We start from the raw sequence: 280,896 nt of genomic DNA on the forward strand, positions 1-280,896 counted from the left end.
ACCAGGTGTCTGTGACCACCACGTGGCCAATTTCTAGCCTTGTTCTCGACGGTCCTTTTTCCTGTCTTCTTACCTTTCGCCTTTTCATTTTATCGCCTAATAATCCGTGCTTCTCATGCGCAACCCTTCGTTTCCCGTGCCCATTTATTAGGGCTTCTTTATTTCGAATTTTTCCCTCGTCATATTACTTTCTTCCTCACTGCCTCTCCCTATCCCTTTTGCTCTTATTCACCATGCCTTCATCCATAAGACGACTCTTTATCGATAGGTATTATTCCTCCTTCCGTTTGCTTGTTTTATACGAGAAGCTTGCCTGTATGGTTTCTCGAAACAACTCGGCCTCTTCGTCTGAGAGAACGACTTCTCTTCCTCCCCATGCTCTGGTGACACAAGGCGGCGGCTGTCGTCCTTCCCAGAAGATGGCCAGAAGGCCCTTTCCCTCCCGTTCGCGTGGCGACAAGGAAAAATTTGTATCTAAGGGGAAGGCCACGCACTCTTTGGTAGACTCTCTTGATCTTGAGCTCCTCCGTTCCTACCAAGGTTTAGATCTTTCCTTTGAGCTTCTTCTTCCTACTCCTTCCCAACTGCCCTCTCAGCCTCCGCTGGGGTATCTTACTTGGTATCTTGACCAATTCTGGGCAGGCTTGAGCCTCATTCTTCACCCCTTCTATATCGGCGTCAGTCAAGTGTACCAAATGCCTTTGCATTATTTCCACCTCAACGCCATAAAATTTATGTCTTGCTTTCACATAGTTTGTGTTACTCGCGGCGTCATCCCTAACCTGATTACTTTTTTTCAACTTGTTACTCACAATAAGTCCGCATCGGGCTACTTCCACCTTTCTACTCGCATTTTAGGTGCCTCTTCGGTGGAGTGACTACCAAGATAGACTCTTACTCAGCCGCACGTCTGGCATGTCGAGAAGATTGTGAACAACCCCTCACTCTTCTCTCGCGCCCACCTAAGGCGTACACCTTTCTCCGACCCTCGTACCTGGGGTATACCTATTCCGTTTCCATTGTCTATTTCCAATTTTGTGAATACATATGCCTTTAATGCTCCTTTTACTTACTTGTGTTTTCCGTCTTTGTGGCGCTCGGTTTACGATAACTAAATGCTTACTTTCCCCAGGTGAGATGATGATGGACATGCAAATGGAGATGGCCGAGGCCGAGAGAAATCTGTTGCAACATCCACATGCGCCCTTGCAGGAACGACCGCCACTGGCGAACCTTCTCGAGGGACCTATGTAACTTCTCACAACTCGAACTCTCCGAGTAGACTCCCTTCTTTCTCTGGGCCTGCTCTGGCCGATGCTCCTCGGATAATTATTGACATCCCCGACTGTGGAACGGAGGGCCATATGGATGTTACCTTGCCTAGTCAGAACCAAGGATTGCTCGAGGCTCAAGGGGAGTCCGCCGGGGTGAGCTCTAAACTTCCTGCCGCCAGTGATTCAGTTCAACCTTCCTAGAGGCTTCGTCCAAATTCCCTGAGTCTTTTTTCCGTTATCGACCTCGTGGCCTCGGCGGACCTTGTGATCCGCCAACTAACCCGGGTCGAGTGTTAGAGTAGGTGACCAACAAGCCAACTTGTGGTTGTGGTCTTTCCATTTATTCTTGTAATAAATAATCTTTTTTTTTTTCGTATTAATGACAAAAACACCTTGGCGTTCTATATCTTTGTTCCTTTGTCTCAAACATAGATATAGTCTTTACAGTTATTACAAGTACTAGTAATTGATCTTTAGGATCGTGAGATATTTACTTTAGTATTATAACTGTTAAACATGTTGCTAGTCGAAAGGTTACGCCACCAATGAGGATATCGGCATTTCCCATTAAGAGACTAGCACTTAGTGTATGTGTACTGTATCTCATTAGTAAACGGTATTGCGATATCGGCATGCATAAGTGGGTGCTCGTAATTTGAAAAGTTCACTGAACTTCCTCCCCCTAAAAATCTCTAAGTGGTTCTCAATAATCGAGTAGAGATATATATGGTATAGTTGTACACCATTAGTCCTTATGACCTAGATATCACCGTGACTTCACTAGAAGACCAGCTGTATCGTGACCTGTCTTTGAGTTCCACCGAGGACCGCCCCAAGGGCCAGTGTTCGTACAGTCCGAAATCTAGTGGGAGGTCTGTGCATTATAGTCAGGGATTCGGTCGCTAGAATAGTCTTGGATGTTCTCTGTGTTCTCATAGTTTGTAATCTCTAAGTCTCTGGCCAGAGCTGATGCAGTGATGATTAGAGAATTCGATTCTCTAAGTCATGCACGTACCGATCACAACACTTAGAACGATCGCACCGTTATTGAACTACTAAGGTGGTCTCGATGAACCAATGCCTCTAGTTCAATCGGGACATATGAATCGAAGGGATCAACTGTACGTTAATTATATCAAAAGATTCTTGCATGCATTTCATTTGTATCTAGGGAATCATGACACGTAGTTGCTAGACGCCAATCTTTATTAGCTGGGATTAAGTTGAAACGAGCTTCATCTTAATCATAACAGTAAGGGACGAGTTTAGACCACAAAGGGTTGTGGACCCACGGCTAGCTTACACTTGAACCATCGTGGGTCACACTGCTCGTGCACTCGAGATCTTTGAATAAACAGTCAAAGATAAAAATGTTTAATCTTTGCCTGATTGGAAGTCAATGTGATTAAGTCAAACATTCGTAATTTGGAATTATGAATGAGAATAAGAAAAGGAACAGAATAGGCGAATATCTTAGTGAACTTTCTAAATCGGGAAGTCTGCAAATTTAGAAAGTGCACTGAATTAGGGTTTCCACTTTCACAAATTGGAAATCGAGAATTGGCACTCGTAATGACGAGGACATTACAATGATTCCGAAAATGTAATCGTTACAATTTTCCGATCATTGAGTTGTGAGAAACGAGCGAGTAAAGAACTACGAACTTAAGCTGTTGGGCCCGGTCCAACTTAAGCCCGTTAGGGCTTTTATAAAAGACACTATAAATACCTGATTTATAGGTCTTGCATAAACACACAACACAATTACAAACCCTAGCTGCTCGAATTCTCTCACTCGGCCGACTTCTCACCCACGGCCGCCGCCACCGCCACCGTTGGTCGCCGGAATCAGCCCCTTGTGCCGATTGGATTTGGTACTTTTTTTCCTCTTTTCTTTTCTTCTGTCTATTCTAACTTTTGCGTGACTAGTGCATGTATTTAGTAGATCAAAGTATACGAGGTGAAATTCGAAAGGAGGAAGATCGAAGAATCGAAGAACCGAGAAGCACCCCCCGAGCCGACGCCGCACGCGCCATCACGCGTCGCCCGAAGATTGCGCGTGATCCACATGCGCCGCCGTCGCTGCTCCCCGACTGCACGGATTGGTTTCTGTGGCAGTCTTGCTTCGATTCTCGTGCCTACCTCACGCTTCAAGAGGTAAACCTTCGAACCCGATATTCGATTAGGTTTTTAATTTAATTAAATGAAATTATGTATATATGATCGTTTCCGTAGTATGCTTTCATGGATTTATGTGTAATTAATGTTTATACGAAATTCATGATTTACTGCGAGCATGCTAATTGATTTACTGTCGATTAAATTAATTCGCGTGACTGTCGTTATTTTAATTTTCGCTGGAGGCGCAAAGGTACGCAATTAATTTGTTTAAATAATTGCCGGGCATGTGATTATGTGAATTAAATTCGTTTATTTCACGTAAATTTTTTGTTTTCTGCTGCGTACACGTGTCCGATTCCCCATACCCAGACCCCTGAGGATGCTACTTGTCTCCATGATCTTCCTCATTCCTTGTGCAGACGCGACTCGCTTTTTGCCTAGCTCAGGAATTTGTCTGCCTCTTTCTCTTTGTTTTCTTTTTACCCCGCTTGTCCATTGCTGCTTTTTAACATGATCTTCTTTCCGTGTGGCTTAGCGGGCTCCATCATCACCTCTGGCTTTGGTGAGGAGGATCCTTATACTCAGAGTAGGGTTATCTGAGAACTCAACGGCCAACTGGCCGATGCCCGTGCCTTTGAGATTTTCTAATGTGGTATGTATTTGCGTTTTAATCTGAGGTGGTCTATGTTGCTTAAAATGTGGTTATGAATCCTGTTAATATCCAAAACTATATAGTTATGTTACATAGACACGGGAACATGGACACAACGACACACAGCCATGGACACGGAAAAACCTTTAATAAAAAAAATAGGACACGAGAACGTGTGAATACGTGTAAATATTCAAAATATAGGGATCTATTTGTAAATTATTAAAATGGTTTTTTTTGCTTATATATATATATATATATATATATATATATATATATATATATATATATATATATATATATATATGACTAATTTTTTATAGACCCTCCATTCTAAGATTATATAGGTCCTAGTCCAAGTCATAAGTCTCATTTTGCTAAAACCCCTAGCTGATTTGCCCTTTGCAGCAAAATAACAAAATTCTTTTCCTAAATATAATTATCCACCAAATCAGGTTTTAGCTAAAATTGAGGCAAAAAAAATCTCAAATCGTGAGATTGAAACTGCAAAGCCTCTCCTCTCGTTTCTTTCAACGCACCCTATCCCCTAATTCTCAGATCGATGGAAAGGTTGTAAATCTGCAAACGACACTGCAGCGAAAAATTTGCAAATCTCGTCAAATTGAAACATGCAAAAACTCTCCCCCATTTCGTTCAACCCAAACTCTGTAATCATAGCCCCTTATTGTTGAGATCGATGGAGAGTCTGTAGGTCTGGAAACCGAGAAGATGGTGCAAAATCGAAAACGTACAGGTAATTTACTATTTGTTGCATTTTTATTGTATTTTTTTTTAAATCATGATTCATTGACGAAATCCAATGGGTTGTTTTATAAATGAAGTGAAAGACATAGATTTGGAGCCTACGGCCCCAGGTAATAATTTTGTTTTCTGCAAAGGTTTTTTTTTGTTTGTTTTTTATTTTGCTGTTTTTATGTGTATTTTGCACTTTAATGTTTATTGTGTATTTTGGACTTCTTGTTGTAATGTATACTGTATATTGTATATTTCATTACACTTTGGTGGCATATCAATTTCGCAAACCTGCTATGTATTGTTGTTAGTTATGTCTTGATTTGAAACTGTATATTGCTGTCGTGATGGTATATTTCATAACACTTTGGTGGCATGTCAATTTTGCAAACCTGATATATATTGTTTTTAGCATAGTATGTTTTGCACTTTGTTGTTATTTACTTATAATTAACTGTTAGCATATTATTATTTGCACTTTGCTGTTTATTTTGGATTTTGCTTATATGATGTGTTTTTTGCTTTTATATTATATTTTATTTGCACTTTGTTGTTATCATAGTATAAGTTGCACTTTATTGTAATATTTGCATTTTGGTGTTGTAACAAATGGTTTCATCTATCATAACAAAATACTTGTTGAAAATTACTTGTTATCATTGTGGATCGTTTGCATTTTGCAGTTTGTTGTTGACAATTGCATTTGGATATGGTTATTTGCATACTTTTATTTGTTTGTTGTTGCCACTATTTTTTTATTAGTTGTTGTTGTTGTTGTTGCTGTTGTTGTTGTTGTTGTTGTTGTTGTTGTTGTTGTTGTTGTTGTTGTTGTTGTTGTTGTTGTTGTTGTTGTTGTTGTTGTTGTTGTTGTTGTTGTTGTTGTTGTTGTTGTTGTTGTTGTTGTTGTTGTTGTTGTTGTTGTTGTTGTTGTTGTTGTTGTTGTTGTTGTTGTTGTTGTTGTTGTTGTTGTTGTTGTTGTTGTTGTTGTTGTTGTTGTTGTTGTTGTTGTTGTTGTTGTTGTTGTTGTTGTTGTTGTTGTTGTTGTTGTTGTTGTTGTTGTTGTTGTTGTTGTTGTTGTTGTTGTTGTTGTTGTTGTTGTTGTTGTTGTTGTTGTTGTTGTTGTTGTTGTTGTTGTTGTTGTTGTTGTTGTTGTTGTTGTTGTTGTTGTTGTTGTTGTTGTTTTATTTTATATTTTATATGTTGTTGTCTGCAACTTGATGTTTGTTGGTTGTCCCTTACATTTTATCTGAATAATACTACGAGTCATATTCTCTTAACTATTTCTACAATCCGTACGCCTGACATGGGCGTTGGAGGGGTTTCCGCCGGATCAACCCCCGGCCTAGTTCAGGTGTTCTTTGTTCGCAGGTATCTCAGGGCCATCTGGCACGTGAGCAGTGATCCACTTTGCTCTCCCAGCTCCCTCTATCTCAACTACTTAAGGTGGTCTATTTCTAGCATCATCATAATAGCCGTCTGTGGGAAGTCATACAAGATTACGTAGCGCACATGATGTCCCTAAGTCATCTACTGGGAGAGAACGTGTCGATGCTAACAACCTCCCACCTCGCGGAGGCTCTGGCTTGCCACTTCCTCCTCGTAATCAGGATCCACCTCATGAGGTCCAGATAAATCACCCGCAGCATCCAACACTCCATGCTCCTCGAACAGTTCAGATAACCGAAGAGGCCTCCAACACATGATTGCGGAAGCTTCAGCCTATGCTGCCACTGAAGCAGTGGCACAATACATCGCCACTGCGGGAGTCAACGCTCCCCCTGCAACTCCATCCGTGCCACAACGACCTCCACCTCCACCGGATAACGCATGCACCTCAAACTCTAGATCACGGATGCAACAATCTACTCATCGCCATGATGCACGAACTGGGTGTCAAGACCCACGTTCACCTCCGAGAGGCAACGCCTCTCGCCAATGAGGTCCTCCACACAATAGTGGAGAGGATGAAATTAACAGTCGGGTATCTCGCTCGAATCACCTTACCTACATAGGTAATCCTATTGGTGGAAGGGCAATACCTCAAATAAGGTGCAGTCCCTTCACTGTCGCCATACTCAATGAGATACTTCCCCAACAGGTAAAGGTCTCGAGTCTACCGCAGTTCGATGAAACTAATGACTTACATGAGCACCTTGTAAGGTTGTACGCCATGGCAGATCTATATGGCCCCACTGATACGGCAATGTGCAAGATGTTCCGCGCAACGGTGTCCGAGCGAGCATTTAGCTGGTTCAACTCCTTGTCCATTGGGTTAATAGAAGCTCTCTCCCAACTGACGGATCGCTTCACCAACCATTTTGCTATCAATAAAGAGTACGCTAAGACTTCCGCGTACCTCTTCACTATCACTCAGAGAGAGGGCGAAACTCCTCGCAACTACATTCAACAATTTGTGGAGGCAGCTCATGAAGTTCCTAACGTAAGAGGAAACATGCTCTCTCGAATCCTTCAACAAAACTTGAAACAAGGTAGATTCAAGGAATCTATCGACGGAAGACCTCCAGCCACGCTGGAAGAGTTATTAAGTCGCGCTCAGAAACACGTACGCATCGAAGAAGCTTCGACCCTCGCTCTTCCTAAAAGGAAAATAGATGAAGATCACTTCGACACCCAGAAACGAGATGACCTACGACAATCGTCGACATCTCGTGGATGATCTCCTTCTATGTCTCTGGATTTCCAATGATGTCAATGACACTTGGAGCATCTCGAGCCATAATAAAGTTAGTGATCACAACATCCTAAACTGGGGGGCTATCCTACCCTAAGGATGATGCATCCCCTCACCTCTCTACATCAATTGGACGAAACACCTACATCATCTACTTAGTACAAGTTTAGTTATTTCGAGCGATTCGCTCCCTACTTATTTATTTACCTTCGCCTCAAGTAGGCGTGTAAGCTTCGCATTTTTAATCAATGAATAAAGCAAGTTATTTCCCTTACTCTCGGTGTTATTTCTCTTTCACTACATAATTATTAGCTCAAGTCAACATTAACCCTGGGAACACTTAGAGATATTATGATAATCTACATAGTCTGGCCAGCTTGATTACATAAACATATCTAATTGTTTTCATTGGGTCCTACATTTAAAGCGTGACCACGGTCCTAACATACTTACAACCCATGAGGTCTGACAAAGGGCACGATCCTCATCAAAAAATCTTGAGAGACTGATCCCCTCATCAAATACATCACGGAAAATGCTAAATGTAAACACATACAAGCAACGCGTCAAACCAATGACAATGTCAAATAATATAAAAGTCAAATGAAATAATAGCGAGCATACCATCTATTCCAAGTATGAAAATACAAGAATTATCATCTACATCTTTGTCCACATCATCGATATCCTCTACTTCTTCTCCCCCATCGAGAAGGCTCGGTTCTACCCATCGGACGATGTCCTCATCAACCACACCCGCGTCGCGAAAATGAGACAACTCCCAAGAGGAGATAATTCGCCCAACATCGCTATCCCGCGGCGAAACGACTCCCACGAGAAGATAATGCGTTCAATATCATTATCCCAAGACAACACAACTCCCACGAATGGACAACTTGCTCAGACCCCCGAAATTACTTGACGAACTTGACTTGAGTGACTTGTCGACTACTAGTACCAACTTCGTTGGTAGTATCAAATATACCAACATTCGGTCCAAAATCATCACGTCAAGTACCATTCAAGCACGCCTCAATTCGGAAAAAAAAATAATAAAAAGAGAACAAGGGGTCTGACGCGCGCGCGCGACCCAAGAGAATGAAGAAAAAAAAATTGCAGCACATCTACAATGTCGCGCGTGACTTCCACGCGCGTGCGGCGCACGAGCGCTGCGCTACTGTGCTCCTCTCTCCGCGCGCGTGCATGCCTGCTCTTGCTCCCTCTCCCCGCGCGTACAACGCACGCGCCCCACCCCCTCTCTCCCCGCGCGTGCACCGCACGCGCATACTCCCTCTCTTCGCGCGCGCCTCCCCATGCCTCCATCAAATCGCGCGCCTCCCTATAACATCAAATCACGCCCGCGCGTCAGATACTACCCATCAACTCGCGCGCGCCTCCCCGCACGCACCTTATCGCGCGCAACTTCCAATGTGCACCACCAAATCGCGTGGGAATTTCATTACGCTCCGCCGCAACAATTTCAACGCGCTCTATCAAATCGCGCAAAAATATCAGCGCGCCCCACCAAAATGCTAGCGCTCTCCAACGGATCAATAAAAAAATTTATTCCTCCACGTCACGCTAACGATTAACTAATTACTACAACACCGATGTACTCTCGAAACGATTCGGTACCCTTTTCGACTCGGCTCCCTTATCGATTCAAGAGTGCGAGGCTTAATGATATGCCTAATTGGGTCTACCCAATGGCCTACTTTTCTTTACACTAATGGGCTACGAGCCCAATATTGAATACTAATACCACCGAGGCCCAATAATCTTCAAGTAAGATTTGGGCCTGACAGTCTCAATTAAGGTATAAATAAAGGTTGAAACTCATTTCTTAAGGTACGCCCTATAATCTGAATAATACTACGAGTCATATTCTCTCAACTATTTCTACAATCCGTACGTCTGACTTGAGCGTCGGAGGGGTTTCCCTCGGATCAACCCCCGGCCTAGTTCAGGTGTTCTTTGTTCGCAGGTCCCAGGGCCATCTGGCACGTGAGCAGTGATCCACTTTGCTCTCCCAGCTCCCTCAATTTCAACTACTTAAGGTGGTCTATTTCTAGAATCATTAGTGTGTGTGTGTGTGTGTGTGTAAATTACAATTGCTGATACAATATCTCCACCGAAACTCGCAAGCACCGGAAAAAGTCAAAACGCAATTCGGGATTTGTGAAAGAAATGGGTTTCTAGGGTAATGTTTGGATACATTTTGGGAGTAATTTTTATTTTATTTTAGAGAAATATGTTTTGAGAGATTAATTGGAGATTGAAAGTTATGTTTGTTTATAATTTGAAAAGGAGACAAAATATATATATCGGGTCAAATGTTTAATGGTATTACGAAAATGTATTCTAGAAGTGCCGGCACCACCAACATAAGACGGAGGTGTAGGCTGATCTTCCAACGTGGCATCGATGAACATTAGTTCATTTTTCAAATTCTCGAGCATATTCAACGATATAATATTATCTCAAGTGTTGCTCGAGTCGCATTTATTGATACACTTCAAGTTCATAGAAATAATCATCCGTGTGATCTTATTTCACCAGTTCGTTAATCAGTTGTTGATATTATTGAAGTTCATCCGATCCCTATGAATTGTTAAAAGGGTATCTTAATCATTAAGAGTTTACACCTAATTACTTTAAGTACCGTATTGAATTTTGGGTAAATGAGTGATACCCTCTAGTTTTGAAAATATATATGAGAAGGTTCAATAAATTTTTCCACCCTAGTCAAAAATCCAAATTCTAATCTTAAAAACCCCCTGAGCAACTTCAAATACTTGTTTTACCCTTTCAGTTAAATTCAAACCCTAATCCCCTAGCCTTTTTTTTTCACTCGCACATCTCTCTCTCTCTCTCTCTCTCTCTCTCTCTCTCTCTCTCTCTCTCTCTCTCTCTCTCTCTCTCTCTCTCTCTCTCTCTCTCTCTCTCTCTCTCTCTCTCTCTCCCCACAGCCCTCTGCTCCCCTACCGCCTTGCGCCGCCCACCACCGCTGCTTCCCCCCCCACCTCCTTGCGTCGCCGCCCCTTTTCGTGTGCTCGACGCCAATCGACGCCTTGAATCACCCATCCAAATCGAATAGACTGGATGATGCCAAAAATGTGATGGGTGAGGGTTTGTTGGTTTTAAATTCATTTTAAATCTCTTTCTACTTCCGTTTGATGAATGGTTTTTACGCTATTGTTTTAGTTTCTTCTCTTTTTTTGGTTGATGGAGGGCAAACCAGATCTACTATGTTTTTCAAGATCTGTGAAATAAATATTAAATTTTTTTTCTTTGGATTAGTTTATTTTTTTATTTTGTTTGATTCTTATCTTGTTTAGTTTAGTTATAAATCATATGTAATTTAATTTTTGTACTTATTTGAAGATGATCTGAAATGCCTCAACTGTGAGAGCTTTGTTTGTCTGTAGTAGAAACTTAATCAGTAGTTGTTACTTAGATGAGTGATTTGGGTCAGTTGAATGTACAGTTATATGTAGTCATATACAGTCATATGTAGTCATGTATAGTCATGGCTACATATAACTATACATGACTATAGAACTTGTAGTATACTATAGTCATTTTGTAGTCAATGTCAGAACAGTAAATTTTATCAAAACAAAAATCACGTTTTTTTATTTATTTTTAATGTAATCTAACTCGCATGTTCCATGTTGCTCTTTAATTAACTCGTATGTTTTTGTCGCATGTTTTTCTTTTTGTATAATTTTATGAGATGCAGAAAATAAGATGCGGTGAAGTGCCTTGTGAAGTTAGATTCATGCTACAGTAGTCTAGACTTTATGCCATTATATATGACTATAGATAATTGTAGATAACTATATAGTCACATGTAGTAACATATAGTTATATGTTTGCTATAGGTTTTTTAATGTACAATAATGCTTGTTCATGTTTGAAGAATATATGAATATGATTGTGTTTTTTCATTTTTTGTTTGTTAGTTAATTTATAATATCAATATCCAATTTGTGAATTTTGTTGTTGGTGTAAATGAATTTTGTGGTGAAAAGACGAGCTAATAGCAAAGACCCCTGTGTAATTTTGAATTGCCATAAAATACCTAGTCTTAAAATAATTAGCAAATACCTCTCTATAATCTGTTTTATATAGGACGCAACCACTTTCATCAAATTTGGATATTGACTTTAATGAAAAGACAAAATTGCCCCTAGTTCTTTAATAATATTTCAACTAAACAAACATAAATGTAAATAATATACATTAAAAAAAAATTGACAGTAACCATCTTCTTCCCGTAGCCACCCCCACCCTCCCCCCAACTAAAGTTCTTTACCAAATATTTGCCGTAGCACCACCATTACATCCATCCCCCAACCCCCACTACCCCAACTCTTCCTCCCCATCAGCAGTGCACCAGCGCGTCTACATCAACGGTACCACGTCATAACAACGTCGATTATGATTTCTCCTAAACAAATAAGTCGGCGAAAAATAAAAATTAAAAAACCCAATTTAAATACTTCAGAGCCCTTCGCCGGAGGACTATTGAGGCGAGTTTTGCTTCGATTTTTTCGGATTTGTATCCATCTAATGGGAATTTGGATCCTCATGTGTTGTGAATGACACACAAGAGAGATGTTGGTTTTCTTGTGGTGGCATTTGTGGTGTGAGGTGAATGAAGATACAGTGGAAGGGGCAATCCTAGACAACAAGGGAAATGGTAAGGGGGCGGCGTAGCGGAGGTGATGGATCATGGGCGAGCTGGGATTTTACATTACAGTGATGGTTTTAGGTGTAACCAAGAAGAGGGTTTCTCATAAAATATGAGGGAATGAAGTGATAATTTGAAAACTTTGTTTTGGGCTTATAGGAATTTTGGGGGTGGATTTGTATTTTTTTAAATCTCTAGAAGGGTATTTAAGTCTTTGCTAGTCATAATATACAACCCAGTCTCACAAACCGCGCGTGCGACACACGATAAGCTGTTAGGGACTTTATTAGCTTTGATGAATTTTCATAGGGGGGTTCTTGCTAATATTTTTAACACGAGGACTTTTTTTAGGAATTAAAGATTACACATGGGTGGTTCTTGCAAAAAATCCGTAAAAAGACAGTACATGACTACATATAATACATGACTATAGAACTTGTAGTACACTAGTCATTCAATACAGTAATTTTACCAAAATATGAATTAATAAAAAAATAAAATAAATAAAAAAATTAAAAAAATTAAAACAAATGTAAAAACTCAAATATTAAAAAAAAATACAATAATAAAAGAATAGTAAAATATATATATATATATATATATATATATATATATATATATATATATATATATATATATATATATATATATATATATATATATATATATGTATATATATGTGTGAATAAAAAAACTATTAAAATTAAAAATCATGATATATGTAGTACAAAAATACTAAATGCAGGCCCAAAATGCTAAATGCAGTTGGTGAAAATGATTAATGCAAGTGGGCGAAAATTACATATAATGGAACAATAGTACTTTTGCCTCTTCAAGAATATCTCAAAAGAAGAATTTTAGGAGTGAACATATCCCTATATATTTTCCATATGAGGGATGTATATCAAATAGACTCTTGAATTTTTTTAAAGTTTCAAATAACATCAAGTTGAATTTAGCGTTCTGGTATAGAATGACAGGGTTACAAACTTTTTCTTCCTTTTTAAATCATTTTTTTCTTCAGAAAATGTGAAATGAAAATTTATGTTTTAGTTAACATTCTTTAATAGTATTATTTCACTTAAATATTATCAATATTGAGGGAGGTAAAAATATATTCACGGAAATTTAAGGTTTTGTTTTTATATAAAATAATTATAATTATAAGTTATAATGTATTGGAAAACAAATTCTAAAAACAACTGTTAATAAACAAGGCAAACCAAACTTCACTATGCCAATTATAATATTCATTATTTAAATTTTAGCAGTAAAATTGACAGTTAAATAATAAATATTTTACGTTACACATTTCGAAATAAGGATTTAAATTTAGTCTGGATAGAGTCAATTAGTGAGGTTTATAATTTTAATAGTATTGTAGTCAATCATTAATTAGTGATTTCTTGTATATTCTTAACATTTTACCATAATATGAAATAAAATCCTTCAGATTAATTTTTTTTAGAAGTTAAGTTTATAATCTTTTTTTATTCGAATAATTATAGCCAAAATACGTGAATCATTGGTAAGTCTTAAAGAATCGAGGACTATGAATGACGTAGCGTTACTCCGATCAGAATTAAATAACAAGTTGTGTACTGTGGTTTTATAATATGCATTCGGTTATATTAATTCCGTATGATTTGATTCTATAATAAATTAATTATTTTCTTCTAATACTCGTCAACGCTTCTCTTCGTTCGTATAAATATGTGCTCATTGAAACGTCCTAATCAAGCATTCATACGAAAATTTCATCATTTCTTTAAAATGTTATATTTCTTGTAGCTTTAGAGAGTTTATTCTATTTTTCCTTCTCATCTTTTCATTCATTAAATTTAATATAAGATGAAGTTTTGATCTCGCAAGTTCTAGGTCTTTTTTTGTTACTATATAGAAAATCTGAAAAGAAATTCAAAATAATTTTCAGTTAGTACACAAAAATTTATTCCATAAAATAACAGAGAAGAAAGAAAAATTACTACAAAAAACATTGCAAGATGTTTGTGATGAAAACTCAGAGATTGATCAACATATTCCGATACGGCATCGATGAATCATTGCTCATTTGGTAAATTCTCGAGCGCATTCAACGATGTCTCTCGAGCTTCTTTAGCATCTCATTTACGAATGTGTTTAACCCATCCAATTGATACAATTCAAGTTCATGGAAATAATCGTCCATGTGATCTTGTTTCATTATTTCGTTCATCAATTGCCGAGATTCTTGGAGTTCGCATCTCCTTTCCCGTTTCGATACACTTTCTCTCTCCTCTTCCGTTATTTGCTCCATGAATTTCTCGTGCTTAACCATTCGTCTTCTTGTCTCGAAATCTGGATGGTTGAGAAATTTATGCAGCCTCTCGCTGAAAATCGGAGGGGATGGCCACAACATTGCGTTGTCTTGTCCTAAATCGTAAAGACGGCGTCCGTTTTTGTGGATTATTATTGCAACCTCGACTCCACAAAGGGTGGAGAGTTCGCTTGCTTTGTTGACTAACCGGACTGTTTTTTTCTTAAATGTTTCATTTCGCTTGGTTTCGTTAGGTATTAGTTCGTGTTTCATCCTAGATTTTTGTTTTATTTTCACATGTAATTGTGGATATTGGATGATTTATTTATAGAAGATGAATGTATTCATTGTATATATATCTGTATTTTTTTTTTGTAAGAGCTGTTATAATATGTCTCATTGTCTCAATTTAGTCAAACATTTGACCCTCAATTTCATAATTTTTTTGGTGGATTATTATCCATACCTTGAAAAACAAGAGAGGGAAAGAATAATATTGCTTACAATCAATAATTATTCAATATTTTGACGAATATTGAATATTTTGACGAATATTGAGATGATTGTATATTAAATAAAAGTAATCCCAAATCAATTGAATAGTTTTCGTCAATTTTATTATGGTATATGGTAGACTACTATATATAATATGTTCGTCTCTATCTTATCTTCAATTGATAGGGTCATAAATTCATTCAATACATATATATAATATATATATATATTCAAATTTCAAATAATTATATTTTGATTAGGAAGATCATAACAGGATCCGACAAATGATTAAATACTTGACATTTTAAAATTAATATGCAAATTAATTACGAGAAAGGAAAATAAGTTCAACCGTTGTTACCATATAAGAAAATAATTGATGTAAACATGAATTTGTGTATTAGAATTCATGTATTAGGGTTTTGCTGCTTATATTTTTGTCAAGTCTAGTTCCTCAAATAATTTTAATTATTTATCCATAATTAGCACATAATTATTTCGTACAAGGAATCAGATTTTGTTAAACGATACGAAATTGAAAATAGGGCAAATGGCAAAAAGGCCCATCACATGGAACTTAAATGCATTTTAGTCCACAAAAAAAACAGTCTCTCAATTAAGCCCATCCCCATGTTTTTAGTCTAAAATACCCTCAATAATATAATTCTTAACAATTCCACCCATTATGCTCTAACTTCCTTAATAATACACATTGACCCCGGATTTAAATAAATATATCACATTAACCCCTAAAACTTTTTTTTTTCAGAAAATAATTTTTTTTCTGAAATGTTTTTTTTCCGGCCAGATTCCGGCGTTGACTTTTTTTTTTTTCCGGCCGGTCAACCACCGTTGACCGCCGGTCTCCGGCGTTGACTTTTTTTTTTTTTTTTTTTTTTTTGAATTGTTTTTTCTTAGAAAAAAAATATTTTAATTAATATTACTGTCTTGACTACTAAATTACTGTCTCATACAGTAATATAACTGTTTGGGACAGTAATATTATGAATATTATTTTTCCGAACAGTAATATTATTAATATTATTGTCTAAGACAGTTAAATTACTGTTGGAGACAGTAATTTAACATCCAAGACAGTAATATTAATTAAAATAAATTTTTTTGTAAGGACAAAAATTAAAAAAAAAAAAAAAGTCAACTAACAGTTAAATTACTGTCTCCGACAGTTAAATAACTGCTGGAGACAGTAATTTAGCAACGAATACAGTAATATTAATTAAAAATATTTTTTTTATGAATAAAAAAGTCAATTAACAGTTAAATTACTGTCTCCGACAGTTAAATAACTGCTGGAGACAGTAATTTAGCAACGAATACAGTAATATTAATTAAAAAAAAATTTTAAGAATAAAAAAAGTCAATTAACAGTTAAATTACTGTCTCCGACTGTTAAATAACTGCTGGAGACAGTAATTTAGCAACGAATACAGTAATATTAATTATTTTTTTTTTTTTTTATGAATAAAAAAGTCAATTAACAGTTAAATTACTGTCTCCGACAGTTAAATAACTGCTGGAGACAGTAATTTAGCAACGAATACAGTAATATTAATTAAAAATATTTTTTTAAGAATAAAAAAGTCAATTAACAGTTAAATTACTGTCTCCGACAGTTAAATAACTGCTGGAGACAGTAATTTAGCAACGAATACAGTAATATTAATTAAAAATATTTTTTTAAGAATAAAAAAGTCAATTAACAGTTAAATAACTGCTGGAGACAGTAATTTAGCAACGAATACAGTAATATTAATTAAAAATATTTTTGAAGAAAAAAAAAACAGTCAATTAACAGTTAAATTACTGTCTCCGACAGTTAAATAGCTGCCGAAGACAGTAATTTAGCAGCCAAGATAGTAAAATTAATTAAAATATTTTTTTTAAGAAAAAAAAAAAAAAAAGTCAACGCCGGAGACCCGGCGGTCAACGGCCGGAAAAAAATTTCAGGAAAACAAAAATTCAAATAAAAAAAAAAAAAAGTCAATGCCGGAGACCGGCGGTCAACGCCGGAATCTGGCCGGAAAAAAAAATATTTCAGAAAAAAAAATTATTTTCTGAAAAAAAAAAGTTTTGGGGGTTAATGTGATATATTTGTTTTAATCCGGGGTCAATGTGTAATATTTAAGAAGTTAGAGCATAATGGGTGGAATTGATAAGAATTAGGGTTAAAATTGGGGTCAAAATTGAAATTAGGGTTAAAATTGGTTAATTGATGAAATTGGGCTAAATTGGGGTGTAAATCATGAAATTGGAGTTGAATTGGGTTTCAATGAATTGGGGGTAATTTTGGTAAATATAAAGGGATTCTCCTTATTTGCAAATAAGTTTGAATAGGTTGGATTTATTTGAAAGACAAAAAAATTGGATGTCCCTCTTTTAATTAAGTGTCTTTGTCATGGGCCTATTTGCCATTACCCCTTGAAAATAAGTAATGTGGTGGAGTGCGGAGAGAATTTGGTGAAGACCAAAAGACCTTTCTAAAAAAGAATCACAACAAAAAATGTAAATTGTAAATATATTAGTTCGATCGATTATATATATGTGTGTATGTATGTAAATGACAATTGATGATACAAAATCTCCACCAAAACTCGTAGGCTCCGCCGCCAATATCTTCAATGCACAATCCCGGAAGAATTCAAAACGTAATTGGGGTTTTGTGACAAAATAACTCCCAATTAGCGTTCTGGTATAAAATGACAGGGTTACAAACTTTTTCTTCCTTTTTAAATAATTTTTTTTTTTCTTCAGAAAATGTGAAATGAAATATATGTTTTAATTTACACTCTTTAATAGCAGATTTCATTTAAATATGGTCAACTATTGGGGATGTAAATATATATTCATAGAAACTTAAGATTTTGTTTTTCTATAATAATTTTAACTATAAGTTATAATATAGGGCACTTTATAAATCTAGGTGATAATTTTTTTTACAAAAAAATCCACATATTATACACAGGTTTGTAAAAGTCTAAAATAGCCCATCATATTTTAATATGTTCCAATTTTATCGTTTAATTTAATATAACCTCAATTTGACCCCAAATTTCACAAATTGTTCAACTTTGACCCAAAACACATTTTTATGGACAATTTCGTCGGTCGTCGTCGTTGACCACCGGTCTTTGACGTTGACTTTTTTTTTTCTCTTTCTGACTTTTCCGTCGATTCCCGGCGTTAACTTTTTATTTTCTTCCTAATTTTTTCGCCACCGGTTTCCAGGCGTTGACCAACGGTCAACGCCGGTCTCGTTGACTTTTTTGAATTTTTTTTCTTCTTTTTGCCCACCGTTTAAACAGAAATATTGTTGTGATTGACAGTAGTATTAACTAAATTACTGTTAAACACAATAAAAGTAACTATACTACAGTTTAACAGTAACATTGCTATATTGATCTCTAGCACAATAATATTAACACAACAAAACATATTATTATTGTGTAATAGAGCAATATTAATATGTTGACCGTTCAATAAAGGTAAACATAATAAAAAGCCAAAAGAATTAATATTACTGTGATTGACAGTAATATTACAGTCAAACAAATCAAACAAAAAAAAACCAAAAAAAATAATTGTATTAATGTGGTTGACAGTAATATTATTGTTTTTATAGTTATTTTCAACGACAGTAATATAATAACGTTGACTTGTCAACAACTGCAGCAAAAAAATAATAATAATAATATTGTCATTGACTCTAATTGTATTGTCAACGGTAGTACAATTACATAAATGCATTGTCAACGGCAGTACAATTACGTTAATGTATTTTCAGTGACAGTATAATTACGTTAATTTATTGTGAGTGACATATAATTACCGTTAATGACAACACAATTACGGTCAATGTTTAGTGGCGGGCGTTAAAAAAAAAAAGTCAACGCCGGAATCGAGCGGCGGAAAAAACAGACCGGGAAAAAAAAAGAAGAAAAAAATCGAAAATTCAACGAGGCAAAAATATAAAATTTGAAAAAAAAAATCAGAATTGGATTTTTGTGGTCAAAATTTATTAAATTGGGGTTACAATTAAGAATTGGGTATAAATGGTTGGGGGTAATTTTGTCATGTAAATGAAATTTTCCTTTATTTATAAATGATATTAAAGGGATGGGCTTATTGGCCAAACAAATATAGCCCTTAAATGTTGAATAATAAAAATGGTTGGTTAGAGACCTATGCACAAAAATCACTATAACATATTGAAAAACAAATTCTAAAAACGTCTCTTAATAAAAGGCAAACCAAACATCACTATTCCAATTATAATATTCATTATTTATATTTTCGCAGTAAGATTGACAGTTATATAATAAATATTTTACGTTACACATTTCGAAATAAGGATTCAAATTTAGTCTGGATAGAGTCAATTAGTGAGGTTTATAATTTTAATAGTATTGTAGTCAATCATTAATTAGTGATTTCTTCTATATTCTCAACATTTCACCACAGGATGAAATAAAATCCTTTAGATAATTTTTTTATAGAAGTTAAATTTATAATCTGTTTTTTATTCGAATAATTATAGCGAAAATACGTGAATCATTGGTAAGTCTTAAAGAATCAAGGACTACGAATGCCGTAGCGTTGTACGGTGATTTTGTAATATGCATACGGTTATACTAATTCCGTATGGTTTGATTCTATAATAAATTAATTATTTTCTTCTAATACTCGTCAACGCTTCTCTTCGTTCGTATAAATATGTGCTCATCGCAACGTCCTAATCAACCATTCATACGAAAATTTCATCATTTCTTTAATATGTTTTATTTCTTATAGCTTTAGAGACTTTATTCTATTTCTCCTTCTCATCTTTTCATTCATTAAATTTAATATAAGATGAAGTTTCGATTTCGCAAGTTCTAGGTCTTTTTTGTTAATATATAGAAAATCTGAAAAATATTTCATACTAATTTTCATTTAGTACACAAAAATTCATTCTAAAAAAATTAGAGAGAAAAAAGAAAAATTACTAAAAAAAATAAAAATTGCAAGATGTTTGTGATGAAAACTCAGAGATTCAACATATTCCGATATGGCAATCATTGCTCATTTCCCAAATTCTCGAGCGCATTCAACGATGTCTCTCAAGCTTTTTTAGCATCTTGTTTACGAATGTGTTTAACTCATCCAACTGATACAATTCAAGTTCATGGAAATAATCGTCCATGTGATCTTGTTTCCATTAGTTCGTTCAACAATTGCCGAGATTCTTGGAGTTCACATCTCATTTCCCATTTTGACACATTTTCTCTCTCCTCTTCCTTTATTTGCTCCATGAATTTCTCGTGCTTAACCATTCTTCTTCTTATCTCGGAATCAGGATGGTTGAGAAATTTATGAAGCCTCTCGCTGAAAATCGGCGGGGATGGCCACAACATTGCGTTGTCTTCTCCTATATCGTAAAGACGGCGTCCTTTTTTGTGGATTATTATTGCAGCTTCGACGCCACAAAGGGTGGAGAGTTCGTTTGCTTTGTTGACTAACCGGACTGTTTTTTTCTTAAATATTTCATTTCGCTTGCTCTCGTTAGGTATTAGTTCGTGTTTCATTTTTGTTTTATTTTCACATGTAATTTTGTACATTGGATGATTTATTTATAGAAGATTGTTGGGTGCTAAATACCAACACGCAAGTGTACGTATCGCAAACAAGCAGTAAAGTAGACTCGTGAGAGTCGGATGTCGATCCCACAGGGAATACGCAAATTACCTAATCCTAAGTACCAAATCCTAACAATTATGATTTTTATTCAGCCTACGCAGGGTTGTCAATTTAATTAACTAAATAAAAGAAACTAATTAAGAAAACAGTTAAACACGAGAAAATATCAATATAAAACGGATCTAGGATTTTATCTTCCCCCTATGCAAGAATTGCTCACCCGAAACCCCTCAATTATGCAATATATGATTCATGATTATTAACCCGAGACACTAATTTACTCATAACCCGCTGTCGCGTGTATTATGAGTCTATTATTCATAAGCGATTCACTATATGTCTATGCAAACCAATTATGAGCAAAGCATTAACTAACAAGTCTCGTAAATGGCTACCTAAGGTGATATCTGTATGTCTACGACACCACATGCAATTGACACACTCATCCGGTGAAAACTACTCGAAGGTTCTTCTACTTACCGTCTAATTATCAAAATAGCTCTGTCGAGTCAATCCCAGTAATCACAGATAAAGCACATAAATTGATCAAGTTCATGCACTAACAATCATAACCAGTAGAAGAAATAATCATAAAATCATAATTGCATAATCTCAAGAAAAAGGGTTCGCAATCCCTACATCGGGTTCCAACAAAATCCTAGATTAAAAACTTAGCTACTCGTAATTCTTATGATAAGCAAAATAGAATAAATAAAATAAATAAGAAAAACTATGCTTGAGTCTTCGTTGATCTTCGTTCTTCGCGTTTTGTGGTGTAAAATTTCGTGCTTATGGTGTAGAGACATGTTGCTTTTATAGGCTTTTCTTGATAAGGAAGTAGTAGAAACCTAATAGGAATCAATTTCCGCCACTTTCCCCCATCAGGACTTGTTCTTCGATTTTCGCCATGTTGGAGTCCGAATTTTGGAATATTGTGTAAATAAGAATTGTAGCCCTTGAAATTAGCTTTCCAATGCCGCCAAAATCACCTAATTCGGAGTTCGTATGAGAGAGATATCCTCGAAATCGTGGACACTGTCAAAGCTGTGGCGAGATTCCTTCTTCCAATTTGATTTGTTTCCTTATTTGCAACTTTTTCCTTTCTTTTTGATCTTTTTTCCTTCATGAACACCTAATTCTCGTTTTTCACCTATAAAACACAAAATCAATCAATTAAATCACAAATATAATTAAATCTAAACAAAAAATCCACGTAAAGTTAACGTATTGAGTGTAATATCCACCCCCAAACTTGAACTTTTGCTTGTCCTCAAGCAAAATCTAATCGTAAGCGAAAAAAACTCAACTACCGCATCTCATCACATAGATTAATGACCAACTTCACGTTTTCAGAACTTGTAATTATAATGAAAATTCTCAAAAATTTACAAGCTCGTAATTCAAAGATACGTATTCACTCACCATTGCTAAAAACCACAAACCATGCTATCGCTTCAAGTATCCCATATTTGTACATTAAAAATTGAGAAAATTTATACTTACATATTAATATTCAACTCCAAATACTCACCAAATTTCTTTAGTCGGCTAGTATGAAATAATTGAGCTATTGGGATCATTGGGACTTTTTGGCTTTCAAATGTTGGGCTTTTTGGTTCGAGGTAGGAGATATGGGTATAGGTGGCTATGCTTCTTGAATTGAGATGATTACGCCAAATTTTGAAAGATAAGCGTTTGAAACAATGAATTCACCTCCAAGGACTTTTAATAAACTCTATTTTTTTAAGAGTTCAAAAGTCTCCACTTTGCTCTTAAGACAATGGATCGAGCTTTCAAACAAAAATTCAACAACTAGTCCTTACTTCCCCTTCTAGTCTCTTCTTCTTCTTTTTCTTTCTCTTTCTTATTATTTTCTTTTATATCTCTCTCTCTCTTTTTTTTTTTTTTTTTTTTTTTTTTTTTTTGGTAGAGGAAGAAGAAGGACCTTATAAAATTTTCCAACCGAACTCCAAAGGGTAATTTTTCAAGAATCTCCATTTATTCTACCTTATACACATTGGCTAAAAGAAAGAACACCGTTTCTCCAAGGCTCAATCAAGGTTCGAATGATACAAATTTAAAGGTAGGCTTGAAAGGCTCAAACGGTTCAAAGATGGCCCAAATCACTTCCCAAATTGCTCAACAATTTAATATTTCACTTTGTAAATTCATAAGACAAGTTCTAAAACCGAATAGCATATGATATAACATAAATTAACTCAAATTTTAAAACACAAAACTTTCAACCAAAGCAACGCATAATTCGAGATTCCTAACAATGACTCCTTCTTACGAAACTTTGAATCAAAAGCTCACCAAAATTCGATCAAAATCAAGATAAAACAAGCAATTTCATCATTAAACATCGACCATCTTTCATCATCATGATTCATCGAAGCATTTATCTCAAGCAATTTTTTTTATTTTTTTTTTCGAAAGAAATAACTAAAATAAAATAACTCAAATAAAAAAACTTAAGGCATGCAAACTAAAAAATTAAAGCAAAAAAAACATGTTTTTTTTCACCCCCAAACTTAAAATTTTCGTTACCCTCAACGAAATTAGCACAAAGTTTAAGGATAGAAAACACCTGATTTAGTCGGAATCGTTATCTTCGGGGTGTGAGAATTTGTGGGAAAGAAATTTGATTTTCCTCTTGCGAAGATGCCCTCTCTGTCTCTCAGGTGACCGTCCCGATCGCAATTCCGACCTTAAAAATAAGAAATCAAATAAATTAATTAGAATGCATGCCTAAGAAAATAAAAATAAAACATAAAATTAAAGAAAAATATGAAAAACAGTAAAGCTCGGGTTGCCTCCCGAGAAGCGCTAAATTTTAAGTCTTCAGCCAGACTTTGGTTCTTGAAATTGTTATGTCCAATCCAAAGCCTTGTAGATTGCGCATCCATCCATGAGCTCTATCACTTCAATTCCAATCAAGGCATGGATATCACTGCAATATGTTACCGTCCACCTTAGCTTGTAGTCGTTTTTGGTTGTAATCAATCGGTACGAAGCCAAGATGGAATCTTCATCACCCGCTCCCTCAAATCGGTACACAAAAACCTCACATCCGCGTATAACCTCCACTTTAAACACATTAGCTTTCTCATCGACCACTATTGATGTCTTCAAATCCACATTTAGATCAACGACATGGTCCACAACTAGAATATCTTCAATCATTACATCCATCTCCTTCTTCTCTTGTTCTGAGGTATCTTCGTGGTTTAGCTCGATTGCCTTCTCAGATTCATCATGCTCAAGTGTCTTCGTAATTTCAATTTCTCTCATATCGACACTATTTTCTGGACATGGAAGATTTTTCTCACCGCAGGCTTCACCCGAATTTTCTTTGATGTAATCATTGCCGATTTCGTCTGGAATATTTTCAAGAGACTCAGATTTTAATTTGAGCGTCATCTCTTCCAGTTGTATCTCCATGTTTCGAAATGATGCTTGAGTGGACTTCATGAATTCGCCAATGATGGATACCAAATCAGGTTGGTCATTAGTGGTTTGTTGCTGCAATGGATAATAATTTTGAAGATCATCGAATTGTGGCTCTCTATGTTGAAACTCGTTCAAATCTTGGTCCTGAAAACTTTGCTCGTATGTGTTGGTGTAAGTGTTCCAATAACTTCCGTTGGTAATTTCGACGAAATTTGTCGCTTTTGGTGATCCCCAACATTCATCGGAATAATGATTTCCACTACATGCTGAACAAAACGGAGGCATATCATAGGTGTTTTGGAGGTATTCGTCAGATGGAAGCCATTCATATCCCGTTTGAGGTTCCCTAACATTATAACCAGACATGAAACAAAAACAACAAAAAAAAAATAAAAAAAAATAATAAAATAAAAAAAATTAAATGGCTGAAGTAAGAAAAATTGCTCAAATTTGATATCAGAATAAATAGATAATTTAGCTGTATTCCCCGGCAACGGCGCCAAAAACTTGTTGGGTGCTAAATACCAACACGCAAGTGCACGTATCGCAAACAAGTAATAAAGTGGACTCGTGAGAGTCGGATGTCGATCCCACGGGGAATACGCAAATTACCTAATCCTAAGTACCAAATTCTAACAATTATGATTTTTATCCAGCCTACGCAAGTTTGTCAAATTAAATTAATTAAACAACTAAACTAATTAAGAAAGCAAATAACACGGGAAAATATCAATTAAAACGGACCTAGGATTTTATCTTCCCCCTATGCAAGAATTGCTCACCCAAAACCCCTCAATTATGAAATATATGATTCATGATTATTAACCCGAGACACTAATTTACTCATAACCCGCTGTCGCGTGTATTATGAGTCTATTATTCATAAGCGATTCACTATATGTCTATGCAAACCAATTATGAGTAAAGCATTAACTAACAAGTCTCGTAAATGGCTACCTAAGGTGATATCTGTATGTCTACGACACCACATGCAATTGACACACTCATCCGGTGAAAACTACTCGAAGGTTCTTCTACTTACCGTCTAATTATCAAAATAGCTCTGTCGAGTCAATCCCAATAATCACAGATAAAGCACATAAATTGATCAAGTTCATGCACTAACAATCATAACAAGTAGAAGAAATAATCATAAAATCATAATTGCATAATCTCAAGAAAAAGGGTTCGCAATCCCTACATAGGGTTCCAACAAAATCCTAGATTAAAAACTTAGCTACGCATGTTCGTTACGAAAAACATAATAAAAATACGAAAAATCATAAAACTATAAATAACAATAAAAGAGGAGAACTATGATGAAGATTCGTCAAGTCTTCGTCTTCGTTCTTGTGCTCCTTGATTGCGTGTAGAAAGATGAAAGATAAAAACTAAAAATAAAGATAAAAGGTAGAAAGATCCAAGATAATCCTAATTGTGTGCTTGTGGCCTTTAAATAGGGTGCAAAAATATAATAGGGCGGGTTTCCTTGTGTAATTAAAATTCCTTCACTGCGCCATCACGACCATCCGGACGGCCGTGTGAGATTTATGCCTAAACTCCGCACGGCCGCGCGGTCCTTGATACTCCAGAATTCTGCTTTTTCACTTTTGGCCCACTTTTTCTCCGAATTTGCAGTTTTCACCCCAAAAGTTGCCAATTCTTCAATTTGCACCTAAAATACAAATAATAACCAAATTAAGCACCAATTATCGTAAAAACACATCAAAAGCTCCAATTAAAAGGTACAATTAAGTGTATAAATATACACTTAACAAAGATAAATGTATACATTAATTTATTTTTTGTAAGAGCTGTTATAATATGTCTCAATTTAGTCAAACATTTGACCGTAAATTTCATGAAATTTTTGGTGGATTATTATCCATAACTTGAAAACACAACATGGGGAAAGAATAATAAATTATAAATGTTTGCAATCAATATTTATGAAATATTTTGACAAATATTGAGATGATTGTATATTAAATAAAAGTAATCCCAAATCCATTAAATAGTTTTCGTCAATTTTATTATGGTATATAGTAGACTACTATATATTATGTTCATCTCTATCTTCAATTGATAGGGTCATAAATTCATTTAATATATTCAAATTTTAAATATATTAAGAATAATGTTAAACAAATTTTAAAAAATAAAATGATAAATTTATATTCAACTCTTAATTAAGTTGGATTCAGATGCTATGATGATTTTTTTATAAGGAATCAAATATAGTAGCCAATGATAATCTTCTGTAATAGGATATGAGCCAATGATAATCTTCTGTATTAGGTATTAAATTTCATTTGATAAATGATAACAAGGTGGTGAGGCTTATTTTTGTAATACTATAGTAGTTAAATCATTAATTAGTGATTTTCTTCTATATTCTTAATCTTTCCCCATCATATGAAATAAAATCCTTCAAATTAAGAATTTTGTAGAAGTTTAATTTATATTATTTTTCTTATTCCAATAATTATATCCACAAAGTTTGTTTCCATCCTACATCGACTCTCTTATAATGTGATTTTTTGTGGAATCTTTTTTAGTCCAAGTAATATTTCACGAAAAATGCCGATTATATCCCTACAGACGTGACATTTATGTATGCTACTTTTTAAAGGCAAAAATTCTCATCCGAGAGCCTTTACACATAATCTTTACTTGCTCTTAAATAACACATTCACAACTTTTTAGTACACCGTTACCCATATGCAGAGCCGGTCCGCGTATTTGGGGGTGCTGAGCGAGAATGAATTTGCACGACCAATAATATCGGAATTCAGGAGTAACGCCCAAATTTCTTTTTTCTTTTTTTTTTTTTTTTTTTTTTTGCATATTTAATATAAATAAATTATTTATTAATAGAAACTTCATAAATAAAATGTTAAAAATATTAATGTATCAAGATAAAAAAAAAATTACGTAAAATAAATGTTAGGGGTGAGCAAGTCGGACCCATCAACCCGCTGTACCCGTCAAACCCGTGAAAAACCGTCCGGTTGGAACCGGACGGATAAATCCATCTATAGGATTGGGTCCTAAAATGGTGAAAAACCGTGGGTTTGGGTCTTAGACGGGTTCAATTTTTTTTAATACCCGTGAAACCCGCCCCGCCCCGCCATACAAAACGACGTCGTTTTGCTTACATTATATAGTATAATAAATTAATAATATTAATAAATAAATAAAGTATCTCTAGTGTATCAAATACATAAATCAACTAAACTATAATTGTGGAAGTAATAGCTATAAAGATTATGAAAATCTCTAAGAAAATGTAGGAAAAAAAGCATATATACAACGGTCAACACACAGCAGAAAAAAAGGAAGAAAATAGTGTTGAATGTATAAAGGAATCAACATAGAATCGGGCATTCCATGATTTACGTTATCTCATTCCAGATCTTTCTCCTTGTAAATTGATTCACAATCAATTTGATTTATTTCCTTAGATAGTCTCATCCTTGTATTATATAAGACAAATTATAATGAGAATGTAAAGAAAAGTTTTCTCCACCAATTGTTTGACCAACTCTTATATGGTATCAGTAGGTTTTCTCTTACGAGAATAACGATCCTCTTTTTTTTTTATTTTGGAAAATGTCTACACCCACCAGCTCTTCTTCTGACTTGCCTCTCATTACCATTTACACCTCAAGCCAACTTCCCGTCAAACTTACAGCATCAAATTACCCTTCTTGGCGTGCAATATTCACAACCATCTTATTTGGTTATGATCTCATGGGATACTTGGATGGAACTCTTCCGTGTCCTTCCACACCCACTGAGAAGTCCTCCGCTGCTGATTTGGCTCACTATGCACACTGGTATAGACAAGACCAGTTGCTACTTAATGCCATCTTCTCATCGGTTTCTGAAACCGTGATGCCTCTCATCGCAATGACCACTACCAGTCGTGATGCTTGGCAACATCTAGCCCGTTTGTTTGCAAGCAAATCTCGGGCTCGGATTATGCAGTTGAAGGAGGATCTAACCCTTATTCAACGGGGTTCTCGCACGGTGTCTGAGTTTCTTCACGCAGTCAAGGTGACTGCCGATGAACTTATTGATGCACCAGTTTCCGACGATGATTTGACACTTTACGTGCTTAATGGTCTTGGTTCAGACTTTAGAGATATAGTCGCACCCATTCGTGTTGGGTTTCGGGCACGCATACGCAGCGGAAAACAAAAATTTATGCGATTTAAACGACTTTAAAACACATAAGAACACGCCCGACAAATTAAATTCAATTAATTGCGTACCTTTGCGCTTCCAGCGAAATTAAAAACAATTTACATGCTAATAATTTCAACCAAATTTAAATCAATTAACATGCTCGCGTTTAAACCAAATAACATGCTTGCAATGATTTAAAACGATTACACATAATCACATAAAATCATACGAAACAAACATGAAATCATAGTTTAAATATAATCGTATCGAAACTAGGGTTTCGTGTGTTTACCTCTTGAAGCGTGAGGTAGGAGCGTTTAGCAAGTCGAGATTGCTACGGAAACCAATCCGTACAATCGGGGCAACAATGGAGTGCAGCGGCAGCAGCGGCAGATTGACCACGGCGGCGCGTGAGCTTCACGCGCGGACTTCCGGGGCGGCGCGTGGGGCGGCGTGCGGCTTCGGCTCGTGTGTTGCTCCTCGATTCTTCGATCTACAGTCTTCCTCCTCTCGGATTTCACCTCGTATACTTCGATCTACTAAAACGTGGCACTAGACACGAAGTAGTTAGAATTAACGGAAGAAAAAGAAAGGAGAAAAGAATACCGAAAGGGATCGGCCAAGGGATGGCCGATTCCGGCGACGGAGGGGCGGCGACGGCGCGGTGGTGGCCACGGGAGATTGGCCGAGAGAGAGGGGTGGACGGCCGCTTAGGGTTTTTTTGTGTGTTGTGCAAGGCCTATAAATCATGTATTTATAGTCCCTTGCATAAAACCCTAGCGGGCTTAAGTTGGACCGGGCCCAACAGCTTAAGTTCGTCAGTTCCTTTGATCGCTCGTCTCTCTCAATTCAATGACCGAAAAATTGCAACGATTACATTTTCGGAATCATTATAATTTCCTCGTCATTACGAGTGCCATCTCTTATTTTCCAACTTTCCAAAAGTGGAAACCCTAGTTCAGTGGACTTTCTAAATTTGGAAACTTCCCGATTTAGAAAGTTCACTAACACGTTCGCCTATTCTTTTCTTTTCTTATTCTCATTCATAATTCCAAATTACGAATGTTGGACTCAATCATATTGACTTCCAATCATGCAAAGATAAACTATTTTATCTCTGACCGTTTATTCAAAGATCTCATGTGCACGAGCAGTGTGACCCTCGATGGTTCAGGTGTAAGCTAGCCGTGGGCCCACAACTCTTTGTGGTCAAAACTCGTCCCTTAGAGTTACGATTAAGATGAAGCTCGTTTCACCTTAATCACCCAACGAATCAAGATTGGCGTCTAGCAACTACGCGTCATGATTCCCTAGATACAAATGAAGTGCCTGCAAGAACCTTCAGATATAGTTAACGTACAGTACGGTCCCTTCGATTCATATGTCCCGATCGAACTAGAGGCATTGGTTCATCGAGACCTCTTTATATGTTCAATGACGGTGCGATCGTTCTAAGTATTGTAATCGTCACGTGCATGACTTAGAGAATCGAATCCTCTAATCATCACTTAGTCAGCTCTGGCCAGAGACTTAGAATGATTACAAACTTTCAGAACACACAGGACATCCAAGACTATTCTAGCGATCGAATCCCCGACTACAATGCACAGACCTCCCACTAGATTTCGGACTGCACGAACACTGGCCCTTGGGATGGTCCTCGGTGGAACTCAGGGACAGGTCACGATACAGCTGGTCCTCTAGTGAAGTCACGGTGATGTCTAGGTCATAAGGACTAATGGTGTACAACTATACCATAGATATCTCTACTCGATTATTGGGAACCACTTAGAGATTTCTAGGGTGAGGGAGTTCAGTGAACTCGTCAACTTACGAGCACCCACTTATGCATGCCGATATCACAATACCGTTTACTGATGAGATGCAGTACACATACACTAAGTGCTAGTCTTAATGGGAAAGGCCGATATCCTCATTAGTGGCGTAACCCTTCGACTAGGAACAGGTTTAACAGTTATAATACTTAAGTAAATATCTCACGATCCTAACGATCAATTACTAGTACTTGTAATAACTGTAAGGACTATATCTATGCTTGTGACAAAGGGACAAAGATATAGAATGCCAAGGTGTTTTATCATTAATACGAATAAAGGTTCGTTTATTACAATAATAAATACGAAAGACCACAGCCACAAGTTGGCTTGTTGGTCACCTACTCTAACAATTCGCACCCGCGAAACTTCTCTCTCTTTTGCTGAATTGCATGATCTACTCATTGGTCATGAAAATTACGTCAAACGAATGGAGAACAAGGCTTCCGCTCTTGTCGTCACGGCAAATTCTTCTCAACGGAAACCATCTAATACTCGTTTTCAAAACAACAGATCTCGCTCTAAACCAGGTTTCACCAACAAATCTGGACCAAGGAAATCACCTGTTGTTTGTCAAATATGTGACAAGCCTGGACACACTGCAAAAACATGTTTCAAACTTCAGTCACATCCTGCTGCAAATTGTGCTACCTCGACTACACCATCAAATGGCAAATGGCTTCTTGATTCAGCAGCGTCTCACAACATTACGTCTGACTTGGCAAATCTCTCTATTCATTCTGAATACGAGGGACAAGATGAGGTGGTTCTTGGAGATGGTACAGGTTTAAAAATTGCTCACATTGGTTCCACAACCCTTCCCTCTCCATCTCAAACTCCTACATTAAAAGAAACATTACATGTGCCGCTTATTCACAAAAATCTAATTTTTGTTCATAAATTTACCCTCGATAACAATGTTATTATTGAGTTTCACCCTTTCTTTTACCTTGTGAAGGATCGGAGGACGGGGGCAATGCTCATGCGCGGTAGGTGTGAGAATGGTGTATATCCTGTAGCTTTTCCATCCTCATCACCCCAAGCAAATCAAATTCGCTTAGTCGGAACTCGGGTAACTTTTGACCTCTGGCATCATCGGTTGGGGCATCCATCTCAAAAGATTTTGTCGTCCTTACTTCGAAGTCATGCCTTACCTGTTGTTTCTTCCGAGTCGACATTATCTTGTATTTCTTGTCAATGCAATAAATCACATAAACTACCTTTCAGTTCAACTTCTCTTAAGAGTACTGCTCCTTTCGAATTTTTATATGCGGATGTGTGGGGACCCTCACCAGTTTCTTCTATTGATGGCTACAAATACTATCTTTTACTCGTTGATCAGTTCACAAAGTATTGTTGGCTTTATCCCTTACACCACAAATCCGATGTTTACTCCATCTTTGTCAAATTTACCAAAATAGTCGAAAATCAGTTTTTATGCAAAATAAAAAACTTTTTTTCCGATAATGGTGGCGAATTTATTAAACTTCGGTCCTTTCTCACTAGCCGTGGTATCAGCCATTACACCACCGCCCCACACACACCTCAACAAAATGGTACAGTGGAGCGTCGTCATCGTCACATTGTTGAAACAGGGATGACGCTTCTCCATCATGCCTCGGTCCCTTCTATTTACTGGACGTATGCTCTAACCACTGCGGTGTACCTCATCAATCGTCTCCCCACTCCTTTGCTTGCACGAAAAAGCCCTTTTGAAGCACTCTTTAATCGTACCCCCGATTATCACAAGTTGCGGACTTTTGGCTGTCAATGTTACCCTTGGCTTGTTCCTTACCGAACAAACAAGCTCGAACCAAAGTCTCAACCTTGTGTTTTCCTCGGGTACTCACTTACTCAACATGCTTTCAAATGTTTAGATCTTCAAACGGGTAAACTATATCTTTCACGACACGTTACTTTTGATGAACACTTGTTTCCCTTCAAAAATAAACCTGATCAAGTCAAAGTAATAGCTCCTGCTCCTTCCCCCGTGAATGCCACATTGCCGTCTCCAGTGCCTTCTGTTCGTCTTGGCTCTTCGGATGGCTCCACTAACACACCTACTGTGCATGACACTCCTACCACCGTCACTCCGATTTGTGATCCAGGTACGGCTGCCCCTTGTACTTCTCAATCTTTACCTACAATTGAGCATTCTTTACCGATAATTCCTGCACCTGTAGCCACTCAGCGAACTCACCAAATGATAACTAGAGCTCGAAATAATATTTTTTGTCCGAAACAATTATCCGTAACCACTAAGTATCCTCTTGCATCACCTTTGGAACCAACATGTGCCTCTCAAGCACTTAAGGACTCCAAATGGCGCAAAGCTATGGCCGATGAGTTTACGGCCTTGGTTTCCCATGGCACTTGGAAACTCGTTCCAAAACCTCCAGGTTGTAATATTGTTGGCTGCAAGTGGGTCTTCCGAGTTAAACGTCACCCAGATGGTACTGTGGACAGATTCAAGGCACGTCTCGTCGCGAAAGGGTTCAATCAACGCCCCGGGGTGGACTACACCGAAACTTTCAGCCCGGTAATAAAACCCACGACCATTCGGCTATTCTTATCTTTGGCTCTATCAAATGGTTGGTCGCTCCACCAAATCGACGTAAATAATGCATTTTTGCATGGCCAGCTTACTGAGCAAGTCTTTATGCAACAACCAATAGGCTTTGTTGATTCTTCTCATCCTCAGTATGTTTGTGCTCTTCAAAAATCTATTTACGGTCTTAAACAGGCGCCGAGAGCTTGGTACAATGCATTACGGTCCGGTTTATTAGAATTGGGATTTTTCAATTCGAAGTCAGACCATTCATTGTTTATCTACAATCGTGACGGCATTCTCTTCTATATTTTGGTCTATGTTGATGACTTGATCCTAACAGGGAACAACACTCAGTTCTTGCAAAAGGTTGTGAAGTCGTTGGGTGTCAAATTCTCCCTAAAAGAATTGAGTGATTTGCATTACTTTCTCGGAGTAGAAGTGATACCGGTAAAGCAAGGTTTGTTTCTCTCTCAAAACCGATATGTTCATGATCTTCTTAGCAGATTGAAGATGGCAGGAGCGAAAGAGGTTCACACACCTATGTCGGTAACCACCAAACTACTTCTTAATGACGGCACTCCAAGCTGTGATGCCACTGAATATCGTCGGACTATTGGATCTCTTCAGTATTTGTCTCTTACACGCCCAGACATTGGATTTGTTGTCAACCGTCTTGCTCAATTCATGCATCAGCCTACGGTTTCCCATTGGCAGCAAGTTAAAAGGCTTTTACGCTATGTGAAACGTACCATTCATTTTGGTCTTCTTTTGCGACGACAAGTTAATCCAATCCTTCGTGGTTTCTCCGATGCCGATTGGGGAGGTGATCTAGACGACCGCAAGTCAACTACTGCGTATATTATATTTTTGGGTAACAATCCGATTAGTTGGCGCACTCGTAAGCAAAAAGGTGTTGCACGTTCATCCACCGAAGCGGAGTATCGAGCTCTTGCCACTGCTGCCTCTGACATGGCTTGGATTAAATCTCTTCTAAATGAACTTGGTATCAAGCTTCATGAGATTCCGTTGTTGCTTTGTGATAATGTTGGTGCCACTCAACTAAGTCTCAACCCAGTCATGCACTCAAGGATGAAACATATAGCCATTGATCTTCACTTTGTTCGGGATTTTGTTAAACGAGGTCGTTTGCGTATAGCACATGTACATACAGATGATCAACTTGCAGACTTACTTACCAAGCCCCTTGCACGTTCTCGTTTTCAAAAGCTGCGTAGCAAAATTAATGTTGCTGATGGAACACTAATTTTGAGGGGTCGTATAAAGGAATCAACATAGAATCGGGCATTCTATGATTTACGTTATCTCATTCCAGATCTTTCTCCTTGTAAATTGATTCACAATCAATTTGATTTATTTCCTTAGATAGTCTCATCCTTGTATTATATAAGACAAATTATAATGAGAATGTAAAGAAAAGTTTTCTCCACCAATTGTTTGACCAACTCTTATAGAATGGAGCTGGATAGCGTTGGTTATGCTTGAAAATGCTATATTTATTTTATTTAAATTTTGTCTTTTAAGGTATGAATTAGTTATTTTAGTTTTATATTAATTTTTATTTACTCTTGACATTTACATTATTTATGTTTTGTTTCAATTTAAGATTTCAGGTTATTCATTTTAGTTTCTAATTATTCTCCCGTAAAACTTATAAATTATATATATATATATATATATATATATATATATATATATAAATAGTTTAGACGATAACGAGTTTCAACCCGTGAAAGTTGGGTCCTACTACAAACCTGCCATGGACCCGCCTATCGTAAACCCGTTAAAAACCCACAAGTTTGGTTCTTCAAAATCAAAAACCGTCGTTTGACGGGACGAGCGCGAGTTTTGATAGAATCCGCGGGGTTATGGCCCGCGCACACCCCTAATAAATGTTAAGGGAATATGCAATAAATTTTGGTTTGACTAAATAAAATTTCAAATTTTATGTTTACTTTTAAACTAATTAAATTTAAAAATAATAACAGAAGAATATTCTTTTTAAAAGTAGAAGACTATAATTTTTTAAATAATAAAACAATAAATTTTTGCATAAAAAGAAATATATGATATGTATATATTAAAAAATGGAAAACGGGCCCCTCCAGGCCTAAAACTATCTATGGAAAATGGTTTAATATTCAAAATTAATTGAATTGTTTGAAAAATATTTTTTCATTGGTTTAAACTGATTGAGAATTATATTTCCGGACTTTGAAAGATTTTAAGTCAATCATCAATCAAAGATTCTAAAAATATAACCTGTCCAAAAGTTAGACAGTCTGTCCCGAAAGTTGCTGAAGCTCGGTGGAAAATGCTTTGCTGAAAATCGTTTTTGAAGAAAGAACACTCCTTTTGAGTTTCAAAATTCAAATGCTTACCACATTCAAGTGATTTAATATAACTGGAGATCAATCACACTCATCATCTAATCAATCAAGTGATTAAAGATTGATTCCTTCCTTTATAGTGATGAAGAGCTTCACCTATAAATAGTGGACCATTCATTCAAGCTTATTCATTCTAAGCCAATTTCGAAAAGAGCTTATAGAGAGTCATTAATTTATTAGGAAATTCGAAATTCTCCTCTTGCTTATCACTTGTTTCATTATATATCTTGAGAGGGATTTTGTAAAGCTCTTAGAGAGCATTTCTTTGTTGTGAGGTGTTTGTTGAGTGCGAAAGAATTAGTCTCTTGTAAGCACGTATTGATAAGTGCGAAAGAGTGAGTCTCTTGTAAGCACGTCGTTGGTGCGAAAGTCGTTATAGAGTCTTGTTAGCACATCTTTTTTCGTGTTGAGGATCCAAGGATCTTGGAGGCATGTGGAACAAAAGTTCGAGGGCATAGAAGAGTGGAGTAGGGGAGTTTCTCCGGACCACTATAAATTTGGTGTCATTTACTTTACGCACTTTATTTTATCATAATCAAATTTCCGCACTCATATATTGTTTATTGCTAAAACTTTATTCGACATTAATTTGGAAGTTTGCAAAATATTTATTACTTGAAATATTTTATTATCAAAGAAAAATATATTTTTCTAGAAATAATTTAATTGATATTTAAATCTGCAAAAATATTAAAAGTTTTGAAAAGCCTAATTCATCCCCCTCTTAGGCATATTTAATCTCTCAAAATTAAAAAAATTCCGTGAAAAATTACAGTATAATTAGGGAATCGGTATCAGATGGAAACAAACGTTGGATTTTGATAAATATGGATAGGTGGGAGCGTGTTTTATGATTCAGTCTAAGTTCAAGGAGTCCAATTTAGTTTGATATGATTACAACGATAGAGCCAACTGGTGAGGTTTATTATTATAACTATTATAATTAAATCATTAATTAGTGATTTTCTTCTATTCACCATAATATTAAATTATGAATAAAATCCTCCAATTAAGAATTTAAGAAAAGTTAATTTATATTATTTTCTTATTCGAGTAATTATAGCCCACGATAAATAAATAATCAGAAAATCTTGACGTATATTAAGGATTATGAATGACGTAGTGATACTCCGTATTAATAACGAGTTGTGTATTGTGATTTTATGATACACATATGGTGATATGGTTATATTCAATTCCGCATGATTTGATTATGCAATAAATTAATTATTTTCATCTAACACTCGCCTACGCTTTTCTTCGTTAGTATAAATATGTGCTAATCACAACGTCAAAATCAAGCGATCGTCGGGTAATTACATTTAATATATATTTTTTTAATTTCTTATAGATATGTGAAAATATATTCAAAGGCGTGAATACACTAAATCTCTGAGTTTTCATCACAGACATCCTTTTTTTTCTTTTTAATTTTAATATTCATCTTTTGATTAATTAAATTTAATCTAAAAGAAGTTTTGATTTTGGACGTTCTAGGTTTTGTTTTTGGTATTACAAGTAATGTAATGATTATATTCATATATAATCAAAGCTAGCGATAAAAAAATTTAAAAAACCGTTTGTAATAATTTTCAACTAGAATAAAACAATTCATTCCAAAAAATCATAGCGGAAAAAAAAAACTTCGTACAAAAAAAAATGACAGATGTCTGTGATGAAACTTAGAGATTCGGCATATTCACGCTACCAACAGAAGAAGTGGCGGCACCACCAGCATCAGACGGAGGTGGAGGTGGATCTTCCGACATGGCACCAATGAACCATTCGTCGTGTCTCGAATTCTCAATCGCATTCAATGATGTTGTTTCAAGCTTTGTTAGCATGTTCTCTACGAGTGCGTTCAATCCATCCAACTGATACAATTCAAGTTCGTTGAAATAATCGTCCACGTGGTCTTGTTTCATTATTTCGTTCATCACTTGCCGAGATTCTTGGAGTTCACATCTCGTTTCCCATTTCGATACATTTTCTCTCTCCTTTTTCGTTATTTTCTCCGTGAATTTCTCGTGCTTAACCATTCTTCTTCTTTTCTTGAAATCTGAATAATCGAGAAATTTATGCAGACTTTCTCTAAAAATCGGAGGGGATGGCCACAACATTGCATTGTCTTCTCCTAAATCGTAACGACGATGTCGTTGTTTATGGATTATTATTGCAACCTCGACTCCACAAAGGGTGGAGAGTTCATTTGCTTTCTTGACCAAACCGTCTGTCTTTTTCTCGAATGTTTCATTTCTCTTGCTCTCATTAGGTATTAGTTCATGTTTGGTCCTTGCGCTTGCCATGGTATTGTTTTGATTGTATATTTATGATTTATCTATGATTTTTTGGATTACTTTCACAATGTAATTTGGATATTGGCTCATGTATTATATAAAAAATGAATGAATTATAAGTTTATAACTGCTGGCAACTAGTAATTATGAAATCTTTTGACAAATAGTTGCACTAAGATATGATATTTATTTAAGACGATTTTGATGATTGTATATTAAATGCAATTCCAAATTAATTGATTAATTTTAATCAATTTTGTTATATAATTTTCATTATGTCATTCCTCCATCAAATACTTGTACGACCAAGAGATGGGGGTCTTGGGGGCGACGGATTTCACCTTTTGGTACATGGTATATAATTTTCAACTTCTATCTTTAATTAACAGGTTATAAATTAAATACATACATCACACGAATATCCACGGCAAACATGAAAATTTCCAATTTACTTGTGTAAACCAATTTCTCCATATGTCAATTAATTGTAGGGAAATTGTGAAAAAGTAAATGATGAGACTTGAGAGCATTTAATTGAAAAAAAAATATATTTATTTTTTTGAGGCAGAAGGATTTATTAGGCCAAATTGGCTAAAGCAAAAGGAAGGAGAATTCCTCCATTACAGATTGTTCCAAGTTTTGTGGCAAGAGAGCGTGCCATCAGATTACCACTTCACTTGACAAAAGAAAAAATACAAAAAAATCAAAAGATCTAGCTAAAATCAAGCAGTCCTCAACATAAGCTCCAAACGACGAGGGTATGAAATCTCCATCATTAAGTGCATTAATAACTTGCAAGCAATCCCCTTCCAATATAATCGAACTCCAGCCTTTTAATCTCGCCCACGAGATAGCTTCAAGCACCGCTTGTACTTCACGGTCTACTGCGTGTGGTTGACTGTTAAGTGTATATTTTTACACTTTATCGTATCTTTTTATTTGAGCTTTTGGTGTGTTTTAACGATAATTGGTGCTTAAAAAGTTGATTTATTGTATTTTAGGTACAAATTGAAGAATTGGAAAAGTATGGGGTCAAAACTGCAATTTTGGAGAAAATATGGGTCAAAAGTGAAAAAATCAAAATTCTGAAGATTTAAAGCTCGGACCTCCGTCCGAGATTTAGTTCAAATTGTGGGACCCCCGAACGAGACTCCGAAGCTGCGCAGTAAAGGAATTTTAATTGCACATGGAAACTGCCTTCTTCCCCAAGTTCTTCACCCTATATAAGACCAACCCAAGCACACAATTGGGGATCTTTTTACGCAATTTCAAGAACAACAAAGCAATAACGAAGACGAAGAATTCGAAGACTCTAAGCAACGATTTATCATTTATGATTTATTTTATTTGTGTTTTTCGTTTAATCATGAGTAGCTAAATTTCTTATTTCTAGGATTTTATTTGGAACCCTGTGTGGGATTTATGAACCCAATTCTATGATTTTATGCAAGTTTTAATTCCGGATTATTTCTTCTACTTGTTTTATTATGTTCATGAAACTGGCCACTTTATGCGCTTTTATGTTATTGTTAATCGCATGAATCGGAAATCGGGTTAATAATTAGAACTGTGGTAGAAGAGCCTTTGTGGTATTAACATAGGAATATAGTTAATCTCTTAGGTAGCCATTATTGAGATTTGTGTTTAATGCTGTGTTCTAGAATTAATTGCATAGGAATATAGTAATTGAATCTAGGGTATTAGAATCGTAATACACGCGGAAGCGGGTTACGATTATTTTAGCATCTCAGGTTAATAATCCGGGTTAATTGCTTGCATAATTGAAGGAATTGGGGGAAATAATAATCACATAGGGGGAAGAATAAAATCCTAGGCTTGTTTACTCTGATAAATCTTCGTGTTTAATTTGCTTTCTTGCTTTGTCGTTTTAATTTGCTTTTTAATTTAGTTAATTCTCTCAAAATTCGACTGTGTAGGGTGGGCTTGATAATAATTGGTAGAATTTAGCGTCTAGGATTAGATAATTAAATATTCCCTGTGGGTTCGATATCCGGACTTTTAGTCCACTATATTAGTTGTACGATACGTGCACTTGCGTGTAGGTTTTCGGCCAACAAGTTTTTGGCGCCGTTGCCGGGGAATATTTTAATTATTTATTTTATTCTAGCTCGAGATTTGAACAATTTTCACGATTCACCCATTTAATTTTATTTTTATTTTTTTAGGTACTGTGTATGCGTAGAAGACTCGATCTTGCTAGAGAACCGTTTGATCCCGAAATCGAATGTACTTTTCGAGCGGCTAGGAGACTTCGACGCGAAAACAATATAATGGAGGACGAAGAACGCAGGGCTGCGGACAATTTAATCGAGGCCAACGGAAACCAAGTCCAAGACCCACCCCCTCAACTTCCAGCACAGCCAGCAGTTCGTCCACGAGCACTTCAAGATTACATAATCCCAACTCTAGACGGATTCCGCCCGAGCATCCAATATCCACCCATTGAGGCGCACAATTTTGAGATCAAGCAAGGCCTTTTGACGATGCTCCAAAATAACGGGCTATTTAGTGGGTGGGCAGGTGAAGATCCCCATCTTCACATTGTCAATTTTCTAGATACCTGTAATTCCCACCGTCAAAACGGCGTTTCCCAAGAGGCACTTCAATTAATTCTCTTCAAGCACTCCCTACAAGGAAGAGCTCGCCAGTGATTGATGTCCCAAGCCCCCCACTCTATCTCGTCGTGGCCTCAACTCCTCAACTTTTTCATGAAAGTTTATAGCTCACCCGAGAAGGACGAGAGAATCCGACGAGAAATTCATAATGTTGTCCAAGAGCAAGGCGAGCAATTATACGAGGCATGGGAGAGATTTAAAACTCTTTTGCGGCAGTGTCCAACACATGGAGTCGAACAATGGCGGCAAATCCACATCTTTTACCAAGGGATTAACGAGAATGCACGAACGGTCTTAGATGCATCAACCGGGGGGGATTTTATGAGTCAATCGATACCGAATGCTTTTATCATGTTGGATCAAATTGCTCAAAATCGGTTTGCCAAGTCAAGCGAGAGGACGATTAGTGGAGCCAAGAAAGTTCCCGGAGTGTTGGAGTTAGATGCAATTACGGCCCTTCAAGCTCAAGTGACCCAAATTGCTCAACAAAATCAACTCCTTCTACAGCACATCAAAGCAAATCCACCACAACAAGTCCAAGCCGTTGAATCTCCATGTTGTGAAATTTGCGGTGGAAATCATTACACGCTCCAATGCCAACAAGATGTGGAGTCGCTCAACTACGTCAACAATGCACCTCGCCAATTCCAAAATCAAGGGTGGAGATCACAAGGGAAATATGGAGGAAATCAACAAGGCCAAGGGTATCAAAGACCTCAAGGTCAATTCCAAAATCAAGCCCCTCCTCAACAAAGCTATCAAGGCAACAATCCATCGGCCCAAAAATCAAACACGGAGGAGATATTGGCCCAATTCATGACCGCCACCCAAGCCTCGCTGCGGAATTTGGAGAATCAATTCGCTCAATTCGCTTTGAATCAAGAGAACCGTCCGGCAGGAGCATTGCCATCGAATACGGAAGATCCTCGAAAGCAAAAGATCGAGACGTGCCAAGCTATCGATTTCAAGATCGAGAAAAAAGAAGAAATTCAAGTCAAGCCGCAAGTCACTGTAGCCGAATGGGTCGAGCCAATCCCATATCCACAAAGATTGCTAACGAAAAAGATCGAGCTCGAGACATGCCAAGCAGTCACCTTGAAAAACGGTAAGCAATTGGAGGAAGCCCCGCGAAAAGAGAAGAGAAACACGGTAATCGAGAAGCCAAAAAGAATGAGGAAAAAGAATCATCTCATGACGAGCCACCATCGACGGTGCCTTCACAAGTCCCTCCAATTCCTTATCCTCAAAAGTTTATAAAGAAGAAGCTCGACGCCGAATATCAAAGATTTTTGGACAAGTTGAAGGAAATTCGCATAAATATTCCTTTCATTGAAGCACTTCAAAAGATGCCAAAGTGGGTGAAGTTCCTCAAGGACCTCGTGAAGAAAAGTAAGAAATTGCAAGGGAACGAGATGATCCAACTCACGGAGCAAATTAGTGCAATTCTTACTCGGCCCCTTCCACAAAAACTCGGCGATCCAGGAGATGATGGCGGAAACGGGAATAGGACGGAGCAAGTTTACTTCATAGACTCAATTTTAAATCCTCCGAGAGAAAGTCATACGAGTCGAGATCTTAACGACGATGAGAATGCGAGGAAGATGTTGCCACCCAAAGACTCAAGCAAGTCACGAGAGAAGGATGAGTCAAGCTATTGTGGTCGTAAGGAGAAAATCAAAAAGGAATTGCACAAAGGACAATTGGTGTTATTGTGCAAATCCCATCTTTGGTTATTTCCAAGGAAGCGCAAATCAAAGTGGTCGCGGCCGTTTATTGTCCAAGAAATTCTTCCTCACGAGGTGGTCAAAATAAAGGAGCGAGATTCAAACCGTACGTTCAACGTGAAGCGGAACCGGCTCAAACCATATTGGGAAGCGAATGAAGATTGCCAAGTGACTTCGGTCACTTTTGCTTGAAAATAAAGAAGCAACGTCCGGCTGAAGACTTTAAACTTAGTGCTTCTCGGGAGGCAACCCGAGTTTTATTGTTTTTTTGTTTTTCGTAGTTTTCTTTAATTTTTCGTTTCGTTTTTATTGTCATAGGCATGCATTCTAATTAATTTATTTGAATTTTAATTTTCAGGGTCGAAAACATGGTCAGGGGGTCCAGACGGCCGTCCGAAATTGCAAGCAAAATCCCAAACGGCCGTCTGGGAAACAGAAGGCCGCAATTTGCAGCTCTGCCTGTGGGACGGCCGTCCCACAACCAGTAAGGGCAAAAAAAAAAAAAAAACCGGACGACCGTCCGAAAAAGAGCACAAAAACCGGGACGGCCGTCCGAGTTAAAAATTGGGTGTTTTAAATTTTATAAAATTAGATTTTCTCCCCCAATATTTCCTAAACCCTCCTATTTTCTTCTCTCAAACTCCCACACACAAATTTTTGAATTTTTTTTCGAATTTTTCTTCCAAAGTTCACAATTTTTTTTTCTTTTGTTGGTGTTGACAGGGAGGTTAGAGAATCGAATCAAATTCTCCAAAATCTACTTATTTGAGAGACCTAGGGAGGAGACCCCGATCACATCGACTCCAACTAAATCAGGTGTTTTCTATCCTTAAAACTTTGTGCTAATTTCGTTGAGGGCAACGAAAATTTTAAGTTTGGGGGTGAAAAACATATGTTTATGCTTATTTGTTTTAGTTTGCATGCATTAGGCTTTATTTGTTTTTATTGTTTTTATTGTTTTTATCGTTTTCTTTTCCGGAATTAAAAAAAAAAATTGCTTGAGTCGAATGCATCGATGATTTATGATGATGAGAGATGATCAATGTTTAATGATGAGATTGCTTGTTTTGTGTGATAAGAATTTGATGTTTGTTTAGCTTTCGATTCAACGGGACTTAGAAGCGAATAATTGCTAGGAATCACATTTTGTGCATTGCTTTGGTTGAATGTTTTGTATTTTAAATTTGGAATTAATTTGTGCTAAATCATGCTATGTTCGGTTTTAAGACTCACCTTAGGAAATTTATGATACGAAGTATTGAGTAGTGAGTGATTTGGGATATGATTTGGGCCTTCTTTGAACCGTTTGAGCCTTTCAAGCCGACCTTTTTATCGAAATTATCCTTAGAACCTTGATTTGAGTCTCAGAGAAAAGGTGTTCTTTCTTTTAGCCAATGTGTAAGGTAGAATAGGTGGAGATTCGTGAAAATTACCCCTTGGAGTTCGGTCGAAATTTTTTATAAAGTCCTTCTTCCTCTTCGAAAAAAAAAGAGAAAAAAAAGAAAAATAAATAAATAAGACAAATATATATGCTTCTATATATATATTAAAAAAATAGAGAGAAAAAGAGAAGAAGAAGAGACTAGAAGGGAGAAATAAGGACTAGTTGAATTATTTTTGAAAACTCGATCCAGTGCCTCAGCAAAAGTGGAGACTTTTGAAATTTTGAGAATCGAGTTTATTAAAGTCCGTAGAGGTGAATTCATTGTTTCAAACGCCTATCTTTCAAATTTTGGCGTAATCACCTAAATTCAAGAAAAATAGTCACATATACCCATATTTCCTACCTCGAACCAAAGAGCCTAACAATTGAAAGCCACAAAGCCCCAATGATCCCAATAGCTTAATGTTCGATATTAGTAGAGTAGAATAATTTGGTGAGTATTTGGAGTCAAGCATATGCATGTAAGTATAAATTATTTCTATCTTTAATTTGCAAATATTGGATGCTTGAAGCAATTGTATGAATTGTGGTTTTTGGTAATGGTGAGTGACTAAGTGTTGTTGAATTTTAAGCTTGCGAATGCCTAAGAATTGTCATTATAATTACAAGTTCTGAAAACGTGAAGTTGATCATTGATCTATGTGATGAGATGTTATAGTTGAGTTATTTGCTTATTGGTAGATTTTGCTTGAGGACAAGCAAAAGTTCAAGTTTGGAGGTGTGTTAAGTGTGTATTTTTACACTTATCGTATCTTTTTATTTGAGCTTTTGGTGTGTTTTAACGATAATTGGTGCTTAAAAAGTTGATTTATTGTATTTTAGGTACAAATTGAAGAATTGGAAAAGTATGGGGTCAAAACTGCAATTTTGGAGAAAATATGGGTCAAAAGTGAAAAAATCAAAATTCTGAAGATTTAAAGCTCGGACCCCGTCCGAGTTTTAGTTCAAATTGTGGGACCCCCGTCCGAGACTCCGAAGCTGCGCAGTAAAGGAATTTTAATTGCACAAGGAAACTGCCTTCTTCCCCAAGTTCTTCACCCTATATAAGACCAACCCAAGCACACAATTTGGGATCTTTTTACGCAATTTCAAGAGCAACAAAGCAATAACGAAGACGAAGAATTCGAAGACTCTAAGCAACGATTTATCGTTTATGATTTATTTTATTTGTGTTTTTCCTTTAATCATGGGTAGCTAAATTTCTTATTTCTAGGATTTTATTTGGAACCCTATGTGGGATTTATGAACCCAATTCTATGATTTTATGCAAGTTTTAATTCCGGATTATTTCTTCTACTTGTTTTATTAAGTTCATGAAACTGGCCACTTTATGCGCTTTTATGTTATTGTTAATCGCATGAATCGGAAGATCGGGTTAATAATTAGAACTGTGGTAGAAGAGCCTTTGTGGTATTAACATAGGAATATAGTTAATCTCTTAGGTAGCCATTATTGAGATTTGTGCTTAATGCTGTGTTCTAGAATTAATTGCATAGGAATATAGTAATTGAATCTAGGGTATTAGAATCGTAATACACGCGGAAGCGGGTTACGATTATTTTAGCATCTCAGGTTAATAATCCGGGTTAATTGCTTGCATAATTGAAGGAATTCGGGGAAATAATAATCACATAGGGGGAAGAATAAAATCCTAGGCTTGTTTACTCTGATAAATCTTCGTGTTTAATTTGCTTTCTTGCTTTGTCGTTTTAATTTGCTTTTTAATTTAGTTAATTCTCTCAAAATTCGACTGGTGGGCTTGATAATAATTGGTAGAATTTAGCGTCTAGGATTAGATAATTAAATATTCCCTGTGGGTTCGATATCCGGACTTTTAGTCCACTATATTACTTGTACGATACGTGCACTTGCGTGTAGCTTTTCGGCCAATATTGACCCGAAAACTTTCGAACTATCCACCCACGACATTCTCCCTTCCAATCTCGTGCAATCTTTGAAACTACATGATAGTTCTCTCCGTAGGGTAATGCATCATCGAACACTAATTTATTCTTCTGTGTTGTAAATATAATTATCCATCCAGCACTTATTTGTTACTACGAAAAAAAAATCTCATATATATCAAAATTACCTTTAATCCTTTGAAACCGTAATTCATCTCCAATATGATCTAAACCAATTTAGCACAAATTTCTTCAATCAACCAATTTTGACTGTTACTGTTGACCTTTTTTCTCTTTTGATTTATTTTTCTTATTTTTTTTATCCCACCACCATGCTAGATATACGGACTCTTCAAAAACAAGAAGAGTCCAAGTGTCGGACACCCGACTTGTGCGGACTCGCCATGACACAGCTCGGACACAGTGTCGGGTCGTATCCGAATTTACATAAAGTATCGGGGTGGGGTGTCGGGGCCGTTCTGCAAAAATATAAAAATTTGGACACTTCGAGTCCAACTTGGACACGGCTGAGAGGTTTTGCACATTTCTTTTAAAAAAATACCATAATTGTGTATCTTCTATTTTGAATCTTTCATTCTTTTGTGTATTTTATTTTCTAATTAATACGGGAAACAACAGAAGACAGAAACATAAAAAATCTTACAAAAGCTTTTCTTTCATTTCTTATCTGCCTTGCTCCATTAAACAAAAAAACAACCCTAATAAAATCAACTGGGGCGGCGACATCGAGTGGGCGCCTGGCTGGTGACAGTAAATTGCAATTGCCTGATTACAGATTATTGTAATATGAATTTTCAATCTACCAGTGGTAGTGTTAATTCCACATCGGCCACTACAAAAACTAAGGATAACGATCTCCACCCTTTCTAGAAATATGTGGTTAAACTTGGTAAAGCGGGGGAAGGTGTGGGTGGTAATTGTAGACGGTTGTGTAATTCTTGTAATGGTGAAAAAATAGGGAGTTACTTCAGAGTTATGGTTCATTTATTCCAAATAAGTAATAGGGGCCTTAGGATATAGGTCCCTAGTGACAAAACTTATTTGAACTAAATGACAAGCTCAACTAAACATTTGTTTCACATCCTTTATAAAATTCATTCAAAAAATGCCCCTCCATTAACAAATTCGAAATAAACATTAAGTAAATTTCAAACTGCATTTATCATTTTATTTATTATGCATTTAATATTTCCTATCTTCATTTAACATTTTTTTAATTTTTTTTACAAGTATTTGTTTATCTTTCTTTTTTTACATTATTCATTTTAGCTTTTTATACACTACTATAAAAACTTCTTACTTTGTTTTTCAATTCTACATAATATTGAAAATTACAACAACAAAACAAAAATTGCTATTTTTTTTTTTTCTATAAACATATTTTCGATTTGTTTGTAGTAGACTATGGTATATTACAGTGTACTATAGCATACTACGGTGTACCTATACTACGGTGTACTATGTTTTACTACCAAACCCTAGCCATCAACAACTCCCAGCAGTCATGAACCCTAACAGTCAACGCAAACCCTAGCAGCCAATGCTCACAGCCGCCGCGACCATTGTCGCCTACCAACATTGAGAAAACCTAAATCTGCTATTTAAACCCAAACTAAGAAAATTCTCTTAAAAAATAAGAAAATCAAATGAAATTAATTATTCAAAATATGCTTTCAATAACATCCCAACCATAACCACAGCCCAACGCCGCACAACTCCATGTCGTCGCCACCATAGTCGTCGCCACCTACCATAACCACCGCCACCATAGCCGTCGCTACCTACCATAAGCACCGTCATAGCCTCCATAATTATTCCACTATAATTGGAGTTAATCGTTTATTAAATATAAATCAATTAAAAGAAGGGGGGGGGGGGGGGGGGGGAGGGGGGGCTTGGGGACGCCATATGAGAGAGAGAAAGTTGGATTTAATCATTTATTTAAGGGTAAATTACACCCACACCCTAAGGTATGCTTAAATAACTTTAAGGTCCCTGTGGTATCGATAATTACACTTACCCCCTTGAAACGTAGTTATAAACTGTAATGGGATAATGCATTGGATACGTTATTATGATAGAGTTCTAACGGACTATTGGTTTCAGGAAGTGGTGGGGACAACGAAGAGCTATGGGTGATTTAAGAAATATTGGTGGAGCCATGTCACCCCATAACTCCCCATAACTCTATGTTATCTCCACCTCTAGCTAAAGGTAATAGTCCATTAGAACCCTATCAGAATAATGTATCCAATGCATTATCCCGTTAGAGTTTCTAAGTACGTTAAGGGGGCTGAGTGTAATTATCGATACCACAGGGACCTTACAGTTATTTAAGCATACCTCAGGGGTGTGGGTGTAATTTACCCTTTATTTAATATAAATCTGTTAAAAGAAAAAGAAAAAAAAAACAGAAGGGCTTAGGGACGCACATATGAGAGAGAGAGAGAGAGAGAGAGAGAGAGAGAGAGAGAGAGAGAGGAGAGGGGGTGTTGAGCGGCGTAGAGTGGGGAAGAGAGAGAGTGGTTTTTATAAGGTATTGTGAGGGTATTTTTTGGTTAAATAAAAAATAAAGGATGTGTGTCAATTTTTATTTTAAAATAGGGATGTAATTAAAATATTCTATTTGACTTTGTCACTCATATCTAATTAGGTTTGGTTTGAGGGGTGTGAGGCATATTACCCCTAAGTAATAAATTGATTACTCCTTGCAAAAAAACTGAGTTGAAAAAGTATCACCGAAATGAAAAAAATAGAGGAGGCGGCGACACAAATAGCCATGAATGCACAACCTAAAAATTGTCTTTTCCTACTGTCGGAACTACAACCATGAGTTTGTTGTCTGGTGTTACAAGTGAACAAAATGCTTTTAATGTTTTGAAAAGGCAATAAGCCGGCGATCATGATAATCCTCTTGCTAAAAAAATTTATGTTGGTGTTATGACTCAATTGGATGTAGAGATTGCTATAATGTTTTATACTGCGGGTTTGCCTTTTAATTTTGCTAGGAATGCGTACTTTTTTATTTGTTGCAATCCCTCGATACCTGGTTATATTCTTCCTGGTTATAACAAATTGAGAACCACATTGCTCGAACAAGAAAAGACGCATGTCGAGAGGTTGTTAGAGCCGATCAAGAGCATATGGTTAGAAAAGGGGTTTAGCATCGTGAGCGATGGTTGGAGTGACCCACAAAGAAGGTCGTTGATTAATGCTATGGTTGTTTCTGACTGTGGATCGATGTTTATCAAGACTGTTCATTGTTCTGGTGAAGTAAAAGATAAAAACTTTATCGCGGGTATATTGAAAGAAGCTATCGATGAGGTGGAGCATCAAAAAGTGGTCCAAGTCATTACTAATGATGCGAGCAATTGTAAGGCGGTTGGTGAACTCATTGAAGGTTGGTATCCTTATATTTTTTGGACTCCTTGTCTTCTTCACAATCTGAATCTAGCTTTGAAGAATATCTGTTCAGCTAGAAATGTGGAATGCAATCAAGAGACATATGATTTGTGTAGTTGGATCACCATTATTCATGGGGATGCTATGCAAGTCAAATTTTTTATCATGAATCATTCGATGAGGTTGGCTATGTACAATCGATTTATCCGTTTAAAGTTTCTTTCAGTTGCCGACAGCCGTTTTGCGTCTAGTGTTGTCATGCTTAAAAAATTTAAGCTTATCAGACGTGCTTTACAACTATTGGGGACGAGTAACCACTGGACATAATACCGAGAAGATGATCAAAGCAAAACAAAATTTGTCTGGGACCCAGTGTTGAGTGAAGAGTGGTGGGAGAAAGTTTCATATATTATAGCCTTCACTAAACCTATATATGAGATGATTAGAGTTTGTGACACGGATAAGTCATGTCTTCATTTGTTTTATGAGATGTGGGATGCTATGATTGAAAAAGTGAATGAAGTTATTTATGACCATGAGAAAAAATCGATGTATTGGTTTTCTGCTGTCTTTGATGTGATCCAACAAATTCTAGTTGATCGATGGGCAAAAAGCAATACTCCTCTTCATTGTCTGGCTCACTCTCTAGTACCCGTATTTAGTTTTAATTAATTATTGTTGTTCCTTATGTGTTATTCTACTATTTATTTATTTTTCTTTTTGATTTGTTTTTTTTTCTTTGTTGAAGGTATTACAGTGAAAAATAGTTTTTTGAGGGACAGGATAGATTGGCTCCTCATATGGATGGAGAAGTTTCATCCGAAGTAATAAAATATTTTAGAAGATTTTTTCCAAGTATAGAGGAGCGTACGAATGCAATTAATGACTTTGCAAATTTCTCTCTCAAGATCGAGCCATTTGGAGATCCGGATTTGATTGTGAATAGATATGATATTGAGTCTAGGAAATAATAGGAATGTTATGGTTCGGGTGCTCCTTTACTTCAGAAGATAGCTTTCAAAGTCCTTAGACAACCTAGTTCTTCATCTTGTTCCGAGAGGAGCTGGAGTACTTATTCGTTCGTTAATTCATTTAGAAGGAATAAGTTAAATCCTAAACGTGCGGGGGATTTGGTCTTCATTCGTACCAATCTTCATCTTTTGTCTAGAAGTAGCATTCAATACTATGATGAGAAGACAAAAATGTGGGATGTGGGTATATGGAAGATGTAGGAGTTCTTGATATTGCTCAACTTTCATTGGATGAACCCGAATTTGAGGGTATAATTTTTGCCGAAGATGTGGAGACTGGGAATGTGATGGAAGATACTTATTGAATTTTATTATGTTACTTGGCTTTTTAATTAAGACTCGAATAAATATTGTTTTTTGAAGCACTCGAATTAAGTATTTGAATATTGATATTTGTAAACGTTATCTTTTGTATTTTGGATTTTGGATTGTTCAATGTTTGATTATTTGTAGATAAGTTAATTACTTGGTTGTTTGTTTTTTGAATGTTAAATTGTTAATTGTTTAATGTATAAAAAAAATATACTAGTGTTGCCTACATTTGCTGCTTTATTTTTTGTTGAATTCATAGATTTCGTATCCACCCCGGTGTCCGTATCCTAGTTTTTTCAAAATGCCATATCGCGGTGTTCGCTTATCCTTATCTGACGGTAAGGAAGCGACAACGATGGGAGGAGGCGTTGTGGTGGCGCGACATTGGGCCATGGAGGATGACGTTGCCCCAGCGGCAACGCTCGAGGATGATGCTGGTGGTGCGGTGATGCTGGGATAGGCAATGGCGGCGTGGGTGGGGTTGGCGATGGTGGCGTGGATGGGGGTGGGTGTCCTTGGCGTCACAGATCTAGGTTTGGAGGGTGGATCTAGGGTTTGGTAGGGAAGATCTAATTTTTTTCAATTTGATGTCTACAGTTGTCTATGAGTTACTATGAGTGTTTGGCGGCTAGGGTTCAAAGGAGGAGCTAGGGTTTCAAGAATATGGGATCATAGATGTCTATGGATTACTACGGTTTCCTATGAGTGTCTGGCGGCTAGGGTTCAAATGAGGAGTTAGGGTTTCAAGAATATGTGATCGTAGATGTCTACAAATTACTACGGTTTCCTATGAGTGTCTATAGATGTCTATGACCTATTTTTTTTTAAGAAATCTAATTTTCAATATTATGTAGAAAAAAAAAACAATAGATTTCTATAATAGTGAAAAAATACAAAAATGAAAAAAAAACGTAACATGTTTCTACGTAAAAAGAATAATAAAAAATATTAGATGCAAAAGTGAAAATGTTAAATGTAGAATAAAAAATGATAAATGCACTTGGTGCATATTTCATATTTTGGGTATGAAGGGCATTTCTGGAATGAAATTTATAAAGGATGTGAATCAAAAGTTTAATTAGACTTGTCATTCAGTTTAATTAGACTAGACATGGCCACGGGGCGGGTCGGGTCCGGGTCCGACTTTTAGGGGACCCGAAACCGCCCCGTGGGGAGGCGGGTCCGGGTCCGGGGCGGGTCCACCCGGATCCATCTGGGTCCGGGCCGTGTTCGGGTCAGGTCCGGGTCCAAACCGATTTTCCTCGCTATTAGTAAGCACTCCCCTAGTTTTTGTTTTGACCAAATGAGCTTTCTTTACGTTGAATTAACCCGGCAGATTCGCCTATATGCCTAGTAAAGAACGAGCTGGCGGGAAAGAACTAGATATCATTAAAAGCATTTCGTCCTTGAGCGGAATATCTTTGGTCTCTGTCAAGGGCATCCTCATTCCTAGACAAATGGAAAATGATGGATGTAAAAATCCACAATGGATCGTGTCCTTCAAGTCACACGTTGCTTTCTACCTCATCGTTTCAAACGAAGTTTTACCATAACATTCCTCTATTTGGAACCAGTATGGGATTGATTCAACCATGGAATCATGAATAGTTTTTTTTTTCCAACTAATTACAAGAAAGAAAAAAAAACTTAAATTGAAACTTGAAAAAACTTAAGATTAACTTTAAATTCAATACAAAAAAAAAATTGAATTTAAACACTAAATAATTTTAGAAAAAATGAAACAATTAAGACGTTGAGATATAAACTTAATAAAATGAAAGTTGTGAAGATTGAATTAGGAGTATTTATATGTGAAAATAATAATTGAGAAATTTTTCAAAATGTAAAAAAAAAATTAAAATTCAATCTTTCTCTTAAATTAAATTGTATTTTTTTTATATTTTTCAAAATTAAATATATATACATTTGTTATTAGTGGATATTTTTAATATTAATAATAGTGAATGACAATTAATAATTTATTAAATTAGTTATATAATTATTATAATCATTTTAGGGCCCCTTTGGTTGGTGTGATAAGGGGTGATTGACAAATTAGTCACCCCTAATCCAACGTTTGGTACAATGGACATAAACCCGGCATTGACTATAGGCCCGATATCTAATCACCCAAATGAGTGATAACTTATCCACTAGAATAGGTGTGATAATTTAATCATAAATTTATCAATGTTAGGAAAATACCGAATACCCCTCATCTTTCACAAAAGTTACAAGAAAAAATATGTATTTCAGCAAAAATACCCAATATCAGACTTGAAAAACGGGATTGAAACCCAAACAGCAACTTCACCTGCTTCTTACCTCTCTGTACAAGAAAATTCTCGAAATTCAATTTGGCATACACATTGTCTTCAATCTTTGTGGGTTTTGTCATCATGCAGTAGAAAACTACGAGAGGTCGCTTTGGGTGTACGGGATTTTCGTCCGGCATTCCACACTTACATTAATACAAAGCTCGCTTGGGTTTGTGTTTTCCGTCGACAGTCTCGTATCCACTCCTTAAATCTTTTCAGGTTAATCTCTTCTTTTCCAATTAATGTTTTCCCCTGTGTGGGTAGAGTTAAATTGTTGGCATCCTAGGTGTTGGAGCCTTAAATGTTTTTTTTTTATTTTGTAACTGCAATTTTTATACAGCAATTTGGTTGTGTATTACAATAGTTGTTTCTTCCTGGTTCGCAAATGGAAAATTGATGAACATAATTTATGTGATACAGTGGTTATATTTTTTATTGTTATATAGTGGAACAAAACCTTGTATTGTTAGCATAAATAAAAAGGGATAGTAATTTTGCTAAATCAATAATGTGTGCTTTATTTTGTTAATTAGCAATTAATTCCTTAATCTGATTTTTGTGTTTATTATAGGATGAGTATCTGAATAAATATACATTCATCTCTATTTATGTCAACAAACCGTAGGTTGTTTTATTTGTTATGATATGATGTATGTTTGTTGTAATATTGGCTCCCATTTAATTGTAGTTTGTGATTTACGAACATGCCGTGTGAAGATGAAGAGATTGCTGCTGTGCTAACTGAAATTTTGTTTGACATAATTTTTTTTCTAATTATGTTCATAAAAATTTACGCTTCAATTAGACGTCGTCGATTAGGATATACCACAAACGGCCCCACTAGGTATAGTCTGAAAAATAAAGTCAAAATCCAACTTCAAAATCTGAGGTTTTTATAAGTACGTAAGACAACACCTGTAGAAATAATCTACGCATGAATATGGATACTTTTGGCCGTTTGTGCTATTTGCTAGAGAATATGGGTGGGTTGTTACCGACGAGGAATGTTGTTGTCGAAGAACAAGTAGCAATTTTTTTGTTTACCTTGGCCCATCACGAGAAAAACGTTGTTTGTCAAACTACTTTTCTACGGTCCGGTTACACTATAAGTAAATACTTTAACCGAGTTCTTAAAATCATTATTGAAATTACACTCCTAACTTCTCGTCAACCTGGAGCCCGTTGATGAAGATTGTGAGGACGAGAGATTTTCCTACTTTAAGGTAAAGTTTAAAAGTACATTTTACCATACATAAAGTAATATTATCTCACATTCAATAATTAATAAATCTACCATTCAACCCCAATTTCATTTCACGTTTATTGAATAGGGTGGCTTAGGTGCTTTAGACGGAACGTACGTAGTTGCTAGAGTTGCAAAGGCTGACAAACCTCGTTATAGAAATAGAAAGGGAGATGTTTCAATCAATGTCCTCGATGTTTGCGATACGAACATGAATTTTATTTTCCTCTTAACGGGTTGGGAAGGATCAGCCGCCGACAGTCGGATTTTTCGCGATGCGGTTACGAGGCAAAACGGTTTAAAAGTGCCTATCGGTATGACTATATTATCTTCCCTGATTGCGTATAATATGTTCCTCATTAATTGTCATTCTTAACCAATCATTAACAATCATCTTATATACCACCGTGCCAGGGAAATACTACTTGGTCGATTGTGGGTATACCAATGGAGATGGGTTTTTGGCCCCGTATAGGGGTCTTAGATACCGTGTTCAAGAGTTTGGAACTTCAGCCAATGTCCCTCAAAATCACAAAGATTTTTTCAATTTAAAACATACAAAAGCTCGTAATATCATCGAGCAGTCATTTGGGCTACTAAAATCAAGATGGGGCATACTTAGGAGTGCGGCGTATTATCCAATCAAACAACAAAATTGTATTATAATGGCTTGGTGTCTCCTTCACAACTTTATACGTACTAATAATGATTGCGATCCCGAGGAAGATAGGGTTGTTTTCCAAACTAGAAATAACCACGAGTATCAAGAAGATCAAGTCATTGAGAACGCGAAGGCCTCGGAACATTGGACTGATTGGAGAGATACTTTGGCGTTGAACATGTATCATCATTGGTTGGCATCTCGATGAGAGTATAACATAGAATTTTTTTTCAATTTTATGATACAATTGTGTGCAATTTTATGGGTTATTATTATGACTTGAGTCTTAAATGCCAATAAATGCTAATTTCCATACACAGTATTTATTACAGGCCATCAATATGGATGGAATTACATTTTCACAGAAATTCCAAAACACAAAGGGTCGTACCACAAACACACGCCGCACTTGGACCTTTCCGAAAGAACAGTGTTTACTTGTTGCACTAAAAGAGATAGTCACTGGTGGTTGGAAATGCGACAACGGATTCAAAACGGGATATCTTGGGGTCCTCGAACTCCACATGAATCAAACATTCCCCGGGATCGATCTCAAGGCGGTTCCGCATATTAATAGCAAATTCCATGTGTGGAAAAAATTGTACGGGTCATTAAGTACAATGATGTCGCATTTCGGGTTTGGATGGAATGATGCAGCAACACAATCGATATTGCTAATGATCAAGTTTGAAACGAATATGTTAAGGTAAAATATTAATTTTTAATTATGTTAGTCGTAATTTAAAACGATACTTAAAATAATTTAGGGAAACACCATACTAAAGCAAAAAAAAAAAATTGATCTATTTTCATGATGGTTCATTTTTAGTCAGATGCCCAAGCACATACAATACGTTAAAAAATCTTGGCTATACTACAAGGACTGGCTCATCATATTTGGCAAAGACCATGCCACGGAAGAAAATGCGGAGGTGTTCGCGGATGTAGTGAACGACTTATTGACTAATGACAACGATAACGCTCATATTTCCATAGGTGGTGAATATGTGCCGGATGTTAACTACAATGATAACAACGATGATGCCTCCGACAACACGTCATCTTGGTATGTGGGGTCTACATCCAACCAAACGAAGAAGATGAAGGGTAAGAAACGACCCCGACAAGATTCATTGGACCGAGAGTTAATGGGGATGATTGGGAATTTCTTTGACAAAACCGAGGTACGGTTGGGTGAAATGGTGAAATGTTTGAGGTTTGAGCATGATGCGGCTACGTTGAGGAAGAGTGTGTTCGACGCGCTTGGCCCGAGTCCGAATTTAAGCGTGGAAGACAAACTAAATGTGACCAAGCACATTTGCACGACGAACAAATAACTAGTTGACATATTCCACGGTTTGAACGACGAAAACAAAGTTGTCATGGTTCAGATGATTCTCGATGGTCGTTACTAACCAAGTGTGTAATATTTTGTCGTTTATTTTCGTTATCTATGTTTGATGGCTATTTGTTTGCTATGTAATAATACTTTTCTAGGTACTGGTACATTTTAACTTCTAAGAAAACATATGCATTTTGTTATGACTATTTTTAATATTAGGTCTTTAATTTCTGTGATATGTTTTAATATTAATTATGTTGCCGTAGTAGTAATTATGTTGTGGTTAATGGTATGTATGAAAATTTGTATGTTATATAAATTTAAAATAAACACAAAAAAAGCAACAGAAAAACATGCTGTCAAAATACAAAATTAGTAGGAATGCAAATAATAAACATAACTTTATAGGGAAATATACTGTTAAATACCAAAATTAAAATAAAAAAGCAACTAAAAAACAAACTTATGCCAATAATTGGAAAATGGCATGTGCAACATAATGACGTTAAGCTATGAAAAAAACAGTTTGCCCTCGACTGGTTAAAGGTTGTGTAACAACAAAATTCTTATCTGCGATTTAGACAAACAAGAAAAACTTGCACAAAGATAATTTTATTGAATTAAAAATAAATATTGAGGGTTACAAACTCTAATTTAAATTGTCTTTTGGCATGTGCAACATAATTATTCTTGAGTTGTCTTTTGAATTGGGTAGGGAGGGTCCCTATTTATAGTGGTAGAATAAGAGTCCTACTTAAAGTCTTCATGACGACGTGGCGCGATTTGATTGGCTCTCTTTAAATTGATATTTATCTCTTATAACTTGAAAAAGAAGAAATAATCCTATTGGCCAATAATTAATTGATAATTATCTCCATAACTTATTTTGCAAGATAAATTATAATTTAATTTAGACACAATTTAATTGGCTAATTTAATTAACCAATTAATTAATTTTATGCGTCTACAAATGCCCCCTCGAGACTTGTTCACGGACAATGCATCTTGGAGTGAATGAGTCTCGATAATTGCTCAACTTCAATTGTAGCTCGATCTAGCAAAGCACATATATCTTTTGAAATCATGACTGAACTTAGAGAGATTCTAAGTTGCCTACGCACCCTATAAAGGGATCAAGTCATAACGTAGTTCAAAATATATCCTTTTGAGGGATGTCGTGCACAGTTTATACTCATGTGGTTAAGGAGAAACATATGCAGTTTAAGCTCGTGTTGAAGGAGCATTTGACTTGAATTTGTGGATAGTTTACACTCGTATCAAGAAGCCTTGACTTGATTTGGATATGTAGATAGTTTATGCTCGTATCAAGGAGCCTTGACTTGACTTGGACATGTAGATAGTTTATGCTCGTATCAAGGAGCCTTGATTTGATTTGGACATGTAGATAGTTTATGCTCGTATCAAAGAGCCTTGATTTAATTTGGATATGTAGATAGTTTATGCTCATATCAAGGAGCCTTGACTTGACTTTGATATGTAGATAGTTTATGCTCGTATCAAGGAGCCTTGACTTGACTTGGATATATAGATAGTTCATGCTCGTATCAAGGAGCTTTGATTTGATTTGGATAGTTTATGCTCGTATCAAGGAGCTTTGACTTGATTTGGATATATAGATAGTTTATGCTCGTATCAAAAGCCTTATCTTGATTTAGATAGTTTATGCTCGTACCAAGAAGCTTTGATTTGATTTGGACTTGTAGACCTTTTAAACTCGTGTCAAGGAGTACTGATTTGAACTTAAATTTGTAGACCTTTTAGACTCGTGTCAATGAGTGTTGATTTGCTTTGAACTTGAATTTGTAGACCTTTCAAACTCTTGTCAAGGAGTACTTCACTTGATTTGGACATGTAGACCCTTTAAACTCGTGTCAAGGAGTATTTTACTTGATTTGGACTTGTAGACCCTTTAAACTCGTGTCAAGGAGTATTTCATTTGATTGGGACATGTAGACCTTTTAAACTCGTGTCAAGGAGTACTTCACTTGATTTGGACTTGTCACATTGCATAGGATGTTGTTTATTCAAAAGACTTGCCCCCATCCTCATGATCTTCTTGTTCTTCTTCAACATGTTCTTCCTTGAGCTGATACGACTTTTGGAATGAAGGTTCTTCGATTTCATTTGCAGTTATGCTCAATTCCATATCATGTGCTCGAGTGGCCAACTCTTCAAAACTTTTAGGTTGAATTCCTTGAAGGATATATCGGAGTCCCCATTGCATTCCTTGGATGCACAGTTCAATAGCTGATGTCTCGGGCAGTCGATCCTTGCAATTAAGACTCAAATTTCTCCAACGGTTGATGTAGTGGATGACAGGTTCCTTCTTCCATTGGCGGGAATTGGTGAGCTCAATCATGCTGATTGTTCTTTGAGTGCTGTAAAAGCGGTTGAGAAATTCTTCCTCCAAGTGCTTCCAGCTATCAATGGAGTTTGCCCCCAAATCAATGTACCAATCAAACGCGTTGTCTTTGAGCGATCGGACGAATTGCTTGACGAGTTGATCTCTATACGTCCCGACATCATTGCAAGTCTCGACGAAGTGTGCCACATGTTGCTTGGGGTTGCCTTTGCCGTCAAATTTTTGAAACTTTGGAGGTATATAGCCCATTGGCATCCTTAGATCATCAATCCTTTGCGTGTATGGCTTCACATAGGTTGATGGAGACTTCGAGCTTCCTTCCAACTTGTCATTGATGGTTCCACTGATCAGCGTCATCACTTGATCTACATGAATCATCCCTTCTGGAGAAACTCGAAGTTCTTGAGCTGGAGCCTTCTCATTTTCAACTGGTTGTTGCTTTGTGGATGTCTCGACTTCGTCTTGAACCTCTATCAGATTCTCCACATCTTGACTAGCATCGGCTTTGTCTATCTTGTTGATCAACTCGGAACATGCGTTGCGAGTCCCTCAATGGCCTTTGTCAAACTTGCAATTTGCTCCTCCATGGTTGTAGGGTTTGTTGTCATGACGGATGCCACCTCTGAGTAGCTTGATGTTGAACGAGGCGTGGGCTGTGAAATTTCTCGTTTTGAACCTTCCACGTCTGCGCTTGTGTTGACAAGAGGTGGTAAGCCTTTCTGAATGGTTTGAGGCGTCGAGTTAGTCTCGGAGGATGCTTGCATCTTCTTAACCATACTCCTTGTACCTAAGCCCACACTTGATGAATCCGAAGTAGCCATCTTCATTGTGAATGTAGAGCAGTCACTGCAACACTTCGAGGATCTTCGAGAGAGAGAATAGATGAGAGGTAGAGATGTCCCACCGGGCGTGCCAAAATTTGTAACAACAAAATTCTTATCTGCGATTTAGACAAACAAGAAAAACTTGCACAAAGATAATTTTATTGAATTAAAAATAAATATTGAGGGTTACAAACTCTAATTTAATCCTCTGATTCTTCTCTCAAGAACAATATATGTTGACTTTGAATTTCGGAGTTGGGTCGTTGACTTGATCTTCTCCGGATTTGATTTTGAACTTGAATAACGTCTTTCGATGGTCCTGAGACTTGAATCTTGGATCGAACGCAGAACTTTGACGGGTTTTGACTTGAAGATCTTGGAGTTCTTGATGGATTTGACGGGTTTTGACTTGAAGATCTTGGAGTTCTTGATGGATTTGACGGGTTTTGACTTGAAGATCTTGGAGTTCTTGATGGATTTGGCCCTTCAATCTTCCTTCGATCTTGATTTGTTGAAGAACGCCCTTGATTTGATGAAGAACGCCTTGAATTTGATGAACTTGATTTGTTGAAGAACGCCCTTGATTTGATGAAGAACGCCTTGAATTAGATGAAGAACGACTTGAATTTGATGAAGATGACTTGAATGTTGTAGAGAGAATTTTCTCCTACGATTTTTATTCTTCTTGAGTTGTCTTTTGAATTGTGTAGGGAGGGTCCCTATTTATAGTGGTAGAATAAGAGTCCTACTTAAAGTCTTCTTGATGACGTGGCCCGATTTGATTGACTCTCTTTAAATTGTTATTTATCTCTTATAACTTGGAAAAGAAGAAATAATCCTATTGGCCAATAATTAATTGATAATTATCTCCATAACTTATTTTGCAAGATAAATTATAATTTAATTTAGACACAATTTAATTGGCTAATTTAATTAACCAATTAATTAATTTTATGCGTCTACAGGTTGACTAAACATTTTTCGGATTTGCGAACGAGTAACCCAATGGGTTGTTCGATGCGGTAGAACTCATGCTCATCTTACCTTTCATCTTAGCGGAAAACTCGGAGTCGGATTGAATTCTACGGACTTGGTTTAAAGTTTCCTTCACGGTTTTTAACTTTCTTCCATTAGTATTAGCTGTTCTACATTAGGTACCGGCGGACTCCTCCGAATCCAATGCATAATTGCCGTATTCCAACTTTTTAGGTGGCAATACATTGGTAACGTTCTCCGTTGTCGGACGTCTACGAAATGGAATCGAGTTTTTCGCACACCCTCCGATATTCTCCCCGCTTCCGTCGAACGACACCTCAATCACTTCGGGTTCCTCCTTCGACTTCATACCACCGAATATCGAGGTAAGCTCGTACATTTTCGACTCACCATAAGTTTGATAAGCGGCGGCGAATGAATGCTCCTACATTGCAAATGTTATTGTTTGTCTATTACAAAATCCTAAAATTAAGCGATGAAACAATAAAAAAAAATAAGGAATTGATAACCTTTATTATTAAACCCCATGCTCGATCCGATGCGTACACCTTACTAGTGTCGGAATCGTAGGAAACAGTTGGGTACGACAATATTGAGTTGAATGTGTAGTACCTTTTCCTCAAAAGATCCAATCTTTTCATGCAATATGTGTAAGGAAAATACAAACCGTATTCATCACGAATTGCATCTACGGCGAGTAGCAAAGTGGATATTTTTGACTGCCCGTCGACTAAATTGCCAACCTTAGATTGCGAACTTACATAGCCAATGAAAAAAATGTCCACCAATTCATCCCACTCTAGCTCGTACAAGTAGTCAGATTGACTCGTTGGAGTTTTTTTTTTTTTTTATGCCATTTTGCTGGTATGTACTATATTTTGTATTATGTGGTTCAATTAAAAAACTCAACCAAATTATATAGCCAATTTCTAATAATGGTGAAAATGTCCATTTCCTGAAATTGTGTTTGAATGAGAGGGTTTGGGTGAAATTTTTTCCATGTTTTACTTTATGTCACTTTAAAAAGAATCATATGATTTTGTGGGATTTTATTTTCATTACTTTATTGACCATGTAAGTAAATTATCATTATATTCTCTTCATAATATCAATACAAGAACCCGTGAATGAATATCGATATTACATTATTTTGTAATATTATATATATATATATATATATATATATATATATATATATATATATATATATATATATATATATATATATATATACATACGTGTGTATTAATGACTGCCTCTGTAACATATATGTGTGTGTTTTAATGCACCGTCTGTAAAATAATTTGTCTGTATTAATGACTCTGTAAAATATATGTGTATTAAGAATGTCTCTGTAAAATATATGGGTGTATATTAATGCCTCTGTAAAATATATATGTGTGTATTAATGACTCTGTAAAATAAATGTGTGTATATTAATGCGGGCCATTTTTTTTTTAGAATATTTCGGATTTTCTTTTTGAAAATTGGGGTGATTTTATAATTGATTTCATAAATACAATAAAGCCTCATTTAAAATGACACTCTTTAAGGACTGTTGGATTGTGTCTGGATCAATGGCCATCTCTCCAATTATGTCTTCTTACATAGCCAATGAAAAAAATGTCCACCAGTTCATCCCACTCTAGCTCGTACAAGTAGTCGGATTGACTCGTTGGGGTTTTTTTTTTTTTTTGGTGCCATTTTTCATTGCTGGTATGTACTATATTTTCTATTATGTGGTTCAATTAAAAAACTCAACCTAATTATGTAGCCAATTTCTAATAATCGTGAAAATGTCCATCTCCCGAAATTGTGTTTGAATGGGAGTGTTTGGGTGAATTTTTTTCCATATTTCTCTTTATGTCACTTTAATTAAAAAGAATCATATGATTTTGTGGGGATTTTATTTTCATTACTTTATTAACCATGTAAGTAAATTTTCATTATATTCTCTGCATAATATCAAAACAAGAACCCGTGAATGAATATCGATATTACATTATTTAAAAATATACATACACGTGTGTATTAATGCCTGCTTCTGTAACATATATGTGTGTGTTTTAATGCAGCGTCTGTAAAACAATTTGTGTGTATTAATGACTCTGTAAAATAAATGTGTCTTAAGAATGTCTCTGTAAAATATATGTGTGTATATTAATACCTCTGTAAAATATATATGTGTGTATTAATGACGCTGTAAAATAAATGTGTGTATATTAATGCGGGCCATTTTTTTTAGAATATTTCGGATCTTCTTTTTGAAAATTGGGGTGATTTTATAATTGATTTCATAAATACAATAATGTATCATTTAAAATGACGCTCTTTATGGACCGTTGAATTATGTCTGGATCAATGGCCATCTCTCCAATTATGTCTTCTTACATAGCCAATGAAATAATTGTTCACCAGTTCATCCCACTCTAGCTCGTACAAGAAGTCGGATTGACTCGTTGGGATTTTTTTTTTTTTTTTTTTTGTGCCATTTTGCTGGTATGTACTATATTTTTTATTATGTGGTTCTATTAAAAAATTCAACCTAATTATGTAGCCAATTTCTAATAATGGTGAAAATGTCCATCTCCCGAAATTGTGTTTGAATGAGAGTGTTTAGGTGAATTTTTTTCCATATTTCACTTTATCACTTTAAAAAGAATCATATGATTTTGTGGGGATTTTATTTTCATTACTTTATTAACCATGTAAGTAAATTTTCATTATATTCTCTGCATAATATCAAAACAAGAACCCGTGAATGAATATCAATATTACATTATTTTGTAATATTATATATATATATATATATATATATATATATATATATATATATATATATATATATACATACATACGTGTGTATTAATGCCTGCCTCTGTAATATATGTGTGTGTTTTAATGCAGCGTCTGTAAAATAATTTGTGTGTATTAATGACTGTAAAATATATGTGTATTAAGAATTTCTCTGTAAAATATATGTGTGTATATTAATGCCTCTGTAAAATATATATGCGTGTATTAATGACTCTGTAAAATAAATGTGTTTATATTAATGCGGGCCATTTTTTTTAGAATATTTCGGATTTTCTTTTTGAAATTGGGGTGATTTTACAATTGATTTCATAAATACAATAAAACACATTTAAAATGACGCTCTTTAAGGACCGTTGGATTGTGTCTGGATCATGGACATCTCTCCAATTATGTCTTCTTAATCTGACGGTCCGGGATTGATCTGGACGGTCAGACGGCCCTTAAAAGACGTCGTTCAAAACGACGCCCTTTGACCTGCCACACAAGATTACAGCGTAATTCACAGAGACGCCTTTTAGCAGCCGCCGGGTTGTGTTTATATTAACAGCTGGACTTGAGCTGAGGTTTTTTTAGTTTTACTTAATTATTTTTATTGTTAAATTGTAATACTTAATTGAACTTTAATTTTAAATTAATTATATGTTTTATTTTAAAAATTTTCCTTCATTTATTTATGCAATTTATTTTATAATTCACTATAACATAATACAAAGTTAATTAATTATAACCTAACAAAATAATTAAGAAATAAAGAACTATTTTATCAATTATATTACTTTTTTTGTGAAATGAAGAAATTTTTTGCATAAATTATAAATAAAGAATTATTTTGTCAATTATATTTTCTTTTTCAAATGAAGCACTTTTTTGCATAAGTTATAAATAAAAAACTATTTTGTCAATTATATATATTATTTTTTTTAATTTACATTTTATTAAATACAAATAAAATGCCTAATTATTAGGAAATATAGTCTCCAAATCCTTTAGTTTATTTAATTTATTTTTATTGAATAACTAAAATACTAAAAAGTTTTAATAATTAACCAACATAAACTACAATAAAAATATCACCAATGACGGTGACCTCTGATGCCACATCTCGGGGGCCTTCTAGTCCTGTGCCCTCTACCAACTTGTTCATCCTCATCATTTTTATTATCACTCGAAGAATTTGCGGATTGAGAATAAGGAATAAGTGTCATCTGATGATCTACGAGTCGCGATGTAGACGAAAACTGATGCGTGGACGCCAAATAAACTGGGCCTTCCGAATTCATATTTGGATTATAGTAGGGGTATGGGGTGTACAGATCTGCATCAACGAGATTATAATTATACTCACAGTTGTAGATAGTATTAAAAATAAAATCAAAGGTACTAAACATACCGGATGGATGTCCGTATGATCTAGGATCTGAATAATTATCGAATGCAGGATAATATGCACGAGAAGAAGTTCCCGCCTCACCATCGTGCATCTGAGTCTGTGACTGAGGCATTTGAGACAGTGGTATCTGAGTCTGAGTCTGAGGGTGAGTCTGAGTATAAGGCATCTCAGATTGAGGCATATCTGAAGATCCGTGTCGAGACTCTAAAACATTAAGACATGTTCTGAGAGACGGTAAATACGAACGATAGCCATCCCGTGGCGTGTCTCCGCCATCAACAGAAACAATCAACGATCGAAGATGCTGAATCTGAAATAAGTAATAAGAAATATTTTATTTTTGCAAGACATACATTAATAAAAACTATATAATACACAAAATTTTATAATAAATAAATTTGAATACGTACCACTGTATCCATTGAAATCTGATGTCCAACCTGAAATCATGTACGATCAGATGGGATAATCGGTGATATGAAACGACGCGTGTGCAGTTCATACCACTCAAAATAACCATCTTCTGTAGTATGACCGTCACTGGCATAATGGATAAGCAATAATATAATTGAATCTATTATCCCAAGCAGTAACATGCGAAATATTTGTAAGACTCCAATCTCGGTTGGTAGCACATGTACGGTTAGCATTGACGTGCATCCAGAAATCTGCCTCAGTATTTTCAGGAGGTTCATGTATGGGTTGTACCATCCCGAACTGACGTACTACTATGTCTGGTCAATGCATCTCCACAACTGCGTAGCATATCAGGGGGACTCTCGATACCCATATACCACAACATGTTATCGCCGAATCACTAGCTACAGCCTGATCTTCCGGATCATCCAGATCATATGACGTCCATATAAGCTGATCTGGGAGCATCTGATCGAACATCATCCTAAAAATGCGAAGAACATGTGCACCAGTCTCAATGAAGCTGACTGGTTGGTCCATCTGTAATGTATTATTATATATTAAACTAAATATAACAATAAACATAAGGTGAAATACAAAAATACCCCAGTACTATGAATTTTGTATCATATACCCCATGTACTACACCTAAATACAAAAACACCCCCTCACATTACATTTTCCCCAAATATAACTATAATACCCCAACTCAAGCATATATATAATAATAATAATATTACAAACATCTTTAAAATCATATTATTATTGAGAATTTGAACTACCAGAAGACAATTAAGAAAAAAATAAAGAAATTCAAAATGACAAAAATAAAAGGTTTTATTTAGAAAATTAAAAAGAATCTAAGTAATTAAATGTTTTGAAAAAAAAAGAAAAATATCAAAAAATTTCAAGTAAAATTAACCGAAAATGTTAAAAAAAAATATAGTGGAAGGTGGCTCAAACAAACCCTTATATTTATCGGCACAAAAAAAATAAGGCACAAATTACCGTAAAAATAATGCAAAAAATAATTTAACATAAATCTTAAAACCATTACCATGCACCGTAAGGTGGTACGGGAAACTCATATCCTACATACTCAAGTATTGTCCCCCATTTTCCCAGAGTAGGTATGTGCCTTGATAGAGGAATCCGCATCCATGCACATATTTGTTAAATAATACAAAAATATATTTTTTTTATAATATAAAGTGCAAATTAAATGTATTAATGTACTAAATTATATAAATAATTCATATATTACCTGTAATAATTAAACAGGACCACTAATTTCTTTTGCAGATATCTTAGATGCTTTGCACAACTCGTGGTAGAGGACTGCTAGAGTACAACTACCCCAACTATATGTACTGACATAATCCCCCTACTATGAGAAAAGCAATCCCTTGAGTGTAATGAGTAAGATGCGAATATGTACTACTATCAAGAACGGGATTATTGATTAAATATTCGCTAAGGGTTTTGACTCTCAACTTCGATCCTTTTATCTTTGATGAATCCGGTGTAACTTCCAGCCATGTCATACAATACTGCTGCCATTCACGAGTCCTAAGGTGAGTATCAACTCCTATGACCAGACGTCCGTCAACCGGTAGTCCGTATATCAACGCCACGTCCTGTAGCGTGACTGTCACCTCCCCTACACGCAAGTGTAATGTATGAGTCTCCTGGCGCCATCTCTCCACTAATGCAATGATAAGTCCCCAATCTGCTTGCATACGTCGACATCGATATACACCATATAACTTCATCTGGACTAAATAAGATAACACACGAGGATGAGGATGAGGGTTGTGCGGCCTATGAAAGACACTCCATATCCCATGATCACTTCGTCTGACTCGTATGGTCGTATCCATATTAGACTCTGTCAAAACACTTGATCAATGATCATTCTGAAGATACAGAAGTGAGGGATCGCGGGGACCGTATACAATGTTCTCTATATCAAGAGTTTTTTGCAAAAACCACCCCTGTGTAATCTCGAATTACTGAAAACGACCTCGTGTTAAAACAATTAGCAAATACCCCCCTATAAAAATTAGTCAAAGGCAAGAAGGCCCTTAAGAGCTCACCGTGCACTTCACTCGCCATAGATGAGAGTAGAGGTTCATTTTTTGACACGAAATACCAAAATGCAACCAGAAATTTTATAAGTACCAAAATGAAGTTTTTAAGATTTTCAATTGAGTCCTTTATATTTTCAATTAAGCCATCTTCTTCAACTAGTCCTCCACTTTTTCACCATGATTTTTTCCGGCAAAAACCATCAACCAAACCCATCCCATATATGAACATGAAGTTCATTTCTATTCCAAATCGAAGAAAACAAAAGGGAAGAAAAACGGCACCTCAAAAATTTTCAGCACATCCCTGCCCAAACAAAAAAATATACAAAAACCCTTCAAAGAAATTTCTTTCAATTTCCATAGCATTTTCTTCCAATTTGTGAAAACTTAATTCGTACCTTCAGGAAGAAGAATAATAATAATAATAATGTCAAATTCGAAGAATCATTTGCCGATTCTCCGATTCCACCACGCCGCCGCCGCTGCCTTTCAATGCTACCACTGCTACTTTAACTTCTGAATCCATAATGTCCGTGCACCGAAAATTGCCGTTGCAACACTAAATAAACAGAAAAAGAATCCCCACCTACCATTGTCACCAACCATTCTTCTCCTTTTCCTAGACGTGAAATGAAGAGGAGAGAAGCTGGTTTGCTCCGTTTTGTGTGATATTTTTTTGTCATTTCTTTTTGTTTAAAACCAAAAATTACTAAAAACATATTAGGGGTAATTTAGTCATTGCATACAAGTCAACCATCAATTTTGAAGTAAGGAGTGGTGTGCTTCGTAAAACACAACATAGGGGGGTCCTTGCTAATATTTTTAACACGAGGACTTTTTCGGCAATTCGAAATTACACAGGGGGTTATGTGCAATTAGCTCCCATATCAATCCTGTTTCAAGTTCATGTGAAAGCACATAAGATAATTATTTTATTTTATTATTATTATTATTGTTGTTGTTGTTGTTGTTGTTGTTGTTGTTGTTGTTGTTGTTGTTGTTGTTGTTGTTGTTGTTATTATTATTAATTTTTCAACAATTAAAGTTCAACATAACATAACATACATTACATAATATAACATACATTACATAACATAATATAACATAGCATAGCATAACATAACATATTGTTATTGTTATTGTTATTGTTATTGTTATTGTTATTGTTGTTGTTATATTTTTATATTATTTTCAACAATTAAAGTTCAACATAACATAACATACATTACATAATATAACATACATTACATAACATAACATAAAATAACAAAGACAACATAACATAACATAACATAACACACAAAATAACTAGTGTGATCCTTGTGTTGCCCGAGATTGTCTTCTAGCACGCGCTTGTGATTGATCCATTTCGTTGGGAATAAGAGTACTTTCTTGCCTACCCCGTCGTGTAGCTTTCCGTAGGGTGCCATCGTGAAATAGCTCAAAATCCGCATCCTCCCAATACATTTTGGGCAGCAAAGGGTGAAACACGCCACTATATGTGTTCTTATGGTTTCTAACACTGTAGTACCTCACCAGCGTAGTTGCGAGTGTTGAACCTTCTCATGTAATGGGTCGTCGAATGTTCCTCCCATAATTTGAACTTCTTGAATGGAAAGTCGGGCCATCATTGTCCCGATTGCTCCCAACCATTACCTTTCGCTACTCGATTAATAAAGTCCACAATAGTTGTGACAGGCAGTTTACGAGCACCTTTCAAAGCTCCATTAATCGACTCGGACAAGTTGGTCGTCAATTGACTACGTCGAGACCCTCCATCATGTGCTAAAGTCCACTTTTCTCGATCCATGTTCATTAAGGATCTGTGTGCATCGGGATTTCCCTCCTGGATCTTGTCCAAATAACGGTTCAGCTTCCACACCTGAGATTGTTTTCCAGCAGCTTAACAGAAATCTTTCACCACAATGCTCTTAAAACTGGCGTTGACATTTGAACAAACATGCCTCAAACAAAATCGATGGGTGATGCGAGGGGGCCTAAAATCGGGCATTGAGTCGATGGCACTTAAAATTCCAGAACCCCGATCCGAAATTATGCAAATACCATCTGATATGCCGGAAAGTAAATGTTTGTCAATGCATTTGAAAAACCACTTCCATGCACATGCGGTCTCTTCATCAACAATTGCATACGCAAGTGGTAAAACTTGTTGATTCGTATCCAAACACGTAGCAAGCAACATCTTATGTTTGTACTTAGTGTACAAATGAGTTCCATCCACGCTGATCACCCGACGACAGTATTTGAAACCATCAATACACGGCTTGAAGGCCCATAAGACGTATTTGATTATGTATTTTGATGGATGATTTGTCGCGTGATGTTCCCACTCAACACCTGTGCCTGGATTTCTTTGTTGCAGTGCTTTCATAAATTTTGGCAACTTCTTGACCGAACTCTCCAATGTTCCATATACATTTTCTCTGCATCGCTTCAAAGTGTACCATGCCTTCATGTAGGATATCTCATATCCTATTTGCGCGGTCACAATCTCTCTTGCCTTTGAAATCTCACAAACTAGATTTTCACGAACACTTTTCAATAGAATTGCGGCGCAATAATTGATGTTCAAGTTGCCATAATTGTTTGTCATCCCTTGCATACCGCAACTATGATTGCCATCGTAGATCCCATTTCTAAATTGTCCTCTATCCCCAATTCTTGATGCTCTTAGCCTCCATCTGCAAGGTCTTGCTTCAGTGCCATGTTTGCAGATAACTTTCCAAGTTCTTTTTGTACTTTAGATAACTTTAAACTCTTTTCTGGCAAATCGAATGGAGTGGTCTCTAACGGCTGAAATGATTCGTGTTTTACTATAAAAAATCATCTCCTTTTCGAGAGTACCTTTGCTGCTATCATAAAATTTTGACCACATACCCGACGGAACATCAATGGAATCGGCTGGGATTTCAGGAAATGACATAGAGTAGAAAGAAGGTGGATCATAAAACTGAGTAGGAGGTTCTGCAAATGATGGAATGTTGACATGAACATGGGGAGATGATGGAATTTCCGCCTGCGATATTGTTTGTATAACGTCATCAACGACTTTGATATTCTCATCATTGTTCTCTTCACCATTCTCATCATCGACTCCATGGTCGGAGGGTTCAGAGTCACTTCGAACATTTGGCCCATGTGCGTCTCCGAAAGGATCATCGTCATCATTATTATCAAAATGACGAGTTTCATTAGGACGATCAAGGCAATGTTTGGAAGCGTTTTGGAACTTATTTTGATTTCATTTTGAGGAAATATGTTTTGGGGGAAGAATTTGAGAATGAAAGTAATGTTTGTTTATATTTGGGATGGAGACAAAATACACTGTAGCAGTCACATCATGTTTAAAGGTGTTAGAAAAAAGTATTTTAGAAGAAGAAAATTGAAAGATGAAGTGACATTTCTTTGTTTTTTAGTGAAGACATTTTTTACTGTAGCAGTCAAATCATTTTACTGTAACAGTCACATCATGTCTGAAGGAAAGAGAAACTTTTGAGATTGTTTTGAGAAAATTATTTGGGAAGTGTAATAAATATAATTTTGTTTTGGGGAATCAACGAAAACAAAATGAAAACACTACCAAACATTGCCCAAAATTTTCATGAGCATTTCTCATACCACTTGATTCCCCAATATATACCCCAAGATTTGGATAAGAATGCCTCGATGGCCCCGCTTCAAAGCACATATTAGAAAACCCTTGTGTAACCGCAACTAACTCAGAACTTGTTTGCATAAATGAATTGTACGTTTCATTCAAATCAAAAGGTTGTGAAGGTCTCGAAGGGGAGTAGAGAGGTTCTGATGTAGTGAATTGTGAAGGTCTCGAAAGGGAGTAGAGATGTTCTGATGTACTAAATTGTGAAGGTCTCGAAGGGGAGTAGAGAGGCTCTGATGTAGTGAATTGTGAATGCATCAAAGGATTGTATAAAGGTTGAGATAAACATCTATGGAATTGTTTCCTTCATCCGGGTGCAAATAGATTTCTAAATCATTCTCTCAGAAACTATCTCGCTCCACTGATTTTGATACCATCGTGATATTTTCCCAGACACCGATAACACAAATTCATTTCTATCTATTCGGCAACGTGAGTATATTTTCGCCAAGAAGTCTAAAAAAGATATATCGCGTTTAACTCGTATGACTGTATGCTGAATTCATTGACAATCCATCATGAAAATCTGGCCTCCTATGTACAGGAAAACTTTGACAGTATTCCTACCCGGAGTCGCCATTGAAACCCTATATTTTAATATTTTGAGATTATTATTTTTATTTCGAAATATTTAATATTTTCTGGTTCTTTTTATAGCAACAAACATTGATGTTAGATTATAAATCAGTTAAAACAAACAATTAATATTAAATATTTTTCTAATTCTTTTTATATTTGATAGTTCGAAAACTATTAATTTCTATATTATAAATCCTAAAAAAATTGTGTAACTCGTAATTTTTCGACACATCCATATAACACTAACCAGTTAAAAAACAAACAATTTGTATAAATTACCAAACTTATCATTCAAGTAAGACTTAAATTAACCAATAAAATATTTAATTTACCTCAAAAATAATTGAAGATTTGCTAGCACCCACAATCACTTCTCAATCCACCACAAGTTAGACTTCCACTTATTTATAGTAATAAAAAAACCATCAAAAAAAATCAGCAATTATTTAAAAAAGGGAAGAAAAAAAACAGCTCCAACCCCAAGTTGTATTATATTTGTACAATATAACAAATAATTACCTTCAAATTATTATTATTTGCTAGCTACAAAAATCTCTTCTCAAACAACCACAAATTAAACTTCCACCTAGTTATAACAATAAAAAAAAAATTAAAATTTCAGCAATAAAAAAATAATAAAATTTGTACAATATAACAAATAAATACCTCCAAATAATTATTACTTGCTAGCAACGTAAATCCCTTCTCAATCAACCACAAATTGCATTTCACCTAATTATAACAATCAAACACAACAAAATTTAAATTTCAGGTATTATTTAAAAACAAAAAAAGATGAAAATATGTTAAATTATTAAAACATGGGATCAAAAGTGAAACTGATGTAAACTTGAGGGGGCTAAAGTGTAATTTTACCATTTTCATAAATTGAAAAGAAAAAAAATAAGAATTTCAAAGTCATTGATATTGAACTTTGACTAAATATCCATAAATTCAAACAGTTTGCAATCATGAATTTGAAATCTAAACCCTAATCATGGTAAAAGAGACAATTTTTTGTCATAAATTAATGGTACTAAGAAAATGGCACACACCATTTACAGTGATTACTAGTACCAATAACATCAACAATTTGAACACATAAAAACACAACAAAATCCGTCTCCTTAAAATTATAAAATATGAAAGAAGTAAACAAACTTGTCTTCGGTTCGAAAATTCTAAAATTCTACAAAAACTTTGGTTGAAAAAGCGATAATAAACGAACAAAACCACATAATAGTTCATAAGGTAAGATTTGAACCTAAGTTCCAATGTTGGTAGCCTTATTGAGGATAACACCTATTCTAATGCCATGACTAATTCTACCAATTTATCACTAACTCACTAATAATTAATTAATTTATCCTACTAATTATTCTACTCATATCATATTTAAACCATTAAAAACATTTAAATTTCTGAAATTATTTAAACACAATCAAACATTCCTTCTTAAATCCACCACAAGTTAAAGTTTAACCTAAAAATAACAAGTAAAAACAACAACAAAAATTTGAATTTCATAATAAATTATATATATTTTAACAATACAAAAAATAATTTATCTCCAAATTAATTGATAATTTACTAGATCAAAATTCCATTAATCCACGATTAATAAAAATTTAACAAAATTATATTAATAATTAAAATCCTATTTAACTATAATAATAATTGAAAGAGTGAAAAAATTTACCTCAAAAAGTACCCTTCTGAAATTAATTAAAATTACCTACATTAATTAAAATATAAATTAGCAAAATAAAAATGAAACAATAATAAATAATAATGAACAAAAAAAAAGAGAGAGAGAGAGAAAAAAAAAAGAACTCACGTTGGTTGGAAAGAAGGGAGCAAAAGGAGCAAATGTGGGTGAATTACAATTGTTTAAGGGATATATATATATATATATATATATATATATATATATATATATATATATATATATATATATATATATATATATATATATATATATATATATATATATATATATATATATATTCGGCCGAAATCACGGCCGTTGGATCGAGAAGGATCGGACAGTCCTTAAAACGCGCGATATGAACTGACGTATTCAACCATCTGACAGGTCAAAGCGCGTCGTTCAAAACGACGCGTTTTAAGGGCTGTCAGATCTTCTGATCAATCCCTGAACGTCCGATTAAGAGGACAAAATTGGAGAGTTGGCCGTTGATCCTAGCCCAATCCGACGGTCCTTAAAGAGCATCATTTCAATTGACACTTTATTGTATTTATGAAATCAATTATAAAATGACCCCAATTTTCAAAAAAAAAAAAAAAAAACCGGAAATATTGTAAAAAGAAAAAAAAAATGCCCCGTATTAATGCCTTGTTTAAAATATATGTGTGTGTATTAAGAACGACTCTGTAAAATACATGTGAGTGTATTAATGCCTCTGTAAAATATATGTGTGTGTATTAATGCCTCTGCAAAATATATGTGTGTGTATTAATGCCTCTGTAAAATATATGTGTGTGTATCAGCCTATAAATAAGTCATTACAATAAAGGGTAAATTGCACTTAACCCCCTTGTGGTTTGAACATTTTGCACATGACCCCCTCATGGTATGAATTTAGGCACATAAACCTCCTTGTGGTTTTGTCATTTTGCACATAGTCCCCTTATGGTATGAAATTAGGCACATAACCCCCATGTGGTTTTGAAAATATGCACATAACCCCCTTATGGTATAAAATTAGCACATAACCCCCTTGAATAAAAAACTGGAAAAGACTAAATTACCCCCATCAAGTCAAAAGTTCTTGTTTTTATTTAAAAATAATTATTTTATAAAATGAAAAGCTTAATGTATTTTTTTGTAAAATGAAAAATATAACATATTATTGTGTTTTTTCTATATTACCGCACATATATTTTTTTAAATTTAATTTTCATTTCAACTTGAGAGAAATGTTTTTTTTGGATTTTTCCAAAAGAATAAAATAAATAAATATTTTGTTTCTTAAAAAAAATAAAGTTCGGTGACAACTATAATATAATAAATTATATAGAAAATAGTAATATAATAATCATAATTAATGACAATGTTAAAGATTTTCAAATAGATTTTTAAAATTAAATAAATTCTCAACCGTACAACAATTAGTATTATAAACCTTTTGTGGTAAAATTAAAAAACACAATAATATATTATATTTTTTATTTTACAAAAAAATACATTAAGCTTTTCATTTTATAGAATAATTATTTTTAAATTAAAACAAGAATTTTGGACTTTATAAGGGTAATTTAGTATTTTCCAATTTTCTATTCAAGGGGGTTATGTGCTAATTTCAAACCATAAGGGGGTCATGTGCAAAATTTCAAAACCACAAGGGGGTTATGTGCCTAATTTTATACCATAAGGGAGTCATGTGCAAAATGTCAAAACCACAAGGGGGTTATGTGCCTAAATTCATACCATAAAGGGGTCATGTGCAAAATGTCCAAACCACAAGGGGGTTAAGTGCTATTTACCCTACGATAAATTAACAACATTCATTACTAGCTCAAGAACCCAAAAATGTTGACTCCTACCATAAATAATTAAATTCACACTTCAAAACATTTAACTCAATCCAACTACTTTGCATCTTTTTTACTATTAATGAGGTCATGTATGTAACGGATTTCTCACAAATTAGACGTTTAAAGCCAAAATAACAAGAAAAAACACAAAATAAGGCAATATGTTGGAAATTGAAGAGGTTACTCGTCTTTTATTAAATTTACCACAGTTTACTTTTTTTGATAATATTTTTGTTTAATTTTGCAGGTGTTACATTAAAAATGCCTATGACGAGGACTCAATTTCTCAACTCTATTTTGAACAAGAAGGATTGGCCGACCGAGTATGATGACTTCCTCATGGGGGAACTCGATCGGTAATGCACACCCTTTGCATCCTTGGCCGACGGGGAAGTTTTCGATACCATGGTGGTGGAGACGGCACGGATATTCAATCAATGGTACGAGTTGGACACTTCATTATTGACGATAAAAAACCGATACCAAATTATACGCAACCGATTTGTTGATTTGGTCAAACACATCAACAAATCGGGGTTAAATTACAACAAAGCAAGGAACCGGATCACGGTTGAGCCCACTTGCAACCATTCCCCACGTCGGGTATGCATGTTACTAACGAACCACAAATCTTTTAATTTTTTCAAACTATATACTTTGTATTTTAATACTAAACATCGGATCTTCATATGTTTCTCAAGGAGACTACGATAGAGAGGGGTTTTTAAGAGATTCGGGTTCCATTACTACGACATACGTGTGAAGATATTTGAGGAGAAGCGGGCATCACAAATCAATTTTGGGGAAGTTCACGAATTTACCCCACACCTATCAATGGAACTAGATAAACGACGAGGACGGAATGAACAAGGAACCGGAACAAGTTCCAAACTTCATGCTAGTACCCGATCGAAATTAGGATGACATGTATCATGAGCCTCCCGAATTTAATGAGGAACCCCTACCATTGGACGTCATGTACCCCGACGGATATCGTCATGATATGCACGGGCATGCTTTGGACGACGACAATGACAATGGATCGAACGGTGAAAATTCGGGAGTAATAGATCCTTAAATTCCTATATTCACTATTTATATGAATGGAGTGCCCCATTTTTTTCCCCTAATTGGCACATGTACGATGTAATTCATCGAGTTTTTCCCTATGTCTAGTGCCAACGGATCGTAGACCTTTACTAATTGTATTGTTGTTATGTAATGGTAGTATGGTACTCCACTATCTCCCTACAGATTTTTCAACTACTCTTAGCAAATTATCATATAATGTGTACTATATAAACACAATATTTAACAACATAACAAAATATGGTCATTCAAAACACGAAACTAAACTTTACTTCCGTTCAATAGATCAATACAGCTTCAAGTTCTTCTAAAAAAAAAAAAAAACCCCTCATAGGCTACTGTATGCATATATGAAGTTTTTAGCATACATGTAATTCTTACATAAAGTAATCAATAATTCACAAGAAACAAACAAATCCTTCAATGGCAATTGAACCATATAGGAGATCAAGAAACATAACCAAAACACATGCTAGACATATAAAGCAAACTAATTTGTATTTTTTCGTATTTTCCTTATCCTTAATGACTTCAAGTTGTGATTCTAAAAGATTAATTTTTCTAAAAAACATTCTGTAAAAAATTTCAAACTACAATTTCATGACCAAATCAAATACAATATTGCAAAAACAATGGAACTAACATCTCATTTTGGGCAGGTAACAATACGGCGCCCCGGGTTTAACGAAGTCCAAGATGTTTGCACAAATGTCCGTATCCCGCAACGACAAGTGGGTGGATGGCTTCGATTTCCATCCTAGGACTCATTCATACCCGTCTGCACGAAATGCCTACTATTGTTCATTATGCTAGGGACGACTTTGTTTTCGAATGAATTTTTAATGATGTTAATTCAAATTAGTATTTGTCATGTTGCAGATATTTGGAGTTTTTAATGATGTTAAATCAAATACAATATTGCAAAAACAATGGAACTAACATCTCATTTTGGGCAGGTAACAATACGGCGCCCCGGGTTTAACGAAGTCCAAGATGTTTGCACAAATGTCCGTATCTCGCAACGACAAATGGGTGGATGGCTTCGATTTCCTTCCTAGGACTCATACCTGTCTGCACGAAAAATGCCTACTATTGTTCATTATGCTAGGGACGACTTTGTTTTTGAATGAATTTTTAATGATATTAATTCAAATTAGTATTTGTCATGTTGCAGAGATTTGAAGTTTTTGCCGATGTTAGATGTTGATTTGGTAAAGTTGGAATTTTTATTTTTAATCCTTGTTTTGAGAATTGGAATTATTGTAGTCTTTACACCGTGAATATCTTTGGTCAAGAAAAGAAATATTGACCAAGGACTTATATATAAATACATGTGAAATCAATAACAGTCATTCAAATCAAATGAAAAAATTAAACTATCAAGTATTAATAATCCTACAAACCAAAGAGTATTTTATAATACTAAATAATAGTGAACAGTGCAATATTCTATAATCAGTATTAATGCAATATTCTATAATCAATATTGATTTTACAATCCCATCACACCAACCAAAAGGGCCCTTACAGTGTTATTTATATTTTTAGTTAGAATTAGTATAATTAGTACTCTACTAAACCACTCGGGCCACCCGGGTTCGTCCCCCAATCTCACCATTTTTTGGGTCCTCAGGCCCCCCGCCGGGTAGACCCGTCAGGTCTTGGATCCAAAATATCTGGACCCAAGACCGGCCCCCCGCCGAGTAGACACGTCGAGTTTCGACGCCATTTTTTGGGTCCTCGGGCCCCCCACCGGGTAGACCCGTCAAGTCTCAGATCCAACATATTCGGACCCGAAACCCGAAACAAACCCGTGCTTTGATGGGTCCATGGTCAGCGGAGCGGTCGGGCCACCCGGGTTCAACCCCCAATCTCACCATTTTTTTGGTCCGCGGGCCCTCCGTCGTGTAGACCCGTCGGGTCCTTGGATCCAAAATATCTAGACCCAAAACCAGCCCCCCACCGGTAGACCCGTCGGGTTTCGAGTTCATTTTTTGGGTCCTCGGGCCCCCACCGGGTAGACCCATCACCCAACATATCTCCCAACATATCTGGACCCGAAGACCCGTGCTTTGATGGGTCCATGGTCAGCGGAGCGGTCAGTCCACCCGGGTTCAACCCCCAATCTAACCATTTTTTGGTTCCTCAAGCCCCCCGCCGGGTAGACCCGTCGGGTCTTGGATCCAAAATATCTGGACCCGAAACCGGCACCCCAACGGTAGACCCGTCGGGTTTCGAGTCCATTTTTTGGGTCCTCATGCCCCCCACCAGGTAGACCCATCAAGTCTCAGATCCAACATATCTGCACCCATAACCGACCCGCGCTTTGATGGGTCCATGGTCAGCGGAGCGGTCAACAGGTCGAGTCCGGGCCAGGTCGAGGTCAAGCCCAGCCGTGGCTGTGTCTATCTAAAACACCTATATATCAATTGTTGCAAATTTTTTAAATAAACAGGGGTCTGTCTTATTAGTGCAGCAAACAATAAACAATAAACATATGATTTATGAGTAAAAAAACAAGAACTAGTAAAAAACTGATTATGGTAGTTAGAATCTGTAGTTGAAAAAATCAAAATCGTTATCAATTAAAAAAAATTACGAAATTTATTATGGATGGATTAATAGATCGATTTGATAATAAGTTAGCATACAAAAAACGTACATGAAAATTATAGAAAATGTAATGGCGTTTGGAGGCGGGTTTGCGGGGATTATCAAAACGGGCAGTCTGTGAAAAAGCAAAGCTCAACCCAGAAAACCCATTGGAAAGCACAAAGCCGTACTATGATGCCATTTTTTGATGTAAAGGGCTGATATTTGCAGGGCAACTTGCAGAAAACCTGCAGGTCAATTTCAGAGCCACGAACAGCAATTTGTTCAATCTCTCCCCTTTTTTGCAATTCAGCCCCTATCTTTGAATACATAAAAAACGAAACTTACGTTAAAAAGCTGAGAAGAAAAAAATTTAGATGTGTTTCCGGCGGCGGCGGAGATCGATTTCTAGCGGCGGTGATGCAAACACTAAAAACCCTAATTTGTGGAATTGAGTTGTCTTGGGCTTTGTATTTATAGAGTGAGCGAGATAAACGAGGCACAAGGTCTGTGAAGAAATAGGTAATTGCTTGGACATCCCTGAACTCTATCATAATTATTCATAGCACCGTCTTTTTTGGGATAATTTTCTTACGGGGTTATTTTGCTAATTTATTAAACAATAGGGGGTTGGTTACAAATTTCCCACATAAATATTTGCTTGCTCTCAATTTTGAAATCATTTTATTATATGTCGATCCGTTATCCTTCAGTCATCGTTCTCAACAGCAAAATCCGAGCTTTCATCACTCGGAAAGGTATTTCGTTTCTGCTGTTTTGACGACGAAAATACTTTAATTTTTGCGTGGGGTGTTTGATTTTTGGCTTCTTTGATTTCACTAATTGAACTCCATAACTGAGTGTTCAGTGTTCTTCGTTTTGCAATGCCGCCCAATTTCCACTTCCTTCTAGGTTAATGTTTTCATTTTGGTTTACGTGATTGAGAATAAGTTTTGCTTCGTTTTAAATTATGTCTGAGGATTTTGCCGCTAATTGATTAAGATAGGGCTTTTTTGCAGGTTTAATGGCGGTATCATGTAATCTGCTATTTCTGGGGGTTTAATCACGTTGTTTATGACAGTGACCGCATTTTCTGCTGTGCATCTTCATAGCATGGTATGAGTATTTCTTTTCTCCGTCTCTTTAATCTGATTTCGTGCTCCTTTGTTCTATTCGGCCCGTTTTGGTTTCGAGTTCAGAAAGTCGTGAACACATGGAAAAACAGTAGTACAGTACTGGCAATATGTTTTTGTTTGTGAATAGATTACCATATGCTAGAAACAGAAATTCATCGCAAGATGTGTCACAATCAAATCGTGGTATTAGAAATGGTTCGTGTCTAATATTTTGTATGATTAGGTTTATTCTGATTCTTTTAACTATTTAACTTAAACGGGCTATTTATATAACGAGGATAGCGCAAAAATTGTCTTTTGGCCTAATCGAGAAAATGTGCTGTTGAACTCTTCTCATGTATGCACTTAGTGAACTAGTAGAAAACCAAACTAGATAAAAGCTGGCTCCTATTTTGATATCATAACGCAATTGGATCTGTGATTACTCGCTTAGTGTTTTTTTTATTTTGCTCGAGAATTTCTAATGAGAATTTAATTGGATCTCAATACAAGCTATTATTTTAGCGTGACAGTCGCCAAAATGAACTTCACCCTCTCAGGGTTTCAGTGAGAAATGTTTGCGTCATGCTGTAAATTTAGAAGCTGAGAGAGCATACAGGAGCATTTTTTGCAGAAGCCTGAGGTATTATTTTCTTTTGTTGATGCTTGTCAGAATCTTGCCTGAATGGCTTTTATAACTAGTTCTATTCCATGCAGGTTTAGTAATTTTCTTCCGCCAAATATTTTAACATCTTGTGTTCGATCGAAGCACAAGTTTTCAGGAAAGTTGTTGAATGGTGTAGATGGCTATGAAAAGGTGTGGCAATTCGTAGCATCAGTTCGTATAATACGTACATATTTTGATGCAAAACTGACATAATTACTTTTCATTAACCTAGTGTGCATCTGGTTTATTGGTTCAATATTACTTTTTACTTTACGGACACATTTCCTAATTTAATTAATTTACTCTTTTGTCCTGAATATTCTCGTACTTTTTAATACTGTTCTCACTGTCCACCTAGAATGGATTGTATGAATATTTTTTTGATTAGTGTACGGTACCATTAATATAGTGAATGCCAATCTTGAGTATTTGCTGGAAATTTATGGAAGTTTTTGTCTGGTGTCACGACTTGATTTGCTTGTAGGAATCAGTTCTGATCGGTTGCAGCGGCCTTGATGAATTTATTGGCAATAGAGAAAGGTTTCATGAGAATATCAAAGCCCAAAATATTGATTTTGATGCAACCTTGGCATGCAAACAATTCTCTTCCATCACTTTGGGTTGCTTCCCGACTGTGGATTTGTACGATGGACCTGCGATGTACTCTCAAACCACAGAATCCCTGGTTCCTGAAATTCTTGAAGGATGCATTCCTAGTCGGCTTGATGCAAATTGGGTCGATCCGAAATCTTTGTTCCAAAACCTGGATTCTTTCTACACTGAGACTTCAAATGTGACTGACCCTTATGTCCTGGAAGAAGAATCGAATAAATCTGCTATATATTCTGAGCCACCCGATCGGAAGACCGAGGCAAGGAATTCTTTACAGTTGACTGCTGACAAACCTTGCAGCAATGGGGCCTCAGTGGCAGAAATCCTTGATAAATGTATAAGCTGCATACCTGGGTTGACCAAACGACAGCTCAGTCAGCTAGAGAACAGTGGTTTTCACACGGTACTCCAACTGAATAACTATTGGGGAGCAATTTTATTTTCCGTTAGATGGAACCCTGATGGATCTGCTTTTTCTAATTGTAGTTACGGAAATTGCTACATCATTTTCCTCGCACCTATGCCGATTTACAGAATGCTGATGTGGAAATTGATGATGGACAATACTTGATCTTCGTTGGGGAAATAATGTCTTCAAGGTAGGCTTTCTATTATTCTCAATATTTTTATATCTATCCTATAAATCAACTTTTTATGGCGCTGCATGTGTAATATTTTACCTTGCGATTGTGGATACTGTAATATTCTCATAATAATAATGAAGGTTTCCTTAGTTAACATTATAAATTTTTATATAATGAATTAATATTGGAATATGGAATAGCTTTCTGGACTTGTACTTTTTTCCTTCAGCGAGGTGCAGCGATTGATTTATTCGTTTATTCATATCCTAATACAAAACACAAACCACCTCCCCCACCACCACCACCATCTTCGAACAAACACACCTGAAGTGTATAGTTAATAGAACTGCCTTATATGTTGATGGTGTGCAACTGCATAAGTGTACTGCTGCCCCCTACATTCACGCTATTTGAATTTGTGATATAAGTTGCATCTTCATCTTTCCATTATCTTTTGTCATAGTTCAATTTTGACACTGGATACTTTTTGACCAGGGGAATCCGAGCTAATGGTTCAATCGCATTTCTGGAGGTTATTGTAGCATGTGAGGTTGGTGCAGATGCTGAGCCAAACTCAGAGTGCATCGCTGTTGAAGTAGACAAGAGAAGGAAAAGAACTATATATCTGCATTTGAAGAAATTTTTTCGTGGTACTCGTTTCACGTGCACACCTTTTCTCAGAAGAATTCAAGAAAACCACAGGGAGGGTGATATTGTGTGTATCAGTGGCAAGGTGAGGTTCTTTTATTAAGTGATCCAAAATGTTAAAATTTGCACTACCTTTTGGCTCTAGGCTCTTCCAAGAGTAATACTTCGTGTATTAGGTATAGATTTTCATCTATCTTGAAAGTGCTTAACCATTCGTTTATCTTGCCAAATTGGGTGATTGGGTCTCAACTTAAAGACAGTTGGTTGGTTTATGTCTTTATGCCTTTCTGGACGCCACAGGTTTCATAGTGTAGCATATTTACTACACCTAAATTAGTGTAGAGAAACCTTCCAACCAAAAGAAGAACACTTATATTTTGATTTTCTTTTAATTTTGTTTTGCATTTTTGTGCAGATCGATTTTCTGTCTTTTCTTTCTTCCGATTGTTCAAAATTTCATTTACGTATAGCTTATGATTGTTGGTTTTTATTTTTGAAAGGTGCGTACCATGAGTAGCAAAGATCACTTTGAAATGAGGGAGTACAATATCGATGTGGTGACTGAGGAAGGCAATTCATGTATTTTTGCTAAAGGGAGGCCTTATCCAATATATCCTTCAAAAAAGGGTCTCAACCCTGAATTGGTCAGGGATTTCATTTCAAGGTCTCCACTCCGTACCTTTACCTCCTTATTAACTATTTCTGTGTGGTTAGGTTCCACTTACCTGTCCTCAGTTCCGGATACTTGTTTGTGAATTGAAGTTGGTGTTTTATGACATATATTTCAGTATTCCGTTTAGTTTTTCTTCTGTACATCGTCCTTTTTCATTTGGGTTTTTAATCAATCAGTTGTAGTATATTCTAGGTAACTGGTCGAAAAGTTTCCAATACTAATGTAATAATAGTTAAAAATATATATTAATTGGAACGTGAATCTTTAGGCATTTTAATACCACAAGAATGCAAAAGAGGGAAATAAATCCTATTTGTCGACCATGGTATTATTACTTGATGGATTTAAACTCCCACCGTAGTTGAATATTAGCTTTCCAAATATTTGGAGCGATAATAAACACCAATTAGTCGATCTAATTGTTAGTTGCTTCGTGCTTATACTGTGTCCAATGGCCACATGTTGATGCTACGTCGCCTCTCTTAGTTCTTTGCAGAGATTGGCTTATGTAATATGTTCTTCATCGAGTTGTTTCAAATGTATTCCTTCTCTAATACAGTGAATTTGCACATTTTTTCAGAGCTTTAAAGACGCTGCCAGTTGATTTTGATCCTCTTCCTAAAGATATTACTCAGGAATTTCAACTGCTCTCCCTGTATGATGTATGTTGACTTGCCTCACAACCTTGTAACAGTTTTTCAACCTGTCGTTGCATTTTTACCCTCAGTAAAGATTACTGAGTGGCTTCACTAAATGGAAGTTATGTCATCTTTTTATCGCCTTTTGGGTGCCTTTGTCAGCTCCAGAAATCATTTTTATTTTAAGTTGTTCATACCATTTAATGAGGCCTCAGCTTTCTCGATAGTCGTGGGGACTGGGAGGGTTAAAGAAAGAAAAAGAAACAGTTATAAGAATTGAGATGTACTCTTAAATTTGGACTTCTATTTGTTTCTGGTATTTGTAAATTAGCTTTCAAAGCCTTGCTTTATTGAGTTATAGCTTTTACTTCTACATGGAATCATAAGTAGAGGTGCACGAGTTATAACCATCAGTATCTAGATACTATTGGAATTGAAGTACATTTTGTTGGATGCAGGCATATATTGGAATTCATCAGCCAACTAATTTGAACACGGCTGATTTAGCTCGCAGAAGGTTTATATTTGATGAATTCTTTTATCTTCAGGTAATGGTGAAATGTTATTGTTATTTCTCTTTTCGGTCAACCATCGATCATATTCACTCTCGACCCTTGTTCATATTGGAATAATTTTTTAAAGCCTTCACTACTGTTTCATTACTTGCACCAATTTCTATACATAGAAAATTATTTTCACAAGTCAATCAAAATCAGACAGAATTATTGATTGGCATTCATTAAACCACGAGCTCTCGGTTTTTAATTGCCTCCCATCTTTTCATCTTATTGTTTGACCTACTTCCACTTAGTCAACCTATTATTATTTCAGTCTTTTCAGATACTAATGGTGTGTGTATTCACAATACCTTCTTGAACATATTCTTTTCAGTTGGGGAAGTTATTCCAAATGCTCGAGAGTCTTGGCACAAAGCTAGAAAAAGATGGATTGCTTGAGCGGTACACAAAGCCTGATTTGAACACTACATTTGTTGAAGAATGGTCCAGTATCACGCAAAAATTCATGAAGGTTCTTCCATATACACTTACATCTAGTCAGCTACGCGCCACTGCAGAAATCATATGGGATCTAAAACGACCAGTTCCAATGAATAGACTATTACAGGTTCGGATTTTCTTTTTCAACTATATATATTGTTTTTTAAACATATTCTCCCTTTTATTCCAAAATCCAAGAGCCAACATTCAATCTATATGGACATTCAATCCAACAACCAACATTTAATATTTCTTCTAAATGTCAAGCATATTGTTTTTACCTTCATCAGGGTGATGTTGGATGTGGCAAGACTGTGGTAGCGTTTTTAGCATGCATGGAAGTAATTGGCTCGGGGTACCAGGTAATAAATGATTTCTTTAGCTTTATTCTTGAGTTTTATTAGTCAAATGACTTGTGTATTTGATTAAATTACTTCACACCCAGGCAGCTTTTATGGTTCCAACGGAACTGCTAGCTATACAGCATTATGAGCACCTTCTTGGCTTGCTTGAGAAAATAGAAGAGGGTAAGGAAAAACCTTCTGTTGCTCTATTGACAGGCTCAACCCCAAACAAGCAAGCACAATGTGTTCGAAAGGTAGTGCGGATGCAGATTTTGTCCTTGGTTACTGCTGATGTTGCATGATTTCATCTGTCGTTTTTTTTTTGGTAGGGTCTGCAAAATGGTGATATCTCTATAGTAATTGGAACTCATTCTTTAATAGCTGAAAAGGTGGAATTTTCAGCTTTGCGTATTGCGATTGTTGATGAGCAACATCGTTTTGGTGTTGTTCAAAGAGGGCGCTTCAACAGCAAGGTACCCCTCTTTGCTTCCAAACTCTTCTCAAAAAGCCTGTTCTGAGAACGTTGTTACATATTAGCATCAATCTAACGTTGTTACGATAATATCTCCACTTTATGACGTCAAGAATTTACAGCATAGCTATTATCATAACCGCATCATTTTACAGGATCTAAAATATAATGATACATGGGCGTCTTGTATATTTGATTTTTAGTTTCTGATGGGGGTGGAGGGGCTAGACGGACTTTTCTTGATAATCAGAATGGTGGTTCTGTTTCTTTAATTGGAAAAACCAGGATTGGTAGTATTAATTGATAATTTGCAATGGAGTACAAGTCGCATCTTGTTTCATCGTAGTGAAAATTCTTATCAAGTTACGAGGTGTATCTAATGTAATCGTATTGGGTTGTATGATTAACTCATGATTTTACGATCTCGTGATTTTGCAGTTATACTTTAACAGCTTAGCTTCACAACTAAAATCGAGTTCAAATGACTCCGTGGAAAATGATGTTGTCATGGCTCCACATGTTCTGGCAATGTCAGCCACACCAATTCCGAGGTCGCTTGCTTTGGCGTTGTATGGAGACATGTCCCTAACACAAGTATATGTTCTTTACTTTTTTTTTACATACAAACTTATAGTTTTTATCTGACATCTTAATCATTTGTTTCATTTCAAGGAAAATATTAATTTCCAATAACCCCCTGAGATATGTCTAAATTATAAAAAAATCCCTTGTTTGTAAATTACATTTATCCCTTCAAAGTGACGGCCTGTCACAATCCCTAACAGAGATCGTAAAATATCTAAAACATATGTTAACACTGAATTGTTTGTGATACCCTTCGTTATTGTTGAAGAACACAGAGGTTTGTGAAATCTTCCTCGTGTGTCACCAAAATATAGAAGGTATTCTGAAACATTCTACTCAGATGTACATTTATTGTCATTCATGGTCGTAACGATGACCATTTTAATGGAAACAAAGCTGACTGTCAAAGTTAGGCACACGCAATACGTTTTTTTTTTCTTGCTTTTACTGTAATTTGAGATGTGCTAATAGAGGATGTGCATGTCAACGTGATAACACGATAGAGAATAAGCAAATGAAGTTGGAGACAAAAAATCAGCCATGCAATAAATACCAGTGTCCCATCAGTGTGTCGTGCTAATTTTTTTAGTCCGTGCTAATTTTTTTATTCTGGAATTCTTATACATGAATCAACTATCCTATTTTCTATAAGTTATTTGAATATCTTTTAAGTAGCTTTTCTTGGTCATTGAATGACAGATTACCGATTTACCTCCTGGAAGAACACCTGTTAAGACATACGTTATTGAAGGAGATGAAGTCGGTTTTGAGAGGGCTTATCAGGTAATTTAATTTAATATAAAAACAGTTCTATATGTTCGTGATGTTGTTGCTAATTCATGAATGTATATAAATACAAGTTTCACTTCGTTTAGGCATAACATGCATTAGTTTCCTATGCAAATATCTGCTTTGATTATATTTGACACCCTGCTTCAACTGTTGCAGATGATGTTTGAGGAATTAGAGGGAGGAGGCAAAATATATATTGTCTATCCCGTAATTCAGCAGTCCGAGCAACTCCCTCAACTCCGTGCCGCTTCAGCTGATTTCGAATACATTTCCAATAAATTTTCTAATTACAAATGTGGATTGCTCCATGGGAGAATGAAAAGTGACGAAAAGGATGAAGCACTGAGGGCGTTCAGATCCGGAGAAACGAATATACTTCTCTCCACACAAGTGATTGAGATTGGAGTGGATGTACCGGATGCATCGATGATGGTTGTTATGAATTCTGAGAGATTTGGAATTGCGCAGCTGCATCAGCTCCGAGGCAGAGTTGGGCGTGGAGAGAGAAAATCAAAGTGTATATTATTAGCATCTACAACCACTAGCCTTAAACGACTGAAAGTGCTTGAGAAATCGTCCGATGGATTCTACCTTGCGAATATGGACCTTCTACTTCGCGGGCCTGGTGACTTGCTTGGCAAGAAACAGTCAGGTCACTTGCCTGAGTTTCCTGTTGCTAGGTTAGAGATTGATGGGAATATTCTTCAAGAAGCTCATCTTGCTGCTTTGGTGAGTATATTTTCTCATCAGAAAAATACACTTTTTGTCCCTCTAGTTCACCTCGATTTCACATTTGGCCTCCTTGTTCACAAAAAAACAACAGATTTGGTCCCTCATGTTTCAATTATTTAACACTTTCAGCCATTTCTGTCAATTTTCCATTAGTCCGTCAGTTAAGTCAGTGCTGAACACATGGTGAAATTGTTAAATTGACGGGAACGACCATAAATAGTTAAATTGTTGAAACATGAGGGAAAAAATCTGTTTTTTTGTGAACAAAGGGGACCAAATGTGAAACTGATGTAAACATGATGGACGAAAAGTGTATTTTCCCATGATATTCGTTTCTCTCGATTTTTTTTTATAGGCATGCAAAAGTAAATTCGAATTCAGAAAACGAAATTGTGTTGATTTGTGTTTTGTGAATGCAGAAAGTGTTGGAAAGTTCGCATGACCTGGTGAAATATCCGGATATGAAAGCAGAGCTCAGCATGCGACAACCCCTTTGCCCTTTAGGAGACTAAACCACAGCATGCATTGCAATTCGCACATGTGTATATTTTGTATGTAATTCAATGAACAGCGAAAAGCTCTTGTTATTATCACCTGTTGTAGCAGCAGCTTCTTTTGTGTATATAACAGCATACTTCTTTAGTGTTCTGATCGTCCTTTCCAGCTCGTCCTATTTTCTAAACCATTATGGAAAGATCACATATACACCGCGCGCATGTGTGTACTCTGCGCGTGTGCACACGCGCGCGCGCACACACACACACACACATATATATATATATATATATATATATATATATATATATATATATATATATATATATATATATATATATATATATATATATATATATATATATATATATATATATATATATATATATATATATATATATATATATATATATATATATATATATATACATATATATATATATTATACACATCGATTTTTTTGTACTAGAAATGATGTGCGAAAAACGATCACAAAGTACAATATTACTTACCTTTTTGTGTTCTTCGACCTTAGAATCCTCCATATTTATGTCTTGTGTATCTATAATGTCATTCTTTTCAAGTTTTAGTAAGATTTGAGGGTTTTGTGTGATGAGGGTTTTGGAGAATATGGAAGATTTTTTTGTGGAAAAAAGTGTGCAAAATGAGTGTGAAAAAGAAGATGTTGGGGTTTTGTTGGGGGAGTGAGTTCCCTCTCGTTTTTTCCTTTTTTTTTATTCCTTTTGTTTTTTTGTTTTTTGGGCCTTGCAATAGCAATTAGCCTAATTTGAATTAAAAATATCTAAATTAATATTGGGGTTATATTTGTAATTTCCAGTCTTGATCTTAGTAAGTTTATTTATATTTTGGTCTTGAATGAAGTAAGGTTTTGCACTTAGTAATTTTCGTCTTAAATATATTCGTTATCATATATATATATATATATATATATATATATATATATATATATATATATATATATATATAGAAACACAAAAAGATCCTGACCGAAAACATGAGACTGAGGATCTGTTCGGGAGAAACATGGAACGTAAAAGTCGAGCAAACGGAGGACGGGCAATACTACTTCACCGAGGGCTGGATAGATTTCACCCTAGATTTGAAGCTCGAACGCTCCGATTTTTGTCGGTTTCACGTTTGACGATAAGTTTTATTCCACCTTCGACGTTACCGCATGGGGGTCCGACGGGTGTGGCAAAGAATATTTCTTCCTACATCCTTACGTCGTTATTGACGACGACGAGTTGCTCGAACAAGAAGAGACAAACGTGATTAACCCGAAGTTCGTTATCGTTTTGTAGCGTTCGTATATTTTGAGAGTGGTAATTAATTAACTAATTAGAATATATCTACATCTGTCTCCCAGTACTGACATGATTAATTAATTAATATACAGTTTGTTTATTTAATTGAAAATTAAAATTATTTGTAGAGCATATGCAAGCACTACGCAGAGGAGGCAGGTTTAATGGGGAAGAAACGGGTGGTACTGCAACATCATCCGGGGGTATTGTTCGAGCGTTGTGCTCGATTTTTGGTTGCCTAATATGAAATTGAACAAGAAGGGTTTTAGACTCGACTTTTCTCGCGGGTGGCGTGATTTTCGGGTAGCGACTGGGATGTGTTATTACATAATCTTCTTTTGAGTTCATTACTATCAAGGGCTTGATTGAGGTTATTGAGGTCTGAAAATAATTATCAATTATTCGAATATTGTAATAAATATATATATATATATATATATATATATATATATATATATATATATATATATATATGTTTTTAAAACATTGATATTAGGTTAGGATTAGTATACATTTGAAATAATTTCAAAATTAGATTTAGTTATTAACTTAAAAAAAAAAGAAAAAAGGAAATCCGAAACATATATATAACTATATATATTAAAACAATTCCCCACAAACAAGACTTGTTATCAAAGAACAAACCATAAGCCCTAAACGAGAGAGAGAAAAATCTGCGACGCTTCTATGAAAAGTTCATTAGGGTTTATAAATCAGAGGCTGACAAATTAAATATTTTGGAGTAATTCATTCATACACAACATGAAAAGGGCAAAAGGAGAAGAAGACGGTTCCAAATCCATGGACATAATAACCGTTTTGCCACAAGAGATCTTGGAGAGAATACTTTATTTCCTTCCCCAAGAAGATGCTGTCCGAACCTCTGTCTTGTCCAAATCATGGCGCCACGTTTGGTGCGCTCGTCCCAATCTTGCTTTTTCCGTCCAAACCTTCAAAGGCAAGAGACAAGATTTTTTAATCACTGTGGACAAGACCATACAACGTTATCGTGATCAAAGGTTGTGCGTCGAGGAATTCGACCTTTGTATATTGGTAGATGGTTCGGATTGCCCATCGGTTACGTTTCTTGAAAATTGGATCCCATTGCTGAAACATATGGGCATGAAGAAGTTTGATCTCTCTATTCATTCGAGATATAGTTGGGCATTTATCGATATGCCCTCCGTAGTCTTTGGAGCCGAATCCCTCCAATATTTGCACGTGGCAAAATTCGTGATGGACCAAAAGTGTATTGAAAGGATAGTACTCTTGAAGCATCTGGACCAACTTCATCTCGAGCAAGTGTACATCGAGGACGCGGTTTTTCAGAGGATAATCTCGAGTTGTCCTTCGATCGAAACTATGATAATCGAAGGATGCGAAGGGTTAAAGAAAATTAATTTGAGTGATCTTCCCAATCTTATCTACTTTTATTTTGACGTAGTGTACGAAGATGAGTTGGAGGAGGAACCTTGTAGCATCGAAATCCATGCACCGTCGTCCATAGAAACCATCAATATTACTTTTGGCAATATTTGGTTTCGCAAAGGAGCGGAGTTTCGTAACCTCATAAACTTACATCTGAGGGGTGTCGACTCGTCATTGGAACACATGTCTTCGTGTAAATTCCCGATCCTCGTCTGGTTGAGCCTTTCGGATTGTGAAGGATTGAAAGATATCAAGCTATTCATCGATGCCCCGAGCATGCTACTTTTTGAATATCAAGGATTCTTTATCCCTTCGATCTCTTTCGGAAAAACTACTTCCAGCTGGCGTTCAGAATTAAACATAAACTATATACAGATAAACAATGGTTATTTGTGGTTCCTCGAGCTAAATGAACTGCTCAACTCAGTAAGCAAATCTAGAATTATCCTGTCTATCGATCAGTATTTGATGAATCACGACGACGTAATTCGAGGAAACGTAAATACGGTACAATACATGAATGGTTGTGGTATAGCTGTTGTGGTGGATAGATTGATTTTGAATGCTTCTTTATCTGCCGGTTCGAGTAATTTAGATGGTCTACTTCGTATTTGTCGTCCGAGAATTCTAATGCATTTGGATATGGAAGTTGTCGAGTGGTTGTGGAAGCTTCTAATGGAGAGAGAGAGTGGAGACGAAGGTGATTGGTTCAGACAGTTGTGGTTGCGAGATTTGGAGCAAGCGAGCTTGGAAATTAGAGAGAGCGGTCGAGAAGAATGGCGTTCGGCAACTCTGTCGGAACTGCGGAAGTGTCGAGAAACGAAATCTTATCGTACTCGATTTGCATTGAAATGGAGACAAGCTTCGTGAGTCTTTGATCGTGTTTTCTGTAGTTTTTAAAGAATCTCCATTCTCTCCATTAAAATTGTTAGATTCAAATTTAGTTTTTGGAATAGGAACTGAAGTTATTTTTATTATTATTATTTTTTTTAAAATAAGTTAGAACTCGGAGGAGCTGAAAGTTATGCAGAATTGATTTTAATATATATATATATATATATATATATATATATATATATATATATATATATATATATATATATATATATATATATATATATATATATATGTTGGGTATCCGCTCGGAGAAACAACTTAAATCAATATGCAAGAAAATAACCTTATGGGAATAGGGGATACGGACTACAATCACTATTAATATAAAAACAAAGCATAACAATTATAAAGACTCGGAATAATTGCAAAAAGGTAAGAAACAAATAAATAATATAAAACTAAAGAAATAAAAGGGGAAAAACAAAACCACGGCGAATCACGCGAATCACACAGATTCGCGGGAAGATGAAGTTCTGATGACGATTGAGGTTCCCGGCTCAGTCTCAATTTCCATTCGTCCTCGTCCAAGACTCACCAGCCCCAGCCACGCGCCCACCGGAACTAGCCCAACATCCCAAATCCCTCTCAGATCTCGAACCCAAAAAACCCGAAAAAACCCAACTCACAAAGGACCAAGAGTTCGAATAAATCAAACACACACATCACTCAACCCAAAACCCAAACACTCACAAAGAGTCGAATCAGTCACGAAAAAAAGATTTTGGAACAAGGTGTAAAGTAGGTTGAATTTTCTTGGTCACTTTTCTCTCACGAAGAAGATGTCTATTTAATAACCCCCAAGAACCGATTTTAGCGGAAACCGAGGAGTCGAGATATTGGTGTCACAAATTTTCGGCGGAGAAATCGGACCAGAAAAGAGGATGAAAAAAGCAGGGCGCCGAGATCAGTATTTCGGTGGAGAAATTAATCGTTTTTCACGTTTTGACCTCTTAATTGGGTCAAGACCGCTTCTCCACGTGGGCTTTTCAAGTATGTGTTTGCTCCAAGATGAGCTGGTTATTAGGATAAGCCTTCGACTTACTCCAATCTCCACCATTTTTCTTATTTTGAAAGCGATTAAACTGACTTCCTTTAATAAAATTAACCTCACTAAATGATATATCCCTATTACTTCTCAATTCAAGCTCTTTGCTTTATAAAGCATTGATCACAGTATCTAAAGTAATCTTATCTCTACCATACTTAATAGCAAACTTAACATCATTATAAATATCAGGAATAACATTCAAGAGCACAATAGGGGAATAATCATCAATGTTCTTATCACCAGTTAATTTAATATCTTGAACTTACTTGGTAAAAACATCCATATTAGCATCAATATTTTTGCGAGAGTCCAATTTAAATCCAAAAAACTTTTCAAGCAAAAACATTTTATTGGGCAAAGAATTTTCAACATAAAGCCCTTCCAATTTATTCCAGAAACTTCTAGCAGAATCATGCTTTCCTGCTTTTCTAATCACAGAGTCACTTAGATTCAAGATAATAGCAGAATAAGCAAGCTCATCAAGTTCTTCACGTTTAACAACAATTATAAAAACCTCTTTACTTAGAAAAATTGCTTTAAAATATTTTTGATGGATTAAAATACCTTTCATTTTCTGTTGCCAAATAGAAAAATCACCCTTTCCATTGAAAGGAGCTAAAGATAACATAGACATAGATCCCATATTCCAAGTATCACAAAGATAGCAAAAAATCACAAAGATTATTAGCAGGATCAACACACCAAAGAATCACAAAGATTCAATATTCTTTAGCAAAATCGAATCACAAAGACTCACAAATTTTCAGAAAACCACATAGATAATAGAATCACAAAGATTCACAATTTCAATGCAAAATCGAATCACGAAGATTCCAATTTTTCAAATATCACAAAGATAAAGAATCACACAGATTCTCACAAAATATTAGCGGAAGTAATAAATAAAAGAATCACCAAGATTCACCAATAACAGGTATAACTATCACAAAGAATCAAACAACTCATCAAGAGTTGAAATTTATACCTGAGCGAAACCCCTGGACCAGGGTTTCGTACGCCGCTCCGGACGGACACTTAACAACGCTCTGATACCACTGTTGGGTATACGCCCGGAGAAACAATCGTAAATAAAACATCCATTATATTCACTTAAATCAATATGCAAGAAAATAACCTTATGGGAATAGGGGATACGGACTACAATCACTATTAATATAAAAACAAAGCATAACAATTATAAAGACTTTAACAAATCAGAATAATTGCAAAAAAGGTAAGAAACAAATAAATAATATAAAACTAAAGAAATAAAGGGCAAAAAACAAAACTACGGCGAATCACACAGATACGCGGGAAGATGAAGTTCTAATGACGATTGAGGTTCCCGGCTCAGTCTCAATTCCCATTTGTCCTTGTTCAAGACTCACCAGCCGCAACCACGCGCCCACCGGAACTAGCCCAACAGCCCAAATCCCTCTCAGATCTCGAACCGAAAAAACCTGAAAAAACCCCAACTCACAAAGGACCACGAGTTCGAATAAATCAAACACACACTGCACTCAACCCAACACCCAAACACTCATAAAGAGTCGAATCAGTCACGAAAAAAAGATTTTGGAACAAGGTGTGAAGTAGGTTGAATTTTCTTGGTCACTTTTCTCTCACGAAGAAGAAGTCTATTTAATAGCCCCATATAACCGATTTCAGCGGAAACCGAGGAGTCGAGATATTGGTGTCACAGATTTCCGGCAGAGAAATCGGACCAGAAAAGAGGATGAAAAAAGCAGGGCACCGAGATCAGTATTTCGGTGGAGAAATTAATCGTTTTTCACGTTTTGACCTCTTAATTGGGTCAAGACCAATTTTCCACGTGGGCTTTTCAAGTATGGGCTTGCTCCAAGATGGGTTGGTTACATGCTGGTATTGGGCCACAGATGAAGAAAAAACATTTGGGCCAAGAATCCCTATAATCTCCACCTGGCCCAAATGAGTCATTGGGACATTTAAGGGGAAAAACAAGATCATCATTGCCGTATGACACTACCTGCACTTAAAACACAAAGTTAGTACAAGTTTAAAAAACAAAACACAAAGTAATGCAAAAAACAAGCACAACACAAAGAAATATGCAAATAACAAGCAAAACACAAAGTATTGCAAAAATTCTAACACGTTATAATACATCACCACCATCAGATATCATATTGGCTTGATCACTATGTTGGTTTTTATTAGGCTTGGGACACTCATTAATAAAATGATTATGATCACCACAATTAAAACACATCATATTATTAGGATTAGCCTTCGACTTACTCCAATCTCCACCCTTTTTCTTATTTTGAAAGCGATTAAACTGACTTCCTTTAATAAAATTAACCTCACTAAATGATACATCCCTATTAATTCCCAATTCAAGCTCTTTGCTTTTTAATGCATTGATCACAGTATCTAAAGTAATCTTATATCTACCATACTTAATAGTAGACTTAACATCATTATAAATATTAGGAATAACATTCAAGACCACAATAGGGGAATAATCATCAATGTTCTTATCACCAGTTAATTTAATATCTTGAACTAACTTGGTAAAAACATCCATATTAGCATCAAAATTTTTGCGAGAGTCCAATTTAAATCCAAAAAACTTTTCAAGCAAAAACATTTTATTGGGCAAAGAATTTTCAACATAAAGCTCTTCCAATTTATTCCAGAAACTTCTAGCAGAATTGTGCTTTCCTACTTTTCTAATCACAGAGTCACTTATATTCAAGATAACAGCAGAATAAGCAAGCTCGTCAAGTTCTTCACGTTTAGCAACAGTTATAAAAACCTCTTCACTTAGAGAAATTGCTTTAAAACATTTTTGATAGATTAAAATACCTTTCATTTTCTGTTGCCAAATAGAAAAATTACCATTTCCATCGAAAGGAGCTAAAGATAACATAGACATAGATCCCATATTCCAAGTATCACAAAGATAGCAAAAAATCACAAAGATTATTAGCAGGATCAACACACCAAAGAATCATAGAGATTCAATATTCTTTAGCAAAATCGAATCACAAAAACTCACAAATTTTCAAAAAATCACACAGATAATAGAATCACAAAGATTCACAATTTCAAAGCAAAATCGAATCACGAAGATTCCAATTTTTCAAATATCACAAAGATAAAGAATCACACATATTCACACAAAATATTAGCGGAAGTAATAAATAAAAGAATCACCAAGATTCACCAATAACAGGTATAACTATCACAAAGAATCAAACAACTCATCAAGAGTTGAAATTTATACCTGAGCGAAACCCCTGGACCAGGGTTTCGTACGCCGCTCCGGACGGACACTTAACAACGCTCTGATACCACTGTTGGGTATACGCCCGGAGAAACAATCGTAAATAAAACATCCATTATATTCACTTAAATCAATATGCAAGAAAATAACCTTATGGGAATAGGGGATACGGACTACAATCACTATTAATATAAAAACAAAGCATAACAATTATAAAGACTTTAACAAATCAGAATAATTGCAAAAAAGGTAAGAAACAAATAAATAATATAAAACTAAAGAAATAAAGGGCAAAAAACAAAACTACGGCGAATCACACAGATACGCGGGAAGATGAAGTTCTAATGACGATTGAGGTTCCCGGCTCAGTCTCAATTCCCATTTGTCCTTGTTCAAGACTCACCAGCCGCAACCACGCGCCCACCGGAACTAGCCCAACAGCCCAAATCCCTCTCAGATCTCGAACCGAAAAAACCTGAAAAAACCCCAACTCACAAAGGACCACGAGTTCGAATAAATCAAACACACACTGCACTCAACCCAACACCCAAACACTCATAAAGAGTCGAATCAGTCACGAAAAAAAGATTTTGGAACAAGGTGTGAAGTAGGTTGAATTTTCTTGGTCACTTTTCTCTCACGAAGAAGAAGTCTATTTAATAGCCCCATATAACCGATTTCAGCGGAAACCGAGGAGTCGAGATATTGGTGTCACAGATTTCCGGCAGAGAAATCGGACCAGAAAAGAGGATGAAAAAAGCAGGGCACCGAGATCAGTATTTCGGTGGAGAAATTAATCGTTTTTCACGTTTTGACCTCTTAATTGGGTCAAGACCAATTTTCCACGTGGGCTTTTCAAGTATGGGCTTGCTCCAAGATGGGTTGGTTACATGCTGGTATTGGGCCACAGATGAAGAAAAAACATTTGGGCCAAGAATCCCTATAATCTCCACCTGGCCCAAATGAGTCATTGGGACATTTAAGGGGAAAAACAAGATCATCATTGCCGTATGACACTACCTGCACTTAAAACACAAAGTTAGTACAAGTTTAAAAAACAAAACACAAAGTAATGCAAAAAACAAGCACAACACAAAGAAATATGCAAATAACAAGCAAAACACAAAGTATTGCAAAAATTCTAACACGTTATAATACATCACCACCATCAGATATCATATTGGCTTGATCACTATGTTGGTTTTTATTAGGCTTGGGACACTCATTAATAAAATGATTATGATCACCACAATTAAAACACATCATATTATTAGGATTAGCCTTCGACTTACTCCAATCTCCACCCTTTTTCTTATTTTGAAAGCGATTAAACTGACTTCCTTTAATAAAATTAACCTCACTAAATGATACATCCCTATTAATTCCCAATTCAAGCTCTTTGCTTTTTAATGCATTGATCACAGTATCTAAAGTAATCTTATATCTACCATACTTAATAGTAGACTTAACATCATTATAAATATTAGGAATAACATTCAAGACCACAATAGGGGAATAATCATCAATGTTCTTATCACCAGTTAATTTAATATCTTGAACTAACTTGGTAAAAACATCCATATTAGCATCAAAATTTTTGCGAGAGTCCAATTTAAATCCAAAAAACTTTTCAAGCAAAAACATTTTATTGGGCAAAGAATTTTCAACATAAAGCTCTTCCAATTTATTCCAGAAACTTCTAGCAGAATTGTGCTTTCCTACTTTTCTAATCACAGAGTCACTTATATTCAAGATAACAGCAGAATAAGCAAGCTCGTCAAGTTCTTCACGTTTAGCAACAGTTATAAAAACCTCTTCACTTAGAGAAATTGCTTTAAAACATTTTTGATAGATTAAAATACCTTTCATTTTCTGTTGCCAAATAGAAAAATTACCATTTCCATCGAAAGGAGCTAAAGATAACATAGACATAGATCCCATATTCCAAGTATCACAAAGATAGCAAAAAATCACAAAGATTATTAGCAGGATCAACACACCAAAGAATCATAGAGATTCAATATTCTTTAGCAAAATCGAATCACAAAAACTCACAAATTTTCAAAAAATCACACAGATAATAGAATCACAAAGATTCACAATTTCAAAGCAAAATCGAATCACGAAGATTCCAATTTTTCAAATATCACAAAGATAAAGAATCACACATATTCACACAAAATATTAGCGGAAGTAATAAATAAAAGAATCACCAAGATTCACCAATAACAGGTATAACTATCACAAAGAATCAAACAACTCATCAAGAGTTGAAATTTATACCTGAGCGAAACCCCTGGACCAGGGTTTCGTACGCCGCTCCGGACGAACACTTAACAACACTCTGATACCATTGTTGGGTATACGCACGGAGAAACAATCGTAAATAAAACAGCTATTATATTCACTTAAATCAATATGCAAGAAAATAACCTTATGGGAATAGGGGATACGGACTACAATCACTATTAATATAAAAATAAAGCATAACAATTATAAAGACTTTAACAAATCATAATTATTGCAAAATAATTGCAAAAAGGTAAGAAACAAATAAATAATATAAAATTAAAGAAATAAAGGGGGGAAAACGAAACAACGGCAAATCACACAGATTCGTGGGAAGATGAAGTTCTGATGACAATTGAGGTTCCCGGCTCAGTCTCAATTCTCATTCGTCCTCGTCCAAGACTCACCAGCCGCAGCCACGCGCCCACCGGAACTAGCCCAACAACCGAAATCCCTCTCAGATCTCGAACCGAAAAAACCCGAAAAACCCCAACTCACAAAGGACCAAGAGTTCGAATAAATCAAACACACACTGCACTCAACCCAACACCCAAACACTCACAAAGAGTCGGGACTCACAAAGAGTCGAATCAGTCACGAAGAAAAGATTTTGGAACAAGGAGTAAAGTAGGTTGAATTTTCTTGATCACTTTTCTCTCACTAAGAAGAAGTCTATTTAATAGCCCCCAAGAACCGATTTCAGCGGAAACCGAGGAGTCGAGATATTGGTGTCACAGATTTCCGGTGGAGAAATCAGACCAGAAAAGAGGATGAAAAGCAGGGAGCCGAGATCAGTATTTCGGTGGAGAAATTAATCGTTTTTCACGTTTTGACCTCTTAATTGGGTCAAGACCAATTCTCCACGTGGGCTTTTCAAGTATGGGCTTGCTCCGAGATGGGCTTGTTACATGCTGGTATTGGGCCACAGATGAAGAAATTACATTTGAGCCAAAAATAACAATAATATATATATATATATATATATATATATATATATATATAGAGAGAGAGAGAGAGAGAGAGAGAGAGAGAGAGAGAGAGAGAGAGAGAGAGAGGGGGAGGGGTCCATTAATAAGCTCATGGATACTTATTCATAATGGAAAGAAAAAAATTATTCTACAAAACAGTTTAGACATTATCTAGATGTGTCTAAATGATTAAAATACCCCTTACATTTTAATATGCTTCAATTTCATCTTATAATTCAATTTTTATCTAAATTTGATCTTAAATTTCATAGATTATTTAATTTTGAGTACAATTTCGCCCGTCGCCACTATTGACTTTTTTTCCTCTTCTGCTTTTTATGTGGGTTCCTGCGTTGACTTTTTTGATTTTATCATCTTTATGCCGTCGCTGACCGGCAGTCAACGCTAGTCTCCGATAGCATTGACTTTTTTTTAAAACTTTTGCTTCAACATCTTTTTTTAATATGCTCTAATTTCATCATTAAACATCAACCATCTTTCATCATCATATTTCATCGAACCATTTTTTTTAAACAATAAAAGGAAAATAACTAAGCTAAAAATAAAAATCCAAATGCATGCAAACTAACAAAAAACTAAAGCACAGAAAAACAAGTAATTTCTACCCCAAACTTTAAATTTACAATTCCCTCAATGTAATTCGCACAAAGTTCAAGGATAGAATGCACTTGATTAGTCGAAATGTTATTCTCTGGGATGCACTCTGTTGGTCGAAATACCTACACGCAAGTGCACGTATCGTACAAGTAATATAGTGGACTAAAAGTCCGGATATTGAACCCACAGGGAATATTTAATTATCTAATCCTAGACGTTAAATTCTACCAATTATTATCAAGCCCACCCTACACAGTCGAATTTTAGAGAGAATTAACTAAATTAAACTAAATTAAAAGCAAGCAAAAACAAGAAAGCAATTTAAAATGAAGATTCAATCAAGATAAGCAAGCATAGGATTTTATTCTTCCCTCTATGTGATTATTACTCCCCCAATTCCTTCAATTATGCAAGCAATTAACCCGGATTATTAACCTGAGATGCTAAAATAATCATAACCCGCTTCCGCGTGTATTACGATTCTAACACTCTAGATTCAATTACTATATTCCTATGCAATTAATTCTAGAACACAGCATTAAGCACAAATCTCAATAATGGCTACCTAAGAGATTAACTATATTCCTATGTTAATACCACAAAGGCTCTTCTACCACAGTTCTAATTATTAACCCGATCTTCCGATTTAAGCGATTAACAATAACATAAAAGCGCATAAAGTGGCCAATTTCATGAACTTACTAAAACAAGTAGAAGAAATAATCCGGAATTAAAACTTGCATAAAATCATAAAATTGGGTTCATAAATCCCACATAGGGTTCCAAATAAAATCCTAGAAATAAAGACTTAGCTATTCGTGATTCTTATGATAAAGAAAATAAAATAAATAAATTAAATAAGAAAAACTATGCTTGAGTCTTCGTTGATCTTCGTTCCTCGCGTTTTGTGGTGTCAAATTTCGTGCTTATGGTGTAGGGACTTGTTTCTTGATAAGGAAGTAGTAGAAACCTAATAGGAATCTATTTCCGCCACTTTCCTCCACCAGGATTTGTTCTTCAATTTTCGCCATGTTGGAGTCCGAATTTCGGAATGTTGCGTAAATAAGAGTTGTAGCCCTTGAAATTAGCTTTCCAATGCCGCCAAAATCATCTGATTTGGAGTTTGTATGAGAGAGATATGCTTGAAATGGTGGACACTGCCAAAGCTGTGGCGAGATTCCTTCTTCCAATTTGATTTATTTTCTTATTTGCAACTTTTTCCTTTCTTTTTGATCTTTTTTCCTTGATGAACACCTAATTATCGTTTTCACCTATAAAACACAAAATCAATCAATTAAAAGATCAAATATAATTAAATCTAAACAAAAGATCCACGTAAAGTAAACGTATTGAGCATAAAATTTACACTCAAACACTCTTTGATATTCGGTTGCTCCACATTTAACGTCCAATCCCTTAATCTTGACTTTCGACTTGAAAATTAAAACAAGATTAAGTTATTATTTCTCATGCTTACTAAAATCTTAAGAAAAATAAATACAAAGAAAAAACCGAAGAAAAAAAAACTATAAATGCTCGGGTTGGCTCCTGAGAAGTGCTAAATTTTTACTCTTCAGCCAGACTTTAGTTATCAGAACTGTTATGTCCAATCCAAGGCCTTTAAGATCGCGCATCCATTCATTGGCTTTATCAATTTGAACCAAGCTTGGATAACATTGCAATATGTCAGGGTCCATCCTAACTTGTAGTCCTTTTCGTTTGTGATCAATTGGTACAGCTGACGAATATGTACGAAGCCAACATGGGATATTCGTCAGCTGTACCCTCAAATCGGTGTAAAAATACTTCTAATCCGTGTATAACCTTCACCCTAAACATAGTCACTTTTTCGTCGGCCACTTTAAATGGCATAAACTCCTCCGTTGCAACATCGATGGGATCACCAATGTGACTTTTCTGAAGTTTTGTTATTATGTCCATCTCATCTTTATCCTTGCGAACCATGACATCGTCAAGATTCAGCTCAATTGAATCCTCAAATTTCTTCTTCAATGCATCGAGTATTTCTTCTTCTTTTTCATATTATGCTATTTTCTCGCATCGAAGAAGATTTATCATTGCATAATTCAAAGTATGTTTCCTCGCGACATATATCCATTACATCGCCTAAAAGAGATTCAGAGTACGAGCTGATCCGCTTGCGTTTCTAGCATTTGAATTGCTTTTTGTGTCCAGAACATGCACTTGATAAGTATGTCTTTGAGGTTTGACGTGGGCTCTAAGAGGTGGTGGTACTATGTTGGTATTTCCTATCAAATTTGCTGAAATTGGTGTTTTCCAAACTCGGTGAGTATAGTGATTGCTATCACATTTGGAACAAACTGGAAGCACATCGCAGGTGTTTTGGAAGTATTCACCAGACTAAGCCATTCATATCACATTTGAGGTGCGCGAACATTGTAACATGACATGTAACAAAATAATAAAAAATTAAAAATTAAAATTAAAATTAAAATTAAATGGCTGGAGTAAGAAAAAATGTTCAAACTCGGTATCAGAATAAAAAGATAATTTAGTCGTATTCTTCGGCAACGGGGCCAAAAACTTGTTGGGCTAAATAACTAACACGCAAGTGCATGTATCACAAAGAAGCAGTAAAAGTGGACTCGTGAGAGTCGGATGTCGATCCCACAGGGAATACTCGAATTATCTAATCTTAAGTACCGAATTCTAACAATTATGATTTTGTACTTAGCCTACGCAAGGTTTTCAAGTTTTATTAACTAAATAATTAAACTAACCATGAAAGCAAATAATCACTAAGATATCAATAAAAACAGACCTAGGATTTTATCTTCCCCTATGCGATAATTCATCACCCAATTGAACCTCTATCATGCAAGTTTCGATTCCTGATTATTAACCCGAGACACTAAATTACTCATAACCCGCTGTCGCGTGTATTATAAGTCTATTATTCATAAACAGTTCACTATATGTCTATCCAAACCAATAATGAATAAAACATCAACTAACTAGTTTCGTAAATGGCCACCTAAGGTGATATATGTATGCCTACGATAACACATGTAATTAACACAATAATCCGATGAAAACTACTCGAAGACTATTCTATATTTGTTCTAATTATCCAATCGATCTGTCAATTCAATTTTAACAATAACACATAGCAACATAAATTAACTACATTCATGCATTAAATAAGATCGGATAGAAGAAATAACCATGTAACTAAACGTGCATAATATTAGAAAAATAGGTTCAAATCACCACATATGGTTCTAGTAAAATCCTAGATTAAAAGTTTAGCTACTCATATTAATAAGCGAAAACATCACAAAGAAAACACATACATTTAGAAAACTATGATGAAGATTCGTCAGATTTTCGTCTTTGATTCCCCGTTCTCTCGCTCTTTTTGCTCTAAGATTGTGTAAAAAGTCTCAATAATTTGTGTTTGTCTCTGCTCTTAAATAGGTGCTCCAACTTTGTAGAAGTATCAGGTTTCCTTGTGCAATCAAAACTCCAAAATTGCTCTTCCGCGTGTCTTCACACATCTGTCTAAACATCAGTACAAATCTCACATGGCCATCTCAATCTCGAGGCTTTCTGCCCAAATTTTGCAGTTGGCACTGTTGTGCCTGAAGTAGCCTATTTTTCACACGGCCGTCCCAGGCCAATTTTCAGCCTCCGACATGTTTTCATCCGTTTTTGCCCGCTTTGACCATTTTTTGCTCGTGTAATCCTTGAAACTCATGAATCATGCAAGGAACCATGCAAGGAAAATTGTTATAATTAGGATTCCAATTAAGATTTGAACCATGCAACGAATTTCATTCACGACGTTTAGGTATTTTTTTAATTATTATAACTTAATTAAGAAATTAATCCTTTTTTTTCCCTTATTCCAATTAAGATTTGAACCGTAGAATGAATTTAATTCAAGACTCGTACATATTTTCTAATTGCAGCATAATTAGGAAATAACATCCCTTACGTAATTCAAAACCCTTATAAATAAGGGATTATTAGCAAGACCCCCCTCATCTAGGAAATGTAGTTAAGGAAACCCCCCTCCCAAAAATAATTAGAGAAAACCCCCTTAGTTAGTATTCCACCAAATGTTATTTTTATAATTCCAAATCTACCCTTAATTGTCAATGTATTACTTTAAAACCCTAATTCCACGAAAGCAAATTCTCTCCCAATTCCACGACGAGCAAATCCTCTCCTAAGTCCATGACGAGCAACAGCAGAAGCAGTGGCGGCGGAACAACGCGCCGGCGAGGGGATTTGGTTTGCGACGCCGCGGAGTCGTGGTGCGGCAGCAACTTTGACGAAATCGACCGGCGCGGGCTAGCATTGGCGGAGAGCGCTACATCAAACAGCGCAAAACATCGCCGGAGACGGATGCATTGCGGCGGCGGCGAGCAGCAGGATGTGCCGGAGCTGCGAGGAAGAGGAATCATGGGTGTTGCTTTTGGGATTAGGTTAAATTAGGATTGGGATTAAATTAAATTAAATTAAATTAGTTTTCTTAATTGGTGGAGCTGAACATGCTCAAAATATGACGGGTTCGGCCATGGCAGGAGCTCTGGGTGGTCTGGGGACGATGTGGAGGCCGATTTTGGGTTTTTTTGTGGATTGGACGGAGGACGGTGCGTGTAGAGAATTTCGCGCAGGCTGAAACCTTAATCGACTATGCATATGTTCATAGTCGATTAAGCTAATCGACTATGTTCTGATAGTCGATTAAGGTTGATCGACTCCAGATTTTTTATTCTTTTTGGATTTTCTTGTTTATTGATTTCAATTGTATAACTCATTTATAATGGTTAAAAAAATTTTATTTTTTGAAAAATATAGTTGATTTTGCATTTTTTCGCAGTTGTAATTTGTTATGTTTAGTAGCAGATTTTTAATCGACTATGGTTCATCATAGGCGATTAATATACCTCATATAGAGAAAAAAAAATTAAAAAACAATTTTTTTTTTTAAATTAAAGAATTTCCTTAATCGACTATGAAGCATAGTCGATTAAGTAGGGGTGAGCAAAAAAACCGAGAAACCGAAAAACCGAACCGAAAACCGAAAAAACCGAGCCAATAAATACTGTCCCGACTTAAAACCGCATATACGGTTATTTTTTTTTTGAAAAACCGAAAATATCGGTTTGTGTATGGAGAATAAAAAAATACCGAACCGATTTCCCGAACCGAACCGATTAATACAAAATAATGTCTTTTTTAATATATAGTATAAATACTTACACTAACGTGCCTCTATCTTTCGAGCGCCTCCATGTGACATGTTTTTCGATTAATTATTTTGGATTATGACATGTTTTTTATTAGTTAATTTTCGGTTGTTATTTGAAACACGTGGTTGTATTTTTACAAAAGTGTTTTTTTAACTCTCTTACTTTCAAACTAAATTTTAGTTATTACTTAGTGGGCTAAGTGTTATGACTTAGTGGGCTAAGTAGTGATTAGTGGATTTTATTCTAACTTCCTAACTAACCCACTAACCCATTATCTTGAGTGCTCTTGTGGTTGGTTTTCTTGCAGATCATGGGCTGAGAAGTGGAAGCTTGGCAAGTCTATAAATACCAAACTCAAGACTCAAGATTAACACAGATTTCGAGGAAACAAAATAGAGAGCTGAAGTTTTAATCTCGAGAATTTTAGAGTGTTTCTAGGATCTGTTGTACGTACTCCTTATGAGTACATTCTTTGAAATCTAGAATTTTTAATATTTTTCTTTTAGTATCTAGATTTGATTGTAAGAATGATCTTGAAAAAGATTCATTCATAAGGAAGAAGTTTTCGCACCTCTTCTGTTTGTATTCTTGGAATACTGATTTTAATATATTTTTCCGTCCTGTAAAGGGCAAGTTCACAAGTCTTTACTTGTGAACATTTTTAATTCTGAGTATTGTTCTTTTGTCTTTATATTTCCGTTGCATGTTTGTTCAAGTGTCATAACACTTTAGACAACACCTCTGTATAAAACGAATTCGGGACCATAAATTCTTTCAATTGGCATCAAGAGCCAACACTTGACGTATACTAAGTGTTTGTTCCTATTTTTCTTTTTCAGAAACGAATTCGTGATGGATACTCAGATGACTGCTTCTATGCGACCTCCTGTCCTTGACGGCACAAACTACACCTACTGGAAAGTCAAGATGAGGGCATACATCAAAGCCATTGATGAGAGAGCCTGGAGATCCATTCTCACTGGATGGAAGACACCAACAATCACAGATGCAGATGGGGATGTATTTCCAACACCAGAACTACGGTGGACAGCAGATGATCTATCAAATGCCAATCAAAACTCAAAGGCATTGAATGCAATTTTCAATTCAGTAGATTTAACAATGTTTAAATTGATTTCAGTATGCACTTCTGCAAAGGATGCATGGGAGGTTCTACAGCTACATTGTGAAGGATCAGATAGTGTCAGAAGAACCAAGCTCAGATTACTCTCTTCCAAATTTGAGAGACTGAGAATGGAAGAAACTGAAACAATTTCTCAGTACAATGAGAAATTGATTGATTTAGCCAATGAATTTCAATCCTTAGGTGGTCCTTTAAGCAATGATACACTGGTGAATAAGGTGTTAAGAACTCTCCCAGAAAGATTCAGCATGACGGTTACTGCTATTGAGGAGGCCAAAGACACATCATCTCTACGGCTGGACGACTTAATTGGTAGTCTAAAGTCCAGAGAGATGAACTTTGAAGATCAAAGAAAGGAGAAAGGAAAGGCTATCTCAAATGCACTTCAGGCAGAATTGGAGAAAGAAGATGTTGCTCCGGAGTTTGATGATGATGCAGAGGAATGTCTCAACAATGTTGCATTCCAAATTCAGAAATTCAATAGGGCATACAGGCGAGGTGGAATCAAGCCCAGACAATTATTTCCAGATGGCTCTTCACAAAACCGACAAACTCAGCCCCGGAACAGATCTACTTCACAGAGAACATTTCCTCAAACACCTCCTCAGAACACTTCTAAAAATTCCTCATTTGTTCGTTCAAATTCTGAACCACCTAACTTGGATCACATTAAATGCAGGGCTTGTTCTGGATTTGGACATTATGCTAATGAATGTGCAAATACCTTGAGAAGAAGAGGAATGAGTTTGATTTGTGCTGTCAGTGATGAGGAGGAAGAGCAACCTGAACAGACAGAGGAACAGCAATCCACTAAACAAGCTCTCTCTGTCAGATATATCACTGGAAATGATTCTGAAACAGAATCACAAAGAGTTTCTCTGGATGCTGCAACACTTTCTGAAACACTTTCAGTAACTGAAATTTCTGAGTTAAATACTGATCATTATACATGTTTAAACTCTATTTCTTTAAATGCAGCAGAATCCAGCATTGAAGCAGCTAGTGATGAGGGAGAAATGTGTAGAAAACTGGCTCTTGACTTGGAGAAGAAGACTCAAGCCCTAGATGCAGCCAACAAGGAAAATTCCTCCCTCAAGGAAACAATCACACATTTGGAGGTTGGAATCACCAGGAAGGATCTTGAACTGGCAAAGGTGAAAGATGAACTTAAAAAGGCAACTCTAGCAATCAAGAGGATGAACACTGGCACAACTAAACTCGAAGAGATTGTGTCAATGGAAAAGCACTACAAACATGAAGGGCTAGGGTTCAAAAAACAAATGAAGCCAGTTGAGAAGAAAGAAATTGTCTTTGTAAAAGAAAAGGGTGCAAACAGAAAGGAATGTAGGAAGTCCACAGCCACTCCTCCAGACTCCAGAATAAGAGGTTATGTTTGCCATTACTGTTTCTCACCAGGACACATTCGTCCATTTTGTGAAAAACTCAGTAGTGACAAAATGTTGTATAAAATAAGTCACATCACTCCAAGGAACACCTCAAAGAAAAAGGTAGAATTTACCAAAAAGGAGTGTAAAATATGGACTCCCAAAGGTAAACTTTTGTGCAAGGCAGTATACACCTCTTTAAATGCTAACATTTCAGGTTCATGGTACTTTGATAGTGGATGCTCTAGGCACATGACTGGAACAAAGGAATTTCTATCAAACTACCACACACTTAGTGGAGGACGTGTAACCTATGGAGGAGGAGCTAAAGGCAAAGTGGTTGGACGTGGAACTCTCAGTATTGAGGGACTTCCAAAACTTTCAAATGTTCTACATGTTGAAGGATTGGGGTCAAACCTCATCAGTATCAGTCAATTGTGTGATGATGATCTACGTGTAGAATTTGATAAATACTGTTGTTCTGTGTTTGATAATCAAAATCATTGTGTACTTACAGGTTCCAGATCAATGGATAATTGCTATCAAACAGGTGACACCATCTCATGCAAGAGTTCAAGAGTAAGTGAAGTAGAGCTGTGGCACCAAAAACTAGGACACACAAACTTCAAGAATCTGAAGCTGCTCAACAAGTACAATGCTATAAGAGGAGTACCAGATCTCAAGATCAAGGATATTCCTATATGTGGAATGTGCTTGAAGGGAAAGCAAACCAGAGTACCACACAAAGTGTTGCAACACGTTGGTACCACTATTTGTTTTGAACTTGTACATATGGATCTTATGGGTCCTATAGAGGTAGAAAGTCTAGGTGGTAAAAAATATGTCTTTGTATGTGTTGATGATTTTTCAAGATATACTTGGGTGTATTTTTTAAGAGAAAAATCAGACACCTTTGAAGTCTTCAGAAATTTGTACAGGTTTGTTAAAACTCAATTTCAAGTTTCTATTCGTAGGATAAGATCTGATCATGGAAAGGAATTTGAGAATGCTTTATTTTCTGCATTTTGTAATAAAAAGGGAATAAAGCATGAATTTTCTGCTCCAAAAAAACTCCTCAGCAAAATGGCATTGCTGAAAGAAAAAACAGAACCATTCAGGAAATGGCTAGGGTGATGATGAGTGCAAAAAATCTGTCTAAAAGGTTTTGGGCTGAGGCTGTCAACACAGCCTGTCACATCTCAAACCGTGTGTATCTAAGATTAGGATCTATGATGACTTCATATGAAATTCTTTATGGTAAGAAACCTAATCTAGAATACATGCATGTGTTTGGATGTGTCTGCTATGTTCTAAATGATAGAGATCATCTAGCTAAATTTGATTCAAAAAGTGATTTGAGCTTATTTATGGGATACTCCAATAACAGTCATGCTTATAGAGTATACAATCTAAGAACTCGAACCATTATTGAATCTGTAAATGTGGTATTTGATGACTTTGCTGATCTCCGCAGTAAAACAGCTGAAGACGAAGTTGATGACTTGATTGCTGAAAGGGAAACAACAGAAGAAGACACACAAACAGTCCAGTCTTAAGAGAAGAAGGTGCTGAGCCAAGTATCACCACATCTGACTCAGCACATCCTACAGAGACTGAGTTGCAGCCAACCTTTGATGTCTGCAGAAAGGAACCATCGAGCAGAATCCAGAAAAATCACCCATCAACTCAAGTGGGAGATATCTTTGATGGAATAAGAACCAGAAGAAAAGAGAGAGTGAACTACAGAGATATGGTAAGATTTGCAAATTTATCTTCTGAATGTGCACTAACTGGAAGCACTTGTTTTGTGTCTTCAGTGGAACCAAGGAATATTGCAGAAGCTCTGAAGGATGAATTCTGGGTAAATGCAATGCATGAAGAGTTGAATCAATTCATCAGAAATGGTGTTTGGTACTTAGTTCCCAGACCAAGCCATGTAAATGTGATAGGGACTAAGTGGATCTTCAAAAACAAAACTGATGAAAAAGGTACAGTTGTTAGAAATAAGGCTAGGTTAGTAGCACAAGGATACACTCAAATTGAGGGTATAGACTTTGATGAGACTTTTGCTCCAGTAGCTAGAATTGAATCTATTAGATTACTTCTTGCTATAGCCTGCTTTCTTAAAATCAAACTGTATCAGATGGATATCAAAAGTGCATTTCTGAATGGAGTTTTAAATGAGGAAGCATATGTAGAACAGCCAAAGGGTTTTGAAGATTCTGCCAAGCCTAATCATGTTTTCAAGCTTAAGAAGGCACTGTATGGTCTTAAACAAGCTCCTAGAGCATGGTATCAAAGACTCACTGACTTCTTACTTGAAATACAGTTCAATAGAGGGGAGGCAGACAGAACCCTATTTGTTAGAAGAACTAATAATCATATCATTATTGTTCAGATATATGTTGATGACATTGTTTTTGGCTCTACTTGTGCTAACCTTTTGCAGTCTTTTGTAGATTCAATGTCTCACACTTTTGAAATGAGTATGGTAGGGGAGTTGAATTACTTCTTAGGACTCCAAATCAAACAGACAGTTGAAGGAATGTTTGTGAATCAGAAGAAGTATGCTCTCAATCTTGTCAAAAGGTTTGAGTTGGAGTCAGCCAAGCACATGAAAACTCCAATGGGTTCCAGCCAAAAACTGTCTAAGGATGATGTTGCAGAAGATGTTGACAGCACTCTCTACAGAAGCATGATTGGAAGCCTTCTGTATCTAACAGCAAGCAGGCCTGACATTATGTTCAGTGTTTGTGTGTGTGCCAGATATCAAGCAAATCCCAAGGTCACTCATCTTAAAGCTGTGAAGAGGATTATTAGGTATGTTGCAGGTACAGTAGACTTAGGGATTCAGTTTTTCAAAGACACAAATACAAACTTGATAGGCTTTAGTGATTCTGATTGGGCTGGGGATATTAGTGACAGAAAAAGCACCTCAGGTGCATGTTTCTTTTTGGGGAATAACCTAGTTTCTTGGTTTAGTAGAAAGCAAAACTGTGTATCTCTTTCAACAGCTGAATCAGAATATGTAGCTGCTGGAGGGTGTTGTGGTCAACTAATTTGGATGAAACAAATGTTGGGGGATTATGGGTTAACCAGTGATACCCTGACCATATATTGTGATAATTCAAGTGCTATTGACATTTCAAAAAATCCTGTTCAACACTCACGAACTAAACACATAGATATTAAACATCATTTTATTCGTGATATAGTTGAGAAAAATATTGTGTGCTTAAAGTACATTCCTACAGAAGATCAGCTGGCTGACATCTTTACAAAGGCATTAGATTATGAGAGGTTTTCAAAACTCATAAAATCTCTCGGGATGTGTATTCAATAGACATGTCCTGAAATGTGTTGCAGCACCTCATCAAATATCTTAAGCTGCAACACAATTTACTGAAGCATTAGCTTCATTAAATAATGACTTCACTGTGATGTATTATTTTCTAAACCAGTAACTGGAAGTCTTTCACCTTGAAACGTGATCATGCTTCATGTAAACATTTAGACAATAATTACACTCACATAAGTCAAACTCCTCTATTTTGATAGTCATATCTTAGTAACTGAGGAACCTTCAAACTGAACACTTGATCATGTTCCATGTGAATTGTTTGACTTGAAAATAAGAGTTTATATATATTATTATTAAAAAAAAAAAATATATATATATATATATATATATATATATATATATATATATATATATATATATATATATATATATATATATATATAATAGTATCTATGCCTGTCAGCAAATTTTTCTCACTATTAATCAAGTAATAAATGTGTTTTTCTATTTTTTGTGAATATTTCATGAGTGCTACAATTTTATTTTTTCTTTTATTGAATTATCCCTATTTATATGGGTCATGGGTACATGGGTTAATTCCTTATTTTCCACTAAGTCCACTCATTATTGTGCCATGTGTCACGTTTTTTACTTTAAACTGCCAAGGAAATTTTATTCTCCTTAATCACACTCTCCCCAAGAAAAACGGACTCCACTTCTTCACCTTCTCCACTTCAATTTTTTTTTTCCTTCTTCAGCAAAATTAGGGCTTATAAATTTCGTGCTTCTTCTCTCAAAATTCACACTCAAAAATCAAAAGCACAAAGAAGCAATTTTGCTCTATCTACTGTATCATGGCATCCCCACCTAGAAATCCTCTTCCAGCTGCCGATGATGATGTCCACAACGATGCTGCAGCACCTGAAGTGGCAGACCCAAATCTAGCCATCATCGTTCATCCGGTCAACCTTGATGCTCTTCCTATCAGCTACATTGAGCCCGGCGACGAGCTGAACCCGATTGACCCAGACAACTTCGATTTTGTGGGTCCCTCTTCCACTGCCGGAAGATTTCCAACTCGCCGATCCAAGCGCATGAACCCCTTTCCAAATCTGAATGCTGCCGGGTCCCAACGCCGGAGGGGTGAACACTCTCCCAGAAGAGGAAGTAGAGGTGGAAGAAGAGGAAGCAGAGGTGGCCGCACTCCAGTCCAGTCAAACCCACGAAGAGGTCTTCATCTGGTAGATGAAGAAACTGATGATGAAGCAGGGGATCCTACCTTCGCTGCACCACAGGCTCAAGCCTTGTCCTCCAGCTCCTCCGAGTCTTCATCCAACAACTCACCTTCCCCAGCATAAACTCAGGGGGAGACGTCACAGCCCAGCATGGCAACAGCAGCCTCTCAACATTCTGTTCCTGAAGGTGTTGCTGCACCTGTTTCTGAAGGTGTTGCTGCACATGCTCCAGAAGATGCTGCTGCACCTACTGTTTCAGCAAATGTTCCTCAGAATGCTGCTGAGGATGCTGCCCCTTATCAGGATGAAGAAATGCCTGATTTTTCTGGAATGTCATCAGCAGAGCATGTAGACATTCCATCTGTGGATGCTCAAGATTTCACCACCACAGAAGAAACTCCATCAGCACCTCATGGATATCCTCTGGAAACCCTAGCAGAAGCAGCAGTTCAAGCAGATGCATCTCCTCCTCAGGCTGAAGAACCAGAGAAAAGTGATGACACCTGGGAGGTTCCTCTAGCTGTTTTTCGCAAAAATTTGCCCTCCTCTGATTCTGACAGTGAATCCTCTGAAGACTCTTCTCAGCAGGAAGAAGGTGTTGCCCCACTTGCTGCATCACCTGAACCAGCATATGTCCCTGATGAGCTTGAAGATTCAGATGATGATGACTCCTCAGAAGAAGAAGAACCAGACTTGGATGGGAAGAATTTGTCAACCCCTTTTGAGGTAACAAATGCCTTCAGTCCTAATTTTTATTTTGAATCTGACTCACTGTTGAGTCCTCAAGTCATGAACTGTCATTTCATTGAGGAAAAGAAAATTTCTAAGGAAGAATTTGATAGGCATAGGATAACTGCTTTTCTTCACCAAAGAAAAATCCTTAACCTAGTTGAGATTGCCTGCTCTTATGATCCCTTGGTTGTGAAGGAATTCTATGCCAATTTGCAAACCTCGTTTTTAAAGAAAAACTCTCCAAACTTTGGCAAAGTTTTTGTGCGCAATGCCATCTTTTCTTTTTCTCCCAAAATTATCAACTCTCATTTACAAACTCCTACTGTGATTGATGAGGATAATTATGGTGATTTTACTGAGATTTGCAAAGTTATTTCTGGAAACCGTTTAAGAAATTGGCCTGCACACCCAAGAAAATTCCAAGTGTCTCAACTCACTGCCTTTTACTCTGTCTTATTTAGACTCACAGTGATGAATTGGATTCCATCCAAAAATGTCTCTGTGGTAACTAAACCTCATGCTGTACTCATGTACAAATTGGGGATGGGATTACCAGTGGATTTTGGCAAACTGTTCTTTGATACTATTGGTCATCTTGCCCAAAAAATTTCACCCTCCACTCATCTTCCCTATCCTTCTCTCATCTACTCCATTTTACTCTCTCAAAATTTGGGCCAAGATGACTCAGAATATCTTCACACTCCACAAGGCATGATCACTGTTTCTCAAAATTTTCTGAGAGCTCCTCATGTTCAAGATCTTCCCTGGAATGGAGATAATTTTCTCTCAACTGAATCAGGTCAAAATAACCTTGGTACTGAGGGTGTTGCACCTCATGTTGACAACACTTCTAACCTTCTTGTGTATGTTCCTAGAGATCTTCTATTGCAGCAGCTTACTCATTCTCTAGCTCAGATTACCTATCATCAGTCCATGGTAGAGCTGATTCAGAAGGCTCTTTCTGATCAAAAAGGGGGAGAAAAAGGTCATGAAGCTGAAGCAGGAACATCTCACCCTTTGGATACCAGAGGCAGAAGGCAAGGAGTTAATGAAGAAGAGGCAAAGAATGAGGGTGAAGAGGAGAGCAGTGGATCCAGTGCAAGTGATGGAGGAGCAGCAGCTGACATTGAGGAGACTTTGGAGATTCTACTCTAAAATGTTTTTCATGAACAATATTTTGTTTTTGTTCTGTTTTTTATTTTTCCCCTGAACTTTTAATTAGGACTGCACTTTGGTTATTTCTTGCTTAAGTTTTTGTATTGTTGAACTATCTTGCTGAATTTGTTTTGAATTGATTTTTTCTATATTATTTTTGGTATTTTCAAATTCAGGGGGAGTTCAAGCAATATCTCAGGGGGAGCTCTAGCTAAAATTTAGTTTTGATCAGAAAGTTAAAAATGGGGAGTTTGAAACACGTGGTTGTATTTTTACAAAAGTGTTTTTTTAACTCTCTTACTTTCAAACTAAATTTTAGTTATTACTTAGTGGGCTAAGTGTTATGACTTAGTGGGCTAAGTAGTGATTAGTGGATTTTATTCTAACTTCCTAACTAACCCACTAACCCATTATCTTGAGTGCTCTTGTGGTTGGTTTTCTTGCAGATCATGGGCTGAGAAGTGGAAGCTTGGCAAGTCTATAAATACCAAACTCAAGACTCAAGATTAACACAGATTTCGAGGAAACAAAATAGAGAGCTGAAGTTTTAATCTCGAGAATTTTAGAGTGTTTCTAGGATCTGTTGTACGTACTCCTTATGAGTACATTCTTTGAAATCTAGAATTTTTAATATTTTTCTTTTAGTATCTAGATTTGATTGTAAGAATGATCTTGAAAAAGATTCATTCATAAGGAAGAAGTTTTCGCACCTCTTCTGTTTGTATTCTTGGAATACTGATTTTAATATATTTTTCCGTCCTGTAAAGGGCAAGTTCACAAGTCTTTACTTGTGAACATTTTTAATTCTGAGTATTGTTCTTTTGTCTTTATATTTCCGCTGCATGTTTGTTCAAGTGTCATAACACTTTAGACAACACCTCTGTATAAAACGAATTCGGGACCATAAATTCTTTCATTATTTGTTAATTTTCTCAAATAAATATAATGAAAGTCCAAAAATATTGGTTTTATGCCGAACCGATTCGAACAAATAGACGAAATCGAAACCGAAAATAAACCGAATTATACCGATACCGTTAACCGAAAACCGAAAAACCGATTAACACCGAACCGAAAAAAACCGACATATTCGGTTTTTAAAATATGAAAAACCGATATTATCGGTACATGTTTGGTTTATTGGAAAAACCGAGCCGTACCGACCCGTGCACACCCCTACGATTAAGGCTAATCGACTATGCTTCATAGTTGATTAAGGAAACTGATACAGAAAATACGGGAAAAAAACGGAAAAAAAAAAAATATACTGAGCGCGTGACTCAGTAATGATGTGGCGGGTGGGGGCAAAGGTGGAAAACATAATGGCTGAAAATGGGTATGGACTTTTCTCAAATGGACTAAAATATTTTGGGTCACCCTCAATTAAAAAAAGTAGTGAGGGGGTTTTCTCAAAGAGCCCCTATAAATAATACCTTTATAAATATATATAGCATCTACTCGTACAGAAGAAAACTCTCTATCTCTTTCTTGGGTTTACAAAAAAAACATGGTGGAAGAAAGTCTACGTGTCTTGCAACTTGATCCGATGAATTCTTGTTATTTCGATTCGCCATGTTTAATGTATTCTCAGAGTAGCAATACTTCATGGAAATTTTACAACTCTTTAAGCAACAAATTCCGTTATTTGGATTTTCCTGAATTGAAAGATGCCGAGATTCTCTACTCCAAGTATGGATGGCTTCTCATGTCACAAATTAATAATGGCCCTTCATTTTTCTTCAATCCTTTGACTAGGCAGAAATTTCAACTCCCCCCCACCAAAGAGCCGTTCGACTCGGTGTGCATGTTTCACATCTCCGCCAACTTGCCCCGATTGTTTTGTTTTTGGAATATTTGGGTCAAGTAATTTGTATGAAATTGAATACGGTCTTATTAGATTTGGAGATGATGAATGGAAAATAGAGTGGTATGACTGTGAAAGTCGGGATTTTTTGTATGCAAATTGTCCACCGGTTTTCCACAATGGGATGTACTATTGTTTGGATGATGAATGGAGGAGCTTTAGAGTTTATGACCCCACTAACGATGAATGGACAATTTGTGGTCACTGCCCTGAAAAAATTGAAGATAGTAACGACGACGAGAAAAACGAAGAAAACAAAGATGAACCCAAAGACGATGAAGGAGAAGATGAAGAAGATGAAGATGAAGATGATGATGAAGATGAAGATGATGAGGAGGAGGAGGAGGAGGAGGAGGAGGAGGAAGAAGTAACTCAAGAGTGTCATGTAGTACAAGTAGATGGAGAAATATGGGGTGTTTTTGTTATGAACAATGATCGGAAGGTTGAAGTTTTAAAATTTGACTTACCGGAAAAGTGTTGGAACAAGGTTGAAAGTTTAGGTGACAAATGTCTCTATGTTAGCCCCAATGGATCGTTTGCGGAGGATTGTGGTGATGGTAGCGATAAGGCAAATAAGATATACTTCAACAAATTTCATGGCAAAAACGGAGTTTGGTACTCGTTGAGCAGCGGAATGTACCACTCCGTTGGGGGAGATTTTGCAAGCACGGATGCTTATGGGCTCACTCAAGTGGACTATAGCACTTGGATTAAGTCTACCTAATTACACAAATACATGTAGTAATTGGATGGCATGGTCTTGATGTCTTGTTTAGGAGTTTTTTGTTTTTTGTTGTTTTTTTTTTTTTTTTTGGTCTCTAGCTATCTTTAATTGGCATTTTAGTCCAATGTTTCAATAGTTATAAAACCTATAGCAGTTAGATTTTTTCTTTTTTTTTTTTTGTTTTATTTAAGTTCCTCAACATTTCTTTATATATTGATGCATCGGTTTGAAACTTTGAATAATTTGGTCATAGCATTAGTGTTGTTAGTGTTCCTCAATCAAAACTGCACAAGGAGTAATATGGATCAATCAATTATTTAGTCTTATCAAATTTCTAGTCCAATCAATTTATAATAAGGGTAAATTACGGTAGATAAGATCAAATTATGAAAAACACCTTATGTTTGGTTAATTACAACCACGTCCCAACTATGAATTTTCTTAGGGCATGTTTGATAAGCTCTGAATGACCTCTTAATACCTATGTAGCACAGAAACTTCAACTTGTTGACGTTCCCACGTTTCGTGTCGGAAACTAGATTTCACCTGCTGGACACTTTATGTTTCATTTTGCAATTTCTAAAAGTTAGAAATATGTTTGAATAGCAAATTTTTAAATATTTTTGTTGTTTCCCAAATTATTACATGATTTAATGGCCGATTACAAATTAACAATTGATATTAAAATTTATTTGAATATGTTTGTATAAAAATATATAAAAAAGAATTTATATATAACTAAAAACATATACATGTTTATATAGAATATTTATAAATATACCTCTATAATTTTAAATTTTAATATTTACACGTTCCCCCAAGTTTTCGTATTTCCATTTTTGGAACATATCCCCCCCCCCCCCCCCCCCCCAAACAAAAAAAAAATCTATTTTACCGTTTCCCTGTATCGCCGTGTCCGTTTCTTAATACACAATAAACTCTTATTCGGCCAGAGATAACCAATTCAACCGGTTTGGTAGAGAGTTCTGAACTGAATCAAATATTGCCAATTCAGTCAATAAATTAATACTTATTCGTTCAGATATCGACTAAATGAAATTTAGACAAAATTACCCCGTTAATTGTTTGCCTCTTTTCAACAAACTCCTTTGCTTCACAGTCATGTTCAAATCCAATAACTCATAATATCCTTTATTCAAGAAATTTTCACCAAAGTAGATCACTCATGAGAAATGAGATTCTAGGGAAAATTACAGTTTATGTCCCTAAACTTTACCACTAAAACGATTTATGTCCTCAAACATTTCAATCCACGAAATATGTCCTCAAACTTGCCACTTTTGATCACTTTATGTTCTGCCGTTAACGTCGGCAGCTAACTTCGACGGAAATAGCACACGTGGCTCACGTGACGTCTATGTGGCCGTTAAATGTCGAGCTGTACAACACCCAGTGCCTACTTGGTCGACGAAACGTGATGTGGAGCGACACGTCATTCTCCTCCCCTATTTCTATTCTAAAATCCCTAATTCTCCATATCCCCAATGAACCCGTAAATCCAATCCCTAAAACCCCATTTCGAAACCTTCAATTGAGGTGAAATTTGAAATAGCAGAATCGTCTGTGAATCCATGGCCATTTTTCGTCGTGTTTTACCAGCAAAATAGCCCAATAAACAAATGCCGAATGTTTCATCGATTTTACTTTCATCTTCGGGCTGAAAAATCATGTATTCTTCCACGTCGTTAGGGAAGTCGGGGAGCTGGAATCCGTTCTTGGGCACTCTATTCTTGGCAAAAAAAGAATTATATGCAGCTTTGACAAGTGCTGCATGTTTTTTTTTCCGGAATTGGTTCAGACATTTTGTCGAACACCTTCTGGGCAGGTTCTGAAACTGCTGAATTGGGTAGAATTTGTGCCATCTTCACCATCCTTGTGCTCGCTTCATCGAGACCACAAGGGGCACAAGCATCAGCAGGTGAAAAATCACAAGACCCCAACGTTCTAGAGACGGAGTTGGGAGAAGAATTAAAGCTTCCTCTAAATTTTTTTGCACGTGAATCTGCTGTTCTTTGAGAAGGGAAAAACTCTTCAAATGTGAGAATGTTTTGATTTTTTATGGGTTTATGAATTTGATTTTAGTATGGGTTCGAGCAAGAATGGAGATTGAATTGAAAATTTGGGAATGAGAGTGAAACGTGATTTGGGATTTGGGATTTAGGAGAGTGAATTAGAGGAAATTTGTATATTCTTGTGCCACGTCAATATTTAATATTCAATATATTATTCCACGTCACATTTAACGGCCACATAGACGTCACGTGAGCCACGTGTGCTATTTCCGTCGAAGTTAGCAGCCGACGTTAACGGCAGAACATAAAGCGATCGAAAGTGGCAAGTTTGAGGACATATTTCGTGGATTGAAATGTTTGAGGACATAAATCGTTTTAGTGGTAAAGTTTAGGGACATAAACTGTAATTTTCCCGAGATTCTACGAAGCAATTGACTAATTTCCCTAATTTTTTGACATTACATATTATTCACAAATACAAAAAATAGTCGGAGATGGTTGAAGAGAGAGATAAGGAGGTGGTGGAGAACTTTATTAAATAGATGAGAGTATTAAATAGAGGTTTTATGGTGGTCATTTTTTATACTATGGGACTTTTGTGGCTTTGTAAAATGATGAGAGTAGAGAAACAAAATTAGATTTCTAAAGATCATATATTCTCTATATAATGTCCATATGTAGAGCTCTTGGTGTGTGTTGGGTGTACGCTTCTACTTCACTTGAACGTGCAGTTCCGGTGAAGTTACAACGGAGAGACCGGACTGTTGTATACCATAGGCGACACGATCGGAACCTTTCTGCACCTCATTAGAGAAGGGGTCGTGAAATTCATCTTAAGAGAGCGACCTAGTGCGCGCATCACATTATCTATCATCATATTATTATGAATCTTATTGCATCTATTTGTCAACTATGAAAAGAGATAGCAAATAGAGTCCGAGCCTCACATCGTTATTTCGTGATCAGTCGTCATGGTGCAGCAATCGTTATTTTCGGTACGGTATATCGGAACATTGTACTCTACCCTTAATTTTAAATTGTTACTCTTTTGAATGATATAAATTATAATAAGACAATCTTATGAAAATACAATAAAAAATTCTAACACTTTAACCAAGAACATTGGCTATGTATATGATCTTATTCAATTTCTGAAATCTTCCCCAATATTTATCAAGCTTTAACTTCATTGATTTAACCACACCTTGCAAAATAAGATTAATAGAGTCATGAATTTTATTTTCAAATTTAGTTTGCAGCCTCCCTAGTGAAAATCAATGAGATGTACACTTTTTTGTTGCACTAAACTTCAATGTTGTCTCATAAAACATTTTTTAGGAACTTTATTTCAAATTTAAGTTTTGACGGATTGATCTATTTATTTTGTGTAGTAATTTTATTTAATTATTAAACAATATAATATTAGAAATATATATTAGTTAAATTATAAAATTCAAAATTGAGGTACAATATGGTATTATCATGGTATTAAAAATACAATACGCTACCATACTGTATAATAATAGTACGGTACCAATACCATACAAAATGTAGTGATAATCGAAGTTTTGATAATTTTTCGGTATTATTTAATAAGTATACCGTGATATTTAGTAGGTGGTAATTATTTTCCAACCCTAGTAAGACATGTACCTGGTGAAGTTAGCATTGAATAAACCTTCAAGTCTATCATTGAAAATTGAGAATTTTCCAAATTGAATTTCTAATTCTCAGCAAATACACCATCTGATTTGCAACAAAAGATACAAAGATAAATGATATTTGCCTCAATTCTAATTAGATAGAAAATTGTCGCATCCTAACTCAAATGACTGAAAATTTGTGTTTTCTTTGTTCTTATTTACTTTTTCTGTTCCAAAATAAATTTTAGGCTGTTGCATACATATTAAAAAAAGTAATAAATATGTATTTTTTTTTAACAATTAATAAATATGGGGTTTTTTTTTTTGAGTAAATTAATAAATATGTGTTGATTATAAAGAAAAACACATAATGCGACTAAATTACTCTTATTATTAATCTTAGTTTCATTAATTTCCTTTTTACTTATTAAAATTAATGAGGACATAATTGATAAAACATTAATTAATGCATAGGGCTGTGAACGAGCCGTGATCACATATTTTGGTAGGCTCGAACTCGAGCTCAAGTTCATTTTATCGAGCTCGAGCTCGTCGAGTTTATTTTTTTGGTTCGATCTCGAGCTCGAGCCCAAGTTGAAGCTCATTTTTTTAATTTATTAATTTTTATTATTAAAAAAATATTTAGATTATAATAAAGCAAATTCAAAATAAATACTAAACTGTTATTATATATATATATATATATATATATATATATATATATATATATATATATATATATATATATATATATATATATATATATATATATATATATATATATATATATATATATAAATATATATATATATATTTAATATTTATATTTAAATATATATATATATATATTTAAATAACTTATTATAATATAAAATCTTATAGAAATAATATTAAAAAAACATATAAATATTAAATATATATATATATATATATATATATATATATATATATATATATATATATATATATATATAAGCAAACAATTACTAAATAAATAAATAAATAAATAAAAGCAATAAATAAGATATAAAATAAGGCTCGCGAGCCGACTCATGAGCCCACGAACAATTGAAAACAAGCTCGAGCTTGAGTTCGAGCTTGTTTTGAGCCATCTCATCAAGCGGCTCAACTCGTTTACCACCCCTATTAATGCATCATTGAATGTCTAAAGTGACAGATAATATAGAACAAAAAAACTCTCTAAAGTGACACTTAATTTGGAACAGAAGGAGTATATACTAAGACATCGTTTGGTTGCTAAGATAAGATTAAATAATCTAATGAAAAAACCCAACTATTTTATTGGGTACGGAGACATTCAATAGAAAACTCCTTAATGGGAAAAATAATGTATAATAAGATATGATAATATAATATTTGGGGGCCGACAAATTATTAATGACACCAAACATCAAATAAAGTCTTATTATTCAGTTAATTATGACTAATTTTTCCAACCGACAAGGCCTAAAACATCATTTGACTGGAAATATTGACAAGAATTAACTAAATAATTAGATTTTGTTTGATTGGTACCCCAATAATTTAATGTGTGTCGACCTTAATATTATGTTATTATGTTTTTTTTTTTAACGTGCCGTGTAGAATCCCACAGGTGCTAAAGTGGACCAGCGCACAGCTGAACCCTCCACCCTCGGCGGCCATAGCAATTTCTAGCGTTTGTGTATCAAATTTCCGCCCCCGTTCAACTTTTCTCCACCCACCCATGATCCTCTCCAGATTCAAACCCCTGCGCCACCATCTCTGCCGCCGCAGCCTCGCTCTCTCCGCCGCCGCCGCCGCCGTCCGCCAGGAAAGCACCATCTGGACACCAACACGGCTAATAAAAGTCACCCCCGCCGCCGAATCTCACTTCCACATCACCATCGACGTCGCCGATTCCCCCGACCTCGCCTCCTCTTACACCAAAGCCGGCCAGTATTTACAGCTCCGCCTCCAGGATCCGTACGCCAGGCCTACGTTTCTCGCCATCGCATCGCCACCGTCAATCGCCGCTTCCAGAGGCGTCTTCGAGTTTCTAGTGAAATCCATCGCCGGCTCCACGGCGGAGCTCCTGTGCGGGCTGCAGAAAGGCGATGTTGTTGAATTGAGTACCGCCATAGGCAACGGTTTCGATATCGATAAAATCTCCCCGCCGGAAAATTACCAGACGGTGCTTATTTTTGCCACGGGATCCGGAATCAGGTTAATGAATATCACAATTTTATTTTGAGATTCTAATAAATATCATAATTAATTTGACCATTTTGGTATTATCTGTCATATTGGTGAAAATTAATTGTTCGTGAGAGTAGGCTAAAAACTGTTTCTTTTCGTTCTTTTTGTTTGAATTTCCACTGCGCCACCTGTTTTTTTCCCTCCCCTCTATTCTGGGAGGTCAATTCATATTGCACTAAGAGAAAATCGATTTTGGCTTCTGAGATTATGGTGGTGTTTGCAAAAGCTTTTTGAAAGTGATTATGAGCTTTTTTTTTGCTCATAATCTGTTTTAATGTGTTTGCAAAATCAACTTTTGCTTTTGCTTCTCCTAAACTAATCTGCATTAAGCTATTTTTTTAAAAGCAAAAAAGCAGCCGTAGCCGTAACCCTGCCTTTTCTATGTAAGTTCATTTTTCGGAATAATTGCAAACACCCCCAACTTTTAGAAATAAGCACTTAAAACTGGCTTAACTCATAATCACTAACTTCTGCTTTTAAATAATCATTTGCAAACACCGCCATGAAGGTGGTGTTTTCAAAAGCTTATTTAAAAGCAGAAGTTAGTGATTGGGAGTTAAGTTGCAATGAAGTGCTTAAATCTATAAGTTGGGGTGTTTGCAAATTAGTTGAAAAACTAACTAAAATAGCAAAAGCATGTACATGGGTGCTTTTAAAATTATAGCTTAAAGCAGCTTATTTTAAGAGAAACAAAAGTAAAGCTTGTTTTGCAAACAGATTATGTGCAGAAAAAAACTCATAATCTATTTCTAAGAGCATTTGCAAACACCATCATAGTATATGATGGTTGTTTCAGTTAACCAAGAATGTTTACCATGTTATGTAAACAGGAACCTCACTAATTTTATTTGATATATTCTAGATCACCAGTTGCATGCATTATTTCCTTCTGCCTCGTACTTTTAATCACATCTTGCAATGTTCATTATGTGTAGCCCGATTCGGTCTCTAATCGAGGCAGGCTTTGGTGCTGATAAGAGAGCTGATGTAAGACTCTATTATGGTGCCAGAAATCTTAGCAGGATGGCATATCAGGTATTTACATTTTCAACAAAGGTGTTAAAGAAGCAATGCTTGATTCAGTTTGTTCATATGTTCTACTTTTATCTAGTTTTCATTTTTTTTTCTTTCTAAAAAATATTGTAGGAGAGATTTAGAGACTGGGAATCTTCTGGAGTCGATATTGTTCCAGTGCTGTCAAAGCCAGACGATAGTTGGACTGGGGAGCGAGGTTTCGTGCAGGTTTTTGACAAACTTGACTTTGAGGAAATGCTTGTGTGCCTCTTTTTTGTTTTTATGATTAACTCTATTGCTTTTGCAGGCTGCATTTGCTAGAGCGAAAAGAATCCTGAACCCTCAGTCTACTGGTGCAGTTCTCTGTGGCCGAAGACAAATGACTGAGGTTTCTACTTATTTTTTCGATCAATTTCTGCATAAAAATGAGTTATTCTTTTAGATAATTTAAGAACTTATATTTCCTGTTAAATTTATCGTAAGGTAGTTCCTAATATGCAATCAGATCAGACTGTATTACTCTTGAGTTTTAGCATACTACTGTTGTGCTTTGCTGTGTTTCGGATTGTCAATTGCCTGTTTAATATTTATTTCTCTGTAAATTGTTTCATAAGAGTTCCTTGTTAAATCCTTCAAGGGATTTAGGTGTATTTATGCACACATTGTTGTTACTAAAATTCCTCTTGGTACCCCTGATAAAATTTTTTTGAATATGAATTATGTATATTGCTCGAGTCAAAATTATTTTTTTAGTGCGCACGCACGATAAAAGCCTTAATATCTCTGCTTCTCTTTGTGTTTTCAGGAGGTAACTTCTATTCTTGCATCTGACGGAGTAGCGAGTGAAAAGATTTTGAAGAATTTCTGACAACCGCAGGTTTCAAAGTCGCCGCCGTATATCATTGTATTTAATAGTTAATACGTCATTCATTTTACACATCCTGTGCATAAGGATGAAATTGAAATCATAGAATAAAACCAATTTTGTCATATCTGAGTATATTCGTCTTTCCTGTTAGTGCTTCCTGCAACGAGTAGAGTGTGTTCTGGTTATAGTCCATATTTCGAGCAATCGTTACTATGTAAAGCAGAGATATTAGACCCATACTCCCTCTGTCCCATAATAGTTAATACATGTCTCTTTGGAGAGTTTTTTTTGTCCCAAATTATTTATCATTTTATATTTCTAATGAAGTATTAATTGCATTTGGAGAGTTTTTTTTGTCCCAAATTATTTATCATTTTATATTTCTAATGAAGTATTAATTGCATTTATCAATTTTGCCAGTTATCACTCTTCATTAGTTAGTTAATAAATAATTAATGACAAAGGTATACTAGTGATTTCCCATGATTTTTCTTTTTGTTATAATATATGCACATTTATTGATTTTCTTAATACGTGCACAACTATTGCCTTGAATAGCAATTTTTATTGGTGCAGAAAATAATCTCAAATAACAATAGAGGTGAGTGATTTAAGGTACCAATAATTTATAGAGTGCAACATACGACATAGAAAACAACGAAAATGCTGCCAATGTCAAAAGCACTTGAAGCCCGCAACTCTCGCTCGTATAGAATCTTTAAACATCACGACCGGGTGTATTAGCATGGCCATCCAAATTTGGTTCTCGAGAACCATTCTCAAAATGTTCTTTTAGATTAGACCGGCAGTCGTTGTGGCGGTGGAGGTGGTGGTCGCGGCGGTGATTCTCTTTTCCATTATCTATTCCATCTGGTTCATCATTATCATCGGACAACTTCCCTATACATCTCCTCTTTCTACCATGCCTGTTTTCATCAGAGTCCGAAGTCTCGTCGTGACTACTTGATCTCCTCTGGTGTTTACGGTGGTGCTTCACACGATGCTTCTTTTTTTCATCACCGGAAAACTCATCTGAATGACTAGAATGTTTTGCTCTATGACGCTTGTGGTGCTTCGCACGGTTCGTCTTTCTTCTGACAGCATCATCGTCATCACTACTCTCGTCACTCGAAGAACTGGAATCAGACACTGAATAACCACGCCTCCGTTTCCTATGCACGTGCTTCCTTCTCTTCTCCTCTTCCGAGTCACTCTCGTCGTAAAAGCTGTCTTCATCAGAATCGGATACCGATCTTCTCTTCGACTTTCGCTGCCTGTACTTCTTATCCTTCCTCTTCTCGTGGTCACCAGAATCGGAAGAATGGTGGTGGCCGTGTTTTCTCCTTTTCTTGTGAGACTTTTTAGTCCTCTTTCTACCATCGATGTCACTGCCACTATCACTGTCGATTTCGGATACCGATACAGACCTTCTCTTGTGCTTTGATTTCCTCTCGTTGGCTTCTGCATCAGCTTTCGCCTTTGCGGCAGCTTCGAGTTTCTGCTCCCATTTCAAGGGTGCTTCTTTTTTCGCCAAGACTCTCCTTTTCTTCTCCTCGACCAACTGCATGAATTTCTTTGCATCCATAACAACAAATCTACCTGCATTTGGTATGATGATGACCGGAAGTGCATCTCAAAGAGAGAAGGAAACAGTGTTAGCTCTTCCACCACTTAAAAAACCAAACTATCGAAAAACTTATATAGATACAATACATATAACAAAAAAAATCTGATAAATCTCTGTAAATGAAACGACTGAGGAACAATAACGAAACGACTCTAGTCTAATGCGACAAAGAAAATTCTCGTAGAACAAAGCATGAGGGTAAGATAAGTATTTTATATACATCGTTTGTCCAATTTATTCAGAGGGCTAAAAACTAAATTCAGTCGTGATTATCCATGTACAGCTTAAGCCCGTCCTATATTTTTCGGTAGAAACATGATATCAATTGGTTCGTTAAAGAGGCTGGTCGAATACTACATCAAACTCGTGCAGATTTTCGGGTAAACGCATACAATTTCCAATTTTGTGAATGAAGATGAATATTCTACAGGTGGAAGTATAATAGCAGAAGAAATTACACAAAACCAAACATTAGATTTTCGATATAAATTCAACGAAAATTGAATCGGGTTTCCTTACCTTATGACAGAGAAAGGAAAATCCACAACAGCCCACCAGAATAAACAGCTCAAGTTACCACTTCTCTCTAAATACTGTTCAATAACAAAATGAAATAAAATTATTATAACCCTAAAACAAGCCGAATCAATCTTTCGCATATTCAAGAATTAATTTACAATAATAACCGAATTACCAAGATTAATTTTAAGTAAAATAAAAACCCTAAAAATTCAATCTTTGGAGAAAGCTAACATGATTACATTTGATCTACTGACGGTACATATTAAAAGTAGAAAATAAGAAACAATTTGAATTGACCTATCAAAAAAAAAAAAAAAAAACAATTTGAATTGAGACAAATATCTGCAGACGCCAAATTACTGGTCTAATAAAATTAACAATCAAATTAAAATTAAAATTAAAATCAAAATCAAAAAGATTAAAGAATCGTTCCGAAATTCATACCTGCGAAAAGAGATGTAAAGCTGCGCTTCTTGTTTGGTGGTAGCCTGAGAATTTGGGGGCGGGGGGGCTGTTATTTTGTTCGCCTTCTCTAGAGACTTCTACTGGTTGGGTGAACTGCTTATTATAGATGACTATTATTAGAATATTTGGAAAAGAAAAATTAGCTAAAAACCCTAATCCTAACTTTTATTAGTAAGTAATTAGCAATCGTGACCGTGCGTTGCACGGGATCGCATTCAACAAAGGAAATAAAATATTTGTTTAAATAAATGATAATACAAAAAAAAAATTATTAAATAATATTGAAATATATATCTGAGAAATTCAATTTACACTGGTATTACCTTATTTTTCTTAGGCATATACTTTTCATCCTACAATAGGCAGAATTAAACTTTTGGTCTCTCATGTTTGACCTGATTCTACTTTTAATCTCCATTGTTCCATTGTTCCATTCTCCATCCTACAATATATATATATATATATATATATATATATATATATATATATATATATAGGACCGGCAATTGAGCCGGGCCTACCCGAAGCCCGATAGCTCGGCCCGATTTTATTTGAGCCGAGCCCGATTAATTGTGAGCCGGGCCGAGTTTGAGCCGATTCATTAAACCCGATTAAACTATGAGCCGAGTTTGAGCTTACCATGGCTCAACCCGAATAAAGCCCGACTATATATATATATATATATATATATATATATATATATATATATATATATATATATATATATATATATATATATATATATATATATATATATATATATATATATATATATATATATATATATATTTCATGAATCAAGATTTTCGAAAAGAGATAGGAGGACATTTAGAATTGCTTTTAGTTATTTTATTTTATATTTTTTACATTTTGGACTCGGATGCATTTTTTCATATAATTAATTAAGGATTAAATATTTGCAACAATAACCTTCATTTGTTTTAAAGAACAGTAGACTACGGCTTTTTTTTCTTTGTTTTTAATCATCTTATTTTGATTTTCAATGAATATTCTAGACTTTTCTCTTAGATTGCGAAGTTTTTTTCTTCTTTCACACGCTCGACTACAAAGTTGTAAAATATGTAATTTATTTATTGCCCAATATAAGCCCGATATAAACCCGAAACCCGAAAAAATACGTGAGCCGAGCTTGAGCCTATATGCATGAGGCCCGATGGTATTTGAGCTTGAGCCTATAATAATGAGGCCCGCTGGTATATGAGCTTGAGCTGACCCAGGCTCGGCTCACACGGCCCGATTGCCAGCCCTATATATATATATATATATATATATATATATATATGAGAGAGAGAGAGAGAGAGTTAATATACAAAATATATGCTTAACAATAAAAATTACAAATTTAACAAATGGGACGACTATTTCAAAGATCAATTGTTTCTAAATTCAATACCGATTAAATAATAAATATGCAATAGACATTTATACCTTTAATGAAAATCAATATCACACAATCATAAAAAATCTCATTTTTCTTCGTTTAATGTCACACACACAAACCCCTCTTACATCTATGTTTCTTCTTCACAAACCCTCCCTCCCACTCCCGTTTGTTTCTTCTCCTTTTTCTTCTTCTTCGGCTTCATTTTTCTTCTTCTTCCTCCTTCATTTGTTCTTCTTCCTCTTCTTCTACTTCTTATTTCTTTCTTATTCTTCCTCTCTTTCTTCTTCTCCTTCTTCTTCTCTTTCCTCCTCCTTTATATCCTTCTTTTTCTCATTCTCCTTCGTCCTTCTCCTCCTCCTCCTCCTCCTCCTACTTCTTCTTCTTCTTCTTTTTATTTTTCTTCTGTTTCTTCTTATCCTCCTCCTCTTCTTCTTCCTCCTTATCCTCTTGCTTCTTCCTCCACCTTCTATTCGTCCTTCTTCTTCTTCTTCTTCTTCTTCCTTTATCTTTGTTCATCTTCCTCTTGCTCTTCTTCTTCTTCATCTTCTTCTTTTTCATGTTCTTCTTCTTCATGTTCTTCTTCTACTTCTTCCTTCTTCTTTTTCTTCTTTTTCTCATTCTCCTTTTTTCTCCTTCCTGCTCCTCCTCCTCCTTCTTCTATAAATATATAAATTTCTAGTGTTATTTATTTTAAACAATAAATAAATAATACAAATGAAACATCACGGTCGAATAGGACTATTTCAGCAGTATTAACTTGATTCATATTCTTGTAATGAGGAACATACCAAAAGACGTATTGATTCAGACAACTATAATAGGACATTAGCCCAACTAATCAGTTACCATGAGATTGAGATGTGTAAAAATCACAAAATAAAAGTAAGGGGAGATACAGTGTGGGAGTCTTTTTCCTCTTCTTTTGTAATCCAAGCTATCCGAAACAAAATAAATAATATAATTTACATAAACTATTATTAAAAAAAAAATATATGGATATAATAAAGAAAAAAAAAACAGAAAATGAATTAAACAATAATCTGCATAGAAGAATACTTTCAATTTTCATATTCGCAAATAATTATATTTTATATTCGCACCATCTGTCAAATATTGCAAAGAAGAATAATTTAGAATGACGGGTATTCACAATTGTTGAAAAATGAGATAGGTGGAGATTCACAAATGGTGAGATAAGAATTGAAAACAAAAATCAAAGTACCAAAAACAATTACGAAACAAATCAAAACGTATAGACTAATACGACATACGTTAACAAAAGGACCTGCATCTAAGCATCTTCGCCAAGTTTCGGTGCCGCATCAACCTCAGCTTCTTTTGCAAAGGCACTATTCCTTCTCCATGTGAATTTAGCAGAACCTCAAAAATACATTTTCTTGGCAAAACTAAAAATAAAAACCAAAAAAGGAAAAAAAAAACCAAAAAGTTATGACAACAATATTACAGCTCCATTACGTCTAAACAAACACACACAAAATACATTTACGTCTTACCCACATAAAACACGGTAATAACACACACACACAGAATACAACACAAACTATCATATAAACTTGGCGCCTTTGTTCTTAATTCTTATCAGCAGCAGCGTGTCCCTTAGCCTTGTGATTAAGCAGAGATTTAAGATCCTTATTGAGACAACAAAATCAAGAAAAGACATAGTGGAATTCCATAAATTCAGCCATTGCGAGGCTGACTTATTTTTTCTAAAAAAGATCGAGTAAAGAGAACAATGCTGATGATTCACTATGGAATCTGCATACGAATGGAAAAGAAGTTAATAAAAAATTGCATACGCCACTAAAGCCGATGCTATGCTTTATAAAAGATTGCGATGGAAGTTTGACAGTTTTATCATAAACAATGATGAACATGAGAAAATATGAAGGAGCAAATGGCAGTTTTCAATGTGAGTAGTGCTCGCCCCATGTTGTATCATGGCATCAGTTATGAATTAACTCAAAACTATTCAGTTTTGTATACGTGCAAAATAAAAAAATATAAAAATATAAAAAGAAGAAAACTGTTAAAAATGACTAAAATGCCCCTAAGTTTAAATTTAGGGTTATAGGTCAAAATATCTTCTTTTTATATATAAGATATGGCTAAAAATCCCTTGAGCCACTTTTATATTTTAATTTGATTTATTTTAAGGCAAATTACGAAAGCTCTCGTTGTATATTCTAGAATCTAGAGGGGACCCATTTTTTAATGGTATCAAGCTCCTAGAAAATGGATTTTTGGTCGATTATTCATCAAATAAAATTCGGTGATTGAGTTGACAACATGGCTCGAGTGTTTAAAACGGATTTAAATTAATTATTTCACTAAAATGTAGTGGGGTGAATTAGACAATTCAGTATTACTTTATTTTATATTGATTTAATAATTAATTTTTAGTCCAAGGGTACATTAATAAATGATGAATTAAGAGAGTTTTCATGCATATTATTTTTCTAGTCGACATCTAATTTTGCTGAAGTAATGGAGTTGAAGCATATCTCATATAAGTTTAGAACACATAGTATCTCACTCTAAAGTCTAAACAAACCCAAATTAATAATGGTCTGATTCTAAAATACTGGAAGACTATTAATTCTTAAACATTACATGTTTTGAATACATAATATATGATTTAATTTTAATAAATATTGACCGAGCAGAATATAATTCTTTTTTAAAGACAGATAAATATTGACACGCACGTGCATCTTTATAGTCGTAGTTGAAAATACAGATTAAAAAAATATACAACAAATGAAAGGCGGTTGAAGGGAATTAAAAGCACACGAGACATGACGAATTAGGAGGTTAAAGCAACATCCACGAGTAGATTGCATTTCAAAGAGCTTGGAGTTTTCCGACATAGCTGTATCGACGTATATTTTCACCGACTGATCAGATCTATTTACAGCTACAAATTCAACAAAATCTTTACACACCGACAGTTTCGCTATTTTATACAAAACAATTTTTCTCTTTCACTCGGGAGAATTTTCTTCATGCCTACTTCGAAACTGTGTATTATACCTAGACAAGAAACCACAGCGCTTTCACGTCTTGTTTTGAGCGTAGATTGATGTTTGAACAGAGTGCTGAGGCGGCAAGTTTTTCCCATTCACAAGCACTTGCTCCAAGAAGTCAACACGGACCGATCTGAACTGATACAACTGATACCAACAACACATACAGATATTAACATTAGTTGCATCCAAATAAATAAAAAATAATTTCAACAAAGTACAAACTAATTAGATGCTAGCAAACAATAGGTAGTGTACCTTCTCTTTCCAAGAAAAGTCAACGTAACGGTAAGAAGGTTCCAAAAGAGTGACCTGATCTCCTTCTTTTATCTGAAAGAAGAACCCGACAACTAAATGTATATAATAGCAAGTGAATTCATGGGAAGGCATATCACAAGTTAACAATTGCTCACTCAGATTACTTGGCCATTGAACAAGATAAATCTAAAATAAAATAAAATACAAAAAAACGAACCACATAGTGCATATCATGTACATGTTCCATCGAGGTGCAATGTTTAAGGGGTTTGTTCATTTATGAAATGAAGTAAAAAGGGTTGGAACAGCCGACTTACAGCCTCACTTTGTATTCCATACACAGATAAGATGTAGCATATCTGACTTGAATCACACAGCACATAGTAACTGCAAAATTTTAGCAAGATACGAGAGAAGAATCAGAATAGATGCTGCAAAGGGACGCCGAGCAGAATTTTGAGCAGAGAGAAAGCAAACTTACAACGGCGCCACATTCTCGTGCTTAACGAAGAATATGACTTTTCCTACAACTGCAACTGCTTTGTTCAGACCTTCTAACAGACGATCTATGTTCTCTCTTCTGTATGAAGCATTCACTAGCAGAAAAGGATAAAGGTTTCAATAGAGAGAATAATAAAATAATAGTCAACCTAATTAAGAGGTCTTGCAGTATTTCGGATTGCTTACAGTTGACACTAGTGAGTGATGATGCAATGGAAGCTAAACGTTTAACTTTTGTTTGTCCCTGTGTATCAATAATACATTAAAATTAGCTAAATCATGTCAATGGTCAAAAGAAGTACAATTAAAAGGTCTATTTTGATTTCTAAAAAAATTTATGGTCATAAAGATGAAAGATCTAAACTTTCACTTATGCAGCAAAAAAGGCAAGTAAATGTAAATCTATCTTGAATCCTACAAATCTTTCACTTATGCAGCAAAAAAGGCAAGTAAATGTAACTCTATCTTGAATCGTACAAACCTTTCACTTATGCAGCAAAAAAGGCAAGTTAATGTAAATCTATCTTGAATCGTACAAGAGGTAGCAGGAATCACGCAAACAATTGAATATTTCTAAAGCTAATCGTTGGAAAGTCTAATAATATGATTGACTAATATTAATATACTAAATCCATGGTTAATTAAGTGATTTCACATCTGCAAACTGCAAGTCTAAGAATACTTCATCAGATCAATATTCATAACTTTCTCAATTTTCCAGTTAATACAATTGCATTGTCCAAGGATAAATTCATTGCGTTAGAGATTCTAACTTAAGGTCAAGAGATAAAGATGGCTCACATCATTGCATAAAGGCAAAAAATTTTTATAAATTTACAAAATTAGCTAAACAGGAATCTTACTCGAAGCAAACTCTCTATTTTGTCAAGAAGGCGAACCATCTTCTGCACTTCAACCATGGAATTGAGACCAGGATCCCTCAATGCAGCAGCTTCAAATCCACTCAGGGCTCTCTCATAGTTTTCAAGATATTTGTTTACCTATATTCATATTTAACAAAAAAAGTGTAAAGACAAGACGTTGTAGGGAATGGGGTAACACAGGCATAAAAATAGGCGCATAGAAGAAACTATTAAAACACAGAATGGTAACCGAAAAAATCAATTAGTGTTTGCAGTGATTCTGTAAGGCATAAATATGCCGAGAGGGAACATGTATATATCTACACACACACACACACACAAAACAATAGATCATTTTGATGTTTCTACCCACAAAACACTTAAAAGGAAGTTAAAGAGAAGAAAGAACTTTACAATAGCACAGTTGTAATAAAGGTCAGGATTCGACCTCATTCTTTCATCTTTTTCCTGACAAGTAAACAAATAATTAGGAAGCCTCACAAAAGCTTGTAATAAAATTGCAGCAGAAATTTGACAGTTTCTAAGATATTACTCACAGCATGTTGGTACGCTTTTAATGATTGCATAAGCTTTCCATGATCCCATGCTCCAGTTACAAAAAAAGATGTGAGACACGCATTTCCAAGGTTATCTGTGAAGAAGACGAGAATCGACATGCATTTCCAAGGTCATGTAACAAAACTTCCAAAATATGTTTACAGTAGAATGAATCAGTAATCATAAAATTCAACAACAAAATTAGCAAGAATGCTTGTGCATTATAATCTCTACTTGCTAAAACTTACACCAAGAGTTTCCATCCTTGACATCTAAAGTGATGGCTTCTTTTGCATGCTTTATGCTGTCATCAACAATCTTCACCTCGTCTTCAGCACCTGGAAGATGTACAGAAGTCGAGCAAAATGAGATTATGTAGCTACTTATGAAGAAAGCTAAGCTCATTCATAGTGAATTCGGACAAAATTGTAACCAAAAGCAACTTTTAATCTTGCCTTGAGCCATTCTTCTTTCAAGCATTGATAATTGACAAAGAATTCCTTTATTGGGGCCCTGAAGATTATATATTCAACGGGAACTATAAACAGTCAGACAACTGCTCAACTTAAACAAGTGTAGGAAATCTCTGTCAAATTATCGGGAATAAAGAAAAATAACCTTGCTTAAGCCAAGGGTTAAACAATTCTTTGCTGAAGCCAAATCACCTTTCTTCCAAATGCAGTTACCTAAGCTTAACCAAGCATCTGCAAGTGAAGGATTCAGTTTCACCTAAAGTGAAAATGAACATTAAAAGAATCAGCAACAAGAAGAAACAAAACACAAACATCAAAATCCAATAACAGGGTTTAAGATATGAATTATCCATTCATAATCAAGAAAAATAAGTCCAATTGCACTGAATTCTTGAATGCATTAAGAGAAACGAATAAACCAAGAAAACAAGATTACTCCCATGTATATATTGGTGAGTGAAAGTCTATCTAGTGGGCTAGAAAGGCAAGCTTTCAGCAAATTGAAACACCAAATTCACCCTCTTGAAAAGATGCGCAAAAACGGCATGTTTCTAGTCTATTTCTCATGTTGGGACATAAACAGGTAAAAGAATCTTTCATTAAGATTTTAATCTTTTGTGACTTCAGAAGTTGGTTACGCCAAGCGACTTCATACAAACAAAGGCTACCAATGAAATCGAGAAGCAAAGACTCTCATCGGCATCCATCTACTGATTGCCTTCTAGAGTGAAGGACTATAATCAGAATTTCCCTTCCATTGGGTTATCTTGAGTTCACGATAGTGCTGTAAACCTCATATTTCCTTATCCTACACCCAATATTGATACGAAAAGTAGAATTACAACCTCTACTTTTGTAGTTATAGAAGATGGAAGCTCACCAAACCGTATGATATAGACAGACTGACAGATCTTTCTCCAAGTGAGAAATCGGATTACAAAAAGAAAAAGCATCGATCAAAGGGGTTCCCGGAAAACTGGTCACTGTTGGCTAAGAACTATTCCTCACTAAACGTTCTTGTCCAGAAAATAAGGAGTAATGGGGAGATGAAATCCAGCCACACCCTATTCAAGTATGCACCATTAGCAGAGCGTAAAGATGGCTTGAAATGAGTCTTCTCAGAGCTACGGAAATGTATGTTCCCCTAATTGCCTTTTGATCTGCTAGGATGTAAAACCAGTTCAAAGGTTATGTTCCTTTATTCTAAAAGTATTATAGAGTCTAGCTTTAGCAGAACTGGTCTTGCCCGATAGTGCTACCTTCACAGGATCTTTTTACTACAAAAATGATTTCTCCCCGTGAAAAAGTGGTCCTTCAATTGTATCCACCTTAGATAAGAATGGAAGACCTTACGTTCTATTCAATTTATGAGCCATCAAAGCAGTGAATATCAAATAGCAATCCACCACTATGATTTTGGTTCTTCAACTCTAGGTGTATGATCCTATTGTCAATGTCCAAATAGTTCTTCAATTTCATCTTTTAGATCTCTCCCTACACTTCTATTTGACAGAAAGGAGCAGTTCACCATAATAACAAGAGAAGTAGTAACAATGCAGTTTTACGTGAGCTGAACTTGGAAGAATCTGCTTTGTATTAACCGAATGTTCAACACAATTCTGCTTATGATAGTCAACTCCACGGCTAATCGGAAGGATACAATTCGATTATGTTTCAATTTTCATCTCTTTAGCAATTTAGGAAGGACGAGCCAAAGCCTAAACTTCTGAGAGTGAAGCAGTGGAGCTGCCCTTAAATGGCATTTTGGAATCGTTTAACGGACTAGTATCGCACAACGTAGTACAGGCTAGGACAATGTCCAATCTAATTGATACTGGAATACAGAATATAAAGCTTTAATAATATTGATACAGCCTTAATTTCTTGAGCACATCAACTAATTTGTGATCAATCATGTTCACTTTTGAATTAATCAAGACACTCTACTTTCTCGATCATGCCAATTAATTGATTCACATCTTTGTCAAACTCTCTAGAAAACATTATTTAACTATAAAATAATGAAACCGGATTGCCATTTCTGTTTGCATCTGCAGCAAGGGTTGGAATTTTCCAACAAACTGAGAATGCAAAACGCAGTACAGGCTTAGACTCTCTACCAATACAATCGAGTTGATATCCATATCACCTTCAAACTACATTTCTCTTCCCGGCTTTTCTTCTGCTTGCAGACAATATTTTCCTAGAGATCGAATTAAGGTGTTCTCGATCTTTAATACCGTCTCCAGCTAATACTATTGCAGGGTATAAAAAAAGTTACTCGGTGCGGACACTCTTTCGAAATCGACACTTGAAACTAAGAGCTGATGTCTTGAGACTTATGACAAAAGAAAGTCACATCTACGAAGACAAAGACGAAGAAAAGCCCAAAAAAAATAGAGAATATGAAATTCCTTTAGAAATAATACTCACAGCCTTGGAGAGATGATCTTCTGCTTCTTTCTTGTACTCAGGGAACACATCCAGTACTTTTCCTCTCAAATACTCGTACGTTGCTCTCTGCAGTGGCGTCTTCCTTTTCTCTGCATCACACACACACACAAACCAACCAATCATATAAGTTCGTAAATATTCGATTAAAAACCCTACATCAAAAATAATTTGTGATTGCACAATTAAACCTTGGGGAATACTGTCGAGCAGTTGGAGGGCGAGATTTGATTCCGCAAGTAGTTTCGAGGTTTTGTCGTCCGGATTCGTCGGAAAGTAGGTGTCTCGAATGCCGTAGAGCGAATCGGCAGCTTTCGACGCCTCGGCGAACAGATCTTCTGCATTTGCTGTAGCTTCACTGCTCATATCTTCCGGCAATGGCGATAAACGGAGAACAACAACGAGAATACAGATAGATATGTGAAGTGCTCTTCACTGTGGATATAGAAAAATTATGAGGAAGGTACAGTCAATGGAAAGAAGGAAAAAGGGGGAAAATTCTCTCTGAAGCTAAGTTTTTTGCTCACTGCTCAGGCCTCAGAGGTTGAAATTGGAAAGAAAATTTTGATTTTGGCAGATTTTGATTAGAAATATTATTAATTTTTTTTTTTTTTTTTGAATAAGAAAAATTATTAATTATTAAGGGAAAAAATAAAGTTTTTGTCCCTCTAGTTTGGACCGATTTTATATTTGATCTTCTATGTTTAAAAAACACATTTCAATATTTTTAGTATGAGGGATCAAATGGAAAAATTGGTAAAAATTTGAGGGGTGAAAACTGCAATTTTTTCATTTATTAACTCCGAATCCTGAAAGTTTTAATTTCAATTTTTTTTTAATAATGGAATTCGAAATATATATTGGATTCCGATTTCCGGTTTTTTATTTCATATTTTCATTCCAATTTATATTTACTAAAATATTTTCAAAAATTCCAATGTTTTCCGAACATCAGATATAAAATATCAATATTATTATATATTTTTAATGTGGGTGAACAAAAGTTCAAATTTTCGAATTCCAAAAATTCCAATCCAACAAATTTCAATATCTGAAATTCCAATTTTCAATTTCTGTTTTGTTTTATCACAATTGGAATTAATAATAATAATAATAATAATAATAATAATAATAATAATAATAATAATAATAATAATAATAATAATAATAATAATAATAATAATAATAATAATAATAATAATAATAATAATAATAATAATTCTATTGTAAAATATAAAAAAACAAGAAGCTCACGAGCTGTCGAACAACTGTAACTGGGCTCTGGCTCGAGCTCGAGCTTTTGTCGAGCCAATCCGACGAGTTCACAAGCCGACTCAGCTCGTTTAGCACTCCAAGTATGTACCCATTACATATTTTTTTTTCTTATTATATATAAATATGCATATTTTTTATATTTATTTATATATAATTACATTAAAAGTTATACTATAGTTTATCATTTACATAATAAAAGTAAATAGTGAATATATTTTTAATAAAGTTTTCGATAACTATTAAAGATGGGCCTTAAATGTGTAATTAGTATAACTGTCGACTGTCGTATTGGGCAAGACATCAAAAGCTCAAATGTTATATGACGTTTTAATTTTGTTAATATCATTTCTATTTATAATGTGTTTATTTTACCATTTTGTATTCTAATTTGACAAAATTCAAAATACGAAAACTATACTCATTTGAGTTAGCTTTTTAACTCATTTTGAATAAGTTAGACTGAATGTTGGTTGACAAAGTTATTCATAAATGAGTTCATTTTGAATTTTAGATAACTCAAAAAATCAAAACAGCAAGCAATATTCATGCATATTTTTCTCATTCAACATCCAACTTTAGTAATTCAAGTTGGATTAAAAAGATAACTCAAAGAACTAAAAATTATCTGTTTTGAGTTTCCAAATTCAGACTAAAATTAGTCAAAATCACATCTAAATCGAAATGATATTATTAAAACTGAAAAACTTGAGTTTGAAGAACTTGAGTTTACGGTTAGCCTTGATTCTTCTTCTGCCGCGAAGAATAAAATTAGTGCACCAAGGACACTAAGAACGCTAACGACTACTATTTTTATAACCGGAAATGTCACAGACCTTATAGAGTCACGTTGACATAGGTAACTCCCTATACTGTTTATGCAAGTTGCATTAGCATTAGTGCACGTATTCAATTTTGGATTGATGCATTCATCAATATCAATGCATGCTTCCGATAAGTATGGATTCCCTTCATAGCCATCTCCGCAAGAGCAATATTGGATGGAAGACCCATAATCATATTGTCTAGGAAATGATAATGGATTTGGGCATGAACCGGGACCTGGAAATGTCGGGTTGTCGAGTTCCCACTCAAGTACCAGTGGTGCAGATACAAAATTTTGGTCAAATGAATTTAACATATTATTCTGAAGGCCCTTGTACATATTATATTCCACTTGGAACCATTTATTTTCCGCAGGAAAAGCGTATCCACATGAGATGTTATTAGTACCGACTCGATTAATGCCTTGGTAAGTATATTTAAGCTCCTTGAGTCGAGGTGGGAGTGTTGTCTGACAACAGTTGACACCATTGCAACTAGAATCTGTAGAATTAGCATCACAAATGCCATGCATCCTCCGACTATAGCTGTTGCGTTAGCACGTACCCAAACCGAATTCAAACAACCCAGAACAACCAACAAATTGTAATCGCCTGATATGGTAAATGGACTTTTTTCGAATGATCTTACCAAATGCTCAGTTTCTTGATTTTGAGAGCATTTCATTGGTGCAACGTGGTTCTTGACTGTGACAGTACCATGCACAGAAAAATTCAGTGCTTCCATATTTATGCTGCTCAAGAATGGTACTACTACCGCGGTGGAGTTTTGGTTGATGCAGGTGACTTCGAAGGAGGAATTGAAAGAGCATGAAGAACCAATCCCGAAAGGATATGGAATTGTGATGTTTCCGCAATTTGGTGGACAACCAGGCTTGGACCAAGATATGGCTAGCACCAAAGTTGTGCTAAGATATAGTGATGAAATCACTCCGAGTAGAAAGGGTATCCTCATTTCTTGAAAATAATATGTCTGCAAAATTAGTGTAAATCAATTTTTGAGTACTTATATGAACATATATAACCATTACCAAATCCTGTAAATGACAATACTGGTGCAAATTGTGGGATGTCCTAGGGGCAATTCTATCGTCTTAGCGTGTAGACAGTTACGTTGCCACTTTTTAATTATTTTTTATTTTATTTGTTTTTTACTTTTTTTAGCTTAATCACAAATTTCAAAAGAAGGATAAATGTCAAATAGGCCCATGACAAGTGCACATAATTAAAAAACAGGACATTCGGTCAGCCGCCGTTGACGCCGGTCTCCGACGTTGACTTTTTTTTTAATTCTTTTTTTTTGCGGCAGGTCAGCCGTCGTTGACCGCCGGTCTCCGGCGTTTTTTTAGAATTTTGTCTTTTTCATTTTTTTTAAAAAAATATTTCCATTATTATTACTGTCTTGACTTGCAGTATTACTTTTGAGACAGTAATATTGCAGACCAAGATAATAATTTAAATGTGTGAGCGTAATAAATATTATTGTCTTCGACAATAATATTACTGTTCGAGACAATAATTTTACTGTATTAATTAATTAGATCGTCTTGGCCTGCAATTTTATCGTCTCCGACCGTTATATTACTGTCTCATGCAGTAATATTACTGTTCGGGACAGTAATATTAGTAATATTACATTATTATGTTTTTGGTGTACAATATTATTGTCTCAAACAATAATTTTGTTATTAACACAATAATTTGGAGAGAGAAAATAAAAGTTTCTAAAAGAAAAAAAGTCAACGCCGGAAACCGACTGTTGACTGGCCGAAAAGAAAGTTTAGAAAAAAAGAAAAGTTAACGGCGATTGCCTAATCCGAAAAAAAAGATTTCAGAAGAAAAAAGTAAAAAAAAAAAAAAAAAAAAGTCAACGCCGGAGAACCGCGCAATCAACGTCGTAATCTGGCCTGGAAAAAAATTTCAGAAAGAAAAAAGAAAAAAAAATTATGAAAATGAGGGTTAATGTTATATTTGTTCAAATCCGGGGCCATTATGTAATATTGATAAAGTTAGAGTATAGTGGATAGAATAGATGAAAATTATATTATGAGGGGTATTTTAGACAAAAAATATGGGATGAGTTTAATTACAAGACTGTTTTTTATCTTGACCTATGTTCATTTAAATTCCTTGTTATTGACTTAAATAAGATATATCTATTTATAAGACCAAATAGGATTAAGTGTTAGCCGGAATTAAGCCGCGAAGGAAGTTTGAATAATTTTCTAAATTTAATGGAGTCTAGATGTACGTAACTCATAGGCAAGATATTGCAATCTATCCTAAAAATAAATATTTTTATGAGAGTGAGAGCCAATGATAGATTTTAGGTTGGATTTTTAACCTAAATTAAATCAAATTTCTCAAGGGAAATTTGTATAAATTTCAAAATTTGAGGGTCCAAGTGTAATTAGACCAAACTTCAGGGATATTAGGTGTAATTTACCCTTTTATTTTAATTTATATACTCTAACGCTCTAATTTCTTGAATTGTAATTTCAAAACCTAAAACTTCTACTGTTCTACTTTTATATGTATTCAATGAAAAGTTATTCAATTACATAATATTCCAACAAAATAATATTTTCTATCACTCTTACATCCCGGAGGGAAAAGTAAGAGTGATGAGCTTTTCAAACCAATGGACTATCTTGTTTATTAGTTTCTCGATTTTCTTTTTCTCGATCGAGCAGTGAGTCATGCATCTATAGACTATATATTCAGAATCACAAAAGAAAAAAGAAAATGACAACATAATGAACTTAAATCCTTCAATACTTTTATAAAAAGAAAAAATGTCTAAAATCTTTCCAAAATTCTCCTAAAGTTTGCAAATGATTTTTTTTTAATTTGAAGTTCTCACACATTTGTATTGTTTTTATGTGTATACTATTGAAAAAATAAAAATAAAATCAATTTGCTATAATCAATCTTATGAAAAGTTAAGCGTTTTCATAATTTTGGGCGTAAGGTGACCTAGTTGGTGGAGTAAGAGAGTGCATAGATAAATGACACGAGTTTGAATTATATCATCAATTGTTTTAGGCAGAACTTGTCACAATCTTATACCTAATGTATTTTACATATCTCCCATGATTTGCAAGTTAGAGTTTACCAATAACACTAGTACAATTTTTGTCAATTAGATTTTAATTTCTCAAAATAGAATATAAATAACGTCTAAATTTTTTTTATCATTTTTAAATATTTGTAGTATATGTCTTTAAATAACTCCTAAGAATAAATTTTAAAATTCCCCAAAAAATAGTTTTACATAAAACTTGATTTTGAGATTATAAATGCTTTCCAACCGCAAGTCATATATACATGAAATTTCATAGGACATAATTACGGCTATTTACTGGCTAGTCATATAGAAATTTAATTGAAAAATGTTGAAATGTATATGAATCTATACACGTGTATTGTAAAATAGCGTCGGTGAAGTTCACCGGTTATAGCAGCATTAAACAAGAGTTCGAGTAGTACTAGGCTACTAGATTCTAATAACCTAAATGATGATTTAAATTCCAATATCACGGCAAAGAATGTTTGCTACTTACCTTTATCGTAGTTAATTCAATGAATGAGTAGTCAAAGACTCAAAGTTGCAGCTGAAGACATTCCGACTCGGGATAAATGAGCTTCAAGCTAATATGGAAAATGATCAAACGAGAGAGACTATGCAATTTTAGAGTTGCTTGAAATAATATATTGTGTCCTTTCTATCTCAAATGGTGTATATATCTTATTTCTTAACACAAGATTTGAAGAAGAAGAAAAAGAAGAATAATGGAAAAAAAATACAGTTTTCATCCCTCAAGTTTACCGATTTCACATTTAGTCCCTATGTTCATGAAAAACACATTTGGTCCCTTTTGTTTCAAAAACTCAACAATTTCAGTCATTTCGGTCAATTTTCAGTTAAAACTAACATAATCAAACGCGTGTCCATCACTATCCTAACTGACGGACTAACAGTAAATTGACGAATATGACAAAAAATATCAAATTATTAAAATATGAGGGACCAAATGTATTTTTATAAACATGGAGGGCCAAATTTAAAATTGTTGCAAACTTCATAAACGAAAAATGTAAATTTTCCCAAGAATAATAAACAAACCATCGAAAAAAGTCGCATCTATTTTTAAGTTTAGAAAATTTGAAATGTCGCAGTCATTTGAATTTTATAAGAATTGAATTTGCAGTTTTACAAGATAAAATAAACCCATTAAGGGCTGGTTTACTTCATAAATAAATGGTATGACTCGGTTACCTACAAAATTTTATTGATTGTGTACACTGTACAATTGTGGACTAAGCAACAATATTATATATACTTTAATAAAATGGTATGACTCAGTTATGTATGGAATTTATGATTGCGTGAAAGATATTCATATGTCACTTTCATATTAAGAAAATTATAAAATGATCTTAATTTGCGATAAATATTTGAAAAATTTACCCATTTGTGTCTATTCATTTTCTCTCTGTCACTCCATGAATTTTGGGAGTTGGGATAAAATTGGAAAGAAAAAAAAAATTGTTCGGCTTTAAAATTCTAAAATAACACTTGATATGAGAAAAAAATATATGGACAAAGCGACATTTAATATGAAACGAAGACAGCATATGTATGCGTTGGTGGACTAAATTACAGGTCTTATAACCAACACTTAATTATTAGTTGGGGAATTTTGAGATATCCCTCACAATAAATGTTTTGACCTTTTTTTTTCTTTTTCTTTTTGCTGTTTCAATTTTGACATAACCCACCAAATTTCTCAAAATTACTCCACAAACTTTTGGAGATAACATCTCTAGATATCAGTTGCGAAGTCAGAATTCATATAAGGGACTAAAAGATGAATAGGGATTTGGGGCAGTGACCCGAATTTTTGTTAGGTATACTAACTGAAAATAAAATAATATAAAAATAAGCAAATAATTTATTTGCATTTAACAAGAATTCCCTGATTTAAAAGGGTATGTCCATCAAAATTTAGTTCTTTCTATAAATAGGGGTACAAAACTCAATTCCAGATAATTAATCATCACCAAGAAAATACTGACTTGCTAAATAGTATATAAGAAAATATTTTGAGAGACAATGGAGATTATATTTAGAAAATAGTCAGACTAGTGTTACAATTATAAAATTGGTACTCTTTGATTTGTGATAACCCATTTGAATTATTTTTCCTAATAAAGAGAGTCTACTCACATTTTCAATATTTGGGATATATATGACCCTTTTTTTTTCCAAATTTATCATTCCCACTATTTATTACCGGTTACCGAGATGCTACACCGATCATATACACCATGTTATTTTAATTATTGATGTGATTAAATAACCATCCATCGAGCAAACATACACATAAATGTGAGTGTGATTATGTGCAGATCACACGTATACATGGATGTGTGTGATTATGTGTAGCATTAAATATATAGTCAGTTAATTAAATATTTATAGATTTCGATTCAAAATAGTATAAACATCAGAATACTACAACCTATATATAAACATTAAAAATACAAAGGAATATGGGAACAACGAAATTCTTGAAAAACAATTTAGAAAATTTGGGGTAATGATCAACCCCAGTACATAATAAAATTATAACAAGACAGTTTGACGATAGCGAAAAATATATAATTAAGTTGCAGTTTACAAACAAGAATCATATAATGCATAAAAGATGAGAGATAACTAATTTATTCTTCAGGGCTCGTCAAGCAATGGACGATCATCATCCGGTAAATATGCAGTTACCGAATCATCCAAATGCATGCTCGTTGAGATTGACGAAAAATCATAAGAATCGGCAACCTGATCACGAATTGAAGGTACGTACTCTGTGATGCCTTCTTCATTTTGCATGTAAACTGTTGAATCTTCTTTCATCATTCGAATTCCTTCCAACTCCACAATAACTTCCTTCATAGTCGGCCTTCTCTTTCCATTCAAATTCAGACATCTCTTAGCAATCTCTGCAATCGCCACAATCTCCTCTCTCTTCCCCTCTTTCAGCACCCTTGCATCAAGTATGTCGAATAAGCGATTCTCCTCCATCGAGTGCAAGAAATGTGTTGCCAAACTCCTCCCCACATCGGCTCTAATCGACGAGATAGCTTTCTCCCCCGTCAAAAGCTCCACCACAACAACACCAAAGCTATAGACATCGCTCTTGTCTGTAAACTGGCTCGATTGGAAGTACTCTGGATCCAAGTAACCGAACGTTCCTAGTACTCGTGTTGTCAAGTGTGTCTGATCGATACCGATCGATCTTGACGTCCCGAAATCAGCAACTTTGACACGATATTTATCGTCCAATAATATATTCGTCGACTTGATATCCCTGTGATAAATAGGTGTAGAAGCAGAAGAGTGCAAGTACGAGAGCGCCCCCGCCACTTCTCTTGCAATGCGCACTCGCATTTCCCATGATAAAGGGAACTCCTCGTTTGGATCGTGGACGTGTTGGAAGAGTGTGCCGTTGGGTATGAACTCGTAGACTAAAAGTGGAACTTCGGTCTCCAAACAACACCCCAATAGTTTGACCACATTCCTATGGTTTATCTGCGATAGAATAACAACTTCGTTGATGAACACTTCGAGATCACCTTCTTCTACAGTCATGGACTTTTTGACAGCCACAATTCTTCCATCAGTCAACATTCCTTTGTAGACAGTACCTTGACCACCACGACCCAATACACGATTTTCATTGTAACGATCAGTTGCTTGTGCCAACTCCTTGGAACAGAACAACTTGGTCTTCTCTAGGCCGTTCTCCGCTAAAGACAACTGTTGTTGCAATAACAAACCTCCGTTTCGCTTGAAAAACATGCGCTTACGATTAGCCTTGATTCTTTTTCGCACGACTGTGGCGGACTTCCATGCCCCTATGAGCAAAATTAGTGATCCGATCGCGCTGCCAACACTGATGAATGCTATTTTGACTCGAGATCCATAATCACCAACGCGGCATGTGTACCCACCTATTATGTTGATACAAGTTCCATTATAACTTATGCAACTATTTAATTGTGTAGAATTAATTCTACACTCATCTATATCATTGCATCCTCCAAGTAGATACGGGTTCCCTTCGTACCCATATCCGCATGAGCAATATTTGACTGAAGATCCATAATCATCAAATAATTCTGAATCATAATCAATACGATTTGATGATGAATAATATATGTATCTACTCGGATATCTGCACAATCCACGATCATAAAGTGTGATATTATGCAGTTCCCACTCAAGCACTAGCGGTGCAGATCCAAAATCTTGATCATACGGATTTAATAGATTATTCTGAAGGCCCTTGTACCTCTTGTATCCATCTTGGAACCATTTTTTTTCGACTGGAAAAGCATAACCACACGTGCTCTGATTAGTACCAACTTGATTAATGCCTTGGTAAGTATAACTAAGCCCCTTGAGTCGAGGTGGAATTGTTGTCTGGCAGCAGTTGACACCATTGCAACTACTGTCACTAGAATTACGGTCACAAATTGCCATGCACCCGCCGACTGTGGCTGTCGCGTTAGCACGCAGCCATACCGAATTCTGACATCCCAAAACAGCCAACGAATTGTGCCGGCTGGAGACGGAAAATGGAGTTTTATCGAGCGATCTTATCAAAGACTGTGTTTCTTGCGTATCGGAGCATTTCATAGGTGCAACAGGGTTCTTTACTGTGACGGTACCGTGTACAGAAAATTTGAGTGCTTCCATGCTTATCGTGTTCAAGAATGGTACTTCTTCTGATCTGTTGGTGGTTGAGTTTTTTGTGCACGTGATTTCGAAGGATGAATTGAAACTGCATGAAGAGCCAATGCCGAAAGGATATGGAATTGTAATGTTTCCACACTCTGATCGACAACCAGGCATCGACATATTCGATATTGCTAGCGCTAGAGTACTTGTGGTGACATATAGTGATGCAATGACTCGCAGCATAAAGGGTATCTTCATTTCTTTCATTGTTAGCCACACTTTAAATTCTCTTGGAAAATATGTCTGCAAAACCAATGAGAAAATGATCAAGATTTAATTGAATATCTATATGTAATTGCGGGGGGCTTTGTTGAGATGAGTAGAATCTCAAGTTTATATATATGCTCCCCTGTCCCATATTATATGTCGTTTTTTATATTTCCGCACATATTAAGAAACTATGCATAAACTATATCAAAATAATATAGTAAATAGTAAAATATCATTGTCATTAATTATTTTTCAGCCAACTAGTTAAGATTGATAAGAGGGGAAATTGAAGGAAAAAAATGCAATTAATATTGTCTTAAAATTCAGAAGTAACAAATAATTTGGGATAAAAAAAATTATATAAAGAGACAAATACTATAGGAGAAGGGAAATACTATTCAAAGCTTGCATTGAAATAACTCATAGAAGCATGTTTTTGTCTATAAGCAAATAGTGCCATGTATTGGATGCTCTAACACGAAGACTTGGTAAACAAATAGTGCCATGTATTGCTTATGGGAAAAAAAAAAAAATAAAGTAAATTTCGAGTTTACACGTATTTTATGTATTTAAGTGTAGGATATTTTTTGTTATTTTTCGGCCTCAGCCGAATTTATTTTCTTGAACGAACCCATACCAACACTATAAAACTCATCCTACACTATAAAATTGTCATGTGACTGTGGTATATATCAAGGTTCCAAAAAGCGGTTGCCGGGTCCGAGGCGGTTAGGGACCGTCATACGATAAATCAATGCAGCAATGATTAATTAGAGATAACACGGAAATAAATCGATTTTTACATTTAGAGTAATATATTTCTAAATATTATTTGTAAATACTCAAATTATATGAAAAAAATATTTAAACATGGGTTTGGTTTAAATAAATTCGGTTGAAATTTGAAAAAAGATAAAAAAAAAAAGATAACTCCTACCCTATTTTCCTTTTAATTAAAAAAACAAACAGATTTTTTTTTTTGAGTTATTGACCCGGTATATCGATTTCACCCGCCTCAAACCGCGTAAACCGCCTCAAACCTCCTCACTATCCAAAAATCGATTTTTCAAACTGCCTCACCAAGCGACCGCCACCGATATGGCGGCCGATATATCAGTCACCATGACCGATATTTGGAATACTGGTATATATATAATAAGGGCAAATGACAAATAGGCCCATGACAAGGGCACTTAATTAAAAGGACGACATCCAACTTTTTTGTTTTTCAAATAAATCAAGCTCATTCAAACTTATTTGCAAATAAGGAAAATCCTTTTATATATACCAAAATTATCCCCAATTCATTGAAACTCAATTCAACTCCAATTTCATGATTTACACCCAATTTAGCCCAATTTGATCAATTAACTAATTTTAATCCTGATTTCAATTTAGCCCAATTTCATCATTGAAACTTTCTTTTTTTGAATTTTTTTTCCGGTAGGTCAACCGCCGGGTCTCCGACGTTGACTTTTTTTTTTTTTTTTTTTTTATTATTTTTGTAATTTTGTTTTTTCTTAAAAAAAATATTTTGAGTAATATTACTATCTTGGCTATTAAATTACTGTCTCCAACAGTTATTTAACTGTAGGAGACAGTAATTTAACTGTTAATTGACTTTTTATTTTTTTCTTCAAAAATATTTTAATTAATATTACTACTGTCTCCAGCAGTTATTTAACTGTCGGAGACAATAATTTAACTGTTAATTGACTTTTTTTTAAAAAAATATTTTAATTAATATTATTGTATTCGTTGCTAAATTACTGTCTCCAGCAGTTATTTAACAGTCAGAGACAGTAATTTAACTGTTAATTGACTTTTTATTCTTAAAAAAATATTTGTAATTAATATTACTGTCTTGGCTGCTAAATTACTGTCTCCAGCAGTTATTTAACTGTCGGAGACAGTAATTTAACTGTTAATTGACTTTTTTCTTTGAATTTTTTTTTCTTAAAAAAATTATTTTTATTAATATTACTGTCTTGGCTGCTAAATTAGTGTCTCCAACAGTAATTTAACTATCTTAGAAAGTAATATTAATAATATTACTGTTCGGGAAAATAATATACATAATATTACTGTCTCAAACAGTAATATTACTGTCTAAGACAGTAATTTAGTAGCCAAGACAGTAATATAATTAAAATATTCTTTCTAAGAAAAAAAAAAAATTCAACGCCGGAAACCGGCGGTCAACAGTGGTTGACCACCCGGAAAAAAATTCAGAAAAAAAAATATTTTTTCAAAAAATTATTATTTATGGGGTTAATGTGATATATTTGTTTAACTCCGGGGTCAATGTGTAATATTAAGGAAGTTAGAGCATAATGGATGGAATTGATAAGAATTATATTATGGGATGTGATAAATGTCGTTCGAGCTTTAATAAACCGTTACGACTTCAAACGTGATTTTGATCATTTTTAATTCCAAATTTTGCAAAACCCGAAAAATAGAATTTGTAGTATTCTGAGTTAGTTTTCTAATCCAACTTGAATCACCAAAATTGGATGTCGGACGGGAAAGATATACATGAATCAATGGATATTGCCCACAATTTTGATGTATTGAGGTATCTAAAACTCAAAATGTGACCCATTCATGCATAACTTTGTCACACGGCATTCAATCTTGCGGACTTAAGTTGGATTAGAAAGCTAACCCAAAGGACTACAGCTTTCGTGTTTCGAATTTTACCAAAATCAAAATAGAAATATGTCAAAATCAGGGTTGAAGTCAATACGACATTAGTAAAATTGAAACGACATTTAACAATTCAGTTTGAAATACTGTTTTTTATGGACCAATGTACATTTAAGTCCCATGTGATGGGCCTATTTGCGATTCGCCCATATAATAAATCGTAGTACTGTCGAATTCTATAAAGGGAACGGCTAAAACAAATACAGTTTCTTTCTCACTTCAATACCACCAACATAAAAAATAGAAAATAAAATAGGTAACGACATTAATACCCTTAATAAAATCAATACCACACATTTTTTGTGTGTAGTATTGATTTTCATTAAGGATAATAATGTCATTATCTATTTATTATTTTTTTTATTTTTTATATTGGTGGTATTGAAGTGAGAAAGAAACAATATTTATTTTAGTTGCTCCCTTCTATAAATGCTACTAAAATCGATATTGCAATAAGGGGTTTTGTGCAGTCCCCAACGAAGCATCTTTATTATTCTAGGTTTAGGGGCTATATCTCTTTCACCAATATGCCTGTCTCTTTAATATTTATTATAAATAAATGAAACATTCATGTATATCCCAATATTACCCTCAACCATTTATACCAAATTCTTAATTGTAACCGCAATTTAATCAATTTTGACCACAAAATTCAATTTTGACTTTTTTTGGAGGATACTTTAATATGCTCCAATTTCATCATTTACTTAATTTATTCTCAAATTGACCCCAAATTTCACAAATTATTCAATTTTGACCCAAAACTTTTTTTTTTCAAAACAAAATAAATTTTGCCGCCAGATTCCGGCGTTGACTTTTCATTTTTTTTTCCGCCGGTTTCTGGCGTTGACTTTTTTTTTCTATATTTTCTTTTTTTTCTTTTTCTTTTTTCTTTTCTTTTCTTCCGGATTTTTTCGCCGGTTTCCGGCGTTGACCGGCGGTCTCCGGCATTGAATTTTTTGTAGTGTTTTTTTAAGGTTTTTTTTTGGTTTTTTTTTTTTTTACGTCCGCCGCTAAACGTTGACCGTAATTGTGCTGTCACTGACAGTAAATTAACGTAATTATATAGTCAATGAAAGTTAATGAACATAATTGAACTGCTGGTGACAATACATTTATGTAAATGTTATGCCGTTGACAATAAATTAATGTAATATTATTTTTTTTTATTTTTTGTTATTTTTTTTTATTTGTTTGATCTGTTGATAAGTCAACGTAATTATATTACTGTCGTTGATAGTAAAATAACTGTAACCACAATAATATTACTATTAACAACATCAATATTATAATTTTTTTGGGTTTTTTGTTTTGTTTGAGTTATTCACGGAGTAACATAATAATATTAATGTCTATTATTGTAATATTACTGTTAACACAATAATATTACTGTGGTTGACGGTAATATAACTGTTGTTATAGAAATATTGTTGTCAACCACATCAATATTATTATTTTGTTTTTTTTTTTTTTGGTTTGACTTATTCACGTAGTAACGTAATAATATTACTGTTTATTATTATAATATTACTGTGGTTGACAGTAATATTACTGTTGTTATAGTAATATTACTGTCACTCACAGTAATATTAATTCTTATGGCTTTTTATTATGTTTACATTTGTTGAACGATCAACATGGTAATATTACTCTATTACACAATAATAATGAGTTTTGTTGTGTTAATATTACTGTGTTAGAGATTAATATAACAATATTACTGTGTTAAACAGTAATTTAGTTAATTTTACTGTGTTTAACAATAATATAGTTAATATTACAGTCAATCACAACAATATTGTTGTTTAAACGAAAAAAAAAGTTACAGAAAGAAAGAAAAGAAAAAAAAAGTCAACGCCGGAGACCGGCGAAAAAATTCGAACGAAAAAAAAAAAACAAAAAAAAATTGGGTCAAAATTGAATAATATGTGAAATTTGGGGTCAAATTAAGTTAATGATGAAATTAGAGCATATTAAAGTATGAGGGGTTATTTTAGTCCTTTACAAAAATCTGGATTATGTGTGGACTTATTGGTAAAAGAGATTTTTGTTTAAATCTATTTATGAATAATTACCCATTGATAGGCTTATTTATAATCACCCCTTGCAATAAAACCTTTCACACACAACCACGGGTATGAAAAGGCAGTATTTTATTTCCATAAAAAAATAGGGCGAATGGCAAAAGTATCTATCACGTGGGACTTAAATGCACATTGGTCCACAAAAAAAAGAGTCTATCAATTAAACCCATCCACATGTCTTTAGTGTAAAATATCCTCCATAATATAATTCTAATCAATTACATCCATTATGCTCTAACTTCCTTAATATTACACATTGACCCCGGATTTTAACAAATATATCACATTAACCCCCAAATTTTTTTTTTCAGAAAATAATTTTTTTTTCTGAATTTTTTTTTTCCGGCCAGATTCCGGCATTGACTTTTTTTTTTTACAACCACCGTTGACCGCCGATCTCCGACGTTGACTTTTTTTTTTCGAATTTTTTTTTCTTACAAAAAAATATTTTAATTAATATTACTGTGTTGGCTACTAAGTTACTGTCTCAAACAGTAATGTTACTGTTTGAGACAGTAATATTATGAATATTATTTTCCCGAACAGTAATATTATTAATATTATTGTATAAGACAGTTAAATTACTGTTGGAGACAGTAATTTAGCAGCCAATGCAGTAATATTAATTAATTTTTTTTAAGAAAAAAAATTCAAAAAAAAGATGTCAATTAACAGTTAATTTTTTGTCTTCGACAGTTAAATAACTGTTGGAGACAGTAATTTAGCAACGAATGCAGTAATATTAATTAATTTTTGTAAGAATAAAAAAGTCAATTAATAGTTAAATTACTATCTCCGACAGTTAAATAACTGCTGGAGACAGTAATTTAGCAACCAATACAACAATATTAATTAAAATATTTAAAAACAAAGTCAATTAACAGTTAAATTACTGTGTCCGACAGTTAAATAACTGCTGGAGACAGTAATTAAGCAGCAAATACAGTAATATTAATTAAAATATTTTTGAGAAAAAAAAACTCAATTAATAGTTAAATTACTGTATCCGACAGTTAAATAACTGTTGGAGACAGTAATTTAGTAGCAAAGACAATAATATTAATTAAAATATTTTTTTTAAGAAAAAACAAAATTATTAAAAAAAAAGTCAACACCGGAGACCCGGCGGTCAACGACAGTTGACCGGCCGGAAAAAAAATTCAGGAAAAAAAAATTTCAAAAAAAAAAAAAAAGTCAACGCCGGAGACCTGCGGTCAACGGCGGCGACCGGCGGTCTCCGGTGGTAGCGGGTCAAAATTGGGGTCAAAATTGTAATTATGGTTAAAATTGGTTAATTGATGGAATATGGCTAAATTGGGGTGTAAATCATAAAATTGGAGTTGAATTGGGTTTCAATGAATTGGGGGTAATTTTGGTATATATAAAGGGATTTTCCTTATTTGCAAATAAGTTTGAATGTGCTGGATTTATTTGAAAAACAATAAAGTTGGATGTCCCTATTTTAATTAAGTGCCCTTGTCGTGGGCCTATTTGCCATTTGCCCAAAAAAATATACTGTATATTACAATTGGCCCGGCCCATAATGAAATAGTATTATACTCCATCTTTCTTATTTTAATTATTGTTTTAGGCTAATTCACACATGTTAAAAAAACTAATAAATGTGCATGAATTCTAGAAAAATCATAATAAAATAACTAAAAATTCACTTTCATAAATATTTTATCATTAATTCTCTTAAGAGTAGTAAGGGCATAATTGAGAAAGCACAATAAATACTTCATTGGAATCCTAAAGTGACAAATATTTTGAAATAAAAAAAATGGGTTAATATCATATATAATATGTTAGATGTCTCAAGTTGGAAACATAATTAGATGTGAAATATAATCCTAATATTTTTTTATGAATTAAATCCTTTTAATTAGAAAAATAAATATGAGTCACATTCTCAATTTTTCTTTTATCCATAATTTGCCCTTAACCTAAATCCACAAATTCTAAAATCACGTTTTTCTCAAATTTATTTTCCCCCTCCCCTCTCTCTCTCTCTCTCTCTCTCTCTCTCTCTCTCTCTCTCTCTCTCTCTCTCTCTCTCTCTCTCTCTCTCTCTCTCTCTCTCTCTCTCTATATATATATATATATATATATATATATATATATATATATATATATATATATATATATATATATATATATATATCTTCATCTCTCGCTCTCTCTCTATCTCTTTCGTTCTCCACCACTCCAATCCATTATCGAGGGGGGCGGTGGTTATGGCGGTGGCGGCAATAAGAGGATGGTTATAGAGGCAAGGAGGCGGTGGCTATAGTGGTGTAAGGTCAGATCTATGGTAGAAGCCAGAAGGCGCGGCAACGGTCTGGGCATGGAGAACGTTGGCCGACAGTGGGTGTGGGGGAGGGAGAGGGGGAGTAGTGGTGGTGGTGATTGTGGTGAAGAGAATCAAGAGTTTGGTGGAGAAAATTTAAGATTTTTCGATTTTAATGTCTACCAAATGTATGTGAGTGTTTATGGATGTCTGGCGGTTAGAGTTCAAAGGAGGAGTTAGGGTTTCAAGATGTCTGTGGGTGACTACGGATTACTACGGTTCCTACGTGTTTTTGTAGATGTCTACGACTGAAAAAAAATTAAATTTTTTTTTATAATTTTCAATTTATGTAGAAAACAAGGGAAAAAATAGATTTTTATATAATGAAAGAATACGAAAAATGAAAAAAAAAAAGAACAAAAGGAAAAACGTGTTCCACGTAAGAAAAAATGTTTGATGCAAACTTAAAAATACTAAATGATACCATAGTTCATCATAATATATTTACAATCTGCTGTAATTTTGAATTTGTGAGTGAAAAGGCATTTTTGGAATGAATTTAATAAAGGATGTGAAACAAATTTTAATTAAACCTGTCATTTAGTTCTAATAAGGTTTGTCATCAATGACTTATATCTTAAGATCCCTAAAAAAATTATCTAAAAAGACAAATAAAATGAAAACGAGGGAGTAACAATTACTCGACATTTCTCGAGGAAATTCAAGTGAAATAAAAAGAATTCCATTAAAATTAACTGAACATTAATTAACCTAATTTAGGCGGCTACCCTAAATAGAATTATTAGTTGTTAAGCTTATGTGCTGGATATATTATAAGCTGCGGTGATTCTATTACTTGAGTTTATGTTAAAGTAGCCAAAAGCAAGAAAAAAGGTAATACAAGTTGCAGCTTGTTGGGGGAAAAGAAGATTCACTTACCTTTTGTGGCAACTTTTCGAGTCAGAATGGTCTGTGCTCAATTAGCTTCTCAAATTAGAATCTTGAAATTGTTTTGAGATAATATGCAATATTTGAAGGGTTTTTGTTATTGAAATGAATACATGAATCTCGAAACTACATACTTGTCTAATATACTATAGTTAATGTTCTTGAATTCGAACACAGCTTTCCAGGTAAGCTTCTGCCTTACTTCCATCTTGACTAAGGCGTCTTACTTTTCAACAAATAAATAATATTTGGAAAATAAAGCACCGAGAAAAGTCCTTTGTTTGAACTTTGAAATCATTTGAAAGGGTGACTGAGACATGCCAGCATTGAAACTCTTATGATTTATTCGTCGATTTGTTTTGAGTTTTCAACTTTGGGGTTTTTGTGCATACGTCCCTAACCAAATATCTCTATTATTCTAGTTTTATGGGCTATATTTATTTCATCAATAAGCTCATCCCTTTAATATTTGTTATAAATAAATGCAACATTCATGTATATGCCAATATTACCCTCAGCCCTTTATACCCAATTCTTAATTGTAACCCCAATTTAATCAATTTTGACCACAAAAGTTCAATTTTGACTTTTTTTTTTTCAAAAAACAATTTTTGCCGCCGGATTTTGGCGATCAACGCCGGTCTCCGGCGTTGACTTTTCATTTTTTGTTGTTGGTCTGTCTTTTTCCGCCGCCGGATTCCGGCTTTGACTTTTTTTTTTTTTTTTTTTTACGTCCGCCGCTGAACGTTGACCGTAATTGTATTGTCACTGGCTACTAACGTAATTATACTGTCAATGGCAGTTAATTAACGTAATTGTACTGCCATTGACAATACATTTATGTAATTATTCTGCCGTTGATAGTAAATTAACGTAATATTATTATTTTTTATTTTTTGTTATTTTTTTTTATTTTGTTTGATTTGTTGACAAGTCAACGTAATTATATTACCGTCGTTGACAATAAATAACTGTAAACACAATAATATTACTGTCAACAACATCAATATTATTATTTTTTTGGATTTTTTGTTTTGTTTGAGTTATTCACGGAGTAACGTAATAATATTACTGTCTATCATTGTAATATTACTGTAAACACAATAATATTACTGTGGTTGACCGTAATATTACTATTGTTATAGTAATATTGCTATCTACCACATCAATATTATTATTTTGTTTGGATTTTTTGTTTGTTTGAGTTATTCACGGAGTAACGTAATAATGTTCTTGTCTGTTATTGTAATATTACTGCGGTTGACGGTAATATTACTGTTGTTATAGTAATATTACTGTCACTCACAGTAATATTAATTCTTTTGGTTTTTTATTATGTTTACATTTGTTGAACGGTCAATATAGTAATATCACTATTACACAATAATAATGAGTTTTGTTGTGTTAATATTATTGTGCTAGAGATTAATATAGCAATATTACTGTGTTAAACTGTAGTATAGTTAACTTTTATGTGTTTAACAGTAATATAGTTAATATTACTGTCAACCACAACAATATTGCTGTTTAAACGAAAAAAAAAAGATGTTACAGAAAAGAAAGAAGAAAAAAAATCGAAAAAGTCAACACCGGAGACCGGCGTTGACCGCCGATCAACGCCGGAAACCGGTGGCGGAAAAAAAAAGTCAACGCTGGAGACCGGCGGTGACGGACGAAATTGTCCATAAAAAATGTGTTTTGGGTCAAAATTGAATAATTTGTGAAATTTGGGGTCAAAGTGAGATTATATTAAATTAATGGATGAAATTAGAACATATTAAAGTATGAGGGCTATTTTAGTCTTTTTAAAAAATCTGAACTATGTGTGGACTTATTTATAAATGAGTTTATTGTCAAGATCTCTTTATGAGTATGTACCCATTGAATGGCTTATTTGTAAGACCCTTTCAACTTTTCTGACATCAGTGTATCAATTTTCTTTTTCAATTTAATTTATTGGGATTTATATTTACGTTTTTTTACGATTCAAAACTTGTCTCTTTTTTTTTTACGTGCAAACCATAATTTTAGCATCTTATTCGATACAAAATCAAAAACATAGAATTTTTTTATCAATCAATAAGAAAAAAACTGAATTGGAATTTAAAGTCTTGATAAAAGGCTTCACTTCAACAGCATAATCTCATTTTTTTATAGGGAAACTATGTCTCTTTTATGCCAATCCAATACATTGTTGTAGTTTTAAGGATATTCTGCAAATAAATGTAAGAGTGTGAACTGATTTCACAAAGCTTGAATTTTTTTGATTATTAAGATAGTGAGTGAGGATTAATAGATTGGTTGATAATATCAATTACTTCGATCAATCAAACTGGATTTCACAAAACTTGATTTATTTTTAAGCTTAAAATATTTCCTTAGCTTATACGATTTATTGAGGTCGGATTTCTCAAAGTTGGATATTTTTATAAGGGAGCTCGTCACTAGTAGCATATTTAGCTTTTGGAGTTGGTTATATTTATCCATTGAAGGCGAAGCTAAAATTTTCTCCAAAATGATGGCTATTAATCGATAGTATGTCTCGAAGTAACTCGTGTTTTGGGAGTTGGGCCATCTCTATATGGTTCATGAAATGGATTTCTCAAAAAAGATCGTATTTATCGAATTGGACTTGTCAAATGAGTCTGCTATTAATTCGATTTATCTTTTCGAACACTGATTTATTCTTGCAAGCTTAATTTTCTTATATCCATGATTTCTTGAACTTCAAATTTAACTATCTGGATTTCTTGGAAGATTTACTATTTTGTGAAAAACACTCCGGTTTAGAAACTTGAATTGATGGGCTTTGTCCGTTGGACTAAAGACAACCTATCGTGGGTTGTTCAGGACGTCGACATTCTAAATATGCATCGATATCTCTAGGGTGAGAATCCTGGGGAAGTTTTAGCACCAATTATTGTTTTCGAATTTCCAAAATTTTATTTGATTTTGTTGAGTGCTCTATAATATTTGTCCATTTTGAACTTCTATTTGGCAGTTAGCAAACCGCGAAATTGCTTCGGGTCTCAAATTGGGGATCATGAGCCTATTTGAGCACCAAAACCAGCAAATCAAATTTATGATAAATCTTGGAAACTTGATCAATTTCCATTAAAGTCTTTTAGATTTGAAATATACAAATACAACTTTATTTCTCCACCAAAAGGTAAACTGTACAATATGAGAAATTCACACGCACACAAAAAAAATTGTTCTCATGTTATCTCTTTGATTCGTTTATGATTTAATCTTCGGATCGACAACGCCGGTGTTTTGCAGGAGAACAAGGCTATTTGAAAGTGGTGATAACATAAACGCGACGTAACATGTCAATTGACGTGGAATCGAATCATTATACATGCATTGAAAGGAGGTACGTCCAATATTATTAATTGTATTTCTTGATTGGGACGATCTGACCTCATCACTCATGAAGTCAAAGTTTGCAGGAAAACTGAACCTTGTTTGAGCATTTGAATTCCTTCCAACTCTAACGCAACTTCCTTCATAGTCGGCCTTTTCTTGCCATTCATATGCAGACATATTCTACCAAGTTCAGCAACAGCTACAATTTCCTCTCTCGTTCCCTCCATGAGAACCCTTGCATCAAGAATGTCAGATAAACGATTATCCTCCATACAGTTCAAGAAACGTGTAGCTAAACTCATTCCCATTGATCTAGGTGATGAGATGGGTTTCTCCCCTGTTAAAAGCTCAATCAAAACGATACCAAAACTGTAGACATCACTCTTCTCTGTAAAATGACCTGATCGGAAGTACTCTGGATCCAAATACCTATGCTTCTTGTGGTCAAGTGTGTCTCATCTATACCAATTGTTCTTGATATCCCAAAATCAGCAACTTTGCCCCGATATTTATCATCCAGTAGTATATTTTTTGACTTGATATCTCGATGGTAAATAGGTGCAGTTGAAGCAGAGTGCAAGTAAGAAAGTGCTCCTGCTACATCTCTAGCTACTCGGACACGCATTTTCCAAGATAACAGGAACTTCTCGTTTGAATTGTGGATATGTTGGAAAAGTGTACTGTAACAACAAATTCTGATCTGCGATATAAACAAACAAGAAAAATTGAACAAAGATGATTTTATTGAATTAAAATAAATAAATTGCGGGCTACAATCTCTATTTTAATCCTCTGATTCTTCTCTCTAGAAAAATATATAGTTGACTTGAATTTTCGGAGTCGGGTCATTGACTTGATCTTCTCCGGATTTGATTTTGGATTTGAATAACGTTTTCCAAGGGTCTTGCGACTTGAATCTCGGATCGAACGTTGAACTTTGACTAAATTTGACTTGAAGATCTTGAAATTCTTGATGGATTTGGCCCCTCAATCTTCCAATGATCTTGACTTGAATTGATTAACGTTAATCCGAAGGTTTGGCACCGTTATCTCGGATCGAACGCTGGATTTGATGAAGAATGCCTTGAATTTGCTCAAGAACACCTCGAATTTGACGAAGAACACTTTGAATGTAGAGAGACAATCTTACCTCCTACGAATTCTTCTTCCTTGCTTCTTGAATTGTAGAGAGAACTTTTGCTCCTACGGTTTCTGCTCCTTCAGTTGTGTTTGAATTGTGAAGGGAGGATCCCTATTTATAGTGGTAGAATAAGAGTCCTTGATGGGCCTTACTGATGATGTGGCGCGATTTGATTGGTCCGATTTAAATTAATATTTATCTCTTGTAACTTGGAAGAGAAGAAACAATTTTATTGGTCAATAATTAATTGATATTTATCCCTTATAATTTGGAAGAGAATAAATAATTCTACTGGTAAATATATATTTAAAATCAATTATCTATTTAATTTAGGAATTAATTTAATTAAATTCCTAGATTTAAAATAGAAAATATGTAATTGATATTTAAATATAGATACCAATATACGCCATATAATCTTGATTTGATTTGAATTTAAATATTTAATTACGGAATTGCCATGGGCCATAGAATTTAAATAGAATTCTTTGTTTCGTAATTGCACAATGGTCCCTTTCTTTTGGATAAAATTTATTTATCTACAAATGCCCCCACGAGACTTGTTCACGGACGATGCGTCTTGAAGTGAATAAGTCACGAATATATCGAGTCGATTCATAAATGCATTTTGGCCTTTCATGATTTAATAACCCCTCACGTGTCTATTCTTGGGCCTGTACTCTTGAGAATATATGTAATTAACAGTCCTTTGATCAATTCGGCCTATCAATCGGTTGAAGTCCAGTAGGATGCGAACTTGAGTTGTAAACCAGGCGTACACAAGTTTCTTCCAAACAAATATTTTGATAAATTAGAATAGGGCCCACTTAAGTAATTAAGTATAATTTTAATGGGCTTCGGCATCATTGACGAGAAAAGAGTAAACACAATTCTACTTCAGCTAAAATTTCATATAGCAAATTTATATTCAAATCCACCGAGAGTCGTTCTCCTACTCAATTTGTAACTCCTTTTTGATTGGTTGCTTCTAATCCTAGTATTAATTGGTTTTCACCCACCCATGCTTATAAAAGGATCCCCTGGGCAATCTTTCATTCATCAATATTTGGTCTCAAGTCTTCTGTAGAAGAATTTTCGGCAATATCGAATTCAGTTCTTCCCTTTTTTTTTTTTTTTTTTTTTTTTTTTTTTTTTTTTTTTTGTTGACGGTCGTTCTGCTGAATTTCGGGTAAGCTTGTTTTATCAAACTTCTGCATAATCTGTTTTCTTGAACGTGTCCACCAAGTGTTTGATGGTTTGACAATGAGAACAGCTCTTATTTATTTATTTATTTATTTTTTTTTTGCTCGATTCCAGATTAGTTCCACCCATCGAAACTAAACCCTCCTTTTCTCATTCATTCAGGTTTCGCAACTCGAAAGATTCGGTACGAAAATTGGTAGAATATTCGATTTTAGCACGGTTCCTTGCCCCCACGCTCTTTTTCTTTCTCCTTCTCTTTTTTTTTTTTTTTTTTTTTCAAACTAATCGTTCTTTGTTTCGAATTGTTTTGACATGTTTTGCGATGGTTTGTTTCAAGCAAGCTTTCTCCTCTTCCGGCGACGAGCAATTGGTAATTCTTGACGATCGTTACCAACCGAATGACAAAGGAACCGTCTTGACGCTTTATGCCCCCCTTATCGGTTCTTACGCAAAGCCATGGCCACGTCTCACGACTCCGAATCTCATGTCCGTTTGGTCCCACGAGCATCCTCATAATAAGTACGAGTACGTGTATAGCTTGCGAGCATCAAATCATAAACCTGACAGATCCTTGCTTCCGGAAGAGTCAAGCGGTCCGAGCCTTCTGCCGACTTTGGGTGGCAACATCGTGAAGGGAAAAGTCAAGTGGGGAGATACTCTCGAGCTTTCCGGGGGCTTTCGATTCTTCAAAGGGTACTGGGAGTGGACCGAAGACGTTCTCAGCCGTTGCCAACACAAGCTAAAGTCCGCAAAGATCTATGATCCTGTATATGCTTCCCTCTTCACGTACGATTACAATTCCGAAGTTATGAAGGCGTTCTTCGAGGCATGGTGTCCGACTACAAATACCCTCTTGACGTCTCCCGGAGAAATGTCTATCTCTTTATGGGATTTGCACATCCTCTCCGGGTTATCGTTAACCGGGCTGCTTTACGATGAAGTTGTCCCTGCCTCTCAAGAACTCGTCGGCTCCAATGCAAAGGGTGTTCGATATTCTCACCGTTCCTGCCGACATCTATTCCATGCCTACCACTTACTTCGGAAGCGCTCTAAAGATCCGTCCTCCAATGTCTCTGTCGAAAGCTGGATTCAGTTTTGGTCGAAGAAGCAGAAGAAGTACACTCAACCTCATCCGCGCAAAGAAAAGAAAGGTGTTCGCCCCAAGTCAACTCACAATCCTTCCGGCAATATTGAAGCACATGCAAAATGGATCAACATTGAAGAAGCTGTGTTTTCGAGCATTAGCGTTGATGTCGAACTGAGGTTCGAGACGTACTTGGCGGCCCATTTGGCTTGTTGGCTTTGCACCTTCGTCCTCCCTACTGATGATGTGGGCATGATACGTCCTTCAACATTCAAGATGGCTAGCATAATGGCGAGTGGCGAAGAAGTCTCTCTTGCAGTTCCTGTCTTGGCAAGCATCTTCAATGGCATAAATAGGATTTCGAGATCCTTGAGACCCCATCAAGAGAATTCTCCGTTTCCTATTCACTTCGTCTATAGTTGGTTGGCGCTTTATTTCAAGACCCATTGTCAAGTTCTGCAAGGCGTAGCCGTCGATGGCCCAAAGATGGTATCTTATTCCGGAGAAGGAAGCGTTAGATACTACACTCCCGCGGATGCACGCAAACGGATTCACAAAGGAGATCTTATGTCTTGGACTTGCACCGCGATCCCTAGGAGCGAGTCTTCTTTATATGTTGATGATGGAACAACTAAAGGGTTCGAGAGAAATTATTTCATCGCCATTCGCTCGAGCTATCTCTCCTTGCGGCGTGGTAATCGTTTCGTTATTGAGCCATATAGTCCTCATCGGTTCAGCCGTCAATTTGGGTTTTACCAGGATGTTCCGGGAGTACTTGATGAAGACGTTCGCGAGGCTTCTTTAATAGATGGACTCCGTTATTGGCGTCTATGTGTTTTGCTCGAGTCCATGTCTAAAGTGATATTTTCCGTCGTTCCTCAAAATCCAAGAAAGTTTCACACGGACGACTATAAGAGATGGTGGACTAAAGCTTACGGAACTTATCTTGAAAATAAAGCAGCGAGTCTGATGAACTTGGAGTTAAATAAGATTCCTCTTGAAGACAAAGAAGATGAGGCGAGAGATAGTCTCGGCAATCTTTCTCGCGAAAATGTTCTCCAAACCAAAAATCCTCCTAGAGATATAAAGAAGAAGAACGTTTTGCCTCCCTCGGATGAGAGTGACAATAGACATATAGAGCGTCATTGGAAAAGGCCGAAGAGGGACCCGCAATCTTCAAAACCACAAGATCTTCATATTGATAACAACGTGGACAGTCATTCTCGAACACTTTTGCTGAGAAGGTTGCACTTAACACTTTTCCCTTTTTCTTTTTTTTTTTTTTAGTTGGAAAAGGAGATAATTGACGTTGACGATCGCGAGGAATCTCAAGCTAGTCATCACTCCACTGCCAATGATTGCTCAACGGGTGCAGCTTCGCCGCCGACTACTTTGACGCCTGCCAGAACATCCAAGATGAAAGAGACCGCGAAAGGGTCGTACAATGGTGCTTGTTCAGTTTTTGTGGGTGAAAATTTCCTGAAAAATCACAAGTGGGTTTTTCTTCGCCAATTATGGCAAGATCTCCGTGTGAGGATAGTACGGACTTCAATTGATTCCATTTCGTCTATTCAAGAAGATGTCCAATTAGTTCTTGGAACCATGAGAGATCTTGGTGATTTCGACATATCTTGCATAGAGGAATTATTGAAGTCATTATTTTCCCAGGCGACTGCTTATGATAAGGTGAGGTCGTCGAATTCTGAGAAGGCATCTAAAGAGATTCTAGCACGACAATTAGATGAGGCTAAAGATCGTTTGCATACTGCTCAATCTAGAGAACACAAAGAGACTCTTCAAGTTCAAGTCACCAATAATGATTTGGAGAGTGTCAAGAAAGAGCGCGCTGCTTTGAAGGTGAGGGTGGGACAGTTGAGATCATCATTAAAGCGGCAACGAGAACTCCTTGATACTGTTAAAACAGAAATTCGTGAGATTAACGAAGAGATTGCTGCCATTGAAAATACATCCCCTTTAAGTGGTGATTTGGTAGAAGAATTGCGCGCTTCTGCCGAGCTTTTAGAAGATGCCAAAGAAAAGTTGAACGATTTAGACCCTTTCGCTTGAGCTAGATTTAGATTTTTTTTTTTTTTTTTTTTGTTTATTTCACTTTGATGATTCATGAAATAAAGAAAAATTCTCCTTTTCGATCGTGCTCCCCTAGTATTTTGTACTTATAATTTCAACGATATTTTTTTTTTTTTTTTTTTTTTTTTTTAAGGAAAGAAATGAACTTAGAGAATATCTAAGCTGCCTACGTACCCCGAGTGGGATCAAGTCATAACGTAGTTCAAAGAAAAAAAGATAGAATTTTTTTTTTAGGAAAGGACTGAACTTAGAGAATATCTAAGCTGCCTACGTACCCCGAGTGGGATCAAGTCATAACGTAGTTCAAAGAAAAAAAAGATAGAATTTTTTTTTTTTTAGGAAAGGACTGAACTTAGAGAATATCTAAGCTGCCTACGTACCCCGAGTGGGATCAAGTCATAACGTAGTTCAAAGAAAAAAAGATAGATTTTTTTTTTTTTTAGGAAAGGACTGAACTTAGAGAATATCTAAGCTGCCTACGTACCCCGAGTGGGATCAAGTCATAACATAGTTCAAAGAAAAAAAGATAGATTTTTTTTTTTTTTAGGAAAGGACTGAACTTAGAGAATATCTAAGCTGCCTACGTACCCCGAGTGGGATCAAGTCATAACGTAGTTCAAAGGAAAAAGATAGATTTTTTTTTTTTAGGAAAGGACTGAACTTAGAGAATATCTAAGCTGCCTACGTACCCCGAATGGGATCAAGTCATATAACGTAGTTCAAAGGAAAAAAAGATAGAAATTTTTTTTTTTTTTTTTTTTAGGAAAGGACTGAATTTAGAGAATATCTAAGCTGCATACGTACCCCGAATGGGATCAAGTCATAACGTAGTTCAAAGGAAAAAAAGATAGATTTTTTTTTTTTTTTTTTTTTTTTTTTTTTTTTTTTGGAAAGGACTGAACTTAGAGAATAACTAAGCTGCCTACGTACCCCGAGTGGGATCAAGTCATAACGTAGTTCAAAGGAAAAAAAGATAGAATTTTTTTTTTTTTTTTTTTTTAGGCTGTGCACAGTTTCAACTCATGCGGGCCAGGAGCCTTCTCCTCCGCTTCATGCATAGTACCGCTTCAAGAACTTTCCATTTATCGGACCAATTCTTAAACCATCTTCGGCAACCAACTTGTACGCTCCATTTGTGTATGCTTCTTTGACGACATAAGGACCATCCCACTTTGAAGTAAATTTATTCCCCGTTTTGTGAGTGACGATGATGGGCCTCCTTACGGCAAGTACCAAATCTCCAACTTGAAACGATCTTGGCCGCACCTTCTTATTAAACGCCCTAGAAAGACGAGCTTGGTAGCATTCAATACTTTGTTGTGCCTCTAATCTTTTCTCGTCAAGAGCTTCCAATTCTGCAAGACGCAAACGGGCATTTTCTTCTTGAGTGAGTTCTTCTTGTATAGCTATCCTCAATGATGGAATTTGTTTTTCAAGAGGCAAGACTGCTTCCACACCGTACACCAAAGCATATGGAGTGGCTTGAGTAGGTGTTCTATACGTTGTTCTATAAGCCCATAAAGCTTCTCCCATCTTCTCGTGCCAATCACGTTTTGACTTGGCGATCACTTTCTTCAGCAAATTACATAAAGTCTTGTTGAAGGCCTCGGCGAGTCCATTGGCGGCTGCGTTGTACATTGAAGACTTTCTTTGCTTGAAGCCAAACTTTTCGCAAAGTTTATCTATCACACCGTTGCAGAATGGCTTTCCGTAGTCTGTGATCATATATCGAGGAACTCCGTAACGGTAGATGATATTGATGCGGATGAAATCGGCAACGTTCTCCTTCTTTACTTCTCGAAGAGGCACTGCTTCAGCCCATTTGGAAAAGTAGTCTGTTGCTGCCAAGATATAGAGATGTCCAGCGGAAGACTTTGTCATAGGTCCAACCACATCCAAACCCCAAGCATCAAAGGGCCATGAGGCAACAGTAGGGTGTAATGGCTCCGGCGGTTGATGAATAAAGTTTGCATGAAATTGACAAGGTTGACATTTTTGGGCATACTCCATGCAATCCTTTACCATAGATGGCCAATAATAACCCATTCTTTTTATTCGGAAATGTAATTTGGGTCCTGACTGATGGGCGCCGCAAATTCCGGAATGAGCTTCTTCTATGGCTTGAACGGCTTCGTCATCACTTAAACATCTCAAGAAGACTCCATCAAATGAACGTCTGTAAAGTGTATCTTTGTAGTAGATAAAACGAGCCGCACGACGTCGAATATCAACTCTTTGGCGTGGATCATTAGGCAACTTTTCGTACTTCAAGTAATCCACAAATGATTGACGCCAATCTTCTTTCTCGATTTCAAACACGTAAACCACTCGAGTTTCGTCTTCTTCAATTTCTTCATGTTCAAAGATTGGTGGTACGACCCATCTTTTGAAAATTGATATATGAGCTCCGTCTTCGGGCATGGCTAAAGTAGAAGCAAGTTTTGCCAATGCATCCGCTTGTTTGTTATCCTTTCTGGGCACATGTTCTATCGTCACATCACCAAGGTATCCGATAAGTCTTTTGGCATAATCCACATAAGGGAGCAAATCGAGCTTCTTTACTTCGTATGATCCGAGTATCTGATTGATCACCAACTTGGAGTCTCCATATACCTCCAAATTTAGTTGCTTTATATCAACTGCCATTTCTAGCCCAAGAATAAGAGCTTGATACTCAGCAACATTGTTAGAGCAATTTTGTGTTAAGGTAAAAGAGTGAGGCAACACTTCATCGTTGGATGTGACGAATACTACTCCGGCGCCTGCTCCTTCTCTGTGAGAAGCTCCATCAAAATACATCTTCCAAGGAGGACTAGCTTCAATCACGAGACCATCTTCATCGGGTAGATCATCGGATAACTCCCACTCTGCAGGGATAGGGTGATCTGCCAAGAAATCGGCTAGAACTTGTCCTTTCACAGCCTTTTTTGGAATATATATTATGTCAAACTGCTGCAATTGCAGGTACCACCTTGCAAGTCTGTCGGATAGGACGGGTTTTGACATGACGTACTTTAGAGGATTCATCCTTGAGATTAGGCGGACAACATGAGCTTGAAAATAATGCTTCAACTTTTGAATTGAAAAAATGAGCGCTAAGCATGTCTTTTCGATTGGCGAATAGTTCAACTCATTTGGTGTCATTGTTCTACTCAAGTAGTATAAGGCGCTCTCTTTTCCATCATCATTCTCCTGTGCTAGTAAAGCTCCGACAGATCGTTCTTGAGCAGCAATATAGAGTATTAACGATCGTCCGGGCACTGGTGCAATCAACACAGGAGGCTTTGTTAAATACGATTTTATGCTTTCGAAGGCACTAGTGCAAGCTTCATCCCATTCAAAGGGAACATCTTTCTTCATAAGTCGGCTGAATGGTTGACATCGACCGGCTAAGTTTGAAATGAACCTTCTTAGGTATGCCAACTTTCCTTGCAAACTTTTGAGTTCATGAATGTTCCTAGGCTCGCGAATCTTTAAAATTGCATCAATCTTGCCTTGTTCGATTTCTATGCCTCGGTGACGAACTACGAATCCAAGAAACTTCCCCGAAGTAACACCAAATGCACATTTCAATGGATTCATCTTCAATTGGTACCTTCTCAAGCGCTCGAAGACTTTTCTCAAATTTTGGAGATGATCTTCCCTTCTCTTGGATTTAACCACCAAGTCATCCACATAACATTCAACATCTTTATGGAGCATGTCATCAAATATCTTCTGCATGGCTCTTTGGTATGTAGCACCGGCATTTTTCAAGCCAAATGGCATCACTTTATAGCAATAGATGCCCTTAGGAGTGCGAAAGGTTGTTAATTCTTCATCTCTCGGTGCCATTCGTATTTGATTGTATCCGGACGATCCATCCATAAATGATAATGCTTCGTGGCCCGTAGTAGCATCAATCATTAGTTCGGCTATTGGCATTGGAAAGTCGTCCTTAGGGCATGCTTCGTTCAAATCTCTAAAGTCAACACACACACGAATCTGTCCATTCTTCTTTCTAACAGGGACGATACTTGAAACCCATGTTGGGTATTTGACTTCTCGAATGAAACCAACCTCAATAAGTTTGTTCACTTCGGCCTCAATTGCAGGTACTAATTCAAGTCTAAATCTACGTTGGCCTTGCTTCACAGGGCGAGCTCCTTTCTTCACGGAGAGATGATGTATTGCCACTTTTGGGTCCAATCCGGGCATTTCTTTATAAGACCATGCGAACACATCCTTGAAATCGTGCAACAATTCAACATAAGTCTCCTCTTCATTCATAGTCAATAAGGCGCTAATGTAGATTGGTCGAGGATTCTCTGTGTCTCCTAAATTTATTTCCTTTAACTCATCGATCGTGGCTTTGACTCCTTCTTCAAGCTCGGGTGGAGCAGTTTCAGCGTCTTCTTCCTCAATCACGTCTATCTCACTTAAAGTGATATGATACGATGATGCCACACTTTCTCTGTCATCTTCCTCGTCGTCTTGGATTTTTGTAAAGACGACGGTTCGTATTTTAGCCTTCAACTCTTCACCACATGATATGGTCAAATAAGTACGCCGTTTCATGCGAGATGGAATCGAACTTCGAATCCTTTGTGTTTTGGTGATTTTAGTATTAGAGACACCCAACTCTTGCTTGTTGCTTCTGTTATGCCCCCACTTTCTAAGTGGTCCAAGCCTATGAAAGACGGATGGCGTAAGTCTATCCAACCCTCGTTTGTCGCCTTTCTTATGCCCCCACTCTCTAAGTGGTCCAAGTCTATCAAAGACGGATGGCGCAAGTCTATCGAAGACAGATGGTGTAAGCCTATCAAAGACGGATGTCCTTCTCACTTTTGTCCCACTTTCAAGAAAATCGTCTGTTGATGAGAATTTGTCTTCGATTATGTAATTACTGGTAGCTCTATTGATAGCAATACGAATTGGCTTTTGAGGAACAAATCCAAGACCAACTCGAGGACTTTGAATAGCATGTCCTTTTTCTTTCAACATTATTTGAGTAGTATTGAGGCCATGCACCTTTTCGCCAACAAGTTCGGCAGGAAGCCTTCCAAGCGTAGAATCTTCATGTGGGTTAAAACCAGCTTTCACTAAGAGTTTATAAGCATTTGGGCCAAAGCATTGTGTCATTTGGGACTCGGAGAATTCTTCGCATTCCTCTTGGGTTTCTTCTGTGGGATGAACAAATCCTTTAGGTGGTTGAGAAGTTGATCGCTTCTCGTCAATTGGTGTTAAGGGAAACATCAAATCTTTCAAAGCCTCACACGCTAAAGGAGCCTTGTCTTGATTATTTCTTCGCTTTGGTTCTTCAACTGGTAGAATTTATTTGGCCTTTACCGTCTTCTCATCATCAAGATAGTACTTAGCATCGGCAAAGTGGGCTTCTGCCTCGGTGAACGGTTTATCATCGGCGAGTATTATTTTAACTACTCCGTCTCGACAATACTTGAAACATTGGTGCCAAGAAGAAGGAACCACACTATTCTCATGTATCCAAGGTCGCCCGAGAAGCATACGGTATGAGGTTCTTGCATCAATGACATGGAACAGTGCGGTGGACAACATATCATCCATTAACAACTCTATCCTTATGATGCCAAGGGCCCTTTGTCCTTCTTGATTAAATCCTTGGATCATCAAACGACTAGTTTTGAGCTCCTCCGTGGAGATTCCCAATTCCTTTAAAGTCTGCAACGGCAAAATATTGACTGCAGAACCTCCATCGATTAAAATCCTATTCACCTTCTGCTCACGGGTGTAGCCGGCAACAAACAACGGCCTATTGTGTGGTTTGGAACCAAGAAGTAAATCTTCATCAGCGAAAGTCATTGTTGACATGTATTTACCAATCACGGTACAAACTTCATTTGGGGACGGAGTCGTTCCACTAGCAGCGGTCTCATTTTCAATTATCGCGTTGCATGAGATGTTGATACAATCATCATCTCCTCTGTGTACGCTTGTTGTCGTCATGTCAAGGGACTCAAAAGTGTTGACGACAAAATTTGTAGCGGCGCTGATTTCTTCAAGTGATATCTTCCCTTGGCGAGCTAGCTGCATAACTTTATCTTTGAATACGAAGCAATCATGAATTGGGTGCCCGACCAACCGATGATACTTGCAGTATTTTGGGTCATCGGTCTTGTTAGCTTCTTCGGGGCGCTTCATTTCAGGCAATTCGATAAGTCTTAAACCTAGCAAATCGTCAAATATTCCAGCCACATCGGTATCGAGGAATGGATATTCCCTTGCTTGCTTTTCTTTTAGAGTAAGTCTTCTTCTTTCTTGGGAAAAATCTTGTTTTTTCTCATTGTTTCCGTTCACTTTTCCTTGAAATTTGATAGGGGTTGCATTCAGTGCCAAAGATTCTTTGCTTGAGGTCTTAGAGAAAGCTCTACCCCCCTTCCGAAAGTCTTGTTTTTCTTTGAACTGTCGAGGCTCTTGAACTGGTGGTCCCTCAACTCCACTAGCCATAATGCTCAACTCCATGTCATGCGCTCTAGTGGCCAACTCTTCGAAAGTCTTAGGTTGAATCCCTTGCAGGATATATCGGAGTCCCCATTGCATTCCTTGAATGCACATCTCGATAGCTGAAGGCTCTGACAATCGATCCTTGCAATTCAGGCTTAAATTCCTCCAACGGTTAATGTAGTCAATGACGGCCTCTTCTTTCCACTGGCGAGAGTTTGTGAGCTCGATCATGCTCACTGTTCTTCGGGTGCTGTAGAAGCGATTCAAAAATTCTTGCTCCATTTGACTCCAACTGTCGATTGAGTTTGGCTCTAGGTCCGTATACCAATCAAAAGCATTCCCCTTCAACGATCGAACGAATTGTTTCACGAGGTAGTCTCCAAAAGTCCCAGCATTGTTGCAAGTTTCAACAAAATGTGCCACATGCTGTTTTGGGTTGCCCTTGCCATCAAATTGCTGAAACTTCGGGGGTTGGTAACCAATTGGCATCTTCAAGTCGTCTACTCTTAGAGTGTATGGCTTGGTGTATGTTGACGATGATTTTGAACCCTCATCGAATTTGTTCTTGATAGTTCCCATGATGAACTCCTTCAATTGGTCTATAGGAATCAACCCCTCTGACGAAACCTGGAATTCTTCAGCCGGGCTCTTCTCCCTTTCGATTGGATGTCGTCTTGCAGAAGTTTCAGCTTCGGTGTGATTTTCGCCTTGTTTTCCCATGTCGTGACTACCGTCAACCTTGTTCCGCAACATTGCGATTTGGGAGTCTTGTTCTTGAATGTGCTTTGTTAACCCTTCAATGGCCTTGGTCAAGATCGCCATCTGCTCCTCCATGGTCGTAGCATGTGTCGTCATGACGGGAGCCACCTCATAGTAGTTTGATGCTGAAAGGGACGTGGATGATGAAGCTTCTCCTCTAGATCCTTCCACGCCTCCACCTATGTTGACGAGAGGTGACGAGCCTTTTTCGATGATTTGGGGCGTTGAGCTAGTCCCGGAGGATGTCTGCAGCTTCTTAGCCATACTCCTTGTAACTACTCCCATGCTTGATGAATTTGAAGTAGCAGCCTTCATCGTGAACGTAGAACAGCTACTAGGATCTTCGAGAGAGAGAAGAGATGAGAGGTAGAGGAGTCCCACCGGGCGTGCCAAAATTTGTAACAACAAATTTCTTATCTGCGATATAAACAAACAAGAAAAATTGAACAAAGATGATTTTATTGAATTAAAATAAATAAATTGCGGGCTACAATCTCTATTTTAATCCTCTGATTCTTCTCTCTAGAAAAATATATAGTTGACTTGAATTTTCGGAGTCGGGTCGTTGACTTGATCTTCTCCGGATTTGATTTTGGATTTGAATAACGTTTTCCAAGGGTCTTGCGACTTGAATCTCGGATCGAACGTTGAACTTTGACTAAATTTGACTTGAAGATCTTGAAATTCTTGATGGATTTGGCCCCTCAATCTTCCAATGATCTTGACTTGAATTGATTAACGTTAATCCGAAGGTTTGGCACCGTTATCTCGGATCGAACGCTGGATTTGATGAAGAATGCCTTGAATTTGCTCAAGAACACCTCGAATTTGACGAAGAACACTTTGAATGTAGAGAGAGAATCTTACCTCCTACGAATTCTTCTTCCTTGCTTCTTGAATTGTAGAGAGAACTTTTGCTCCTACGGTTTCTGCTCCTTCAGTTGTGTTTGAATTGTGAAGGGAGGATCCCTATTTATAGTGGTAGAATAAGAGTCCTTGATGGGCCTTACTGATGATGTGGCGCAATTTGATTGGTCCGATTTAAATTAATATTTATCTCTTGTAACTTGGAAGAGAAGAAACAATTCTATTGGTCAATAATTAATTGATATTTATCCCTTATAATTTGGAAGAGAATAAATAATTCTACTAGTAAATATATATTTAAAATCAATTATCTATTTAATTTAGGAATTAATTTAATTAAATTCCTAGATTTAAAATAGAAAATATGTACTTGATATTTAAATATAGATACCAATATACGCCATATAATCTTGATTTGATTTGAATTTAAATATTTAATTACGGAATTGCCATGGGCCATAGAATTTAAATAGAATTCCTTGTTTCGTAATTGCACAATGGTCCCTTTCTTTTGGATAAAAATTATTTATCTACATGTACCATTGGGAATGAACTCGTAGACGAGAAGAGGAACTTCCATCTCCAAACTGCATCCCAAAAGTTTGACCACATTTCTGTGGTTTATCTGGGATAAAACACAAATATACCCAAAGCACAATTTTTTTATTCAATTTACATAAATAAATTTAAATTCATTAATTAAATACCTTCTTCTTCCAACCATCTCTTCCACCGCCCCAAATGTATTTCGGAAGTTTGTGATCGGTAAAATGCTGCCTCAATTATCGGAAAACAAGACGGTGCCCTCACCGGAGCAATCAAACTCCAACGGTACCGTTCGAGATTTTCCCTTTCATATCGTACCCCACACTGGCCTTCTCCTCCAATCAATCATCTTTTGTGCTCCACCATCTTCACCGAGGTCAACCCATTTGGAGCAGAATATCGTAAGAAAGAAGAGCAGAATATCGTGAGAACAAAAGAGTGAATCGGGGTTGTTATGCTGCAAACAAAAAAAGGTTTTCTGGGCGAATATCTGAAAATTTCAATTGAAATTTTTGTTATGGAATTTCTGGGGGTTCCAGGAAAAAGCTTAAAGCTCATATCTTACAAATTTCCTACCCTTCCCTTGGTTTGGATTGATGTAGAAAAGAGCTTCAAGCTCTAAATGTCGGTTGGTTTTTTGCTGAAAAAAACATAAAAGAAGGCAGTGATTTGTCTAAGAAGAAATTCCGCAAAAATAAAATTGACTGAAAAGCATCCAGGAAAACGTATCTTTTGGTCAATTTCCGGCAAAGGGGCGCCATCGGATCAGGATTTTGTGTGTGTTGTGGGTGAAAATGCTGGAGAGTTTAAACGGGAAGGAGTTGATTTGGGGAGCGAACGTTTTGAAATTGCCAATGACTGTTGAAAATTCCGAAACATTCATTTTGGTGTAATGAAAATTTTGTGGTTAATTTCATTTTTTTTTATTGAAAGGGCATTTAGGTCTTTTCAGATCAGAACACACACCCAGCCGCACAATTCGTGCGTGCGCAACACAATAAGTCGTTAGGGACCTTATTGGTTTTGACTAACTTCCATGGGGGGTTTTGTTCTATTCTATACTATCTATAAAAGGATGAATATGATTGGGATTTCTTCCATTTTTTGTATATACAAAAATGCCCCTAGGTGATTAAGTTAGTAAAAAAAATTTAGTTAAATAAAACAATTAACACATCTATACGTACAGGTACATCTACAAATGAATAGGTACATGAATGTTTAAGTAACCGATTGAAATAATGGGTTAAAGAATTGAAGGAGTTTGGGAGAATGAATAATAAAATCGACCCTTTGACTATTTTTTTGCTACTATAAAATGCATTATATTTAGAGTGGAAAGAAGGGCAATTCTCCACTTTCACATTTCGGTGTACTAACAGAAACATGTTTCTCCATTTTGTTTCTACAAGTTCTTCGGTCAACCGTTAGCAACTATATTTGGCAAGTACAAGGAGCTATGTGTGATCTCTTTTATCTGTTTTGTAGATTTATCATTCATTTTTTTATTTACTTTTCAGTTTTTTGTTGCAAATTCGAAAAATTTGCTGTACGTCACAACAAATTTCTTAGCATTGAAATAAAACGGCAACTTATGTACAAGAGATTAAACATATTTGCTTGATGTGTATCGAGAGTTGGATGTCAAATTTTTCAGGTTTAGGAATTGGCTTTGTTCTACGGTGTTAAATATCGAATTTCCTAGAAATGATATTTTGTTTTTTTAGGGTGAGTGGATTTTCCGGTTTAGGTAGTGGTTTTGTTCAGCAGTGTTTCATAACATAGAATTTTATAGAAATGATTTTTTCTTCTTCTTATTTAGGTTGAAATTTTATTTACAAATTCGATAAACTTCAAAGAAACTTTTATTTAAAAATAACACTTTAGAGAATAACGACTAAACGATGAAAATAATGTATATTTAGAATCATTTAGAAAATTTCTTTGTCTGGGGATAAATTTTCACCATATTGTTCAAGCATAATTCAATTTCAAAAGAAAAAATAAGAATTCAACTTGTGATTCAAAAAGTTGTATTCTCATAATAAAATAAATGAATAAAGAGAATATGGTAGATGTTATGAATTCTTTGAAGTGGTGGATGCCCACCATTACACCACCATTACTCCCACTACCACCACCACAACTCCCACCATCATCTCCACCATTATTCATCATTAAAAGTGTTGTAACTCTTGACCTTTGAGAGGTCTTTCTTGTACTATATATACAACACAATGTAAATGTATTTTATATACAAGAAGAAGAAGAGAAATACATATTTTATTCTCTCTATTTAGTCTCTTAGTTCTCTTCATTATGTTGTGTTATTCTTCATTTTCTAACACGTTATCAGCACGATTGTTCTATTTTATTTTTGATGAAGATGATCCAAAGAAGGCGAACATCTCAGCGTTGGAAAGGGAGTTTATTATATTTCACATATATTTTTGTTGTTTTAAGTTGACGAAAATATTAACAATCTCGTTTTTGTTGTAGGTGAATTTTCGCACAATTTACATGGTCAGACTTTGAGTCCAGTTTCGGACCTGATATTGTCCGAGTTTGATAAAATGTAAAACACGAAAGTTGTAGTACTTTCGGTTGGCTGTTCACAGCATCTTGAATCGTTGAGATTGGATCTCGAATGAGAGAGATAAAAGCAAATTACTCAGACATGACAGATTTGTCATTTGTGGACATTTTTCAAGTCCACAAAATATTGAAATGAGAAAATTGATAATTGATCATAATCAATTTATGGCTTGAAGCCTAGATCACATTTTGAGACTATAAGTCTCAATAGAATATGATAGACTCAATGTATATGCGATAATAATACTCAAACTTAAGATTTGAGTTGATATGTATTTCTCATTCATAGTACTATTATTCTATGGTTAAGTACTATGATGATCTAAATCATATATATATATATAGGCTTGAGGCCTACATCGAGTACACAAAGTCAAGTTATAAACCTCATATATGTACTCGGAAAGATTATTTGTTGGTGATTCAATAATATGAAAAATATCATGAGGTTTGAAATTATATTGATTGTTCAACAAAAAAAAAACAAATCATGAGATATGGATCGATTTAAGTTGAAGATCCATTTATGTGTCATGAAAATATAAACTATTTCATGTTGGTGATATATGTTTTGAAGTCACAAGCCACATACTTCATACTTAAATGTGGCTACAAGACACAAACAAAGTATTTTGTGTCATGACAATAAACATTATATTGGTGGCATGTGTCTTGCACAAACAAGTAAAAGTAACAAAAATATAGTTACTTAGGGAGATATAAGAGAGTATTCTCCAATATATGTGACTTGAAAAACTCCATCAATAGCAAATATTATGGATATATATATTATGCTTGTGAAGTAGCAACATAACAACTAAAGTTGCTCATATAGTATCAATATGAAGAAAATATGATGGCATATCATATTTTTATTCGAGTTTGGGAGCTAAAATTGAAATATTGCAAAGCTCGTTCAAGTTTTGTTATTCCTTGAAGTGGATACAACAACTATTCAATATTTAAAAAGATATCTTGTGATTAATAGATATTTTGGTTCTTATTTTATCACAATTTTTCTCTCATCATTAGAAGTGGAAGAGAGATGACAAATATGAAAAATGTTGGTCATGAATCCATTTAACGATAAAATATTTTGATAAGTTTTATCAAACACCAATATAAAAAAAATAACAAAAAATTGTGTCACATTTTGGACATTGCATATCTATCGCATGTTTTATTACATGTAGATTACAATCGATTATTTATGCGATTAAATAATCCCTAATGGTAGATAATTATATGACATACTTTGTCAATAATGTTTATATGAGACAATTTCCCGCCGTTAGGGGAGATTAGAAACCGATTTATTTACATGGAACGGCGTGAAATTATATAATAAAATATGTCTCGGTTTGTGCATCAAAGAATTAACACACATTACAAAAGAATACATTGCAACAATCTTATAAGTAAAATGCTAGATGCATTGATTGAAAAATGTGTTGCAAATGAATACCCTAGAAGGGTGAAAAGAGAATGTCCGAGAAGGGCATGTTGTACATTGTGATTGCATCGAGAAGTCCCTTGAAGGGTGAATATGGTACACTAGCTAACCAATTATAATTTATGCATATAAGAGGGGGAGATATTTATGTTGGTTCCAATGATTAGCACCTCAAGAAGTGGGTGAATATCGTTTAACTAAAAGTCTGCTAGCACTAGTAGCATTGTAATCTCATCCTATTATTTATCCCATTTGATGAAGGGAATCGTCTTACAGACGATGTTGGGGGACGCCTCAACACCAATATCCATTAATATGATTTGAAAATCTTTGTCAATTACGGTGGCATAAATAAAATTTATATTTGGATGAGAAATTAATTGATGATTATACGGTAGATACCGAAATCATTTACAATCGAACTGAAGTGCCAATAAAGAGTTTGGCAAATAAATCATGGTTAGCTTGCTCTCTAAATGAAATAGAGAGACAATTGAGACTAGTAGTTCTCAAGTATTTGTTGTACCAATCTATCATTTTGAAGAATTAGAATATATTTGAATTGATTTTCATGTACCAAAGTGATTTTGTTAATATTGACTTTGAAAATATAGTGGACCTATAGTCCCTTATTACTCCTTCCATATTGTGAAACTCAAAAGCGCGCGTTTAAGTCCTTATCGGACATTTAGTGAAAGAAATAATGAGCTCAAGCACATAAACTATTATGAAAACTTTATTGGTGCAAGATATAAAATTCTCTACAAGACAAAAATACATGGTACATGAAAAATATCGATCTCTAGAAGAGATCGTACCCACGAAGGCTACAATCCCCATTTGTATGAATATAATTCTCCGAGGAGAATCCGGTACCGGAAAAGTGAAATAACAAGCGATGGCTTGATTATCTAGAAAATGGGGAGTACGAAGGATATTATTGATAAATATGTGTGTGCAATTATTTTTAAACAGTGACGAACTTGTATCTCATAAATGTAAATGCACGTCGACATCCAATTGGCCATATAGTTAGAAAATGTATATGGCAATGAATATTTGAAATTAGAAATGAGATAATAAATTTCACATTGACTTGAAGTCAACACATATGAAGTTGTGGAGCCTTTAGTACAAAAGTGGGTAGTATTATCGCGGTACATTTGAATACCTTTTTGAAAATATTTTATTATGAGAACGATGCAATCAATTTTCGGTATTCAAATGAACATACAACATGTGTATACAAATACCGCATATCTATATGGATCATCAAATAATAACAATGAAGTAAATTCTTGAAAATATAATGCTTGTAGCATATAATAAAAGGTCTCATGAGTTAGACCATTGTGATGATCCATACACAAATTAATAATTATGTTGGTATAGTCACTTTAGTGAATACCATATTAGCGAAATGAATAATCAAATGATTCGTTTATCGTATATATGAATTGACTTAGTCTTCTGAGGCTCTTGAAGAGCTCACATAGGCATATTTGTTTCCATCATTCTATGTGATAAGACTCATTCACTGATTGTCCGATCTTTGAATATATCAAAAGAGGCCGCCGAAATATTGAAGTTTTCTAAACTCGTGAGTTAAAGAAGAAAGATGATTTTTGCAATCATCATTAACTATATCTCAGAGATCTATCATTGAATCATGATTTTTGCAATCATGATTAACTATATGTCGGAGATCTATCATTGAATCATTGAGAAAATGATCAAACTCAATCTCATGTTGAATTCAGGGGGAGCGTGATCAATAATTCCAACATTGTACTATTTTTCCTTCGTCCAAGTTTTTGTCCCAATGGGTTTTTCTTGGCAATGTTTTAACGAGGCAGTGTGACGCTCATAAGCTTTAAATGGATGTGTACTATTTTCTCCTTCGATTAGGTTTTGTCCCACTGGGTTTTCCTAACAAGGTTTTTAACGAGGCATATTCCATAGATGGTGGACATCCAAGGGGGAGTGTTATGAATTCTTTGAAGTGGTGGATGTCCACCATTACACCACCATTACTCCCACTACCACCACCACAACTCCCACCTAGGGGTGCAAGTTGGAACGGAAACTCCGATTTCCGCCGGTTCCGATCCGAAAAATTCCGATCTTGGAACAACTTTTTTCATTCCGATTTCCGAATTTCCGATTTCCGATTTTTTCCGATTTTTTGGGATTGGAATTGGAATTATATAAAAAAAATTGGAATTTCCGATTTCCGATCCAATTATTTCCGAAATTAATTCCGAAAAAATTCCGATTTTTTTCCGAAAAAAAACCGATTTTTTCCAAAAAATACATCTTTGAGTAATATATATATATATATATATATATATATATATATATATATATATATATATATATATATATATATATATATATATATATTATACTTATTTTACATTATTTAGTTGTATTTATTCTTTATGTGCCATGTCACCTAAAAAAGCCCTAGTTTATTTTATGTAAATATGTTTATTATTTCTTGTGCAAAGCAAGAGAGTTTATTTAATTTTTGCTAGAAGTTTTATTGGATATTATGATGTCGTTTATTTTTATTTATTTTTTGAATTGAAATTTAGTAGTTATTTTTATCGACGTGGATGTTTTTATTTTTAGAAAATTAAGAAATTTTCAGCGAAGTTTCGAAATTTTAATACTTATGTCATTTCCGAAAAATTTCCGAAATTCCGAAATTTCCGGGCCTTTTGGAATTGGAATGAATTTTTAGATTCCGAAAATTTTGGAATTGGAATTGGAATTTATTTTGTACTTCCGAATGTTTTTGGAAATATTCCGAAAAGGCTAATTCCGATCCGATCCTTCCGACTTTCAGCCCTACTCCCACCATCATCTCCACCATTATTCATCATTAAAAGTGCTGTAACTCTTGACCTTTGAGAGGTCTTTCTTGTACTATATATACAACACAATATAAATGTATTTTATATACAAGAAGAAGAAGAGAAATACATATTTTATTCTCTCTATTTAGTCTCTTAGTTCTCTTTATTATGTTGTGTTCTTCTTCATTTTCTAACAGTAGAATATATTAATCTTAGTCATCTACTTGATAAAGTAAGCCTTTGAAAAACAGAAAATAAGGTATTATATGAAAGGGGAAATTGGCTAGACACCCCTTATTCTGGACTTATATAGGTAGAGATCCTAGTTGCTAGATGAATATAGGCATAGGTCATTTATCACATAAAATAATATAAATAAAATAAAACAATTAGTATATGGACATAAACACCCTCAATTAATAAGAAAACAAATCTCATACACACTCTCTCTCTCTCTTCAATCTTACGTATCTTTCTTCCTATATAATCTCTCATATTTCTCTTCCTCTCCATCTCCATCTCGTGTCTCAGGCTTTTTTCTTCTGATTTTTTTTCTTTTCGATCAACACTTTTCGATTTTTTTTTTCCGATCAACTTCTTTCTTTCTCTATACCCTTTCTCGATTACATATGTTCGATTTTTTTTCCTTTGGAATTCGAATTCTTTTGGATTATGTTGTAAGGAAGGAAAAAAAAAATTGAAGCTTTACATTATTAGATGATTTTTCGGTGAAAGAGTTAAAAGCGGACAACAAACATAAATCGCTCATTGCTTGCACAAGGTGAGTTTTTTTTCTCGTTTTGTATTTATCTGTAGTGAGTTTATAATGTTTGTTTGTATTTCTAATTGATTTTGGTTCAATAAATAGCAAAAAACAAAATAATGAAACAGCAAAATCAAATTGTTGTTGCAAACTGCAAATTGCAATCGATAACAGTAGATTTTGTTGCAAACTGCAAATTGCAATTTTTGCATTGATAGAATATTTTTTATAATTTTATTGTTATTTTTTGCATATTTATGATATGTATGATATTTTTGTTCTGTATTTTTATTTTTATTATTTGCATTTACATATTGCATATCATATTTTCATTTTATTGTTTGTAATTAGATGATGCTGATTTTTTTACTTGTTCGATTTATTGTTTGTATTTGGTGAATTTATAGGTAGTTTGTTGTTTTAAATCCAATAATGCAAGTTTTAATTATTAGTTTGCTATTTGCATTTTACAGAGACAAAAGTGGGCGGTTGCGGCAGTGGCGCGGCGTTCGTAGCGGTGGTGCGCTTTTTACTACCTGAGTTGTTACCGAACAACAAGCAATTTCTAAACAGCAAACGGAATGCAAATTGGGAAACAACAAATCGAACGAAGGAAAAGGGAATGAAGGCAAACTGCAAACGACCTTGTAAATTGCAAACGCTCGGACACCCAAACCTATAGAAGGCTTCAAAATTTGTGGAGATTTTGGTTTTGAAAAAACAGGGAAGAATCGATATCAAGAGATTTGTAGTCCTAATTTTCGGATTTGCTGTATAATATAGGGAGAAAAATAGGGGATTTGATTTTGAGGATTTATTTTACCATATATTGATAGGGGTATTTTTGACAAATTACAAATAATAAAATCTGCTGGAAATTAGAGTTTATTAGATGAATTTTAACACATGTAATCTCTTAGAGGAGGACCTATAGCAAATTGCCCCTATATGAAATTTCGAAGACATTTAATATGTGCATTTAATTTAAACTTGATTATCATAAAATGGCAATATCATCACTTAATTATATAAAAAAATTAGCACAAAGCTAAGAAAATTACACCACGTGAGATATTATGCGGATTTTTTTAATTGAAAGTTTAAAAAAAAATACATAACATACATTATTAACAGTAAAACAAGTAGCAGTTACAACTTACATGATACAATTTTTTTTTAATAAAATTATTGAAAACGTGAGAGTACATCACTTATATGGAGTATGATTTATGCAAATTATCTACCTTTAAGATTAAAAAAAAGGTAAGGTGTCCAAATTACAACAATAAAGATTGATACAATGTTGGAACATTTATGATTTTCAATTAATCACTACACCAAAAAGGCCCTTTTCTAACGGTTATCATCCGTTAGAAAAAATATTTCCAATGGAGTAAAGCCGTTAAAAAATCAGCGTTAGAAATAGAGTCCAAAACATTTCTAACGGATATAAAGCGTTAGAATAATACCCAAAAGAAACTCTCAATACTACGCAATAGATACCAAACACTTTATACGATGTATACCAAACATCATAAGGTGGCGCATATAAATACCAAATGATAGATCTCAAATACGAGAGAAATTTACCAAAGAGCTTCTCACGAAGATCCCTTCGCACTTGGTTAGCATGATCAAAACTTTCCTTGGAGCTTAAAACGCATATATGTTACACCAACTCAGAGATCTTCCGAGACCATAAATAAAATCAGAGCCATCTCACACGAAGTAGATGCTATGATAATATAGTATAAAGAACATAAGTAAACATCACATAAATATATTGCTGAAAATTTACTCAAAAAAACTCATACTTGTGACTTGGTGGTTCACTGTCCTAGAAAAGATCGTGTTCTCATTTGTCATCATTTTCTCTTCGTCTGCATAAAAAATCGAATTTGCTAGCATAAGGGGGTCTGATTTCTCCATGGAAGAAAAAAAAAGTTGACTTAATGTTTACAATACTTCTGCCATAACAAACAATTCCCTGCTTCATCCACCATTTGATACATTACAGCTCTTTATATGCTAGCAAATGCACGGAATGCAGCTTCTAATTGATTCCAAACAAATTCCAGATTAAATTGCTGATGGATCTGGCGTTTAGGACAAACCATATACATTTTACTTAAATCTCTACTATTAAACTATAAATAAATAAAAACAATAAAAAATTAATCACTCTAATGTATTGGTGCAGATTTCAGTGAATATCTTATCACACTTAAAACACTAAATAATCAACTTCCCACCAATTTAGTCATTCCTATGAGTCTACTGTATATTATCAAATTATATATATCACAACCGTATGAGTGCAAAAGCTCAATTATAGATTAAATGGACCTCCAAACCAATTATATATTCAGGAACTCGTTACCTTGTAAAGAGAATCAGGGGGAAAAAAGAATTCACGAAGAGATAGTTCCGCAGGGAGAAGGACACAGGGGCGATGGTTGTGTACGGGGAGAAGACGAACGAGGCGACGACAACCTGGTACAATCGTGGCGGCGAATCCTGGAGGCGAAGAGACGACAAATCGTGTAGGTGAAGAGACGGCAAATCGTGGCGGCGAAGAGACGGGGCGAAGTGCAGCGGTGAAGCGTGGGTACGAAGTGCGGCGACAAAGAGAAAATCAATCTGGGAGAGGGAGAGAACAGAGCAGCGAGAAGAATTAAATTAGGGCTTTATGTGAATGCTCAGTCAATTGCGACGTTTAATAGTACTTCAAAATAAAAATACATTTAACTATTGCGACGAATCCAATTAACTAATTCGTCGCAATAGAGAACGGAGTAAATTGTGTCAAATCATGTGCGACGAGTTTTCACGCATTCGTCGCAATAAATTGTTATAATATATAAACCAAAGCATATTGCGACGAACATTAACTTTTCGTCGCAATAATTATTTTTAAAAAAAAAATATTATTAGAATCATGCGACGAATCATTTAAAATCGTTGTAAAACGAGCGGGAATTTATTTTTTCACCAAATTTAGCGACGTTTACTACATAATCGTCGCAAATATTAACAAAAAATATTTAATAAAAAAATATTTTACCTGTTTGCGACGAACGTCATGTTTCGTCGCAAAGATTTTTCTTTTGCAAGGGAGTTTTTTGTGTTACGACCAATGTTGGCAATTATCGTCGCGAGCATGCGACGAAATTCATTTTCGTCGCTACAAAATCGTCGCCAACATGCAGTTTTGGCCTAGTGTTAACTCACAATCACTAACTTATGCTTTTAAATAAGATTTTGCAAACACCACTTTAGTATACGCCTATTTGATTATTTCTCCAAGCATTGCAATTCTCCACGATGTTTTTAGTGGTTTTATTTGTAATTGCCACGTGTCATTTTGTGATTGCATGTTTAGGTGGCTATTTTTTTGATAACTCAATTTCCAGGATGTATTTTTACTTATGAAGAGGTAGATTATCAAAATACTTACCCATTTTGATACTCTCATTGGAGTAGAAATTTTTAGTTTTGGGAAATCAAAAAGGTAGCTTATGGGTTTGATAATCCATTTGATACTCTCATTGGAGTTGCTCTTAGAGGAGTAAGTGTTACAAATGATACTTTACGGGATAAGTGTTACAGATGATATATACTAGGGGTGTAAATTGCATTTAACTCTTTAAGTTTTAATAGATTGTTGATTTACACAAGGTTTTATATTTCAAGTTTTTATTGTTTTTTCTTAGAGGAAAAATCAAAGAACCAGTACAAGCATACACGTTTCCTATGTAAGTATGCAAATAATGTGTTTTTGGTGTTTTAATATTTAACATTTCCAGCTTTCTGATTAGTATTTTTCCGAGAATGGGCAAATGCAACCATGACATCAAAGAAGTAGCAATCATTCATATAAGGGCAAATTACAGCGATCCCTGAGTTATGGCTAAATCACGAAAACATTCCCACTTGTTGGATAATTACAGCCGCCTACTTGTTTTAAATATTTTTACATTAAATTTATGTAATTCGGTTACTTACCGAACCAAATCGTATATTCAGTTCCGTAAACGGTATGAAATGTTGGCGTACCGAAATTTTGGTTAGGTTTTACCAATTTAACATCCCTAAATTTACCTCATGAGGGGTTTTTTCATAAGATAATACATAGTTGAGAGGGGTGGCTATAATTACCCAAAACAGGAGGAGGTTTTCGTAATTTGACCATAACTCAGGAGGTGGCCGTGATTTTCCCTTAGTATAATTTTATCAGATATCTATTCCCGCTTAACATTACAAATAACAATAGATGGAGACAATCTGAATCTGGAGAGACTTTGAGTGCATACATTGATGTTCTCACTTTTTCTTATTTTATTTAATTACTTATTTTTTTGGGAAAAGTTGTTCTTTCTAATATATTGATAATGTAGTGAGAAATCCAAACATTAATATTTTTTTGAGAAAATAATCCAAAAATTAATTGATGTATTTAGATATGAAGTTACATTAATCCGTGTACAACATATTATGATTAATATTCTTGCTACGTGTAAGTTATGTCGCAATTTATTTGTGCTACGTACTTTAATATTTAATACGTAGTTCCCGGAAATTTTAGGGTCTTATGAATGAAACAACAAAGTTGCTATAGATAAGTCATGTTATCAGAAATGCATTTAAGTGGTGTTTGTAAAATCTTTTCTAAAGTCAATCTCAGCATTTTTGGGCTCAAAATCACTTAGAGAGTGTTTGTAGTACCAACTTATGGTTCTAATCTTGTAAAAATACATTGTTTTAAGCTAAATGTAAAAAGCATCCATGCATGGACCAACTCCCCCTAAAATAAGTTCCTAAAATTGATTTTTCATGGACTTTGCAAACACCCCCAATTAGAAATAAACACTTATCGTTAACTTAACTTATAATTACCAGCTTCTGTTTCTTTTATAATGTTCTTACAGATACCACCTTAGTATGACAAGGTTTGCTTTGTAATATAATTTGCGACAAAGACAACTACACTACTTTGTATATTTCTATCTGATTTCCAATGTTGATGTTGTTGTTTTCTATTTGATTTCCATTGTTGACATTGTCACGACACGTGCAACGCACGTACACCTGCCTAGTTTTTTAAAACAAGGGGTTTTTCAACAATTAGAAATTACACAAAGGTGGTTCTTGCAAAAAAAAACTAACTTTTGCTCATGCGCAGTTGCGACAAATTTCAAAAACCGACCACCATTGATATTTTTTTTTTCAAATAAAAAATTCAAATTCGGGAAATAGGGGAGGGACTAAATTTGACACTGGACCTCGGGTAAAGAACATAAAACCCCCTTGTATTATAATAAACACGCACCAAACCCCTTTGTGTTCTTTTTATTGCATAAAACTCCCGTGTTTTATTTTTTCTTGCATGAAATCCCCATTTTCATTAGCAGTTAGCACGGTTAACAATAGATGGAGTTTTATGCTGGGGTCTATGCAAAATTAATTTAACATTCAAATTATTTTCTTAAATTAAGTCGAACGCATGTATTAATTTTAAGGGGTCATTAGCAATAAACCCCTCATATAGATAATAAATGGTGATATGTCCACCCCTTCAATCTTTCTTTGTGATAGCCCCCTAAAATTTGTATTCTCAATTGTACCCTTATGTCAATTAGGATAATTAGTCTCAATTATTCCTTTTTTCTCTCTTTCCATAACAATAATCTAATTCCTAAAAATCTCCTTCCAAATTCCTAAAAATTTGCTACCAAATCAAAAAAAAAAATTATTTTTAATTTTTTATTATTTTCGGATTTTTTAGCCATTTTTCATTTATTTTTATTTTTTAATATTTTTTTTAATAAAAAAAATTAATTTTTTTTTTAATTTTTTTTAAACAAAAAATTGAATTTTTTTTTCTTGACAGATTTACAACTTTGAATATGACTATAGTTAAACGTGACTATATGTGACTATATAGACATATTCTTTCTTTATATTGCATTTTTTTATATTTTCAACTTAAAAATTTCGATTATATAATGTGGTATAGTCATGTTTACTAAATTATATAAAACAAAGAAGATTCCCCTATTGTTTACGAAAACAATCCAATCAAAATTCACACAAAAATACCAATTTTGAATCTAGTTATTCGAATATGACTACAGTCATATCCAACAATAGTCATATTCGAATATGACTACAATCATATTCGAAAAATACATAAATATGACTATAGTCATATTCGAACATGACTATAGTCCTGTTATGAAAAAAAAATCGAAAAATACATAAAGATAGAAAAATAACGAAAGAGAATCATGGGGAGTCGACGACAAAGGCGATGGTGGCGGTGGTGAAGTAAAGAGAGTGAGAGAGGCGGCGACGGTGGTGGTGGTGGGGGACAAATCTGGAAAAAAAATAAAAAAAAAATGAGAAAGATAACGAAAAAGAGAGAAAGAGTCTTACGTGGAAACGAATAAGGAGGCGGCGGCAACGAGCGGCGCAGGTAATGGTTGTGTACAAATTTATGTGGAGACGATGGTGGTGTAAAGAGAGAGAAATCGAGAGAAACAACGAACACGAGAAATAAATAAATCACTAATCGAATGAATCAACAATAGTCATATTCGAACCAGAGTAGTCACGTTGATGCTGCTGTTTCAGATTTGGAGAGAAAAAAAAAGAAAAAAATAAAAAAAAACCTGGGGAGGCGACGACAACGACGGTGAATGACAGAGAGAGTGGGGACGTGGCTACGGTGGCGGTAGTGGACAAATCTGGGGAAAAAAAAGAAAAATAAAAAAGAAGAAAAATTTGAGAAATCGAGAGAAAAGGAAAAAGAGAAATCTCCATGTAACGCATCCGACGAAGGGCGGCGGCGAGGTTGGGGAGGCACCGCCACCACCACTTGTACGGAGGAGGGCCTCCTGCATTAGGTTTCGGTCGACCGGAGGTTGAAAGGTATTTTTTACTCCGACGGTGACGAGTGCACGAACAACGGTGGCTATGGTGAGTGGACTACGGCGGTGGTGTGAAAACGACGAAGGAGGGCGCCGCAGTACAGATCTGGAGAAAGATAGAAAAAGAAAAAAAAAAAAAAAAAAAAAAAAGATGATACATCGAGAACGAGAGAGAGGGGGGAGGGAAAGAGTGAAATAAATTATATCACGTCAAAAACCTAATCACATAATGGCACTTTAGTCTTATCATGTCTGGTTAGGGGTGTCTCACTAATTAAGAATGAAACTTGGCAAAAGTCTCTAATAGTCAATTGGGTTTAGTTCAAAATATTTTCAATTTGAGGGGGGTATTGCATATTTTCCCTCATTTTAAATATGAAAAATAAAAATAAAAATATTCGAGATGGAAGTTGGAACGAATTTTGAAATTATTTATGTTCTTTTTCAAATATAATTAATCCATAATAAAATTATAAAAATATGTAATAATTCTAATAAAAATAATAAAAAAATCTAAAAAATTAATTTATGTTAAATGTGTTTAAAAGTTTTATGTTTTGTATTTCTGAAACCATTGTGTAGTATATTTCTCATTACAACATCTATGTTGCTTTTATTGGATATCTGCTATGAACGAGAATTTTGCCGAGGCGAGTTGTCTCTGTCCTTAAGATGAAATTTCCCCGCAACGGTGGTAACGGATTAAATGGAAATCGTCTCCCAAGATACAACGGCAAAACTTGGAATAGGAGCACTCCAAATCCCAAGTACGGCGAACTGTACTTTGTGCAGAACTTTTCGAGAGAAAGGGAAGGCTTAATATGCAGTAGGCTTGTTTAGGACTGAAGTGAGGAATTGTGGGAAAGTTAAGGTTCGAAAAGTAGTGTCCTTTTAGAATAAAAAGGTACATTTTGTTTGAATGGTTGCACCATTTCGAATTGAGCCAATTGGGAGTAGTTGCACCATTTCGAGTTGAGCCGAATGGTCTGAATTGGTTCGGCCGCACCAATTCAGACCAATCGAGATGGGCTGCGAGTAATAAGGGCCAAATGGGTTAAAGGCCATGACCTAATGTTTTTGGCCCAAAAGTGATTTGGGCCCGAGCCCAAATCCGATCCGTACGAACAAGCCGAGCCGGTGCGCGCGTGTGGGCACGATTTGAAACACATAACATATAGGCCTTTCTCCCAAACAAAATTTAATGCCCAAAGGGCGTGATGCTTTGTCCCAATATTTTGATATATATACAGCTCAGTACTTCTCTACTTTTCCAATGTGGGATAACTCAAAATCCCACTTTCCTTATATTTTGGACTAGTAATTTTTCATTCACCACAAAATTGGTTCTAATCCAAAATTCATTTATATACTCAATTAGACCGTACAATACATTGATAAGAAATTGTTCATGACTCAATTTTTAACCAATTTCCCAACAGCTTTCAATTAGACCGTACAATAACATTTATAAAAAATTGTTCATGACCCAATTTTTAACCAATTTCCCAACAACTTTTGTATGTTCCACTTATTATGTACCATGGTTACGTTTGACAGATTTTTCATGCAACAAAACTACTCATATTTGCGGTTTTCGGAATGCTATCGGGGCATCGAACATGGAGAAATTACTAATAGTTCGAAAAGTAAAGTAAAAACACAATCGAATTAATTAGTTCGAATACGTGAAAATATAGTGGACCTGTAAAATGATATTAGATAATTACATTTATAAGCTGTTCGTACTTGAATAAATAAATCCTAAAACTTTAATATTTTTTATTTATATTGGTGTGATATTTTCCTCCAATCATGGTACTATCATCTTGATTCATTTTATGTTCTTTCGATTTTTTCCTTCCAGAATGTGGTCTTAATAAATGTAATTCTTTCAGGAAATGTGCAAGATAATAAAACATACAACAAAGAATATAATTACAATAATAATGAAGATGATAATAATTATAATTAATACAACCAACTATTTAGAAGTTGGAACTTCTTTATTGCTAGAAACAGACATTGTTTTGTTACATGGAAAGGGCATGGATTATAAAGACGAGGGAGAGTCGATATTCTTCAGGGCCTATTAAGCAATGAACGATCATCGTAATCCGGTGAATACGGAGTTAATGAATACTCCGTATGCATGTTTGTTGAGATGGAAGAGAATATGTCATGAGACAGCTCAGTTATGTCGTCGTCATCTTGATTTTGCTGAATAACCGAACCACCTTCTTTCCGCATTTGAATTCCTTCCAACTCGACTGCAACTTCCTTCATAGTTGGCCTTCTTCTGCCGTTCAAATGCAGACATCTTTTAGCAAGTTCAGCAATCGCCGCAATTTCCTCCCTCTTGCCCTCTTTGAGCACCGTTGCATCAAGAATATCGAATAGACAATTTTCGTCCATCGAGTGCAAGAAATGTGTGGCTAAACTCCTTCCCACATCGGCTCTAATTGATGAGATGACTTTCTCTCCAGTCAAAAGTTCAACCATAACGACTCCAAAACTATAGACGTCACTCTTCTCCGTAAAATGGCTTGACTGGAAGTACTCCGGATCCAAATAACCGAACGTTCCTAGTACTCGTGTTGTCAAGTGCGTCTGATCGATACCAATTGATCTTGATGTCCCGAAATCAGCTACTTTGGCCCGATATTTATCATCCAATAGTATGTTCGTGGATTTGATATCCCTATGATAAATTGGTGCAGATGAAGCAGAGTGCAAGTAGTAAAGTGCTCCTGCTACTTCTCTGGCAATTCGCACACGCATTTCCCAAGATAGCGGGAAATCATCGTTTGGATCATGGATGTGCTGGAAGAGTGTGCCGTTGGGTATGAACTCGTAGACCAGAAGAGGAACTTCGGTCTCCAAACAACACCCTAGTAGTTTGACCACATTCCTGTGATTTATCTGTGATAGAATAACAACCTCGTTGATGAAGACTTCAAGATCTCCTTCTTCTACTTTCATGGACTTTTTTACTGCAACAATTCTTCCATCTGTCAACATTCCTTTGTAGACGGTACCTTGGCCACCACGGCCAAGTACACGATTTTCGTTGTAATGATCTGTAGCTTTTTCTAACTCCTTGGAACGGTACACTTTGGTTTTATCGAGGCCATTCTCCGTTGAAGACAGCTGTTGTTGCAGTAATAATCCTCCATTTCGCTTAAAGAACTTGTGTCTGCGGTTAGCCTTGATTCTTCTTCTGATGGCTGTGGTGGATTTCCATGCTCCAAGGAGCAAAATTAGTGCAGCAAGCATACTGCCAGCAACGACGAGCGCAATATTTCGGATATGAGATGCCTTATCATTATCATTATCATTATTATTGGCACAATTGTAAGACCCAATTGTGTTGAAACATCGATTTGGATTTGGGCAGAGGTTCAATGTCGGATTGCTGCATTCATTTATATCCCTGCATCCTTCAGGTAGATATGGGTTCCCTTCAAACCCCTGGTCACAAGAGCAATATTGCATGGAAGATCCATATTCATTTAATCTATGAAATAATGTGCTCCTTTCGATGACATCCATGTCGAAACAAGTAGTAATTTTGGAATCCCTTTCCAGAGAACTTTCCAGCTCCCACTCGAGTACGAGTGGTGCAGATACAAAATCTTTGTCATATGGATTCAACAAATCATTCTGAAGGCCCTTGTACCTTTTATATTCAAATTCGAACCACTTATTTTCGACAGGGAAAGTGTAACCACATGAATCATTAATAGCAACAGCTTGATTACTGCCTAATTTGTACGTATATTCAAGCTCCTTGAGTCGAGGTGGGATTGTTGTCTTGCAGCAGTTGACACCATTGCAACTACCCTTTGTAGAATTAGGATCACACATGGCCATGCATCCGCCGACTGTAGTTGTTGCATTAGCACGCAGCCAGACCGAATTCAGACAGCCCAAAACGGCCAATGAATTGTATTGGCCTGAGATGGTAAATGGATTGTTTTTCAGTGATCTTACCAAAGGTTGAGTTTTTTGCACATCAGAGCATTTCATTAGTGCAACGGGACTCTTTACCGTGATTGCACCGTATATAGATATATTAAGTACTTCCATATTCATGCTGGTCAGCAGCAGTGGTGCTCTTTGAGGAATGCTGGTCGAATTTAATTGGCAGGTGACTTCAAATGAGGAATTGAAACTACACGAAGAACCAATGCCAAAAGGATATGGAATTGTTACATTTCCACACGTTGATCGACAACCAGGCTTGGACCAAGTTATTGATGCCACCAAGGTTGTGTTGAGACATAGTGATGAAATAACTCCGAGCAGTATAAATGGTATCCTCGTCATTTCTTGGAAAAACAATCAATCTGCAGAATCAGTGAAAATCGAGATTTAATTAATACTCGTTGATATGCATAACTGGGCTAACCTAATTAGCCTACGTACTGAGCCACGAGCCCGGTTTAGAAGAATACATTACGAAAGCCCAATCGCCTTCAAATAAGATTTTGGCCCAACAAATTAACCGCAGCCCAATCGACAAGGTATAAATAGCGATATAATTCATTTATTAAAGGTACGCTCTATTATCTAAGTAATACGACAATTTGTATTCTCTCAACTACTTCTCTATCTGCACGTCTGACTTGAGCGTCGGAAGGGTTTCCGCCGGATCAACCCCGGCCTAGTTCATGTGTTCTCTATTCGCAGGTATCTCAGGACCGTCTAGCTCGTGAGCCAGTGATCCATTACTCTCCCAACTTATCCTACCAAATTTATTTAAGGTGATCTATTTCTAGCATCATCACTCGTTGATGAGCATAACTGCTACACAAGATTATATATATATATATATATATATATATATATATATATATATATATATATATATATATATATATATATATATATATATAATTCCTGCTGCCTGGATGATTGCTCTTCAGACTCCTACCGGGAACTGGCTTATGACTTTTGAGTGAGAATACAATATGCAGAGCGTACTATATAGCATTTTATTCTGAGCAAATTACACATACAGGCTACATCTCATAAAGTTTAGTTACCTCTAAATATAATTCCACAAGTTTTAGAAAATATGTAGCATTTTAGGTATGATTTCATGTATGTTGCAAGTTTCTTTTTTGAACAAATTACTCCCACACCTCTAAGGGATGCTTAAATGACTTTAAGGCTCTTGTGATATCAATAATTCACTTACCCCAGAAGCATAGTTAGAAACTCTAATGGGATAGTGTATTGGCTACGTTATTCCGATAGATTTCTAACGAATTATTAGTTTCAAAAAGTTGTGGAGACAACAAAGAGCTATTGGTGATTTAAGAAATGTTAGGGGAGCAATGTCACCTCCTAACTCTATGTTGTCTCGACCACTAGCTAAAAGTAATAGCCCGTTAGAACTCTATCGAAATAATGTATCCAGTGCATTATTCCATTAGAGCTTCTAACTATGTTTCAGGGGATGAGTGTAATTATCAATACGACAAGGACCTTAAAGTTGTTTAAGCGTACCTCAGGGGTGTGGGGTGTAATTTACCCTTCTTTTTTTTACTCTGGGTAAATTCCACTTTACCCCCTCGTACTCTGCGCGAGAATCACTTTACCCCCTCGTACTCTCAATTTCATCAATTTACCCCTTGTACTTGTACAATTTCCCAATACAGCCCTTTTCGTCAACTTTTTTCGATTTTGACTCTGACGCCGTTTGGTCAAGAGTCAAAATATTGACGTAAATATTGATTTTTTTCAATGTTGACTCTCGAGTTTAGAAAAGAGAGTTTCACACATTCATATATTTTTTTCTTTGCACTGGGCGGAATCGATCAATTTTTGGGTCTTGATTTTTACTAAGTTAGAGCTTCAATTAGGGGATATCTTGGAAGGGGAAGTGGTGGGAGAAGAAGAAACGACAATATTGATGGAGAAGAAATGACGCGTTATAGGCAGTGGCAATTTTGTAATTTACAGAGTTGACCAAACGGCGTCAGAGTCAAAATCGACAAAAGTTGAAGGAGAGGGTTGTATTGGGAAATTGTACAAGTACAACGGGGTAAATCGATGAAATTGAGAGTACGAGGGGGTAAAGTGATTCTCGGGCAGAGTACGGGGAGGTAAAGTGGAATATTTGCCATTTAGTTAATAATATATATATATATATATATATATATATATATATATATATATATATATATATATATATATATATATATATATGTATATATATATATATATATATATATATATATATATATATATATATATATATATATATATATATATATATATATATTATTAAAATTGGGCTCGAGCTGGAGCTCGAAAAACCCGAGCTCGAGTTCGAGCCTTTGTCAAGCCGGCTCGTCAAGTTCGCGAGCCGGCTCGTCTCGTTTACCACCTCTAATCATGGGCATATTTGCCATTTGCCGATAATTTAAATTGCTCTCATAATATTGCATATTGACCCCGGGTTTTAACAAATCTATCGCATTAACCCCTATTTTCACAATTTGTTTTGAATTTTTTTTCAGAAATTTTTTTTTTCCGGCCAGTTTCTGGCGTTTATCACTGGTCTCCGGCGTTGACTTTTTTTTTAATAAACAAATTACCCTAAATCAATGTGTTAACAATAATATTGCCACCTCAAACATTTATTCTTCTACACATTCGGCATGTCTCCTTCCCCTTTTCCACTTCCACCTTCACATATTGCCACCTCCAACACTTCGTCATTGTAATTTTTCTCTCTAGAAGTACCGTTGTTAATAAAAATCCAGAGATACAGTAATTTTTACTTTCATAATTATTTGTTGAACAAAGATTGTAAAACAGTGATATTATTGTGTATATGTATATTATTATTGAACACGGTAATATTAAACAACAGAATTATTGTGTCATAAAATAATATTATTGTGTAATACAATAATATTATGGCTACGGCTATATGCAATACTCATTCCACTTGTGCAAGACCAAATTAAAGAAAAATTTCAAAAGATTCTATTTTATTAAGATGGAATGACAAGTATGCCCATAAATTAAATTGGCTTTTTTTCTCATGTAAGACCAAATACAAATAATGAGAAAAAAACAAAAATCGACACCAAGGTGTCGAAAAACTATGCTACAAATCGACACTTAAGCGTCGAATTTCATAGGTAAAAATCGACATTGACATGTCGAATTTATAGCACAAATTCAAATGTCGAATTTTATACCTCAAAATCGACATCTAAATGTCGATTTTTAGCTGTAAAATTCGACCTGTACATGTCGAATTCGTTTGCGCGGGATTTTTTTTGGAAAATCGATATTCTAGCTAAAAAAACCCACAAATGCATACATTCTTGGGTTCTTCCATCGTAGAATCTTCTATTTTGATGTCTTCTGACTCCATACTTGCCCTTTGTAAGATTTGTTGAGTTTTAATGATTTTGAATTTCTAGGTTTTGTGGGTTAATGGAGGAGGAAGGAGAAAGGTCTTGTGGGTTTTGGAAGATGGAGAAGATGATAGTTGATCTTGTGGCTTTGTGGTCTTGTGATAGGGTTTTTTGTGTTTTTGAATTTTTGGTCTTGCATATTTGGAATTTTTTATTTTTTTAATAAATAAGGGTATTATAGTATTTATACATTGAAAATTTTAATTTGGTCTTGCACAAGTGGAATTAGTCTTGCATATAGCCGCATCCTAATATTATTATATTGACCGATTAAAATAGCTAAATAAAGTACAAAGCCTAAAAAAATAATATTTTTGTGGTTTACAATAATATTATTCTAACAGCTATTTATTATTTGACCCATCAACTGCAGAAAAGAGTAAAAAAATAATGGAAAAAAAAAAAGTCAACGTTGGAGACCAGCGTTAACTATCAGTCGGGAATTTGTGTTTTTTTTTCAGCCAATGCCGGAGACTGGCGAAAGAAAATACAAGAAAAGAAAAAATGTCAAAATCGTATTTTGTGAGCCAAAATTGAAATTAAATTAGGATTAACAATTTTAAATTTTGTTTAGAGGGTTGTATATAATTTTATCATAATAAACGGGTTGCCTCTATTTATAATAAATGCTAAGAGGGTGAGCTTATTTACACAAAAAAATTAACAAGTTAACCTAGATTAATAAATATGAGTGGTCAAGGATTTTCTCATCAAAACCCCTTGAAAAATTATTCAACACCGTGCTAAAGTTTAACAAAATACGGGTAAAGAGCATGAAACTCCCACAAACCTGCACCAAGTTTCCCTGCGTTCTTTTTATTGCGTAAATCCTCTTGTGTTTCATTTTTTTCTTCCATAAAATCCCCATTTTCGTTAATAATTACCACCATTTACTATAGAGCGGATTTTATGCAAGTTTTTTGTAATATAGGGGGAATTTGTGCATGGTTTCGCAACACAAGGGAGTCTATACAAAATTAATTTATTCATTTAAAATTCAAATTATTTTTTAAAATTAAGTCGAATACATCATCACTTAATTTAAAATATGAAAACCAAAAAAATATTTTTGAGATGGAAGTTGGAGCGAATTCTAAAATTGTTTATAATTTTTTTTTCACATATAATTAATATATAATAAATTATAAAAAATATATAATAATTCTAATCAAATAATTATGTATTTAAAAAAAAATCATTTTTTTAAATACATTAATAAATTATATTATATTAAATCCATTTTTTTAACATTCACCATATCTATTAAATTTCTATTTTTCATATTGTAACTGAATAAATGTGTTCGACTTAATTTAAGAAAATAATATGAAATTTAAGCGAATAAATTAATTTTGCATAAAATTCCCTTAAAATGTAGAAATTACGCACTAAATCCCCCTCTATTATAAAAAAAATTGCATAAAATCCCCTCTATAGTTAATGGCGTTAACTTTTAACAGAAACCGAAGTTTTCATACAAAGTAAAATTAAACACAAGGAATTTTTACGCAAGAAAAAAAACACCGGAAAATTTGGCGTAGATTTTCCTTAACAAAGAGGGCTTTTATGTTGTTTACCGTATTCGAAGTATATGTTATCAAATAACTCGGTGATAATTTTAAAATTCCCAATTCAGTTTAACATAAAACTAAATTTTGAGACATTGAATGCTTTTCAACCACAAGTCACAAGTCACAACCATACGTAGGGAGTTTCATAAGAAATAATTGCGGATATTAATTCGACAAAAAAAAAAAAAAGCTCAAATACTGCCGGACTACTAGATTCTAATAGCCAAAATGACAATTAGAAAGTTCAGTAATTACCTTTATCGTAGTTAATTCAATGAATGAGTACTCAGAAATGCAGTTGAAGGTATTCCGACTCGGGATGATTGAGTTGCAAGTTAATCTGGAAAATCATATGAGAGAGAATATGCAGTTTTATTTTAAATATAATAGCTCGTGTCCTTTCTATCTCAAATGCGGGGTATATATCATACTTCGTAACGCGAAGACTTGGAGGAATAAAAAAAGAGAGAGAGAGACACACACAAACAACGGAGAATAGTTGAATATTGAGCTACTATATTCATTTGAATCTGTGATGTTAGACCAAATCCATTTGGTAACATTGTATAAGCTCGTCACTCGTGGTTTGTTTAGTTTGATTTACATTTCTCGTGCAGTTTATGAACTATTATACGAGAGTAGAGATTCACTGAATATATTCATTTGATTGGATGCAGATTCCTTAACAAAAAAAAATAATAAATGTCGCGATCACATGAGTTAACTAAGAATTGAAGTTACAGTTGAACGAAATAAAATAAAACCACAAGGGCTCGTTTACTTCGATGATTGGAATGACTCGGTTTTTTGTCGAATATTATTATTATTGAGTAAAATATGTTGGTATGTATACACACCATTTTTACTTAGATAAATGAATGGCATGACCGAGTAATATATGGGATATATGATTGCGTTAAAGTTATTGAAATGTTTACATTGGGCGGCTACATATAATAAATATAGGATTAGTATCTTAGTTTATAGGCTGGTTGTAGTATTTAACTCACTGTGTGTGTTGATATACGTCCGAGGCCACCTTCAAAGTCAAGGGCTCTCATAGAACAAATATTTTATTAGAAACGAGCACTTAAATCATAGGAGGTGTTTGTAAAAAAAAATCGAAATAGCTTTTGAGCTTTTTTTAGCTCGTAATCTATTTTTAGGTGTTTGCAAAATCAGCATTTGGTTTTGCTTCTTTTAAAATAAGTTGCTCTAATCTTTTTTTTAAAGCACCCCTAGGCATGTTTTTTTCATTTAAGTTTCCAACAAATTCGCAAACACCCCAATTTTTAAAAATTAGCACTTATTGTCCACTTAGGTAGTGTTTGCAAAAGATTTTTTAAGGGCAGAAGTTAGTGATTGTGAGTTAAAATGGAATTAAGTGCTTCTTTTTAAGAGTTAGGAGTATTTGCAAATTAGGTAGAAAATCAACTAAAATAGATACAACAGGTATATAAATACTTCTAAAATTATAGATTAAAACAGCGTATTTTAAGAGAAGCAAAAGCTAAAGCTTGTTTTGCAAACACCTAAAAACAGATTGTATAGAAAAAAAACTCATAATCTATTTCTAATTTTTTTGCAAACACCACCTTAATCCACAATCATTAACTTGTGCTTTTGCAAACACCACTTTAAGCCACAATTATTAACTTCTGCTTTTGCAAACACCACCACAATCATACTAACTTATACTTTTAAGATTTAAATATACTTTTGCAAACACAACCTTAGTACAATTACCATTAAGACAACAAAAAATATGTTTTTAGAAAAGCTTAAAAATGGAGATGCAGCTTTTATATCTCTTGCACTTTGAAATATTAAATCAAAATCATGATTAAAAAAAATCATCATAAAATAAATCATATGACTTATTTTGGGTTTAACTTTCCCACAAGAATTCCGATTGAAGTAATTCAAATCACATTGACAACTACATGAACATGTTAACCACAGATTCACAATAATAAACCACAAAATACTAGGAAGGATGAAATTTGGGAAATTAAATGATACAATCTTCTATGAACTAAACCATAGTCCCAGACTCTCAGGTACCGAACCTAACACAGAACATTACGATATACAAACACAAGATTTGTACAGGCCTTACTTACCGTATTAACACGCAGCAAAGGTGAAAATACTTACTTACATAAAGTGAAAAATACAAACAGACAGCCTAGCAAACTATCTCATGCTTAATACTACTAGGAGGATTACACGAGTCTCTTACGGTTATATAACAAGGGGTTTACAGCATGTAGTTGATGAATGGGTTATATTATATGTCCATGTCATCAAATATTTCTCCATCTTCCTCCTGACTCGACTCGTCATCCAAAAACCCATCGTTCACCAAGTTACTGTCCACAATTAGCACGTAATTAAGCAGATTTTTTTATGGCAACTGGTCTCAAGTCTTAAAACAAATGATGGAAGAATAAATTCGGAATTTACCTTAAACAGCTCAAACGGAAGCTCACAACACGCTTAAGCTTTCTATTGTAGAAGAAGAAATGATATGACCATCTATAAGGTGACAAAATCGAAAGGAAATAAGTTAAAATCGACAAAATCTAAACGAGCTGTTAAGAGTATAGTTACAGTAAAAGCTTATTACATGGCTCCTTTCTCAAGAAACGGATCTGCTTCAGCTTCTGGGTTGTAACTGTATACTTCACATTCTGCTAGGTTTACAACCTTCAACAACAACACTATCTATCAACTAAAAAATCCGAAGCCTTTTAAGCCGATCGTGCTAATCTATAAACATCGCACTTAATTTCGTTTTTTTTCTTTTCGTAAGGTTGAGTGAGCATACCTCATCTAAGGCCTTGTACAAGGTCTCAAGTAGGGCACTTCCCTCATTCTCTTCAAGCCACTCCTGTAATCAAGAAATTCACAAAATCGAATATGCATAGGCAGTTACAGAAAAGCAGACCACACATTTATCACTTGACGAAGCTCCAAATTTACACAAGATACTAACAGACTAAAACAATGTACATTTCAAATTCAAAAACTACAAACTTTACACTCCTTACGTAGTAACGGACAGAAAGAATCCAACTAACAATCAAATAATAATATCCAAGGAGATATTGAAGTGCCGTATTCAATAGTATATCGTTAATCATCAGATGATATACATTTACAAGCTCCAAATATGGAAAAAGTTGTCCCTTCGATCCGCAATAACATTACACAAAACCAAACCAACTCTATTCACGGCACATTTTAATTTGGTTTGCTTTACTATTAAGTTTTAAGAAAAACTAACTTTAAACCAATCAAACCAAATCGAACATTGGAATCTATCCATCTCAAGTTATAAAATTTAGAACAAATTAACAGATAGATATGGTTTCTGATGGTTCAAAGTTAAGTCAGTACCAAACCATCTCCGTCAAAGATAACAGTTCTTTTGAAGTAGAGTGAAGATCAAATCAATAGTAACACTACGCAGAAAAATATTGATGCAATTTGGGGGCATTAAATACATTTATGTTTGTTCGTTAATGAAAAGAGTCTTAATTCCTTGCTGGTTACTGCATAAGCACTACAATGTGAGATTAACGTATATACATGGAACTACCTTTGAGGCTTCGAACATGTAAACATCAAAAATCTGCTTAAAACTGTCCCAGCTTTCTTCAGTGAAAAACTCGTGAGCTCTCACTGCACTGGTAAACCAAAAGTTCACAGATTTTTTATTAGCATAAAAAAAGAAAATAATAAAACGAATTCAAAAAGCTTCAATAAACGCATAGCCGGGGTAGAAACTAAGACACCACACATCAACTGACTATTATAGTGTTGGGAAATGGAGAGACTTGAACTCTCAGCTCCTATAAAAGAGCAACAGTAATCTAAACTGTCTGTCAAACCTTCTGACAACACTCCCAAAAAATCTGTTGAGGAAGGATTATATAGCGGGATGCCACGTCGCAAAGAAAGCTGACAGGTGGCATTACCCATAATCCTCCTTATCAACACAATCGAAACGTAAGATACAGAGTTACCTGAAGTCGTAATCCGGGTACATGTGATGGAGTGTTAGAAGAAGAAAAATCAATGTCTTCCGGCTGCCAGGGTAAAAAGTAATGAGTAACTTATCGAAACAAAGAGTATGAACAGTTAGACGGGCCTTTTAGGTTTGACTAAGCAACCTGGATCTACTAAATAAGTATTCAACTGGTGAAGACGAGTCCGTGTCGGAAGACTTCCCGAGATGATCAAGAATCTGGATTTGGTGAGAAAATAATAGGAAAATACAAAAATTGTTAAACTGATTGAACTGTACAAATATAAGATCGAGATACAAGCCAACTCAGAATTTATGAAAAAAGAACTAAACTGATTGAACTTGTCGTAGTGAAAAATTACAATACAGTGCAGATAAATAATAGAAATCAAAAACAGAAAACATAGTAACCTCGTTTTCCAAGCTTAGTGAAAGCTTCTTATCTGTTGCAGTATGTTTGCCTGGAAAACCACAACCAAAACAAGAAAGTCTACGTCCTTTAATTTCCACTTACAGACATATTGTGTACTCTCATATCAAAATCATACTTACAAGAGTAAGCTTCCAGGCATCCTTCAATGGTTCGTTCTCCAAGATTTAGATTACTCAAGAAATCATTTATTCTGGGGAAACACCACATAAAAATTAGTCATTACGTTCAAGAAAAATCATGAGCAAGCCTTTTAATGATGGATATTGAAATCCAATAAATAGTTGTACTGATCTACAAGATATACCTGTCGAGAGGAGTGTATTCCAAGTACTTCATGGTGAATGTCGATCAAACCCCTGAGTTTACACAATCTCAATGCCTGCAATAATCAACATGAAACATTTCAAAGCAAAATAAATTTCCTCAATTGTCAAATGTAAAAATGGTTAAAACCAATCTTCTGAACACATAATTGATCGCCTCGGCAACTTTTCACTCAAATGAAGAAATTACCATATAAAAAAGCAGAGGAAATAATTAAATTGTAGCATGTTAAAGTCTCCTCCTCGTTGAAATAAAGCTTCTAACTTCTAATTCCAACTTAGTCTCCTCTAATTAACCTAAACCCTAAAATCCCCAATCCTTGTTTAATTTTTATGAACAGAAAAATAATAAACTCACCCAAAAAATTTCGACCAAAAAACAACAGAACAAATCCTTAATAACCACAAAATTAACCAGACTTCAGTTAATAATTAGGGCAAGATATCCCCTGGATTCAATATCAAGAGTTCGAGTAGATCTACATGTAAATCAAATTTCCCCAAAACATAATTACAAACACAATTATCCAGCATCAATAAATATATACAACAAACATAACCGAAAGGATTTATCCAAGCAAACCCTAATTTGTTTCACGAAACGGCGGAAATGAAGGGACTTCAGAAGTAAATCGAATTGCCCTAAAAATAAATAAATGCTTGAACAACAATCGAGCATTCATAAATAAATACACAAACGATTTGTAACCGAAAGGATTTATTTAGTGAAACGGAATTAAAAGAAGGAAGAAAATCATACCCTTTGTAGCCGAAACGTCAAACACCAGAGAATGAAGAAATTTGAAAAGGCTTTCCTGAATGAAATCTTCACAACTATTATAAAGAGGTACCCAAATGGAGAATACGAAGAATATGCGCGTTTTCTCTGATTGGCTGGATTTTTTTTTTTTGTTTTTTGGTTTATTGTAATATTGTAATTTTAGGTTTTGGTTCAGGATTGGTTTTTGACCTTACGATTCAAATTTGTTTTCTCTTTTTCTTTTTTTTTTTTGGGCAAATTTCACTTTCGCCCTTATACTTTGGTTTGGTATCATTTTACTTCATTTTACTCTTGATTGCATCAATTTGCCCCCTGCTCTTGAAAATTGTCTCAACGTGGCTCTTGCTGTTAATTGTCAGAGATTTGACACGAACATCATTTGGTCTAAATTTTGAAATTATAAAACATCAGCCCCAGTTGATGATGCTTGAGTTAGATCACCTTAGAGTGTTGAAGTAGGATGAGCTGGAAGAACAGAGTAGATCATTGGTTCACGAGCTTGATGACCTTGAGATATCTGCAATCATAAAACACGTGAACTAGGGTGGGGTTGATCCGGCGAAAACCCCTCCGACGCTCAAGTTAGACCCGCTGATAGTAGAAATAGTTCAGAGAATACATGTTATATCTTAAGGAATGAGTTCAAACATTTATTTATGCATTAGTTGAGATTGCCGGACCCATACTTTACTTGAAGGTGATTGGACATCAATGGTAGTGGTCTTCAATATTGGGTTTGTGGCCCATTAGGTAAAGAAATTGTAGGCTCATTGGATTGACCAAATTATGCATATCACCAGTTTAAATAATTATTATAAAAAAAATATTCAAGACAACAAGAAAGCATAGTCCACGACGGTAACCACAATTTATTTTTAATTTTTTCAAATTTTTTTTATAATTATTTAAACTGGGAGAAGTAGTTTTTTTTGTAATTTTCATACCTTAGATCAAACGATGTTAAGGCCAGAGGTCTGAAAACTGATATCGATGACCATATTGAGATAATATTTCATGTGCAGGGGACAAATCGAGGCAATCAAAAGTAGAATGGAATAAAGTGATATCTAGCCATAGTACAAGATGAAAGTGAAATTTACCCTTTTTTTTTTTTTTTCTTTTTTCCTTTTCTCCTTTTCCGTTTCTATTTTCTTTTTGTAATAATAGAATTCAAATTGGCCGGAAAAACGATGCTTGTCAAGTTCGATATTTCAATATTTCTTTTGGCCTTTTGGTGTTTTCTTTTCTCAACTAACAATATGGCCTAAAACATTAATTTCCATTTACAACTAAAAAACATATTTTTAGGTTCCTCAACACACAAAAGAAAAAAAACATATGCAACTAGATTTCATCATTCTTTTAAAATAACTAGGCAATATTTGGTAGCATTTTCATTTTATTCCCACGGTTCCCCGGAAATTAATTCATATTTGATATTCTTTTCAAAAACAATATCATTTTACTTTTCAAAATTTTTATCTCAAGTGTATTTTTTCTAGTGATCTGCATTTATTTCAAAAGGGTTTTTTCATTAGACAATACATAGTTGACGGGATGCTGAAATCATCCAAACATGAACTTTTTCGTAATTTGTGCAAGAGGGTGGCCGTAATTTTCCCGGTAATATATATCATAGCTAATCCACAATCCCAAATGAATCCTTACAGACACTGTTTACAGTTAAAGCAGGTCATTAAAAGATTTCAGATTTCACCATGTAAAATAAGTAATGCATCAAATTACAATGGAAAAAAAGAACAAGTCCCAGAAAAAAGAAAAAGGAAAATCTAAATTAAAAAATACAAAAATCTTTCAATCTTACAATTCAAATGCAAAATCTATACACTCCCAATTAGGAAGCAAACCTGAGAAAAAAAAAAAAAAAAAAAAAGATATAAAAAAACTGCCTTGATGGAAGAAGGCTTTCTTTCATCTGGTTGTGATAGAAGAAGAAGGAAGGCCTGAGAAAGTGAGAAGCCACATGTGTATAAACTTTTTTATTCACTGTTGGTGTGTATAGACCGACCGAGAGCTTAAATATCAGTTCCAGCTTCTCCTCGGCCTGAAAACATTTGTGTAGATTAATCAAAATGACAAACTCCCTTTAATTATCACATCTCCATCATCTAATTTTTCCATTTTTTTTTCTATCGATTTATCATCTCTTAATACCTAATGAGAAGAAGCTATTACTCTATATAAATAATAATAATAATATTAGTCATATATTCTTAAAAGAGTGTAGATGGTGTTTATACTTCCGGCTCTTCTGATGCTGCCGCCAGTAGCAAGCCAGCGCTCCGAACGCACAGCTGGCAACTGCTATCGCCAGCGCAGCTCCAACAGGGACCACAAGTGCGTTCACCGACGCTGAAGATGCCGCGTCATCATTTAGGTTTACGAGCCTCTCCACTGTAAATTCCTTATCCTTGTTTAGGTTTACGAGCGCCTTCCCGTAATAGTTCATCAAGAACTTGTGGACCTCATCAAGATCCCATTCGATCGGACGGCTCTCGTCGACTCTCACAGTTCCATAGCAAGAAGGGCAGAGCTGTTGTGGGGGCCACGTGATTTTGGGGAACAGAGGGTCGTCGGTTTCGAGGGATGCCTCTACCTTCATTAGCCTCTCGTTGACTTTGTTGTGTGCTTGCCATAGCCAAAGGACAAAGTCACGGGATTTGTTGAAAGGGGTTGAAACGCTGCGAGTTTTGATACTTGTATACTTAGATGGATGTCGTATTTTTTTAATGGATATACTACTAGTGTAAGGTGAGGATGGTGGTGGAACTTACCTTGAGCACATGGTGTAAAAATGCTGGCGGCACTCCTCGCATATGAAGAAATTATGAATGAAATCGCAAATTGTTGTGAATGCCAGCTGGCTTTCTCCGTCGTCAACTCTTACAGAGAGTGAGTGCAATAAAACCCACAGACCACAACTGCAAAAAGAGACCGAAGCGTCAGTTACGACCAAAGTCTCAGTGTGCAATGCATTCAATGATGTAAAGGTGGTTTTTACAGGTTTAATTTACACGCATTCACAAGATGTTCACCCAGGACTTTTTCAACAATGTTACAATATTTGAGGAATACAAAATAAATGAATCTTACCTAAAACCTCTAGTCTCATTCTTGCTTCCCCGACAAAACATCTGCAAAAGAAAATTCATTGCCAGATTGGTAAAATCACTAGCTGATAATATTATTAAAATATGGACACAAGGATTCACCTAAAAGAGTTGATCAAATTGACATTGTGTGGGGAACCATGATAATAAGCATCAAATGGTGCAAGGATTAAGGCTGGCCAGTGAGAAGTTTGCATGCGGGATCTCTGAATATTAAGTTGCACAGTCGTTCAAGTTTTTATGCTTTTTCTTTCAATAACTATAAAGGGATAAAATCCTAATGCATTAGGTCAAATCCTGCATAAACGTTTCACTAGGTCGTATGTTGTGGACTAGTTAAGCCAGTATAGTAAGCTCGGGAAAAGCAAAATTCATGCCGTTTCTTGAGGGAGCTCAGTCAATTTGACTTCTTGTTTAGTATTGAAAACGCTGCACTTACACTGCTCAATATTGGAACCTAAATTGATAAGTTCAGCTCCACCGCACTGACCCATGCAGGAAATCATTTTAATAAACTTTCTGATTATCTGATAGTTCCATAAATTGACTTCTGACTTCTAAATAACCAAAGTTATTTTTCTCAAATTAAGATATAATTAAACTAGAGGCACTTCACGTGAGAACGCTACCTAGCAGCAATACCGACACATTACAAAAATTAACTCAGGTTCGAAAATGTTTATGAGTGAAATAGTCTTTTCAAGGGTAGAATGATACCAGAGTACATTAGCCATACAAATTTAACTTTGATAAAAAGAGTCAAATTTTTATAGATAACCGTAAAATCTATGCAATTTTAAGTGATCATGCATTTTAAACTAGGATTTAAATCTCCTCTTATGTATTCCACTGAAAATATCATAGGGCCAAAATAGAATTTTCTGATCAATGCTTATGAACTATTACTTTTTAAGAGATGTCGATTATATATTCCACTGAAAACACCATAGGGCCAAAACTGAATTTTCTGATCAATGTTTATGAACTATTGAATTTTAAGAGATGTCGATTATACAAGCATAAGGTCCAATACAGTGAGCATATATGCAAATTGTAATGAACTAATGAGCTAACATGTGAATACATTAGTCAAATGATGATATGTACACAAACTTGACCCACACAGAGCAACAGAAATATCATAAAAGTATAAGTTAAATCAGATAAAGTGGAAGTTGGAAAGAAAGAGGTTGAATAACAGATATACATACCCAGTATCCACGAGGAACATCTTTTCCACAAATTTGATAATTCCTGATTTCTCCTCTCTCGCCACTGTCAATCTCCTTGTTGGCTAAAAGATTGTCAAAATCGACTAGTAGTTCTGCAGTTCCCTTCCGGCATCTAAAAAACAGTATCCAGAACAGTCAGGAACATAGAAATACATTAGGATCTAATATAGAGAGAAACAATAAATAGATGCTCACCTTCTAGATGGATGATGGACTACCAAAAGTTGAAAGAATTTTACAAGTGATGCTTTAGTCTCTGATTTGATCATCTATACATGATTATTTCTTGAGTTAAATAAAATTCATAAAAGGACAAACCTAGCAGAATATGAATTAAACCACATATGTTATTCACCTTGTGGTCTAAGATGATGCCAAAAGCAGTGGTTGTGGCCTCCTCAATGTCATAAACAGCACGTGCAATCTTTCTCCAGAAACACATCACAATAAGTCAGAAAACGCAGATGTTATATTTTATCAATTCATTTAAGCATTTAGATCATGTCAAAAGGACCTGTCCAATATCTGAAGCATTTTTCTGAAGATCATTCTCATATTTCCGGTCTTCCAAGCGATATGAGCTAAAAATAAGAAACAATATATTCAAAGAGATGAAATTAAACCCACTGTTAGTTTCAAATGTGCACCCTACGTTATTATAGTTAGAAAAGCATATGTGAATCTCAATAAAAAAAATAGACAGTAGGATTGGGAGGATATTATACAATGCAAATAGATTCATAACTTCCAATATGGGTATTTCACTTGCTTCTAGTCAATACAAAGAAAAGTCTTGTACCTGTTCATTTGCTTATTAATCCAATTTAGTAAGAGATCTGCTGTTCGTGCATCCTCGATAGAGCGTATTTCACTCTTTTCTTGCTTTGGGTCCCAACTCCCAGACACAAACTTAGAAGGTGGGCCCCACAGAAGAGTAGGGTAGTGCCCGACAGAGAACTTATCACAAAGATTAGTATTTATCTGTGCTGCCAGGCAAGTGATTTGAAGAAACAATCAAGATGCTATAATATGACAAAGGTTGTTCAAACGACAGAATGTACAACAATTAAACAGTTAAAAAAAACATATATGAGCAAGTGTGTATTTACTTGGACATGAATTTAAATACAATTCATGCTCATACTTCAAGAGAATATAGCTGAATATATTGCGAACCATATGAACAAAGAGTAGTGATGTGAACTTAAAATGCATAAAACCAAAAAAATGTTAAAAGAATGTGTAAGAAAATGAATCGAAGAAATAACAAGTCTTCATGAATATATAAAATATAAGTGTTGTATTTTTCCCTTTTTTTTGGCTTTCAGTTACAAATGTCATCACTAGAACTTGCTTCAATAAAAGGGAAAGGGAAGTGGTAAAAAGAAACAACAATCTTATGGGGCTTCCTAAGACGAAATCCTAAGCACTGTCAAAAACAATATTATAAGTCTTCTACATTAGATACAAATTAATTAAAACTCTCGGTGATTTGCGCTAACAACAGTAAGACTATAAAGTTCACATGGAGAGAATACTGATATGCAAAGACAATAACATAGAAAAGACAGTCATTTATCCCTAAACTGTTTCATAAACAGCTGCATTCCTCTTTTTATAAGCACAACATTAGTACCTTCAAGGCACAATCTACTCTGGTCAACAATATCATCCCTGGATGGACAGCGTCTGCTCCATTGAAAATCTTTGCAATCGTCTCATATTGTGGCTGCCCAAATTGAAAATTTGTAATAAGAACCATCGGCATGTGAAATAACATTTTTTTTTTAATCATACCTTGTAATTTCTGCAAGCAGGACACCTGAAAAGGGAATGAGAGTAAGCAATCTATTAAAGGCAAATTACAAACTTAATTCACATGATAGCTTCAAGAATTTTTAATGAATAAACAAGCCAAATATACAAACACAAATATACATGCCAAACAGTAGATGCATGACTCTTAAGAAACAAGCATTGACACTGAGAAAAGTCAAATCATGGTGCTCTTTTTTTTCTTCACATAGACTTTCACAGTGGTAAACTTTACAACAACTACGTATTATACCAAGTTAGATAAAGCAACTCAAGAGGCACAAACCAACACACACACAAGAAAAAGTAAAATCGTGCTTTTTATTTTGTCGCCAGTTGGAGTTCCACATAGTACAAACTCAACAGCTTTCACATGTTATCCTCAGTCAAACGAAGCAGCATCTACACTTACTTATTGACCTAAAAATGTTAACTAGACCGATGTGCAAACAACTAATAACATGAACAAACAGCTTGACACCCTACAGATGATATACTTCCATATTCAGAAGACCCTTATTTGTTCTTTATTTTGTTCGTCAGTATCATGTGTTTACTGAATGTGGCTGCTTATATTATGGCTGTCAATAACATTGGAGAAAAATTGACTTGCGAGTTACGATGGAATAGAGAATTTAAGGACGATGTTTCTAGAGTAAACAATGAAGTTATATGGGGGGGAAATTAGGTAATAAAGAATACTATCCTTTCTCAATTATAGAACTCGGGAGGCAATCGGTCGTTCAAATTAAACCAGGGTGGATTATAAAATGGATGCAGATCAAGGATGGAGAGGATCAGATATGCTGGTACAAACCATCGAAACCTAGATTATTTTCATCCAGCTTTATGTTGTTGTTTCTTATTAAAGACTACTTCATTCAAAAAGAGGCATCAAATCAAAAGCAGTCAAAACAAAAAAAGCCTACATTTTTGCTCAAAAAGATGTCTCTTACGGTTATCGTGCAGCTATATGTTATATATGCTTGCATTCAAGTAGAAAGCAATTGGACAAGCTTAAAAAATCATGCCATAACAATATCATCTCTGTAGCTTGTGAAATAAACTTCTGTCTCTTTTTATTTCCATCAATTAGCCTCTGCAAAAAGTGCATAGCTGTTTTAACTTTTACGTCTCTGTATTTTTCCCCTGATTATGCCACCTTAGCCCTTTTAAGGAGGTTTAAATATGTTATTCAGAGGAGTAAACTAGAAAGACAACAGTTCTCCAAGGATGTATTAGACAGGAACCACCTGGCAACACTTTAAGAGCAATATGAAACTCCTTTGGCCATACAAATCTGAACTAGTCATAATTTCCACAACCGCTGAATTACATTTCAGCATTAGAAAAATCATAACAAATGAGCAAACAGCATCACCCTAAATAATTTTGCATCCGAAGATACAATTAGGAAAGAAAAAAAGGAACACAAACATAGGACTTGTCAAATTTATCTTCCGTTCAACACTGGTTACATATTTATCTCAAAGTACAAATATTTTCCTCACATCCAAGACAAATAGTAACTACAATTTCCCAACCAACTAAATCAATAAAAAGCCTTAAGAATATGTAAATACACAGTAACATCACAAAAATCAAAACTTTCTTTCTACATAGCAAAATAACAGTCCCCTAACGCAAAAGCCATGAACTTCAGCACATTTAATCATCAACTCAAAGATTCTGGTCCAATAAGGTAATTCATTAAAATGCAGCAACAACATTCGTAGGAAGAAAAAAAAAACCCAATTTTTCAACATCAACAGAAAAGATTGAAAGAAACTGACCAGTGGGCAAAGAATTCAACAACGGCATGAGCAGCGGGGGTTTCCTTAAGCACAGAATCAAAATTCGTGGCGTTCAATTCAACAGCATAATCTTCCTTTTCCTCTTTATTTTTGTCGATTGATCGCAGAATCGAACGAGATCCAACCCTAATCGGAGCTGAAACTGAAATCGCAGGCGAAGACGACGCAACTTCGTTGCTATAGAAAAACAGCGAAACGATTAACCATGTGATGAAGGTTACAGAAGACATGGAAGTAATGCTGAGTCAAATAGATACAAAAATTCTGTAAGTATATATGTTGCAGAGGTTTTGTGAGGGGGGAGGGTGCAACGGCGCCGTTTTATTAATTGGTGATCGCCGTTTTGGGCGATGGTGAAGGGAAAGCTGCCAACCGAGTTGAAATTTGGGGACTTAATAAAGCAGTACTACACTTTTGAGCTTTCTGCTGCAGTTTGTTGTACCTTGCCCTGCTATGACTGTACTTTCACGAAAATGATAGCAATTGTAGCAAAATATATATAAATAAAATGTTAGGGCTTTTTACCTTTGGGGTAATTTGCTAGAACTATCTTAGATGTGAGTTTTATTAGCAAAAAAATCTGCATTTATTTGTTGTTATGTGTTCATTTTACAAGAATACCCCCATATTTTTATTAGTTGAAAGTCCTTCGAAAAAACGTGCTCAGATTTTCAATAGTTCAGTTTCCGTTTTCAAAGTATTTATATTTTTATTAGCTAAAGTTGTGCAAATTATTGTTACCGTTGCTGTTAGTTTTCATCAGCAATTTCGTTATAGAGATTTCGCATCTAGCGTATGATCCATAACGGAAAATGGCATTGGGACTTTTAGCAAAAATACGGAATTTATTTGTCTTTATAGCTATAAAGAATATTTTTTAGGAACTTTCAGCTAATTTCCAAAAAAAAATTGAATCTACAAACTCGTTCCCATTTTAGCAAAGCTTCGAGTTTTGGAAATCCCATGACATTTACAATTTTAGAATATTTTAAGGACATTTTGAAATCTTCAAAATTTTAGAACTTATTTTTGGAAAAAAAAAATTAAATATTTTTTTTGTTTAACGAGATTTATGGCATATTTATTGTCAAAAGTTTAGTGAGATTTACCCCACATATATAGATGACATAAATCATAATTACATCTAACAAATTAGTTTAAGGGAAGAGGAAACTTTGAAACCACTGTAAAGACGAAAAGAAAAAATAGAGATATTAATAATTGATGAGAATGATTAAAAAGAAGGGTAAATTACAATCACACCCCTGAGGTATGCTTAAATAATTTTAAGGTCTACGTGGTATCTATAATTACACTCATCCCCTGAAACGTAGTTAGAAACTCTAACGGGATAATGCATTGGAAACATTATTCCGATACGGTTCTAATGGACTATTAGTTTTAGCTAATGGTGGAGATAACATAGAGTTATGGGGAGTTATGGGGCGACATGGCTCCCCCAATATTTCTTAAATCACCCATAACTCTTTGTTGTTTCCACCACTATCTGAAACCAATAGTCCGTTAGAACTCTATTGTAATAATGTATCCAATGCATTATCCCATTAGAGTTTATAACTACATTTCAAGGGGGTGAGTGTAATTATCGATACCACAGGGACTTTAAAGTTATTTAAGCATACCTCAGGGGTGTGAGTGTAATTTACCCTAAAAAGAATGGATAATTTGACAAAACCCCCAATTACACGAGGGTTATTACATTAGGCCCAAAAAAAAATTCATTTTTAAGTTAAATTCAAAAGAGCTTTTGTTAATTAAAAATTCTTAATTATCACTATTATGCCCCTAACTAATTAATACAAGTGTTTTTAATATCTGTTATTAGAGAAGATACATAATATCTTCTACATAAATATTTTAATGAATACTTTCTCAATTAATTCCACCAGTAACGCTTATTGATTGAACATTTCCATTTATGTGGAATCGAAATTGTAACTCACATAAATAATAATTTGTTTGTGTCACTGGATAATAAGTGGCGGCTGTGCAGATTCACATGGTGGTTTTCGGCTCACATGAAAATTTAAGATGAGTTATATGTGAGGTTTTGTATTGATTTACGTTGAACAGTAATTTGTATGTGTATATACACGTTTTGTTGATATATATAATATTTGTATGTGTCTGGTGCACTGTACACGTTGTGTTGATGCTTAAACAAATGTAAGAGTGGTTTTTGCAAGTAGAATGATTTTTGTACACATAGTGGTTTTCGTGCACAAAGTGGTTTTCACGCGCAGAGCGGTTTCTGCCCTTCTCTTATTAAATACATAGATTTTGACCTTCCCATTTTATTGAATCCACTATTGTGTAAAGTGAATTTTGCCATTTCCACTTTAATACACGTCATTTTTTACCGAAAAAGCTTATGTGATGTTGAATCAATAAATGAATGTAGTTTGCCCTAAAGAGAAGAAGTTTTTGTCCGAAAATGATAGTAGAGTTTTTTAAAGTAAACGTGAAGCCATTGATGCAGTATTTGAAGATCAAGAGAAAAAAGATGAAATGAATTTTTGAGATACTGGAAAAGTTGAGGGTGAGTTTTGTGGAGAGATGGAGAAATATTGGAAGGATTTCGGGGAGACAAATATGAGGAAGATTTGTAGGTAATGCGATTTTGGGAAGGGATTCTGCTTTTAATTCACCGTATTTTTTATTTAAAATAATTATACTAATTAGTGGGGCATATTAGGTTTTTAGGCTCAGTGGCTTTATGTTAAATATCATTTACAAATTAAGCATTTATCAAGAAATAAAATCTCAAGAGGGTGTTTAACAAATAGGCCCCCTAAAAAGAATATATAACTGATGAGACCAAAAGGGCAATTTTTTTATAAACTTCCCCATAGTATTTTTTTATTAATATATACTAGCAATTCTTTCTGTCCGATGCACGGCTAGCGTTGAAAAGAAAAATAGATATATGATAATTAAATTGTGTTAAAAATTAAATTATACTATATTAAAATAATTAATTGTGAAATTTAAATTACCAAAATAACGTTAATATTCTTATAAATGTGATCATACAAATCCCAAGAAAACACATATATTTAATCAAGAAAATTAATAAAAAACTACATGCAAGTGGATTAGAATTTTGCTAGCCGATATGCAAATCTAAACAATGAAAGTCAAGAAAAAAAAAACATAACAAATAAGAGATGTAATTAGTTTTAATTTCTTGATAAATATATCATTAGGGTTTCACAACTGCACTAGTGTTTTTTACTTTTATATATTTGTAAAAAGTGAAATTATTCAGAATTACTTTTGAAAACTAGGGTTTTGTATTTAATTTAATTCCTGAATTTATTAATGAAAATTAGGGTTAAGAGGAATTACAGAAAATTGAAAATTGTCCTTTTCCTAACAGAAAAAGGTTAATTAATTTCCTAATATTCGCCGACTCCGAGTATTATATAAACCCGCGCTCTTCTATTCTACAGAAATCAACCATAATTCTCTAAACTCAGCCCTTTCTCTCTCTTCTCTCTCTCTCTCTCTCTCTCTCTCTCTCTCTCTCTCTCTCTCTTGTTTTTCACAACGAAGCATGTCAACTACGGCGTCGTTTAGATCTCGGAGGCAACAGCAGGAATTAGAGGAGGCGCGCAAAGCCGGAATCGAACCGGCCGAACTCGACGAAGATGGGAAAGAAATCAACCCGCACATCCCGCTGTACATGTCCACCGTGCCGTGGTATTTGAACGCAAACAAACCCACTCTCAAGCACCAGAAAAATTGGAAGAACAACTCCTCCGATCATACCACAAACAACTCCGATAGTTACGCCGCCAAACGAGACCCCTGGAAGAATTTCGATCCCGCCGCCGATTACAAACAGGTCGTCAGGATGCACGAGGCCCGCGGAGAAGCCCGGAGTAAGTATCTGCACAATCAGCGCCTTCAGAAATTGGATCACGAGAAAGGCGGCGGAGAAGAAGAAGAAGACTCTCTGAAAGTAGGTGATAGCAAACAGGTGGATTTCGGGAAGGTGGAGAAGCGCGTGCGCACCACCGGCGGTGGTAGTACAGGGACTGTTAGGAATTTAAGAATTAGAGAGGACACTGCTAAATATCTGCTTAATTTGGATTTGAATTCGGCGCATTACGACCCGAAAACCCGATCCATGAGGGAGGATCCGCTGCCGGATATGGATCCGAACGAGAAATTCTACGCGGGAGATAATGGCAACAGGGCCACCGGTCAAGCTTTGGAGTTCAAGCAACTGAATTTTCACGCCCGCGAAGTGTTCGACAAAATGGGGCTTGATCATGTTGTTGATGTGCAGGGTGCTCCCTCGCAGGCTGAATTGCTTTACAGGAATTTCAAGATTAATAAGGAGAAATTGAAGTCGCAAAATGCTACGAAAACTGCAATCTTGAAGAAATACGGGAATGCTGCTGCTAATACTGATGATCGAGAAGCTGTTCTTCCACGGGAATTGTTGTTGGGACAAACGGAGGTCGAGCTCGAGTACGATCGGGCGGGTAGGGTTGTAAAACAGGGTGCGATAATTCGTATTGTGAAGAGCAAGTACGAAGAAGATGTGTGCGTAAACAATCATACGAGTGTATGGGGTTCGTGGTGGAAAGATGGTCGATGGGGCTACAATTGTTGCCATCAAACATTGAGAAACACCTACTGTACTGGCAATGCTGGTATTGAAGCGGCTGCTTCAGATGTTACGAAAGCTAATGTGCATCGGAAAATAGAATCGAACCAAGCAGCAACTACTGCCAGTGATAACGATGAGATGATAAGAGCTGCGACTTGGGGAAGTCAAGTACCTGATGATTTAGTTTTGAACCAGAAAAAATTGGCTGAAGCGCTCGAGAAGGAGGATCGAAACAAGAACCAAGAGAGAGATGAAAGAAAACGGAAATATAACGTAAAGTGGAACGATGAAGTTACGGCCGAAGATATGGAAGCTTACAGGATGAAGAGGGTTCATCACGATGACCCAATCAAAGACTTTCTGCATTGATAAATATCACTATTGTTTATGCAACACACTTTTGTTATTAAAGTCAATTATTATTTTATTTTTTCAAATAATATGTAGTGTCTTAGGATTACATAAATTTAGAATAAATCCAATTTTAATCATTCATATAAAATGCAGAAAAAGTATTGATAAAAAAACCATCGAAGACCGAAAAACTGATTACTTTATATATATCACAAAATTCAATAGTACAACATCGAGCAGCACGTAACATGAAACGGGGCTTTGCCCCCACTTCAAGTTCGGCCAAAAAAAAAACGGAGGCACATACTTCATGCACCAACACTATATAACAACTACTACTTTCGTATCGAATAACACCGGTATAGAATTCTATACTACTGTAAAGGGTCTTAAAAAGATTGTCAACTAAACTGGAGTTGCAGTTGCAGACACTGTATTAATATCACTTGTACAGCTGGCTCTTATCCGAGAAGACAGCTTACCAAACACCTCCTCCCTTTGGGGGCGGTTTGCGTAAAGTAACCATATAGCGAGGCTGAGCATAACCCCCACCGAGACGAGGCCCAATCCAGCGTTTAGAATACGAAGATAGTGCTCCAATGGTGGGCAGTAGCTCGAGGTAATGTTCCGGAAGGTATCGCGTACGAAATTGCAGTTTTGAAGATTGAGTAAAAGTGGCGCGTAGTGTTCGAGCGCGTAGCCAACGTTCACTGCACCGACCAATTGCGTGTACATGTTTGGTGTCAGCCTCCCTACGCTGCTGCATATCTCGTACGCTGATACTGTGCATGTATAGTTTTGCCAAACCTGTATCCAATAAAAAGATTCGTTTTTTTTTTTTTTGGGAGTATAATCGAGGTCCTTAATTTCGTTAGGCCTCGTTCCGATATTTGCAATTTCATTAGGGTCCTTGAATAATTTCCCAATAAGTCGAAAGAACGTGACGAAGGCATGCATAATTGCTTACCAAGGAAGCGTTGTCCATAGAGAGTTCTTGATCCGAGCAAACACGATCTTGCAGCTGGGAATCGTAGGGGTAGCAGAGTGGAGGAATCAACGGTCCAGATTGATTGTAGTAACTCGGACTAGGCTGTGGAGATGGGTTCGAGTTGGCAACGGACCCCACGAATCCATTGACGATGTTTACAATATCGTTGATAACTTGTTTGCTCTTGAAAAGCGTCTGATTCGTCGTTCTCTGGTCAACGCATGGCAGAATGTTACTCAATGCAGTTTCTGCTTGAGGATTTTCCACCCATTCTCCCATCGCCATGCACGTGTCAGATATCGCGCTAAAACACGTAAAATTAAAGACGCATTTTTTTAATACTGATGCTGTAAAATAGAACTTTTATATAAAAAAATAAGTATATCTTACTTGTCCAGAATAATGAAAAATCCACAAAGAACGAACGTGGCTGCTACAAGTAGCCACCCGCTGATTATGAATCTGAACCATTAATTAGAATATTGAGAAAAAAGGGCAGCTTAAAGATTGCACTTTGTTTAACCGGGAATTATCAATTAAAAAAAAAGACAAAAAAAAAAAAACGGCACTGACATGTGTATCGCGTGCTGATGGCCAAAGATGGAGAGTGCTGTAATGGAAAACGTAGACACCTGTCAGCTAAAAAATGAAGGCAAGAACGAAATCCAATCAACCGACAAAAAAACGTGTTGTACAGATACATACCGAGACCGAGAATAGATACGAGAAGCATCACTGCCGCTACAATAATCAGTGCAGATCTCCTACAACAATGATAAAGCAAAACGCCATTAATACACGCCGAAATAATCGATTCGAAAATAGTACTAATTACGGCATAGGATTAAGATCATACACAGTATCGAAGACGTTCCGTATTTTGCTCGAGTTTTGATCAGTCTTCTGCTCCAACATATCTGCTGCATTATTTAAGTCAATATTTAATCGGTCAATATCGTCCTTCACATCCGACGGAAGGAAAATTTGGGCCACGCTAACGGTTTTTGCGATTGACAAATATCCCGTTACGTTTCTAAGTGTCTGCACAGTGAACTCCGACTGATTCACTACGTAATTCAGAGTGTCCAATGTTTCTCCATGAAATTTAACTTGTCCTACAGACAGCAGAATGCATCCGACCCTGTTGACCAAATTTTAATCGAACACTCAATTCGCAAAATTACTTTAAAAAAATCGGGATTTTATTTGAGTTTTTTGATTATTACGATGCGGCGACGGTAAACACAACAAGGAGCGAAAGGCATATCCTCAGTGACCATCTCGATTCTTGGCCTTTGAATTTGATTTTCCAACCGCAGAGATAATGCACCGCAAGAGCCAAACCGAAAGAAGTGAACCATAAAATGGCGAGAACAAAAGCTGCAGCACCTGTAAATCCAACAGACTGTGTAGCTACGACGGTCAATATAAATTTTGAGAAATAGTGTCACACGAAAAAAAAAAAAAAAACCCGAGTGACGGACTGAAGAGAAGAAGAATTAGAGCTTAACTGCCCAGTAATGTTTATCGGCAATGTCCCATCCACCTCGGTATTTACGAAACTTTGACAGAATGTCGGGCCTATTCGTTCGATTCTGCGCCAATAAAAGCGTGCTTATAATATTAGCAGGACTCGGTGCTTCTTCGCCGTTAGAACTTAGTATGTTATTCCTCCAGGATCCCATGTTTTCGTCTCCTACATACATTGATTCAATTGTTCGATTTAAAAATAAATAAAATAAAAACAAATGACATAAACAAAAAGCAAATACTCTACAATAAGGACAGAAATCAAGAAAATCCAAAAACTCCATACAATCAGCATGTAATCCAAAATTAAACTACCATAATCGAGAAATTCGATTTCGCAAAGAATCGATAAGTCTTCGAGAGATTTAACTGTATTCCCATTTCAAGATAACCCAATTAAAATTCAATTACTATAAACAACAAGCATAAAATGGAAATTAAAAAAATACAGGAAGCCGTATCTGCCAAGAAAGGCATACACATTAATAATTTTCAAGAATAAGAATTAAAAATAAAGCATCATATTATATATCACAGCCCCCAAACAATCCCCAAGAACAGTGCATCACAATTCGGAATTTTTATTTATTTATTAAAATAAATAAATAAATAATTAAAAAAAAAAAAGCCCAACCTAAAATGGTCTTGAGAGGATCTGTAGGGTGGCAAAGAACGAAGCTTGAGTTGAAGAAAATGGCGAGAGCAACAAAACACAAAAAACCCATCTTCTCCTTCATCTTGTTCTAATTGCAGGAGCAAAGTCTCACTGCAGAGAATTGCATAAAAACCCACTGCAGGGGGATAAATCAAAAACTCACACCATTTGTTTCAGTTTTGTTATTTGGTCACGTTATTTTACTCCTATATTCTTTGATTCATAGTGGGTAAATCTCAGTGAGTGATGATCACACCTGATTAACAAAGAGATCTCCTCTCTCATGGGCAGACTTATATATACATATACATACACGTCTATATATATAATAATATATATATATATAGGCGGGGGCGGGGGCTGGGGTGGAGGTGGTGTGTGTTCACACATGGGGGGGTGGTAAATGGTAAATGGTGGTGGGGGCAGGTGGATTGATTGAATGAAGGGAAAAAGAATTAAAGTGAAAAGGCAGAGAGAGAGAGAGAGAGAGAAATCTTTAATACACACACTCACAGTTGCTTTTGGATCTCCTTGTCCTTTTCAAACTATTGTTTATTTTATTTATTTTTGGATCCTTCTTGAATTTTGTGTAATTTCTTATTTTTTTTGATGGATTTGTTATAAAGAATGTGGTCACTAAAATTAGGATTTGGTTTAATAAATTTGGTGGCCTAATAAAATTCTAATTTCTAAAAGACTAATAAAATTAGGAAATATAATAACCCGGATTTTTGGAATTTCTTAATTTGTTAGAATTAATAAATAGAGAAAATCGTGTTTAGAAAATCGTCGTTACTTTTATAGTATAAAAAGATTTAATGGGACAATTTGAAAAAAAGTTTCTAAAATGTATTATTATTTGAAATAGGGATTTAAGATCAATTGTCCTGTATTTTTTACAAAATAGCCTCGCAATTTTACTTGGGAGTTTCTTGTCTTTTCATACGCTACAATTCAAGTGTTGATACGCTCGCCTTCTTCATTTCAATTGACTAAGTTTATTTGAATGAGTTGGCATAGTTAATTTAAATCAGTCGACGAAATTATATATAAATTTGATGAAACTATTTAAATCACTTGACGATACATATAAAGAGAGGGGGAATTGACTAAACTAATTTGTTTGTTCAAATTTAACAAAAAATATAAGTAAAAGATATATAAAATGACTTGGCTCAAATAAAAGAAAAATAAAAAATAAAAAAGAACCCTAGGAATTTTAGTCAAAACCAAAATTAGTGTTCACTTTTGCCTCTAATTATACAACCCAGCGAAATTTAGAAATCAGTAATTATGCTCCTTTAGAAAAAAAAATATTAAAAAAAAAAAAAAAAGGTTAGTGATTTTTAATCATTTTTTTTTTCCCTAAATTAATTGGTGTGGCTAGTAAGATGGAGCGACACTTTTTCTTGGTCCCCATGAAGGAAAATAAAGGCTTGTTTAATGGAAGTATCTTTGGGAAAGAGAAACATGTTATTATGGGGTTTAATAAAAATATCACTTAGTTCCTAATATTTATTAATTGAAATTAATTATTCAATAAATTGTATGGTGACACTACGAATGAATGTAATTTGATTAGTTATTTTTTAGGTAAAGAAACGCTTTTAGTGTGGGTAAAGGATCAAGTGTGGGGAAGGTGCACCGTAACAGTCAAACCTTATTTGACTTCTTGCACCTTCTACCTAATCTAAAAGGTTATTCGTTTGTTAACTGTTTTGATGGAAATCTGATTTGCAATTAATTAGCATAGAATAGACCCTACAAGATATATACAATTGGTTTTGGCTTCGGTTTCAATTTCGATTTCGGTTCCAGTTTAATTGTTAAACCTTTTTATTTTGTTTACCCTAAATTAAATAAAATATGGAAGTCGTAGTTTATATTTTTTTAAATTTCAATACAACTTGAACCAGTAGAGTTGGAATTCTATGAAAAATTGGAAACAATATTATAGAAAATACCTTATTCTATTATAATAAGTTAATTTCATCGAAGCCTGGAGGAGGTTATGTGCCTATTTTCACAGGAGATGAGAGTTATGTGCACGAATGTCAAACTATACGGAGGGTTAAGTGTGATTTATCCCATATTTGATGATAATTTTTTTATATTGTCATTAGAAAAAATGTTGGGAATGCTTTTCTTCCCCCTTAGTGAAAAACTAAATATCATGGAGACAAAATCTACTCTAGTAGTTATTAAGGACCTAATATTTGAGGAAAAGTAAAATAGATTTTGAATGGTTAGTTACGTAGAGGTCCCCGACACAAGAACTTAATAAAATAAAAGTATTATATTTTTGTACAAATAAACTCATTCATTCAACATGTAATACTAAGAAAGACTATCCTAATACGTATGATAAAATTACCTCAAATATTTCAAACACATCTAATTCTTGGTTTAAATTCTGATTTAACTTCAATTTCACCAATTCACCAATTTTGTATTCCCTAATACTTTACTTTTTTATTTTTAAATAAGTTTGTTTAATATTTTTTTTTAACCAGCCAACACAACAATTCCACTGTAGTATTTATTTTTTCCTTTTTTTCTGGCCGATCAACAAAGTGATATTACAGTTTTATGCAGTGACTTTTTTTTTTTTTGATGTATTGACCGGTTTCTATATTTCTTTTATCAACCTATAATATATAGAGACCTATAATATAAAATATATCACAATATTGATACCATAAATACCATAGAAGTCATTTGAAAGTCGGGAAATGTTCATGAAAAATCATAGGAATGTCAATGAAAAATGCACAAGAGTACTAACTTGGGGGATTTGTTTTGGTAATTAGACCTTAGTCCAATGATTTTGTTTTTGTAATTAATTACCCCTATTTGTTATAGTGGTCAAAACTTAGAGACGAAAATGTTGAAATAGTGGCTTGCTTGCCACAATTTGATGCACGTCCTAAAAGTTCAAACAAAGTAGACTTATAAATTAATTAGGAATCATAAAGAAAAACAAAATACAAAAATACTTGTTTTGTATCATATTTTTCTTGAGTGACATCATCTTTTAGCTTATATGTATAAGTCTCATCCTCATCCTATCAAAGAGATTACATGAAGCTTTTGGCATATTTTTTTTTGGGTAAAAAGCATTTTACCCCCTGGACTTTGGGGTGTTTTGCACGGCGCCCCCCAGCTTACAAAATTTGCACGTTTTTACCTGAACTCGTTAATTCGTTGCACGGTGCCCCCTAAATTCAATTTTCCGGCAATTTGGACCGGAATATTAAAACATGTGCTTTGCACGTGAGATTTTGAGGGGTAAATTCGTCCCTTCACTTGCATCTTTAATATAAAATACAAATAGATATTAAAAAAAAAGAAAAAGAAAAAAGAAAAAAAGGAAAAAGAAGCTGTCATCCATTTGGCACAGGAAAAAGAAGCTGTCATCCTTTTTTTTTCTTTTTTCTTTTTATTTTTTTTAATATCTATTTGTATTTTATATTAAAGATGCAAGTGAATGGACGAATTTACCCCTCAAAATCTCACGTTCAAAGCACATGTTTTAACATTCCGGTCCAAATTGCCGGAAAATTGAATTTAGGGGGCACCGTGCAACGAATTAACGAGTTCAGGTAAAAACGTGCAAATTTTGTAAGCTGGGGGGGGGGGGGCGCTGTGCAAAACACCCCAAAGTCCAGGGGGTAAAATGTTTTTTACCCTTTTTTTTTTTACCTAAACCCAACCTATATATATATATATATATATATATATATATATATATATATATATATATATATATATATATATATATATATATATATATATATATATATATATATATATATATATATATATATATATATATATATATATATATATATATATATATATATTAAGGATATATATATGGGGATCTGCCTTTTATTTTTACTGCCTTTTCATAGATATTGGTCTATAAGATACTACATCTGATATGTAATATATCAGATGATTTTGAACCATATAGATCTATATAACTAATTACCAACTAAATATGCACACACATTGGTGTATTTGTTATTATGTCTGGATCATTAGTTTATGATCACCCAATATATTTCATTGGATGTAGCATCTATAAAAGTACAGCTATTACACATAGTATGCCCCGAACCATCAGCATTTTTTTAGCATTTTTTTTTGTTATACGCCCCGTAACTCTTCCTCAGCTACGCTGGGTAGAATAGGCGAGCAAGTACAAGTATTAGTAGCATAACAAAAACGCATGCCCCGTCATTAATATGTTTGCTCGCGGCAATTGTGAACTATCGGGAGAATCGATAACTGCATCAAAGATGCAGCGCTTTGCTCCTTTTCGAAATTAATTATCTCAAAATAAATTATGCTTTCCCATTTCTCTCCAAAACACATGATGTCTAGAGTCTAGACATTATATTGGACTTTTGTTACTTGGAGAGATTAGAAATATCCCAAAAGTATAATAGATTTTCCCTTTATTCCTCATATCCAAAGTATTAAGTTACGTTCAAAGAACTTAATCGGATATATTAATATCATGTTATATGTGTGTATATGTAGATCTATATACAATTATACGTACATATATTATACATATGTGTTTTGATTATGTGATCAAATTAAAGATGAAAAATTCAGTATATTTTATCAAGTGTAGCATATTATGTTTGTACTATTTCGTCTACATTCCTAACGTATACTGTATTGAACTATTAAAATCATAGTTGATTTGTGTACTAAACTACTAACATGGTAGTAGATTTATGATTGATTTGGTTGTCAAGATAAGATTAGTCGTGACAAAATTAAATAATATAATGAGTAATGACAACCCAATTATTTTATCTGACCTCAAAATATCCAACAAAAACTCTCTAAAAAGCAAGATAAATCGTAATAATATAATATTTACGGGTCGAACCGACAAATTATTAGGGATACTAAACCATAAACAAAATTCAATTATTTAGTTAATAATGATCAATGTCCCCAACCAAACGAGGTTTTATACATTCTTTAAAAAAAAAAATAGTCAACAATTACTTCCACTAACTCCAATTTATAAAAATATTACAATTTTTACAAAACACACACATACAGAAACAACTTTTCTTTGTACATTTCTTCCACAAATCCACCACCAATAACCGCATACTCCCCTAATTAATATTGGGGTTCCACTAATTAATCTCCCCTAATTTATATTATTAATTTGCATACTCCCTTGTAGCAGTATCAATATCAGTATCAGTATCAATTTCGATATCAGTATCAGTATCAGTAGTATTATTAGTATTAGTATTCCTTGCACAAAAAAGGCGAAATCCCTCGCCCCCAGGGCCCCCATCCCTTGGCCGGACAAGGATTGATGGAGGAATGTAAATCATGGTAACTCAACGGCCCGTTAAGGTAGCGGACCCGGACCTGGTGCCCACAAGGAACCAACCCCTAATTTATATTATTAATTTGCATACTCCCTTGTAGCAGTATCAATATCAGTATCAGTATCAATTCATCAGTATCAGTATCAGTAATATTATTAGTATTAGTATTCCTTGCACAAAAAAGGCGAAATCCCTCGCCCCCAGGGCCCCCATCCCTTGGCCCGACAAGGATTGATGGAGGCTTGGCCCGACAAGGATTGATGGAGGAATGTAAATCATGGTAACTCAACGGCCCGTTAAGGTAGCGGACTCGGACCTGATGCCCACAAGGAACCAACCCTCATTGGAGTTGAAATTCCCACACTGCGGCTGCCAGGATTCGATCCTAGGACCTTGCACCAACTTACCACCTCCGGAACCAGTTGAGCTACACCCATGCGGGCTAGTATTAGTATTCCTATTAGTATTAATATTAGTATTAGTATTAATATAAAATTAGTATATTAGTTTATATTATTAATTTGCATACTTACTTGTAGCACTAGAAACATATTCCAGTTGAAAGGATGAAAGAGAACCCAGCCATAGTAGATGTGACATTTATGCATGCACTGTGCCATCATCATCATCATATCTTATTATTTCATTAATTAAATCCACTTAATTAATTAATTAATTTGGACTTTAGCACAAGTGGGCAAGACTAAAAGCCAAAATCTATGATCCTTCTCATGGGTTTCTTGCATCATTTTCAAAGGTAGCCATCATATGCTATCAATATAATTATTAGTTAAAGTAACGTCTCGTCTGATTGTCAAGATAAAATGAAATAATATAAAGAAACTCAATTGTGTTATTGTAAAATGTCTGATAAAAAAACAAGTTTATAATAAATTATAATAACATAATATTCGCGGGTCGATCCAACAAGCTACTGAGAATACCAAACATCAAACAAATTTAGTTGATAATATAATAGTTAACCTTCCCAACCAAAAGAGACCTAAAACTTAGATATTAAAGCTCAGAATTTAATAAATATGTACACAAAATAATGTAGAAGAACTAATAGTGATGCAATATTCATTTGTCGTCTAACTTTATTATTAATTAAATTAATTTGCCATGGCGTATTCAAGAAAAGAAAATTCATTAAAGAAATGAATACTATATCCATGGTTGACAAAGATGGCTAAATCCATGCGTACGTTACTGTTTTTCAACAAAATCAGTTTAAGTTATGCTGTTTGTGAGGTGGATTCATGTCAACATCAAATGGAACCTCAATTAAGTTTATTTAAAACTATATTTATATTTATTAATTATTATAGTCCGTGTTACCTAAGTTTATTAGTAACTACATCCGGTGAATTTAACATTGTAATCTCAAGAATTAAAGTAACTGTTGGCAAGATGATTCGAACTTGAATCAATTGATACAAGTTCACTTACTCTAATGCTAGGTCATTCACTGTGAGACGTACAAATGATATATTATTGAAAACTAGTAATCGATACCCGTGCGATGCACGGGTTTTCATTTGTTGTAACATATGGTAAAAGGAAAATTCGAAAAAAAAAATCGTTGATTACATATCTTAAGTAGAATCAGTGTAGTTAAATTCGTGATATATCGCGATACAGTTTAGTTTCAATCAAAACGATATAACAACAAATGCAATATTCATCTTTTAAAAAACGGATTTAAGGCAAATCTCTTCAATTTTCTTGAATAATTCAAATGCAAGTAATGTGTCTCATCACAAAACAATACACCCTAATTCAAAATATAAAATTTTCCCTTCAATTTCTTCAAAAAATCTCCCAATAACGCAACCATAATTCAATTTTTATAGAGTTTTTGCAATTGGAACTGACTTGTGATTTTGACTGTGATTCACGCAATTGGAACTTGCTTGCGATTTAGAGCCCTATATCTTCCTTTTCCGCGCATTCAGGGTTGGGTTTGTTTGATTTTGTGATGGGTTCATTTAATTTGAGGTGGGTTCGCTGATTGTGGTGATTAATTCGATTTTTATCTTAGTTGGGGTGTTTGTGCGGTTTTCTGCATTGATTGGCATCGTTTGTGCAATTTTCAGCATTGTTGGGGGTTGGTTGTGCGATGTTAAGCAGTGTTGTGGGGTTTGTGTGATTTTCAGCATTGTTGGGTGGTTTGACTTTAAATTATATTATACACACACGATAAGAAAAGAGAAAAGATAAACGATATCATAGGTTGTGGAGAAAAACGATTTGCGAAATTTTTCCAATTCGATAGTTAACTTGGCCTTAATTGTGTGAAATACAACTACAAAAGAAAATAAACTATTGCAATTAGTACCCTCCTGTTAGCTCGAATACCAAAACCTACTCTATATTATTTTATTGACAAAACCTCCATTATGATCTATGTTTTTTTAGCAATTAATACCCCTGGCTAGGGGGTTCTGTGCTAAAATAAAATTGAATAAGGGTGTTTTTGCTATAATATGGAATAGTTTTTCAGCCATTTGAACACTCCATAAGCAAGTTATAAACCTACACAATAAAATTGAACATTCAGTGCTCTAATACCTGCAACTTGTACCAACCAAGCAATTCCTATTTTCATGCTTTTTTCAAACAGTTGTAGACTCGAGCAAACATGTAACAATCTTTCGTCCGCCACATTGTCAAGCAACCTAATTAACTATGACGACAATGTAAAACCCGTATACTAAATTCATCAGCTTCACATATTATATTACACATTAGAGTATATACTATGTATACCACCATGGCACCATCATTCATCCAAATCTGTCACATACCAAACGAACTAAAAGGGCATAATCTGCTATTACCAATAAATTATTATACAAACACAGTTTCAGCAATCAAATACATCTTGAGCACACGATTAACACTGGAATCTTCATATATATGCTTAGATGCTATAAAATTATAACCCATTGTCCGTTTATATATAAAGATATGGTCAACTAAATACATGTATGTATATGGAAATATACTCCATGTATGTATGTCTAGAAAATGAGGTGATAATTGTCCATGGATAAATTCATAACAATACCTCGTGAAATGAGTACATATTAAATTATTTTTCCTAAGAAACTGTTAGGAATTCAAATGGTAGCATGTTAAGAGCATCTCTAAAACGTCAACGAAGATCATATCGAATAATGATATCATAACTTCGAGTTTTATGTTAAACTGGAATATTGACCTCCATGCTTATGCTATCATATAAATCTGACTATAAAATAGTACCTTCTTTAAGATGGAAACTCCGGAGTATAATAGAAACATGGCCAGCAAAAACCCGACAAAAGGAAATATTAGTTACAAAAACATAAGCATGGGTATCATATCAAGTTTCAAATCAGATATTTGCATGCCAGCTTTTCCATTAAATGACAATTCACTAAGCGAGCGAAACGATAGTTACCATTTTGAAGTTGCAAATAACTATTTTTTCCAAACAACATACAAAAGGTGGAAATTCAGAAAATAATGATGAGGAGGAACCATCACAAATGAACTAATTTTTGAAAAACGAACGACAAAAAAGGTACAGTAGGAGAAAAATATGATGAGGATCCCGGTGATTTAAAAATAGTCAGAGAACTAATTATTTAGTAATCTCTTTTCTCCAGCACACCAAAAATTCCACGAAATTTGGCTTCTGCAACTCTCCCAAAATCATACCGCAAAGCCACTGCCACAACATCTCATCCAATTTCTTCAAATTCAACCCGTGTAATCTCATGTCTAATGAGCCAATTCGCTTGGTTCATTCAAAATGGTCTATGGCGAAAAGATTCTTACCTTCAATCAAGCGGAAACGTCAATTTTGGCCAATCCTCTTCTATTTCTATTGTTGGTAAAATCAAATTCGGCATCTCAATAAAAAAATCAAACCTATATGCAAAGCACCAATCATGAAAAAGAATGAGAAGCTCATTGCCTAAATTTATAAACAAAAAAAAAAAAGATGGAAGAATTACAATAAAGAATTTTTTTTACGTAAGTGTTGATATTTTTTCAGCATAAAGATATGCGTAGAAATCAAAGATATGAAATTTATAAAAGATACCAAACCTTCGAATATTTTTCGAAGGCGAAAACCCAGAGTCATATATGATTCCACCTCATTTTTTTCTCAGCAACCAAACAAACAGTTAAATAATCCAAAAAAGCCTGCATAATCCAAAAAAAATGTCACAATAAAACAAAATTGTAGAAAATTAAATGAGCGAGGGAATATAAACATACCATGTTAGAATCATCATATCCATTCACCTGGATTTCGGATTTCCCCGTGGGCCATACATAACTTTGGAAAATTTGAGTCCAAATTCATACAAAGACTGGAATCATTAGAAATACCAACAATATCACTAAGATGAAAGATATTATCAAAAGATTTATAAAAATAGCGTGCCGCAACGATAGAATATTTTTCCCGTCAATTGGGGTAAAAATCAAAACTGAACAAAATGTGCCATCGTGAAAAAAAAAAAATTTCATAAATCATACGCCGTGCCGCTGCTGTCAATTGTCGGCGTGAAGAAAACAGGAAGAAAGAAGACTTTTCAATTGTTCAATTTCTCAACGACTGCAACACAAAACATAGAGAAAACAATTATTAGATAAATAATCAAATAACTGCTTCGGCTTCTATCTCTATTAATATATTTCTTGCCTATCAAATAAAAATAAATAAATAAATAAATAAAAGCCTGCATAGCTACAAATCCAAATTCCAAGGATCCCATGTAAGTCGCAAACAAAAATCCATTTTACACCCCCAAATCCAACAATTATTATAAATGTTTACAGCAATTATATAAATGTTTACAGCGAGTCAGCGAAAAGGGAAGCAATGAGTTGAATATGTTCATTTTTTCGATAGTTTGTGAGAGTGATATTTGCTAGACCATCAATACGTGAAATGAGGTTAAAAAGGAATTAAAAAAGAAACATCAACTGCTGCCTGCTACAATTACTGATCGTGTATTCAGTTTTTTTAAAGAGGTCGTGTATTCAGTTTTTTTTAAGAGTGGACAGTTAATTGTTATTGGATAATAGTAAACATTTGAAAAAATCAGATCATGTATTTAGTGTTTTAAGTAGTGGACAGGTAATTAAATTATTAACTTACGTGTCTAAAATATTAAAAATTAAAAGGAAAAAAAATGTCAAAATAGGAAATGACTTAAATGTCCCTAAATTTAGGTTTAGGGTTATAGGTCAAAATATCTTCCTTTTATATATAAGATAGAATGATGATGTGGACTTGCTTTCTACTCTAAAGACTAATGTAATATTACTTTTTTTTTTCTTTTAAATCAAGGGATTATAAATGATTTATATTGATCCAGATATATTATATTATAATTAATAAAATTATTGAAAGATGAATTCAAAAGACAGAAGCATCTCAAATGGGCTTAACCAACAACCCCAATATTCCATGTTGAACTAGAAATCTTGATGGCCCATAATAAAAAAAAAAACATCGAACGCGTAATAAATACTTTCTTTCCTTTCTCTCTCTATCCTCACCGTACTCGGAGCAACCAATTTCAGGTGCCCCTAAACCTTTATCCGGGCGGTCACAAACCAATTATGCTAATTGGTTAATCTTCATACAATTTACAACGAACAAAATATGTTATGGGAAAAAAAAAGAAAAAAAAAAGAAAATGAAAATATTAAGAGAAAGTTTTAATTTTTTTTTTTAAAGAGACTAAAATGTCAACACCATGCATTGACCGACGGTCAAGATCGGATCAAAATTGGGAAATAAGTCAAAATTGATTAATGACATGAGGTAAAGATCATGAATTGTGGCTTTCTAAAGGATTGTGGAATCATTTTTGTCATAAATATTAGGGTGGAATTTGTTATTAATTCGGGTTGAAGGGTCGAGTTTATTTTCGAAATAAATAATATGTCCTTGTTATATATACGTCTTTGTGTCGGGACCTCCGTGTAATAATCCCTACTTATATTAGGAACACAAGTTGAAAAAGTTTAAGGACAAATGACGAATAAGTCATGACAAACCTAATTAACTAAAAATTAGACATTTAAGTTTTTTTTTTTTTGCAAATAAAAAAATCGTTCTTCCAACACTTACTGATACTAAGGAAAATTATGGCAAATATACCAAAGTTACCCATGACGCTTTTAAACACCCCAATTCATGATCTAAACCATAAGTTAACCCCATTTCGCCAATTCATCCGATTTTACACATTTTTCGGTCGACCAAATTATATTCGAAAACGAACCAAAAAGGATGGTTGGTCAGCCTCCACACCCAAACTAGACATGGAAAAGGACAATCTACACGCCCAACTTGGTGCTCGGCTACGAGTTGATTACAATGAATATTTTGTAATAACATATTTGTTTAACTCGAGAGGTGGGTTAATAGATTGGTCGAGGGCGACCGTTGTTAACCCTGGTATCAAATTGGTTAGACGTAGTGTTACGAATAGATTATATCTCAGTTGTGACCAATATGAGATAAAACGAGATGGGAATTTCGAAATGTTACATGGGATACATAATCCCGCAGATAAGCCGAACCGTAGCAAGAGCAGTATAGCGACTACTGAAATATTGACAAATTAATAAGTATTTGATGTTTGCTATCTTATCTTGATATCTGTTTAAATTAAATTTGCAAAAGTTGTACACACCAGAAAGAGCAACAATCTCAGTTCTCAGAACGCAAAAAATATCATTTTGATCTTATGCACTGTAATGTAAATAATATATTGCAAGTTTAAAGGACACAAACCATAGAAAAGCATGGCAAAACAGACAACCTAGGATAAGAGCAAATCATTCGAGGTATGGTCGACGATTAACAACAATGCAAACGGAAAAAATAATTCAAAACTTCGTAACTAGTATTCGATTAAAATCCAGGCACACTGCAACAAATACAAAATTCCAAGAACTCCATTTAAATAACCAATTCCAAGAACTGATCATAAACGGAAGCACCTAAAAATCAACCCCCCTTGCGCTAAACTAAAACATCGATCAAGATTCCCCGAAATAAAATTCGATCAAAAAAACTAAAACCCATTCCTCAAATCATTGTAACAAAAGGAATCGACCTCGAACTCGTTTCCTACTTTAGTCTTAACAGTCACACCATCTACTCCGGCCACAATAACCGACGTGGCTAATCCGACGAACATCCCATGCTCGACTATACCCGGCAGCCTCAGAATCCGATCACTCGCATCGTTCAAATCGCCGATATCCTTTTCAAAGTACAAGTCAATTATATAATTCCCGTTATCGGTCACGTACGCCTTGTCCGTACACCCGACCGACATTCTGAGTTCGCCGACGCAGCCGAACAAATCGACGAGCCGCTTCAACGAGTGGTTCCAACAGAAGGGGATAACCTCCACGGGCATAGCCAGTCGACTCCCGCCGACGTAGTCCACCATTTTCGACTCATCGACTATCACGACGAACTTCTTGCTGGCGGACTCCACCATTTTCTCCCTGAGTAGAGAGCCGCCGCGGCCTTTGACCAGATTCAAATTCGGGTCGACCTCGTCCGCCCCGTCGATGGCTAAATCGATGACCGGGTGGGAATCGAGATCCGATAGGGGAATGCCGAGTGAGACCGCCTGCTCGTGGGTTTTCATGGAGGTGGGTATGCCGACGATGTCTTTGAGCTTCCCTTGCTTTAGGAGCTGCGCAATGCGGTCGACGGCGTGCTTGGCGGTGGAGCCCGTGCCGAGGCCGACGACCATGCCGGATTTCACGTGCTCCACGGCCTTGTAAGCGGCGATCTTTTTCAAATCGTCCTGCGTGAGGACGACGGGAGGGCACGGCGGAGGGGCGGCGGAGGGAACCATTAGCGCCGGTGGGTCGACCGCGGCGTCGGACGCCAAGAAACGTGGGTAAGCTACGGCCATTGCTGCGAGCTAAGGTGTATATTATTTATACACACCATACAACAAGAGGAAGATGAAAGAAACCCTTTTTTTTTTGGGTTAATTGAATTTGGGGGAGGATAAGAAATTGAATGGCTGGGAGATTTGAAATTAGTACGACAAAAGGAAAGATCTCTTTTGTTGATGTGTAAATGAGATAGAGAGAAATGATTGTAGATAGATATGCGGAAGAGGGTTGCTTGGAATGTGTGTGGTTGAGATATGAGTGGAGAGGAGATAAGGTGTTTGTTAAATTGTCTGTGAGAAAATGTGATTAGGGTTTGGGTGCAGGCGGCGTGTGGTGAAACGCGGAGGAAAGGCGCTGAAATGTTTCAGCGTGATTGGGGAGGAATCAATCCTACACGCCTCCTGCTATATATGTCAGAATCATAAATCGTATATACTATATATCTTTACCGTAATTAGAAATTGAATAAAAAAATAGGCAAATGGTAAATAGACACGTGACAAGGGCACTTAATTAAAATTGGTAATTTTTTATAAACCCTCCGTTCTAAGATTATATAGGTCCTAGTCCAAGTCATAAGTCCTATTTTTTTAAACCCCCTACTAATATTTTTGGCTAATTTGCCCTTTGCAGCAAAATAGGAAAATTCCCTTTTAAATATAATCATCCAGCAAATCAGTTTTTTGGCTAAAAAATAGACAAACAAATATCAAATCGTGAGATTGAAACTGCAAAAACTCACCTCTCGTTTCTTTTAACGCACCCTATAGCAATAATTCTCAAATCGATAGAAAGGGTTGTATATTTTCACACCGCCATCGAAAGGGAGACTGCAAAAACTCACCTCTCGTTTCTTTCAACGCACACAATAGCCCAAATTCTCAGATCGACGAAAAAGTTGTAAATCTGCAAACCGCCACCGAAGGAAAAAATCTGCAAATCTCGTCAATTGAAACATGCAAAAACTCTCCCCCCTTTTCGTTCAACCCAAACTCTGTAATCATAGCCACTTAGTGCTAAGATCGATAGAGAGTCTGTAGATCTGGAAATCGAGAAGATGGCGCAAAATCGAAAACGTACAGTAATTTGCTATATATTGCATTTTTTTTAAATCGCGATTCATTGACGAAATACAATGGGTTTTTTTATGAATGAAGTGAAAGACAGAGATTTGGAGCCTACGACCCCAGGTAATAACTTTGTTTTCTGCAAAGAATTTTTTTTTTTGTTTGTTTTTCATTTTGCTGTTTTTATGTTTATTTTGTTGTTTTTATGTGTATTTTGCACTTTGATTCTTCGACCCCCGTTACCATATATGTTTTTATGTGAAAATCATTGGTTTCTTGCTTTTGATTTTGCTGTTTTTTGTTACATAATTTTTTGATGTCGATTACAACATTTTATCGGTTTTTGTTTGGATTTTTTTTTTTGTTTTTAGCATAGTATATTTTGCACTTTGCTGTTTATTTTGGATTTTGCTTATATGATGCGTATTTTGCTTTTATATTATAATTCATTTCGACTTTTTTGTTATCATAGTACAAGTTGCACTTTACTGTAATATTTTGCAGTTTGGTGTCGTAACAAATGGTTTCATCTATCATAACAAAATACTTGTTGAAAATAACGTATTGTCATTGTATCGTTTGCATTTTGCAGTTTGTTGGTGACAATTGCATTTCGATATGGTTATTTGCATACTTTTATTTGGTTGTTGCTGCCACTATTTTGTTGATATTGTTGTAGTTTATATTTTTTATGTTGTTGTCTGCAACTTGAAGTTTGTTGATGTTGTCCCTTTAGACGGTTTTGATTTTCACTTTTGCAGTTCTGCATATTTTAATTTGCAACTCGTTATTGCAAATTAATATTAGTTTTTTTTTTCTTCTTTATGAATAACTATGAAATGTTTCACATATTTTTTGGTTCTCTTTCTAAACTCGTATTAAAGTTAATGTGTGTATGGCTTTTTTTTTCTTTTGTATTTTGCCGTTTCATAATGTATTGCATATTGCAATAGTAATTGTATTTTTTTGCATCTCGTTGTTGCAACTTAATTCGAACATTGTACTTTTCTATAGGGATTCTATGATGCGTTTTGATATTGTCATATGCATTGATGCAAATTTGTGCATATTATAATTGTAAGTTTTTTTGGTTGAACTCGCATTTTACCGTCGCTGCAACTATAGGCCAGAAGAAAACAAACAAGAGATTCATTAGAGGTTGATGCTACTCATACGATCATGTTTCTAGAAGATCCCCGATGACGTTAGGAAGTTGTGAATTCAGTCGGACGTCGAGACTATGTCCGTTATGACATCACCCCAACTATAATCAATTATGATAGATTGTAGTTTGTTCATCGAATATATTGCTACACTGCTTGTATTTATTGATTTGTATCTTACAATATTTTGTATTAAATGTACTGATTTATTCCTAAATAAAAATGGTTTGTTGGTTTGTTATATCATCTTTTATTTCATATTTTATATTTTATATTGTTCGTGTAAATAAACTTGAATATCTGTTGTTTGAGCGAATTATCATTAGTTCCATATTGTGTTGTTGTGAAAATACATTTGTAAAATAATATTTTTGACACATGGTATGTGGTTCCGTATTATATTTTGTTTTGCTATTATAAATTGCAGTTTCTATGTTGCTAATTGTATTTTGCAATTTGTTGTTGTAAAATAGAAAAGAAAAAAAGAAAAAAAAGGAAATAGAAAATAGAAAAGAAAAATAGAAAAAAAAGAGAGAGAGAGAGAGAGGGGGGTGATTGAGAGGAGAGAGAGGAGTTAAAGGAGAGAGTGAAAAAAAAAGATACGTGAGGAAGAGGAAAGAGAGAGAAGTTAAAGGGGAGAAGTGATTGAGACGAGAGAGAGAGAGAGAGAGAGAGAGAGAGAGGAGTTAAAAGAGAAAAAAAAAGGAAATATACGTGAGGGTGAGGGAGAGGAAAGAGAGAGAAGTTAAAGTAGATAGTGAAATGTGAGATTTTATTCATGTTTCCCGTAACTAACTATCTCAATATAAATAATAATTAAGGGTATTAATATCAATAGAAAAATAATTTAATTTAATTTATATTACATTTATTGGTCAAGGGACCTATAGCTATAATCAACTAACAAAATCGATCTTCATCTGTATAAGTTCCAAATAAGGGGTTTCCAACTAATTATCCCTAATTAAAAATGGGACATTTAACTTTTTTTGTCTTTCAAATAAATCCAACTCATTCAAACTTATTTGCAAATAAGGAAAATCATTTTATAAATACCAAAATTACATCCAATTCATTGAAACCGAATTCAACTCCAATTTCATGATTACACCCCAATTTAGCCCAATTTAATCAATTAACCAATTTTAACCTTAATTTTAATTTTGACCCCAATTTTGATCCGGCACCACCGGGGACAGCCGGAGCTCCGGCGTTGACTTTTTTTTTTTATAATTTTGTTTCTTAAATTTTTTTTTTAATTAATATTACTGTATTGAATACTAAAATTACTCTGTCTCCAACAGTTATTTAACTGTCCGAGACAGTAATTTAACTGTTAATTGATTTTTTTTTCTTCAAAAATATTTTAATTAATATTACTGTCTTGGTTGCTAAATTACTGTCTACAGCAGTTATTTAACTGTCGGAGACAATAATTTAACTGTTAATTGACTTTTTTTTTCTTAAAAAAAATATTTTAAATTAATATTAGTGTCTTGGCTGCTAAATTACTGTCTCCAAAAGTTATTTAACTGTCGGAGACAGTACTATAACTGTAAATTGACTTTTTATTTTTTGAATTTTTTTTTCTTAAAAAATATTATTTTAATTAATATTACGATCTTGTTTGCTAAATTACTATCTCCAACAGTAATTTAACTGTCTCAGACAGTAATATTAATGATATTACTGTTCGGGAAAATAATATTCATAATATTACTGTCCCAAACAGTAATATTAATATTACTGTCTGAGACAGTAATTTAGTAGCAAACACAGTAATATTAATTAATATATTTTTTTCTAAAAAATAATTGAAAAAAAAAGTCGATGCCGGAGACCGGCGGTCAACAGTGGTTGACCGGCCGGAAAAAAATTTCAGGAAAAAAAAAATTTCAAAAAAAAAAAAAGAAAAGTCAACGCCGAAATCTGGCCGGAAAAAAAAACATTTCAGATCTGAAAAAAAAAATTGGGGGTTAATGTGATATATTTATTTAAATCAGGGGTCAATGTGTAATATTAAGGAAGTTAGAGCATAATGAGTGGAATTGATAAGAATTATATTATAGAGGGTATTTTAGACTAAAGACATGGGGATGGGCTTAATTGAGAGATGTTTGTTTTTGAACCAAAATGCATTTAACTCCCATGCGATCAAAAGTCATGCACCCGAGGAATAAAGTTTGGTCGAATTGACTATTTTAATTTTACTCAATTAACAAGATTTGGTTAACCAACTAAAATTGATGTTCTATGGACATTTTCTATAATTTCCATTGAAATTATTACTTTACTTGAAAACTTGCTGAATTGTTCTTACTATACTAAACAACTTGCTTACACTGTGATGAAACTTTTGCCTATTTTATCGAATATTAGTTTATTTTATTGGAGTTCTAGCTTACTTTAAAAGATGGTTATTCTTGCTTAATTGTTACTCCCTTCATTCTTAACTAATTATTTACCTTTCACATTTGAACAAGTATTAAGAAACTCGATAAATGTGGCTTGCTTTTAGTAAAATCACATAAAATGACTAAAATAACCTTTTTAGTTTAATCATTTAGACGAAAAAATTAATGCTGAGAGTTGATTTTTATTAGAAGAGCTAGGGTTGAATTAATAAGGTTAAAACAAAAAAATATATTTAATGCAGTATTGAAAATGTAAAGTGACACGTAATATAAAACAAAAATATTTTTCAAAAGTGACAGTCATTGTGGAACAAAATCAGATTTTTTTTTTTGTTTTTATGATAAAAAGAAAGCTTTTATTTTATTTTTTTGACTTTATTATGTTTCAGTTTAGTACTAAGGCAACATTTTTTCAACTTTATTTAATTCCAGTATTTTTCTTGAATGCAAATTAAAAAAGTTACACCAATGCACAAAAGTGTTTGATTGGATCATCATAGTGAATTATCTTCATCCCGTAAGCTTCCACATCTACGGGCGTAACTTCATCGTTCCGCTTCACATTATATTTGCGTTTTCTTGCTTCTCGATTTGATTCTATTTTCCGATCCATATTAGCTTTCGTCAAATCTGCAGCATCGGATACCAGCATCATCAACTAATTTTTTTCATTAATTACGGTCATATGTAATAGTATTTGCAAATTGACCCAAAATGTTTAAGTTATGTAGTTGTTGCATGGACCTTTGTGCAATATTAAAAAAAAAAAGAAGAAGAAGCCCACATGTCATAACCTTATCATGGAACTAAATGTAAATTTTTCTATAAATTCTACTAACAATACTCATTACTAGAACACATCACACACCCATATTTGTTTTTTACTTGTCTCTTTAGAGTGTATGTTTGAAGACCAAAGGTTTGAAATATAATTACCACAAAATATTTGCTTCAATGTACTTTAATGCGTTTAATTTTTTTTATTCTACTAATATTCCAATATTTTAATTTATTAAGAGCTACTAATGTCGAAAACTCGCAATCAAAGAATGACGGATTTGCTCAAAGGTAATTTATGGTCCATCGAGTACGACGATTTTATTATGGCTCAGTTGGATCGTCAACTCCGTCACGTTTCACTCAACGATTCAACGGTCTTTAATTCTATCCTCGACAAATTTGCCGCCGAAATGCGAACGAGCTACGGTGAGACCGTCACGAACGACGTAGTTAAACGTCGTACCTTCCTCCTCAAGAATCGTTTCAACGCTTTCGTCAAATTCATCGAACTGCCCGGGGTCACCTACAACCGTAGGATCTCAAGTGTGTCGGTTGACCAAACTTATGTCACGAGTGCAACTCGAATGGGCCGTCGTCTTCATCCGCCTCAACGCCCGATCCAACTCCTTCGTCAATTGTGATTGTCGTCTTTGTCGAAACCTTGTTTATCGCTAAACTCTATCGCCCCTGCTTTTTTCTCCACAAACACCAACTCACATGTGTCGTAGTAGGGAAACCCGTTAGCGACGAAGAAATTGTGCAATGCACGTTCCGCCTTGTTCTAATTGTAAAAGGTAAAAATATAAGGTGACACGATTTAATGATTTGTACTTACGGAAATATCACAAAAAAAATTAAAACGAGGTTATGCAATAAAATGAACGGTTTCATACTTTGTTCTTTGCACTCGTGACATAAGTTTGGTCAACCGACACAAGTGTGGTCTGACGGTTGTAGTTGACCCTGAGTAGTTCGATGAATTTGACGAAGGCGTTGAAACGATTCTTGAGGAGGAAGGTACAACATTTAACTATGTCGTTCGTGAAGGTCTCACCGTGGCGCGTATGCATTTCGGCGGCGATTTTTTGGAGGATATAATTAAAGACTGTTGAATCGTTGAGTGAAATGTGACATGATTGGCATCGATCCAATTGAGCCATAATAAAACCATTGTACTCGATGGGCCATAAATTACTGTTGAGCAAATTCGCCATTCTTTGATTGCGAGTCTTCGGCATTAGTAGTTCTTAACAAATTAAAATAGTGGAATACTAATAGAATAAAATACATTGAAGCAAATATTTTTGTGGTAATTACATTTCAAACATTTGGTAAAAAATAAGTATGGTTATTTGATGTGTACATGCTTCTTGTAATGAGTAATGTATAGTAATGTAGTCGAATTTATAGTAAAAAATTACATGTAGTTGCATGATAAGGTTATGAAATGTGGCTTCTTCTTTTTTCAATATTGCACAAAGGTCCATGCAACGATTACACAACTTACATTTTTTGGGTCAATTTGCAAATACTATACATATAACCATAATTAATGAAAAGTTTTAGTTGGGTCTATTTACAATTTCAACTACTACAATTTTGTCTTCTACAAATTAATTTTTGTTGGTTGACAAAATTAATTCACATATTTGACCAATTCTTGAAAAGTGTTTGGTTGTGAGAATTCAAGGTAATGTTTGGTGGTGTTTGGCTGTGAGAATTCAAGGTAATGTTTGGTGGTGTTTTCATTTTGTTTTTGTTGATTCCCAAAATAAAATTATATTTATTACACTTCTCAAATATTTTTTTCAAAACAATCTTAAAAGTTTTTCTCTCTTTCAGACATGATGTGACTGCTACAGTAAAGTAAAAAAATATATTTACTAAAAAACAAACAAATGTCACTCCATCTTTAAATTTTTTTTCTTCTAAAATACATTTTTCTAACACCTTTAAATATAATGTGACTGCTACAGTGTATTTTGTCTCCTTTCAAAATATAAACAAACATTACTTTCATTCTCAAATTCTTCCCCCAAAACATATTTCCTCAAAATGAAATTAAAATAAGTTCCAAAACGCTTTCAAACATTACCCAAATTTCTGAGTCACCATATTAGGACAAAAACCAAAAGCACCTTTGTCTTAACCGGCCCCCACCTCCATTCTTGGAAATATAACTCTTCACCCCACTCATCTATATTTTTTGTAATGGCAATGAATCGTTCAATCAATTCTACCAAAGAAATTCACGTGAAATCTCCATAGAAATAAAAACTTGAAAAAGTAATCATTTTTAATGTGAATAAAACAACTTTTTGTTTGAGAAAGTGTGCAAAACCGTGAACCCCTTTGTGCAATCATGCAATAAAGCCAAAAATCTAGCCACAATGAATGTATTGGAATTACTAATATAGTTGCAATTGCATAATTAAGTATAGCATATATATGAGCACTATAAAATTGTGGTATTGCTTCTATTCGAAAACACGTACAAAAAAGAAAATGTGTTGTTTAGTTTTTAGAGTTTCTACTTTCTAACTTAACCGGTTGTTTATGGATGAAATTTGCCAATTTGCCATTATGTTTATTTTTATTTTTTTCTTTTCGTTATTTTTCTTTGTTTAACAATGTCCTTTTTTTATTGTTTTTAAGAGGATTTTTTTTTAATAGTATATATCATCTTAAGTAAAGGTGAAATTGGAACGAATTTCTGAATTTCACTATCAATTAAATATTTTCTTGTTGAACAGTATTTTTTACATTTCAATTTTAAAATTTTCAATTTTTTTATCGACATTAAAAGTACACAAAATTATAGAAAATTCAGATTTTCGATTCAAATCAATTCTCAAATATATTTCTATGGTTATACTTTTCCCCAATATCTAAAATATTATTGTGATTATTATTATATATTATTAATGACATCTTATATATATAAATAAAAAATGATGGGCAAACCTAAGAAACCCTAATGATATATTTGTATTTTTTAATATTAATTATTAGTATTTTATCATCTTCTATTTTTCAGATTTTTCTCTCTAGTGACCTTCATAGCAAATCAGATTTGCAAAGCCACTAACAAAATTATAATCCGTTCGGATAGTATATTTTGTTTTACTCTTTCTCTCTCTTATACAAAATTCTAATCCATTCGTATAGTATATCGTTTTTACCCTTTCTCTCTCTTATACACACCAATGTGGATTTATTTAATACAATTTAATTAGCATATATTTAATTTTTTTTCTTTTTTTGCAATCCCGTGCATCACACGGGTAGAATTGCTAGTTTTCTTAATTTTAAGAATTTGTAGAAAAAAAATATTTTTTTTATCAACCTATAAAGAAAATGAAAATAAAGAAATAACATGATTATTGATAGTTCTGAAAGTTCTGAAAATTTAATTAAATTAAAACATGATCAATTTGGTACACAGTTGTAAACCAATATCAACAATTAATTAACTAGCTTTTAAAACATGTTAAATTTGCCATGTGTCATTCAATGAGTGGCATCCCTTTATGTTCAAAATTGCACCGCATCCGTTCAGAATTTTATTCCTTTACTTATCCACGTGTTAGGGCATCTCCAACCATCAAGGTTTGGAGCTGCTATATACTAAAAAATCAGAATTATAGCATTTGTACCAAAAAATTCATCTCCAACGGAGTAGCTAAATTTTAGCATGTCATGTATAAAGAGAAACCCATCTGGTATCGGCTACTACACACAAATGCTAAATGAAAAAATATTAAAATAATAAAGCTTTTCACTCTATTTTAATTAGGGTAAATTACAAACACCCCCTGAGGTATGGTCAAATTACAAAAACCCCCCTCTTGTTTGGATAATTACATCTACCCCCCTCAACTATGATTTTTTCTTACACCTCCACCCTTATTGTGCCAAATTCAACATAATCATCTAGATTCCGTGGAATGTGCTCTAGTTTGCATTCGTTTTGTGTAAAAATACAGTTTCCGATGCACCACAAACTGATATACACAAGCTAAAAATCACATATTATGATCATCTTGCTTCGTAATGTAGAGTTTGAATGGTATAAAATGGGTACAAAAATGATAATATTTCATATAATCTCGAAGATTCCACTAAATTTGAGGAGCTGAGGGGGTGGTTGTAATTATCCAAACAAGAGGGTGTTTTTGTAATTTGATCATACCTCAGGGGGTGTTTGTAATTTACCCTTTTAATTATAATAGTCACGTGTCAGGCCCAAAATGGGCTAGGATCTATTTTTCTTTTCTTTTTTCTTCTTTGATTTAATTTATTTATCCTATAAATGTCTTTTTATTTAAGTTTAATTATTTAGTTAAGTTTTGTTTAATTGCTTATTTATTATAATATTAATTATAATAAATATATTTATTTAAATATCTATATTTATTTATTTAAATTTAAGTTTAATTATAATATTATTTATTTAAATATCTAAATTTATTTATTATATATTTAAGTTTTATCATCTCTTAATTATAATATTATTTATATAAGTCTAATTAAATATATATTAATTATAAATATCTTTTATAATCAAATAAAAAAAAGTAATAAAATATAATAAAATGCTAAAATATAGATGATATGGTTGGATCAGGATAGTAAAAACTGAGTTGCTATAGCACTGTTCATCAGCTATTATAGATATAGCATTTCGGTTTTTAGCATCTAACCTTGGAGATGCCCTTTTAAGATAAATGAAATCCGTTTTTGAGAAATAAATGGAGCGTCCGTTTTGAATTTATTCTCTATTTTAAATGATGTTTTTTAGTGAATACTTTACTGATTCGTAGAGACACGAGTCCACATTATCGTATCACCATGACGCCGAACCAAAATGGAAGGAGATTAATTCTATTTTCAACTCGAAAACGGGTGATGTTGCTGGCAATAATAAAAAGAGGGAGGTCAATTACGATGAATTTGAAACACCTGAATGCCCAAGCAAGATGAATTTGCTTTACTCCCAAATAAATGTTTGTAGTTACACTATTTATAATTTTGATTTCACGAAATTTGGGTGACGTTTTTATTGCTTTAAAATAATTGATTGTTATTTTCAATTTGTGTTTTAAGTAATGGAAAAAATATGTTATACATTCAAATGTCATAATTTATATCTTGTAAATTCTACAAATTTTCAAGCATTAAAATTGAGTAGTAGCTACAAACTACCTGAAAATTTTGAGGTGCTTGTTGGCTAGGAAATTATCAAGTAAAATCTATATATTGCAGTAGCTACAAACTATCCAAAAATTTAAGGTGTTTGTATCCTATGATATTTTAAAGCAATAGAATGTTGCTGTTACGTGGTAATTTGAGCAAGAAAACATAGTTTGAGAATTAAGAAGAAATCGAGAAATATAAATTAGGAGGAGAATTAGAAGAATAATTAGAAAGGGGAATTAAGAGAAGACAACAGGAAATTAATTGATTCTTAAACTTCATAATACTTTTCATTCTTGCTAATAGTCCATTTATAGGACAATTCATAGCCCATAAACTAACCCATATATAAACCCCACTAAAAAATGCATTAACGTGACATTAAAACATGAAGTAACAGCCTATTTCTATGGAAATGATTAACTAAAATTGAACTACCCACTAACTAATTAATTTGACTAATTCTTTCTACTAATTTAATAATTATACGTATCAGTTGCAGTAGCTAAAATCTACCAAATATCTTGAGTCATATTACATAGAATTTATAATGTCTACCACAAAATGAAATTAAAGAAGAATCATAATGTCTCAAATGCAAATAACGTGGCAAGATGGTGTCTGATTACGGAAAATTTGGTTGTTTCGTTGTGATTAAATGGTATATTAGTTGCCGAAGTAGCGGCCTTCGAGAATCATTCGAACCATCACCAAAGTTTCAATATTTTGCAGGCTACCTTACAGTTTTATGGAGCTTAAAAAAATAAATAATTTCATTTCACCAAGAACTAACCTACAGTGGTGGAAAATCAGACACGATATTTGGGAACTAACCTGACAACGAAAATGGTGCAGTTATATCGCCGGAAGTTGTCGATTACGTCCGCGTTGTCCAGTTTATTCCGGAATTGGGGGCCCTAACAAAACATAAACGACTCATTAGACAAGGTAGATCAATCGATTAACTAAAAACCATTGCAGTATAAAAAAAATCAATCCACACAATCGAGAAACGAAGCGGAATTAAGATCCACGGTGGTGATAATGGCGCATACAGTATTTTTTTCTAGGGCATCAGCCATCAAAATGGGGGGAGGGGTGATTGATATTTATATGTGGTAGTCTTGTAAATACATAAAATAAGTCAGGAAAAAATAGTTTAAAAAAAAAAAAAAAAAAAAACATGGTGGGTTGGGCTGATTGGTGGACGGGATTAGCCAATCTCACCTCACTCGACCTGATAGGAGATTTGCCATTTGCTTGATCTATACTCGGGTCCAAGATCAAGCCCGGACCCGGTTGCGTTGAACCAATTCCAAAATCCAAATAGATCAGAGGAACAATCCACCCAGACCAGCCCAACCAAATGAGGCCTCAACAACTATAACCTAGATACTTAAAATGTGGTATTCACCTGCTCTAGATTATTGTAATTAAACAACCATGATTCAACCATTTAAAATTTTTGCCATTCAACTCATTTATGCTATCATAATTAACAACTACACTCCATTCATCTTTTTTTTTTTTGCCATTAGTTTTGATCCGGCCAGATTTAGCACGACTCAACAAGGCAAGATCCAACTAAATTGGCTCAGGTCCTGTTGAAATGGGCCCTTTCCCAAAGAAGGAAATAAAGCCACATGGGATAGGCGCGAGCATGAAATGATCCGAGTAAGCCAAGATTTCCTGCGAGTAGGGAACAAAGAATAATTTACGAGACAACCGACGACGAGCATACAATAATTGACGAGAAGACTGACGACGAGCATACAATAATTGACGAGACGACCGACGACGAGCATAGAGTTATAGACAAGACGATCGAAGACGAGTAGAGGGTAATTGACGAGACTAGCGAAAGGTAGCAAGTGCCATTTCATGACTTAGGCACAAAGGTTGGAAAAATATCATGAACTTGAACTAACCCTATCAATTGAATTGAATAAACTCAATGAAATGCACAAATATCTGTTAAATTTCTCTTCGTCAGGCACGACAATGGGAACAAGATACAACAATATGCACTTCTCCGCTCTCTCTTTATTTTACCGGATATATTACCTAAATCGGAGAGGTGTTCTGACTAGAGCGTTGGAGTGCTAACGCCAAGGGTACCTCTCCCGTTCCTTTTGCAGGTTAGACGAAAAGCATGTCCTAGAAGAAATAGATTCATTGATATTTGTTGACCTCTTGAGGGGATCGGAGGATTTGTTATCGCCTTTGATAGAACCAAGAATTGATGATTCAGCCCGATCGTATTCTGATATAAGTCGAGAGTGTTGTAGGTATGTGTTGGTTGTAATACCTACACGCAAGTGCACGTATCGTACAAGTAATATAATGGACAATTAAGTCCGGATATCGAACCCACAGGGAATATTTAATTATTTAATCCTAGACGCCAAATCCTACCAATTATTATCAAGCCCACCCTACACAGTCGAATTTGGAGAGAATTAACTAAATTAAACTAAATTAAAAAATAAATTAAAAAGACAAGAGCACGAAAGCAATTAAAGCTAAGGTTAAATCAGAGTAAACAAGCCTAGAATTTTATTATTCCCCTCTGTGATTATTACTCCCCCAATTCCTTCAATTATGCAAGCAATTAACCCGAATTATTTACCTGAGATGCTAAAATAATCATAACCCACTTCCGCGTGTATTACGAATTCTAATACTCTAGATTCATAAATCTCACATAGGGTTCAAAATAAAATCCTAGAAATAAAAAAACTTAGCTACTCATGATTAATGGAAAAACACAAATAAAATAAGTCATAAACGATAAATCTATGCTTAGAGTCTTCGAATTCTTCGTTATTGCTTTGTTGCTCTTGAAATTGCGTAAAAAAATCCCAATTGTGTGCTTGGTTTGGTCTTATATAGGGTGAAAAACTTGGGGAAAGAAGACAGTTTTCTTGTGCAATTAAAATCCCTTTACTGCGCTGCCACGTGGTCTCGCACGCCCGTCCCACAATTTGAACTAAAACTCGGACGGCCGTCCGAGCTTTAAATCTTCATATTTTGATTTTTATCACTTTTGGCCCATATTTTCTCCAAAATTGCAGTTTTTACCCCATACTTTTCCAATTCTTCAATTTGTACCTAAAATACAATAAATCAACTTTTTAAGCACCAATTATCGTTAAAAGACACCAAAAGCTCAAATAAAAAGGTACGATAAAGTGTAAAAATATACACTTAACAGTATGTGCAATTCCCATACCCTCCAAAGAACTTCAAACGTATTTTGTATAAAATTTAATTCGGTCGGATCAAGTTCTTTTGTACAATTATATATTTTCCTTAAATATCAATGATAAAAAATAAATAAATAAAAATTGGGTTTTCCGTATATATATATATATATATATATATATATATATATATATATATATATATATATATATATATATATATATATAGTTGTGAAAATTACAGCATTTAAATAAAAATTGGCAAAGATTTCAAAATTATTGAAGTAAAACGTTAATTTCAATAAATATTTTAATCATATGATAAAACATAAAACTAAAATCATATCAATGTAATATAGAATTACGAGTCCAGTTTCATGTTAACAAGTGAACCAAATACTTTTTAAAACTTTAAATCTTAACAAATGTTGCTTATAATTTAAATCCTGAGAAATAAGAGGTAATTGCACAGACCCCCCTGTGTAATCTCGAATGGCCGAAAAAGCCCTCGTGTAAAAATAATTAGCAAGAGACCCCCTATGTTATCATTTACAATGCACACTGCCCCTTATCCCATTTTGTTGCCGTTGACTTGGATAAAATGACCAAAATATCCTTAATTAAAAATTAAAAAAATACCCAACCTATAAAAAATGTTAAAATTGAAGCACTGTTCATCTTCCTCATCTTCCCGTCAAACCACGCCCCGCCCCCAGCACACCCACCTACCCACCAACACCCAAACCCAGACAACTCTCTATCACAGTCACCGCCACCGTCCACCAGCCATTGAAATCGCCCCCACACTGCATCTCAAAGTTTTGCAATTTACCGACGGATATTGCATCTCAAAGCTTGCAAGTTACTAATGGAGATTCACATCTCAAAGCTCTGCAAATTACCTACATAATTCGAATAGCTCTGCAAATCATTCCCTGCCAGCTTCGAAACAACGTGGTTTTAGAGATTCAGGTTCTGGTCGGGGGTGAGCCCGACGATACCATTTCGGAGGTAGAAATTGAGATTGATGTTTTTCGATGATTTAGATGTTGGAGGGACATTTTTTATTCAATTTGGGAAGATGGATGTTTTGAACATGCTAAGGATTGAATTGAAATTTTTGAATTTTCTGGGTTAAATTTTTTTGGGGTGAATATATAATTTTTGAAACTTATTTGTAAGAGCATTTAGGTATTTTGGGTAAAAAATAAACACCCAGTCGCGCAATTCGCGCGTGCAGCACATGATAGGCTGTTAGAGGGTTTTTTGGCTTTGACTAATTTTTATAGGGGGGATTTTGCTAATTTTTTTAATACAGGGATTTTTTTGACCATTCGAAATTACACAAGGGTGGATTTTGCAAAAAAACCGTGAAATAATTAAGACGGTGGAGCAAGATTTGCAGCATAAGTTTGCAGTTTGACTGCGTCGGTCAATAAAATGAATAAAAGAATAGTACAATTTATATACATTGAATCTCTACACAACATATAAAACTCATTTGATCAATTGGAACAAATTGTAGATGACCACACCAATTGAAGTTGGCAAACTCAATGCAATAAGTGCAATCATGCCCAAAACCAGGCTAGGCCTAGTCTCCATCAAATATGTTTGCAAGTGCCCCATTGCGTCGCATATAATCGTATCGTAACTAGCGTAGAATCGCCTCTCCCAATCCATCCATTCCCTCGGAGGCTCGTAATTCTTCTCGCTCATATTCATCTCGTGAATCCTCATGCGAAGAACGATTAAGTTCTCGTCCACTAGCCTCCCGTTGAAGTTGTGACGATTGTGGGCCTGATCTCTTTTCGACGCGCGTATTTTTGTTCTGTTTGAGCTTGGTTTGATTGACATTCGGGTCTTCGAAAACGGGTCGAAAGATTGAACGAATGGCGAATACAAGGAAGAAGTTGATGCCATTTTTTTTTTGGTGTATTTTGGAATTAATTAAATTTGGGGAAATTATAATTGATGATTGAAATGAAGTGATGGAAAAATGGGTTTGTAGAGGTGGGGTATTTATAATAAATTTAAAATTAATAATATGAAATGAAATTAAGGAATGGAGTATTGTGAAAGTTCCCAAAGACTTAGGCAACAAGATACGTGTGGGAAAAGCGTGTGGTGTTATTATTGCTAACTAGCCGCCCCTGCAGTAGGGCTAAAAGCGCGTTTTTTAATTAGCAATTTAAAGCTCAAAATCCGGAGAAAGCGACACATATAAAATGCTCTAACAAGAGATTACTTTTACGCTAATTCTTTAGGTGGGGACAAAAGTCTTTGCTTTTCAATAATTGTCTCCTTGAATAAGCAATTAAGAAGTTTATCTAGTAGCCGTACGTTTGGTTTATTTTTGAATAATTCTTTATGTTCTTTTAATTATTTAAAATTAAATTTGTTAAAATATTGGTTTAGTCATTTTCAATATAAATATGTTTAATTATATATTACTATTAGAGATCCACGAAGATTGTAATGGAACATATAATATAGCGAAAATATTTGGAGTAATAAAATTTCTAATATATGAAAACAACGAGTTTGAAAATAAAAGCAAAAGGTGCATGCATGGGACACGTGGCACAATGTGCCGTTTGTCAGTTAATAGAAGGTACGTGGTGGTTTGGATATGGGAATTGGATTCTAATATTTGACTTCGTTTGGGTCGGCGGATTGTTTAATCTAAGGATCTTCGATCTCTCAATCCCTATTTTGTTTTGCTGGCAAATTATATATGTAATATTCCAAAGTCATTTTTTTAATATTATTAGATATAAATTCTTAATTCAGATGAATACGGTTCCTAATCTAATACGTGTACTTAATCTTGAGAATTCAATCAATGCTACTGTTTGTCGAAAACCCATACGCAAGTTTATGTATTGTAACAAGTAGTAAAGTGGACTCAAAAGAGTCGGATGTCGAATCTCCGAATATTCAACTATATAATTCTAAGTACTAAATTCTCAGAACTACGATCTTATCTAGTCAAATCAAATTGAGGTTTTTAATTAAAGCTAGTTAACTAAATTAATTACGAAAGCAAATTAAATACGAAATTTTATAAAATAAAACAAACCTAGTATCACCTAATATTCCTCAATTCTACATGCAAATAATTCCGATTATTAACTTGAAATTTTGAATTAATTATAACCTGCTTTAGCGGGATTACAATTATAATATTCAAAATCAAATCATTGTATTCCTACACGCAATCAATTAAGAATAATCATTAAACACAAATCTTAATATTGGTTACCTAGATAGTTATATCTCTACAATACCACATGCAATTAACACTAATACGGTGAAAACGACTCGAATATTCTTCTACTTAACGTCTAATTATTAAAATAGATCTTCCGATTCAACTCCAATAATCATAAATTAGTTATTTTTATGTACATTCAAACAAATCAAGTAGAAGAAATAATGAAATTAAAGACTTGCATAAATAGAAAACAATTGGATTCACAAATCCCAAATAGAGTTTGAAAAAAATCTTAGAATGAAAAATTTAGTTTACGAAAAAAATCAAAATAAAAAGAGGAAAGGAATAAAAAGTTGCGGTGGAAGTTCATCATGTTCTCGCCTTGCTTGTACACAATATTCTCTTTTTGGGGTTTAAAATGCGTGTTTTTTGTGTAGAGACTTATTGCTTTTATAAGTCTTTTTTTATAAGGAAATAGTAGATCGTACCTTTTTCCATGATCTTTTATCCGATTTTGACTATGTTATAGTCCGAATTGTGAAAAATTGTATGGGATAAGAGTCGTAGCCAATGCCGCTAAAATCAAGTTATTTGGAGTTCGAATAAGAGAGATATGATAGAAATCGTAGACACGGCTAAAGGTGTTGCGAGATTATTTCTTCCAAATTTGATCTTATTTCGTGATTTGCATTTTTTCCTTTATTTTCGAGATTTTGTTCCCTCATGGATATCTAGTTCTCATTTTGCACCTATAAAATACAAAAATTGTCAATTAAAACACTAATATAAAATTAGGGAAAATTTCACTTTCCCCCCTTGTACTTTGACTCGATATCACTTTACTCTATTCTCAATTGCATCGATTTGCCCCATGTACTTGAAAATTTGTCTTACTGTGGCCCCCGCCGTTTTCAAACTTTTGACCCTAACACTGTTTGATCTATGTATATGAAAATTACAAAAACACCACCCATCCCAGTATAAATATTTATTAAAAAAAATTAAAAATAAATTGTGGCTGGCGTAGTGGACTATGTTTTCTCGTTCTCTTGATTTTTTTATTATTTTTTTTATTTTTTAATTATTATTTAAACTGGGAGGGGTGGTTTTGTAATTTTCAGACTTAGATCAAACGGTATTAATGTCAAAGGTCTGAAAACTAATGGCGAGGGCCACATTGAGATATTTTTTCAAGTACAGAGGGGTAAATCGATGCAATTGAAAATAGAATGTGATATCGAGCCAAAGTATAAGAGAGAAAGTGGAATTTACCCTATAAAATTAACCCCAACATAAATCCTAGTAAAAGTAACACGTATTGAGTGTAATTTTCTAACTCAACAGCTACATTCAGAGAATTTCATCAGCTTAGTACTTATTTTTCTTATCACGTTTAAATAAAATTACTTAATTAGACTCGTCATCTTATTCGAGTGAACTCGTTTGTCGTGTGCTCTATTTGGTTCGAATCCGGTGAACATGTCTCTCTGTAGTTATACTAGTTAGTACCGGTGAACCTGGTGAACATGTCTCTCTCTTGCATAATAAGTATCTAAAAGTCTACTATTAAAGTGAATGATTAACATAATTATCAAAAAAAAAAAAAAATGAATCATTAACATTAAATCTGAATGAAACCTATGTACAAATAAAAAACTAAAATGCGCTACAAAGATATCTATATACAATCTACATAAAAATACTGAGCAAATATGTTAACACTAGCGCGACTGATGTTGATGCGCTAAATATGAAAAGAGCCACCACCGCGAAAACGAAGCTCGGCCGAGTATTCATCAGCAGATTCTGCAACAACCCTATTGCTTCAAACACATCGGAATTATAACCCTCGTACGGCCAGAATTCATTCTCCCACTTATCCAACCAATTACGACGATGTTCGTCATTTGGCCTGCGGGCGCCGAGACTTTCTTCCTTGATCCTCATTTCTTGAATTCTCATCTTAAGTACGACCATGTTCTGGTCGACAAGTTTGTGGTCGCTATTCGCATCGTTTTTCATCGCAAGAACTGAAATTGATGGTGATGATGATGATGATGCCCTCTTTCTTCGGCCGCCGCCCGATATTAACGGTTCTTTCGGGCAAGTGAAGTTGCCCGAAAAGGGATGTGGGCCGAGGTGTAGGGATTGAAGGGAAGTTGTTTGCATTGTTTGCTATTAAGATAGGTTATTGAGGCTTTAGTGTGTTGTGTTTATATATATAGAATATTGTGATATCCATATATATATATATATATATGGATATATGTTGGATTTGAAGAACCAGATAGATAAAACCGTGTGATGGATTTTTAGCGCGTTTTTTTTTTTCGGAGGGGGGGTGGGTGTGGGGGGGGGGGGGGGGGGGGGGGGAGAGATTACGCGGGAAAGATATGGCAAAGAGGAAACGTGATGGTTGGAATGTTCCAAAGAGATACATGCAATGAATGTTCACTATATTTATTTTCTAATAATTGTATATAGCTAATAGCAGCCTGGATTTTCTTCTTCTTGACGAAGTTACCAACAATATATATATTGCCTATTTTAAATAAAATTTATTACATGTTCGCAATTCGCATGATATCGTAGGTAAGACTGGTTTTTTTTTTTTTTTTTTTTCTTTTTATGTTTTTGTTTTATAATTATTTTTTATATATTTTTAAATTTAATGATCTCCATAAAACAAATAATAATTCCTTTAAAAAAAAGTGTTTTTTGCATAAGTCCCTAACCAAACATTTTTATTATTCTAGATTAATGGGTTATATTTTTTTAGCCAATAAGTTCATCCCTTTAATATGTATTATAAATAAATGAAAAACTAATTTATATGACAAAATTACCCCCGATCATTTACATCCAATTCTTAACTGTAACCCTAATTTAATCAATTTGTACCACAAAAATCAAATTTTGACTTCTTTTTTTCTAAATTATTTTTTTGTTTTCTTTTTCTGTCTGCTTTTTCCGTCGCCGATTTTCGGCGTTAACCGCCGGTCTTCGGCGTTGACTTTTTTTATTTTAGTGTTTTTTTTCCAAATATTTATATCTATTTTTTACGCCCGCCGTTAAACGTTGACCGTAATTGTACTGTCATTAACAGTAATTATACTATCGCGAACAATAATTGTATTGTCGTTGACAGTACATTAACGTAATTGTATTGTCGTTGACACTACATTAACGTACTTATACTGTCGTTGACAGAACATTTACAGTCAGCGACAATATTATTATTATTTTGGCTTCTTATTTTTATTTTGTTTGATTTGTTGACAAGTCAACATAATTATATTATTGTCGTTGACGGTAAAAATAACTGCAAACACAATAATATTGCTGTCAACCACATAAACACTATTCTTTTTTTGCTTTTTTTGTTTTGTTTGAGTTGTTGACGGATTAACGTAATAATATTACTATCTACTATTGTAATATTACTGTAAATACAATAATATTACTGTGGTTGACGGTAATATTACTGTTGTTACAGTGATAATATTGTCGATGATAGTAATATTACTGTCAACTACATCAATATTAATTCTTTTGGATTTTTATTATGTTTACATTTGTTGAACGGTCAACATATTAATACTACTCTATTAAACAATAATAATGATTTTTGTTGTGTTAATATTACTGTGCTAATATAGCAATATTACTGTATTAAACTGCAGTATAGTTAATATAACTGTGCTTAACAGTAATATAGTTAATATTACTGTCAACCATAACAATATTGATGTTTAAACGAGGCAACAAAATCTAAAATTCGAAACGAAAAAAAAGTCAACGCAGGACACGGCGATCAACGGCGACGACGGGCAAAATTGTACTCAAAATTGAGTTTTGGATCAAAATTGAATAATTTATGAAATTTGGTGTTAAGTTGAAGTTAAATTAAATTAAAAGATTAAATTTGAGCATATTAAAATGTGATGGAATATTTTAGTATTTTACACACCTCTGGACAATGTGTGAACTTTTTTGGCCTATATCTCTTTCGTTAAGAAGCCCATCCATTTAATATGCATTACATACAAATGAAAATTTAATGTATATGACAAAATTACCCCCAAACCTTTACACCAAATTCTTAATTGTAACTCCAATTTAATCAATTTTGACCACAAAAGTCCAATTTTGACCATAAAAATCCAATCTTGACTTCTTTTTTTTCCAGAAATTATTTTTTTCCGCCGGTTTTCGGCGTTGACTTTTTTAATTTTCTTTTTTGTTTTTCCGCCGGTTTTCAGCATTGACTTTTTCTAGTGATTTTTTTTTTCCCTAAAATTTTTATCCGTTTTTCTACGCCGCCGATAAATGTTGACCGTAACTGTACTATCATTAACAGTGATTATACCGTTATTAACAGTACATTGACGAAATTATATTGTCGTTGACAGTACATTAACGCAATTGTATTGCCGTAGACAGTACATTTTAATTATATTGTCCTTGACAATACAAATAGAGTCATTGACAATATTATTATTTAAACCAAATTTTATTTACTAATAATATTTCGTTACAATGTAGTACCATTTTAATAATATTGAGTACCCTTGCCCTACCAAAATATTTTGGTACGGTAGTGTGGGGTATGGTAATAATTCGGTAGAAATATTACGGTACAAAATCATTAGGGTTCGTTACGGGGCGACGGTTTGGTAGGGTAATTTGGTAATAAAAACCCAGCCCTAAATGTTATAAATATAAAATTCGACCTCCAAACCCAAAGTACTCAATAGAATAAACCCCAACATTTGCACTATTTGCAAAAGGGTCCCCTGATTTCACCCAGTCGCCTCTGGTTTTTCACTTTCGGAACTCTCAATATCGAGCATCCCAATTCAACTCAGCAGAAGTAATACACAGAGACAACTTTCTGCAACCATGGCGTTTTTGTTTCATAAATTTCAAGAGGTAATTTTTTTTTTTCGTATAATCCCGTTCAAAAATGAAGACAAATCTCCATCATTATTAATTTGAGAAATTGCTTCAGATTAGCAGCCCATGTATGATGTATCTAATCTACCTTGAATCTCCGAAAGAGAAACTCTTTCGGATTATTCCGAAATCATCAATTTTGCTTACTGTTGTTGTTGTTGTTGATTGGTAATTTAATTCGATTTTAACTGGATTATTAAATTGTTTTAATTTTCAGGCAGTCAAGGTGCTTGCGAAAAGTCCCACATTCGCCAAGCAAGGAAGGCACCTTCAATTTGAAGCCGATATGAATCGACTTTTTCTTTATACAAGGTGAATTTTCGTTTCTGTGTTGATCCCAACATTTTATTCAAGTTTGATTCAGACATTTTCTAGTGAAATTTTATTACATGCTTGTGTTTGATATTTGAATCACTCTTAAAAAATAGCACTTACTTTAACCGTTGAGTATAACGACGAACTATCGTGTGTGTTGTAAGTTGTAAGATCTCGTAATAGCATTTGCTGAAGTAGCTTGTTCGGAAATAGAATCGTATATTTGAAAATAGTTGACGAATGTTCGAGATATTACTGTCAAAAATTATATTTTGTTGGTGATATCTTAGATCTTCATCGACTATTAATCGTAGCTATGCATTGGATCTGAAATACAACTCAAATTGCGAATTTAATTAAACTGTAACGAGGGTATCTGTATGTTTTAATAGTGAGCCAAACTCAATTAGGTTTTTGTATAATTTGGAGCTTTCTGAAAAGGTTGATGTTGTTAATTATCGTAACGTTGCTTTAAAATATACCCGTTGAGCGATAGCAGTTGTCCTGGAAGCTAAGATGTAAACTTCACCTAAATCTTACGACTAGATAGCTCGTTATATTTTGGCTTATTTGTTGCAATATCAATGTGGTTCGTTTAATAATGTCAGCTACAAACGCTTGGGAAAAAATGCCGAAGAAGCAGATGCAGACGAGATCATTGACATGGCCACAAAGGCCTCTGTAGCAGAGCAGGAAAAGCAAGTTCAAGAAAATATTCATGCACAAATGAATACAGTCTGCACATACATGGATGAAATTCTTCGTCCTGATCCGAAACTTGCCGACACAATTAACCCGTCTTCAGAAAGAAACACAGCTCCTCGACGCAGTGGTCTTGGTCTTGCTGTCGGTATGACACCATCTTCGCATGATAATCCTGGTAAGTAATAATATTCAAACCCCCATTAAACTTCTTACATATTAGCAAATGGCTTTTTACTATGGTGTCCGAATTTGATGAAATATATTATATATATGTATGTATATAATCAGGTGCGGCAGTGGCTGAAACGAAACCGTTAAAGCGTTTTGAGCTGTCGCAGAAACTAAAAGATCTCACGGGTTACACCCTCGAAATAAAGCCGTCTCAAATCCAACACAAGGAAGCTGGACTAGGGTTATACTTGGACGGTGAAGCCGACGTGGGGTCCGTAATAGCTATATACCCCGGTGTCATTTTCTCCCCGGCATATTACCGTTATATCCCCGGGTATCCGAGGGTGGATTTGCAGAACCCGTACTTGATTACAAGGTACGACGGAACTGTAATAAACGCTCAGCCTTGGGGTAACGGCGGGGAAACTCGTGAAATATGGGACGGATGGACTAACGCGGATTCTACACCGACACAGCCTATATTAAATTCCGAAGGTGGTCAAAACGGGTCGGATCGAGTGTGGAAGCTGCTAAGTAAGCCATTAAACAGGGCACGAGTTGGCGGTAAAGGGGTTGTTTTGGAGAGGAGGAATCCGTTGGCTTTTGCTCATTTTGCGAACCATCCGGCAAAGGGTGCGGATCCCAATGTAATGGTCTGCCCTTATGACTTCCCGTTGAGCGAGAAGGATATGAGGACTTACATTCCGAATATCTCGTTTGGAAGTGGAGGTGACGTGGCGATGAAGAAATTCGGCAGCTTTTGGTTCAAACCGTGGAAATCGAGTAGTAAAGTTGTGGATGTTCCGATTATCAAGAGTCTTGTTCTTGTGGCGACTAGAGAAATATGTAACGAAGAGGTGTTTTTGAATTATAGGCTGAGCAATTTGAAGCGTCGGCCCTCTTGGTATACTCCTGTTGATGAGGATGAGGATCGCAGGAGGTGGAGCTGAGTTAAGTCGGTAGAAATTGTCTTCGTTTAAGCAAGAGTTTATTTCGATTTTGCAGTACGAGGTATTTGCATAAGAGCATTTTTTTTTTGTTTTTGTTTTCTTCCTCGTTTTGGATTTTCAGTAAGTTTTGCTCCACCAGTTTTGGTCCCCAACTGTATTGATTCAGTGTTCGATAAATACGGAATACTTGAAGTAACTTAACGATTTGCCGAATGAATGCTCGAGTGATTTGTAAATCTAGTTTATTCCTAGGTTTCGAGGAAATCGGCGTCGAATCATTGCTATTCGACTGAGGCCGGTTCATGAATTTGTTATAGAGATATTTATCAAGTGAAATATGGTGGAAATGTTTTGACAAAAATGATTTTATTTTGTTGTGTTGCTAAAATTATAATATTGGGTACATCATTTATGGAAGTAAATTGTACATGCAACCACTCACAGAAGTACTACGACTGCACTTGAGTACTGCCACACTTGATGAGAGTTGTTAGAAATTTGCAATAATAATAATATCCTACTAGTACTTAGGTAAGAAATTAAATAATTGTAAACCCCAATCAAAGAAGGTGGAACTAACCTCTTTATGCAATAATGCTATGAAGGTCAAATTATGGTCATCCTGAGTGAAGGTCAAATTACGAAAACCCCCTCCTATTTGGGTAATTACAGTTATCCTCCTCAACTATGTATTATCTTACGAAAAAACTCCTTCAGAGGTAAATTTAGGGATGTTAGTTCGGTAAAACTAAACCGAAATTTCGGTACACCAACATTTCATACAGTTTACCGAACCGAATATACGATTTGGTTCGGTAAATAACCGAATTACATAAATTTTATCGAAAATATTTAAAAGGAGGGGCGACTGTATTACCCAAACAAAATGGATTTTTTTCGTAATTTGGCCTTACCTCGGAGAACTGAAGTTACCTCGGAGGACTGACTTTAATTTGCCCTACTATGAAATGCAGTTGGAGTAGAGAGTTTATCTGAAAAGCGGATTTTGATATTTTGATTTTAATGAAGAGCTTTGATTGGTTGTTTCTTCTGCTAAATAAAATAATAAAATATGTGAAAAACATAGTTCAACTTTATCAGGGATTTGCTAACATATTCACTAGTTGGAGTAGTTGCGCTTTTATGGTACATAAAATAGTACTAATAAAAAGAGACAATATGTGGAGGTCCTACGTTTTAATGATTTTTTTTTATGGAGACAAAAATTCAAATTATGTATCAAAGTTGGGAAGTAGGGGAAATGTAGAAATGGAACCATAGACATCTAATAGTAGAGGCTATGTACGAACTGTATTCAATGAATTTGAACCTGAATCTATTGGTTATTGATTTGTTCGATTCTAGACCGGGTAAGTTCTATTGAGTAAGATTTAATCGTGTATGTTTATAGTTATCCACTTGGGGACCAGCCGGAGACCGACACATTGGATGCAGCACTCAAGTGGCTCAAGAAGGACGCACGGAGTCATACCGTAGCAAGACGAAACGATGTGCACTGGCTAGCATCGTATATCACATTTGGGAGGCTCGGAACAAGTGGAAATTTGAGAAAATTGAAACTCCTCCAAAAGATCTAACAAGGAATATTCAAACACACGTTTTTTTTCTGCAATGTTCAGCCAACACCAGGAGCTTGCTAATTCGAGGACGGGCTGACAACCGGACAACCTTATGCACCAATGATTGAAGAGTCGAAGATCTAGTGACTAGGGTTTTTGGGTTTATCCCATGATTTAGTACGTATGTTTTCTTTTTCAGTTATTGCATTCATTAGTAGGTTCTACAATCTCCTCGGGTATGCCCAATGTAATTGTCTACGACTTTTTTGATTTATAATATTTACATTTTGATCCCAAAAAAGAAAAAAAGACATGTATGTTTCTATGATTGTTTTTAAGTGTTTGCAAATACAATTTTTATTTTTACTTCCTTCAAAATAAATTGTTATAAGTTATAATCTCAAAAGCATTGATGTATAAATTGCAAGACTTTTGTAACTTAATGTTGCACAAGACATTTGTCAACTTGTTATTTTTATTTAAATTCAGTTGTAAGAACATTGAGATGATTTGTAATTGTGCTGCAAATGCATCAACTTATAATAATTGATTGAATAAAGTCTATTCTTCGGATATATGCACACACTCGAAACTTTTAAAACAACGAGACACACAACATCAATCCATATCCTTCAGATCAATACATTGGGATTAAATCATCATTTTCTTAAATAAACGAGAGGTTTCGGATATATGGATGGCAACGAGTTTAAGTTTAGACTCAAATTGGTCGGGCCTAATTTGATTTTTGATATTTTTCGCGACTTGAAAATCGAGTTCATATAAACCCGTCTCCAAACATATATAAGTGGGAAAGAGAGGGGCCATGGCCTTCCAAAACACATTGTTAATTATTTTAAATGTATTTTTTGTTTCATTATTTTTATTTTAGATTTATTAATGTCATGCTCCACCTTTTCAAAAAGGAAAATAATATTTATTAATTTCCTCTTCAAAAGATGAATTATGATTTGAATTTTTTTAACATTAACTCTTACTAAATATTCTCTATCGTTCTGCCATTATTACAAGGAAAAAAGTGAAGTTGTCACTTTTTCTAGTTCTATCTTATGTTTAATATGTAGTATTTTAATTAAAGTTTAAAATTATTTATTTTTTACGGTATTTATTGTGACGGTCTTAAAAAGATCGGAGGCAGTGTCCCCGAACTCCATAAATATTTAGTTCATCAATCTGAATTTGAAATGGTTTTTAATTTTTTTTTTTATTTAGTAGTCACAAAAAGAATATGAAGAATAAGAAAAGTTGAAAACTCCATGAGAAAAGAGTTAAGAGAAGTAGTACGGCAGTAGATAAGAAGATAACACAAGTAATCAATCATGCATTCTACACTTCATTTCTACATTTTTTTTTATTGGTTTTGATGCATTCGTACAAAACAATAAGTATGTTTTCTAAATTCAAGTCATTTCACAAAATAAATATAAATGATTATTTGTGTATTATTATAAATTATTACTTCTTAGGAATAGTAATTTTGAAGTTATGCATTTATAAGTTATATATTTTTCGGTTGCGAATATTATTTTTGTATATTATAAATTTTATAATTTAATAAAAAAATTATAATTATAAGAAAAATATTTCTAAGAATGAAATATTTCATCCAACCTTAAAGAGATTTAATTCAAGTTAAAAAATTTATAAACTTATAGACTATAACGAGTAATTATAGACACGAATGATGAAGATGATGTTATTATCGATCTATATTTTGAAATGCAATTTAGAACAACGGAAAATAAGTTGAGGCAAGATTGGATTCTTTTTCTAGAAATATTGGCTCGTATAAGTGTTTTGGTTCGTAAGCAATTGTCCCCAACGTTTAATCTTTGGGGTTCGAATTTTGCAACACAACAAGACTCGAATTACATCGAACAAAATGAGTGCGTGTCATCTTTTTGTAGGGACCAGGCACCAATTCGATTTAAATAGCCACCTTTCGGATGATGAGACGTCACTTGCCGCTCGCGAAGACGAACATGTCCGCCTACTGGACAATGATGTCACCCGAGGACACATGTCGTGCTCCGATTAGCTAATTTTAATTTTAAGTCAACAAAACTTATTGATTTGGATACAAAACAGACTCAACTCCAAACCAAACATTGCACAGCCCCGAGGCCTTTGGCACACAAGTCAGGGCAAACTCACAGGTCGGCAGCAGCACGTATGTGGTTTTGCACTTAAACTCACATTTGGTAAGTAATTATACTCTATCTATCCATCTTCCATCGTGCAGTCATTAAATTACTTTCCAATGTGGGACAGTGTATTTTCACTTCTTATTTTTCATAAATAATTTTATTTAAATGTCCATCTTTATATATTAATTTCTTATTCATTAAAAGTCGATTTTGAAAAATTAACTATATTAGATTCATCTACTCGAAACGCCAAACGTACAACGTAAATATATATTTTATTTCCATTTCTAATGAACGAAATCCACTTAAATATTTTATTAGAATTGGTTGGGTACAAACCTAATTTTTCCAACAAATAAGACAATTGAGGCATGTACTAACTACTCAACGCTCAACGCTGTCCAACGTTCTATCTTCTCAACTCATTTTCCTCTCCTTATTAGTCGGACAATGGTACGTATTTTAATTTATAAATATATATTGCTCTTTAAAATCACTAATTACACAATTATTGAGTTTTTTAAGTTTTAATACATGGGAAATTGTTAAAAGAACTATTATACTCTATTTGTTCCATAATAACTATCTTTTAAAAAAAATTGTTTCATATTATTTCTCTCTTTAGATTTTCAATACTGCATTAAATGCATTTTTTTTTTCTTGTTTTAGCCTTATTTATTCAACTTTAGGTGTTACGTTAACTCTTTTTTATCACATCAGTAAATGATCAAGGTAATTTTAGTCTTTCTAATTTATTTTCCCTTAAAATCAAGACACAATTATTGAGATTCTTAATATTTATGCAAAGCTAAAAACGACACTTGATAAGTAACGAAAGGAGTATATATATATTGTGGAATAGAGAGACTTGACTTTAATCCTTTATAGAATTTGTTGAATGAGTAATTGAAATTTCTTGAAAGAGTAATTGTTAGGTAGAGATGGGTGTACGTACAATAAATGGTGTTTGGAAAGGGCACCAAGATCGCTTCCAAATTGGTTGAACTTTCACTGATGAGGTGGCAAAATGGTCTAAAACGCCATAATTGCTCTCCATTAAACTCTGAAACAAGCCCACTACTCCAACAACATATATATATATATATATATATATATATATATATATATATATATATATATATATATATATATATATATATATATATATATATATATATATATATATATATATATATATATATATATATATATATTCTGCTACACGGCCATTCAATGACAGAAAGCCAGAAATTATGTGGGTAACAAACGCAGCCTATTTATCACTACCCATATTTCTATTCCGATGCTACACCCGGTGAACTATGCTGTATGGATTTCTAGAGGGTGAAGAGTCCTCATATCCGATATTTGGACACGGCTCGGATACAAGTGTCGGCCTGTGTCGTAATTTCGCTAAAAGTAAGACACCCGTATCAAGCGGTGTCTGTAATTTAAAAAAAGTTGGGACACGGCCGTTCTTATATTTTAAGAGAAAGACATAATAAACCAACCCTCATTAGGAGAGTTGATACCTAGCCTTACCAATAGGGTAAAAGGTCTAGGGTTCGAGTCTCGCCTTCCCCTACTTCCCCTTATAATGACTTGAATTACTCAAAAAAAAAAAAAAAAGAGAAAAACATAATAAAAAATATGCATTTTCGTTTCTCTGTAACACATATTTCCTCCGTCTTCTTTGAGAGTCCACCTAAAAGTTCAAAACTCAGAACACGAACAACAAGGGCGAGCAACTCTCTTACGAAATTTGGCGAATTATAAATATATTTTTATAATTTATAAATGTAACCCTATATTTTTATAATTTATAAATATATATCTATATATTTTTTTATATTTATACGTATCCCCGTGTGTCCGTATCCTAATTTTTTTGGAAAGACCGTATTATCCATGTATTCGTGTTCGTGCAGCATAGCCGGTGAAGACTACATTGAGTGTTATTTTATCTTGATCTACATACACCAATGCGGGTGTGTGTATATGAATGGTAAAAATCTAACAGTTGTATTTTACCCGATGTAGCATAGAATAAACCCCCTCTTTACCACCTCCTTCAATTTTAGTTTTAATTTAAAAAAAAAATCCACATTTGACAAATCATACGATATATATCTATATATATAATTGCAAAAAGTACCCCTGTATAATCTCTAAATAGCGAAAACCCCATATGATAAATAAACTAGCAAAAACCCTTATGTGAAATTATTTAAATAACACACTCGGTCCATTTATCATTTGAGTGTTGACTTCATATAAAAAGACACAAGTACCCCCGGGATTTTGCAATTAATAAATTCTTATATTTTTTAAATATTTTAATTATTTTATTTTTGTTATATCTTAATTATAAGGATACAATGAGGTCTTTAATTTATTTTTGTTTTTATTATCACATAGTTTTTGTATATATTTTAAATTATCGCTACATCAAAAGAAAATTTAAATTCCGTTATTATATATTTAAAAGAAATCTATACTTAATTTGATTAACAAATTTTTAATAAATTTTAAATTTAATTATGTACTATTTTTTAACAATATTTTAATTTCTAAAGAATCAAATTAAAAGGAAAATATATATACATAATATAATATATATACATATAAATACATTTTTATGGACAATTTTGTCATTTCACGTCAAAAAACCTACTACTTGTCGTGCATCCCGCGAGTGAGCCACACTTAAGTCAACCGAGGGGATTTTTGCCTTTGACTAAATTTCACAGGGAGATTTTTGTTATTTGAAGATTACACAGGGATACTTTTTGCACTTTACTCATATATATATATGGGTCCATTAGATATACACCCCTCATATGGAAAATAAATAGGGATAGGTCCACCCCTAAAATTCTTTCTTTGAGATAACCTCCTAGAGAGGGAAAAGTACTATTGTGCCCTTATTTACAATTTTCGCCCAACTACATTCAGCATTTTTGCTACTGCATTTAGTATTTTCGTTTTTTTTTTTTTTTTTTTTTTTTTTTTTTTAGCTTTTTTTTTCTGATTTTTTTTCCCTGAAAACTTCTCTGTTTCGAATATGACTATATATGACTATATAAGTTTTTTTTTTTTTTCTTTTTAGCTTTTCTTTTTTTCTGATTTTTTTTTTCCCGAAAACTTCACTGTTTCGAATATGACTATATATGATTATATAAGACTATAGTCATGTACTGTCTTTTTACCCAAAGTTATGGTCGACCGATTATATATATCGTTGATTTTATAAAAAAAAATTCATCTACATCTCCAACAAAATTCAAAATTTGAATAATGATATTATAAATCAATTCGCACCCAACAGAAAATTGAAAAAATGCAATCATCAACATCACTATACATCAGAATCACCACATAACTTATATATGACTATATATAACTACATGTGAATATATATGACTATATCTATATGACAATATGTGACTATGTATGACTACATGTGACTAAATATAACTACATGTATATGACTACATGTGACTATATATGACTACATGTATATGACTACATGTGACTATCTATAAAAGTATAGTCATATATAGTGTAGTTTGTATTTATAGCTTCAAATCCCACTTTTCAACACGACAGCAACTTCGATCTATCGCAAAAGAACTATTTTGAATTGACGAACACCATGTCCTCTCGACAAAAAAATAGTGCTAGAAGTTGTTTAAACACCGAGACCTGTAACAAAAAATCAAGTTCAGTTTACATATTTACATTATAAATCAACTCATAGCCAATAAAAACAAATCAAATACACAGTCACATGCAAATGTTACTAAATGTTACTATATATTAATTTATAACCAATAAATACAGATCAAAATAACAATCACATGCATATGTTACTATATGTTACTATATATTACTACACATTATTATATAGAACAATAGTAATTTGTAGTTTGACTATATTTTCCAAATTCATCTACAGCTTCAATCAAAATTTGGACACCTTCAAAGAAAAGACCAATGGTTTCCATTAATTTACAATTTCAAACTCAGGAAACACAAATTAACAAAAGACTACTAATAATTAAATTGATTAACACAAAATTGATGGGAAGAAAGAGAGCAACGAAACGAAAAAAAACCAACCACGATGCTTATAGCCTGTTATTTTGTTGTATTATATGTGAGCTTTGAAGATTTACTCAAAAAAAAGATGTGAGCTTTGAAGATGATAACCTTTTTACTTTATTCTTTGCAGAATGCTTTATTTAAAAAAAAAAAAAAAAAAAAAAAAAAAAAAAAAAACAGAAACAGAAAAAAACAAATCACAAAAACTTATCAAACTCAAAATTACCCTCCCATGAGGATGAGTCAGCAAACCAAATAATCACAACACCGCACAAAACAAACAACCATCATTAATTTAGAATTAATTCAGATCTATTTTTTTTTTTTACCTGAAAACTAAATTTCTTTCTCCGGTTGGAAGGAATCGGATCGCCGATCGAGTAGCAGGAGCGGTGGAGTTGCAGTGGATCTAGCGACGGAAGATATGGTCGCCCCCGAATCTGGGGAGACTCTCCTTTCAGAGGGGCAGGTTTGACGGCCAAGCACTAGATGGTGCAGCGGCGAAAGCGTCGGTGACACCGACGGAGGAAGAGAGGGAACGCAGCGAGCGGCATAAGAGAGGGCATCGTGAGAAAGATAGGGCTAGGGTTTGGGGAGTAGAGAGAACGATGAATGAATCGGGTAACAACGTGGTTCTAAAAACTAATTATATAAGGGTAAAATAGGTATTTCAAATTGTCTAGGGGGTCTGTCAAATTAAGTTTAAAATTTGGGTTTTTGACTAAAACAAAAAAATCAATTGGACCTCCTCATATATATTTTCAAAACTAGGAGGTTATCTCACATTCTCCCATATATATATATATATATGGTTGTCAATATTCTGAAAAGCTGGTTGGTTGATATTTCATAACCCGCTTATTAATCATTTAGTAAATGCGAAACGTGAATACGTAAAGAAATTGATGTTAAATTCCGTAATAAGATGTAAACTATTCCATAAACATGGGAAAAATAAACTCTGAATTAGAAAGAAAATAATCAAATGTAGTACTTAGTTTTGTGAGAGAATTGCAATATAATGAATTTAAAACTATAAATTTCATGCGCATTGTGAGTTACAATGAAAGTTTGTGTAAAACTATGGCCTCGTTTTTATTAATTAAACAATTAATTAAATGAATTTAGAGAGAGAAATAAATGTTCACGAGGAGGATTGGAGTATTTGCAAAAAGCATATGACAAACAAGACAGTGGGGTTTGGAACTCAGCCTGTCTAGTCATTGTTCTTCTTTTCTTTTTCTTTTTCTTTTTTTTTTTCAATTTTTTTTTCACAGTATTTTCACATCACTGCAGATTTCAGACTAAAACACAAAACCCCACTCCTCCTATATTTTTCATTAGACCCCCACCCCCTACCCCCCAACCCCACCCATCTCCACTTTTATACTCTTTTATCTTCTGACTTTCATTTTCTTGATCAGATATAACTTCTCTTTTTCTGTATTTATGAATGTGCCTCTGTGTGTGTGTGTTTGTAGTTTTTCTACAAAAATTTTTTTTTGGGGTCTTGGCTATTTGTTTGTATTTGCATTTTAGCCCCTCCCCTAACCACAACACTAACTGTTTTAAAATCCCCTCGTGTTACTCTTTTTTCTTTCTTTCTCAGAGTGAAAAAAAAAATAATAGTGTTCTTTTGCTTACCTTTTTTGTAGCAGATCCAAACAGCACTCAAGAAAGAAAAAAAATATGACTAAAGATGAAGACTTTAAGCTCCTAAAAATCCAGGTATTTTTTTCTCTCTCTCAAGAACATTTTTTTTTCTCTCTCTCAAGAACTTTATTTTTTTTAATGTTGTTTTGTTGTCTTGCTGCAGACATGTGTTCTAAGAGTGAATATACATTGTGATGGTTGCTACCACAAAGTGAAGAAACTCCTTCAGAGAATTGAAGGTGTTTTTCCTATAATTATTTCTTTTCTTTAAGATAAAAATCCAATCTTTAGGCTATTGCATTTTTTTCTATATACTTTTACTACATCATATTGGAAAAAGAATTCAATCTTGATAGTTTGTGTATTTACAAAATAGGGGTTTACGTGTTTCCTATAATTTTTTTTTCTTTAAAATAAAAATCTAATCTTTAGGCTATTGCATTTTGTTATATATAGTATATACTTTTATTACATCATATTGGCATAAAAATTCAATCTTGATGTAGTTTGTGTATATTTACAAAATAGGGGTTTACCAAGTGAAAATAGATTCGGACCAACAAAGGGTGAGTGTTCAAGGAAGTGTTGATTCTGAAACCCTAATCAAGAAACTGATTAGGGCTGGTAAGCATGCTGAGCCTTGGTCTCATAAGATTACCCAAACCCTAAACCAAAACCAAAACCAAAACCAAACCCAGAAACAAAAACCCACTTGTATTAAAGATAATACCAAGAACAAGAAACCCCAACAAAACCCCACAAAGAACATCGAATCATCCTTAAGAAACAAGCACAAGTTTCCGTTCAATTTCGACGAAGACAACGACTCGGTCGACGGCAACGATGATGATTACGGGGAGGAGGAGATGCATTTGATCAGGCACAAGATCAACCAGCTTGCTCTTATGAAACAACAAGCTGAAGCAATTAATAATGCCAAGAAAGGTGGTAATAACAACGGTGCATCCGTGGCCGCTGCCGATCGTCCGAATAATAACGGCAAGACGAAAAGCAATGGCAATAATAATAATGGTGGTGGTGGTGCTGGTCCGAATGGGAGAAAGGGGAACCAAATGCAGAATATGACAAAGGGGAATATTCCGGGTTCCGGGATCGATCAAAAGACGCTGGCTGCCCTTAATAAGATGAAGAACGACGAGGGTAAACGGGGGAGCGACATTAGTACTATGATGAATCTTGCGGGTTTCCATGGAAATAATAATCATCATAGTGGAATTGGAGGAACTGCGGGATTCCAACAGAACAACGGGGCATTCCAAGGGGGGTTTCCGGTGGTTCACGGGGGCCATATGAATAATCCGGCGGCGATGATGATGAACATGGATGGTTATTACAATAATAACCCTGCATCTGTGATGATGAATATGAATATGCAGAACAGGCAGCAGCAGCAGCCTCAGATGATGTACAATAGGTCTCCGTTTGTTCCGGCCACCACCACTGGTTTTTACTACAACAACTACTACGGTACAGTTCCGTACAATTTGAGTGGCGGTGAGGGTTCTGCTGCAGCAGCTCATATGTTCAGTGATGAGAACACAAGTAGCTGCTCTGTTATGTAATGGGAAGAACAAGTTTGGAAGGTGTTTGTGAAATAGTTTTTGATTAATTAGTGTTCTATTTTTCGTTTCTTTTGTTGAATTTTAATATGTTTTTTTTGTGAAGGTGTTGTATGATCTATCTGTTTGTGAAGAAGTTGAATGTTCCCTCTTTATTAACTACTGATCTGTATTTTGGTTATGGGATTTTGTCATGTTTCATGCATTTTTGCTCTGAATATGTATATTGTGTAGGGTTAAATACAAATTGCACCACTGTCGCAGATACCCCATTGTACTGTAAATTGCGACAAAATGGCCATGCCGTCAAAGTATGTTAGAGAATCCGTTAATTTTCAAAGTTGACCGACTATTGCATTAGATGATGGATAATTTCAGACGAAAATACCCTTATAATTGTGCATAAAAAGTAGTGTTCTAAAAATCGGTCGAGGCGGCCAATTAATCGGTCTTTGGGCGGAGGCGGTCTGAAACCTTTACGATTTTAGTGTAAATGTTTGAAAAATCGGCTTTTGCTTGTGAGGTGGTTTTAGGCAGTGTGAGGCGCGGTCAAACCTTGGAGATGGATCAAACTTTCGTGGAAAAAATCGATCAAAAATTGATTTTTTTTTAATAAAAAAAAGTTGGTGCTTTTAATTAGATGAGTTTATGCTTTGTGTTATTTTGTTAATGTTAAGTTTTATTTTTAAAGGACCTAATGATATATGCTTAAGTTTTATTTTTAAAGGACCTAATGATATATGCTTGCAATGTTCAAATATAATTTTGGATGCACAAGATTTTCGTTTCATTTTTTGGATGCACAAGATTTTCGTTTCATTTTTATATTGTAAGGATTTTTATTATATCATGATCTTATTATTATTAAAATTTTGTTATTTGATTATGATATATAAATGATGGGGATAAAATCATGTTTAATATATTTTTATATATATTTTGAGTATTGACAAATAATATCTAAAATTATATTACATTAAAATTAAAAAAACCGATTTATTTCGATTTTTCGCCGATTAATCACCGTTGCACCGATTAATCGTGAGGCGGTGCCTAACCGACTTGGGTCCGATTCGCGCCTTTTACAACATTGATAAAAAATGTGCCTTTTTCTTTTTCTCATGTACTCAATTTACTCTAAAAAAATTCATGTTTCTTCCCTAATTTTATTTTCCACAACCTAAAATTTCACCCAATCTTCTGAAAAAATATTATATTCTGAAAATTATATATAATTTCCTTTTAAATTTATGAATTTTTGCAATGATGTTTCCGACCTAAAAATATCACCCAAAATTTATGAGTTTTTTTTAGGATAATATTTTTAAATTCTTTTTAGATTTCTGAAAAGAAAACAAATTGAACTTTCAACCTAAAAATTCTCGATTTAAAATGCTTCCCCGTAATTCTAGTTCTCAAAAGTCATGTATTTGAATTTTTACGTCCAAACACTACAAGGCATATTTTTCTAGAACTACTTGTTGATGCCACCATATTATGACGTAATAAAGAAAAAAATGGCCAAGTAATAAAATAAAAAAATGCCTATTTATATAATATACATGTGAGGATAAATAAGAAACTACGCTACATAAATAATGGCGCTAGAGGTTTACGGTTGACCATTAAGTTGAGGGGCTATTTTATAGCATTTTATAGTACAGAGAGATATATGCAATATTGACGATAGTACATGGTTACAATTTGTATTTAACCCTATTTTGTAAGCTAAGTTGGTCAAACTTAAAATAACTACAATTTCATGATTAGATGAATTCAATAACTGGTAACTTGGTTAGGTAGATGGGCACAAGTCTGGCACGTGACTTGACCATCGTAAAGTTTATGCAATAACTTTTTTTTAATATAAGACAATCTTATTGTTGGAAACTATGAGTAGTTAAAATTAGGACCGACACTTGAGTGGACTTATCCAAACTCGATTGTTAGGTTCGATTTTATTTTAGTCGAGTCTAACTAACTATGGGTTGGATTGGGTATGAGCCATTTCATTAAACTCGAATCATTTATGAGACAAATTTGAACCTACTGTGATTCAACCCGAATAAGGTCCGATCGATTAAGTTATTAATTAAATAAATTATATATTTATTATTTTATGCTCAACATATATGTAGAGAGGAGTTAGGAGTACATCTGGAATCGGTTCTTTTTGTTTTATATTTCTTCATTTTTGACTTTGATGCATTTTTTTTGTCATATTAACTACTTAACGATTAAACATTTGAAACGTAAAACTTGAATTTTCTTTAGGAGCAGACTAGGGTTTTTATTTTACAATGCGACCATAGTTTTTATTTTATTTTACTCTTCATGTATCCCAGATTTTCCTCTTCGGTTGCGAATTTTTTTTTCTTTTTTGAACACGTTCAACTGTAACATTGTAAAGTATGTAATTGTTCGTATAAGTCCGATATAAACCAAAAACCCGAAAAAATACATGAATCAAGCTTGAATCTATAATAATAGTGCCGATCGTGTATGAACTTAAACCTATAATAATGAATCCCGATGGTGTCTGAGCTTGAGTCAACCTAAGCTCGACTCACATGTTCCGATTGACAGCCCTAGTCAAAATGCAATTAATGAATGAACAAAACAAAGGTCAAAAGAAATGCAGTACACTTTTCATGTCTTGAAAATCCCACATTTTGCATAAACAGTGAATAGAATAATACATCATTCATAAATTTAGTTAAAGCCAAAAGGTTTCCCATTAAAAAAAATCAATGTTCCAAAAGTTATCAGTCTCCGAGGCGGAAGTAGTCCCAAACCTTTACAATTTTAGTGTAAAAATTTTAAAAATCGGTTTTTTGTCTGTGAGGCGGTTTTAGGCGGTCAAACCTTTAAGGCGGGTCTAACTCGGTGGCAAAAATCGATCAATTTTTTTTTTTTTATTAGGAATAAAAGTTGGGATTTTAATTAAAAAATATGAGTTTATGTTTTATTTTGTTTATGTTCACTGTTATTCTTAAAGAACTAATGATGTATGACTCGAATGTTCAAGAATAAATGTAAATTCAACAAAAATTGCCTTTTTATTTATATTTTATAAGGATATGTATATTTATGTATTATGATCTTATTATTATTAAACTTTTATTATGTTATTAGGATATATACATGATGGAGATAGAACTATGTTTAAATATCTTTTTATATATATTTTGAGTATTTATAAATAATATTTGGAAATATGTTATACTAACTTTTAAAAACCGATTTATTTATGATTTATTACCGATTAATAACCGCCGCACCGATTAATCGTGAATCTGCCTGACCGCCTCCAATCCAATTACAACTTTTTACATCCTTGAGAAAAAATTAAAACTTAATCAGTAATTCATGCAAGATGTCTTGAATTTGAAAATTGTTATTTGAGAAATAGTTGTGCAAATTCAATAGAAGTTCTGAATTTAGGATGACACCAACAATATGACAACTAACATGTATATTTCACACACATTTCCACTTGTAAATCAAAATTGGAAAACTAGTTGATTTATTTTTCCAAGTGTAGTAGCATCTACAACCCCTACTCCCTCAAATAAAGATGGGTCCATTGGATATACACCCGCTCATATGGAAAATATATAGGGATTGATCTATCCCTAAAATTCTTCCTTTAAGATACCCCTTGGAGCGGCAAAAGTACTCTTGTGCCCTTAAGTGCAATTTTCGCCCAACTGCATTCAGTATAAAATTCTCCCCTGCATTCAGCATAATGCCCAACTGCATTTAGCTTTTTTGGTGTGCATTTATCATTTTTATAGATTTTTTAAAATAAAAAATATAAATGTTTATTATATTATTATTTTCTATATATACCCTCTTTTGTTTTTGTTTTTCTTTTTTTTTATTAATTTAATTTTTAATTTTTTTAATTTTCTTTTTGTTTTTTTTTTAATTTTTTTGGCTAAATTTACTGTACTGAAATGACAATACATGACTATAGTTTACTACACCTAACTACAGTATACCACGGTCATGTATAGTTATGTGTAAGCATGTAATGTCTTTCTACTCCAAAATTAATCTACACCAACAACAAAATTCACAATTTTAATCTTGATATTATAAATCAACTAGCCAAAAAGAAAAAAGAAAAAAACACAATCACTTGCATATAATCTTCAAAACATGAACACACATAACTATACATTAAAAAACACATAGTATACATATAACTATATGTTACTACACGTGACTATATTATCTACAATTATCTATAGTTATATAAATGGCATAAGTCTGGAGTACTGTAGCATGAATGCAACTTCACATGACACTTCTCTGCATCTCATAATGTTATACAAATCAAAACCTGTGACAAAAAATACAAGTTAAAGAGCAAATGACTATAGTATACTACAAGTTCTATAGTCATGTATAGTTATATGTATCCATGACTATACATGACTACATATATAACTGTATATGACTACATAACTATATATAACTGTATATTCACCTGACCCAAATTGGAATATAATTGTTTCCCATGTAATGAGGAGATTTCCGTCTAGTTTGTTCTTGATGTTTACGACGGTGTTGTAATTAGTTGTGCCATTGTGAATATGGCCTGAGAATTCCCCATTGAGTGCTATTACCTGCAAAAGGAAGTGAATTTGTATAATTATAATATGATGGAAATATTAATTAAATAAATAAAAATGGATTATCAAATAACAAGTAACAAAGAAAAATACAAGTTTGGAAGAACACCAGATATGAGAACTGTATATACAGAACAAATTAATACAAATCAAAATCGAAATCGAAACGGAATAGAATAAAATATGCATAGAATTTACTGCTATAGTTTATCTATAATCAAAATTAAATTTACGAAATTGAGAAGTCACAAATTCACACAAGTCAAAAACAGAATCAAGTTCGATAAATCCTAACTTCACGAATAACCAAAACAAAAACAAAAAAACACATACAAACACATAGTGAACAGATGAAATTGAAAGTTTAAAAAAATGAAGAAATAATTATTTCACCTGTTGAGGAACACCAAGTTTAGTGATGTAAGAGATATCCAATTCAAAGTTGGTTCAGGGGTCGGCTCCAAAACACACACCCAGTAGCAAACCGACGCAAATCAAATACAACAGACGAAAAGCCCCCATTAACGAATTGAGCGCATAAACTTTTATTAATTAAAAAATAACAAAAAAAACCAAATAAGTGTATATTTTTATCAAGGCGGTGGCGAGCTGCGGCGCAAGGCGCACAATGGTGGCGGAGCAGCGGCGAACGTCGGTGACTTAGCAGCAATGCAAGACGGTGGCGGAGCCGCGGTGGGGGATCAGTGGCGAACGGTGCAAGGCGGTGGAGAGAACAGATCTGGCCGCGAGAGTGTTAGAGAGAGAGAGATGAAGAGAGAGGGGGAGTTGTAACCGCTGGGCTAATACGTGTGAGTGGAAGGTTGGGGCTAGGGTTTTATGTATTGAATTAAAATTAAAAGGGTAAAACAAGTACTTCAAGTTATCTAGGGGGTCTTACTAATTAAGATCAGAATTTGGGTTTTTCATTAGGGAGGAAAAATTTGTTAGACCTCCTCATATATATTTTCAAAACTAGGGGTTATCAATCATTTCCCCAACAAAGATTAGCCCCCATTTAAGAATGATTAATTAACCCAAATACCAACTAACAGTACATTATAACCATTGAGTGCAGCCTGATGAATGTTAATAGAAAATCAAGCAAAAACGAGACGCAATAATCAAGAATATCATCTATACTTTTCTTGTCAATTTATGCACAAATATATAGCGAATGTCGAATCTCCTAACACTATTCGTGCAAAATTTGCTTTCTTAAATGAGAAAAGAAAAAAACCGAAACATCAACAACAGAAGCATCAAAGTTGGGAGTGACAAATGATCACCTGTTAATGAACATAAACATAACCTCCTCCTTTGTAGGTCCAGTTAAGCACAAAATAGCAATTTTAGATGGAAAGCAAGAAACTTAACACACCACAAACAAAATACCATGCCAAAGTCTAAGGAAAAACTGTTGGATATATTGCGGAAATATGTGAACATAATTAACAAGGAAATAATCAAGGAGTGCGTATCTCCTAATTCATATTTTACTCTTGTTAATACACGTTGAATTACAAATACAAACTCCAGACCTATTTATACCATTCTAGGCATATGTAGTACATGCATCATATTAAATATATTCATCGTGAATACTATATATACATGTATCTAACAATTCATGTGTTTGTCTATTCATGTATCCTATACATTGTACATGCATTTGAATAATCTATAAAGTGCATTATTTATTTCAACACTCTTGCTTAATGTGCTTTCTTCTTCAGCTCAAAGATTCTTCGAATTTGCAGTCTTCTTCTTCTTCTGGAAATTGACTAGCAAAAAACAAATACTCTTCGTTTTCTTCGTAGTAATTTGCGTAGTGTTTTATTTTTATTCTTTTTTTTAATCGACAATACTTCTCCAAACATCCAAACCTTTTCTTACAGTTTGTGCATTGGGGTTTGCCTTTGTGGTAACAATATTCTTCATGTGATTTGTCATTTTACAAATACTAAATCGGCGATAAATCTCCTTACTGCTCTTGATGGAGGTTTGATCATGATTTACGCCCTTCTTTTTGTGACCACTCGATTTATTCAAGTTGGTTTTGGAATAGAAGACACTTTCCAAATGCTCTTCACTATTGCGATTTATCATTTGCTCATGTGCTTGTAAAGATCCTATGAGTTCGGTGAGGGTTAGAGTTGATAGATCCCTAAATTCTTCAATGGTCGTACTTTTCCATCGAAGTAATCAAGAATTTTTGGACAACTCTTTCCTCTTCAATGGTTTCTCAGTAAGTTCTCATTTGATTGATGAGATCGATCACTCTGGTGCTATATTGCATAACATTCTCAGAATTTTTCAGTTTGAGATTCTCCATCTCCCTTCTCAAATTTTGAAGCTTTATGGTTTTGACTTTGAAACTCCCTTGGAACTCCTATTGCAAGATTTCGAACGCCTGCTTGGACGAAGTTGCTTCCATGATCCTCGGTAAAATGGCATCACTTACTGCTTATTGAAGATAAAATAATGTCATCGCATCATTTTGTTGATTCTTCTTTTCTGCAGCAGAGATTCTTCGCGTCGGTAATAATCCTTTTTTTATTAGATCCCATAGATCCAATAAAAGGAAAATAATTTTCATTTTGATACTCAAAAAATCATAGTTTTCGCCATCAAATATTGGAAGAGGTTAAGAGATTCTGGAACTTGCCATTGAATCTCATTCTTGACACGTATTCTCTTTGAATTGTTTTTTTATTATCCTTTTTTTAACGCCCCAGTTGAATATGATCAACCGTGCCCTGATACCATGTTGGATATATTGCGAAAATATGTGAACATGTATTGACAAGCGTAAATAAGAAGTAGGAGATACGTACTCCTCGATTATTCCCTTGTTAATCTTGTTCATGTACTTCCACAAAATATATCCAACGTCTTCAATCTTCAATCAATTGAATGCGTGATCAACTGATTCAACTAGACTTTTTTTTTTATAATTATTTTTTGTTTTGAAATGATTTGCTTTCCTTTTATTTTTCTCGATTTCTTTTCGTAGGCAAGGATTTGTATTTTCTTTTTAACGCCGAAGTTGAGTATGATCAACCGGGATCTAATACCAAAATAATATATTTGTGGAAAAATAGTTTGAATTGCTACAACAGAACTCTAAATATTTAATTTATGGAGATTTTTCTTATGTCTTCAATTACATAAGTACATAACCATTATACAGATAATCAAATGAATCTTAAGACTTCTATCTTGATAAATTAACATATAGGAGTCTTAAGAGTCATTTGATTATCTGTATAATGGTTATGTACTTATGTAATTGAAGACTTAAGAAAAATCTTCATAAATAAAATATTTAGAGCTCTGCTGTAGCGCAACTTAAATTATTTTTCCGTAGAGATATCTCTTTTGTTCTAACAAATTGGTATCAAGAGCCTTCTGCGTTCGTATTTGGGTGTTCATAATATACCTTATAGATGGTTTCAAACTCGAAAGAAGGTCAATCAATTTCCTACTCTATTCTTCCAATTTTTGGAGGACAAAATTACGATTTCTGGAAAGTAAAGATGAGGACCTTGCATCGCTGAGAAGGACTATGGAGTATCGTCGAAACAGGACCGGAGGAACCAACTACTGGAGCCGAGAGTTAAAACACGCAAAAACAAAAAGTGGAAGCAGGTTTGATTAAGGATGCTAAAGCCCTTTGAAAAATTCAAAATGGAGCCGTAGACAATATTTTTCCGAGAATCACCAGAGCTGAAACCGCAAAAGAAGCCTGGGTGATTTTGCAAAACAATTTTGAGGGTGACAGCGAAATTTAAACCATCAAGCTTCAAACTTTGCGCATAGAATTTCACAATTTGAAGATGAAGGAATCGAAATGTATTCAAGACTACTTTTCTAGAGTCGTCGATGTCGTAAATCAAATCCACACACTCGGCGAAGCAATGACAGATCAGCAAATTGTTGAAAAGATTTTGAAAAGTTTGCCCGAAAAATACGTTCCATCGTTTCAGCTATTGAAGAGTCAAAGGATCTCACTACTTTGTCAATGGAGCAATTGTTGGGACCTTTAAAGTCTCATGAGCAGAAAAGGTTGAGTCGCTCTAATGAAAAGTCGATTGAAATTCTAACAAAGCTCCCATTTAAAAATAATTTTTTTTCGAAGAGGTAGAATGAGCGAGATGACCAACAAAATAGAGATCAAAGGAGATGGAAAACATCCGAGTCATTCACAAGAGGCGAATCCACCGGCAAAGATCGAAAGCTTTTTTGCAAAATTTGTAACAAAAATAATCATGTTGCATCTGAAAACGATGATGCAAAAAAAGTTGTTCTATTTTTTGCTGGGCGTTCTGATGATAGAAATAGCACCTGGTACATTGATAGTGGGTGCAACAATCATATGACCTCAGATAAGGAATTATTTGTTGATCTTGATTCTTCTTTCACTCTTCAAATCAAAATGGGAGATGCCAATTCTCATAAAGCATCAGGAAAAGGAAACATTTGCATACAAAAAGTATGGGAATTAAATATACTCGCGATGTTTTTCTCATTCCAAATCTTGCTTCAAATTTGTTGAGTGTTGGGCAGCTTATGGTAAATGGCTACATAATTGTATTTAACGAAAGACATTGCACAATTTACTACAAGTAGGGGCGATAAGTTGTTTCGGTTGAGATGAAGCCAAACAAAACTTTTCCTCTTTCCATGAGTGATGTAAATGACGTTGTCTTTAAAATCACTATGCAAGACTCTTGGTTATGGCACAAGATGTTTTGTCACTTGAATTTTAAAGGGTTAAAGCTACTACTAGAGAGAGAAATGGTGAATGTGATGCCAAACATTCAAGTAACGGCCGAGATATGTGAAAAGTGTGTCATGGATAAGCTACATCGGAATCCATTTCCCCGTCAAATCACATGGAAAGCAAAGGCACCGCTGGAAATCATACATACTGATATTTGTGGCAAAATGTCAATTCCTTCCTTAAATGGCCACTAGTATTTTCTCACGTTTAAGGACGATTATTCAAGAATAACGTGGGTTTATTTTTTGAACGAAAAATCGAAACCTTCATGGTTGTCAAGCAATTCAAAGCTTTGATAGAAAAACAACGTGGCGAATATACCTCTAAGGAGTTCGTCGAATATTGCAAAAATGAAGGTATTTGGAAGCAATTGACAGCATGTTACAGTCCCCAGCAAAACGGGATAACCGAAAAGAAGAATCGGACAATTGTGGAAATGACAATATCCATGATGAACGAGAAAGGGCTGCCAAAGAGATTTTGGGCGGAGTTTGTGAATACAGCCGTGTATAGTCGAAAATATATCCAACATGGTATGAATCAGCGAAAACACCATGCCAAAAACACGTATTTTCAATCAAAGTCTTTGTTATAAAATTCACCTAATAATTCTCATTGTTTTCCAACTTCACGTTGACTATTGGATTGTCATCCACCAAGCTCTCAGTCCTACAAAAAGAAAGAAGAAAAAAAACATAATTAGTCACAGCTTGAATAACACGTATTGTCAATTAAATATTATAAATATACACATTTACTCATTGTAAACATAATTCTCGTAGTGGTGCACGAAGTAAAAACCCGACCTAAGATACGGTTCATGTGAACCGGGCCAAATGTGCAGCTATCATAACAATCTGTTACAAAGAAACCAAACTAACATATATTCATCAATTTCTCTTGCGAATAAAATAATACTTACATTGCGTTCACGGTTCTCATTAGAAGAATAATCAGTCACAGCTTGAACAACATGTATTGTCAATTAAATATTATAAATATACACATTTACCCATTGTAAACATAATTCTCGTAGTGTTGCACGAAGTCAATAACCCGTCCTAAGATTGAACCGGGCCAAATGTGCAGCTATCTTAACAATCTGTTACAAAGAAACCAATCTAACATATATTCATAAATTTCTATTGCGAATAAAATAATACTTACATTGCGTTCACGGTTCTCATTAGAAGAATAATCAGTCACAGCTTGAACAACACATATTGTCAATTAAATATTATAAATATACACATTTACCCATTGTAAACATAATTCTCGTAGTGGTGCACGAAGTAAATAACCCGTCCTAAGATTGAACCGGGCCAAATGTGCAGCTATCTTAACAATCTGTTACGAAGAAACCAATCTAACATATATTCCTAAATTTCTATTGCTAATAAAATAATACTTACATTGCGTTCACGGTTCTCATTAGAAGAATAATCAGTCAAAGCTTGAACAACACGTATTGTCAATTAAATATTATAAATATACACATTTACCCATTGTAAACATAATTCTCGTAGTGGTGCACGAAGTAAATAACTCGTCCTAAGATACGGTTCATGTGAACTGGGCCAAATGTGCAGCTATCTTAACAATCTGTTACAAAGAAACCAAACTAACATATATTCATCAATTTCTATTGCGAATAAAATAATACTTACATTGCGTTCACGGTTCTCATTAGAAGATTGAACCCAACATTCTCCTTCTGCCAACACACTATTTGCTACACGAGTACCCTCGGTGGCAAATATTTCTGTTACTATTTGCTACAAGAAGTAAATAGCCCATCCTAAGATACGGTTCATGTGAATCGGGCCAAATGTGCAGCTATCGTAACAATCTGTTACAAAGAAACCAAATTAACATATATTCATCAATTTCTATTGCGAATAAAATAATATTTACATTGCGTTCACGGTTCTCGTTAGAAGATTGAACCCAACATTCACCCTCTAACAGCACACTATTTGCTACACGAGTACCCCGGTGGCAAATATTTCTCTTACAATGTGTTTAATAGGGTTTTGTGGCGTCTGTCAACAGTTTCCAGTATCATATCCTTCACTCGGATATTCATACACATAGCCATCCACAATAGAAGTTATAAAATAAAAAATAACATTTTTTGCATTACAGGGGAAAACTCTTCGTAACATAGGCATGCATCTTCAATGAGGATTAAAACTTAATACACAATCCTATTTTTTAGAGATTTACATTATATGTAGGAAATTTAGTTAGAATTTAATCCTTAATATTGAAACATAATCGAATCTTTTCGATTCATTGAATTAATTGTCATGCGTGCCCCACAACTAGAGAGAGCCTAATATCTATTCTATTGACCAATATAGACACATTAAAAAATAATCATTATTCTCATTCCCCCAAAATATAATTTGAAGAAAGATATATTATCAGAAAATCATAGAGAGATGCAAATATAAGATTGATCCAAAGTCGGAACATATGCCATAATCCTAATATCATGTTCTTCACATTGCATTTATGTATGGACAACTCTGCATAATCTAAGCATCTTCTATTCCAATTAGGATTAAAACCTTATACACAATCCTAATTTTCTGAGGTTTATTTAATATGTAGGAAATTTAGTTAGACTTTGATCCCTAATATTACAGAATCCTAATCAAATATTTTAGATTCATTAAATTAATTGTCATATTTGCCACCACATTAAAAACAAGATGCCTAATATCTAGTCTACAAACCATTATAGACATACAGATATAATCGCTATTCTCGTTTCTACAAAAATCAATTAGTTTTTTGGGTATTGCCCTAAATTATAAGAAATATCACGATTCATTGTTGCGCTTAAAATTGTTTCAACTTAAATCCAAAAAACTAAGTGAATTGTATCTCACAAGCATATGATCTATAGCAACTCCAAAATCTCATAGGAGAATACAACATAACACAATTTGATAACAACTATTATGAACAGGCAAACAAATAATAATCATTGTCAATCCTCCAAAATTCAATTCGTTTCCGGTGGTATTGTCCTAAATTATAAAATTCTCTTAATATAAAATAATTTATAATATTTCCTGAATTACCTTGAGTTTGGAAACGGTATCTTCCGGAAGACAACCGTCGGACCCAGGGGGACGGTGAAACGCAGTACCTCCCTCTCTGTCGTATTGTAGCTGAAAATGAGATCTCCATGAAAAAAAAAATTGTTGTATATGTTTCGAGGTGTTTCTGTTCCTTGGATAAAACCTTCAATATAGCTATGTAATTTTCAATTTCGATGTCAGAAGAAGACAGAAAGAGGAATTTGTCACAATTTCGATAGAAGAAGGGAAATAGGGATTTGTCTCAAATGATATATTCGTAAATCATTTTTTTTCTTTACTTTTTTTAAAAAATGTAATAGAAAATCAGATTTAACTGCGCTCGAATTGAGAGGGGGAATTTCATTGGAGAGCGAGGGATTTAGTTGCGCTCGAAAATGGAGAGAGTTGGAACAAAAGCAGACTTTGAGAGCAACCATTGATTTGCTACTGTTGCTCGTGTCTGGATAATACAGGAGAGCAGCCATCGATTGTCTCGCGCTGTCGGCAGCTGCGTAGGAGCTTTTGAGAGAGACGGATGCAGAGTTGTGGAGAGGTCGGAAGAAGTGGCGGCGGCCGATAGTTAACAATTGTGGGAAAAAATGAAGAATACAAAAAAATGGAAAACGAACAGCAAGCACCTCAATCGTGCATCTGCGAAAAGGAAAGAAAAGAAAAGGGAGAGATGATTGGTGGAAATTGACGGAACGTTGTTCCAGAATTAAAAGTGGCAAAAAAAAAAGCTGAAAAAATAGGGTGGCCAAGAATGGGGGCCATGAATATATATATATATATATATATATATATATATATATATATATATATATATATATATATATCCGACAATTGAGCGGGGCCTACCCGAAGCCTGATAGCTCGGCCCGATTTTATTTGAGGCCGAACCCGATTAATTGTGAGCCGGGCCGAGTTTGAGCCGTTTCATTCGACTTGATTAAAGTATGAGCCGAGTTTGAGCTTACCATGGCTCAGCCCGAATAAAGCCTGGCTAAAATAATATATATATATATATATATATATATATATATATATATATATATATATATATATATATATATATATATATATATATATATATATATATATATATATATATATGTATGTATATATATATATATATCATGAATCAAGGTTTTCGAAAAGATAGAGGACATTTAAAATTGCTTTTAGTTATTTTATTTTATGTATGCATTTTTTCATATAATTAATAAAGGATTAAATATTTGCAATAATAACCTTTATTTGTTTTATTGAACAGTAGACTATAGTTTTTTTTTTTTTTTTTTTTTTTTTTTTCTTATTTTGATTTTCAATGAATATTTTAGATTTTTCTCTTAGAATGCGAAGTTTTTTTTTCTTTCACACGTCTGACTGCAAAGTTGTAAAATATGTAATTTATTTATTCCCGATATAAGCCCGATATAAACCCGAAACTCGAAAAAATACTTGACCCGAGTTTGAGCCTATAGGCATGAGGCCGATGGTATATGAGCTTGAACCGACCCAGGCTCCGCTCACACGGCCCGATTGCCAGCCATATATATATATATATATATATATATATATATATATATATATATATATATATATATATATATATATATATATATATACTACACGTTCTAGAACTAATAACCATCTTCCGGATAACCTAGCCTGCTCCGTCCCTCGTAGACACGGCCACGGGCCGGGTTTGACCCAGACCCGGCCCCGACCCGTGGACTGCCCCGCCCCGCCCCGTTGACCGTCAACCCGGACCCGGACCCGCCCATACACGGGTCGGTTTCGGGTCCCCAGTTTCAAGACCCGAGACCCGATGGATCCACCCGGCGGGACCACCCGTGGGACCCGACCCGGGAACCGAGTATTAATACAGCTTTATTATTCTTAGAACTGATAACCATCTTTCGGATAACCTAGTCTGCTCCATCCCTCGTAGACACGGCCACGGACCGGGTTTGACCCGGACCCAGCCCCGACCCGTGGACTGCCCCGCCCCGCCCCGTTGACCCGGACCCGCCCATACACGGGTCGTTTCGGATCCCCAATTTCAAGACCCGAGACCCGATGAATCCACCCGGCGGGAGCACCCGTGGGACCCGACCCGAGGGCCCGACCCGGGAACCGAGTATTAATACAGCTTTATTATTCAAAAATGGGTCGGGGGATTCAAACTCGGGGCAAATTGGAAAGATTAGGCATATCTTTCCACTTGGCCAAACACAACATTAGATAATATTTAGGCAATAAATATATATAATATAAACTCCGGTAAAATGATTTAATTGGCATGTAATAAATTATTAATTTTCATATTAATTATTAGTAAATAAGTTTAATTACATTATTAGCAAATGCAAACTTTAAATATATATATATATATATATATTGTGTAAAAATCGAATGAAAAATTAAATAATATGCCTATTTAAAAAAAATAGATTATAACTCATTTCAATGAATTTAAATCGATTAACCTCAATTGTTGACAAGAACTTACTAATATTATTGATTTTTTTATCATAAGATAATTATTTAAAAATATAAATGATATTTATTTTAACAAAAAATAGATTATATCTCAATTCAATTAATTTTCTTACTTTAAAAATAATATTATATATGACTACTATATTCAAAAAATTATGATATAATTTCTCTTTTAATAATTGGTTTAATTTTAAAAATCGTAAGAATTAAATTGTAGATCATATGATTTAATCTTTTTTTTACATATACATTTTATTAATATTAGAATTGAATCGTAAGATTTAAATGGATTAAGCTCAAGTTCTTTCAATTTTTTTTTTAATTTTTTTATTATATTATATTTATTAATAATTTAATTAAAATTCTTTAATAATTATGAATATGATAATTAATAATCCATTAAACATCATTTTTATAATCATTTTACACTATCAGTTATTGTTATATATATTTGTTGCAAGTAAATTCACAAACAATTGCCTTGTCTCACTGGTTTGGATTGGCATATACATGTGA

At 34.7% G+C, this 280,896-nt stretch overlaps 16 protein-coding genes, 3 long non-coding RNA genes and 5 pseudogenes across 28 annotated transcripts; 8 read left to right on the forward strand and 16 right to left on the reverse strand.

The window, feature by feature from the left end:
- Positions 1–14,280: 14,280 nt before the first annotated feature.
- LOC105952272 (agamous-like MADS-box protein AGL86) lies at positions 14,281–14,757 on the reverse strand. Its single transcript, XM_012975805.2, has one exon. It carries the CDS (start codon positions 14,755–14,757, stop codon positions 14,281–14,283), a length of 477 nt encoding a protein of 158 aa, XP_012831259.2.
- A 10,516-nt stretch (positions 14,758–25,273) lies between these two features.
- Positions 25,274–40,046, reverse strand: LOC148766538 (uncharacterized). Its single transcript, XR_016034815.1, has 2 exons — positions 39,770–40,046; positions 25,274–25,801 (listed from the first exon to the last, which is right to left on the reverse strand). It is a non-coding gene; the product is annotated as an uncharacterized LOC148766538 (long non-coding RNA).
- Positions 40,047–48,695: 8,649 nt separating this feature from the next.
- Positions 48,696–49,299, forward strand: LOC148766539 (uncharacterized; annotated as a pseudogene).
- An 18,691-nt stretch (positions 49,300–67,990) lies between these two features.
- LOC148766540 (uncharacterized) lies at positions 67,991–68,890 on the reverse strand (annotated as a pseudogene).
- Positions 68,891–76,815: 7,925 nt separating this feature from the next.
- Positions 76,816–87,402, forward strand: LOC105952289 (DEAD/DEAH box RNA helicase family protein). 5 transcript variants are annotated; one of them, XM_088827436.1, is made up of 20 exons: positions 76,816–76,913; positions 77,491–78,382; positions 78,574–78,618; positions 78,880–78,976; positions 79,501–79,618; positions 79,693–79,792; positions 80,127–80,657; positions 80,741–80,853; positions 81,334–81,571; positions 81,987–82,150; positions 82,740–82,821; positions 83,256–83,345; positions 83,689–83,922; positions 84,086–84,157; positions 84,241–84,393; positions 84,469–84,612; positions 85,050–85,205; positions 85,896–85,979; positions 86,145–86,717; positions 87,140–87,402. In XM_088827436.1, the coding sequence occupies exons 7-20, from the start codon at positions 80,301–80,303 to the stop codon at positions 87,230–87,232; spliced, it is 2,553 nt and encodes an 850-aa protein (XP_088683562.1). In that variant the 5' UTR covers positions 76,816–76,913; positions 77,491–78,382; positions 78,574–78,618; positions 78,880–78,976; positions 79,501–79,618; positions 79,693–79,792; positions 80,127–80,300; the 3' UTR covers positions 87,233–87,402. The 5 variants fall into 5 exon arrangements, with proteins under 5 accessions (XP_088683562.1, XP_088683560.1, XP_088683558.1 ...); XM_088827434.1 differs by having other exon boundaries at positions 79,536–79,618; XM_088827432.1 differs by lacking the exons at positions 76,816–76,913; positions 77,491–78,382 and having other exon boundaries at positions 78,454–78,618; positions 79,536–79,618.
- Positions 87,403–89,302: 1,900 nt separating this feature from the next.
- LOC105952243 (F-box/FBD/LRR-repeat protein At1g78750) lies at positions 89,303–90,838 on the forward strand. The gene has a single exon (XM_012975776.2). The coding sequence runs from the start codon at positions 89,303–89,305 to the stop codon at positions 90,836–90,838; it is 1,536 nt and encodes a 511-aa protein (XP_012831230.2).
- Positions 90,839–93,018: 2,180 nt separating this feature from the next.
- LOC148766541 (uncharacterized) lies at positions 93,019–97,704 on the reverse strand. Its single transcript, XR_016034988.1, has 3 exons — positions 97,465–97,704; positions 95,182–96,201; positions 93,019–93,918 (listed from the first exon to the last, which is right to left on the reverse strand). It is a non-coding gene; the product is annotated as an uncharacterized LOC148766541 (long non-coding RNA).
- Positions 97,705–121,101: 23,397 nt separating this feature from the next.
- On the forward strand, positions 121,102–124,058 carry LOC105952287 (fruit protein pKIWI502). The gene is made up of 5 exons (XM_088826222.1): positions 121,102–121,720; positions 122,689–122,788; positions 122,900–122,995; positions 123,075–123,155; positions 123,573–124,058. Exons 1-5 carry the CDS (start codon positions 121,242–121,244, stop codon positions 123,633–123,635), a joined length of 819 nt encoding a protein of 272 aa, XP_088682348.1. The 5' UTR covers positions 121,102–121,241; the 3' UTR covers positions 123,636–124,058.
- A 138-nt stretch (positions 124,059–124,196) lies between these two features.
- On the reverse strand, positions 124,197–126,429 carry LOC105952286 (FAM133-like protein). Of its 2 annotated transcripts, none has more exons than XM_012975821.2 (3): positions 126,229–126,429; positions 125,782–125,855; positions 124,197–125,234 (listed from the first exon to the last, which is right to left on the reverse strand). In XM_012975821.2, exon 3 carries the CDS (start codon positions 125,218–125,220, stop codon positions 124,354–124,356), a length of 867 nt encoding a protein of 288 aa, XP_012831275.2. In that variant the 5' UTR covers positions 125,221–125,234; positions 125,782–125,855; positions 126,229–126,429; the 3' UTR covers positions 124,197–124,353. The 2 variants fall into 2 exon arrangements, with proteins under 2 accessions (XP_012831275.2, XP_012831274.2); XM_012975820.2 differs by having other exon boundaries at positions 124,197–125,267; positions 126,229–126,353.
- Positions 126,430–130,486: 4,057 nt separating this feature from the next.
- On the reverse strand, positions 130,487–136,374 carry LOC105952285 (uncharacterized). The gene is made up of 13 exons (XM_012975819.2): positions 135,994–136,374; positions 135,785–135,894; positions 133,497–133,607; positions 133,334–133,391; positions 133,127–133,216; positions 132,878–132,972; positions 132,735–132,788; positions 132,321–132,458; positions 131,644–131,701; positions 131,438–131,552; positions 131,274–131,343; positions 130,957–131,028; positions 130,487–130,845 (listed from the first exon to the last, which is right to left on the reverse strand). Exons 1-13 carry the CDS (start codon positions 136,166–136,168, stop codon positions 130,729–130,731), a joined length of 1,263 nt encoding a protein of 420 aa, XP_012831273.2. The 5' UTR covers positions 136,169–136,374; the 3' UTR covers positions 130,487–130,728.
- Positions 136,375–143,473: 7,099 nt separating this feature from the next.
- Positions 143,474–154,123, reverse strand: LOC105952284 (wall-associated receptor kinase-like 8 pseudogene; annotated as a pseudogene). Its single transcript, XR_016034652.1, has 2 exons — positions 153,953–154,123; positions 143,474–145,963 (listed from the first exon to the last, which is right to left on the reverse strand). The product of XR_016034652.1 is annotated as a wall-associated receptor kinase-like 8 pseudogene (transcript).
- Positions 154,124–157,392: 3,269 nt separating this feature from the next.
- Positions 157,393–157,955, reverse strand: LOC105965710 (wall-associated receptor kinase-like 1 pseudogene; annotated as a pseudogene).
- Positions 157,956–159,989: 2,034 nt separating this feature from the next.
- On the forward strand, positions 159,990–162,876 carry LOC148766542 (uncharacterized). The gene is made up of 2 exons (XM_088827335.1): positions 159,990–161,985; positions 162,046–162,876. Exons 1-2 carry the CDS (start codon positions 159,997–159,999, stop codon positions 162,823–162,825), a joined length of 2,769 nt encoding a protein of 922 aa, XP_088683461.1. The 5' UTR covers positions 159,990–159,996; the 3' UTR covers positions 162,826–162,876.
- A 5,283-nt stretch (positions 162,877–168,159) lies between these two features.
- Positions 168,160–170,163, reverse strand: LOC148766543 (uncharacterized). The gene has a single exon (XM_088827336.1). The coding sequence runs from the start codon at positions 170,161–170,163 to the stop codon at positions 168,160–168,162; it is 2,004 nt and encodes a 667-aa protein (XP_088683462.1).
- A 17,997-nt stretch (positions 170,164–188,160) lies between these two features.
- On the reverse strand, positions 188,161–190,407 carry LOC105952240 (wall-associated receptor kinase-like 8 pseudogene; annotated as a pseudogene).
- Positions 190,408–197,003: 6,596 nt separating this feature from the next.
- LOC105965708 (transcription regulator) lies at positions 197,004–200,831 on the reverse strand. Of its 3 annotated transcripts, XR_016034747.1 has the most exons (12): positions 200,641–200,831; positions 199,862–199,936; positions 199,677–199,747; positions 199,536–199,585; positions 199,270–199,343; positions 199,123–199,185; positions 198,696–198,783; positions 197,922–197,984; positions 197,721–197,800; positions 197,558–197,629; positions 197,146–197,463; positions 197,004–197,078 (listed from the first exon to the last, which is right to left on the reverse strand). XR_016034747.1 is itself a non-coding variant. In XM_088826394.1 (10 exons), exons 1-10 carry the CDS (start codon positions 199,891–199,893, stop codon positions 197,382–197,384), a joined length of 675 nt encoding a protein of 224 aa, XP_088682520.1. In that variant the 5' UTR covers positions 199,894–200,636; the 3' UTR covers positions 197,004–197,381. The 3 variants fall into 3 exon arrangements, 2 of the variants coding, with proteins under 2 accessions (XP_088682520.1, XP_088682521.1); XM_088826394.1 differs by lacking the exon at positions 200,641–200,831 and having other exon boundaries at positions 197,004–197,463; positions 199,862–200,636; XM_088826395.1 differs by lacking the exon at positions 200,641–200,831 and having other exon boundaries at positions 197,004–197,463; positions 197,922–197,981; positions 198,693–198,783; positions 199,862–200,636.
- A 1,436-nt stretch (positions 200,832–202,267) lies between these two features.
- On the reverse strand, positions 202,268–209,251 carry LOC105965706 (sulfhydryl oxidase 2). 2 transcript variants are annotated; one of them, XM_012990277.2, is made up of 12 exons: positions 208,633–209,251; positions 206,822–206,846; positions 206,661–206,753; positions 205,824–206,005; positions 205,539–205,605; positions 205,380–205,448; positions 205,220–205,293; positions 205,004–205,136; positions 203,776–203,816; positions 203,457–203,603; positions 202,923–203,363; positions 202,268–202,726 (listed from the first exon to the last, which is right to left on the reverse strand). In XM_012990277.2, the coding sequence occupies exons 1-12, from the start codon at positions 208,881–208,883 to the stop codon at positions 202,705–202,707; spliced, it is 1,545 nt and encodes a 514-aa protein (XP_012845731.2). In that variant the 5' UTR covers positions 208,884–209,251; the 3' UTR covers positions 202,268–202,704. The 2 variants fall into 2 exon arrangements, with proteins under 2 accessions (XP_012845731.2, XP_012845730.2); XM_012990276.2 differs by having other exon boundaries at positions 202,680–203,363; positions 208,633–209,047.
- A 2,883-nt stretch (positions 209,252–212,134) lies between these two features.
- LOC105965703 (pre-mRNA-splicing factor SLU7) lies at positions 212,135–213,797 on the forward strand. Its single transcript, XM_012990274.2, has one exon. The coding sequence runs from the start codon at positions 212,231–212,233 to the stop codon at positions 213,662–213,664; it is 1,434 nt and encodes a 477-aa protein (XP_012845728.2). The 5' UTR covers positions 212,135–212,230; the 3' UTR covers positions 213,665–213,797.
- Positions 213,798–213,823: 26 nt separating this feature from the next.
- On the reverse strand, positions 213,824–217,313 carry LOC105965702 (uncharacterized). The gene is made up of 9 exons (XM_012990273.2): positions 216,802–217,313; positions 216,149–216,333; positions 215,864–216,042; positions 215,494–215,778; positions 215,343–215,401; positions 215,211–215,247; positions 215,028–215,099; positions 214,617–214,941; positions 213,824–214,456 (listed from the first exon to the last, which is right to left on the reverse strand). The coding sequence occupies exons 1-9, from the start codon at positions 216,902–216,904 to the stop codon at positions 214,055–214,057; spliced, it is 1,647 nt and encodes a 548-aa protein (XP_012845727.2). The 5' UTR covers positions 216,905–217,313; the 3' UTR covers positions 213,824–214,054.
- An 11,797-nt stretch (positions 217,314–229,110) lies between these two features.
- On the reverse strand, positions 229,111–230,545 carry LOC105965705 (putative ribose-5-phosphate isomerase 2). Its single transcript, XM_012990275.2, has one exon. It carries the CDS (start codon positions 230,150–230,152, stop codon positions 229,292–229,294), a length of 861 nt encoding a protein of 286 aa, XP_012845729.2. The 5' UTR covers positions 230,153–230,545; the 3' UTR covers positions 229,111–229,291.
- A 10,452-nt stretch (positions 230,546–240,997) lies between these two features.
- On the reverse strand, positions 240,998–241,841 carry LOC148766544 (uncharacterized). The gene is made up of 2 exons (XR_016034889.1): positions 241,762–241,841; positions 240,998–241,675 (listed from the first exon to the last, which is right to left on the reverse strand). It is a non-coding gene; the product is annotated as an uncharacterized LOC148766544 (long non-coding RNA).
- A 3,518-nt stretch (positions 241,842–245,359) lies between these two features.
- On the reverse strand, positions 245,360–245,950 carry LOC105965700 (uncharacterized). The gene has a single exon (XM_012990271.2). It carries the CDS (start codon positions 245,882–245,884, stop codon positions 245,459–245,461), a length of 426 nt encoding a protein of 141 aa, XP_012845725.1. The 5' UTR covers positions 245,885–245,950; the 3' UTR covers positions 245,360–245,458.
- A 5,971-nt stretch (positions 245,951–251,921) lies between these two features.
- On the forward strand, positions 251,922–254,636 carry LOC105965709 (C5orf35). Its single transcript, XM_012990281.2, has 4 exons — positions 251,922–252,110; positions 252,352–252,446; positions 253,058–253,329; positions 253,443–254,636. Exons 1-4 carry the CDS (start codon positions 252,081–252,083, stop codon positions 254,273–254,275), a joined length of 1,230 nt encoding a protein of 409 aa, XP_012845735.2. The 5' UTR covers positions 251,922–252,080; the 3' UTR covers positions 254,276–254,636.
- An 8,861-nt stretch (positions 254,637–263,497) lies between these two features.
- On the forward strand, positions 263,498–265,541 carry LOC105977255 (uncharacterized). Its single transcript, XM_088826849.1, has 3 exons — positions 263,498–263,855; positions 263,944–264,019; positions 264,309–265,541. The coding sequence occupies exons 1-3, from the start codon at positions 263,817–263,819 to the stop codon at positions 265,361–265,363; spliced, it is 1,170 nt and encodes a 389-aa protein (XP_088682975.1). The 5' UTR covers positions 263,498–263,816; the 3' UTR covers positions 265,364–265,541.
- The last annotated feature ends 15,355 nt before the right edge of the window (positions 265,542–280,896 follow it).

Source organism: Erythranthe guttata, chromosome 12, assembly GCF_056151865.1.
Source record: "Erythranthe guttata isolate IM_541 chromosome 12, IM_541, whole genome shotgun sequence".
In the NCBI taxonomy this organism is placed as follows: domain Eukaryota; kingdom Viridiplantae; phylum Streptophyta; class Magnoliopsida; order Lamiales; family Phrymaceae; genus Erythranthe; species Erythranthe guttata.

What these genes read in the sequence shown, in the direction of transcription:
- LOC105952272 (XM_012975805.2), bottom strand. Translation starts at nt 14,757, where the DNA reads ATGAAACACGAACTAATACCTAACGAAACCAAGCGAAATGAAACATTT.
- LOC105952289 (XM_088827434.1), top strand. Translation starts at nt 78,935, where the DNA reads ATGACAGTGACCGCATTTTCTGCTGTGCATCTTCATAGCATG. An exon ending in GTGTAGATGGCTATGAAAAG is followed by an intron (nt 79,793 to 80,126) that starts GTGTGGCAATTC and finishes ATTTGCTTGTAG; the next exon opens with GAATCAGTTCTGATCGGTTG. An exon ending in CAATGAATAGACTATTACAG is followed by an intron (nt 83,923 to 84,085) that starts GTTCGGATTTTC and finishes TACCTTCATCAG; the next exon opens with GGTGATGTTGGATGTGGCAA.
- LOC105952243 (XM_012975776.2), top strand. Translation starts at nt 89,303, where the DNA reads ATGAAAAGGGCAAAAGGAGAAGAAGACGGTTCCAAATCCATGGACATA.
- LOC105952287 (XM_088826222.1), top strand. Translation starts at nt 121,242, where the DNA reads ATGATCCTCTCCAGATTCAAACCCCTGCGCCACCATCTCTGCCGCCGC. An exon ending in TTAGCAGGATGGCATATCAG is followed by an intron (nt 122,789 to 122,899) that starts GTATTTACATTT and finishes AAAATATTGTAG; the next exon opens with GAGAGATTTAGAGACTGGGA. An exon ending in GCCGAAGACAAATGACTGAG is followed by an intron (nt 123,156 to 123,572) that starts GTTTCTACTTAT and finishes TTGTGTTTTCAG; the next exon opens with GAGGTAACTTCTATTCTTGC.
- LOC105952286 (XM_012975821.2), bottom strand. Translation starts at nt 125,220, where the DNA reads ATGGATGCAAAGAAATTCATGCAGTTGGTCGAGGAGAAGAAAAGGAGA.
- LOC105952285 (XM_012975819.2), bottom strand. Translation starts at nt 136,168, where the DNA reads ATGAGCAGTGAAGCTACAGCAAATGCAGAAGATCTGTTCGCCGAGGCG. An exon ending in TAAAAGCGTACCAACATGCT is followed by an intron (nt 132,789 to 132,877) that starts GTGAGTAATATC and finishes TTTACTTGTCAG; the next exon opens with GAAAAAGATGAAAGAATGAG. An exon ending in CACGAGAATGTGGCGCCGTT is followed by an intron (nt 131,344 to 131,437) that starts GTAAGTTTGCTT and finishes AAAATTTTGCAG; the next exon opens with TTACTATGTGCTGTGTGATT.
- LOC148766542 (XM_088827335.1), top strand. Translation starts at nt 159,997, where the DNA reads ATGGTTTGTTTCAAGCAAGCTTTCTCCTCTTCCGGCGACGAGCAATTG. An exon ending in ACGTGGACAGTCATTCTCGA is followed by an intron (nt 161,986 to 162,045) that starts ACACTTTTGCTG and finishes TTTTTTTTTTAG; the next exon opens with TTGGAAAAGGAGATAATTGA.
- LOC148766543 (XM_088827336.1), bottom strand. Translation starts at nt 170,163, where the DNA reads ATGACGACACATGCTACGACCATGGAGGAGCAGATGGCGATCTTGACC.
- LOC105965708 (XM_088826394.1), bottom strand. Translation starts at nt 199,893, where the DNA reads ATGAAGTACTTGGAATACACTCCTCTCGACAG. An exon ending in GAATACACTCCTCTCGACAG is followed by an intron (nt 199,748 to 199,861) that starts GTATATCTTGTA and finishes GTGTTTCCCCAG; the next exon opens with AATAAATGATTTCTTGAGTA. An exon ending in ATGCCTGGAAGCTTACTCTT is followed by an intron (nt 199,586 to 199,676) that starts GTAAGTATGATT and finishes GTGGTTTTCCAG; the next exon opens with GCAAACATACTGCAACAGAT.
- LOC105965706 (XM_012990276.2), bottom strand. Translation starts at nt 208,883, where the DNA reads ATGTCTTCTGTAACCTTCATCACATGGTTAATCGTTTCGCTGTTTTTC. An exon ending in CTGCTTGCAGAAATTACAAG is followed by an intron (nt 206,754 to 206,821) that starts GTATGATTAAAA and finishes CAATTTGGGCAG; the next exon opens with CCACAATATGAGACGATTGC. An exon ending in ATGCTTCAGATATTGGACAG is followed by an intron (nt 205,449 to 205,538) that starts GTCCTTTTGACA and finishes TTCTGGAGAAAG; the next exon opens with ATTGCACGTGCTGTTTATGA.
- LOC105965703 (XM_012990274.2), top strand. Translation starts at nt 212,231, where the DNA reads ATGTCAACTACGGCGTCGTTTAGATCTCGGAGGCAACAGCAGGAATTA.
- LOC105965702 (XM_012990273.2), bottom strand. Translation starts at nt 216,904, where the DNA reads ATGAAGGAGAAGATGGGTTTTTTGTGTTTTGTTGCTCTCGCCATTTTC. An exon ending in CGGAACGTCTTCGATACTGT is followed by an intron (nt 215,402 to 215,493) that starts GTATGATCTTAA and finishes TCATTGTTGTAG; the next exon opens with GAGATCTGCACTGATTATTG. An exon ending in CTATGGACAACGCTTCCTTG is followed by an intron (nt 214,457 to 214,616) that starts GTAAGCAATTAT and finishes TATTGGATACAG; the next exon opens with GTTTGGCAAAACTATACATG.
- LOC105965705 (XM_012990275.2), bottom strand. Translation starts at nt 230,152, where the DNA reads ATGGCCGTAGCTTACCCACGTTTCTTGGCGTCCGACGCCGCGGTCGAC.
- LOC105965700 (XM_012990271.2), bottom strand. Translation starts at nt 245,884, where the DNA reads ATGGCATCAACTTCTTCCTTGTATTCGCCATTCGTTCAATCTTTCGAC.
- LOC105965709 (XM_012990281.2), top strand. Translation starts at nt 252,081, where the DNA reads ATGGCGTTTTTGTTTCATAAATTTCAAGAG. An exon ending in TGTTTCATAAATTTCAAGAG is followed by an intron (nt 252,111 to 252,351) that starts GTAATTTTTTTT and finishes TTTAATTTTCAG; the next exon opens with GCAGTCAAGGTGCTTGCGAA. An exon ending in ATCTTCGCATGATAATCCTG is followed by an intron (nt 253,330 to 253,442) that starts GTAAGTAATAAT and finishes GTATATAATCAG; the next exon opens with GTGCGGCAGTGGCTGAAACG.
- LOC105977255 (XM_088826849.1), top strand. Translation starts at nt 263,817, where the DNA reads ATGACTAAAGATGAAGACTTTAAGCTCCTAAAAATCCAG. An exon ending in TTAAGCTCCTAAAAATCCAG is followed by an intron (nt 263,856 to 263,943) that starts GTATTTTTTTCT and finishes GTCTTGCTGCAG; the next exon opens with ACATGTGTTCTAAGAGTGAA. An exon ending in ACTCCTTCAGAGAATTGAAG is followed by an intron (nt 264,020 to 264,308) that starts GTGTTTTTCCTA and finishes TTTACAAAATAG; the next exon opens with GGGTTTACCAAGTGAAAATA.